This window comes from Boleophthalmus pectinirostris, unplaced genomic scaffold (genome assembly GCF_026225935.1).
Source record: "Boleophthalmus pectinirostris isolate CB_2022bp ecotype Guang Dong unplaced genomic scaffold, ASM2622593v1 HiC_scaffold_9, whole genome shotgun sequence".
Classification (NCBI taxonomy): Eukaryota; Metazoa; Chordata; class Actinopteri; order Gobiiformes; family Gobiidae; genus Boleophthalmus; species Boleophthalmus pectinirostris.
In genome coordinates, this window is record NW_026571541.1 from 14,979,024 (window position 1) to 15,212,790 (window position 233,767).

Consider the following 233,767-nt stretch of genomic DNA (forward strand, 5'->3'; position numbering starts at 1 on the left):
CTTAAAAGTAGGTAAAGGAATTATTAAGCAAATAGTGGTGATGTAGTAGAAACAGGTGAGGGTCAGAAAAGGTCATTTTTAGAGCTTCCACTGCCCCCTTGTGGTCAAATCTAGACTTTATAAATAAATGCTCTGAGTATTTTCCATGCCTTTCTTTAAAATTTTCCTTTTTCTCTTGACCTTATGTCAAAATATCTGCACTATTATACACATGACTCATGTTTAGCTGACAGTGGATATTTGTGTTGTGCAGTGAGCCAGTGCCATAGCTCCCCTGAAGCCAGTCACCGAAGTCCTTCTCATAAAGAGTTGACCTGTTTTATGGCCTTATTGCCCAACATCACATGCCTTTAGTCCCGGGATATGATCTCAGATAAGGCAAGAAAGCACCGAAATGCTCTTCCTGTTCCTCACAGCTATTCATTCAGGTAGTGATGAGTGTAAGGCTCATATCAAAATCACAAAGATAGCTTGCAGATTTTGAGACATTCTAAAAATAAAATAATTCAATCATAAATTGAGATTTAAAACAATGATCTCTTCATTTCAAATAGCCAAATTGACCTCATTACACTGAAGTTTTATAAATCAAGTCTTTATGATAAGCTGATTACCTTATCCTTGACAACTGCGCTCAGGCATGGCAGTAAAGGCGGAGGATTATGAGGTGATGGTCCATAAAGGGTTTGGCTTAGATAAGACATTTTTTGTGCGGCTGGATTGGTGACTTCACGGGACCACCAACCAATGCAACCAAGATGAGATTATACTTACAAATGATACTTTTTTTCTTTTAAGAAGAGACATAATGCTGATGAATACAGAGAATAAATAAAACAGTATGTATGCTTCAGAAGTCGCTCCAGACAGGGCCATAAAATAATGCGGCCCATGAAAGGCTGCGGTCTTGATCTTTGACCTGCTTCTCACTTAGTCATGATGAAGGGTGTTTGAATATCTGGAAGGACTTCAAATATTTCAGCTATATTTACACTCTGTATTTCAAAATGACAAAACACTTCCACAAACAAAATCAATCTAAACTGTTCTGAAGTGCTTTGCTCAACAAAATTTGTCTATATCTTTATTATTATTATTTATTATTATTATATTATTATTATTCTTAGATGCATATTTTCCACCTCAAAACTAAATATCTACATAAAACATTTAGGAATAGTCACTTATGTAAAAATTTTAAAAAAGTAAATGATAAAAATGTACCCATTTGTCCTAATGCACTGATACTGTTTACTCGACTCAACCAACAGTCCTGGGGAAATGTCCCTTTCTAATGTCCACAATGGGTCATTAATGAAATTTATGGCTATGAGTGATACCACACCTGGGGTAAAACTACAGACGTCCCGCATAACAGAGCAAGACTTCACGCCAGTCGTCTATTCAAGAGAAACCATTAGAACAAACTGCTCCTGGGTGCAGCAAAGCAAACCAGCCAAATCTTTATGCAGGGAAAGGCCTTGGGCTGCCCTGTGCAAGGACAAAATGTGTATTATGCAAACCTAATGTGGATAAAACGTATTAGCTAAAGGATTGTTTACAAATATTGTGAATGATAAATCCAACTAGTTTTACACCCAAAAAAATGTGTCTAAAAAGTGTTAGAGCAGTAGGTTTGCTTATGCATGCACACTGCGCTCTAGTGGTCTTTATTTGGAAGTGCCTGAAAAATTTGTGAATTAAGTTCTAACAGATGTGACACATAAACGAGAGTCTTGAATGTCTTAGCTATGTGTGATTTAAGAATTCACTTACATAATAATTTTATTGAAATTTCCTTTCAGATAAGACCGTAAACACTGAATATACAGTAAATACTGATATCTGTCAAGAAGGTATTAAGTAACCAGAGAGAAACAAGATAAACAAATCAGTTTTTCTTTTATAAGTTCATATATTTGTAAAACCTTCTATTTTTATATTTCAATTAAAGTAAAATACAGATTCTCTTGAGAAAGCCTTCAGTGTATAGTGGGATGAAATGAAAAGTGTTGCTGTTTTTTTCAATAGTTAAGAGTGCTTAGTGGGAAAGTGCTTTTAACCTTTTTGCACTGTTATTAGGATGCTGTGAGTAGGCTTTAATAGTCACACCACACTGCCACAGCACAAAGCACTTCTCTTTTGTCGAGTCTTAGGAAAGATATTAATATTTATATTTATATCGTCACTTTTATATTTTCGAAGGCCATGTTAGCTTGCTGTGCCACTTCGGTCTATTAGGTAAGCAATGCTATTTGTAGTCTTATCATGTATGTATTAAAGCACTGTCCCCTTTTTTGCCAACACCTAAGCATGAGTCATCGGTCTCCTTGTTATTCTGAAGTGAGGCCTTCATTCACTGAGTATTTTTAGCCAAGCCAAAGTGAATATGTGCAAATGAGTTCACTAACGCACAGTGCGAAATTTTGGTGCTGTATACCCTGATCAGGCACAGGCATAAATGAGGTAACTGAATGTTAATGTCATTTCTCTGCATTAGAGTGATAGGCAGCCAGTTATGATTTTGTGCTCAAATTGTGTTGGCCAGACAATCAGCAGCACATTTACAAAACTGTTTTAAAGTTGTTTGGGTGCCATGGTCTGCTGCTCAGTTTTATATTGAATCAAAATGTTTCAAAGGATGGACCACTCTGCCAATTTTACAAGAGGAGATCAAAGATTGGCCATATCTCATGAACTCAAACACTCTCAACACTAAATACAGAAATCTTATTTTGAAAGGTGTCACAAGGTTTTTCACAATAATTACCGTACTGTATTAACTTCAATAAATTATAGATGCAAACATTTTTGTTGTACATAGGTTTTGCACTAGTGAGGATTTTTAAATTTATAATTATTCGAGACTCACAAAGGGATGACAAAAGTCAATACAACAATGTATTGTACATTTAGAAGCGTTTAATGGGATTCTCCTGCCTCAGTCCCAAGTAGTTTCAATTATTTAATGTGATACTGTTTGTAGCAGTAACACTTAGAATTTTGTTATAATAGGCCTAGGAATCAAAACAGATTGCTATTAAAGGATTATTGTAACATAAAATAGAATAATTCTATGACTTACTGATGTATTAAAAAAGGTTCCTAAAACAAAAGCACTAGGACTAACATACATTCAATTTTAAACATAATGAGATGATCATATTGTGTATCTGACTATGACCTTGATCACTCTAAGGGGAGATGAGTTAAAACCTACAGAGAGATGAGAATACAAGCAGAGTATATTGAGGTAAAATAAGAGAAGTAGAATATTACTGAAAGGGCTCTGACGCACGGCTTTTGTGTGCACTGAAAGAACAGCAGGAAGCCAATCATTTCTGATTTGCATTTTTTTTTTCTAGAGTTGTGGCAGTGTCAGTAACCAGAAAACACAGGCTTTACAGTTAGAGTTATATAACATTTAGACTAGTGTCGGTACAGAGCAATGAACTATTGATGGATCTTGTTTCAGTTACTTTGACCTCAGTCTGTTGGTTTCCCATAAAATATGTATTGGTCAGTAATCTTTTAATGTCTTGAGTGGAGCTCTGTGATCTTTTCCAAGGACTTTAATTCACAGACCACGCTAAGAATAACCATACACTATTAATAAACACAAGGCAAAGCTGAGATAAGTCAACAAGTATTCTTTTTTATTTCATTGAGTTTATGGTTTTGGTTCTGTAGCAACCTACTGTATAACTCTAATGAAGTGCAATTGTACTCAAGCCAGTTATATTTTAGAGCAATGACAGGCACACATTTTGTGCAAATTTAACAGCATTTGAACGGCTCCTACACAAACACAGCAAAAATACATGCCAGAGGAACTAAATACTAAAACATTTACAAATCGACAATACTTCAGGAAGACGTCCCGCAAAAACAGATCAGTTACAGATCCACAACTAAACTATGGGGAGAACTAGAGCTACGTTTTACCCCGTGTGGTGGTCCAACTATAACTCTAAGCTACTACACCCACAACACTCAGCAACACGTTTACCAGTCTCCAGAAATTGTACAGTTAACTAATATAAATATTGACATGACAAAGAATGATCCCAAAATTAGTTTACAAGACATGAGGTCCACTTACAAGCAATTTGTCAATCTCATCTCAGAAGGCCTTTGTATTTTATGTCTGGCAGTCAACATTGGCATTGCAAAAAAAACACTGAGTTAATGCAACTAAGGCTATATCAGACAATAGATTGAAAGACACATTCATCAAAATATATTTTTCCGTAACTCCATAGCAACCACTAAAAATAACAGCTAATATAAACATAATTATTACATCCATGAACTGAAATGTCTATGAAATCAAAGCCCAAACATGCAGTTGGTTGAGACTGTTGAGCTGGGGTCTGTAGTTTATACTGTGTCTTATTACAGGCGTTGGTCTGAAGGAGCCATTTGTTTTCACAGTGAAACGTGTTAAAGGACTCTATGGATATTGGTTAGATGCGCCTGCCACACTCCTCATGTCAGGTGTGCTTAATTGCTTTTCTAGCTTACCACTCTTCCGCCTAAACTTATCATAATCACATGCATTGATTTTTTAAAATCTTTAAACTAAATATTGAAATTAACATTCTGCTCAATTAAGGAGTTTCTTTTCATGTCCACTAAAATCCTGGCATTGGTAAGATGAATGAAATGTTCTAACTAGTTCACTCAGTATACAATTTCACCATCTAACCCAAAAGAAAGGGCTTGGGGCTTAATTTCTATAGGAAAGCAGATGCACCTATACATTCCATGCTCTCCTTTTTATACAATCAAGGGCCATCATTTTTTCCACAACTTAAAATTTAACAGCAATAACAAAAACTACTTCAGTTGCATCCAAATGGCAACTATTAAAAAGTAAACTTACTGTAACATACATATTTAATAGTGTATAGTCCATGCAACTGCGCACGGCTGGTTTGCATTGTTATGGTATGTCATTATCAGTGTATGAGAGACATCAGCCACCAGTGCATTTTGATTATGGGTACTCCTTCATAATCTTGCAAAAGCTCTCACCCAGATTTGAAAAGCAAAATAGCCACTTGGCCCAGGTAAAAGTAAATGAAATGCTTTGTCTCGTGAGTCACATAGCTGCCGAAGTTTCTCCCGACAATGCAGTGCCATGTTGGGTTATACTTCTTGTCGAATTCCTGCAACAAAATGAGAAAAAACATATGGGTTACTTATTTAAAAGCGAAAGTGTTGGAGATCCCACTAATGTGCTCAACGCTTATGAGCACATGCAGTCTAGAAGGAGATATAAAATTCCCCCCAAGTATAGAAACTTGCTTGTACCTCAGTTTATTAAACTAATTACTAACATGGACTATGCAGGATTTGTCAAGCGTGATTGTCTTGTACATAAATTTCCTTCAGGATCAACAAAGTAAAGCTAATCTATTACGTGGTATATACATGTCTTTTTGAAATCTCATGTCATGATAAATTCTTATTTATGTGGCAAAACTGACTTAATGTGTACTGTCTTTTTGTATCTTAATTTGAATAGTTAGGCTGTAACATAGAATATTTCAGAGGGGAAATACTGTGAGCATGGTGTTTCAAAACATTTTAGCAGTCTGTCCTCACCACAGACTGATGCCAAAAATAGATAACTTTAAAAATGAATACAAGAAAGGCGCCAGTAGAATTTGCATTTCATGGCCTGCCTGCGTCCAGCTGAAATAGCCAATAATGTGCCTCACCTTTTTGATGTACGCTGCAATGTCCTTCTCTATGTTGTACTTCTCCATGGCCTGGGTGGCACAGTCCACGGCGTCCTGCTGCATATCTTCGGACATGTCAGCGTTTTTGATCACAGCTTTCCTGTCAGTCATGTTGAAGACGATGGTGGGAGCTGGTAATGACAAGAGAGAGTGCTGAAAATTAACACTACACGTGGAGGGGATGAGGGGGTGTAGGCCGAATGGTTGACAGCGGCACTCGAGCGACCATCTGTGCGCCTGCCCTGTGTAGGCTGTGGTCCCTTTGTGCAACAATTACATCTTAAAGTCAAGGCAATTTAGGCCCCGTTGAGACACGACTTGAAATGCAAATAAATTGGCAGGGTAAGTTGATACAGGTGGAGTTAAATTACCTGGCAAAATCACTTTCCAATAAAAGCAGCCACTGCGTTAGAAAAACGTCTGGCGATGTCGTTTTATGAATGAGCCCTGTATTGATCCAATGACAAATGTGTTGTTTATTTAATATTAATGCGAAGCTAGACGTGAATAGCTACAAACTGAATGAAAGACAACAAACTAGAGTAATACAAGACAAGATGAAGTCGAAGCCAAATGTGTCAAACCATGCAAGTTGGTGTCGTCTTCTTATTAATCCGCCCACTCACCTATTGGAACGCTGTCGTGCGCTTCAGTCAAAAATGTGCAATTTCAGTCTTGCTCGGGGAAGCTTTGATAATGCTGTCTGTAATTGCTTTTTAAAGATTTACACAATAAGCATGTAGGTTGTCTCCGCTGCGCTCAAACTGCTCCCCGCCCTCTGCTGCATGCTGAACCCTGCTATTGGCTGAACCGCAGTCTCCTAGTGCGGTTCAAGCCTTTTCTGCTGCTCCTCTCTGCCGGCATCTTATTTCATCCCACAATGCATCATTCACGGCGTGCACCACCGACTGGGAAAAGGGGAGACTGAATCTTTGTAGATGCTGCTGTTGCGTATACAACGAGGCTTTGAAAATATAATGGATACTTAATTGATGCGTTTTATGTATTACAAAGACTTCATTCCCTTCAGTGAGCAGATGTAAATGTTCATAATGTTAAAATCAAGTATGAGACAAATGTAATATTTAATACTTTTATTAAAAATGCTGAGAAAAAAGTCAAACAAAATTAAGATACAAACTAGTCCCAAATAAACCAGTTCCCAACCAACCCAAATTTATTATTTTCATACCAGGCATCTACGACTCCATCCTTTGATCCAACTTCCTGGTCCTCTGTTTCGTTTTCTTCTAATATAAAGCCATTAATCTTTGAAACTTTTAGATGGGTCTAATGTTCAGGGAATCCATTATTTTGTTCTGAATCAACTGATTTGAATCCTGGAAAACTGATCCCGATCCGTGCATCCATCCTTGCCCTTGCATCCTATCCCTTTCCTAATCGATCCACTCATCCAGCTCCAAGGATTGGGATCCACTGAGCTCCTCCAATCAAAACCTTGAAATACCAGGAAGAAAATCAGAGGCATACTGTTAGAATGGTGCGAATAGTGGGCCCTAACCTTCCATGTTGAGCACTTAAAAGCTAAAGCTATATAATATTTAGTGACATTGAACATTTTACATTTGAGAACAGGTCAAAAGTGGAAAGCTTTTGAACAGAAGTTCAGATATTACATATTATGACATCAAAGATGTTACACTTACATCACAACACACTTGTTCTAGGACTGCTTATTCTGTCAAAGGCCAGAGTAGCAAGTATCATATTTAACAAGTACAGCACATATGGCTTGCGTAAGTATGACATGCATGATAACAAACCTATTAAAGCATTTGATTTATGAATGAAGCGTACCATTGCTTTGACCTGATTGCTCCTCAATTAGATGTCCTATCCTGACCATACAAATGAAATGTGCTCCACAATGGTTTATTCCAAATCACTTTAATCCTTCTCTGCAGATGTCTAAAGGAAGACACAAGGGTAAAATACAGTTAAGCACTGGGCTTCCCACCAACATGACCCACCCCAATAATGAGGCATTCAAATAAAAAAAAAAACAACACAACTCAATTTCAAACACTTGCAAAAACATTGAGTGCAGCTTATTTTGACTCAACATTTTTGAAGTCAAACAGCACAAATTTTCATGTTCAAAAAACTGAAAACAGAAAAAGGGGGAAACTTGGATGAAAGTAAAAAGACTGAGGGGTAAGAAAAGGTGAAAGAGGAGAGGAGATAGTTGTAGACCAAAGATTATCCACAACACTGGGACATAAAATGTAAAAAATTAAAAGGGTAAAAACAGGGGGTGCAACACCAAGGGAAAAAACAGTGGTAGGTTTAGGAACGGGAGCGAGAGCGGCTGTGGCGTGGCGAGTAGCGGGGTGATCCTCTGCCGCGGCCCCGGGAATTGCTTCGACTGCGGCTGGCGCTGCGACTGCGGCTTCTGCTGCGACTTCCGCGGCTGCGAGAGCGAGACCTCCCATAACTGGGGCTGCGAGGGCCGTCTAGTTTCACACGAATGTACGCAGTCTCTCCCTGGCACAACACACAAGAGAACTTGACATTGAAAAGCCAACATTCACTGCTTTTATGGAAATGCCATCACTGAACAGGGCCAAGAGAGCAAACACCTGTTGCATTCTCTCCAAGTACTCACCAAAACAGCAAAGAAACTGTTTCCATGACAATTGATCAAATCAGTGAACATACCTCGTGTGAGCGGAATTTGGTGTTGTCCAGCTTTCGCACAGCATAGGTCATGTCTTCTTTGCGCACAAATTCTACCACTCCAGTGCCATCTCTGTAAACATCAGCATAGCACACATCTCCTGCTTCACGCATGTGGTCCTTCAGATCCTGCCAGCTGCCACTCTGTGGAAGCCCTAAATTAAAAAAAAAAAAAAAAAAAAAAAAAAAAAAAAGATTGCATTTTCTTAGAGGCAGAAGATATCAACCACATACATCTGAAGGTCAATTTTATGTCCACAAAAGTGACAAAAGCTCTTGAAGGTTCATAATGCTCAGACTTTCTTGCATTAGAATTATTGAACTTGGTCTATGCTTTGATAATCTTCATTAAATGGTCTTGCTTACCAGACACGACCACCCTGTATTCAGAGCGCCGGGATGGCGGACCGTATCTGCCTCTCGGAGCGCCACCACCACCGATACCCCCAAAACCCCCACCTCCTCCTCCACCCCCTCTGGAGCCTCTGCCGCTACGAGGAAACTCCACACGCAGTCTGTATCCGTCGTAGTCATAGCCGTCGCGACCATACACCGCATCGTCCGCGTCCCTGAAACACAATGAATGCAATAAATACACATTATTACTAGATACAGAGTTAAGTCCGCCAGGCCTTTTATTTACGGCAAAGCTTAACAGCCGAGGCGCTTGACGGGGCAGAGCTAAAGGTAGAGGGGCAAATCGATACTACAAACCAAAGAGTGTTATGTAAACTGAAAACATGCTCATAATGCTTCAAAGTGCAATCGGCAAATCTTAAAGCAAGTGAAACACAACATGTGTGCAAATTGTGATTTAGTATCGGTGCACTTAAGATTGGGGTCCAGTTGTAGCATAGCAAACAAAGGCAAAATACCCTGATGGGACCGGGAACTAGCTAATTGCTAACTACAAGCCAATTCTTAAACGCGCTTACCTTGGGTCCTCAAACTCAATAAAAGCAAAGGGAGGGCCTCCTCTTCGGTTTTTGAGGTCAATGTCTCGTATCGTCCCATACTTATAAAACACATCCTCCACGTCTTTTGTGCGAATATCAGGAGGAAGATTCCCCACGTATATTCTGCAGTCGTTGTTTCCAGCGGGCCCTCGTACAACACCAGACATTTTGGCTAAAGATTAGCGTGCTACTAAAGATAAACTCTCGGCCGGCTAAACCAACAAATAACGGAAAGAAAACCTGTGCTTTTCCAAAAGCCCGATGAAATGGTGGGCCAACAGAACGACAATAAACGGATTAACTTGCTAAGTAAAAAGCTTCCGATTTGTGAAAGATTTTCGACGCTGTTTTCAGCCGCCACCTCCGCGATCCCACCGATGTGCACCGGAAACACTGTAGCCGCCGCTACATCCGCCAAACAAAATAGTGCCGTCTTGATCTATGATACGTGAAGTTTTATAGAGTCGGAAAATATGTTTATCTAATTAGCAGTTCAAGATGTAAATTAGGCTAGATCAGGTAGCTTTAAAAATAAAATGTCATTTTTTGAAAAAAAAAAAAAAAATAAAAATCATAAAATTTAATTTTATGAAAACACAAAAAAGTCCGGTGCAGGACCGTTTGCAAGTGAAAAAAAAAAAAAAAAACTGACATTCTTAAACAGTCATTTAAGAAAATAAAAGGTGTTGTCATGTAGCCTATTTTTAGGCTACTTTTAAATCATTAGATATCAGAAATGATTGAATTTGATAGTTTTTGCTTCTTAATATAAATAATCATAATCTCTTCAATTAATAGGTCAGCACAGTAGGTGTCCAGCCCAGCAAGTAATTCATCCACTTATGTCTCAAACAACAGTTTTAAAGATTGGCTGATCCATACAATTTGTAAAATGTTTTGGAATGATCATGCAATAAAAAAAAAAAAAAAAAAAAAAAAATATAAATATATATATATATATATATATATATATATATATAGATAGATAGATAGATAGATAGATAGATATTTTTTTTAACAAAAGACCCCAAAGCTTTGGACACAGGTTTGATGTTTATTAATCACAGATTTTACTGATTTTCCAACTCAAAACATATTAATGTTTTAATTCATTGAGGCAGATTGCAAGACTTATATTTTCCAGCTGTTAACATGGGAACTGATGCACCAGAATACACAATACAGAAAGCATGTACGAAGCACTTGCAGTATTCAGTATGCATACATGGAACCATACATCTGTTGCCCAGATTCAGCGTGGCTATCAGTGTACTTGCCCTGACATGCAAGGCTGTTAATCTGTGAATAGATGAGAAGTTTAAACAAAAGGTACATAGCACATAAAGTAATTCTGATTTGTTGACATTGACCTCTGCTCTTCTAATGAACTGTTCAGTGGCAACTTTTTCATTCTCTTTGTGCCCTCTCCAGGCTCTAAGTGCTGATGCCTGAAGGGCGCGCCCAAAAGAGAAGGTCAGAATCCAGGGTTTGGGCAGAGGGCAGTTGTTGATGGCATTGAGGTGAACTGATGCCTCCTCCTCACCCTGACCACCAGAGAGAAAAGCCACCCCTGCAGGTAAGAAAAATAAATATTTGTTAGTTTAATTTAGTTTATTGTATGTCAGTATGTGTAAGTGGTTTTGTAGTGTAGACTTCCCTGTGACTGCCGGGGGGACAGTGCGCCTGATTGCAGTCAGTGTAGCCATGGCGACCTCCTCTGGGCTGTACTTGGTGAGGCAGCTGTGACCAGGGGTGACCATGTTGGGTTTAAGCAAAGTGCCCTCCAGATAAACATGGTGCTCTGACATGGCTTTGTAGACTGCTGCCAGAACCTAAACTCCACAAAGACAAAAATAACTACTAAAACAACATACTACTCCTACAAACAAACAAATAAACCAACAAACAGGCCTACCTTTTCAGTGACAGCCTGGCAACGTTTGAGATCATGATCCCCATCTGGCAAAAGCTCAGGCTCAATTACGGGCACAATACCTTGCTAGTGAAAGCAAAAATGTTTAATTTTACTAGTGTTACTTACAATAAAAACATTGAGAACAAGAGCATTTTCCCATTAAGTCTGACCTGCTGACAAATACTGGAATAGCGTGCAAGTACATTGGCATTCTCTGAGATAGCCAGTTGGGAAGGATTGGTGTCACTGATCTTAAGCACACAACGCCACTTTGCAAAAACAGCCCCATCTTTTTTATATTGCGCACAACGCTCCGATAACCCATCCAGACCTGCAAAAAATCTGTCTTATATTATCTTGAAATGATTCAGCTAAAATATTTTTAGTACTTCACCTTGGGTAGTAGTTTCCCCACAAGTTCCTGGTAAAGGAACAACACCCTTGTCAACCTATGTGAGAGAGGCAATAATTTAAGCCACACAATGTAAGTTTGTGGGTAGAGGGTCTGGAATGTTTCACAAAATGGCATAAAACATATTTTCCCCATGGAGGCAAGCAAGTGACTCCATCAAACCAAGTATTTTTGGCACTAAAACATTCAGTACACTCACCTTGACGCCAATCATGATTCCTCTATCTCTGATCATTTTGACAAAGGACACACCACTGTCTGAGTACTGATAAAGAGTCTCATGAAAAAAGATCACTCCTCCAATGCAAGTGTTAATGCGATCGTCAGCACTGAACAAAATCTGCCTAAATTGCCTGCGATTCTCCTCACTGTTCTCCACTCCAACCTGAGCCAGCCTTTTGCCCATACTCCCTGCAAAGAATAAGGATGCAACAATGAGACCTGCCCAGCTGTAAAACAACTGCTACATTTGTAAGTTACATTTGTAGTAGTAGTTACTCACCAACGGACTCATCTGCAGCCAGGATGCCCTTCCCTGGAGAAACGATGCGTAGAGCTGTTTCATGTAGTTCCTTCTTTTGAGCTTCTGAGAGTGTTGGTGGCATCCTGACTTACTGACTGTAAAAAAAGTTCTGGTTAAGCATAATATTAAACAATATTTAATAATAATAAATAATTAAACATAACATCAAACAGTTAAAAAGAGTAGCTAAACAATTCACCACAATCTTATAGCCTAATGAACCAATTTAAACGTGAAAAGTTAACGTGAGAAAGGTTTTACCTGAGAAAATTAAATCAGTTATAAATGTCTAGATCTGTGACAGCACTGGCAGCAGTTCTCTGTTGGCTTGAGTTTGTATTGAGCTGAAGTATGTCACCTACTGTACGCCCACACCTCTAGGCGGGACTTCTACGCCCACTTTTGCCCCAAATAAACATAAATACTAAAAATGTATATACTGATAAATGACTGTTAATATATATTTTTTTAATTATATAGCCTATTTGAACTCCTAAATTATTTTCCACATTAGCAGTTATTATTGACTTCAGCTTGCTCCACATTTAGGCTATGAATAAACTACATGGTCTATTTATATATGATGAAATACCCAAAGTTTTGGCTATTATTGTAATATTAATACTATTTATAAGTTGTTGGTATTTTTACTTAGTTTTTCTGTAAACCACATTTTAAATCGATCCATGGCATCCAGGACCAGTAATGAATTTGTATATAAGCAACCTAGTTTAGATCCCCATCTCTATCATACTGCACCTTATCATGAGCTATTTCTATTTTAATTAGGAAAAGCATGCCTTGAGGAAATGTTCAGTCTCCCGATAATTTGATCCTCGCCCTTGAATTCTCTGGGGTCTTCACGTCTCAGAGCAATTTATGCACTTAGCTTGTGAACTTTAATCTGTGAAGACTGCAATTAGACAAGTTCAAAAAAGCCCTCTCTTTTTGTATAAATAGTAAATTGTCAAATTAAATAAGATCATTGTTATGTAGTATGATTATGTAATGATCTGGATATTTACTATATTCCGATGAGGTGTCTAATGGACTGTACCTGGATTCTAGGTAAGATACATGAACATTTTCTAAAGTAAGTTTTCAAAAACTCAATGGCCTACTTTTATTGAAAGACACTTATTTGAACATGTATTAATACTATTCACCAACAGGACAGAATCAAACTTTTCCTGAATAGTTTTAGAATGGTTTTAAGATAATTTTGTGTTGAAAATCTTTTGAATTATTACCATTATCATTGTATCAATATCTTTCCTTGGTATCTAAATCAAGTTTGAGTTTTTGGTAACACTAGTCCCAGCAGCCATGTTGTAATTGTGTACATACTGTGGGGTAGCTAGGCCAGTCTATAGTAAAGGCTATTAAAGGAGAAGACTTGAGAAGACTTCTTTCTTGAATTGTAGGTCAGTGTGTCTGTGAATGAGATGTGGGTCAATGGACTGTCTGCCATGAGCCACAACACAGACATGGACCTATCAAAGACAAGGGCCTGAGAGGAGGTAATGTCATTTGGTAGAGGCAGGGGAGCTACCATTTAAATATAGGCTACTTTAAGGAGTACAGCAATTATATGTGACTGCCTCTGCTGGGACCTTGGCAATTCCTCTGTTACCCAATTAAAATGTTTAATAACACTAGTCCTCGATTTTCTGTCCTATTAAGGCCATCCTCAATAGGAGTGTGCCTCTAAATGGGTCATATCAAGACAGTGCAGCAGAAAATGTATAGCTTGAAATTTTATGTTGCTTTATAAATATTGGGAGAAAAAAGTTACATCATAGTGAGGGGTTTGGGGAAGGGGATATAAAATAGGATTTTCATTGAAATTATTTATAAGATGAAATTGGTAAATTTTGGACATTTTATAAAATATTCAAACTTTTCACAGAGACCAAAACAATACAAATCTTAATATAGTATTTGGCTTTACATGCTACTTTTTTTTTTTTTTTTTTTTTTTACATAATTTTACGTATACCCAGAGTTAAGAACTAAAGGGCCACATCCTTGTTGGCTAAAGATGAAGGTCCTTGAGAAAGATATGTGGGCGAGTGGACTTTGTCACAGTCAAAGTTTTTTAAATAGTCCACTGTAATGCCTCGCATTGCTTTAGCCGCCCAGTCCGGGTGAGTCCTGAGTTTAAGGATGACCTCATTTGGAGTCTTCTGCAGAATTTCAGAGTCAAATGAAGTGCCCCTGAAGAAAGCCAGCATTTGGAAAGAGTCCAGATTACGCAGGCGATTCACAGGATTTTTGGATAGAAGCTGTAAGACACAGAAACACTATTATACTCACTACTGTTGTATGTGTAAAATGAGGAGAGTGGTAGTCACATGCACACACCTCAGTGAGTAGTACAGTAAGAGCAGTACTGCATGTACTGGGGATGACATAAGGGCATTGTCTGACCTTGTTCAACATGTCAATGTGGCCTGACTCTGGAGGAACTGGAAACTAACAACATAATCTAAATCAAGACTAGTTTATGACATTTAATTGTCAACAGAATCTACAAGTACCAAACAAGGACCCTTACCTCACCTGTTGCCAGGCAATAAAGCATAACACCAAGTGACCACCAGTCGGCAGCGTGGTTGTATGGACCTCCACCTAAAACTTCAGGGGCTGTGAAGGATACAAGTGTAAAGTAGGGAGAACCGCGATAACACTGTCAGCTACATTACAGTTAATATGATAAACCTTCATACCCATATATTGAATAGTGCCACATATCGTAAATGTTCTTCCTCCACGCTTCAAACGATGCGACAGTCCAAAATCAGACAGGCGAAGATGGCCTAAATCCAAAACCATAGATTGAAAATAGAATTAAGATTAATTCTGGCAAGTGAAGGGAAACACAAAATAGAGACAGTAGTTTGAATGAATACGAACCATGGTCACTCAAAAGGATGTTGTCCATCTGAAATATAATACAACACAATCATTAAGAGGACAAAGCCAATTCTGAAAAATGTCACAGTAAAAATCAAACCTTTATGTCTCTGTGCATGATGCCCAAGTCATTTAAGAATCCTATCAAGACAAAAAGTTACTTTTTACTTTTTGTCTGCAAACTGATGGAATAACTCAAACACTGGCTTACCCAGTGCACTGGCCATCTCTGCAGCAAAGAGCCGAACATCATCCTCTTCAAACTTGCTTTGTAGTAACCAGCAGGTGTACAGGTCTCCCACACCACAGTAATCACACACTAACATGTAAGTTATAATTTAATACAAACCAGCACCATGAAGCATGAAATGAATTCTTGTAAGATGTATTACATGCCAAATACATGAATGACAAAATAAGCAGTAATAATCAAATTTGAATTCCATGTCCAGACATTTGAACATAAAAATCAGGAGGATAAGGGGCATAGTGATCTACTGTTTGTATGAATTAACTCACTAATGAAGAGATGGTGCTGTGTCTGCCAGCAGTCCTGAAGGTTGTGGATGAATGGGTGTTTGAGCTGCCGCTGAAATGCAACAGTCCATTCAGTGAAAAACAAAGTGCTGATGATAAAAGATGGTTTGTGAGTTTGACTTTTTGTGATTGTGACTGTAAGGATAACTGTGTCATTGGCTGAATAATGATCACATGCAATTTATAGTTAAAACCTGTGTTTTTGATCATAGACTGTAAGGTTAGATGTACTACATACTGTATATTCTCTATGGTTCTAGTTATTTATAGTTAAGCCAACCATACATACCTGAATGATTACCTCCTCTTTTGACTGATCTAATGCTCCATGGTTTAATATCGCAGTCTTTGGTAAAACCTGGTAACAAATGGAGTGAATTATAATTATAGCCAACTTACTCCATATGAACTTAAAAGCAGACTTTAATAAATACTTTTTTACAAGACATACCTTAATAGCATAGATCTTGTCTATGGAAACATCTTTTATTTTTAATATAGGGCCAAATGATCCTTTGGCAATAAATCCAAGGACCTGTGGGTACAAAAAAAAAAAAAGTAAATTTTTATTTATTTATTTATTTTTCAAATACAAAAAATTGCATTGTTGTATGTGTGACTTTGAGAAGGTCTATGCTTATGCACTACCTGAAATTGATTTTGCCCAGGAAATTTTCGAAGTGGAAACTCGGGTAGAAAGGGAGAAACGGAAGATTGCGTCTTGATGTCTGCGTGTGTGGAGGAAGACGCATCTGTGATGGGCAGCTGGACTATCTGAGAGAAAGGCCCGCGCCGGCTCAGTCTGAGCGCCACTGACGCTCCCAAGTTTGTGAGGAGTCCATGGCTGAATCTACGGTGATGCGCCGCGCCATCGGGCTGTAGAAACACTTTCATTGCATTACTCAGATGTAGCAGAAGCAGATGTAGCATAATTTAATTGGTTTCAGTTTATAACGTTTATAGGTGGCCTAACTCGTCTAAAAATAGACTACTTATAATTTAGAGTAAACTAAAACTATTTCTGTAGGACATGCGCAGGAAGGACACACGAGCACTTAACAAATCAATGACTCTATTTTTACTCCGTTTTTATTTCTTGCATTTGCAATGCCTTCAAACAAAATTGCAAAGATTACGAATAAGGCTTGATATAGTTAATTTTAGTTAAACTCCAAATGCATATTGTAGCCTATCCCGTTATACATGGTACGGAGTGAACTGTACTCACGTTTCGTCTTCTGCTCTCGTCGTTGCCCATCACATTTTAAAATAATATAATAAACGGCTATAAAAGTAAGCTAAAACTTCTGAGTCTTCTCCGCTTTTAATATTAAAAAGAGCGCTGCAGATGCACGTGTCGGTGCTATGTTACGCCGCTCGCTCCGCTCCACGTCACTCCGGACGAGAAGCAGAAAGGCTCGATCACGCTCCAGTTCACCCTGTCACATTAATCAATCAGACTTCTGCTGTTCAACTTCATTGTGATTCACCAAAGACACTTTTATTCATCATACGTAGGTATTGGACGCAAAAAAGAGAAAATAATTTTATTGACAGATGAACAAGGCCACAGAGATAAGTTCCTTATCTTAGACATTGTTTGTAATCTTTAAATGGCAAATGAATGATAAGTAGCTTTAGCAGGTGTTAGATTTAAGACAGAAACACATATTTTGTACAAAAATATCAAAGTACTATGCATTAAAAGTGCTCAAGTATTAAAATTACAAACACCCTCAGTCTAGAAACAGATTTAACCATCAGCACAGTTACACTGTCTAACACAATGAAATGATGTCCATTGTTCTAACTTTATATTGCATGAGAATGAGGCACAGAAGCTTGCTGAGCAACAAAGTGAAATGTTAAAAATACTTTTGTGCTTTTTCGGCCTATGTCAAGCATCCATTTTTGCATATCCATCCATACAACAGTAATATGAGATATGATGAAACATACAACTATAGAATTGGCATTATTTGTTTTCAAGTTGCTGTGTTGTTCCTGAACCAGCAGGAAAAGGTGCTTTCAATTCTGCATTTGATTTAGACTGAGGAAATATTAAGCTACATAATTATTCCTCACTCCATTCAAATCTTCAATGCAAAAAGTGGTTTAAATTTAGAGCTTTGTGTGTGAAAAGCAGAGTGAATATATAAGTGGCACATAAAGTAAAATGTATTTGGTCAAAGTGGCACATAACATACTGGCTTATTTAAATAATTGCAAAGTAAGATATGGCAAATCAATTCAAGTATTGAAAAACTGAAATGACACTATACCCTATGAAAATCTATTCAGCAGGCTCTGACTGAGATCAGTGCTTAGATAAACACAAAGATACATTTGAAATAATTAGACCCGTCTCCCCTTTCCCTCTTTGAGTGGCAGTTGCTCTGATTCCAAACAGGCAGTCTGTGTAGAAATGTAGAAATATGTGTGTTCACTTGCGTCGGCTGAAAATGCTCTTTTTACTGGAGCTCTTGTCGGCAGTGCTGAGGCCGATGAGAAGCCGAGCCTTCTCGTCCTCCTCCTGCTGCTGCAGACTGTTGTCACTCTTCACTTCTGACGCCTTCCCTCGCACATCAGAACCCGCCGCTGGCTTTAGCCTCAGCTTTTCTTTTATCATCTGTGCACAATGTGGCCATAATGTTAATGCAATATGGTAACTACATAATCCACCTTGATGAGTGACAAATGATAGTACCTGTGCTACAAGCGCCTTACGACTGTCTCTCTTCACAGCCATGGCAAAGTCCAGCCATGTCCAAGTGTTGTTGTGATATTCCAAACAAGGCAGCACCAAGTTTAGATCTTTCCAGTCCACACTACTCTTTTCTCCCTTTGAAAACATTTGAGCAAATTAATAAACCAGAAAATTTACATGTTAATGGGAACTATTATGTAACTTGACTGTCATTACCTTGTAACTGACACACAGGGGCACTTGAGGAATCTTAATGTAAATGAAAGAGTTGTTCATAGCAGCTCTCTCCTTCATTTTATCAATATCATCAACGGGGTGCTGGTGTAGATATTACACATTGTTTTAAATTACTGTTAAAAAATGCAATGGACAATAAAAACCACATGACTCATTACCTCTGGAGGCTTTCTGAATGACCGTCTGACCCCTGCAGTTCGGTTAAGTCCCTGGGTCATGCTTTTGCTGGGACCAATGGGGCCTATGGTGTCCTCTGACGACTGCCGAGGCTTGACAGTGATCCCTGTAACACAGAGGGCCTCTCAACACTGTGGCCTCTCAGTGACTCTACACCCTGAACCCTATACTCCCACTGGGCACTAGACACATACACTCCACCACACACACATACCGACAGTCTTTTAATAGCCCAGAGTCATGACATTAATATCGCAGGCACATCCCACAAAGGAAACCAAGAAGTGTTATTGATTGGACAATAATGTGTTAGGAAGCACTGATACAAACCCTTGCTCCAGTTATTGAAAATGCATAAAATACATACCAGTAGTGACCAGTCTAAACTTGTCCTCCTCATCAGCAACTTCCTCCTCCTCAACATTTCGACCGGGGAAGAAAAATCCCATCATCCTTTTGAAGAACTGGTACATGAGTTGGATTGTTAGGGGAACCACATTCACCTGAAAAAGAAAATAATTTTTATATCAAAAATGTATCTCTGTAAATTATTCTTTAAAAAGAACTCTGCATTAAAACTCACTTCAAAATGTTCCTTCACTGAGATTCCTCCCACAGGGGGTCGCACTTTACTGAAGATGCGCAAGGCAAACTGGCGTCCTGATTGGCAGGTACTTTGTGGCCGTAGCACAACCTATGATGTAGAAGCAAATTTACAATTCCAAAGCATTTATTATTTATACACATGTAGGGAAAAGAAGCAAGAGCTAGGTCATAATGGAGACAATGTGGTATGAAACAAGATGCCCTTTACTTAATGAGATCTTCCAAATACATGCAACACGAACAATGCTGATTGCCACAACTGCATGAACAAATTGATCTGCACATCACGTTAATTTTATGTACATACCCTCAATCGCTGCATAAAAGGAGACCAGGTAAAGAAAATGCATATGAAATAATAGTATTTAAGCACTCATTGGTGTTAATTATTCACAAACTATAATATTAAAAATCCATCAATCAATAAATAGAATATTATAAAGGAGTACCTTGTATGCAGCATTTGGAAGAAGATTGTTCATCGTGAACCAACCAAGCTCCAAAAGATGCTCTGCTGTGTCATCAGACTTGTTCAGCTATAATATAAAAGGAATTTGTGGTCATCATCTTTACAAGATGTGTGCAAATACTTTATTTAGAAAACAGTTTTTAAAAAACTATGTGTACAAACAAAATGTGGCAGTTGTACCAATATAAATGTAACACTGGATGCTGATACTGACCTTGCTGTACATGAACCTCTGCAGCTCTAACTCTGCGATGCCAAGCTGTCCGTCCTCTTCAGTCAGACACCAACGTGCCTGAGCAAAGTAGATCTCTGTCCTCCTTGCACTCACATCTTCAGGGGGCTTCCTCAGCTCCAGCTTGTTGGCCCTCTGCAGCTGGAAGTCCTTGAAACACCTTAAATTTAAGGGAATGGATTATTTGTTTACTGTGGAAATTCAAAGTGAAAAATTAATAATATAGTAAAAAACCTGATTAGAATGTTGAGTTCTTCACTTTTCATCTGCATGTCATTCTTCTCCTGGTTCAGCTGATTCTGGAGTCCTATGTTAATTTCCATCATTTCTTCAGTGCTAATGTCTTCCGGTTGAGCCTGTTATCAAAATAAAATAATTTTAATGTAATTTATTAAAACTCCCCTTTTGATTAAGCCGTTAATGTAGCAGACCCTAGTATTTGAATAGATCTGCTTCTCCAGTCGCCTGATCTGAGCCAAGTGCTGTCTGACAGCCTCTTGAAGATGCAAGATACTGCTGCGCTGCTCCTCAGGGTTACTTGAAATCTCCAACTGGAACCGCACACGCTGCTTTTTCTCGCTGTGCTCCTAGAGAGTGGACAAAAGAGAAAAGCACATTAATATTTAAGATTTGAACAGAATAACAGAATAATTCATAACAATGGTCTGGGTCAGTTAGCCTGCCTTCCTCCTGGGCTCCACGTGTAGCAACAGGTTGTTTACAATATCCAGAATCATGGCATATTGAACAGGGTTTGTTGATATCTCAAGGTCATGGTGAATCAGGGTGAATGTGTCCACCGCTCCTGTAACACAAAACAACACCACACCATTAAAAAATCATACTTGACTCAATACAAAATTGACTGACAAGGAGAACCAGTTCAACAATAACATGTGCATTAATGCAGTGGTACACACCAGCTTGTTTCTTCAGTAGGTCTTCTTTCTCGTGGGTATTTCTCAGCTCTGGGGGTTTAATTTGTGTTGCCAGTTCAGGGTTTATGTCATGACTGTAGCTGATGTAGTGCATCCGGCAGCTACAGCGGGAGATGATTCGCTGAACCTGCTGAGTTTCGTTGACCTGTGCAGGCTGATTCCAATCTGTACAAGCAAAGATATATGGTAACTAATTGTGTATAGAGCTGAATCAAAACTGATTTGAGTATTGCGATAATTTTCAATATATTTATATCATTACTACATTATTAAAACCTAACAAGTATGGGATGTTGCTTGCAGAGAGAACATTACATAACCTAAAAATCTGCAGCTTTTGCAATTTTCCAGTCTGATTTTTATGTCATCATACCTGTTGTGGTGCTAACCATTCCACCCACTGCCTGGCCACTCTCCATCAGCTCCAGCACAGAGTCTAGATTTCTCTGTCTATGCTCTTCAATATTTTTAACCTGAATACAACAAAAATATTTAGTACATAATAACGGGTGAATCCTAAATGGTAAACACTTGCACTTACTTCTAGCCACAACTGCCTGTCCTCATCTTCAGATGGATTGAGCTCCATAGTGGCAAAGTACTGCATGCCGTCGAGCAGACATGTCCACGTGGTCTTCTGCTTTAGAGTGTCATTGTACCAGGAGGGATGGTGTTCACACTGAAGGAGTTGAGCCTTGGCTGCAGACACAAGCACACAGCCGGCGGTCTCTGTCCCACGCAACATCATCTGTACAAAAATATAAGACCCCAAAAGTTAAAACTAATAAAACTAACAGACAGTAAGTAGTAAGCAGTAAGCAAGGTAAAGGTAATATTTGTCTATTACTATTACCTGACAGTTAACCAACTCAATGAACCAGTTCCGATTGTAGACATCATCAGTTTGACAGGCTGCAATACCACAGAGCTGATCACTCACACCAGAATCTTCTTCTGAGAACACCACAAACTTATCAGTTTCTTCAATCAGCTTTTGGAGCATTGACGTTCCTATTAAGAAAAAGAAAAAACAAAATAAATCGTTAGAAATGTAATGATACTGGGTTTACATCATTAATATTGTTTATTAATCATATATAACAAAAACTAGCCCACCTTCATTTTTTTCAGCTCGGTTGAGGGTGCCGCTGGTGGTGGGTGTGGTGGGGGCAGTTGTGGCGGAGTAGTTGGAGGGAGTGCGTTTCAGCTTCTTTGCCTGAACTTGAGGGTCAATCTTGAGTCCCTTCAAAGCTTCAGTGGAGAGGTTCCTCTTCAAAACAGCGGCCTTTTTATAGCCGTCATACAGAGCAAAGGCAATGTTCCTGTTTGTGGTGGTCCAAGATGCACGCAGATCCACAAGTCGCAGTTTATGAGTGTAGGACGCATTAGTTTCATCTTTTATGTTCACCTCCTGTGCAGAAAGTATAGTTACTTACTAAAAAGAATAAAACAGGTTTACACTGTGGTTGTGTTCATATTACCTCCTCCATGCGGTTGCTTTGCCGCTGGTAGCTCAGCGAGGATAAGCTAACGAGATGGGTTTTCTTGACCTGGGCATTGAGCTGGTGGTCTGCAGTCTCATCCCATGTGGAGGCCATCAGGTGCACGGTCACCTGGGACAGTTCACTCACCATTTGAGTCACGTTCCACTCAGAGATCAGCCTTCTCATCACAGTCCCAGCTGTTGGAGACAATGCCAATTTTACTTAATGCAAATATACAACAATTAGTATAAATTAAAATATAGAGCGCATACCCTGTGGAATAAGCCTCTGAGCACCTCGAGTGAAGACATGCCCTTTGCTACATTCTACTTGGACTCCTCTTTGTTGAGCAAAAGACGCCCAGTACAGCACCTGAGGTGAGCAACACCAATTGGGGAGATAAGTTTGTTTTGGAAATGTCAATGTAAGACCAAGTTATTCTATTCACAGTTTGACACTGACCTGTAACTTAGGGAAAGCAGCTGTGTATGACATCTGTTTGTAATGCTGACCCAGCTTCTTGCGAACAGGTCTGAGGCTCTGGAATAGCTTGCCTCTGCATATTGGCCGAGAGACACTGGTCCAAGTGGCCCAAAAGTTCTGCATCCAACGCAAAGTGCTGCTGTACAGTAGGATTTTAGGTTGAACCAGCTCTGAAAAATAATACTTGTTAATACTTTTATTACAGATCTACAAAAATATAATAAACCAGAAAAACCCACCACACCTGAGCCCTGATTAAGATCCATGGTGATGGAAAGATTGAGGTTTTCTGAGCGAAAAGCTCTGTAAGAGTCGTGTGGTTGTCCTGAAGTCACGTCTGCAATACTGTCTGCACAGCACAGAGTCACTGCATGGTGATCATGAGGGTTTCCATGGCAAAGCCACTGAAGGTCAAGGGTCATACACAAGTTAGGTAATTGTAGAAAGCAGATATCATCATACCTGTTAATACAAAACAGAACAAACTTATTATAATATTATTTTACAATTTTGAGATACTTTTATGGTGTGTTAGTGTTTACTTTGAAGCAGTCCGAACATTCACATCCAAGTCGCCCTTGAACACAAATTGCCCAGGGTTCCAGTCAAAGTTAAGCTTAGACCATTCCCAGTGCAAATTTTCTGTTGTGTTGTAAGGGTCCTATAGCACAAAATAATTTTACTAAGCTAGGCATTGTTTCAAAAAGCTGTTTTCTGAGCTTTTGCTTACTTCTGTAGCAAGCTGATGGAGATTTGCTTGCTCAATGTCCATTATCCAGTGGCCATGGAGAAGGAGCCGACTTTTGTCCCACCAGGCGAGGAGAGGTGAGGGGTCAGCAGTTGGTTTGGTGAGCAAATCAACAGATTGACCAATTAGAGTCCAAGCAGGGTCCCAACAAGGTCCCCACACAATGGTGTACAGAGAGATGGTTGCTGTATAAATAAAAGAGGCACAAACAATGCTTTAGATTACCCAAATGATTCTTATGAATTGAGCAAAGTTCAATGTTTGTTCTGGAATATAAATAAAAATGGTTAGTCTAGTCACATTTAAAGTCATAGTAGAACTTGAGAGGTGGTATATTCCTGTGCACAGTCACATCTCCCCATGGCGGGCCAAGTGGGACAGTCTCTTTGCGATGACCTCTTGCTAACCCATCTTGTTCTGTCCCAACAAGTCGACCGGAGAGTTGCCATTCACGAATTTCAAACAAGTATCGTGGATAGTCCCGTATTCTTACTGTAAAAGCACAGAATAAAGCTATAAAGCTATAAAGTAAAACAATTACAGAGAAATGTTGTTGAACCATACCCAAAAATGCTGCGAGTTTGAATTTCACTGCTCGACACCATTGCACCACCAGGGGGAGTCCTTCTCTTGGGAATGGGCTTATCCAGTCGATGTCCCTCAGCTGCTCCCTCACCCTCTCTGGTCCATGAAGCGACTCATCAGCCAGGACCACTAGCTCCAGGTCTGACACAGTCCACGTGAGCAGGGACTTCCTCATTGGAGTGTTGGCATAGAGACGGCGAGAACGTTGGATGTAGATCTCAATGTGTTTTTTCTCCAGTGAACTATACAGCTCCTCTATTTTTCTGGCAGGCAGAAGTTCACCATGTTGCTTACGGAGATCAGCAACTTTCTTGTCAAGTAACTGCAGTCGCTTGGCACTTTCTTTACTTTCATCTTTCATCAACTCGTAGTTGTCACGCAGCTTAATTTCAAAGACATCATCGAGGAAAACAAATGAAAACTGACTGATTTTAAACACAAGATCAGGAGGCAATCGCTGAACATTAGCAGTTTGACTTTGGGACAGATGCAGTGTTTTTAACCATTTCTGAACACTAATGGCCATGTCGAATGTGTTGGAAAAATTATACTGGTAAGGAAATTCCACAGCCATTAAGGGACAAGTCATGACCCAGACCCGGTTGCAAGGCGTGGTCAGGAAGGAGAAAGTGTCTCTGTGCAACTGCATTTCTGTTACATCTGAATGTGTCTTGACATCAAGAGATTTAAAAGTGACAATGTTGTTTCCGTCAAAGTTAAAAATAAGAGATGGGGACTGTAGATGCATGGTACAAGCATGCTTTGACAGTAAAATAGCTTCTGCGTTTAGCATAATGTAGTTTTCTTCACTCACATGGGCTGTGACGCGTGTACTGCCAAGCTCAAGGCGCACTGTGAGACTTTTGTTTTGGCTTGAACCAGGGGCAGTTGGTTTCTCTGGACTTTCCTTTAGAGTTCTGTAAAGCATAAGCCAACACGCTTGTGCCTCCGTCATGTGTTGGTATAAAACCATGTGATCTGAAGGTGCCCATTCTATACTGAGCTCCTCTTGACATTGGACCTAAATCACATTATTGTCAAGATTAAGGACCAACTTGACATTATTATTATTTTTTAAAATGTGTTTGGTTACCTGAAAAGTGTGGGTGGTGATATGATAACAAAAAACGACAGTGGTTAGTTTCAAAATTGGATTTTGAGTCTCTGCGGCAGAACAACACACTTCCATGTTCTCCTTTACTGTCTTGATGATTGACAGAGCAGCGCCTTGTAGTGTGATATTACAGGTATCAGCAGAGCTCATAACATTTATGGTATCCATCCGCATAGACACAGCTCCTAACACCAGAAAAATAACCATCAAAATTCAATAGCATTAGATCTTACAGATCTTACTGTGTGATAAATCGTACCAGCCAGATTAGATAGTGTGAAGACATTGACATCCTCCAGACAAAAGTCCAATTTAAAGAGAAAGTTGAGATGTGACGGAGTGGTGGGTTGGATTGTTGACTCTTTAAGGGCAGGTGCAGCAGAAACCTCTGAAAGCTGTTGGTGTTTTACAGGAGGAACAAGCAGTGACAGAAGGCGAGAGAGACACAGTGCACAAGTCTCTGATAGCTCCACTTGCAGCCCCTTTAGGCTAGACTCCAAATTGAGACATGGCAACTGATCACAAATCTCAAAGTGGGGTCGGTTCAAACTCCCCTGGACATGAAAAAATCTGTTATTTAATCCATCATTTGGTTGTTAAATACCACAAACATACCTTTACCTTTAGTGTTAGAGAGTCTAGTATGAGGGCTTCTCCCCACACATGTTTTCCAGGCGGGTGTGGAGCCTGTTGGATATGAGAGCCTTGGCCCACTCTCCACCAGAAACTGTCCAGGACCAGAGAGGCGCGCTGGTGCACGTTCTGTGGCTCTGGTGACTCGTGGTCCATTTTCATGTCAGGCAGATGCTTCAATTCTGAACCAGTGATTACAAAAAAAAAAAAAAAAAAAAAAAAGGGGGTGGGTTGTGGATCATATAGCATTGAGATGCCTGCAGTTTCATTAATGCATTTTGGACTTCTGCATGTTATCACTTATTTATAATATAACACATGGATTTGCAATTGATACTTTGCAGCTGATGTTGAACTGAGCACGCGCCATTGTCAGAAGCTCTATTAGACTGAGCTTTATTTTAACACAATCTGATGAGAAACAGCTGACTTAGCTGGAACTTCAAAATATGAATATTCAGTGCTCTTAAACAAGTATCTCACACATAAAATTACAGTCACAAGGTACCTAGCATTAGCCAGCTGTTTTCACTCTCACCTTTTTGTTAAAAATCAAACACCTAATCAGGACCATGAATGCTCGTATTGATCACAGGCCCTAGAAAATATGTTGTTTAAATCCATTTTATATTTTTTCTTGAGTTTTGTACAATCTTACAACAGTTTTTTCTAATGTATGCATTGTGTCACCATGGTAACTCCTACATGTATCTCTAATGGTGAAATGAACATGAAGTCACTGCAAAGTATCAAAAGAAAAACTACCTCAGCTTAGATGTTGAACTGTCAAAGCTGTAAGTAAGGTGTGTTTAGTTAATAAATAACACTCACAATTTGCAGACCACCTTATCTAACCTTGACTGCCATTATGCATTAAGCTCTTCTAGATAACACAATAAATTGAAATAACAATAAGGCAATAGTTAGTACCTGCATTAACAGACAGGAATCCTAGTGCAAAAGGTGTGGTGTCTCCCAGTTGCACTGACACATTCACATTGGTAACACTAGACATGAGCATTACAGGAGCGTCCAGGTGAGGAAAGCACCTAAGGAGGAGGAGGAGGTTGGGGAAATAAACTAGGGGACTACATAAATAATGTAATTAAAGTTAAGAAAAAAGGATAGTACACGAGCACATGGGTAAGAGCAAAAATAGAAAGAGATGGATATTAAATTATCTTACATTTACTTTTTGCCAGGTTAGAAATAATACATTCCAGTAATACAATTAAAAGCTCCACTGTGTAACATTTCAGTAAATAAATAGACTAACATGAAAGCATTTATTTAGCAAAGCCTTTGCAAAGTATGGCTTTACCTTACCAATAAATACAAGCAGGTAGCATGCGCATCACCAAAAATGTTATGCAGTGGGGCTTTAAATTGAATGTGAACTGCCACTTGCCTTTTTCTATGTGCAGTTTTTCTGTGCAGTAGTTTTTCCCATGAAAACAGATTAAGCCAATGGGAAAACTCTTGATGACGGTAGTGTATGATACAAGTGTTTACAGTGAAAGAGCAGGCAATATCCATGGATGAAACCTTAAACAAGAAGCCAGTTAAATATTTCGTAATAATTCTGAATGCAATTGGCAAAACTGCTATCTCACTTGCAGTGATGTCTTTAGTGTGTTCACACAAAGAATCCTTTGTCTACTCTGGGAAAGAAGAAGTCCATCTGCCAAGGGATAAATGATCAGATCAGCCAATGATCTTTAAGCACAAATATAAATATACTTTAAACAAACCTTCCAGTAGGATATGGAGATGACTTTGGGGAAAGCTCAGCTCAGGGGTAAAGCTTTTGAGTGGATGCTGTTCATTGTCTCGTCCATAGCAAAGTTTCAAAGACTTCAGAGTCCAGTTCAAGTGCCTGAGAATAACAAGTGGGTCAGTACAAAGAATATAATATTCAATTCCTGCTTTTCCTTTTTGTATTTGTACAGTAAAGTAAGCTAAAAATAACTCTATGTTGACTGTACTAACATTTACCAAAAAGATGATGTAATATGTAATGTAACAACAACATATTAATAATGTAAGAGATATGCTATGTAACTGAATGAATGTGACCAAAAATATTTAGCAAATTGCTCAAAATCAATGGGAAAGTTTGACTCACCTTTTCTGGCTGTGCATGGACAGAGTTACATTTGTATTATCAAATTCCACATTGACTTTCTCAGGAATGAGCTGATGAAACTGTTCCACATCCTCCGTTCGAATAAACTCACCATCTTCACAATCTAACATAAAAACAATAACATGCAGCATAACACTGATTTTGAGTACTTCACTTGAGCAATTGACTTACTAGAGTTGTCATATGTTGATATGGTTTTGGTGGGGGAAGAAGGAAGCACGAGCTGACTGAGGAAAAGCCCTTCATGTAGCTCTCCTATGAGCGTCCTCACACATAGAGATAAACAGCCTGGCTTCAGATCAGGCAGGCTCACATCACCTGACAACAACAGGCTCACTGCAACCTCAGCCAAACATATGTCCTACGGAAGAAAAATAAAATGAAACACAAATAATCACATATTCACAGCATATTATATGTCAAGATAAAAATGCCTTACCAATTGGCTACTTTTCAGAACTTTACTGCTTAGCTGCCCCACAGAAAAATCCCATGACAATCTTATACAAAAAAAAAAATTGTGAGTAAAAAAATCGAGAAAAATCATATATTGTTTATAATTTCATCTTACTTTTTGCTTTGATGGTCAAGTAGTAAGGTTATGCCAGTGATCGTCATATGCCATAGTGACTCTGACAATGCGAGATTCAGGACCATAATATTGATTGAGCTGATGTGGAATGATAGCAGCTGAAATTGAATACGAGAAAAAAAAAGTTGAAATTCAGTGTCTTACCCTTATCGTAAAATGAATACTGATCATACTGATAAGGCAACATACTTGTGAAAAAAAGCGAAGTAAAGTTGGGTTGACTGACATTTTTCCAGATTTCTTTCCATGGCTCTTTTTCAGTACTGGACTCATTGGTGAGTGCAAGTCAAACCTTATCCGAGATTCTCCAATGCATAATCCCAAGTATCTCCTGCAAAAACATGTTTGTAGGTGAGATATGGTAGTACTGTAGAATATCAGGTTCAGCAGCATACTCACGGCAATCCTGGGTTAAACAGTTTACTTGATATCCATATTCTGTCAATTTCCTGTCACATATAAAGATAATTGTCAGAAAATTTAACAACATTACTTAAATGTCTGAATAAACTTTTTCTGGGTATGAGTTTGTGTTAAGTGACATTATTTGTGCTTACCAACGTATGCTGAGGGTGAAACTGGAGGACCACTCCATTTATAGAAAACAGGCCAAATGAGTTGATTTTTAACTCGGCATTAAAGGCAGTTCTAAAATATTTTATAGCCAACCTGCATAGAAACCACCTACAAAAAGAGATATGGGGTGTATGAATGACTTTTCAAGACTTGGACTAAAATTTGCCAGAATGCATATCAATACCTGCACACAACCCATAAGAACAAACATCCGAAAATAAATAAAAGAGGTAGAGCTGTTAGAAGAAGAGACATCATGCCCCGGATATGGTGAACATGCTGCGGCTGCTCCTCTATCTTCTACCAGCTGCTGTTACACAGAAGGCTGCTGTCGAGAACAAGTTCACTTTAGAATAAACTAGAACCACGTTTATTTACAATACTGACCATTTGTCTCTATTAGACAGATATATGTGTGCTGATAATTATTGGATTTGAAATTAAATAACCACACTAGCTAAAGTTAAGGCAGCATTTCATGAGGAAAACTATGAAGAAAACAAGACTGGCTAAAGTGTTAGCAATACGGAAAAGCGACATTATCGCCAAAATAATGTTAAGACAAATGTTGACAGTCAAACAAATGCCCATCTATATGGACGGTAGTTCCACTCAAATAGCCTCGCACATGAAATAGTTAAAACATTTGCAACCGCGTCACCCCAAAAATCAGTAGCCAATCTGTGCTGGTAACGGTGTATGCTAATGCTAAAGACCTAGCCCAGTTAGCACAATTGCACTGATAACTTACACCCTACATAATAAATGATGCATGCAAGTCATAATGAACCCACCTGGCATATCAAAAGTATCACCCTTCGTAAAAGAAGACACCTAAGGAGACGCAGATTTGTGTGAGAGTTTGGGGAGAAGTAAACAGTGTTCTGTGGTCCGCCCTTCTGCTCTGCTGGCATCTCATGTCTCAGCTCCAGTCAGCACTGGAGAGGCTGGAACAGGGCCAGACTGCTCTGATTTCAGCAAATCGTTTCTAATTCGTTATAAACACGAACATTTACATAATTTAAAAATTTATAAACAAGTTTATTTAATTAATTACTATGGTACATTGTCATAAATGTGAAATAATTATAATAATTGTAATTAAGTAAAGATCTTGCTTTTACAAGACTGCTGTTGTCAGTTTTAATGGTTTCAATACATGACTTCATATCAAAATGTAATACAATAATTAGGTATGGTTTCAAAAAGGCTGTAGTGCGGCATTTTCTCAGGCTGTTGCCTTCTGTCTGTTGTGTTTGGCAAACCACTCTTCACTTTTATCTGCAGCCATTGCCTATAAGCGAGACAAAATATTGCATGAGGAACATGTGTGTTGTTTGTTTTACATATGAGAAAGAAAACTGTGTACATACTCACTTGATTAAGTAATTCATTTCCTTGAGGATCCACCGAAGAAAGTTGCCTAAAAGCCTCGTCTCCAACAAAGCAAATCTCATGGCCGTCCTAGTATAAATATAGGTATTTAAGTAACTGTGTATTTATTGTCATAAAATAGTATTGTTATTATGTTATAACTGATATATAATATAACTTACTGGATCTGACAAAATAACCACATCCACAGTGGCTTTCCCAGGTGTGTCAAGACTGACCAATGGCGTTAGAATCTTTTGATTTTCTTTTTTCATCAGAGATTCGAGGTCGGGCAGCTAAATGAGTTTACACATCATAACACATACATAATAAAATGAAAATGTTTCTACAAGGTCAAAGATGTGTTCAATACCTGATCTCTTGGGCATGAAAATGCAATTCTTCCAAATGCTGTTCCATGATCTACTGGCCCGCAGACATCATGAAGTTCCAGCTTACACTAATAGCAAACATATTATGTAATTAACAAATAATCAACTATTCTGAGACAATTCTTTATCCCCTTACTTGTTTATCTGTATATCCCATTAAAACAGTTTTCTTCTGCTCATTTCTATCCAAGACCTTCATACCCAGGAGTGTAGTCCAATAGTGGATGGATTTCTGCAGGTCTGACACAGCCAGGCACACCTTCTGAACAGGGTCTACAGAGTAAAATTAGTAAATGAGTGACAGTGACATTCACAGTTACTTATGTGTACCCATTTTAATGCAGTGCTTTCTGCACTCACCAGTGAGAGGCTTGTCTTGGTCTATCAGATAGAAGGGATAACCTCCCGGAGCATGGGTCAGATAAAGGCCCTCTTCCACCTGGGTCAGAGGCCAGCCCAGATGTTTGGCATTGCTGACAGCTTTACTTGACTGTAGAGTAATGCCCTGTAATGTAAAGAACAAACATGTATCCACTTCCCTGCAACAGTACACTAACTGTAGTAAGTTAGATGAAGTAAATTTTATATTTCTTACCAGAAAGTCATTGCCCAGTCGGTACTCTCCCACACCATAATTGTATGTCAATTCAGCAACAAAATGTTCATCTTCTGGCCCAAATCCAACCATTGTCTTGCTCCACTTTCCATCATAAGGGCTACATAGGAATGCATTGTTTTCTCAGCTCATTAATAACCCCATTACACATGGAGCAAAGTCCAAATGCACTGGTGTAATATTATTCATACATACCCATTACATGTAGCTTTGCAGCCTTCTTCAAATTCCTCATGCCGAAGAACCTTTAATGCATTTTGATTAAAAATGTAGTCGACATTAGCAAGTGAAATGGCAGCAGAGGAATGTGAGATGAGCAGAGAATGAAGCTAGCAGTATGTGTAAACCTAATTTGATAAGTTCTTACTGAGCAATACCTTCATTCCAAGAACATCTCGATAAAAAGTGGCTGTTTTGCTCCTGTCGCCAACTTTAAAAACAAAATGTAAAGCCCTCCTCAAAGCCATGACTGCTGCTGTCTGACGGTACTTCGAGCTACTGTAATGTTCGATTATCAGGCCTGGCGATCGATGATTCGGCCATCAACTGGGATCATAACAACGCTACTGTGCAAATCAGATTTAGTATTAGAAGTGTAGAATAAATGAATTAATCAAAAGTAACTTTACGTCTAACATAATATCTTGCCTTCATTAATATTTACAGTCTTACAGACTTTATAAATATTTTATGGACACACGGTGGCAGTGTGGGGCATGATGGCATGAACGTCGCACAGAACAACGACGTAGAAAACAGTGATGGCAGCCTACATGAGAAGCGTGTTTTGTCTACTTCCATTTGAGAGTAAAGCTATATTATTGGGAAAAAGAAGTAGTAGACCTATTGCGGAAAGTAAACGGTATGTGCGCGGACTGAGGAGGAAACCGGTCAACGTGTTATTTCCAGAAGATGACACGTCAAAGGTTATCAAGCCAAAATCTGTCCCCAGACAGCAGCAACCCGAGAAGATGGAGAAACCAACCAAGGACATTAGGGACAATGCTGAAAGAAAGTTTGTCAATGAGAGGAAAAGTGTTTATACTGTCCCAAAAGATGTTCAGAAGAGACCTATCACACAAGATGAGATCGCAGGACTCCGTTTTGAGAGGGCTTTCTCCGGAGACAAGAGACTATCGTGAGTCCATCACTGATCACTGACAACTCATGTGTCATACTGCAGTGTGTACACTATTTGTTTTTCTTATTCGTTGCATTTATTTTTTCCTGATGATGTATTTCTATTGTAGTTTACCATTACTGATTTTTGCATAGCCTATGATTTTGAGACACTGAATTAATTCACCCATGTAGCTTTGATAATGATTTCTATACCTGTGTGTCTTTCTTACGCCTCTCAGGAGAGTGGTGAGTGTGGCTCGGTCTAGGACTTTTCGAGAGCATCAGGGTAAGATCCTGTTGGAGGGCAGGAGGCTGATCAGTGATGCCCTAAATGCTGGGGCCATCCCACAGATGGTGTTCTTCAGTTCAATGGATCGCCTTTTGGAGCTCCCTGTGGTCAAGCTGAAACGGGCCACTCTGGTCAAAGTAAAGTTTGAAGATATAAAAATCTGGTCTGATCTAGTGGCACCACAAGGTGTAATAGGTAGGCATCTTCTATCAATTTTAATACATTCTCTTAACTTCTCACTGATTAATAAAAAACTATGCTTATTTTGTGATTTCAGCCATATTTTCTCGCCCAGACCCCTCAAAATTAAAATATAACAGTGATTATTCAATACCCTTGTCTGTGATATGTGATAATATTCGTGACCCTGGAAATCTTGGGACGATACTACGATGTGCTGATGCAGCAGGTTGTCAGAGTGTCCTCCTCACTAAAGGTATGTTCTTCATTATGATTACAATTTTTGTTTTAGAATACTAACGGTAGCTTGATTATTTTATGCATAGGTTGTGTTGATGCCTGGGAACCTAAAGTATTACGTGCTGCAATGGGTGCCCATTTCCGCCTTCCCCTTTATTCCAACGTGCACTGGGATGATATTGAAAACCATCTGCCCAAATCTGTGACTGTCCATGTGGCAGACAGTGGGAACAGTGGGAATAGACGAATGGAAATCGCAGAGCCAAAACCTGATGAACTGAAAACATCTCAGAAAGCAGGATATTACGGCTGGGTCAGAGCACAGCCTAATCACAAACAAGTGGACTATGAGGACTATGATTCAGATTCGGATAATGAATATGAACTGTCTCTTCCCACAGTGGAGACTAAACTGTACCATGAGCCATGGGCTCAAAGCACCACGGCTCTTGTGATCGGAGGCGAAACACATGGTCTCAGTGTAGAGTCGGTGCAACTTGCAGAAAAAACGTCTGGCCACAGACTTTTTATTCCTGTAGTTCCTGAAGTAGACAGTTTAAATTCTGCCATGGCAGCCAGCATCCTCCTGTTTGAGGGCAGAAAACAACTAATGCAGCAACTTCACTCCATAAAGTCAAAGTCTCAGATCGTCAACAGGACAAAACATGTGATTAAATAATGGACAAGCAAAAAAAAAAAAACACACAGAGTAAACACAATATCCTTAGATGCATTTATAATATTTATATTGATTCTGCAGATTCAATGACCAAAAAAGTGTTCCGATTTGTTGCCTGTGGTTTTGCCCTTTATAGCCTGCATCCATATGCATTTTCAGGGGAGAAGCATGTGTTGGCTGTTGTTTCTCATAGTGAAAACAAACATTGAAAGAAGTAAATGAGTCACTGCATTTTATTAGTTTACATAGATTTGCCTTTACTTATAGTACTATTGTGCTTACCAGTGCATTGAAATAAATGGTCAGGTCAAAGGGTAGATACCAAAAGTAACAGAATTAGAGGATTATAAATACATTCAACACCCTCTTTGCGTTTTGTGCCAAACATGATTCAAGATTATCACCACCAGAAAAGTCCCACTGACTATGAACGTGAACCATCATTTCCACATAAATGCAAGTCTTACATTCTAACTTGAACATACAAATACAAAAGGATTGAAAGCTTCAGTCATTGATATGTAAAAAGCAAGCACATTGTGTTCTTAGGTGTTTAAAATAGGACCCTGATGCTGTACAGCTACATCCAGCTGAGCTTTAGTGAAATGTGTGACAAACAGGTAACAAAGTGAGCATAGGTCCATTTGGGAATATTGAGTTCTCCACAATTCACATACATCTATTAAGTGAAAAAAATATTTTCCTCAGGCAAATCTCAAACAAAATCTCCATATATATATTACTGTGAAGGTTATAGCCAATGCAAGGCACCACAGGAGAAAAGGACTCCATTTAAGATAATGTCTAAAAGTTAAAATGTCAGTAAAAAATAGGATGTGTCCAACAGTCTGATAACGGGGGAGAAACAAGGGAAAGAGCTTGATGATATGAGTCCCATGTTTCTGTATTCTAGATGGGCTCTGGTTTGAGTTTCTCAGCCAGGAAGTCATTGACAAACTGCTCCACAATAGCTGGTGTAATCTCCTCAACGTCAAGCACGTACTTGGCCCGGGCCGACATGTCCAGGATGGTAAGCAGAGGAGCAGCCTCTGGGAGGTTTGTGTAATCTCGCAAAGAGTCAGTCATGTCATCCTGTAGAAGTAAAAGGGAAGTCAGATTAATGATTTACAGTTAGCACATTCCTTAGAGTATTTTTGCAACCATTCACTTCAAACAATAGACAAAAGCACTGGGTTATGAAAGCTTTGCACATGTTGTGTGTTTAAGTGTTAAAATTGTACTATTTAATTTTTTTTATTTATTTGGAATACCTGGTCTCATAGATTAGTATTGGTGCTGTATAATGATAGACAAAAGAAAAGCAATTAGCAAAAAAAAAAAGATCAGATCACAATTTGATTTTTTCAACGTGAACTTGATCTCCATCTCCACAAATGTATGCAATGGCTTCTCTTTATTTTTTTGTTATGTGACTAGCCAAAAACCAAACAACTTTTTAAAATAAATAATTCTAACCATCTGTTGGCAATCCTCTTGAGACAAATTAATACTTTCAGCTAAACCTTTGTTAACCTAAGCCCAAAGCAAAATGTCTAGTATTGAAGCTTTTGGACTGAAATCAAACAGAGACAGATTTGAACAATAATTTAAGTTGGCAGTTGGGAGTCCATGTGGATATCTAATTCAGGCGAATTGCTTCAATCACATTTCAGATTTCACTGGTCATGTTTTAGTACAAGGTTAGAACTTATCAAATGAGTAGAGCTACACTAATTTCAAGTGCACAGTTTCACAGTTGCATATTTCCCCTCAGTAAAAATAATGTGACTTAAAAGACAGATTTTTAAAAGAAAAGAATCCATGGGAGAAATTACACAGAAAATGCAGAACTGACACCAAAGATCCAGGAGGTGGTGCTGCATCACATTGAAGTGTGTAGTAAACTGAATGGTTCACACAAATATCTAACTAACTCCTCAATTGTCTTCGCTACTTCAGTATTTGGCACCCTTGTCAGTGTAGGGATATGAGTGTATTAATGTAATGCAACTAATATCCAACATACACATATAAACACTCTAAAAAGATTGTGACCTAAATATTTTTAGAAAAATACTTTGGCAACCACACAAGATCCACTTCATAGTACATCCATACTATCCATTTCATCTTGATTTTGAGAGATAATAATCACGTCCTGGCATATGGAGGAAGTTACAAAAGACTATGGATGAGATGTGCCACTCAGTTCAGGTCAAAACAAAAAGACAAAGAGCCTCTCAGCTGCAGCTGGCCATAATAAAGCTCAACATGTGTGAACCATGAGCAGCCCAAAGGGATAGCTCTGCCTACTGATTCTCAGTTTTCATACAGGCCTCTGATAAGAAACCATATGGTAAAACTCCCTTCTAGCTGCTTCATCCATCTTACTTGGTAGCTTTCAAGTGTTTGGCTGACTTTATAGAAACAAATTAAGAATATTATCCATCACCAACTGACAAGCAGGGTGCAAAAAAGTATGATATTAAAGTACATACGCATTAAAGCAATACACACTGCCCTTCTACGCTTTAATGTGAGCTAGTGGGGAAAGAGGGTGAAATCAATAATTTGAATTGCAGCATAAATAATGAGCTTTACAAATGAGAAATCATGAAAATGAGCCCAAGGAAGACCATTGGAGAGACTAAAGAATAATTTAATGTTTAGTGAAGTGGCGTGGACCAAGACACATTTCATGCACATCCAGAGCTTCATGTAATTTACAGAAAGCTTGTCTGCTACTGAAATACAACATTTATAACAATATAATTTTCATTGGTAATGTGTATATTAACCATCAATCTGTGTCTCATTGCAGAGCCATTACGAAAATGTTCCATATATCCACCAGAGGACGGTGGTGGGTCATTTTTGTGCATACGCCATTTTAAATTTTTTGTGCCATTTTTTTTTACATGAAAGAATGCAATGTGTTGGTCAGTTCTTTCTACAAATTATTTTGTGGTGTATCTTACCTCTCCAGCAACAAAGAAAAGAAGAGGTGTCTCCTCTTCCTTGGCTTTGTACTTGGCCATAAGTTTCTCTGCTATTGGTTGGATCAGCTCCTTGGCAGGCTCCAACTCTCCCTCTTCTTCTGCATCTGAATAAAAACAAGGCAGTGTCATTGGAAAAACAGGTAGTTGAATGCAGAAAGAGGCCACCTGCAAGATACGCGTACCGAATAGTTTGTCAGAAATAAGCATATGGGGAGGTCAGTTTGGTTGTTCATTGATTTTCATACATAATGCAAAGATATTTTATTAGGCTTGCAACATTTAATATTCACTTCGATAATGCTTCTATACATATTCATACAATGCAATCAGAGACACAAAATATCTGTGTGTATTGTCTACTCACCTACAAACAGTACAAGACAGGGTCCTTCATGAAGCTGCACTGCATTGGACTCACTGAGCTCCAAAACTGGGCGAGGGTGCCACGGGAAGAGGCGGCACTCAGGGTCATTTAACACTTCCACACGGCCTTGTCGTGTGATCATGTGACCATCTGTGTCCAATAGGATTAGAGTAGGGATACCTGGAGACAGAACAAAAGATACAAATGTTGTGGGATGGGGCCAACACAGGAGGGAAGTTAAATGGGCAAATCTGTGGATAGCAGTTGAGGTAATTTCCTGTCATTACAACAATGTGACGCAGACTGCTCACTCTCCCGCTGAGACGTGGGCCGGAGTGGATGCTTTTTGCTATTTCAGACTTATGTGTCATTCTGCAGTTCTGGGCTTCATCCCATTGTCAATAAAATTGGAATTTGTTTCACACTTAATGGCCTCGTGAACTCTGATCACAATCTTCTAGCCTTATTAAAAGGCTTATCACAAACAGACACCATCTGGGAGCACAGCAAAGCACATGAGTCACTAGGTTCCTGTCTGGTCATGTGTGCTGCAGGAGAAGCAGGGGGATAGCATGGACAGGGCAGAGTCGATCTATTCTCTGTGCATTCCTTACATTCAGTGCAGGACCGGCCCAGAGCCAAGTACTGCCAGCTTCATCCAAACACTAGCTAAATGGAAAAGGGCAGAGGAGTAGAACTTCTCTGTCACACCCCACTCTCTAATTGATTAGTAGCCTACATTCCTCTGTGGGCTAAAGTTCCTATACATTCTCAAAGCACATATTATTTAAAATGGACTTCTGAGAGCTTTTCACCATAATACCATGTTGCCTAATATGTCTTCTTTAACACTGAAATGAGTTACCTTGTATTCCATAAAGTCTATTGAGCCGTGATCGCCTGGCTTCATCAGAGTATGGCACGGCTAGCCAAGGCATCTCACTGAAGTATTGCTTAAAAGACTCCTCTGACCTGAAAGAATCAAGAAATAAAACTTGATGTGTAATCTGTAGTTATGCAAATTATACAAATTACACTGTACATTAGTAAAGCCACTCACCTATCAGCGCTAACAAATACAATCTCAAATTTCTTTCCCGATTCTTTGATGATTCTGTATGATTCAACCAGGACCCGGGTCAAACTGCGACATGGTGGACACTAGCAAAAAAACAAAAAAAAAAGCATTATTAATATATTATGGTATTTTCTGATCTCTGTTATAATGTTTCCTCATCAAAAACATACCCGAAGTTGTGTTCTGTTTCTTTGAGACATGTTTAACACACAAATCCTAGGCTAGTTCTCCTCTCAAACTGTTTTTAAACTCCATTAGAGTTTAATTTCAGCCCTGGAATAGCCAGTTTGTACTGGCTTCATAACATCACAAGATGGAACTAAGTATTTTGAGCTTTAAAGATAGAGACGACTAATAACGCAAAATTACTCAAACCTGTGTGAATGAAACAAAACACAACTCCAGATATGTTTTTGAACTGGTAAAAATTATAACATGTCTTATAGATCACAAAAGTCAAATTATATAACCTAATCTTATATTGTTTAAAGGGTTTCTGAAAAGCATTATGAATGTAACAAATTCCACAATAAATCAGGACTGAGTTTCCGTGTTTAAATAGCAGGTATTAAGATGACATGACAAGCAGTGGCAGTGACAGTAGTACTTAAAGCTTACATGGGTTTTCATGCCCAATTTGATCTGTGTATCTTTCCCACATTTCCGTGCAATTACAAAGCAATAAATAACAGCTATAACAATGGCGATAGGTGCAGCTCATGTTAGGTAAACAATTCTGGCACCATTTACTTCTGGTCACTTGACACCATTTATTTGTAATGCATTATTTGTAGGCATGTGTTTTGTTGTTAGGTGTTGATGAGCTGTGTATTCAGTTGATTCAGTTATGCTTACATACTTGTCATACCAAAGTGTGGGAAAGTGAAAGCAAAATAATTCATCAGTTTATTTGCATTCATGTAACTGCTGAAGAATAGAACTGATTTATAGTGACCTCTAGCACTACATAGTTATTTTTGTACCTTTTTGACACATAGGAAGGGTAACCTGTATTTCTAAAACACTTGGATCTAAATTTAGGTCATGTCTCTTTTGTTTGAGCAATTGAACTTCTCCATGACACACACTGCTGTTTACATGCATACCAACACCAGATGCTACAACTCAACATCTGCAGCAATGACTTCAACTATAGTTTATACTCAATTTATGCTAGTAGTATTGAGTGATGGTTTACAAAATGGTTTTAGCAAATCAATTTATGCAGGTTTGGGACTAGAAAAGGTAGACATGATATGGATTTACAAATTGCTGTGTTTACCTCATTAAAATGAGTTTGAATGTGTTTAAATGTTCATGTAAAATATATATTTTGAAATGCATTTTGTCTATATTTGTATTATTATTTTTTATGATAAGAGAACCTTATTTATCCCACAATAGGGAAATTCCAGCATTACTGTTAATTTTTCTCTCATTTTTACAAGTATTTAATGTACAGTTGTTTTTGCTTTTGTGTACCAGAGCTCCTTCATTTCTGTGAGTATTTTTACATTGATGAAGTGTTTTGTGTAAATTACACACAGTTACAGTGTCCTTCACCTACCCAATGAGCTGAGAAGTACACGCCCACATAGTGCCCCTCCAGAGAACTACTGTCTGTGGTCTGCCTGTTGTTCCTGAGCAGAGGCCCGGCCACCACCTCTGCAAATGGCTTCGGTCCCCAGGGGAACTCTAAGCCTGCAGCAGAGTCACAGATACAGGGATGATGAGTAAACAGGAATGCACAGAGAGCTCGCTATTCCTAGCCCTGTCACGATAACAAATTTTTAAAAAACTACTACCGATATAATGACCCTTAAGTATGCAGGGAGTTTTATCATACGGTTAAATGAACAATATAAAAACATGAGCTTCAGACACTTACTTCTTTTAAATTCTTTATAAAACAAAACTTTTGCATATTTCAGAGGCATTTGCAGACTGATAGCCAACACACAAAAAGTGCAAATATCGACCAACCAATATATCGGTCCATCTCTTGTGTAGTCTTAAGTAAAAACCATTAGTGCTGTTTTAAAATAGCCCCTTTTAGTGAACATGGTCATCCAGAGCGTCATTATAGACCAATGACACATTGGCTGTGAGGGAGAGCTGAGGTTTTGTTGTTGTAGATTGTAAAAACGCACTCTTATCTTTTACGCTGTGGGCTAGTCCGGACACCACTCTACACAGGCTTTTCATCGAAACTGAAAAGCAAACGGCTCTGAGTGTTTCAGCTGCCCTGCTTTCGTCTTGCTATATTCAAACATTCAATGAGGTTTTTTTTCTCTTTTTATAAACTGCAACTGTGGTTGGTCATGGGTCCAGTAAGAATGATTTCCAAGTCTAATGGAAGTAGATGTGCAGTGAAGCTAAAGAGCTTACTGAAGGCTTACATGATCACCATGAAAGTAAAAATAATTATAACATATCTAAGAAAAAAAAAAAAGAAATATTTATTATACATCCACAAGCTACAAGTTCAGATAGATCAGATGGATAGTTACTCCTGAACTGCTGCAACTGTGTGCTCTGCCACTTTGGCTGATTATTATTATCATTTTTTTGGTTATGCAGAACCAGAGGACTCTTGCAGACACTGGGCACTACCCAATATGATAATTAAACCCAGGACTAACTTGCTGTGGGGCCAGAGTGCTTACTACTCAGCCAACAAGTGGAATATGGTCAGGACAAAAATACATTACAATACAATTATACAATAACTGCCTACGTGTCTAGTCAGAAAATACAATTAATGCCTGAGATGTTACAGGTCTGTGAAATCTATCCCAGAGCTCCTGGAATTCACATTCTGTTCCATTGCTACTTTATTCTAAAAAGACAGACAGAAAAGCAGGATTTTTATGTTTTATGCCTTTGCCACAAACTAGGATATCTTCAGGAATAGAAAGGCATGCAAGTCTTCTCAATGTCCCACTTCAAAGTTTAGAAATGATTCAGTTTATGCACAAGAGAGAACCACAGATGCACTGAGAGGTATGTGAGGCTACAATTATCACTGCAACAGTACAAACAAGGATAAGGACTTTCCTTTTGATGGGTTAATAATTATAATATTTGTATGGCTTGATATTTAATACGTGTTGTAACTTGACTGATCATTAAGTGGACACATATTACCTTTAGGGTCATCTCTGACCACTAGGAGCCCATTTCGACAAACCACCTTCCCAGTCATGGCATCCACAAACACCAAGGATGGTATACTCGTAACTTTGTACTTATTCCAGAGCTTCATCTGAGGAGAGAAAAAGAAATAAAAAATGTCGAAATAATAGCCATAAAAGATGACCCAACCTTTTCGCCTGTGGTTTAATTACATCCCAGTGGTACCATTTTCACCTGAAATATTGTAGTATTTAAACTGAATGTTTGCGTTGGGGGTTTGGCCAATGAAGACAAACACATGAGATATAAGGACACATTTTAAATCTGCACTGAGACCTGCTACTCCAGCAGTGTTTGTAATGGCCAATGAGAGTTGCACAGTAAAAAAATAATATTGAAAATAATATTGGCAAGAATATGTGTTATACATACACATGTGTCATATATTTTGTATTATCTTGAAATTAAGTGTTGGTTTAAAAGTAGAAGAAACAATTTACATTCAGAAATAATTGTAGAAAACAACTGTACTTTTATTTATTATTTATTTATTTTTTGCATAAAGTAATTCCATTTAAACCCACAAGAGGCATTTGGGGTAACAAAAAAACTTTAATGAGAAGTGACCAAAAAGAACATTGAGAAAGTTGAGTTTCAGAGTGAAGGTCATTAAAGGACAGCAAATTTATAAAATTATCAAATTTATTACTTCTGGACTGAGCCAAGAACCTTAGTATTACTGTAACTTTAATCTCCCAGTCTGAACACCAAATGAAGTGTGGAGAACTTTCCTCTGGTTTAGTGAAGTCTGCCAGGAGTTTAGTTACAAATGAGCTTTGGGTTGATGAAAACCTTTTGTTGCTGGTTTTGTGTTAAATCCGACTCCATGACAAAGCTTAGCCCAAAGACTTGAGTGACATCAGATCACACATACAGAGGGGCTGCACAGTATTAGGCAAAACACACATAATACAGTGAATTATGAACCTCTAATATGAACAACTGCACGTAAAAATAAATAGTTGAAACTTAAACCAAGTAAATTATTAACTGTCCACTGAGTAAATTTATTTTGATAATATAAACCTCTTATCAGATTGAATCCAGTCCAAGAGGTTTACCAGACTATGTATCATGCATTAAATACTGCAAGCCAAGATACATTTAAATACTGAAACTGATGCAAAATTATACAAAAATGACATATCTCAGAATGAAAAAAGGCAATCAGTTTCTTAGAGCAATTTTCAAGAAAGGATCAAATGGAAAAAACAAAGCCTTGCCTGATTTAAAATACTCTTTGCCATATGCATTAACCTCACTGCAACATCACAAATATAGTGGTTAACTCTATAAACCATAGGGCTCTAGCCTACAATACCAATGCCCCCTTTGTATGCATACAGTGACCTTTGTGAGTCTATGTTTACTCTTCAGGGCCATGCACAGGACCTAATGACAGCTGAGGTCAGACTCTCTTTGGACAAGACGACATGGAGCCTGTAGAAGATGTGGGTCTGGACAGTCCTCAAAAGCAATCCGCCACAGTCAACGGCTTTTCCACACATGGCTCTGGAAACTCAATCACTGCTCACAAATTGATGAGGTTTAAAGCATTAACTGTGACTGTCTCCTAAATCAGGGAGCAAAAGCACCGTAATATTTGACCCAAACGGGGGATATGACACTAGGAGTTGATGGCGCATGTCTGAAAATGTCAAAAACAGGCAACAGTGGCCAGATGGAAACTGAAGTTGGTTTAACTCCTTTAAATAAATGAAACTTTCCAATCATTTTATGATTCCGCCACAAGTAGCCTGCCCTTTCTTCTGCACACCTACACATTTGCTTTATGTACTAGTGAAAAAAAACAAACAAAAAAAACATAACTTCTAATATTACTAATAATAGCTTTTGGATATAGAGCTAGACACGCAACTCAGCCTTCTTCTTTCTCTCACCTACTTACAAAAAGAACCAAAAAAAGTCTATACAAAAATGGGAAAAAAATACATGTGGTCAGGAAGTACCCCTTTTAAAATAGCAAAATTATCAAGCATATTCAATGTCTTATTATTAATGTATAGTATACTAACGAGAGTCATGCAACAATGGGTTTTGCAGAGAGATCAGAGAAAAGCTAGATAATAAATCTTTCTGGGGTTTTAGTTATGCCTTTAGGATGAAAGTGCTGCTGTGATTCCCAGGCGGATGGATAACCTTGTAACTACAGTGCATACATGTCCTGAAGCCAGTCACAATAAAATACAATTCACCTTGAAAGACTGGAATGGCCCGGATTATGATCTCACTTTGTACTGATACAGGAAGGGTTAAGTTTCACTGCATCAGTTAAACTGCAGGTCAAGAAATTATCCTCTGCTAAGCATGAGGAATTTACAGAATTTCTCCAAAGCTACTGTTCACTCTCTGTCTCTGCAATGAAGGAAGGCAACCCAATGCTGCAGAGTGAGACAACAAATATAGAAATTAAACTAATCAAACTCATTCATATTAATTTTGCCCATTCAAGATACAATATTTTGGTAAAATTATTCATCTTGTATGCATGGTGCCCATGGATACAAGATGATTGATGGTTTAATCTTATGACCACTTTCTTGCTCGGTGATATGATGCCAAATATAAACTTATATATGCAATTACACGTACATACACCATTCAGACATCTTTCTAGATTGAGCAATTTAAACAACAGGTGTTTCATCCTACAAACAGGTGTAAAGGTAAAGGTGTATAATTTCAACAAGACAATCACACAACCAATGTTAAAAAATAAAAATAAAAAATCCAGATTATGGTCTTAAACCTCATGGCCTATGATTATGTTACACACCTCTTTAAAATATCAATAAGCCTCATAGAAGGCTCTTTAAGTGGCAGGGCTCAAGAGAGAACTGGAAATCCATACTAACAATCCATTTACCCCCGAAACATAAGCATTAGCCTGACTGCTCTTCATGCTAATAGGATAACACTCAGTCTACCAGCCATATCAAACTGCTATTGTGGTCTGGAAGGCATCAGGTTGTGAGCCGAGCTGGTCTGTTTTCATAGTATTCAACTCTTGACAATTGTGGTTATTGTTATAACCACAACATTATTCCTATATAAGTTATTTAATGAATACCAAACATATTTGAGTAAATACTAGGGTTGGGATGAGGCACAATTTCTATGAGACATGTCATGGAATTCAGTCCCTGAGATGGAGACAAAATTTGATTTTTAAAATTATTTTAAATAAATTGTGCCTTTCAGTTCACAATTTTTACTTCACAATTTTTACTTCATTTAATTTTACAGTTTTGCTGTCATTGTAGCACTGCTTTTTAGTATTACAGCATCTCAAGGGTTGTTACTCAGCAAAGTTAACCCCTTTTTTCCAAGGCAACTGAAAATATGAGGGATTATGTGTGTATGCGGCAATTTTGTCTCACGAGATCTTGTGGCATGAGACCTTGCCCCATTCCTACTACCACTGGTTTCTACATTGAAATATCAAAACAACTACAAAATATTATATTAATGTATTCAACACACAAGTTGATGCACAGTGCCAGTTGAAAACTTTGATAAATGGAAATGACCGATGCTGAATCAAAATACAATTCTCTGCACACTAGGAGAGAGATAATTAGCTGGACCACTCCAATAAGAAAGACCAAAAGAAAAGATTGTGTTCAATAGGAGTACATGATTTAACTGTGCCACACGGTCAGAGCGAGAACAAAAGATGGTGAATATGGAAGCCACATTTCAGTGGTAAATGTCATGCATGACGAGACCACTTTCATGCTTCACCGCACTGTTGCACTTTATGGCAACATTTCAGAGTTAAAAGGGGATTATCTTTGGAAGAGAAACCACGGTCCCTGCACTCCTAACCTCTGGATCCACACACACATCTGCTTCAACTTTAGCTGTGTCTTTTTCAGATCTCGACAGCTATGACCTGCTCTCAAACCCCTGTCAGCAGCAGGAGGGTCCATGCTCGGAGTGTCATGTTGAGAGAGCTGGAGAGGGGGGCTTTTCTTCACTCAGCATGGCCAATTCAGTCATCATTGTGAGAGTAGTGTCCCCTCATAGATCTGCATTCACCGGGGCAGGGGAGAGGGAAACGGCCCGAGGCGTCTGCCAAACTCTGCTCCTTCTTTCTACAGCACTGTCACCACAAAATAGGACAGAAGAGGCCTTTACCACCACAGTGCCTCACAATGTCACAGATAGCAGAGTCATCTAGACTGTTTCAATATTTCCTGGGCATACCTCTTCTAGTTTAATATCTTCAAATCATAATAGGCTGCAATCATAGCTTCAAAAAGTCAAGCATTTCAAGATTTGTTCATATAAGTGGAGTGTTTTCAATTCTGCAGACAAAGTAGATTTGTGCAATTTAATTTAACCACTCAGGAATTCTGGCTTTTATTGCGGTCATGAGGTAAAAATATTTTCCATAGAAATCAAATGGAATTTTCTGGAAGGGTATTGAACCATCACACACAGTCACACACTATGGCCCAAGATCCAATTTCAACTCACAATCGTCTATCTCCTGCCTATGCGAAAACATGGTGATCAGTATCTCCTCATAGATCACTGTGTGTGAGGCCACTGATAGGAGGCTGTCTCAGTTATAGACTAACCAGCCCTCTGAAACCCCCTGAAGACATGTTCAACAAAAGCATTTGTCTTTTGGTGGGACTCCTTTATTGAGTGTGCCTGCAGGCTGTGTGAGCTCTGATCATAATGACGTACTGCAGGGAAGGCCTGGACTGTAGCTCTTGGATATTGGCAAAACTAAAAAGAAAATCACTATTACTAGTACATCAGATATGGGGTATAAATTAGAATCATCAGTGTTGCTTTTAATGTAAAAAATATTACAAATGTATTCAGTACAAAAAATACAATTTGTTTATGTAATGTGTGAACTGTCTCTTTTAAATAATCATATGCGATTTATTTCAACTGATGCTTGCAATGTACTGTTACTAGTAGTTTAAAAGGTACATCATTTCCCCATTGTGGCACAGATAAAGATTCTCTTATCCCTTATATAAATAATATTTTAGACAAAGATATACAGTGTTCTCACTGAGTACAATCCAATTTTTATGCATTTTTTTGCAAAGTTCTTTCCAATACAGTACAGCCCTCCATATGTATTTATCATATCGGGGCTAGATTTTGAGTTCAGATTCAAAACAGACAGATGCATCTCATCGTAATCAGCTTGAACTTGTACATCTCTCTCTTCACTCTACACTACACAATCCTCTCTTTGGCTCAGTCCCTGAAGCCAGCAGCAGCAAGCAGCCAGCATTGACTTGCATTCCTGTGTGCTCGATGGGCTCTCACACACGGTCTGTATCCACTTCAAAAAGCCTGTTGCTGCTCTTCTCTGCTACAAAGACCACCCTCTCCCATCTCCTCCTCTCCTCTGCTCCTCTAACCACGAGTGTGTGTTACTTAGCGTGTGGGTGTGTGCCTCCTGACCCCACTATCGCGTTACTCTTCTGACACAGCGTGGCTAGGGACCCCCGGTGGTGACATCTTGGCTCAGCGACAGCTGCAGTTGCCTTGCTCTTGTGCGATTGACTCGAGACCTCTCTCTTACTGGGAGTCTCATTTGGCATATCGTTTTGCCTTACATAAACAAGAATGACACTTTCATCTGTCTATAGACCATCAATCATGCACCAAGGGATATTAAATGCAAACTCTTCAATACTGTGGGAGGCAAATCCAGACACAATCAAAAGTAGATTTTAGCTAGATAGAATATTGCATCCTCTGAGTCTAAGAAAAATGCCAAAAATAAAAAGTTGTTTGTTTTTTTTTTTTTTGGTTTGGTTGTTTGTTTGTTTTTTGTTTTTTTTAATTAACAGCTGTGTTAAATTTTGCAGTGCATTCACTTACTATGAACCTCCTCAACCAAGAACAGGTAAAATTATCTGCAAATCTATTTTTTAAACTTTAAAGAATTTGATTATGGAAAGAGTCTAAGAACTCTCTGCATTTCACTCTGTTTTCCTGTGCAAATCACTGCACTGACTGTAAAATTGGGGAAGTCAAAGGAAAAGATTTAAAAGATCAGAAGTTAGTTACAGTTCGTAAAAAAGTAATGGACACTACTGACATTACACACCAATAAATTCATTGAGCAAGTCTACGATCTCAAAAATATCACAGCTATCCCGTGCATTTGGAAAATCTTGTAACACACTCCTTCCAGCCAAGCCTTTTTTTTTTTTTTGGAGCGCTTCTCACTTGGAGGAGACACAGCCCAAATTGCTTTTTCGATGAAGGCCTCTTGTTACCATGGCAACCACACCCCCCTGCTGCTACCCCCTCCCTTCTTCTCCGCCTCCTCCCAATGCCAAAGTCAGGACATGTCACCAAATGCCAGGCATATTGTGTTCCTGTTGTTTAAAAATTCAGTAATAAATTAGAGTAGTTTTGTGAATAACAACAACAGGTGCCAGTGAAGTTACACACATCTTATGGGGTATAAGGTGGTAAAATGTGTAGAAAAGCTGCAGCAGAGCAGACAGGCACAAGCAGGAGGGGTCATGTACAACTCCCCCAAAGTACAAAAGGCAGTGTCTGAATACAGGCTCTAAATCCTAACTTAGACTCTCTATGGTGATGGTGAGAAGTTTTTTTTCACACAGGGGGATTGTAAAAGGAGTAAAAAGCCAGGCCTCAATAGCCATCCACAGCATTGTCCCTCTATGAGCATATAAGCTGCCCTGGAGGCCTACATTTGGTGAGGTCAAAGGCCATGACTACAGGCGGTGCATGTCTCATTCCTGGCAGTGTTAGACCTGACTACCAGCAGACAATAACTTTTTTTTATTTTGGGAAATTCTGGTGATTCTAATATGGACATATGGACACATTTTTTATACTGGAGATTCTATTTTTTTGTATTAAAATTATTAGGTAAATTATTGAATAGCTGTTGCTGCCCCTCTCAAATTCAGACTATAGCAGAATGTCTGGTTGGATTTCACAACAACAGCCCCATTGGCAATAATTACAGACAAACCGATATATCGAGCTGATATTTGCACTTTTTAATGAAAGAGCTATAGGCCTTTAATCTCTAGCACAGGCTGATACTTAGTTTTGGCTGACCTGCTACCAAAGGAATACACATAATGCTTAATTTGAACACTTCAGTGTGGCAGTACAAAACATGAGTAAACTGCTCTCTTGATTCAAAAATTGGCTGTGGGTGAATTTGTAGTAAATTTTAATTACATAATTTGGGGAAAAATAATCAAAATTCGCATATATATCTGCCCAAAAATATCTGCAGAGCTTATCACCATCTGTTGCTCTGGAGTCTACATAATCAGTAATTACATATTAGTCGATCTCTAGTTATCCTTCATAACTCACAATTTAAGTTACCAATCGGCTTGGCACGGTTAGCTCAGAGATATCACTTGTTTCGACAGCTAGGTCTATCCAGTTGTACTATATGAGAGAATATATGACATGTTGAGAGTGGTGATCACTAAATGATTTATTGCAGTTAGTCAATGTCAGGCGCTTGTTTGGCACATGTTAAGAGTGTGTTTCCCCACATTTTGGCACAGCACTTCATCTCCATATCATGTTGAGACCTGTGGTGTCTATCCTTGATAAGAGCAGATAGGAAGCCAGTCATGCTGTGCACCAACTGGGCCTGGTCTGTCCGTTAACTTAGTCCAACCTTTAAGTCCAGTGAAAAAATCCACACTTGGAAAGACTACAGCATTTTTGTCATAGTTTTGCAATGAAGTAACAGTATAACAGAGCGGAATGCATTCTGGCAAGTGTAAATGTCTCCAAAGCACTTTGTTCATTAAGTGTAGTGCTATGCCAGCTTTTGCTCATGCAATTACATGTTAATAATGAAACCACATATTTGAAAAAAGCATGGCTTTTACAGTTACTGCTCAATTAGCCGTAGTGACAAACCAAACCCCAAACAGAGGGAATAAAGTCCACCCAATGCCATAAGCCACTGTTTCCTGGAGTGCCAGCCACGGGGCTTAAACCCAGCTTCCTCAGAGTAACCTTTGTTTGACCTCACATTTAAGTGCTCCTCCTCCCTACTGGGACCCTACATGAGGTCTGCCGCTCAGTCTCAGGACCCAAAACACATTAATATTTATAGGCATTTGTATAGGACATTATCAGTGTAACCTGTGAGCAAAACGTGGCATTATACACATCTTAAAGAGGGAAAAACAGGCACAACATTTAACAACAGAATGAAAAAATACCTTGCATTAAATGTTACTAACATAGGATATTTTAAATATATTAATTGTAAAAAGATAAATTTGACGGAGTGATGATGCCTTGAACTAAAGCAATTCTATAGTAATACATCTGTGTTTCTTTAGTGAAAAAACACCCGATAGCCAATATGTTGCTCATTAAACATTTATTTTATCAGCAATGTGTACAGCTATACGTACAGGTTGAGGACATTTAAGTAGTACTGCTGGGTACTGCTGCTATATTCCGGAGCTCATTGTAAACTCCACAGGCGGTGGAGAACCTCATAAATCACAATGGCACCCTTGGTCTGCTCAGCCTCATAAAACTAGTTGGCTAGTGACGGAGGTACTGTACATTCTACAGCAGCTATAAATAGCAAGGGATATTTGACGACCACTGAACCTCCCAGGTGCTTTTCAAATACGTCCTTGAAATCCTCACTAAAGTATAGAGTTACTACTATAGCACTGCTGTGGGCAACGACACCATGAAAGCTGTCAGACCAACAATGGCTGCCGTGCCTCCAGGTATGGGGCGTTGTGCCTATTACCTGGATTGTCTTTGCGCCTCTCTGGTGAAACTTGTTTGCATGGTGCTGATTTATAGGCTGCACAAATCAGTTGTTGCAGTAACTAAAAGTGACTGGGTGAATTAATCCCAATGTTTTTCCCCTCTATAATCAATCTTGTTTTTTTTATTCCATTTTATTTTGTAAAAACAAATAAAATGGCTTTCAAAATGAATTCCCTGAACATAAACAATACTGAATTTTAATCATTGCAATTTAACACAAAAATATATTCAAAAATAATTCCTCTACACTCTGTACAACATGCTTTTACTGACAGAGGATTGGCAGTAGACATTAAAAGGACTCACGATTCAAGATTTTATATTGTCATTGAAATGTATTTTTGTTGTTTTTCTATGACAAACACTGCATAGTTTTGATGTAAAGTGCAATACCAAGAAAACTACATCTAGACACAGCTCATTTACAACAACCTGCCTGATATCTGATTGCATTTGCCGATATGCCTTTACTGATTAATAGCCTGTTACCTCCTCTGGTCTTAAACTCATTAAAGTCACATCTGTTGGGAAGTGTCTGCAGACCGTAGCATTTTACAGCCGAATTGTACATGTGGACTACCCCCTTTCCTTCTCTTTTACTCCCTCTATGTCTCTCTCTCCCTGCACATGCTAGAGTCTTACACAAGGCTTATCCCGGCCCTTGACAGTTTTCACAGCACCAGCAGCAGACTCCCATAAGCCCCCTCTACAGCAGAAAAGCGAGCCATGACAAGATGTTCTCAAATCAGCACACACAGGCTCTCCAGACATATGCTTATGGACTTAATTTCATACAGACTGTCTAATGAACAACAAAACACTATAAATCAAACACACAACATAGTTCAAACACATGGCTTATACTTTGCAGTGTACACATTTAAGATTCCCACGAGGTTCTGGGTTGGCCTGAACTGAAAGCCAATATAGAACTGATCAATAAGGAAACTGAAAAACTGGAGGTGGCAATTATATATTTCAACATCATCATTTTTAAATAATAGGATGCATGTTTCTCTATATAAAAAGAATCATTAGGTGTATTTGGAGGGCACCCACAGTTCATTGTTTAAGGTCATGTCACTCCAGTGCAGGTCAGACTGACTCCCCACACAAAGTTCAAAGTTCAAGCCTTTAAATGCTAAACTGAAACAGCATAGCGTTCATGATCACTTTAAATTACCACTGACCCGGTAATTTCTCCAATAATGATACTAATGACAATAATAACAACAACAATAATCATTATCATAATAATAACTATAATAATAATAATACACATTATAATTCCTCCCCTTTAAAAACTCCTTTAAAATATCAAAAGCAGTCTATAAATCCCAACAGTGCTGAGGTCTTTTCTCTGAGGTAAGGCTATTTCTTTCTTCACAAAAGTGTTTGTGATTCGGTTTCAAGAGGTGGACAGCTCAGATCTGAGGCCTCCTGCTGATTCTGACAGAGGTCACTGTGCTCACCCTACATCAGCTTCCTACACGCTCCTCTCAGATCACATTTCAGCCGCTCTTCTCAACTCCCTACTCCAACACATTTCTATTAACATTTTTTGGAGAGAAAGATTGAGTCATATGTTTGAATAGATTTATGCAGCTTGCAGGCTTATGTGAAATTTTAATGATTAGATCTAGATCAAATAGTTTTAATAGTTTGGCATTGATGAATCTTTATCTGTTTTGTAGCAAAAACATAAAATAAAATGTATTTGGCTACTATTAAAATGGCAAAAGTAAATTTGCTTTTGACCATTTTTAGAAATTATTTAAACAAAAGCCTTTATATTGCAGGGCGCAGTGCAGAGACCACTGATTGAATGTTGAGGATGTGTATCACATTTGGACTTTCTCCAACAGCTCTACAAAGACAATAGTAACCAGCACAGGAGTCAAAGGATCGCTCTTGTCTCCAGTATTTTTACACAAAATGTTCTAACAATACATTCATATGTAAGAAGTTTACAGCTAAGGGTGTAATATTACTAATGAGAAAACTGTCCAGAGAAATGTGATGAATGTTTTCCACAAACTTGCAAACATTGTGATTTTGGCAAGGAGAGAGACCAAAAGTCATTCTTTTCATTGTAGTCAGGTCTTGTAATAGCTCACTAATAAAAGCCATCAGCCATGGACGGCCCCCATAATGAATAACTAAAATACATATGGCTATCATAAAAATAAACAAAGAGAAAATGAATGCCAATGATGTGACGGTCTATTTCGGACTTCCATTTGGCAGAGGGCTGATTGAGCATCGTGAGACAAAGACGCCTCACACGGCAGAGGTGCAGTGCTCCTGGCAGTTAGTGCACTGGAGGTTTTACTGGTTTAAAAATAACTGGAGTGAGCGAGCGCAGGGCAGACACAAAAGGAGCTGCTGTTCTGAGTGAGACCACTCTGCCTGGACCATTACAGTCATGTCTCACTGCGGCTGTTAGCGCCTGGCCCAAGTCTGTCCCAGAGCCTGCTGCGTCAGGGCTCCCCAGCAGAGCTGTAGCTACACTAACACTCTGAGTTCTGTGTACAAAACCACCACAGTCACCTTCAGTAAATGATGGGTATTTTTTAACTACATTTATTTATTACGTCTATTTAACTATATGCTTTCTGAACTAATCCATATTTACATTAGGAGTCAATTTTTAACTGTCTGAATAAACCTGTCTAAGACTGCACCTTTACTCAGAATAAGAAGATACTCTGCTCATTGTCTGTTTAATTTCAGTTTTAGTAGAGGATTCTTTTGTATTTGTAGCAAGGCAAAGGTAGCAATTAGGTTTTCTAGACATGCATGTCTGTTAATCCCTTCACATTCTTCACTCTGTTTGAGCTGTCTCAGCAAAGTGCAGCTTTTGTTTAGCCTGCTATATACAGGTATTATTGAAACAAATTTTATCTGCATTGTATGAAAATATGCCTTCATCTATATGGAGACTGTGTGAACCAAAGGCACATGAACAACAGCAGCACTATATGGTGGTATGGATCCAGGGCCTATAGACGATGACAGATGAGATTGTGATGAGCATCAGTCACCAGTGCCACCGGAGTCTTCATTTCCTGGGGTGAGCTGAGCCTAGAGCAGAGATATGCATCACATCAGCCTGGTCTTATCTCCGCTGCTTCTTGTCACCTTCCCCCTCTCCCTCCCCCCTCTCTCTCCTCACCCATCCTCCTCCGCCCCCCTCCGCGCCCCCCCCGCCTCCTCTCAGTGCACCAGGGACCAGCAAAATGAGCCAAAGATGAGGTGAAGAGGTGATGACTGCACAACTAGTCACATAGAATTTTAATGATTTTCTCCAGCTCTCACAAAATGGAGGGCGAGGTCCACTATATGAAGCCTGTTTTTAGACTGAGGAAAATTGGACAGTGATCCACATTTAGGTTTCCAATGTGATCCGTCAGTGACACACAATTTTCTTTTCAAAGAATTCCCCAAAATGTAATTAATCAACCTCAACTTTGGCTGGTTTCTCTGGCTCATGTGCCTTTATGGCAGTAACAGGGTCAATAATAGCCCTGGAGAGTAGAAATAAAAAGCCTGTGTGTCAGATCAATCACACAGGGAAAAATCCACAGATCCATATCATTTGCATTTATACAAGTAGCGTATGCAGAAGATTTCATTATTGTATGGGCTTTGAGATTTGCCACTTTGGAACACATTTCTGTACAGTTTCAAGTCTCTAAAATAAAACTGTTATGGGCAGGAAAATAGTTAAAACACATGCAAACTTGTACTTAAGGTGCACTATCTAACTTTTTGTTTGGGGGCTGTTAACTGCTTGCTTCTATGCATATATCATTGCTCTGTCTGGAATGTTACATAATATGACAATAAACAGCTCTACCTTACATTTATTCAATTACAGGTGGTTTTATAGCTCAAAAATACAAAAAAAAAAAACACAAAAAAAAACCAACATTCTGACTGTGAGCGGGGCTGCCTCACAGATCTGACCTGTAATTTGGTCTGGTTTGTTCGCCATGAAGATAGAAAGGTTTAATACCATACTGTGAAACATTCCAGACAAAGCAATAACGTCTCCATGGAGAAAATCATTAGACGGATCCTCCACGGGAAAAGTTACACAATGCACCTTTAAGCTATAGTTGTTTGTCCATGCTCCCCTCAAAAGAATGCATTACCCTTTACCTTTTAGTAACTTGTAAACTGCCAGTGCTCTTTGTACACACATGCAGCACAGCATAGAGCTAATCTAATTAAATGCTGTTCCACACTAACAGGATTGACGAACATTACACATCTGTTGCTACATCACATTGCAGGTTGATTGGCAATTGGTGAAATGCAGAGGAGCAGTGAGAAGGCAGAGCCCCTGCAGGACACAAGCGAATCTGACGTGTACACATGGACACGGCCAACGGACAATGTGTGAGGCATGGCCCAGTTTTACAAAGCAGCCTTCACACTTCAGACTTTTGCAAAACTACTAGAACTGTAGTCCTTTAGTCGAGTAATCAGTGTCTTAGTTGAGGATTGATATGGGACAGCAGAAAATAAGTTAGTGAGAAGAGGGAAAAGTGTGAGAAGAGAGAAGTTAGTTGAAGATTTCCTATACTCAGACTTCTGCATGGCTACACTCTACACACAGAAAACTATACCATTTCTGCAATAGAGAAAATCAACATCTCTAAGGAAACAGTGGGTCCTCTGCCAGAAAAGTTGCACAGTGCACCTTTTAATATATTTAGGCAATTACCCCATTAATATTGTATTCATCATAAGATATACAACTAGGCACTGTAGTACTGTACAGCATATTCTTATTTGCTGAGGAGCAAATGTCAATTGTTTGCAGGGTCATGTTTTACATTAGCTCTTCAAATGCTATTCCCCAACTAGAATTAAAAATTTCAGATGCCTGTGGAAAGATTTTGAGTGAAGATATTGTCATGACGACACTGTACCAAAGCAGAATGTGAGAATTTGGGGTGGATTTTCTGTCATTCTAATTGCAGGTTTAGCGCTATCTCACATCTGGGCTAACCATAATACACTCTATATTTGCCTGTAGTCATTTTGTTGTCACTGGATTTCAGGGCTTTGAATCAAAACCTGTGTAAGCTCAAGTTCTTCTTCCCTCTGCCGCTAAAACCCAACCAGGAAACTGTGGTCTGTCTAACTCCCAGTCCAGTGTATGTGGTGGCTTCATACAGAGACTGTTTGTGCGAGGCTGCATTCCCTTACATAAACCAGAATGTGATTTTGAATATGGTTTTGTGTACAACAATGAGGCAGTGATAGTAAAAACAAGCTAAAACCTCACAAAATCAACACTTATAAACGCTAACATGTCCCTCTTCCAGGCATCTCCCCATACAGTCCCAGTGTGACATGAACACTAGTTGAACTATTGTTGCCTGCAAAAACCAGATTTTATGTTATTTGTACTCAATCACAACTGTTTAGACGGGACAACTGCTCTAGATCTCATTAACTGCAGCTTCACACGACATACTAGAGCAATGCTTGTTTTCTTCAATAATATTTAACATTTGTGAGATGTAGGCGAATGTAGCAAGAGGAACATATTAATGTAAGTCTGTTGCCCTGTGCTCCGTGCTTTAATGGGCCCAAAAATATTCCTGCAATTTCATTTACTGTTTACACCATGTTCCACAGTTAAAACAGTGTGAAACCAATTCAGCTCTGTGAGCGTTAAGACAGCTTATATACACTTACTGCCAGTAGTCGTCAGCTATAACCCAATGAATGACAGCATTTACACAAAACAGCAATTAAATGTAGATAGATGCATGTCTGGGAAGAACCATTTAGAAATGAAAAGTCCATTGTTTACATTGGCCCAAGCATAGAGAAAACTGTATTGTCCAGGCTGTCAGATTTTTACAATTGTTGTGTCATTATTATTTTCTACTCACTGTCTTATGATGAAGTATTGGAGCAATTGTATTCATTAAAATGCCATCATCTGCAGCACATTTTATAAGTAATTATCACAAGGATAACAAACAAAAAATTTAAATATTGTAACTGCATCATCTTGGTTTTCTTGTTTATGTTTTCACATAGACTTACCCAATAAAATCATCATTGGACAGTCCATATTTCCCATGTGTTCTGTGTGTGTCGTAATAGTTTGATTTTTTGTCCAATTGGACCTTTCCCAAACCACCGTTTTGGTAAACTAACAGGGCCAGGGGAGCATCGTTACATTGTGCACATTTGTGTTGTTCATTATTCCTTTTGTTTGTGAAAAATAATTTGGTAAGCTGTTCTGCTACATGGGGCTTCTCCCTCGAGTAATACAATGTGTGCCTGTGTCCATTATGCCCACCTCCTCTGTCTGGGTGGTCCGGCCAAGTGTGTCGCAAATGAACTGTCCCGCATTGGTTCAGCCCACACTGGACTCTTGTATGGGACGCTTTTCTTTCAAACTCCATGCATTTTCTCTCCAGCAAAATGACAAACCTGACAATGCCACCATTTTTCTGTTTTAATGAGCTCACAAACATCCTGAAGTGAATTGCCGTACTGTTTTGGGGGGATCTAGTCAGCACTTTTCGAACATCACTCCCAAAGCCTAAACTGTAGCCCACATGGAGTTACTGTAGAGAGTGGAGACAAAAGCAGACATGATGCAATGCAGTTTCAATAATTGATTTTCTTGCACAGTCCGTTCCGCAGAAATCCAATAACCACTAATTGCTCCTCGACAACATAAGCGCTGGGCATGTAATGACTCCACGTCTTTCACACTCTACTCTTAAATCTCTCAAACTGCAGCTCACAGTGAGCCACAGCCCTGTAATTAATTCTCAGTACAGCAGCCCTCCCCTCCATTAGAGCTCAATGATTAAGTCAAGTAATTGGCTAGGATAGGCCCGCACACACCTGGGCCTTAGCAACAGCAATCTACAGCAATCTGCAGTAATCTGCAGCTGCAAGATGTTTTCTTTGTCACTGAAAATACAATTGTAGTTTATTTGCAAGAACTGACAGAATAGTTAGAGGATTGTACTTGGTCCTAATAATAAACATGAACATAAAATATTAGAGCTGCCTCCAAATAACATTTGATGTGATGAATGTGTGATTTTACTACAGTTCAACCATAGCATTCTAAAGAGCTCTTCTCTCCACACATGGCATATTTTGGAAGCTGCAGTCCAGATAATAATGACTCAATTCCCAAATTATCCTGAGCCTGTTTCTTCTGTTAGAAGATCACATTATTGCAGCATTTCTACCTGTGTTACAATTACTGTCACCATGAACTGAAAGAATCAATGATGCCTAAAAATATATATTTCTATTATATCCTAGTTTAACATTTCTGGTTAAATATTGCTGATATTTCCTATCACGCATAAAATGGAGTAGCGGCATGGCCCATTGGGAAGACATAATATAGAAACTACTTTGTTCTTTATTTGATCTAATCCAAACAGCTGCTTAATTCCTGTAGTGTTGTGATGCATTAAGCCAAGATCAGCAGCCTAAGAGACTTCAGAAAGGAGAAAATCTGTTCAAAGATGTCTTTCATTAGACTAATATCACAGACTAAATCTGTCAGACTGATAGAAAAGAATACGCATGGCACACTTTTGTTAACAAGCAAAACACACGTGACAGACTTAAAACACCAGGAGATTGCCATATTTTCTACAGCACTGTACTAAAATTTCCTTGTGAGCCAATGACAACTGTACAAAAGAGGATGGGAACTCACAAAAGCTCTTCTCCAGCTGGTACTTTATCAGCAGTAATAGACCATAGTGAAATAAATCTGTGGAACAGGGCTCTAGCATTGATGCTTAACTAGCCCTGGCGAGAAGTAGCTTTGCATACATTTAACAGCATTGTTACAGCTTACAAGGCAATGCAGCATTCTCTCAAATACGATTAAATGAACTTCTGGTCTTAAAAAGTGCCCCACCAACACACATAACAACCATAATCAAGCATGAATAATTTTACCATTTGTTTCCAAGGTTTTATGGAAAGTCTGCCTCTGAGACCCTCATTTGTTTCTTGTTCAGCTTGAGGAAACAGGAAATGAGCTACAAATCAAAGTCTGTGGTGGAGAAGGGTTTTGGACAAGGCCAAGCAGCCACAGCAGCCACTAGAGCAGGGTCGGACTTCTTAAGCAGCACACGGCCTTGATCTACAATTAGCACACGTCACTCGCTATTACACCAAAGACAAGCCACTTGACTTTATCAAGGGTAAGTGACTGAATAATTACATTTTAATCGCATGAAAGACAAACTGAGAGGAAAAATTCAATTATAAAAACATGTAGAATTGAAAGGGGGAAAAAGCACCTGGAATACATTGTGCTAGTATAGTTTTGCAATTGAAAATATTTTGTACGGACACATTCCAACTATACCTGTCACAATAATTATTATATCCACTTATCGTTCAGTATATGAAAGTTGGAACAATATATTTTGGGGTAAAATTTTATCGTGCGTATAATTTCTTTGCAAAAGTGGAGAGATTTTGGTATTTTAGTTGGGCATTTTACTATTGAGCAGTAGAAGATAGAAATTTGTCTAATTATTGCTTCATTCTGCTGTTTATTTGTGGCACCTCATGCCTTTAAATGATACCTATCTATAAAATGATGTGATATGATATCTATAAAAACTTAAATACCTTAATTATTCTATCAGTGGCATCAGTAGTTTCAGTATTATCAATTATTACAGTATATCTTTGTAGCAATTTCTCATGCTTAAATTTTTTTTTTTTATTGTGGCAGGCTTAATATCATCTTTATCTCAGTTTCCTCATAAACTCCTAGTTTGAACTGGTCATTTGTAATCATTCAACACAATTTTTCCAAGTGGGCGTAGCTGTCTCTTCAGTCCAAATAGAAAGTCAAACCATATAGACCCAGAGAAATGGACTTCCATGGACTGCTCTCATTAAATAATAATATGCACAAAATGGCATCTGCTGCACAGCTCATGCATAGAATCAATAATGCACCATCTTTTGTTTTGAGGTCTAATGGACAAATCCACAGTCAAAGCATTTAACTTCCCTTTAAGAGCCTGCCATTGTTTCCAAAAATTTCAGGGAACTACAGTTCTCCGCTGTGATTGGCTGGTGTTGGCACTGCAGCGGGAGCATGGCCCAACAGACAGGGGCCACAGCAGAAGGTGGATGCACAAGGGGACTAGGGGGTGTTAGCACAGAGGATTATGAGGGGCCAGAAAGCAGGGACCTATTGTTATATGGCCTGAGAAAGTGTGCAGGAAGACTGGCACACAGGAGGCAGGAGGTGTCCTATGTTGGCCTCATTGAGGAGAGAAATAAAACAGGAAATTCACAGATAGACCCTGTTAACATAGTTTTACTACTGCTGTTTCCAGTGATGTTATACAAGGAAGCCTTATATGCTTATATAAACTGAAACTCTGGTTTGCAATTTCAATACCAAAAAATATATATTGAAATGTCTCTCTACACAATATGTATACAGTATATTTCAATTTTCATATCTTTATCTGTTGCAATTTCACTTGTCATTCATATATTGTTCTGAAATGCCTTCAGGTTATATTTTTGTGAATTTAAAACAGCCTATGAAAACTTTTTTTTTTTTTTTTTTTTTTTTTTTAACAATATTACAAAAACATTTCCTCAATTCCTCCAAGTAGACTCCATTAATGCACACTCACATCATTATTCCAACACCACTTGTTTACTGCAGACAGAAGTATTGTAAGGACATATTACAACATTTTAGGGAACACATTTTTTATCATAATTTGGCCAGTACATTTGCCTTCTGGAGCGTCGCCATTTTATATCGGCTACATTTGGCAGGCTGGAATGACAGAGTGCTGCTCATCTGGGAAAATGGCCAGACAGGAGGATGTTTCTGATATGGAAAAACCCACCATGCCTGAAAATGCAATTATCAAACAGACCCCTTGTCCGAGCCTCAGCACAGTCTGTTATTAAAACATGGACATGGTAATAATCTGATACACAAGAACAGTTTTGTGTTTTATTTAGTCATTTGCTCTATTGTAATTAGGGGTTCTCCCATCCATTTCAATCCAGTCACTCAAGTTTGCTAGGTTAAATTACTCACATATTTATTTAATTGTAACTAAAGAGTTCTGAACTTAAACTAAAGAAAGGTTTGGTAGGGTTGAATGAGATGCATGTCTAATCGAATGCTTTTATCTTGTTCAGCACATAATAGACTTAATGAAAACATTGCATGAGTAGGAAATAAATAGATTGCATAAAAACAACGAAACTTGACCCAGATCCTTTGTGTTGGTCTGAAGAGGTGGAGAAGCACACTGCAGCAAAAGTGAAGGAGGTTATAAAACAACATATATAAATGCAATTGTTTAAGTAAAGTAATGAGATCTATATGAAAAGTAAAGTAAAGTAATGAGAACTTGCAAGCTCTTACTATGAATAAAACCTGCTAACCCTGTAGTTAAAACGAAGGTTGTATTCTGTCAAGTGAACAGTTTTGCACCATAAATGCATAAAATAAATTGAAATATGACTACAATGCCATCATAAGAGCACCATGTCCAGGCTCTGCTTAATGTATCTGACAGTGGGAATGTTTCTATGCCATAGAACATTTTCATTCATGTTTTGTGTTGTTATTGCAAGAAGGAAAAACTCATTATTAGTGTCTAATAATAAAACATATGAAAGCATTTACCCTTGAACTATGCAATCTATTCAAAAGAGTCTATGACAACATTTATCTGTGCAGCTGGGAGGTCTGCGCTTGCTCAGTGCTTGTGGCGTTAACAGCATTCATCCAATCCCTGTGTGACAGTGAGAGCTTGATGTAGAAAAGCTTCCTGGAGCTACAGAACATCCTTTGAAAGTCTTTCAAATCAAACAGCTGCAGATCGGTGTTGTTGCACTGGTCTTGCATATTACAGTATAATTATTTCAGTCCTCTGGCATTCTTCTGCAGCTGCTCATACTTCAGCGCAACACAAAATGAAACCAGGAAACAGCATGGTTCAGCTTTGGGCTTGTTTCTCGATCACAGAATTTACATCATGTCAAAAGCAAACACCAAACAGCAGTCAGACACCTGCACTATCAAAACACAAAAGGTTTCTTACTGGCTTTAGTACAACACATACTCTGTCAACTATTTAGTGTTAACTATAGCAGTATTAGCAGCAAGTATTGTCTTATCAGTGAATGATTGTAATATTATTGTGGACTGTCTTGCTGGTGATGTGCAGAAAATACTGATGTCAAATCCATCAAAAATATGCCAAAACTTGCCAGTAAATGTCAAGGTTGAGGATCAAGTGTCAAACCACATGGGAATGAACTATAAATGAAAAGTGCAGAAACTTTTTAACCTTAGTTGAAAGACACTTCCAAGAGTTATTTTTCAAATATATATCTCCAACCTTTCCTATCTATTAAAGACTTAACTTTTGCATGTAACTTTTCTGGTGGAGAGTCCACCATGACCAGCTTCATGTTTTTGTTTTCCCTGGAATATTCTGCAGTATGACATTTATAAATAATATCTATATATATTACTTAAGTAAATCATTTCAGGGTCAGGTGAATACATTTAATCTCAATTGTCATTGTATCCGTCATCTGTTACCATACCTACAGCTAAAAGCACAGAGAATTTTAAGTATTGTAAACATAACTGCAGCTATTCAGAGATCAAAGCCATTGTTAATGAGTAATGCGCAAACATTTCCTCTATTTTATTTCAAATCGACATGAAAAGCTGACTCCTTGACCATGTGGCAGGATGAGACAATAGAGAGAGAGAGACTAATTAAAACACAATCTTGCTACAATCGGTATAGCTTTCAGGGATTAATAACTCAAGCTTCTCAAAGGGAACTAATGCTAAAAGACAGAAAGACGAGACCACCTACAAAACTCAGGAAATTCTGGTTGAAGGTTTATCTGCTAAACTGCACCGCCCACCTGCTCAATCCAGACAGGAAGTCAACAGTTTCCATAGGCACTTGTTTTTCCTGGAGAGGAAGAAGACAAAGGCATTTTTCCACTTAAAAGATTACAGGTTTAACATTGGAGTTCAAAGAGAAAGTTTGAAATGGCCACGCGTATTATTGTAAGATTAACACACGCTTTATGTGGGAAATAAGCAGCAGAAAAGTGGCTAGAGAAATAAGCAATATCCTCCCACATGCTAGCAAACTGTTATATTTGCTGTGGAAATGTTTAAAGCTTCAGGGCTAAACCAGATCCTTGAGTTGACTTTTTGAGAATGGACTTTGTAAACACAACTGTGCAGACTTCTTCCACACCTTTTCCACAAGGTATTCTGTTAAATCACAAACTACTCAATATGATTTGCACAAAACACATCACAAGCATGCTCTAGCCGAGATAAATATTTAATATGTGACTATTATATTTAACACCAGTAATTAGACACCATAATGGCAGAATAGAGAACAACAAGACGTAGCCAGTATTCTTGCCACAACAAAGTTAAAGGGATACCAGATTCCTACAGTGAAGAAATGCATGTTGTTTCAGGCTATCTACAATTCATTTTTGCAGCTAAGTAGATTTATTATGAGATTTTCACCTAAACCCTGTACATTTAAGCAGAGTTCTTCTCTCAAACAGAAAACACTTTGTTCCACCTTGTGATGTCATGTGATAATACATGAAGTGTTCCACTGAGTTTTTACGCTCCATAAACCTTCACTAGAATCATTTGTATAATTTTAGCCATGGAATCTCTTCTGAACTTAAGTAAATGGTTACTGTTAACTTGAAAATGAGCGCTTGATGATATCACAAGGTGGAACAGAACATTTTCAGTTTTAGAGATGTAGACAGGGTCAATTTGTGTAATATATGACCTTTAATAATTGCTAAAGAAAGAAAAGAAAAACACACTGAAAATCTGCTTAATAATATTCAAGCAGCCATATTTTAAGAAATATGTAATGGACACTGGCTCATTCCTGTGTTTTAGGAAAAAAGTACATACCTTCAGTCTCTTGGTGTACACTGTAATCAAAGTGGGTTATAGGTATCGTGCTTGGCAAACACACTTACATTCCTGACACAGAACTTTCATCTCCCCACCAGCCCCCTTCTCCGCTTCAAGAGCTGTGTAACTGCTCCATCATTGATGTGGAAGAATAACGTCTATAGTCTTTCTTGGGGGAAAAGTGAAGGCCTAAACCTGCTGCACACCTGCCGTGGGCCCAAAGCAGTGGTGCTGTTAAATGAGCAGGTGCTGAGTGACAGTGCTGAACTGTGAGCGGAAGAAACGTTAAGTATTTAGTCTGTTTACATTTAACAAACTCACGAAATGAAGCATGAGTCTGAATCCACAAGCCAGCAAAAGGGCATATCAATTATTAACCATCATCATTGTGCCAAACAAGCAGAATATTTTCATACCCATCACCAGTCTATTCCTGGCTTTAACATTTAGCTGGGAAGTTAACAATGCAAGTCTTGTGCTGTAACAATAAATCTATCTAATGCCGTTTTTAAAGGTCGCCTTTAGATGGAATAACAAAGTTCTCCAAGGCACTGTTGGCACGGCTCAGGGAACACACTTATTACTGTTCTAAACTGCTGTTTGTTTTGGTAGAGCGCTGTAGCACAATATTACTAATAATATTACTACTGTTACACATTGGCGTTTCTGGAGCTAAATATGCATTTCCAAGCAATGACCAAACTTGCAAAATTCAGTGTGGCCAAGTATGAAAAAAAAAACAGTCAATAATGTTATAACATATTGTAACAAAATGTGTCATTTTCAACACCCTAATTGTCAGAGAGAACATTTGCATTGATTGTGAGCCATGTCTCATGTCGGCAGTCAGCCCCAGGGCAGCTGTGGCTACAGTCACAAATTGTGCTTTCACCACTGAGTGAATTTGAGGGTCCCAAAGTGAGTTAGTCCAAAATACAATGAGTACAATACAGTAATATCAATATTCACTCAATACTCAATAAATCCCAATTGTAAAAAAAAAAAATCTATTGAAAAACAATTTGCCGACCTGAGATCTGAAGCCAACATTCCCCTATGGTAGTATCCATTAATGTCTTTACTGTCTTTCTGATGACCAAAGAGCTGTGTTTTTTTTTTAAATGTGCATCACGCGACTCTCAGCTCCTTCCGTGTTAATCTCTCTGGCCCTGCGTCTCTAATTGCCTGAACTGTAGCGTTAGACAGCTTTGCTCTCATCCCACAGTGAAAAGATGAGACCTCTGCTCGCTCTTTAAACGGCTTAAACTGATAAACCCTTTGATTCAACATGGCCACGGGATTGGGCGCCACTCGCAAACAGATTGGGTAAAAGGACGACTGGACGAACAATCAAAACAGCGATTAGCTCCCAACTCAGTACAGAGCTAAGCCACAGCAGGGGGTCTCCAGTCTCCCCACCGATAAAAGTGTTAAAGAGGGGGTGTACTTAAGCATTTTCAGACGCTGTAATGAAACAACATGACCAAAGATATGCCTGGAATGTGTGCCACAAGATTTTATTAAAAGAACAAAGATGAAGCAAGGAAAACTTTTAAATGGAAAGTAACAATTGCAGATGGGTCTACTGTCGAGTTAGCATCTATCCAGTGCCACGATTTGCCACTGTTTGGTTCAAGGCCACAAGGGTGATATGAATAAAAACTAATAACAGATTCTTTCAATATAAGATTCATAAACATTAACAGACAGGTTTAGTCAATGCCAATAAAAAGCCCATGTGTGTGATAAACTGTGAAACAGCAAAATGGAGTTGAGATTCTGTTGTTTGTTGTCTAAAAATGAATGATCTAATCTAAGCTTAGGCTAAATCCATTAAATAAATATAATTCAACATACATGCATAAACAATTAATTGTATATTCTTGACCCTTATATAGGACCTAGGATTGAACAATCTAATGAATAACACACTGACCTGCCAGTTACTTTTTATGAACAATGAAAAATCAGATGAGCTTTCATTACAATTAAATTTTTGTATATTTTTATTATATTCTGATACCTTTTGTGAAAAAATTTAAAGAAAATTAACCCTTCAAACCATTCTGCACTCTAGGGGCAGTAATGGCAAGTACTGTATGTTTCCCCAACATCCATTATACAGCTGTAAGTCAATAATCATTGGCACGAACAATAGTAAGCCCTGCATCTAACAGTCTATATTAGAGACAATCCAGGAATTGCAGCGACTCATAGCCAGAACTGCTTCATTATTATTTCTGCACAAGATTAGCTTGGCCAGAGGTGACCTTAACTAATGGATAATGGGTTAACTAATGAATTGTGTGATTTACGAGTGCTGGTGCTGAATGGGGACAGAAAGAGAACATTAGTAAAATTAGCATTTTATTTAAAATGTTTAGTCTTATTCATAACAAAAAATGTTAAAATGACAATAAATCGGTGCTTTGTGTCTACAGCCTGTGTGCCATTTGACCTTTATGAGACATATGATATATACTTAAGCTGCTCATTATTTAACTGAAGATTAGCAGTGCACTGTGAATGCAGCATCTGTCAAGTCTAAGCGAGGATCAACAGCCAGTTGGTGTTAACTAATTCGAATTACGAAGGTCAGCAATGTCAATACAGGCAGCCAAAATCTGTATAATGTGACATGTTTTGATTTAACTTATTTAATTTGTGTACATTAAAAGAGAAAGGCAGAAATAAATAACTGATACATAGCGTAGATGCTACCATTTACAGCAATGGATCATTGACATCAGATTGAAACAGATATGCTACAAAAGGTTATATACAGAGGATCAGAGAGCTGGGCCGTGGTGCATACAGAGACAGTGGCTCTATTGGTTTGACCTGAAACCAGGACAGTAAACATGCATGTTTGTGTGCATTCAGGAAGCAGAGTGGTCACATGGTGAGGAATGGTTTATCAAAATGTCTAAGCAAAACCATCACTCTATGAATAAATTTACATCAAATCAACAGTGCCATCATGTAGCAACTCCTGAGTAGAAAATACAGGATCCAAACATGCAGCGCTATACGTCCATTTAATTTAGAAACACACTAAACAAAGATGACAACAAAGAGGAAACTGCTACCTCAAAGGGACCAACATTCAGCTGAGGAGATAACAAAGGGAAGACGAAAGAGGACAGTCTTGGATGGAGAGATGCCCCGAGGGTGGCATTACTGTTATTATGTTGGCTAGGGCTACTGAGCGGTGGTGCAGGGCCATTAGAGCCACGAGGACGATGGGACAGGGGGGAGGAAAGACGAAATAAACTGTCCATGAAAAGAAAGAGGAGCTATAAGGCAGAAGTGGATAAAACAGCAGACATGACGCAGGATTTATGTATTGATTGGAAAAACTGACATTTTCCACTGAAAGAAAGGGAGCCATTTTCCTGTCATCATCACGAGCATATTTCATAACTGCTGTAAAGCTACCGCATGCAACATTCAAAGTTGGAATAGTCTGGATGTAGCCCACAACTATGTGAGAATTAGCATGGTTGGGTTAAGGATAAATCTGTTGTTCTCATTTGGAGAAATGCAGTTACTGTACACACTCTTAATGGTTACATAATTGAAGTCAACAAAGGATATTTTCACAATTTACTAATTTACTCAGATTATTTAAGGTCTTTACCAGTGATGAGATCCAATGTCAGTTCCAATAATGTACAAAATGTCCCAGAAAAAGACAAAAAAAAGTATTTAACACTGACCAAGTCATTCCTGGCTTTCCTACCTCCTGATCTTAAGCGGTGTCAGTGGAGCAAATGTCTCTCCACATTCTGCATATAGTAGGCCCTTGTTAAACATAATGCTGAAGCAAACTATAACCATGGGGGCACTGGCAGAGTCAGTCACTACATAAATAAAAGATAAACTGGGGCAAGCTCAATAATTATTAAGATTTTTATTTTTTTATTTTTTTAAGCCTGCTGTTCAACTAGCTGGACGATTCCAACCACCACAAGTTTCTGGTTTCCTTTAGTTGAGGTTGCCTGATTGAGCAAAACCAAGTAAGTAATTTAACCTCAATGAATCTTGATGTATCCTTCAATTATCTGCAAAGCTTTCAATTACATACTGCATGCTCCACATCATTTAGGCCTCAAATATTTCACATTTTGTTACTCCACCAACCAAATATACACAAGAATTGGCCTTGAAAGTCAAATGCACAACAGTTGTAACAGCAGGCTACTCTGCACATTTCAGCAGGTCGGTGACATACTGCAGACACTCGCACAGTCCCTGGCACTGAGCCGAGGGAGTGAGTTGGCTGCAAAAGTCAAGGCGTGCAACAGAGAAGACGACAACAAGAACAGGAGTGTAATGTGATCCTTGAAGTTTACATTTAATGAAGTGGGCTGCATTGATTTATACTGAACAGTCTCTCCCCTCCAACAGCTCCATGTAAGGCAGTATAAGACAGCCTAGACACAAAGACAGCTGGTCAGCTACAACTGTTATATCAAGGACCCCAGATGACAGGCACTGCAGGACACAAAGTAGGTGGTTTCCAAAACAATTTAAATACAGGGCTACACTAATACCTTACTCAAAATATATAGAAAAAAAAAATAAACATGGGACTGTGCACATTAACGCCTATGGCTTAAATTGTGGGCTAGTATTCCCTCTGTAATCAAGGCGTTATCCATTCTTGATTAAAAATAAACATTTCCAGCAGCAGGAAGACATGGTTAACCCTTAAGTATGACAATGTGAGCAAGGTCCACACAGGTCTGAGCAGAGGAGGAGGTGCAGTAGAAAATTTGTAAGTCGAGAAAGGATTTTGGAACAATTGCCTCATTTGCAGGATGAGGTCTGCTTGGGTGAAGCCAGATTCAGGAGCGATGACAGAACCACAACTGTACCATACAGTACTATAGACAAATGGAAAGGCTAAATTAAACAATAACTGGGGCAGACCTCAGTGTGAAATAAATCCAAACAGTAGGCCTTAGCATAAAGTGCAACTGCAATATTACCATAAAGCCAGAGCAGCTACAGTCACTAGAGGAAACCTATGGTGCTATGTTAATGGCAATGTTATTTTGCACACAATAACGCCACACAAAGTGGATGTGGATGTGTTGTGCTCCACCCAGCCAATACCACCACCCCCCTGCTCCCCTGTCATTTTTCACTTGTGCCTCTCGCTTGGCCTTCGTTATGGAAATCATTGCTGCATTATGGATCTAAATAAAAATGCACAAAGACAGTATAGCGGGCCAAACTACAAAAATATATTCAAATGTATGTTTGTTGAACTGAAGACAACATTTTTTAAATTTTTGATTATCTTATCATCAGATTTATTTTATTTATCTATCAGTTTACGGTTTCCTATATTGTATTATTTTACTTTGATAGAGGCTTGGCTCCTACAGTAATATAGAAGCCTCATATGAAGAAAAAATAACACACCTTATATAAAAAAAATAAATAAACTGCTTTATACTGTAATCGTTACACATTTATATATTATATATCTATTGTTTATTTCTATATAAAATCTGTGCATTGTTTGTAGGCTAAACATATTTAATTCACATTCGACTGCATATGAAATGAACACAGTAGGATTCTGCAAATCACTGACAATTGGATAGCTTTGTGAACACAATTTCATAATCAGTTGATAATAATGCAGTCTACCTTTTCCTTTATACGCTAAATGTTAAGATTTTAGTGTGTAATATGCATTTTATTTTCCTAACTTTATTTAGTCTGGTGTGGCCTGCATACCACACCTACATTGTGTGTAACCCTAATTTATGGGATTTATATGTGATGAGAGAGATGAAAGGAAAATAATACATGAACTAAAGACCTAGACATTAAACCGTATTATATTGAACTGAGAGTCTTAATGTTGCATTTGCTTCATTCATTCCATACATGAATCTTCACAATGTGTAGAGTTTCAAGTGTTTTTTTATGTTATGTTTACTCAATGGACTATATTGTCCATTATACAGTTTTCATACAGAATAAATACGCATTCTACTCGCCCATCATGTTCCCAAGTGATAACTTTTGACCATCACTGTCCATCAGCTTACCTTTTTGTGCCTATCCTTGAAAGGTAACGCGGGCCATGGCATCTCTTGTAAAAAGTCTTGCCAATGTTTCTGGTCTTGATCAGACGAAACAAAGACGATTTCCAATTTATCCTTGTGTTCCGAGGTCTTTTTAAACCTGGTGTAAAACTCGCATAGACTGCCATTGAACTGCTTGCACGGGGCGTTCAAGCTGCATCCAAAGAACAAGCCGACCAGGGTCAGCTTGCCGCCCAGAGACTGCACGTCCACCTCGGCTTTCTCGCTATTGACGAGCCGCTCTCCGAGTAGATTCACCAGAAACTCCGACATGGCAGCCTGCAGTCCACGTTACCTCAGCCCAGATTTCTCCTCATATACCCGCTGTGTTGTGGGTTGTTAGCCGCCACCTCCACCTCGGCTGAGCGGTCAGAAGTGATCTCTCGCCCCGGTCCGTACCGTGCCAAGTGCGGGGTGAAGAGCCGTGTGGAGCCGCTGCGCTTCCTCCACGATATGAGCACAGTGCAGGAATGTGCTCAGCTTAAATGGCCCTGGCTGCAACAGCGCCTCAGCGTGCTAACACTTCTGAAAACGTGACATCTGCTGGTTTCACTTCAGAGGCTACATGCTAATGCTTTAACACACCATAGATCAGACTTGATTTTCCAATGATCTTTGAAATTGCTTTCTGAGCGAAAATTAACCATGGCGCGTAAAACAGTAAAGAACAATTTTATTTACTTTAATGACCAATTCATAAGTTATATTTCATTTTATATTTGAGAAAAATTGATTTGATTTCTTTAAAAAAAAAATCTCGAGATGGCACTTACGGGAAGAGCCTGTCACCTAGTGTACAAAGCAGGGATGTACAATAAGGTTTAAATCCGATCAGTGAAAAGAATGAAAAATTGTAATATTTGGCTTGGTGAGTATATTTGTATCTATGCTGTTAATTACATAGACAGAGGAGATACATGCATAGAAACTTAATAAGCATAATATGTAATTGAACTAGTCTTTATTCTAGTTTCACAAGGGAAGAAAAATACAGGTTTTGGATATATAAAGCACTTTTAGTCTTCAGTGAACATCATCCGCACTAGCTCTGATTTGAAGCATTCCTCCTCCACAAGTTTCTGGGGCTGTAAACAATATCAGGACAAAAAAAAGAGTGCTTAATTTGTTGTATTTGCATAATTTGTTTTGTTGCATAAAATACAGTGCAATTTAATAGCTCTAACAGTCTATTAGGCCAGATCCACTCTAATGTAGAGTTGTCAAAATAAATTATACCTCATCAAAATGACAGAAACACCTATTATTTTGTTTATGGTATCAAAAGTGTTGAGTATTGTGCATTTTTCAAAATAAGGATTTGGAAATTTTAGAATCTTGACTACACTACAGTAAATTGCAGGTAAAAAGGAAACTGATTTGTAGAGGAATAATATTTGTTTAAAAAAAAAACATTTGTGTGAAAAGTATAAATTGTCCAAATGAACAGAAAACACAGTGCAGAAAATTTGTCTCACTGTGCCATATCGCAGAAGAGTGGGAACCCCAGTCAACTTTAATGTCTTCTTGAAGTCATTGTTTGGATCCTTCCAGCTGAAAAATAAACAAAAGCCTCATTAACTATAGCTGCAAAGACAACAACAACAACAACAAAAGACAAAGCAAACAAATCATCATCACTTCATCACTGAGTAGGACTGAATGAAAGTTAAATGGCAAAAATATAAAAAAATTTCATACACATTCACTTTTTTAATTATTACAGGCATAATATATAAATATATATAGTCTATGAAGTACAGTCAGGTACACATAAATGAAACAAAACAGAAAAATGCAGCTAGAAAATATACTGACTAAGCTCTTTCTCCAACTTGACAGTAGATGAAAACCGAATCCTCAGGAAGATGGCTCATTTCCCCCCTGACAACAGGTTCAGCTGAAAGAGAAAAATGTCCATTAAAACAGCATTACCAATTTACCAAAACTATGCAAAGTGCACATTTCTGGAAACATTCTGTCTGTACGAAGAAATTACCTTTTACACAGTCTGGACACCAGCTTTTCCCACTTGCATCTTTATCACCAGAGAAATATACAAAAATATCCTTCCCTTTTCTGTCAGTCACTGCCTGACAAAACTCCTCATAACCGTGTACACTGACTTCTTCGTATTTAGACATTGTTTAAAGAAGCTATTCTCTTATTTTATTTAGTCAGTACCTTAACCCAAGAGGTACGTCTCACGCTCTGAAGTCTAATTAAATGTTTTTATACTGTCTGTGTGTAGTGTCAGAGCATGAGCAAAAGCTGACTGCGCTGTATCCGCTTTGGTCAAGGGTTCTTAAAGGAACTGTCTTTCTAGGTTTAATTTATTCTCGTTATTTGACATTATTTTACTTAAATTGGTCATAAACATATGCTAAAATAATAATCAATATATTATAAAGACAGTTTGCCTTAACAAAGACGCAAAAATGTAATTAATTAAGTATATTTTTCAACTAGTTTTGATCCTTTTGAGGAACCGTAGTGAAACAAATCTACTTCCGCTTGGGGCGCCTTGTTGTTGTCATGGCGGCGTTTCAAACTATGAATCTCAGACACAAAAGTAAAAAGATAATCATGTTATAACTGCTAGTTTATTTATTATTTTGTTACTTCATACGTTTGCGGTAACGATACGATTTTACAAGATAAACTTTTAAGAGTTTCTGAGAAAGTCAACCTTATTAGTTTGTTATTAACCTTTAGCTACCAACTAGAATTTGTCGCTAAGGCAAAAAAAACTTTTCCATGTTATGAACTCGGAAAATGAAATAATACTTGCTAATATTTTTGAATGTTTTTGCAATCATGACGGCGGAATATTTCCAGAGTAGTCCCGTGACAAGTCAACAGAAGGAATGGGTTGTTGTTAACACAGACCGTAATGTTAATGATTCCAGAGAACGATCTTCATCAAAGACAGGATCAAAGGTAAGCGATAAAGCGATTATAAACACAACGAATATAACCAGGTTAAGATCACACCGAATGTGATGTATTGCAGAGGTAACGTTGGTAGATATAGCATTTATCAAATGATCATAACTTAAAAAAATAAATAAAATTAAGTAGAAAAATGTATGAGCATCTACAGGAAAATTATATATATTATTTTGTCTTTCAGTTATTATTCAATGAAGCCATCCCTGCAAGTACCAGTAATCGTGCCACTTGTGTTGATCCCCCAACCTCCATTGTGATAGAGAAGCTGTTGCCTTTGCCTGAAGAGCGCACATTTCAAGATAACAGCAAAAGCTCCATCAGCTTCACAGTTTTGTCTGAGGAGCAGCTAAATGCAGCTGTGAAACTGGCCAAAAGGGACTTGAGACGAAGGTTGCTTGATTCACTGAACAGATCTTCCCTTAAACACATGCAAAATTCCTCACTCCTAGAGACAAGTGATGTAGAACTGTTGCAGGTATGATTTGACGGATCATTTTAGTGAAATATTCTCATTACATGAGTTGCTTAAGTTGTTGTGGTTCTTCTTTTCTTTCAGGATCTTGGAGCTACACCAAATAAGATTCAATTAAAGGCTTCTAGTCCGAAAGAAACAAAACCTAGAGGTAGATTGATAGGGCACATGTCCCATAAGTCCCCTACAACCCGTAGGCCATCACCAACCGGATCACATGGTTTACCAGAACACAATCATTTAGTCCATGAAATACACAATCTGCAACATGAGCTTGAATTTTGCATCCAGAAAGCTGTGGAGCTTGCCAGCCGAGGTAATTGGCTAGGCATTTTCATGTATATTACTACATTTAAGCAAATGTTAAAATCTGTCTTCAAACTTCAAATGACTATTTTCTTCACCTATTGTGAACAGAGCAGAAAGTGGGGGAACCGCCGGAGCCAGATGAGCAGAGCAAGCTGGATATTCGTAAACAGAAGCAAGCTGCCCGTTCTACAAGTATTATCTATACGCTTCAACATCAGGTATCAGATTAATATATAGAACCTTGACCTTACTTAATGGATTTCTGACATATAGCTTTGTAAATAGGTAAAAGAAGTTCAAGAAAATTTGGAAAAGGCACATTATCAGAAAACAAAGGTATGTTTACTTCATGAATCAGTCATTTATTCATTACTAATTAATACTGTTAATGCATTTTCCGTTGTTTAATTTAGTCAACATCTCTAAAGAGACTTGCAGCAGTGCATCGAGGTGTTCTCCGAGCTCTGCATGTTTTCATTCAGCAACTCTCTGATACAACTCACTGTACAAATCTGCCTAATTTTAAAGATTTAGGCCAGCTTATTCGCCAACTGTGTCTGTGCTCTACTAAAGCTGAGTTGAGTGAAGGATCAGCTGTGCCTCAGTCTGCTCTTGACATTCTGCAAAAGCTAGAGGTGAGACTCTTAATGTATTGTTAATTATATTTGTATTATGAACACATTCGGAAAATGTACTTTTAATTTTGGTTTTCTATTGTCATACTTTTGTCTTTTTAGATGTTAGATTCAGCCCTCTATAAACAAGACATGCTCAGAAAGATGCAAGTGCAAGCATGCCCTCCACCCAGGGAGTCTCACCACAGCACATCAATCAGGGCAGCCAGAGGAGCCAATGCTTTTATTCACCACACCACTTCTAACTCTGTAAAAGCAGCAAAAAATGTAAAGGGTAAAAAGAAAAACAATTTGACCCCTACTGTTAGAAAATTGCTGTGTTTATGCTGAAGATCACAAGGTCTGACAAAGAAATGGTATAACAAGAGCAGCGTGTATCCCCTCCTGCTGTTTTAGTCACTTGACTCCTGCAGGTTCTTATTGAACTGGGAAGCTCCCTGTGGAAGAGATGACATAAACACATTTATTAAAGTTTGCCTAGTGTCTCCAGAGACCAGTGTCCTTGTCCCAAGTGAACAGTCCCCAATATCAGACTGCAATCACATGGGAATCATTCACAGTTAGTTCTTAACGCTTTTGCCTCTAGCAACACACACCCTGCTCTGTAATTTTATATGTTTGAATTTAACATGGATGATTCACTGCAAAGAAATAAAAAGTAAAGTTGTTTTTCCATACTAGCAGGTAAGAAAAAGGCTGCAAGAAAACCTAAAGCTGTGTCACATGTTCTGACTCAGAGAAGAGATGTGCTACGAGCTGGTGTGGAAAAACTTGCCCAGCAGAGGGAGCAAGAGAACAAAGCTGAAGGAAATTTTAGGAAGACAACTCTGTATAACGTTGGAGTTATCTCAAGAAATATTCCTAATCTTAATAAGGTTGTTATCTTATTATTTATACAGTTCAAATTAAGATTTATTATTTTTTTGCCTTTATGACATGTATTATTTTCCATAATCAGGCACACAATACAAATTTCCTTCAGCCCACAGTTTCATCTCGGCTCAGAGAGAACCAGCTCCCCCAGAAAGAGCAGGCTGTACCCTGGATACCTACATCACCTCATGCTCCTCGACAGCAGTGAGTCTTTTGTCTTTGTTCAAGTTGATTTAACTTTGACACTGTTTAACCTTTCCTTTTTGTGGTTTTGTTTGGCTACACGCTTTACAACACACACTCATTGTACATTTTATTCAGATTCCTTCAACCCAAAACAAGACCAGAGCCCCGTTGTCTTTTTACTCCTGAAAAGAATCCTCAGCGCTCAGCCAAAGTCAGGAGCAGGTTCAAAGCAGAGTCATCTTTAAACTTAGAAAAAAAACAACAGGCCCAGGAAGAAGCAATGAGGTATAACACTCTGTTCAGTACCAAAAACCTATATAAATTTCACTTGAATGGCCACTGCTGACTTCCAGTTGTAAATAGAAAAGGAAATGCTCTTTGTTCAGTCACTCTTACTCATATGTAAATCGTAATAATTGTGTATATTTGGAAGGTTAAATGTCTTCACTTAACTGTTGTTGGTGCAGGAGAATATGGTTGGATAAAATGACAATGCAGAGACTCAAGGAACTTCAACAGCTCAGTGAAGAAGAACCGCACCGCCTCCAGTTATTAAGGTAACATAATTATGTTTTAGGCTACTAATGAAAAATATTTGTTCTCATTATTGTCAATGTTTTTGACTCTTATCTTAAAATATAATACCCATAATATGAATTAATGTATGCTTCACAAGCATACATTTTCTATCTTTGTATAAGTTGTATAAAACACAGATGCATTGTGGGTGTTCTTTGGTTTAAAGGTCTAAAGTGATCTCGCCAACTCAGTGGGCTGGGGGAGAACAGAAGGCCACTGAGCATGTACAACCCCTTCTAGATCAAGCACAGGTTTGAGCGTTGTTTTCATTACATTTCTTAACATACGTATAACATTTTTCAAGGATGTACATTTTTAGTAATTTAGTGATTTTAGTAGCTGAACTGCTTTCTCGCTCCACAACAGACTAAGTGAACATGATAAGATTGTGTAGAAGAGTTTCCAATCAATAAACTTGTATTTACAGAACAAGACATATTTTGATTTATGGTTGTAAATATACATTTTTGTCTTTTAGTCTGCAGAAAGTGCAGAGCAGCTGAGTGACGCTCTCCTGGAGGACCTGCTGGAGGACACAGCTCGGGTGGCGTGGGCAGTGCAGACAGACAAACAGTTGGAGGGCAGGGCCCAGCGGAGGATGCAGTCCAGCACCTTGGAGAATATGCTTATTCGAATGGAGGAAATCCAGGTGAAGCTCCCTTCTGTAGCACCCACCAGAGAAAGGTCACAGTGACCAGGAGAGGCCATGCTCAGCTCCAATTTATTTATAGCATCTGTTATGAGTTTCTGACAAAGAGGCTAGTCATTGTTTTGATCTCTGTTGATGTTTTATATATTTTGATGTGTTTGAGCAGAGGGACCAGGAAGAAGTGAGGAGGCGAGTTACATCTATTATATATTCAGATCCTCTTAACTTGGACAAACCACAAGACACAGGTACCAGATTATACACAAGAGTTAAAATGATAATCTTGTGTCATTTTTAATATAATAAGGCTCTAATGTTAGTTGGGTTGTCACATTGCTGTCACCACTCTCCACTCTTTTATGCTCTTTGCTTTTTCAGGCAAAGACTCTGGCTCAAGGCCGTCTTCTCCTCAACCAATTAGACTCACACAACCAGAGCTGAGGCAGAGGCCCTCTGCAGATATAATCCTAGAGAAACCTTTGGAGACAGGGTATGCACTACTTATACTTATTTTGCTCATATTTAATTATTTCCCTGTATTTCAGTTTTCACTTCATTTGAAAAATATTTTAAACATATACGGTAAACAGGGAATATACACTGAATAGTATTGACTTTTTTTTTTTTACGTAACGTTGCATGCTCTCTCATCAGGGGTTGTACTCATCACATAGACCACATTGAGAGTACTAAACCTGGGGCAGAGCTGGTTCAGCTGGTGATACCTCCTTCTATAGAACCCTCTAGTGTTTACAACTTTGGGTACAGCTGCTCCACTGAATCAGTTAATGAGAGTTTAGAGGGAAATAGAAGAACTAGAGTTTGTTGATAAAAGACAGGGCAGCTGATGTAATGTAGAATTATAATTAAAACGTATCTTAATACAGATGTTTTACTGCATCCATAGGAAAGTGCTACATGATTAGAAAAAAGTATTAGCTTTAATCAACCTAAATGAATCCCTCTAGTTTAATTAAAATTTTGCAATATTGAATTGAATTACCAAACAATATTACCAAATGTTGATATTGTTGATGTTTTCATGCTAAAATCTAAAATCCCAAGTCAGCGGTTTGATATTTTGTATGGTATAGTTTGTAACTTGCTTGCTTATGCTTTGTAACTTGTGCAACAAAAACACAAATGCATTATTTTTTGTTACCATATCAAGTCACTTCATGCAGTACTGAATGAAGATCATTAGCCTGTCACTCACCATCTGTTGTTCAGTACAGAGCAAGGGTGGAGCTATTGGTCTGACAGAATCCTATTACAGAGTATTTTTTTTCTGTGTGTGAGAAAATTTGGCCATGGTTGTAACATGTCTGAATGGTTTGGCACTGAGCAGCAGAGATGTCATTGTTGTGAAAGGCAAAATGTAACAATTTGTCTTGTTAATTATACTTAAAGCTGTATGTGGGCCTACAGGCACTATTACATTTTAAAAATGTTAGATTTCTTTATAGCCTGTAAAATAGTTGAAACTTATAGTCCTGCCTGTATACAATATGCAATTAAAAGGAATACTCTAATTAATTTTGAGACGTAAGACTATATATCATGCATTGATATTTCACTTTTAGAATGAAGGCTCTAAAATGCCCTTTCTCCCATGCTAATATATATCAGTTTGCGCCTGTACAATCAATCCGACATCAGAGCAGATGATGGAAGAGCTTTTGTCACTGGAAAGATGTGGATGTGTGCTGTTTTATTCATGGCAGCATAACACAGGAGGCCTGGAATAAAAGAATGTTATTTCAGCTGCAGCAGCGTGTGGCGTCTCCTCACATGTGCTGACTGCTTGTTTATAATGGCCATCTCTCATCACACATGCAAACACACCGGATGCGGCAACAACACAAGCCATTAAAGAAAAACATATAACAATTATGCAAAGGAAATATGTGCTAGCTTCATGAGATGTGGATGCTGCTTTCTAAAAGAAAACAGAACAATTAGGAAAGAATGGCTTCCACGTCTCATTGTATTATTTTTAAGGCAGATGTTGTCAGATGCTTATTATCTCAGAATAAAAATATAGTAAAAGACATTGTAGCTTCATAAAATGCGATGCATAAAGCATAGGAGATTACTGTGAAGCCTGGCTGTGTTTGTGGTAATAAATTACCTCTTTGACAATACAATGAGAGATTGTATCTTTCCAAACATGGGCAAAGCAGCAGATAAGATGTATGTCTCCATGGTGAGGAGATGAGCCTTTTGATTGTTGACTGACCCACTGCCGCTCTCGCAGCACATCAAATAAATTGATTAATAGATGAAAGTTCTGCTCAGCGATATTGTAAATATTTTATGTGTTTGATGTTTTGCTCTAATATCCATCAATTTTGGATTAGAACTAATTTACCATTTTACTGACCAAAACAAAGATTTTGGGCTTTCACAGTTTATAACTTTTTATTTTCCTTATGAGCTAAGCTGCATCTAAATCTCCTGTACTGTATATTAAGATAATCATGAAACAATATGCAATATCAAGTCATACCTTTCATCCTGTATTACAACAAGGTAGGGCATTTTCATAAAATCTTTGTCTACTTAATCATTCATGGAACAGATAATGCTATAAGCTATTTTGTAGGGTCTTGGTATGTGCAAGTAAGACATCTGTACTGATAAAGCTCTGAAGTGTGACCACTGAAACACACAACATCTAAATTGAATTTGCGCTAGGCCATATTGTGCTCCTGGACACATCCGTCCTCAGATGGCCACTCGACTGTAAATTGACCTATTTTGCAGTCGCAGCATAGTCCCCTGTGCTGGCACTTTCAAATTTATGGCAGCCCCGTGCTGTGTAGCCTTTACAATCAAAACAGAGGGAAGTTCAGTTGAGGCCCAGGAGCACAATGGAGCGGCACTTTGCTTTGGGAAACTGCAGCGACACTAAATATAGCCCTGAGAATGGCGTCGCCCGGGCAGACTGATTTGTCCAAACAGAGAGGATTATAAAACCAGACCATGGCAATGCCCAGCTGCGCCCCTTCTCAGTGCATGCACTCTGACACCTCTCCTAAATTCATCGTCCTGGGTTTTGTATTGAGCACAGCAAGTGTCTCTGCTCCATCACAGCACTGCACTCCATTCTTGTTGTCTTCTCAATAAATTAATTTGTTTCATCTCCCCAGCTTCTGTCCTGAACAGACAATTCAAGCAGGGAGGATAGAGTAGATCCAGATAATGAAAAGATCTGTTTCTTAATGTGCATTTTTCCTTTTTTGACTCAGAGCCTTCATAGAGACCAGGTCACCAGAGGAAGAGGGGTCCCAGGTCCGAAGAAGTGCTATGTTTCCAGTTGCAGTGCAAAGAGGGAGAGGTGCTATTCTATCTGTGCCAAGCCACACACTGAGAAACATACGGCAATATCGGGAAGACTATGAGGCTTACCGGAGCACGGGGGGTAAAAGGAGCTTTGGGGGTGTCACTCCTTGGACTATTGCAGACAGGTAATTACAAAATATAAACAAGGTTGCATTTGCTAAGCCTCTTTATTTTTATACTTTATTTAATCAAACATAGAATTTTGCTCTTATTGAATTGCTGTCATGTTAGCTACAACAATCCAGTATCAATATACTAACGTCCTTTCAGAGCCACTGCAATTACCGACTCATTACAACACTCCCAGAGGTGCCATACTGAGTTTATGGTTTGTATAATTTCTCTCCCTGGTTTTCGCTGTTGTTCATCTGGCTCACCCACTGCATTTGATTTGCATAACTAAGGGAAGTCTTAAGTTACTGCAATGCACAATTCAGAGGGTTTTGAACTTCACCATAGTGTAAAAACATTGGAGAACAAGTTAATCCAAAATGTATGCTTCATCTGTACAGTAAGATGACTGCTATCTGAACAGACTGGTCAGATTTGGCTACTGCTGTACAAGAATTAGAATTATTTAGACATTTGAAAATAGAAAAAAAAAAAAAAAAAAAAAAAAAAATAAATATATATATATATATATATAATATATATATATATATATATATATATATATATATATATATATATATAATATATATATATATATATATCATCATGCTAGCCATCTGTTCTTGCACAGAGTTTCATTTTATGTCTAATAGATATAACAACCATAACCGGCACTTTCTGTCCCTGGTTTTCCAATCCAGTTACAGTAATGTGGATGGATGTATCAGGTAGGGCATCCATCAAAAAAGCACTGTACAACTGGTTCACTGTAGCCACATTTGATGAAAGAGAGATTATTCAAATGTAAAAATCTGCATAATAGATGGATTGCCTTGATATTTTACCCTCAGGGATAAATCTGCCTGACAGCACTGTCACAATCGACTGCCTACTTGCATGGTAATCGTATAATTGATGGATTCGCGCTAAACATAAATCTTCCCCTATGTGTAGCTTTAACCCTCTGTCCTTGTAAAACTAGCCTGTCAGTTTAGTCTGATCTTGCCTCTTGTCCCTCAGTCTGGCAGAGGAGCTGTTGGCAGAGGTGGTGACCGAAGTAGCGGCTGAGTTTCAGGATGTTGTGGAGGAGTACGCTGAGGCCGTCTTCACATCAGAGTTCCTTCAGCCTGTCCAGTCACCTGCTCCTCCAACCCAGGCAATAACATGATAATAAGGATATTAACTTTGGATTTTTGCTTCAGGGTTTTGCAAAGACAATTTTAGCCACTTTAATTTTCTACAGCATTATGAGTCTCATAATGGTTTTGTATGTACTTATCTCAGTATTTAATTTTTTGGTTTGATTTTAGATGTTATTTTGAGGTCAATGTCACACAGGAAGCATTAGTCACATCAGGTGTCTGTCTCTACCTGTATCTGTGATGTAATGGTGATGAGTTCTGTTTTGTGAGCTGTGAGGGCCCATTAAAACATTACTGAGGATTATAAGATTATTGCATTCCCTTTCCACTTTGTATGAATATTTCTGGGGATTACTCTTCTTCCATTTTCCCTGCTATTTGAAAATAAATTTCTAGCATCTGTCTCTACATTAAATAGGAGTGGCTAAAACCATAACTCCATTTTAATGTTGGGATTTCAAAATAAATTAGTAGCATCTGTCCCTACATTATAAGAGTGACCAAAATCTTAATATATTTATTTTTTGTTTATCTCCACGTGGTGTGTGAAGAATGCTTAAAGTGTATTATCTCTACCTCACTGGCTTTCACATACTCAGTATTAATTTGCTATTATCGGAGAAATACAAACAGAAAAATAACATTTACCATTTACCAATTGACCATGAATTAATATGCATACAGAAGACTAGACATGAGCTAGTTGTGCCAACAGCATGTCTCTTGGGTGTCAGATGAAAACAGGAGAGCAGCGGAGAGAGCCCAGTAGCTGTGATTGTCTGTGGGGACTACGCTCTGACAGGGGACGTTCACTGACTGCATGAATTAGCTCACTTTGACTCAACCTCCCCTATTTTTTCTCAGGCGGAGATTGTGTGGGTGGCTGGATACGTGCAGACTCTCACACTCAAAACACAATATTTTTTTCTAGGACAATTAAATGAGAACACACAAAGCGGGGGGGGGATATTGCTATGTGATGTGCAGGATTTAGGTTGTGGATAAGGCTGGGCAAAAACCGATGTGCTCATTTCCTGATTTAGAGTTCTTTGTTAGATTTTGTTGCCTTGTGAAATACATAGATCAATAGATAGACACTAATGATCGCAAGAGATATTCAAGTTTAGCTGCAGCAACGTGCTGTGCTTCTCTGTCACTTTTGTGATTCAATCAAAGGTCTCAGGTCAGCGTATCGAGTGGTCAGGTATGGTCAGCAGGTTATGTGACATATAGTGTTAAATGCCTATAATATCTCATAGGTCCTGTCCAGTAGTCCATTACTTGTGTTTTTGAACTGCACTTTTTAGTTGGTTAAAATCCCATGATATGTTAAAAACTGATTTTAAAAAAGTAAAAGTTTCCAGACTTGTTCAGTGTGTCAGCCAGGTAGCCAAAGAGCAGCCAACCACTCAGTTGCCATGGGAGCAAATTATGACGATAAAGTTTTTACACCATCTTACAAATATTGAACCAAACAAGTTTATACATGCTGGAGCACAACAGCAATGCAGCACCATCATGTATAGTTACTGACAAATTACCCTTTTAAGAATTATTTTTAATTTTTATTTAGCTAAAGTCTGTAACATACTCACTAACACCACAAAACCCAAAATACTTCATTATAGTTTAAAATTATTGTGTTATGTCAGTACATTTTATTTCACCAAATGTAATGGACCAGTATTTACAAATCCAACTATCTTTCCACAGGCTCAGACAGTGAACAGTAGACTAAATGTGTTTTTATATTTGGACACTATGCCAGCCTAATATCACACCTTATGTAACACCAATGAGTAGGCTGAAGTGTATTTGTTAGAGCTCATTATATTTTTAAATGTGCTATTAATATGGAGCTTTGTTTGTTATCACTGACTCAAGTTGTTGAGCTTTTGCACCCACAAGCCGGATCATTTCCTCAGACACATAACAAAAACAAATCCTCACTTTAGGTGCTATATTGAGCCTGCTGATGCCAACTTTGTGACTCTTTAATGGCTCCCATAAAACCTTAGGCAGCAGAACAATGGTTGCATTCATTTTTTAACCTTTTTCTACAAGTGCGTGAAAAAGCGTTAAAGCTTATTTTGTTAAAACTGAAAATAGACAGTTTTATTATAGGATATACAAATATACTTCTGAATAGAATTAGACCTGTCACTTGAACCTGTTGCTCTTTAATGTTCTTTTTCTCTAATGGGATTAAAACTATGTCACAGCCTGCAGTTTGTTAGTACCCCACTCATTCATTTGTATTTCTTATTGAAGGCAAGCGTTTATGTGAAAATGCATTTAGGCACCTTCATCTCCCTTTACCTTAACTTCATTATAAGCAGAGCAGTTACTAGGCAGGGGCACAATTGTAATGTGAAGGTTGACTGTAGTGTTTCTGCTTGAGGTGACACCTGCTGCTTACCCTGTTGGCAGGGAGCTCAGTCCCTATTATTCTAAAGTGGTTTAAATATGATGCCTTGGTCCTGTAACCAAACTGATTAGTATGATCACGTATTTACAATGTCATTACGGTCAACTTTTCCCTGTCCCTGCAAAGTGTTCCTACGTCGACACTCGGCTCACGGGCGCACCGCTGGAGGCAGTGGCGCTGCAGAGGAGTCTTGTTTGTTAAAACTCTGGCTGATAATCGCGACGGACGGAGGAAAGAGGCAGAGGTGGGTGGGCTAGGCATGCCATGTGAACCAAGTCTGCGCAGAGACAACACATGCACAACTATGTCTGCGGCACGGCAGGTACTTTGGTCTGCGCGATTAGGTATAGGTCAATGAAACATCAGCATATTTAGATTTTTCTCTTTTTCCCGCGTTTCATCTTCCCGCGGTAGAGGAGGAGACCGACGTGTCGGCTTTAGCTCCGGTGCCATCCAGGTCCATCCCGCAGCAGAGCGCTTCAGTCCGGTTAGACGACAAGGTGCAGGGGGCGGGAAAGAGGGCACATGAAGCTTGTCTTTTTTTAATTCAATGTTCGACATAACAGAGCTGCGCTGAGAAACGTGACGGCTTTTCTAAGTGAGCCCAGAGACATACCCACAGCGGAACCACTATGTCCAAGGAGACAAGAGGCAAAGGTAAGAGGACTCACGCTACATTCACGTTTACGACATGCTAACAGGTAGATCTGCAGGAATGTGCCGCGGTCAAAGCGGGTTTAAACATCCAGGCTGCAATGCTGTCATTTCTCACACTGGTCCTAAACTAGCCCTGTGCCCATGCCCTGTCCGGGCTCCTGTGGCAGTGTCGCAACCAGATGCTCGTGACGCTTCTAAGCGCATCACTTATCATTTTGGAGCACATTAACTCGATCAATATTTGCAGATTTTTTTGTTTTTGTTTTTTTCAGCCCAAGTCTGAGATCCTCTTTGCTTTTCTCTACAAACCCTGTTATAATAGAAATATGCTATTTTTAGAAGCATTCAGGCTGCAGTGTGTAACTTAAGCACCAAAGAATAAAGAACATTTTCCACATTAGTGTATTATTTAATAACTTGAAGGTCATACTAATCAAGAATAAAGTTCACTGTGGTGCTATTAATAGCATCACCTGAATCTAGGGCTGCATAACCTACAAGCTATGCCACAAGTCCGTTTTTATTGGCTACAGCTTCTGTGGTCTGGGCAATTAAAATTCTAAATCATTTATTCAGACTTCTTTTTTTTTTTCTTTTTTTACCTACCACCATTAAATCAAAACCATCCTAATTTTATGGCGCCTTTGTCTCATAACAGGTCTGTTTTAAGTGCTTTAAGGGCACAGTTGCGTGTTTGAAGTCTGAGGTTTGGTCCCTGCTCTCATGTGGTCTACAGTCTTCTGTGTCCAGAGTGATGCATTGATAAACATTTCCCGAACATTTTCCTGAATTCATATTTTAGTCACAGGCCCCTCGAGGTTTTGTTTATTTAAGGATCCCCATTTTTCTCTACAAATGCTACCCTTCCTGGGGTCCAAGGTAAAGCCATGGCATATTCCTATTGTATATAGCCTATACATGTAGTTGACAAAGAATCAAGGTTTAGTGCTGTAGCTTTGTTAAATGAAATGATTGCAATGATTTTGACATTTATAACAGTCCAATAAAACCCCATGGTAGTAGAAAGATTGACAAAAGTGATGTCTGTTTGCATCTGTGGTTTGCCCCTGTTTCATTTGGTATTTAGTGCAAGAGTGTCTGAACTCATCCCAATGCGTCAAATGTGTCACTGGTGTGATGTGGCCCAAATAGCCACAAGTTACTGTAAGGATGGCAAACTGGCAAACCAAAAGCTCAGTTTGTTTACTTTGTATGAGTCTTCAGCACCACAACTCTTTTATGGTAAAGGCTGGATCAAAGTGTGACTGCAGAAAGGACATCTTTGTCAGATAATGCGCATAGGCAGTCAAACTAACTAGAAAAAAGAGGACACCAGAGGTCTCCAGATCTAGAGCTATAGGCTTGGTCAGGTCTTTAGCCAAAGAATTTTCCTGTTACTATTTATAGGTTGATGAGAGAAACCCATCTCCACGTGCCATCACACAGGTTTGTATGAACCCCTCTAAAATGATGTTATTGTTTGACAATATTAAAGTCTGCTTAATCATCTTTGAGCTGCAGTAGTTTATTGTGTGGACTGGGGGTTTGGGATGAGTGTTCAACATTTCTCCTATATACGTTTATGGCATAAGGGTTTACCTATGATAAATGGTCCTTTCTTCTGTGCTCAAGAGGCATTTGGATAAAAATGCATGTTCTGCAATGCCTGAGCTGTGCCCTTTTCGTTGAGACAAGAGTGGAAGAGACTTTTATCCTGCTGAGATCAATAAAAGGCTAGACTGTTGTTACTTGAAGCCCCGACGAAGTGTTAAACTGGCAAAGACCTGTGTGTTTTTCCTCCAAAAAGCCCAGTTAAAGTCACACCCCCTCAGCATGCATTAGCTAAATCCTTTTTCAGGTAATTACATATTTTTTATAAATAGAATACCATCAGAAGTTACATATGAATACATTAAATCTGGACTGTAAACCCAATAATTCATAATATAATTCACCTCACTGATTTCCGCAAAAGATTAAATGCACATGCTGTATATTTGAATGTACATACTGTAGTTAATCATAATTATAAAAGAGGATAAATAAATATAAAAAGGCCCACTTGAATCTTTTGTCACCCTGTGGCTATAAAGTTGTGTCACCATTGGCGAGTACTAAGCGCAGGGCAATAGATTCATGCAACAGTACATTTGTGAGGTCACTGTAATTTCATATAAATGATTTGTTTTCATTGAGAACAGCATGAGCTCACCCAGCAATAAAATGCAGTTCAATGCTCTGCTAGCCTCTCTGTAGTATTGTAGTCTATATCACAGTCTTTTTCACATTATTCAGTGTCTGGGTTTTTATGACTAGTAAACTAAACAGAATACATGGCTTTCTCCAGCCACTGAAGAGACCTGGCTGTATGCCCAATGTGCTCACTGTGTCTCAACAACCAAATACAGCTGCTTTAAATGACACTAAACAGAAGTGGAATATTTGAAGCCTTACTAGGTTTGTCAGTAATCTTGGCAATGGGATTTCTAAGTGTTGTATTTTTCAAGTTGAGTTAGAAATATGGTACCTACTATAGAGAAAGAAAAGAAGCAAATCTCTTCCCCACTCTGGGAGGAAGATGGTTTGGGAATCATAGGCAGAAAAAAGAAAATAAGAAGACTTTTCTTAGTATGATCAATTTTATGCATCAGTTGTTAGGGCATAGCAGTGTAGAGTCCATTAGTCCACCCAAGCCTTTCTATGAGCTACCCACCTTTGAGCATTGATATGTCTCCTTCCTGAAATTTAAATAAGTTGAGGAAGACATTTTTCCATTGCTGCCCAAATAGATAAATAAATGAGTTGGCCACTCACTGTGTTTGCTGAATTTCAGTCGTAGCCAAAATAACCCCAGAGGCTACTTCTATAATGTGTGTTTGTTTCAGTCTCTGTGTGTATTGATGAAGGTGCTAAACATTATTGTCATTGCCATGTTGGGGTTTGGGATATGCCAAAAAATGTATTGATATTATCATATTAAAGAGGGACTATTAAACTCCTTATTTAGATCACAGTATATGCATTGAAAACAATGTATGTTTAATTTCAGTGCAGTTTTTGAGTCACTCTTCCATCACAACACAATCTATGTGCATTTTGCCAAAAAACACTAGTGCACTTCGCATCAGGTTTGGGTAGTTGTAGTATTTTGTTTTGCATCCTGCTGTTGTATATTCATAAAAAATGGGTGACTTGGGGCTGTGCCTTGACAAGCTCAAACCATAAAGATGGTTTGAATAGTGCGCAGGAGAGACTGCAAGATTACTCAAACATGCATGAATGACAAATAAAACAAAACCACATCAGGCATGTTTTTGATGTGGGAAAGTTAACATGTGGTAGAAAGCTTCACAAACTCAATTTTGCATAATACCTCCTTTTAACAAAAAATGAAAATGTATTTCATAAAAAAAAAAAAAAAGTAGTCACATTTCCTACTGACAAATATTAATTATTCTTTTACTGAGGACTGGCTGTAGACCTCTCCATTATAAAGACCCATGATCATTGATGATTAGAAATAACTGAATCTGCATGTTGATTAAAATTAATGAATTGTTTGCTGCTAAGTTCTTCACTTGTTTTAGAGAATAATACACACTTAATACCCAGTGTGATGACAGAAGGAGGACATGTTCCTGAGATAAAAACTGCAAAGCTGCATTAATTAATTCAGTCTGTGACCTCTGTAATTGTATTTGATGATAAAACTATGTAAATTCAGATGTAATAGGAGTTTGTTATGTGTGTGCACACCTGGCCTGTCTCCGCTGTTGTTCGCCTCAGCAGTGGACTGGTCAGACAGAAGATGTTCACAGGAGACCAGCTCTCCGCCTCTTGTTTGTCTGTCGGTCAGTTTGACGTCACACTGGGCAGAGGACAGAGGTAGGACCATATTTGGCATTTTGTCTTGACTCTTTGGTGAGTCACATAATGTCCTGCCAAAAACATTGTTAGAGGAATGAGTTTTGGAAGATGAATGTACATTGAGTTGTATATTTACAACTCTGTTTTGTATTACTGTTGCAATCCTGGGAACAGATGATGAAATGATTGGATAACTGTAAAGAGAACAGTATTTGTGTTTTTCCAACAAGGATCTGTCTAGCATTCACATCTTTCCTAGTGCAACTTTATTCATTTATTCTGATGCAAAAAGACCTGATTAAAAATAAAAATGCAACAAAATGATGTTGGAATCTTTTAAACAAGGATATAAAGTAGAGATAGACCAATATGGCAGATATTTGCACATTTTAACGATTTGGCAATTAGCCATAAATCTTCGGCATAGGACATGTTTTGTTTTGGCTGACCTTCTGCCTACAGACAAAGCTATATTTGAACACTTGAAAGCAAAAAATGCTGAAAATGTGACAACACCACTCTCTTAAAGGTTTGTGGAAAAAATAGACTGTAGATGAATTTGATGTAAATACAATAATTACATAATTTGTTAAAAAATAAATAAATAAAACTAAAAAACAAAATGCCCCTAAATATCAGCCTAAAAATATCTGCACATCTTACGGGCCATGGGTTGCTCTGGATTCTAAATAACTGGCACTGGTAATGAAAAAAAAAAACAACAACATATAATTTGAACTCTATATAGTAATATTTCTGCACTTTTCTGGGTAATTATAAAACTTCAACTGTTAACTGGCATTATACCACATTTCTCTAGCATTGTCTGCGTATCTTTACATTTTTGCAAATATCACGCACCATAATCAACAGTGTACTTCAACTCACCCCACTTTTGTGCAAGTCTGAGTGGCACTTGTGAGAGCACATATCTGGCCAGATCAACACCTCGCTACCAGTCCTTTATACACAAGATTGATATTGACACATAACACTCCCATGAGGCTTTGCAGTAGTGTTGTGCAGGCAGCGTCCTTCAGAGAGAGCAAGTGAACATTTTATTGACACCACAGTTCACTAGTGGAGGTCCTCTGAGTATGAAAATAACAAATTAGTCATATGATTTAATACTTTGCACTATATTTGTATGTTATTTCTTACAAGAATAAATTATTTGAATAGTTAATGTTCTGCTTGTGGCGTTTCCATTAGGTATAAAAGAATTCATTTGGTGCTCTGGGAGATGCTGATCCCTCTTGTTATTGACAAAACAAGTCTGTGAACAAGCACTTATACAATGAATAAATGCATCATATGGGATTATGTTTGAATAACTATTGCCAGAGAGAATTAGTTTACGCAGTTGATTTAATTATCGTAAGCAGGTAACATGCACACACGTATACAAAATGCATGAAAACATTTGCTGTCGCTTTCAGATTCACAAGCTCTTATGATGTAGGGTGGGCAATTTTTTTTTCTCAATTTCTTTTTGTTCTGCATTTTATAATATATATTTTAACAATTAGGAACGTTCTAAATGTACCTGTAAAAGTCTTGATTGAGGTTCAAGAATCGCATGAAACATGAATAGACCACAAAACTACCCCCAAACTGCTTTATTATCAATTTTTTTGATAAGTCCCATCTCTATTTGTAATACCTGTGTGTCTTTGAACAATAGAAGGATGTCTGAAACTCCCAGAATGGGGCCAATTTCATTCCAAAAGAAGCTCCAATGTCTTTTTCACAATAAATAACTCATTCAGTGCCACCAAACTGTGCTTTATGAACTGCAATTTCCTACTTCTGACTCTTCGTTTTCAAAGCACATGATGGCGATATATCTAAAAGGTTTATTGAATCACACGGGCAGACTATTTATCATGATCCAGATCCTCCCTAACCATTTGGCACAAACTCTATTATGTTAAAGAACAGCCTGGACGGGGACATTTCATACATCTCATTTTAAATACGATTGTAGATAAGTAATTGCCTCTTCATGTGCGATTTAAATTTAAAAGTGAAAGAGTGGACTAAATGCCCTCCCTTACAGGCAAGCGTCAGTATAAATGTGCTGTCTTGTATTTGCAGTGGCAGACAGACAGAAGTGGGGCCGTGCTCTTTAGTGGTGATTATCAGATAGAGAATGCACAGCAGTCCATTAATAGGAGACGTCGTTGTGATGTGCAAAGCTGTTGTGCACATAGATAGCATCCGGGGATAATGTCTGTATAGTGAAAGTGACCCATTTAACAGTAACAGTGGTTCACATCAATCACAACTCTCATCTGCTTTAACAATTTTCATTAAGTTTAAAGGTGCACTGTGTTATTTTTGTTGTGGAGGGACTGTCACTTACTTGTGTCCATGGAGCTGTTATTGCTTGGAATGTTCCACAGAGAAGCGTTAAACTCATCTATCTCCATGAAGATAAACAGAAATTAAGGTAAGCCTACAGGTCAGATCTATGAAGAGGCGTCTCAGTGTATCTGAGAATGCCTGTTTGGTATTCTTAAGCAATAAAAACACTTGTAATGGAATAAATGTAAATGCTATACTATGGAACATTTCATGCAAAACAATCACACCCCCATGGAGACAAGCAGGTGGTAGACCATCTACCAGAAAAGTTACACAGTGCAGCTTAAAGATTAGATGTTTAGATTAGATGCCAATGAAGTAGTTTGCATAATTATTATTTTCTGCAATTGTAATGATTTCTTTCGTTATAAGGTGTCACTTTGTAATAGTTTTCAATGTAATTTTGTAATAAGGTATTTTCATTTTACTGGGAGGAAAAATTACGCCATTCACTGGGACAACTAATAATAAATTTTCTTAGATTCATAATTACTATGGTTTTGTATAATGTTTATGCATCTAGCACTTGTCGTTGAGATTGTTTTGCTATGTATTTTTGTGCATTATCTGTGTATGATAGATTTTAAAATGTGGGGTAGAAAAACATTGACGCATACTCTGTTTTCTGGATTTTTCTTCACCATCTCTGTCCTCCCTGTGTGGCTTTCATCTTTAGCGAGGACATGTTGCTTGTTGAAATTAGGGCTGTGGATTTTCTCATTTCCTCCTCTTTATCCACGCTGTAAAGAAAAACATTATTGGATTTCTCTCTCTCGACATGTTAAATATCATAGCGTTTTGGGGCTTTGGGTCCAGTTTTCTGCAGCAGCTTGCCTCATCCTCCTGTCCATGTCCTCCGTGTGGCAGAAGCAGTTGCTCTCACAGGCTTCCCAGGGAGCTCTTTTGGGTGTCGTTAATTGAGCAAGTTCATTGGATATTAAATAGTGCTGATTACAAATTGAAGAGATTCAGCTGTGGTAGTGGCAACCCAGGACCATCTGTGTGAGAGTTACGACAGGCGATGCAGTTAAATCAGAGGCAAGTGGAATAATGTCTTAATGTTGGATTGAACTGATAAACAGTGCACTAAATGAGACTGACAAATTCAGCCATGCTATTATCAGTGGAGCTTTCTCATTAGCAGCAAATCCCACTGTAATATAGAAATGTGTTTTTTAATCAGTTGTGCAATGCTTCTACAACATAATATATTAAAAGTTCTTCTCCCCTGAAACTAGTTTTGGATTTGTAGGACATGATAAACAAGATTCAACCAGACCTTTGAGTTATGGTATATAGGCCTGTATAATACTATATTGACTTGAAAGCTGGAACGATATATTAAGGGGATCAATATTTATTGTGTGCAAAATGTATTTATAAAATGTTGGGGTATTTTTGTTGCAATACGATAACATTTGTAACAGCTGGAAAAGGTTGTATAAGTGGCTGATTATAGCTTCACTGTGCTATTTATTTGTTGCAGCTCATTCCTTTTGACTGATACTATCTGTTTAAAAATAGTTTACTGGGATTATTATCCTAGCAGGTCTATTGAGTTGGGTGGGGTACTCAATAAGAAGCAGTTAAGAAACAAGCAAAGTTGCAGTGGTCAACTTATGAACTTGTACTTTTTATCAGTGTTGCTTCAGTGGATATCTGTTTGTGTTGTAGTCTTGCAAGATAGTGGTGATTTTTTTATGAAAATGCCAGAAAAGGTCACTCAGTCTAGATACAAACTGCGCCCACATAAGGTCAATGAAGAGCTTGTTTTTGAGTGTTCTTCACCACTTTCAGTCATTAGAGCTTCATCACTCACAGAATGTTGACTGTCCAATTTTGTGTTCCAGCCCATTCATTCTGTCTGTACTGTTTCGAGATAGGGTCATCTCAGATGTATGTATGTTAGCTATTCCCCGCATAGGCTGAGTATGGCCTTCTGCTGGTTGCAACCAGACATTCAGGTGTGTGAACCTACTTTTATATTGAGGGATCTAAAAGACCCCACTTCTAGTACACACATTATATATAAATATGTGCATAAAAATTAGTGTGACTATACATCTTAAATAGATAGATAAGATAGATGGATAGATAGATAGTTTTTCTTTTCTAAAATTACAATGTGCACTTTATTTTTTTATCTTTGGATATAAGCAACACTTTTTTTTAAACACATTTTTACCCAAAAGGCAGAGTTGTTTCCTCTTGTAAATCTTAAATTTGTTGCAACATCCCTATTTTCATTTTTACAAGATAACACGGACAAATGATCAAATAAAAAATATTTGAGAACTAAATCAGATTGGAAAATTCTGTTTCTTAGAAGAACCATGTCATGTAATTGTAGTGACAATTCAATCAATGCCATTTCTTATTAGAGCACAGCTTCAAATCAATGTGGCTGCTGTACTGCCGGACACACAGCTTACTGTAGTTTGCATGCACAATCGTCCTCATTATATGGTCATTTTTTTAAATAAATCAGACCCAACTAAGCTTGACTACTTTAGTGCTTTTTCATTTTATGGTGTTTTTCCTTTATTGTTCATAGTCACCAGTGAAAGACCGCTTTTGATGGAGAGGTTTTTCGATGACTCGTGATGGTTGCACAAAAACAATAATCTTCAATTGGAGCCATCTGCCCTGAGACATTCACAGCAATTATTACCACACACTGACAATCCATTTAATATTTCAGCATGGACAGTCCTCCTGGGAAATACAGAGGGGTTAACAAACACATATCTAATATCCAGAAACTGTTGGATTGCTAAAGCATCTTATATCTGCTACACTTAATTAGAACTCATGGGATTTCTATTCTTCACTGAAATATCTTCTAATAAGTTTCCCATGTTCCTTTGTTTTTGCCCTTGTGTTTCAAATTGCCTGCTTTATACTGCCACAGCTGTACACATTTCAAGACTTATCTCTTCTTGCACACTGCTGCAGGCACTATCCAAGGTTAGACTCTATCTCTGTTCTCTAAAGAAGAAGTTGCACACTCCACTTTAGAAAGATGAATGATTTTAATTATACCTCTCTCAAAATTGCCTGGCAGATATTTCATAATGCTGTCTCATCCTCATCTATCACCTATCTTCAAGTAAAGATGGAGGCTCTAGTCAAGTTCCTGTTCTAATTTGGGATTCTTGAATTTAAAAATCATACTGTTTGCTTAGTTTTAAATAACAAATAAGTCTAGTTACCTCAAGCTAATGCAGCAAGTGACCCAGAAGTGCGATGAGTAAGACAATAAATAAACAATGATGCGGTTTGTTCCAGGTGAAATGATTCAAATGGAAAGAGTGTCTCCTTCAATAATATAATAATACCATATGAATCATACCAAAGAGGAGAAAGAAAGGATGTCTTTAACTATTCATAGTGCTATTTGATCAGAAATAGCACAATACTGTCTGGTGACCTGTTATTTCTAATGCAGCTAGAAATACCTGTGTACTATGCTGCATAGAAGGTAATAAGATAAAGATTTTGTTGAACTAGTTAGGAGGTAATACTGGTTGACAGAAGCCTTATAAAACCCATTGTGCTAGTGGGCACAGAGCAGCTGATGGAGAAGTGACAGATGTAGCCCAATAAGTCTGTGGAAAGTGTGTGTAATTGTGTTTCACTGCAGAAAGGTGGTAATCTGCTTAAGGCATTATACCACACCAGGGACTTCCTCTGGCTTTCTCAGATAAACTGTCTTTGGATGTGGTCCTTTGACAAACTTTGAGGGAGTGATCTGAGAACCCAGCTGTAATCTTTCAATTGACCCATCAGCTCTTGGATATAATACTAAAAGCGTATTAGTGTTAAATAGGGTTTTTGCCACATGGATGCATGCTTACGGCTGCAATTGATAAATAAAAATAAACAAAACAAAAAACATCAAAGCCTGTTTTTAAGCTTTTCAAGTATTGGCTGTTTTATGGCCTAATTCTATAGTCTGCTTATTACAACTTGCTTCAAAGCTGCCCCAACAATTCACTTGGACAATTAAAATGTATTTAATTAGTAGCTTTAAAGAATGAACAGGTTCTATATTACACAAAACTGACTCTTCTGTTTCATATGTTTTTATTCATGTACAAACAAATATAGATATGTCATTCAAACAACACATGTACACACACTTTTTTTCATTTTTATGCAGATAAAACATAACTAACAAAGTTAACTAACAAAAACAAATCACTCAAGAAATAGGTGTAGCGTCATTCAATATAATAATAATAATAATAATAATAATAATAATAATAATAATAATAATAATAAAGAAGGGGTGGGTAGGTGGTTGGTTTAGACTGTTTTAAATAAGTCAATAAATGGCTGCCAATTTCTAAAAAATGTCTTTATGTTACCTTTCTTGGAATACCTAATCTTCTTCCTAATCTAAGGACATAACTTCATTAATCCATTGAGTGCTGGATGGGGCTTTTGTAGATTTCCAATGCAAGAGATACAAAACTGACTCTTGTGAGTATTACAAAGATCAATAAATAGCGTAGAATGTGAGTGACACAAAAATCAAATTTTTTCTTTCTTAAGATTACCTTACAATGACATCAAAATCAGTTGTTACTAGTCTTCACAGCAGCCTCCACTTATCTTGCATCAGACGCTTCACTGTCTGGTGACCATCTGTATTTCCCTTATACAGAATATTTTGTAATATATAGCAGACCTTACCACACAATATAGCATGGGAGTGTTATAAAGACGTTATTTTGAATCCACCACAACTTTTGCTATAGCTCCAGGGTCAAGTGTAGCCTATAGCAGCTCTCTATTTAGGCCCAGAAATACAAATGTAGTCATCTGCCATCTTCCGTCTGAAAGTCAACACTTTTCCTTGTCCTTCTGACCAAGCCTAGCATTACCCCTGCCCATATCGATCTGAGTGTGCAATAATGCAGCGGACATGTGCCAGTGACAGATAGAGGGGCACTAACCTGTGATTGTTTTGGAGCTGTTGTTGTAATGAGTGCTGTTGGAGCGGCATTTTGAGCATCTGCCGGCCTCAGTGTAAATGCAGCTGGAAGTGGGTAATAGACAGAAAGAGATGAAAGACAGGAGATGAATCACAAGTATATAAGCGTGTTGTCTCGGATGCTTTTCTGATATCACTAACCTTTTTTTGAACCAATTTGTGTGAAGTGCCAGACTGCATTTGCTGTAGCTCTCGATAAGTTCATTTGAAAGAAGAAAAAAGGGTTGTGTTTGAATATCACAGCAAAGAGATTAACTGATGTTTGGTGTATATTTATAAACCAATTTAGAATGACTCATAAGTAAATATGAGTCAAAAAGTTGCACAAAGTTGATAAACAGGATGTAGTGTAAGAAGAGATTATTACACTTGAAGATCATAAAGCAATAAATATTTTGAATGTAACTGATAACTGAAAAATATGCCTTAGATTTATATGTACATTTAAGCACATTTTTGGTGGATAGCAAAACTATGATAATTATTGTTATCAAATGAGTTCCAAAAATATTGTTATTTTTGTGACTATTACCCACCACTGTTATTAAGGCTAAGACATTTTTTCTTTGTTCTTTTTCTTTATTTAGAAAACACTTTTTGGAAACCACTGAGGCAAAATCAATGATGTAAGTGGGGCAATCTCCCGGGCGACTTGAGCCTTTTCTAAAAGCTTTATAGGTGGCCTCACCAGACCAGAACACTCAGGACCTCTTGTGGAGAGAGCAGTTTGACAGCAGTTTGGAGTATCAAGTGGTTTGTTGAGGCCAAGTGTTTTTGTTTGTCAAAGTATTGCCTGATACAGGGCTGGTCACCACAGGGGCACCGGGCCACCTCAGGAAGCTTTCAAATCCTCCATCAGGCAGAGCCCCAGACTAAGGGCAAAATGTGTGTGAGTGTTGGAAGTTTCTGGACTGCCCATAATTCCCTGTCTGCAATTTTTTCTCTCTGTGGGGCTGTAGTGCTGTAAAGAAATTCATGGTAGACTGAAGACACACCCTGTGCATCAATTAATAATGAACTAAAAGGGACCGTTGCATGGGACTGGCAAAACTCTCAAAATGATCAGGATTTTGCCCAAAAACATCATCTCTGTATCAGAAAAGTATTAGAAAGAATTGAAAAATAGCACCAAAATTAGATATCCATTTGAGCAGGTATCGATACTAAAAAAGTAAATTAATAGAATAGAAAAGAACCTTCTCTGGAAAGCTTTAGAATGATCTTGAGGTTTATAAGAACTATAAAAGCATATACACCTGGATGACCACATTGTACTTGGAAATATAAAAGGAAGTACTATTAATGCTGAAAATCATTCTACTGTCTAGATAAAGTGTATGTGTGTTTTTTTATTATCATTGTGGAATCTTATGGAGTCTATTTCTGAGTATCAGAATCAAGTTTGAAATTTTCATCATGACAACAACAGGCATGTAACGCTGTACATGGGAGTAATAATAAAAGCATGTTCATGTGAGAAGTTAGGTTAAACTCTCCAGTGACCCCAAACTCAAATGACAGGTTCATGGATCAGGTCTGTAGTTGCTAAGCTTGGCGATTTATTTTGAATTTATTTAAATTGACAAAACACTTCACTTCACTATATACTGTACACTGTAAACACTATATAGTTCTGATTGCAAGAAGCCTGAGTTGTCCACACATTTCCTTTTATGACTGTAAATAACTGTTATTTACATTACTTTATGTAATGTATAATTTGTAAAAGAAACTATCAGTGTGCCATCTTAAAATGGAAATAGTTTAAATAAAAAAAAAATAACAGTGGTTGTTTTGCAATGCTGTTCGGCAGGGAATTTTGGATAAAAAATGAGAATTGCTCTAAACCCTCTTCAGACATATAATCTTGTTTCAAAGGTTATAAAAATACTGGCTTTCTTCCAACACTTGTGCGGTTTGCCTTCAGTAAAGAAGTCCCTAGTCGAGAGGACATCCTTTTGTATCTACAAATAAAACTGAAAAGTACTGACTGAATACTCATATTTTGATTGACACTGAATTTACTATTCTCTTTTGCAGGTATTCGAAAGCACAGCGGCCCACATTGGTGTCTGCAGAATATTGCACAAGAGTCTGTAGACAGCTCTGATGAGGAGTTTTTTGACGCTAGAGGTAAGTCTAGACTTATGTTACTATAGCATATAGCAAAGTTAGGAGGGTTGAGTCAGGAGGGGCATCTGGCATAAAACCTATGTAAAATTTATATGAAGTTGATGACTTGCTATGGCTGTATAGAAAAGAAAAGCCACAAGACTTTAGTGTGAATAGACAATGTGTGAATAGGCTAAAACAATATTATTCTCAGTCTCAAATAGAAGAATTTTAATCCTGTTGCTTAAATTAAACATACATCATTAGAAATACAACAATTTTATTCTTTCTTTTAGGGGTAATACAGCCAGAAAGTCCGCAATTAGATCATTTATCAGTGTAAAATATTTTTGCCAGTTCACTGTCCACTTCTCTGCAAGAGATTTTTTCCCATTTTTTTTACATTGTCAGAGTCCAGAAATAGCCCCCCTTGAGAACAGTTTCCACTGCGGCCCATTCACAGCCCCAGAGGCAGTTCATCTGGAAATAAGTGGAATACTTATCCCACCAATTATCCACTTGGAGCACTTGTTCTCCAGAGATAAATGTGGACATACCACTCTATGTCGTTATATTTGTTATGTCACAGTCCATAACAAGCATTGGACTCTCAACATGTACTAAAGAGGGCTATTCAGTGTGTTTTGCCTCCACTTAAGGAAGTCCAATTACTGGCTTTATGCAAGATTAAATTATTGCACCTTTGCCACTTGCTCTGAACACTATGTACAATTTAATGAACCACTGTTATGTTACAAGTAAACTTTATATAACTTTGTCAGGCAAACGTTTACTCTCATGGGCTGAGTCGCTAACTCTCGTTGTACACACGTCACAGTTGGAGGAAGGAAGTCAGATTACTACAACAGGGGTGGGATGAGACACAATTCCCACGAAATGAAACATGAGAACAAGACAAGATTTTTACATAAAAATTGTATTCCTACTAACAACTCATCATCAGCATTAGATTACTCATTCACCGTTCAAGGACAACAATTATATGTGCTCTATTTAAAAGCATTTTATGAATACTTTGTGCACTAGTGAACATGTCTTTAACATTTGTGGGTGAGGTATTTCCACTCACCCAGACGTAGCAGATGTCTTTTAATTACAGAGGACCATTCGAGTTTACTGCATGAAAATGTGGATGCGATCTGGTATTTGTCATGTCCACACATCCGCAGAATGGACTCTGCTTAGGCACTATTGGCACCTAATCTCATCAGTGCAAGAGCAGCAGGATTTCACTCTGATCTGATAAATCTGTGATGGATGTGTAACAATAACCTGCACTCACAAGGCTCACTGAGAAACACTATGTACTCAACTGGAGATGTAATGTAAGAGTGGAGCCTCAGCTTTTGGTAACGGGTGAATTTGAGGTTATGTCTAGTTTGAAACTGTAAAACCGAGAATTGTGAACTTTTACATTTTGGCTGTGTCGATGAAATACTGCTTTAAAGTGCTTCAAAATGAATAACAAAGTTGAAGGTCTTTTTAAATTCTGGTTTCCATCCACTTGGATGGCAAAGTGGAAATACGTGAAATTTTCTTGAGATTCTGAGAGAGAAAGTAAGTGTCATGTTAATAATGTTGGCAATATATATGATTTTGTTATGAATGTTGTACTTGATATTTTGGTCTATTGTTATAAGTTTCTTACATTTATATATATATTTTTTATCTTTCACATGTCCAGAGTAAGAATACATTGCACATTGCTGTTGTGGTAGATATGACACTGTTACCATGGCACTCCAGGGACACACTACATATAAATGAATGTTTGCTGGCTTGTTCTACCCTGTTCTTTGGCTGTTTGCTTTGGTCCTAAGGGATTTGTTCACTATCAGTAAACATATCTCTTCTCTTTTCCAGTGGCAGGTTTTTGAAAAATGGCTGCTTTGGACTATGATTTCATAGTCAGATCCAAAGGACATAAATGAAAAAGGGCTACATCCAAAAGACCCGTCTCAGACAAACACAGGGTGTAACAGTATGGTGGTAAAAATGGATGTATGAATTGGTGTTACTGTGCTAGTTAAAAGTGCACTGTGTAACTTTTCTGGTAGAAGGTCCAGTACCTGCTTGTCTCCATAAAGATATTATTGCTTTGTTTAAATATTTCCAAGTATTGCAACTTGTTTATCTTCATGGAAACACATTTTAGGTCAGGTCTGTGGGGTGATGACTCTATTCACAGTAAGAATGCATGTTTTTCAAGGTACTTTTGAACAAATAGAAAGCCTGTGATTGATACAGATTTGCCATACTTTCTAACATTGTGGACAAATTAATAACATCCACATAGCGAAAAGCGGGTGTTGGACCCCTTACTATGGTGCACCTGATAATAGTTGGTATTGAAAACATTTGAATGACATACTCTCCTTCTCATCTTTTATTTCCTCCATCCTCATTATTATAGTGAAAATAACCATGATCAGATTCAGAAGGTTTGCACCACCACAGCTGCAGTGCTTCAGACAGAGAAGACAAATGATACAAGAGGCACAGTAGGTGATTAGAATGGAGCTGTCATATGGCAGTCCCTCCTCTCAATACTGGTGGGAGTTTTATTTGTGTCATGTTTTGATAAATGTTCTCATAAACTGTGTGTTACTCCAAGGACCACACACAGGCTCTAAATATAGCAGAGCTGTCTACAGTAAAATCAACATTACAAATTACATGAATGTGGTTTATAGGGCTTGTATTATTATGCAAACAGTTTATATTAAAGCCTCTGTATCGAAGGGTCGTGGCATGTGTCACTGAAATGTTGTAGTTGAAGTGGAGAAGTAATCCAATTTAATAGCCCAGTGTGTAACAGCAATCACATACTAACACCAAATACAGTAATCATCTAGACTTTAATAAAACATAACATGATTAAGCCTGATTAGCACTGGCACATAAAAATGGCTGCACGTACTTGGCCATCGGTTATCAATTCCAATCCAGGAAAATGTGCTGGATTTGATTTGATTTGCAAGATATTGATTCAGGGTTTGGGCAGTTAGGTAGACTGCTTATTGTTTTGCCAGTATGTCTCATAATGTTTGATCTTTCATTGATTTGGTTCTCAGTTACTTAAACAAAACTACATTTATTTCCTTAAAACTAAAATAACAAAACAAAACTGATCTAAATGTGTTCTGTAGCTATTTATCTCTCAAGTCACTAGAGAACTGCTTTGTATAAATATAAGTTCAAACATTATGAAACTTCCTGGGCCGATTACGACCAGTAAATGGTCTTATTACATCGACGTCTGGTATTGCAAGATTCTTGAAACCAATGTGTTGACTGGTATTGGAACTGGAATAGGCAGATTGGTGTATCTGTTATATACAAGGAGTGCATAGAAAAAAATTACTATCTTTGCCCAGTTATTTTCAATGTGCTGTTTGACTCCAGCTTTAAAATGAATTATTATAGTTAAAAAATTGTCTTGAGTTACGGTGACAGTACCTCTTCATAAACAGTACATGATGTAGTCTGTAAATAAAATTCAATATTGAGTCCTTTATTTTTTTCAATTTTTCATTTAAAATTTTTCCACATATTGTATTGATTTCTGACCTATAAGCTCTTAAACATCACTGACTTGGTTTTCTCTGAGGGCCCACAACGCCTTTCTGTATAGCTGAAATTGATGGTCTGTTAAGCTCCTGAAATACAAGAAACTTTTTGTCGTGATTTAGTTTGCTTTTCTTGCTCGCAATTAGTGCAGATTTTTCACTGTTCAAAAAGCAGTGTAGACATGTCGCACATTATGATTAAAATAAGTGGTTATATTATAATGCAAATCTACATATCCACATGTCTACAGTGTTATTCTCCAAAAAGTATGGAACCTATTTGAAGCTGTAGTGAAATAGCTTTTCTCTGAGCTCCTCGTCATGATTTGTACACGACACTTGAAGTTCTTGCAGTAGAGAACCCCCGGTGCTCAGAGCCCGGGGGAGAAGAGGCAGCGCATGAGGCCAATACAAAACACTCTGTCAGAAGCGAATTCATGACAGAATTACAAGGTGAGCTCAGTTGAGGTTTTGAGGTTACAGCACTTGCATGTAAATGCATCTCTTTTTTGTGTACATTATTCACATACTATGTAACTTTTTGGTTGGGGGGGCCGTCACCTGCTTGTTTCTATATGGCAATGTTCTGCCTGGAATGTTCCACAGTATGACATTAAACAGCTCTAAATTACATTTATTTAATTGAGAACCAGGCATTCTGACTGTGAGCAGGGTTGCCTCTCCACAGATTTGACTAGAAACTGGGTCTGGTTTGGTCTCTGTGAAGAGAGAAAGGTTAATTGGCATAGTATGAAACATTCCAGACAAAACAATAACATTTTCATGGAGAAAACATTTGACAGACCCTCCATCAGAAAAGTTACCTTTACCTTTAAAAAAGTAAAACTGACATTAATTGTATTGTCAGTCAAGGCAGAAACGAAAGCTGGATTCACTAACAAGATTGAGGTCATACTGTGTCAGAATTTTAAATACTCAAATATAAATTTTTAACTTAGATCTGGTCTCAGACTTGTACATAAAATCAACTACTTAACAACTGCTGCTATAAAAATAATGTCACTTGAGACTAGGTAACTAAAGCAGTTTGGATTTTATTTGAGGTCACTGTTCAATGTTAAATTCACTCAGACCACAATATTAAACCAGTTGTGGGAGTGATTGGATAAAAATATGAAGTATGTCTGTCAAAATAAAAAAAATTTAATTGCGATATATTGTTGAACTAAATATATATGATAATTGATAATATTGAAACCAAACCATAGAACAGAATTATTCCTCAAAAAGTATTCTACATGTACAATATTGTTAAAAACATGAGCTGCAATAAATAAATAAAAGAAAGCAACATGTTAGCAATTAGTTTGTATCTAAAGTGAGTCATAGAAGTTATTTGTTCAACCTTCTACAGCTCAAATCTTATTGTAATACAGAAAAATAACAAAAACTTTACCACGACTACAAAGAAAAAGTACTCATGATAAATACTGACCCCTAAAAAAGGTTGATATAGTCATTTTCATGACAGGCCTAGCAGCAGTGTTGTGCAAGTTCACACTTTTCATGAACTAGTTCCAAGTTCAGTTCACACTTGTTCAAAATTAATAGTTCACGTTCATAGTTCACAATTTTAATTTTGAACTAGTTCAAAGTTCAGTTCATTTTATATTTAGTTGAGATCTGTAAATGAAAGGCTGCATTTATTTTAGACTAAACCAGGTCTAAATCAGGACTGAACCAGGTCTAAACCAGAACTGAACCAGGACTAAAAAAGAACTGAACCAGGACTGAACCAGGTGCGATCGGGCGTCAGCTGCGTTTATCTCGGTGGAGCGCGGACTTCTGCGTCGGTCCTTTCGCTCAGGATCACGGTTTACGCGGGTGCACCTCCGGCGTTTCACCGCTGCTGATATCGCGGTGATTTTGGCAAATTTGTATGAAGAAAAACGAAAAACCCACCATTTCAATCCAGGTTAAAAAAGCATTGTGACGCGCGTTACTGACATATGTACCAAGTAAAATAATACGCGCGCGGAGCAGCACGTCCTGTGCGTGTAGATTTCAAAAAATAGGATGGATCCTATTTTTTGACGCTCTACACGAGCCTAGGCGCGTATCCCCGTCAAAATACACAGAGAGCATGTATCTATTGTTGTATTTGTGCATTTACCATCAGCACATTGTGCTCCCTGGGCAGTTGTGTATCATGTGAAAGAGCCCAGATCCACACAGACTGTAAATTAGTGCTTTGAAATTAACTTTTGAAATCCTTGCGTTTGCCGTGGTCAGCCTGTACAGAAGGTAAATACAAGCAGCTAAACGCGCCCAGTCAAGTTTGATTGACTTCCCACTGAGAGACACAAGAGCCCGTACGTTCCGTTAAAGCTGCCGGTGGAGTCGCCTTCGCGTTGACACGCGGCTGTGGTTTCGCGAGGTGAAGTGCGAGCAGATCGTCACTCGTCAAATTCCGACGTTTAACTGAACCCCAACAGTGACGTACGTCGTTCATCACACATAATTTGAACAAATTCACGTTCAAGTTCTTGATTTACAAAAGTGTTGCGTTCAGTTCAAAGTTCACTGAAAAATGAACGTGTTCAATGAACGCGTTCTTTTGAACTCGTTCATGCACACACTGCCTAGCAGTATGTGTCTGTATTGAGGTCAGTATGTATTACTGTATTAAAGAGTAAGGCACTGAACACTCTTTCCAGACACAATCGCATTATATTTTTATATCATCCTCCACTACTCTCACAGTTGTTTCTCATGATATTGTGTTAGACTCTGTTATCGTCGGTCCAGGTGGAAATCTCTGGGCCAGACGATTCAATGTCTCAGTTTTAGTTGATGGACTTGTCTTAGTTGAGCACAGCTGTTCCTGAGCCAAGCGTCCTCCAAACACATGCAGTCACTTTGTGAGAGGGCCCGGAGGAGCTGCTGTGGTTGTGATGGTAACAGACGCCAGAGCACAGAATGGAGATGACGATACTGAGGAGAGCTGGCAATTGTAATTATAAGCTAGGAATGTAACAATATCGTGATATCGTATCGTCAAAAGTCTCACAATAATACAGTGGGCCAACACAATATATCGAATTACAAGTATCTCTGCTTAAAGTTATTGTTTGGGTGTGGCAATAGCTAAAAAAAAAAAGTGAACTACATACACCATGATCCTTTGCTCCATTACAGCGCAGACTACATTAAAAGTAATAAAATTAATATAAGAATCCAAATTTTTAAGCACATTTAAATCTTAATTCTTTGGTTTAGTTTAGAGCAAGAGTCATGTCAAGACAAGTTGCATTTTCACTATTTTGTTAGCAACTACAAAATATCAGAATAAATATTATACTGTGGGATGTATATTGTGAAAATATCGTACTGAGAGATTTGAATACCGTTACATTCCTACTATAAGATACAGGTGAAAAAGGTAACACTTTTTAAATTGGTATATGCCTGCTGGTTAATAGCCTAATCATTTTGGAGCAACTCTTTATTTTGACTTTATGCCATTCAAAAGATATAATATTTAAGAAAGATTCAGTTTCAGTAACAACTTAATTAATACCCTAACTCCTAACCCTTTTAAGTCATTAACTAAGCCTGAATCATACTTAAAGAGCCCATATTACTCTATTTCTGTTATATCTTATAATGTTGTTTCCTCATCAAAACATATCTGGAGTTGTGTTTTGTTTCATTCACACATATTAAACATAGAAACCCTGCATCTTTAGGAGTTTTTCTCAAATTGAGAACCCTCCGTTCCACCTTGTGATGTGCATATGGTAATATAGGAAATGCTCCACTGTGTTTTTTAAACTCCATATACCTTCACTATAATCATTACAACAATTTCAGCCATAGAATGGCTTAAAAGTTAGAGGTAGCTGTTAACTTAAAAACTACGGCTTCATGACATCACTAGGTGGAACAGAGCATTTTGAGCTATAGAAATGTACACAGACTAATAAAGGGTTACTCAAATATGTGGGAAAGAAACAAAACAATTCCAGGTATGTTTTGAGGATGTAACAACATTCTAACATGACTAAGATCTTGCAGGAGTCAATTTGTGTAATTAGGACCTTTATTAAATTTGTTTATTCATTTTTGTGTGTGCTTTATTAAGGCTAATTAAAGTGTAGTCATACCCATTTTTGAAATAAATCCTTCTATCTTCAAAATATTTAGCTGATTCTTGGAGAGAGTTCAAATAAGGTGAGTATACTAGTTTAGATTCATCATGGTGTACCTTGTATTCAGTAGCCATTATCGTAGTCTTCACATCCATACTCCCAGGGAATGAAATTAACCCAGACTCACATTTGTACACACAGGAATTACATTGATCTTGAAAGGTGATAATGCAAGTTGAGTGCTTTCTTCAGCTAACAATCATGAACTATTGACTTGGGCAAGCTTTGTTTTCTCCAGAGACATTTCATACGCGTGTCTTTAATGCATTATAAAGCAAGGCCAATTGTACCATTTACTTTTTAATCTTTATATCATTACTCGAAGATCAAATATTCTGCCTCTCAAAATATGCTTGTGTTTTCATTTGCATATTTATGTACAGTAAATTGTTCAACTGCAGGATTGGATTGGATATCTGAGTAATCCACCTGTCACGCTTTTGACAGCTCATAGCTCTACCTCCATGAACCCCCTCTTGGTTTTTAAAGTCCATATTCAAAAGACTAATAATTTCAGAAATCAAACTGCCTGAATGTTGAAGGCAACAAATTTACTGGTAACAGCCATTGCCACTATTTTTTCTGTTGATTCAATTATGTTATTTTTTACACATACAATGTTTAATGTTGAAATTTTAAGGCTAAGGTGGATAAAATTGGTTAGAAAAAAGTCCTTTACGTTGCCAAACCTTTATTTGGCAACATCGTGAATACATACTTTAGTTTAGTTTAGTTTAGTTTAATATCTACCTTCAATCCCTGGACAGGTTGATGTCATAAATGGTGTACAATAAAATACAACGTATATTTATGCAATCTATAGCCCCATTCAATATCAGTCACCACATCCATACACGCATTTACATATTTACATGATGAGAGCAAAGTGGGGGCTGCCATACTGGAAGAATTACATAAGCAAATTTTGACCTCCTAAATATCTGTCTGGACCACATGGTAATATTAAAGGCACTATTATTTTTGTGTTATAAATTCCACTGAATTATGAAATAAGAGTCTTTTAGGTGTTAGCATCTGTACAGGGTATGCAGCTCTTTACATAATATCAAAATCAAGTTAAAGAGAGATGTTTTAGTACTGTAATAACAAGGTCATGAAAGAAAATCTGAAGCAAAGAGAATAGAAAGCGTTCGTGAGATCTTGTAACCATTTGGCAATAGCCTTAGCTCTGCTGTACTGTGCATGCCTGAGCGATGGGACTGTCAGATGTTTACCCATGATACCTTGTGTGAAGTGTGCCTTTTCAATGTTTGTCTTCAGGGATAGGATAGAATTGCTCAGGCATGAAAATCTGTCATTGTTTGAGAATGTCGATGCGATGCGTCACGCTTTCACATCCTCTGTTTGGTCTCTCTAATGTATTTTTTTACTCATCATTAAATTGTCTCACCTATCAGTGCAGATATCAAGTTTGCAGAATTAAGTACAGGCTGTTCCTATTTAACATATTTGTGTTTCTCAGGTTCACATTCATATTTGAGGACAGGTTACTCTTTTTGGCAGTGTTTTATTCACACTTAGATCTATCAGCTCAATAAAATGAAAAATTATACAGTCCCAGTTAGGGCGACCTGCTGATATCCCCCACTGTTTCTCCTCCTTTACCAAACCAGCGTGACTCAGCCCCTGCCTGTCAATTATATGTAGACCCACACAGTTAGAGACCCGCTCTCAATCTTTATTAGGGGTGCACATTTTCCCCTATGGCAACCCAGTCCCACTTTCTTTATTGATGTGAGCTTTTGACAGATTTATCATGGTAATACCAACTTTGCCTATGAGGCTGTTGTATATGTTAATAATAAATGACTTTATAAACGTAAGTCTATTTATTATGCTTCTATATTGCTACTGCCTTGTTTTCAAATTTATTCATGAGGGAACAGTCTGATTGATGACATGGTGACTCTTTGTATTAATAAAATGGCCAAATATACTGTGTCATAGCTCAGTCAGTAGAGCACAGCACATAGTAGTCAATGTTACCTCGGACGGCTTTTGTCATGTCATTGCAGGTCTGGACTCTTGGCCAAATAACATAAAAAAATATACTTTAAAAGGCCAATTTTCAATCACTCTGATTGTGTCCTTCATCTTGGCATAACTAATCATTGCTGCAGCGCCAGAGTTATTATTTTTTTTCTAAATTATTCAGAAGAAAATGTGCTAATTTTGTTTTGTTTAATTAGGTCTATTAAAACTATGTGTTGGCATTAGAAGCTAAATATCAATACCGGGGGGACAGGGCCTTCCCCCCACATCCAAACAGCCCCCACAGTGGAGTGTTTTAAGTCTCATCTTAAGAACCCCTTTTATTCTCTTGCTTTTAACAATGTGTGAGTTGTGTGGTCCTCTGTTGTCTTTTATTGTCCTGTTTTATTTATTTTATTTACTTGTATTTATTATCATGACTCCATTTAACTTTTTTATTTATCTGTTTTTACTTTGTTGATTTCATAGTTTTTATTATATTAAATTGTAGATTTTTTTTATGTGTGCAGCACTTTGGAAAGAGTCTTTGTTTTATAAAATGTGCTATAGAAATAAAGTGGATTGGATTGGAATACTATATTACTGAGATTCGTGACCTGCTTTTGGACACACGCCCAGGAGTTGAAGGCTACTATCTTTTCTCCATTTTCCTGTTTTGCACATCATATTTTGGACTTACTTGTAAGATTTAGCATCATCATTTAGCAACCACTCTTGGAAGCGTTTGACCAGTTGCTTAATTTTTGGCATGTGTTTGATTGGAGCCTCCAAATTAGCTGTGGCAGGAAGTTGCAAAAATTGCATACAATTAGAGTCATTTTAGACATTTCAAGAGGAATCAGCTGTGATTATACATTCATTATCTGCTCTTAGGACAAAGTTTTTGCAATCCAGTATCCTCTGTCTTCAGGTCTTATAATTGACAGCCCTATTATGTTAATGCTATTTTAGAGGATTATCTACAAAGAAATCATTTACATTCTGTGTCTCGGTTGAATAAGCTTGGAAAGGAAAAAAAAAAAAAAAACACCTGAAAAACTGTAATAATAGATAAAAATAGAAGCATTTGGGTAATTTCTCAGCTAATGCATGGTGATGAGACAAAGCCAGTAACATTTGTGAGTGAACTGATGTAGAGGTCATTCGAGGCTGCTCCCTGACGCTTAAGACGCTGCCTCTCCTCTTTCCCCCTCCCTTCTATCTCTCCTTTTCCTTTCATCTCTCTCTCCCTCTCACTCTTCTCTGTCTCCCTCTCTCCCTTCCCTCACTTTTCTCTCTCTCTCATTCTCTACCCTCTTTATTTGTCTCTCTCTTTTATTATGTGTTTGTCTATCCTTCTCCCCTCTGTATCTCTTTCTACATCCCACTTGCCCCCCTTTCCTTCTCTCTCGCTCTCTCTCTCTCTTTCTTTATGCCCCTCTCTCTCCTCCTCTCTCCCTGCTTCCCTCTCTCCTTCGTTTTCTCACTCACACACTCTTGAAGACCGGATAATGCTGACAGGTTGAAGGATGTCTCTAAATCTCTTATGTGCCCCTGGGGTCTGTGTGCTGTGGGCATGTCTCTCACGTTTCTGCTTTTTGTTCACATGCTGGTGTAATCCTAAGTAGGGGAAGGCGTCGCTTTATTCTGTCATATTATATGGCTTTTTATGAGTTTGGATTTCATGCTTGCCTTTTGGAGCAGGTTGGTTTTTTGTGTGTAGAGAAGGTGTGGGAGCGTTCCTCCAGGAGATGATTCAGTAATCTGGCTTTTCAGCATTTGCCACTGATCCTACTTTATATTCTCCTCCTGTCTTTCCATGGGCTTTCTAACTTCCGATCTCTTTGTTCAAATCCAATATGCATCTTGCTGAGACGTGTTTTTTTTCCATAAACACTTTTCTGGGTGTGCATAAATTCCAAGCCCATTTTTATGCCTTCACAGATGTTGCTTTTAACCAGAAGAAATAGCAAGGCTGTGTAGTATAGCACATATTCATTGTTAATGCTAAATTAGGAATCAGTGATATGCAAAATAAACATAATATTATGATTTTCTAGTCATAAGTCAATTCAACTTTATGATCATTCATGTACAGTTAGTATCTTATTGCCTTTACGTGATGAGTACAGTTATCTACTTGTTCTGTGAGTTCATACTTCACTACACTCATATTTCCCAGCCCTAGCTATATTGGAAAACTAAATATTCTTTAAAAACATCTAAACATCTAAAAACATGTATAACATCCCAATCTAAAAACATGTTCTGAAGAAGGGTTATCTGTTGTGCTGCAGGTAATGACTGCTCTGCTAGAATTACAGAATGGTTCATATTAACCTTATTACAGTCTAATTTTGCACAATGATAAAGAAACAACTAGATTGGTCCCAGGTAGTTGCTTAGTTCTCATCCAACAATGTTCCTAAATGGACACACTTGGATGCTACTTTATGGTTCTCATCCAATAAAATGTTTTTAAAAATGCATAGGGGATGCATATCACTCAATTGCTTTTTTAATTTTAATTTTTTATATTTAAAATGGAATACTTAAATTCAGTCTTTAGCCTTCATTTACTTCTGGTTTATCTTGGTTTGTTTAGACTTGCAATATCGATATTGTGGGCTTCATTTACTTTTTGTCACGATTGCGATGAGGGAAAGTTGGTGACAGACTCAGGCTGACCACTGAAGCGACCCTTCTGTGATCCAGATGGAGAGCGCGTGTGAGCTCTGGTTTGGTCATGAAGGCAGCGACTGTGAGAGAGAAAAGACAGAAGATTCTTGGATGCAGTGAGCTCCTTCCGGCGTGAGTCAGTCTGTCTCCGAGGACGATGAGGGTCAGCGGCGTGACAACTAATGTGCCAAATTTCACAAGGCCTTTCTTGCTTCTTAAATACAACACTAAGTTATGTATCACAGACTGAGTACCTAAATAATTGCTTTGATAATCTAATTCTAAGAGATCTGGTTAGGTATTTTTTGCAATAGCTTTTTGGTATGGTTGCCTTGTGGCTATACTGGTGTCAATGTACAAACAGAATGACCGACTGAAGTAGTTACTCCAGTTTGTTTAGGCATAGTGCAGCTTATTGAGAAGTGTATGGTTATGTATGTGTATGGCATTGTCAATATGAATACTGTTACTGTAAAATACAATAATAATAATAATAATAATAATAATAATAATAATAACAATAAACAAAAAAATGTTACATGACAAGCCAAAGAGATTCTGAGTAGCAAAATAAAAATAGCCAAATAGTGTCTGCAGGATGCAATGGCAATTAACAAAAAATTCTCAGATTGCATGTCAGAGACCTTACCAAACATGAAAGCACAAAAAAAGTTGTAACTGTTTCCATACTATTTTTTAACAAATACCATACTGAACTTTACCTTGGATCAACCAATTGGGCCAAACACTGAGGCGACTAATACAAAGGAAATGAGTGTTTAACCTAAAAAGAATTAAAGAATGCTTATATGCTCTCAAAAGGCAGTTTAAGTATAAATTTACTCCAGTGTATTCTCTGCTGTTTGCAAATATGCATCACTAAGAACATCTAAAAGTATGTATCAATAACAACATTTGTAAAACACACTTTTCCAAGATTTTGAAAATGTATATTAAGACAATTGTGAAAATACACATCAGTAAGAACTTGTCGAAAATAGGCATCAATTACAACATTTGGGAAGAAACTGTAGGTAAGCTGTTTTTTCCTAGTCCTGTGAGGTACATGTATATGTTCTATCAAAAAGCAATTATATCTACAGCATATAGATTTACTGGAATGTATTATCTGCTGTCTATAGAACTATACCTCAGTAAGAATTTCAGTCAATGGCAACATTTTGGGGAAAAAAACTATCTAGTCCTCCTGGTTCAGTCCTGGGATCAGTCCTGGTTTAGAAATATTCTTGTGCATAGGATAGAAATCCGTGCATATTTGTCTGTAGTTGAGCATAAAATAAATATTTGTAAAGTCTCAAATGAGTCCAGTCATACATAGAATGTATTGTGTGCATTTTATCCATCAGAATACAAATTGAAAAGTTACAACATCAAGACTTACAATCACGAAATGAAAATTTACGATTACACTTTCTTCAGTACGAATACAAATTCACAGACACAACTCGACTGTCAAAAATACAACATCATTTCACAAGCAGAAGAAACATCAATCGAGATGCCGGACTTTTGGGCCGCATACGGACTGAACCAGGTCTAAACCAGGACTAAACCAGGACTACACCAGGACTACACCAGGACTAAACCAGGACTGAACCAGGACTGAACCAGGACTAAAACATGTTTAAACCATGTAACCATGCATCTCGATTGATGTTTCTTCTGCTTGTGAAGTGATGTTGTATTTTTGACAGTTGAGTCGGGTCTGTGAATTCATATTCGTACTGAAGAAAGCGTAATTGTAAATTTTCATTTTGTGATTGTAATTCTTGATGTTGTAACTTTTCAGTTCATATTCTGATGGATAAAATACACACAATATATTTTATGTACGACTGGACGCATTCGAGATTTTACGAATATTTATTTTATGCTCAACCACAGACAAATATGCACGGATTTCCCAAATATGCACAGATTCTATGCACACAAATATTTCTAAAAGCTTTCTTACTCCATAGTTTTAACTCTTAAAATAGGTCTCTGGGGTACTTTTACTTCTTAAAGGAGTTCTGTGACATAGACTCATGTTTTAAACTTTTAAAATAGTATGGTGAAGTTTGTGTAGCTTTTAAACAAGTTCTGTGAGTTAGGCTTGTGCTTTACCACCAAAGAGTCCCATAAGGCTTGTGTTTTACCTCTTAAAAGTAAGTGCATTCGTATGAGTAGGTGTGGACAGTGATTCAAAGAGCAATCATCTCAGTCATGGAGAAATGAGTGTCACCAGGCTAGTTTTTGTTCCTCTTCCTGGCTTTATTCCAGCGTTGCCACTCTAAACAGCAACAAACACAATAATCAAAAATAAGGGACGTACAATAACATTACATCCTTCGTAAGCTAGGTAACCATAAAATAGTTATTGAGGATTGTTTCAGACGGAGCACTACTGAAGGCCTAGGTGTGAAATGCACGCTCTGCCACTGGAATTATTTTATTTTATTTTTTTTCCATGAGACCACTTTTCATCAGCCAATTTATTCCTGTCTGTGTGTGTCTGTGGCACGCAGGAGACCAAATAACATATTGCAACAGACAGACAATTTAGAAATTAAATTAAAAATTTCAAGAAAGCAAACCCATTTTCAACAGTCTAATTGTTACAAAAATAATTTCGGCTCATGTAAAAGTTGTTTTACCAAACAAGGATTAACGTTAGCTAACTTGCCTCAATTCAGTGTTTAACAAATTTCATTCAGACTCGACAGAAAGTAAAATAAACTCACCACAGCATCTCTGTTCTCTGTCATTTCACTATTTCCTCATCCACCAACTGTAGTTTACTCGTTATAACCCCTTAATACTCTCTGCTAGATGTAAATATGTTCTAGCTTTAATTCATGCACCTCTTTCCCTCCTGGTTACGCTAACGTGACTGTGTAGCATTAACTGAGCTGCTTTTGTCACTCGTTCGAAGGAAGAGCAGTATATTAAATTGACCATAGCAAAATCAAATGCAAAAAATAAATTACAATAACACACTCACTCATTAGATAACTTGTTGAGCAACAGTTCGATTTCAAACATGATTTTACTTGTATTCTCTTGGCAAAGACAGTTTTTACTTACCATTTTATTTGTAGATGCACAATCCGATGCAGAGGAAGCAGGTCGTCTTGCAACGCATGTCTCCGATGCACTGGCAGTAAAATTTTCCCTCACAAGTTTAGCGCACACCAGATTTCAAAAATACTGTAGTTTACTGTGATTTACTCTGATTTATTACATTAACATACTGTTAAAGGCATGTGTGCTGTTGCTTCACGTTCAGCAGCCCACAATGCATTGCAAATTACAGTATAAAACTGTATTACAGTAATACAGTATATTACTGTTGGAAATTGGCCATAAATTTACAGCAATTGCTTACAGTGTAGGTTTCAAGTTAACAGCAACCTTTTACCTTTTGTTTAACAGACATAGTCAATTCCAGGGCTGAAATCTTCAAGTTGATTCTAGTGAAGGTGTATGTCTTTTAAAAACATGGGGGAGGACAAAGTGTAACAGTGTTTTCTGTTTGAGAGAAAAACTCTTGATGAAGAAACAACATTATAGCATAGATCAGAAAATGGCTTAATGTGGGACCACATGTTTTCATGAATGAGCAATAAGAAAAAACTAAATTCTAGTAAAATTCTAAATAAACAAAATCATGCAATGACCATCAACATGACCACCTCATAGTGTGTGATGTGTTGACAAGAATCTCCACAGGGCTCCCACCAGAGCAGCTTTCAACAAGTCTGCCCTTATCAGCTTATCGGTGCTGTGGTTGTAGTTGTAGGCAAGGGCAGATCACAGCATTTATACATTTTAGAACATAAATTTTGTGGAGTATATTGTTGCCTATATGTAGCACAGGATACTTTGGGCAACCGGGCACCTATCAATATTTTTGATGTCTTCTTCACATAGTCTATTGCTCTCCCCTAATGTCAAAAAACAGAGAGGACAAAAACAGTATAAGATCCATTAGCATCTTTAATTCTTTGCATACAAATAACATATGTAATTGAAGTCAAATTGCTTAAAGGTGCACTGCGTAATATATATATATATACATATATATATATATATATATATTTTTTTTTTAAATAGAAGCACCCATAATTACTAAACGCTAGATGTATCTGTTTAAAGTCATATCATGGAACACTCCAGGCAAAGTAATAAGATCTCCTTGTAGACAATCTCCACCAGAAAAGCTGTGCAGTGCACCTTTAAGATTCAATTCAAGCATTAATTGAAAGATGTACTACTCCATTGTCATAGGCTCAGCAAAAATATGAGAAATTGTCACATGAAACATTGAAATGATTCAGTTATGGCTCACTTGGGTGTTTGTGTGCCAGCAGATGTTATGGAGGGGAAGAACGCCATCCTGCTGGGCATGAGTCAGTGGAACTCCAATGACCTGGTGGAGCAGATCGAAACCCTGGGACACATGGAGGACCAGACACATGGTTTGTACTTCACAAACTACACACGCTCATATGGCATCATGCTTCAACCCTACAACTGCCTGAAGCTAACCTTACACTTCATTTATTCAGTAGTTCCTCTCAAATGCTACATGGATGAACATTTTGTGGCACATGCATACAGCAATAATATACTGTTAGTAAGTAAGTCAGTAAACTTTATTTATATAGTACTTTTCAGAGATAAAAATCACAAAGTGCTTTACAGAAAGCATTTACATCATAAAACAACAAAAAGTAAAATGGGTCATAGGACACAGTCAACCAAGCTTTTCTAAACAGGAGTGTTTTCATATGCTTTTTAATAGAATCCACAGAGTCAGCCATACGGAAAGAAAAGGACAGCATTCCATAATTGTGGAACCACAGCTGAAAGACAGGTCTCCCTGAGTTTTACCATTCTGGCCTATTTTTCCTAAAACGTCTGACTAAAATGACTCTCAATTCAAACTGAAACTGTTTCTGAATCATTTGGAGCAAAGACAAATGGCAGGACTCTTTGTGGAGCTGAGGCCTGTAGTTTTGGCCTCTTCTGTCTGATCTGTATGTCTGATATAAGGGGGGAACAAGCTCTACACAGGAGAAAGTCAGATTTCAAATTCTGCCTGAATTATTTTAGGTAAATATAAGAAAAGGTATAGCTGGTGTCCCTAAGGATTACCTGGTAGACAGCAGATTGAGCATTTTTGGGGTCTTGACAATTCCCATGTTAAAATATATCTCACTAAAATTAAATGTAGGGACTTGTAATTAGGCAACCAAGTCCAGGCGCCATTAAATAGAAGTTCAATATATTTTTTGTGAATTTTGGGGTTATTTTTATTTGTGGGTTAGAGTACAGACTGGTCCAGTTTCTTCTTAGAATGGTTGATTTCCCTTTTATCAGAAGGTGGACAAACAGAAGTTAGCTTAGAAAAAGAACAAGGGCCCAAAACGTCTTGGTAAAAATATCTGGTCCAGCAGTAGAGATGGGCACAGAACCCTGGCATCATAACTGGTGCCAAGTTTTAACATCCCACTGGATCAATAAGCTCCAGCTCTATCTGTGCTTTTAGTGGTGCTGAGGAGTCTGATGAAACTTCTCTTCTTTTATAAGTCAGTCCTGCTTTGATTACTTGGCTTGTATGGTATCTGCATCCCTCTGTCCTTGTCTGTGTGTGTGGTGTCTCTGCTCCGAGCAGCACACACAGATGCTCAGACAGATAAAGAGAAGCAAAGCTCTAAAATGGTCCAACACCATTCACTGCATAATTAAAGGAGATTTAAGCATCAAGAGAGCACATAATCAAAAAGTGTTGGTCATATATTTAGCCTATATGAAATAAAGCTGGCTACTGCAAGGTCCTAAATTGTATGTAAATCTTAAGTAAGTTATTTAGTTAGTAGAGATTGACTGATGTGTTTTTGTTTTCATGGCTGATGCCAAATTTTTAGAAGGCCAATTTAGATTTTTCCACCAAATTATGTAATTTAAATTGACAAAAAACTCATTCACAGCCCCTTTTTCACTATAAACCCATAAGACAGCAGGATAGTCATGTTTTCAGCAATTATTTCTGGCCTCTGAAGTGTTCAAATAAAGCTTCATGGGTATTTTTCATGGGTCAGCCAAAATACTATATCGGCATTTGCTGGACATTTGAGGCCGATACGCTAAAAGTACAAATATCAGCCCCATATATCAGCCAACTGGTGTAGTTACAATTAATAAATACCAGTTAGTTAGTAAAAGAAAATACTTCTATTAATTTTAAAAATAAAGCATACATTCATGTTTCAGTGTAGATTAATTAATTTACTGTAAATTATATATACATTTTTGCTATAAAAGTACAAATTAGAGTGCCTTTAAAATACTATAGTTTATCAATACAGTATTTTAACTTCACCAGTATTCACCAGCATTTTAACAGTACTAGGTTAACTTCACCAGAAGTTTCCATTTGCAGTGTTGATGAGCCTGTCTTGTATGCCACCAGCGAATTGATTCTTTTGCACTTTGAAGAGCACTATTATATTGCTATGTTCCTTTGCTTGATGCTCTTGAGTTTTGTCCTTGTTAGTAAAATATGGACAAGTCCAAGGTTTATTGCCTCCATGTCTTTGAAGTGGCTCATTTGAAATAAAAATTAAGCGGCTGTATATATGTGCAAGAGGAGAGCAGTGGATTATTTGAGATGTTAAAATTCATGTTTGTGGCAGAAGATAAACAGCGTAGATAAAACAAGTTTGTGTGATCAAACATGGCACCGTGCACAGCATTTCGATCACTGGTTTTCTCTGCGAGGAGTCAAGCATCGGGAGGCACATTTCTTTGTGCGTGTCTGCTCTGACTGACCCCTGTTTATTTATGCGCATCTAAAGCATCAGTTAAGACAGAATTTATGTTTCTGGAAGACTCATAATCCTGTTGTGGCTTTATCAGAGAATGAAAAGAAACCACATGGAAACCCAATTTAACTTAAACATGAAGTTTCTATGCACCATTTGCTCAGTATTTATGTGTGGTGGAATCAAATGAGAAAAAAAGAAAAACATTACTAGCATGCTTATGAAGGAGGGTTTGCTGTTGGTTGAGGCTGTTGGGGCAAAGTGGCTCGCATAATTGTCAGTCAGCAACAGTGCATTTGTGGCTACAGTAGAAGCCGAAGAACGAAGTCTGTACAAAAAGCATTCTAAACCCTGTTCATCATTGTTAATGGTCCTGTATTACACAAAATGGATTCTTGTGGGCTTTAAGCCATGTTATAATGCTCTTAACTTCTCAAAAACGTACCTAGTACCAAGTTGTTTTGTTTCATTTACACAGGTTTGAGCAATCTTTTATTATTAGTTTGTACCTACATCTCCAACCTTTTACTTTTTGTTGAGTAGAGACTGGCAATTACAGATCTGAAATCATCCAAATGATTCTAGTGAAGATGTACTGTATGTGGTGGTGAGTTTAAAAACACAGTGGAACACTTTCTATATTGCCACATGACACAACACACAGCATAAGATAGTTTCTGTTGGAGAGAAGAACTCAGCCTAAATTTACAGGGTTTGTGTGTTAAACATGTGTGAATGAAACCAAACACAACTCAATACAAGGTATGTTTGTGATGAGGAAACAACATGGGTTGTATCTAGCGCGAGCGTAAGCGTGGGGCATGGAGCTCTAAACAAAATGTGTGCTGTGAATGAATATCAGGTGGAGTGAAGAAGACTGAGGGCGTGGTGTGGCACATCCAGTGAATTGAAAGAATCCATCCATCCATTTTCTTCCACTTATCCGGGGCCAGGTCGCGGGGGCAGCAGTCTAAGCAGGGACTCCCAGACTTCCTTCACCCTAGACACGTCCTCCAGCTCCTCCGGGGGGACCCTGAGATGTCAGGGACCCTTAGCAAAGGGCCCCGGACCCCATACTCCCAGAGCACCCCCCCACAGGACACCACGAGGGAGACGGTCGAATGCCTTCTCCAGATTCATAAAGCAGAAAGAATCATAAAAAATAAATATCAAACTAGTTAACTGAAAAACATTATTTGTAAAATATTCAAGGCATACAAGCCTTTTAAAAAAAAAAAAATTAAATATATGATAAATGCATAACATTCACATGTACATGTTCTGTGCAGGATGTTGGTGCGGCATCCGGATGCCCTCCTGCCTTACTAGAGCACAGTCCCATGCCTGCCCCCTGTTTTGGCTTAACACTGCTCTACAGTTTGGTTTGATCATGAGCAATACAAAACCTGCTCATTCACATGAGGATGTTTACAGCACTATCTTAAAGTGTGTTTTCTTACCCTATCATGCTCATGGCGCAGCACCTCCTACAAGCTCAGATCATGCATTCACCCTCTCCACGTGTTAATGGTTTAATCCATGTCTGTGCTCAAAGTGGTAAAATCAGTAACATTTATATGACAATAAACATATTCCATAATTCATGGACCTGTTTGGGACCAAATGCAGTAAACACCTGTGAGACGGGAATGCGACCAGCCAGCAGTAGCAGCAGTGAAAACTCGTACCTCAGGTGAGAGACATGGGACAGACAGGACCAGTGTGCGACCAGGGGGAGAGAGATCAACGGGTCTGATGTGGGATGGGGAGCACACATGAAAGACACCAGTCTGTTGCGTAATGGGAGGAAGGCAGAGAAAACTATAGTTGACGTGAGTGTGCATTCACGTTCCTACAGAAGTGCGCGTACGTGACAGGGGCGCATGTGCACACAGAACACAAACCCAGCCAGTTGTGTGACAGCCCATCCACAATTCTATAATCCTGGCACCTCTACTGGTGCTTACTTACCTTGTAGGGCTCCAGAGCTGTTTTTTGTATTCATATATATTGTTTTATTTTCTTCCTTTTTCCCCACACTGCTTTGCTGCCTGATAATGAGGCAAAGATTGCGGACATTACCCACGCTGGCTGTGATTTTAACTGCCACAGTTGTCACAGATTAGTTCAGATGCCATCACCATTTATGAAAGTGTTCCGTCCCACTCCAGCCTCCAACGGCCAAGTACAGCCCGACCTGGACACGCCCCCTCGTTAACACTTGCGCTCCCACAAAGACTGTTGGCAACGGGGCCCTATTCATGTTCCTAACCTGATTTATTGCACTGTCTGTGAGGTTTTCAGCTTCTCACATTCAAGTCTCTATATCTTGTGAGAATGTAGCAACCTCACAGGATGTGTCCAAGCGCACATAGAAAGGCCTCTCCTGAGTTTAATGAAATAATAACTGCCAGTGTAAGTGGTGCTCTTTGCCTTGACCTCATTTTCAATAGAAATATTTCTAATGATCCTTTCTCAGAGATTAAATGTCCACAATCTTGTAAATGTGTACAAAAGCAGGGCTGGCTTTAAGCATAGGAAGTTAAAACAGCAGTCAAGTCTAATTTGAAAATACTTTAACAACATAATTTATGATGTGATTTTCCTTTTGACTCTTTCCCATGAGAAATTAATTCAGGTCCGACTCATCAAGGTCCCAATTATGAAGTCCCAATATTGTCTTTGAGCAGTAACTTGATTGCATTTTGTCAAAAGTATCATAAAAAAAAAAAACACACATAAGCAAAAGTAGCATAATAATCGTCTCATCCCAACACCCTCAGACTGAATTAGAAAGAGTTTTTTTCGACCATTTATTCTGTTGATACAAGACCTCTTCCATCATAACACTTCCTGCCTCACTGTATCAGTGGGAAGTCTTGGTTTTCATCTCAGTAATATTTCACCTCTTGGTAGCTTGCTTGCTTGCTAGCTTGGAATAAACTGTCCAGACAAGTGAGCAAGACGTTACCCAGGTGTTATAAAGATACACAGTTAATCACATTTCTCTGATGCAGCATCGAGGAAGAAGTTTATCAACAAAAATGTATTTCTTTATACTTTTAAATAATGATCTTGCGCCAATTAGCTTGTCTGTTGAAGTGCAGTTAAGCAAATATGATTGTAATGTCTAGGAACTGGGAATTTGACAGAGAAGCCAGTCAAGAACTTGTGTATAGAATACAGAGAACTCCTGTTGGTTTGAACTTCTCCCCGAACAGACAGCTCAGTGTTTGCTTTGGATGTTATTTACTCATAAAAAGAGCTGCTGTAAAGGTCGGCTTTGAGCTTTGACAGACTGGAGTGGAGGCTTTTAATCTCTGCCTCTGCAGACTACACCTGCAGAGATGATAGGGATCCTCCCACCTCTGAAAAGAGGCCAGAATGTTACTAAATTAGGCCTATCCACAGAGCCATTACTAAACCAGTGATGCCCTGAGAAATGCTTCATTTAGACAGGAAACACAGCTTTATTTTATTAAGGCTGATTAATTTATTCCTTCAGCAATTAGATTCTTGAACTCTGAGAAGTTTTTCGTAAGACTTCTCTTAATTTTTTGTATTTTTTATGTTCCCTGAACGCTTGATGGCATATACTTGATATGTGTTCATATATGTTTAACCAACTGTCCTTCAGAGCTTTTATATTTTGATTGTGGAAGGTGGGCGGTGCCATATCCATCCAGTATATTTATAATTAAACTGATATTACCTGCCAAATCTCAAACTCCAAACCTCTACCAACTATGTTCATTTCAATTTCTGTTACCAGAGACTAAGTAAATAGATTATACATTCAAGAAAAAAAAAAAAAAAAAGAACATCTCATTTTGCCAGTTTGGAACGTTGCATACTACTCATACATTAGTCTTTCAAATGAGAGTCTTGTGGGCATTAGATATCCTGTAAAAGGAAATGTTATCTCCCTGCATGGGAGTACAAGACTCTGTATAAAACTGTGTAAAAGTGATTTGTGGAGTCACTAAAGCAACATTGGACTTCCTGTTTAACTGACTCTCTGTCTATTATTTACTGGCAGTAATTTGCACAATAGGTGAGCAGAAAGGTCTGGTGTGTGTAGGTAAGCAGATTAAACCTGTGCATTCTGTGAAGCCACTATCTACAATTAAAATCTGAAAATAATGAGGAAACCTTGAAGCTGGTTCTCTCCTGTCAGCAGCGAGAGCTTTATCAGGGCTCAGCTGAACATCGGTCTCTCTTTGATCTGCATTTGTCGGTTTCTCAAAAGACCCTCTCTATCAACTCTCTCCTCTCCCTCCTCCATTCACCTCTGCTTCTCAAGTCATATCAGACGGCCTACCTCAAATGGGTACTTAAGTGAAATACTACTACTTTTAGTTGTGTTAAATGGCTGTATGCAGTTTTTCCCGCAAAAAATTATTTGTTACAAAAGTGCAAAAGTTAATTTGTGATCTTTACTCCAACTTTAGATAAATTTGTGGGCCTTGCTATGCATTAAAAGCTAAATATATTGGTATCTGCAAATATCGGTTCTTGGTCAAGGGAGCAGGCATAAAAATCCAAATCGGCTCATGCCTAGTTTACACAATGAGTACAGACTTATTTGACTTCTTCTTGATTGTAACTGCTTATGGCATACTTCATTGTTTTTTAGTTTAGTATCTTTCGATAGTATCTATCTCTGTTTTGGTGCAAAGATAATGTTTGATACAGATTTTGAATAATAGAATCCTTCATCTTTTTTTTTTTTTTTTTCAATACCGATACTTGTTTGTGTGTAAATAGTTTTGATTTATAGTATAGTTATAGTAATAGTAATAGTAAAAGTAATAGTAATATAGTAATTTATAGTTATAGTAATATTTGGGTTTCACATATTTTGACAACCCTATACAGATGTGTTTTTCACAAATAAGATTTTCAAGTAAGATTAGAGAAGGCTCTTAGACATTGTACTAGATTAGTAAAGTAGCGACTCTCCCCATGGCTGAAACCCATCATATCTCCTTATCATCTTTGTAAACCCTTGTACACTGATGACTATAAACACTTCATTTACAGCACAAGTTTTAGTCTGAAAATAAGTTTGCGTCTGCATTGCACAAGGTCCTTGTCTCTCCTCGTCTCTCCTCTCATTTCCTCTTCTTCTCTTCCACATCCATCCCACTTTATGTGACCTATATCTCCACCATCTCTCATGCTCCCCATCTGTTTTTACCGCAAACAGACTTGTGTGCCACTCTCATTAGCATCTGTCTCCACTCCACTCATTGAGTAATGGTGTAGAATAGACTACCATATAGTCACACTTGAAATAGCTATGTTACATAACAATAATCTGTGATACATAAAAGCTCCTGGATGGTCTAGGCTGCTCGGTTGCAAGTTGCCTACTTGTGCGCAAAGCGCCAAATGTTATTTAAAGGGGCACTATGTAACTTTTTGGTTGAGGGTCTGTAACCTGCTGTTTCTATGGATATGTAATTGCTTTACCTGGAATGTTTCACAATATGTCATTAAACTCTACCTTACATTTACTCAGTTACAGGTAGTATTACTACACAAAAATACCTAGAAAAACAGGTATTCTGACTGTGAGTGAGATTGCATCTCCACAGATCTGACCTGTAACTTGGTCTTGTTTGGTCTCCATGAAGATTGAAATGCTTGTGAAACATTCCAGACAAAGCAATAAAATCTCCATCGGGAAAAGCATTTGATGGACCTTCCACCAGAAAATTACACAATGCACCTTTAAATAGACTACTTCAATGGGAGCTTGACGTTTTGAAGTAGTAGCTGAAAAGGAGCCAGGCAATCCGACATGAACCATTTTGTAAGAACATGATACACTATGTGAACATGAGCCAAACAAAGTGACCCATTGAGATATGTATTGAATTTCATTTTGGTGCCCACTTCCAGGCAACATCCTGTGGCTCTTTTCAGAAACACACGCCATAAGAACAGACAGCTCCCATTAATTACAATCCTCTTTTTTTGTGCCTATCTTTCACAGTGCACACAGGCTCTGCTTCCTCCTGCTCCAATTTCTTCTAAATTAATGTTTTCACGCATACCCATTTGTTAAAGACAAACTGCGTATGCTTTCTTGCTGAAAAGACAAAAGCAGTTTCAGTAAGGAATGGAAATAAAAAATGGCAGAGTAACAGAAGGAAGGGGCGGTATAATCAGTGTCTGTCCACAAACAGCCAACAGTCAACAGTCAATCTTATCCTTTTCTTGTGCTCTGTCTTTGATTTATAAAATCCAAAAATACCAGATATGTTAATATATATTAAACTGTATTATCTAAATAGGTACATATATAAAAGTAAGCAAGTAACATTTATTTATAAAGTGCCTTTCACAGAGATCAACTCACAAGGTGCTTTACAGATTGAAAATATTCATATTAATTTAAAAAGATAAACACTAAAATACTTTCTAAATACAATACATTCAGAAAAAAACAACATTTCAAAGACAAATACATACAAAATAAATAAGTAAAAAAAAACACAGGGCAGTTAAAACAGGTCACCAAAGAAAGGCAAGGTGAGTCTTAAAATTTTTTGTTAAATGGCTCAACGGGTCTTGCTGTTCTAAGATCAAGGGGGAGTGCATTTCTTGTTTTGAACCTCGTGGAAAAATAAACATTCCTGTTTTTGAATTTAATACTCTAGACAGTGACCTCAACCCTACACCCTACTTATGTAATGCCTGTTCTTTAGTCAACTGTCTGTTTTATATTCAAATGCAATTTATGTGGCCTTCTTTCTAAATCTGAAATCATGTCAAGTACCACCTTGTAAGTGCTTATATTCCTCAGGTTATAATACAACACAGCCCTAGAGAGCACCACTATTAATTTTATTAACACAGCATGACTGTAACTAACCACCCCCTCTGTATGAAATTAAACGTATCATTTTCTATGGTGACAAGCTGTAATTTTTTTGCAATAAAACACCTGTAACTGAAAAAAAAGATTTCCATGCAGGTGGCGGAAAAGTTGCATACTGCACCTTTAAATGACATTACCAGTATTCCAGAAGTTTAACTAATTTATTTGGTGCTAAACTTTAAAGTGTTCCTTCAAATCTTTTGAGTAATAGGCTTATTGTGGCCGAAACAATGCTACTATTTTAACTATCTTTAGCAGAAGGATTCAGCATTTTCATTGTGTAAAGAAATGTATCGTGTAGTTTTCGTGTTACAGTTTCTCATGTGGAAATATATTTTTTTTGATTCTCATATCTTCTGTAACATACACCTGCTGTTGGTGCTGCTTTTGTCTGACAGGATATGAAGTTGAAGAAATGGCAAGATCTCACATCAGGGAAAGATAATGGCACTCAAGCAACACTGTCGCAGCCCAGAGGTGCAAAGAAGCTGACAGTTCGGAGGGGAGAGGAACGAATTGAAACAGAAATGGATTCATGTCATTTTGCCTCCAAGCCCCGCACAAATATTCTCCTGCCACTAGTTTACACTGTATTGTCTTTTGGCTGGAGCAATGCTTTAGAAAATAATGTGTGGTGATTTCTGCTGGTCAATACGAGATGGAGCTTCCAGTGCATTCTTGCAGACGTTTTTTGATTGCTCTTTTCCGCTATGTGGTTGCTATAAACAGAACAATAAAAAAATTGTTTGCTTGCTTCACTTGCTACCAAAAGCAATGTAAATATACTGTACAATTACTGATCACAAGTTAACCATTAGTTCCAATCCTAAGAATTGATTAAATGAAAATGCTCTGGAAGGGGCATCTGACTTAAAACGCTTGCTGAATCAATTTGAAACCCACTGCATAGGTGGGGTTTGGTTATGTCAGTCTTGGAATGGCAAGGCCTACTGGACAAAACTACACCAGTATACGTATGTATTTGAAAGGATAGGACTTTCTAATCACAAGCTATCATTTTCTATTATTCTCTCATTTAATTTCTTTGTGGATAGCAATTTAGCATTTAATTACACAGATCATCAGTTCTGATAATTATGCATTCATTCTCAAGACATCAGTCGAGTGTTTGGCTGTTACACTCATGTTTCAGAGTAGCATGTTTGAATCGTTGTCGCTGTCTGGTTTTATTGGAGTACTTGTTTGCTTCTGGACTGGCAGCAGCAGGACTGGACACAGGCATGCTTGTTAGTGTTTCTGTCTATAATGAGCTGTATGCCTCCTGGTTTGTGCGTGGGCGTACATACAGTGTTGTCAGGCAGCGGAGGATGGGGGTCTCCTGGGTTTGCTACACGGGGGATAAGGGCAACTTGTAGGCGAACAGAATAGAGCAGATGGCTTACGTGTCACTCGGTTGTTGTTCTTGTGCCAGGAGAAAACGCCTGTTGACAGTCTCCCAGGATGATTCGCATTATACTTGCTAGACACATTGCCAATGGCGGACTCTACATGGTAATGACTAACAAGTAAGCCTGTCACGATAACAAATTTCAAAGCACGATATATTGCTACAGAGATATACTGCAATAAATGATCATATTGAAACTACTTTATGCCACTTTTTGACACAAAGCAGGATAATCCCAGTAAACTATTAAGTAGATTGTTTCATGAAAAGGTCTGAGCTGCAACAAATAAATCGCAGAATGAACCAATAATAATTATAGCCTCAGAAGTTTGTTATTCAACCCTCTACAGCACAGGTGTTAAACATACGGCCCGGGGGCCAGATCCGGCCCTCCAAGACCTTTAATCTGGCCCTCGGCTGATTTTCTACTAAAATATTTTAATTATATTTTTTATTAAAATATTGTTAATTTTCTGTGGTGTTTATCACAGCAGCATCTCCAATGTCTCTGTACGTGGCCCCTCCCACCAGAGCAGCACAAATGAAGACTTGTCTCTTTCCAAATGCTCTTAAAGGACAATCGTTTTGACTGTTGACCGTGACACCCTCATCAGCAAAATGTCCAAAATGAGAAAAGTGGAGCCAAGTGCAGGATTTTCCAAGAAAAATTTACTTATTCCTATTTACATACATACATAGTCCATGTTAAAACATTGTGTTGAAATTGCATTTTTCTTAAAGTTTCAGGTTGTTCATAATATTATAATATTTTGTAAAACAAAGAGTTCATCAATTAAAAAAGATTTCTGTAATAGATTTCCTTTTCCTGCTAAAATATTTGAACTTATTGTCATTTTTAAGTTATTTTTAAGGTATATATGCCATGAGTTTTCTGATCCGGCCCCTTTAGGATCAAAGTAGGTTGGATACGGCCCCCAGACCAAAATGAGTTTGACACCCCTGCTCTACAGCTCAAATCTTATCGTATTACAACTAAAATACCAAAAAATCTCAACACCAATGCAAAGAAAATATACATGTGATAAATACTGAGCTCTAAAATATATTACATATACATCCATCTGCCATTGATTGAACAATAAGTCAATATAGTATTATCATGACCAGTAGCCAGTAGCAGATAAAGATAGGCACAGATTTTTATTATAGGATATATAGGATTTTTACTGGCACATACTTTTATCATCAATATCCTGATTGGCTATATTTAATATCTGATTATAAATTCTGATTTGTACAGTACAAGTCAGCCACGGCAGCCACAGTCTCACATTTGCATATTAATTTGACATTTTTAATCTGACAGCCTGTCTTAACTCAGACTTGTCTTGGGACAACACACACTTAAAGCATGCATGCAATTATGAAATGGTGAATTCTAGATAGTAACCTCCAGAGGGATGGTCTGTGTGATTGGTCATTAAAAGTGAAAAAGATTAGGAACAGGTTTATAGGAAACACGCGCGGAAAAATATTATGGTTAAAGCAGCAGTATCTTAAAAAAATAAGCAAATTTTTCACCTACTTTATTTTAGTTAGTTAGCGTTACATTGGTAATTAATTAAGGAGTTGTCGTGTGAATTTTCTTGCACAAATTTTCTTGCTCTTATGATAATGGAAATCTTACTAAATCCATAAATGTTGTAACGTTTAGTGAAAGAAAAGAGCAGAGCAGGTGTCGTCTGGGGTGTCTGATTTGTTTTTCCGATTTATGTTCATGTGCATTTTTCAAATCGAAAAACACATGAATGCAGCATATCCATCACTAACCTTATGAAGTATATAAACTTTAACAACAATAAATACAATGTTACACAAAATATCTAGTGAGCGTTTCCACACGCTTCATCTCCGAAATATTTAGTTTGAACAGTACATCAAATCTACTGTGAAGACTCTGCTTTTCTTCTGCATATATTTGCCCGCATATAAATCCTTCATAATACCCAGTGAGTCAGTTTACGCTCCAGCAGACAGGAAACTAAAGGCTGTCTCACGGATTTCACTCTCAACTCTTCAGCTCCTGGAAATCAAACTATGGCTGTGGCGGCAGGGAGCCAGTTTACTCCAGTGAGCGGGGAGATGATTTTGTCAGTTTCCCCCAATATCAGACCAATGACGCAGTCACCGTAGAACTAAAGAGCAGCCTGGTGTGATGGCTGCTCTCAGAGGTGATGAGGTGAGCATAGCACTGATGGTTTCCTGTAGATTGCTGAATTTGCTAACGGGGCTGTTTGTTGTGGACTGGCAAAAAGTGTCATTTTGCTGTAGGTTGTTGGTGTGGTTGAAATGCCTTCATGCAAAAAGTGACAACTTTTGCTGCTGTAATGCATTTTGTTTTGGAAATCCGTCCAGGCTGTTTTTTCTGTCTAATGTGGTACAGGGACATCTTATGCAAAACTGATTCTCGTGATCTTTAAGACATGTTATAATCTTGATACCTCATCAAAAACATACTCAGAGTTAGGGTTGGGCAGTATCCAAATTTTGATACCGTTAAACCTTCTCAGGTTTTAACCGGGGTACATGGTATTACCGCATTACTAAAATATTTTAGTATGACTTTGGTAAGCTGCGAAGCCGCACTGCTATACGGTCTATGCATATGACCTGTAGACTTGTAATCTCTGAAAAATTTCACATGAACCATCTCAACGCAATACACGCACAGAACAGAATCACTGTCAGCCGCACATCCTCTGTCGCAGAAAGAACACGTATAATCCACTGAGTCGTGTCCTTTAGTTCGATGGAAGCTGACCGCATCAGCCACAAGGAGTGAGTTGTTTTTATCAGCAATTTATAGTTTATTAAAAATGAGCCATGCGGTTTTAAGATTCATTTCTGTAAAATGTATGCAAATGTGCTCCTGAAGCCAAAATATTGCCAAATTGTAGAAACACTAATATTTTTGGAGGAGACCAACTTACTTGCAGCCGGACTTGCCATTTTGTCTTAGTCTCCCTTCTGAGCTGTCACATGACAATAGAGCGAAACTAATCGAACGTCATCTCCCCAAGCAGTTAAAAGAAACATTATAGATACTATTACTTTTAAATCATGATAGCATTAAATTGAAAATACAACCACACATTCGTTTGTGCTGAGCAAACAAATTTAAGTATCAGTAAATTATAATATTATATTAGGTCCTTATGCGCTGCAGATTTTTTTAATGACGTAATGAAACTGATACCATTGCTACTTTTTGATACTGCGGGATACGATAATACTGCATTACAGCCCAACCCTACTTGGAGTTATGTTTTGTTTAAATCACACGTTTGGGTAATCCTGCATTATTAGTCTGTCTAAATCTCCAAAGATCAGAATGTTCTTTTCCACATAATGAAGTAGTAGTTTGGCAATTCCAGGGTTGAAATTATCCAAATGATTCTTGTGAAAATGTGTGGAGTTTAAAAACACAATGGAGCACTTTCTCTGTCATGTATTACCAAATGACATCACAAGGTGGAACAGAGGGTTTTCCATCAAGCTAAACATCCAATGTTTGTATATTAAACAAGTATGATTAAAACAAAACACAACTCCATGTATGTTTGTGATGAGGAGACAATATTATAACATAGATCGGAAAACACTTGCCTTTTACATTTACTTTGTTTTAGGACTTAATGATGATTTTATAATTTAGACAAATATTTCTGGTACTGGTATTTCCAGTAATACGTATTTATTATTACTTACCAAAAAGTCTTTCTTCAGTGTACAACTATACTGGACATTGTTGAATGTTTTGTTTTTGAGTTTTGAATTGAGCTCACGTAATTCAATTAAGACTTCTTAGAGAATTATTGAAGTGTTCAAATTGCTTTCTCCTGCTTGTACCATCCATCAACTAAACCACAGTCTTATTTAAATATTTTTTATAGCTCAATTGTGGTATTGAGGCATTGATTGTGCCAAAATAGGATAATTGCTTTTGAGCCTCAGAGTGTCCTAATCTATGCATTCAAAAGAAGCCTTTATTTATCTGTTTTTACTTAATTATGGCCCTTTTTTAAAATTTTCATTCACACACAGAATTGTGACTATGATAAGGATATGGGGTAACTATAGTAATACTGATAAACAAGAGCAGTACCAGTAACGACATTACTAACATATTCGAAAGGACATCAGTCATATGTTTGGCTGTCTATACTACTGATACACTGATGTACATTTAAAAATCACTGCATTGACATTCAGGCTATTGTGATAACATATGGAGAAATGCCAGCATTGCTTTATACTATGTACTGCACTATAGTGTACTATTGGCAGATTAATGCCTTCCTTCTCCTTGAAAGGTTAGATACTGGATTATATGTCCTGCAAAGATTATTTTTTTTGCTCTTTTAGACACTGCAGGACTTCATAGTTTCTTAAAGAACTTTATTTCTCTTGGCTCTGTCTCTCCCTTTCAGCTAAAGAAAAGCTCCTCTCCATTGATTTCCTGTTACTTTTCCACCCAAAATAGTTGGCTGTGTGCTGTGTCCCTTGTGTGCGCAGAGCTGTTTGAGGCGAGCGACGCAGGCGGGTGGTGTGCAGAGAGCGGAGCTGACAGAGAGAGCCCCATGACAACGAGTCCCAGACCAGGAAGCAGAGTAAACAACGTGCGCACAAGAGGAGCACAGCCGTGTCTCCAGTGCAGACAGGAAAATAGGAAGAGGAGGGTAGATAGGATGACACAGCGTCTGAAGGTTTCTGGAGAGGCTAATGAGTTTGGCAAGGCTCCCTGGGTGTTTGCTGTAAAACTGAAAGAAAACATGCATCTACACATAATCCGGAAATGTAATTATGTCTAGTGAATTTCATGAACTTGTATGTGGAGTGATTTGTGCATGTTTGAGTAATCTTTAATCACTTATTTTCTAGGCCATATTGCCGGTCAACCCCTCTTCCGGCATACACCCCCTAATCTGTACTAACATTAATCAGTGATGCAGCTTTGATAAACTTAATATTTCATTTTAAACACTGTATCCATCTTTCTTTTGAGTGTCTTATCATTTTATGATGTCTAATGTGTACATTATAACATAATGATAACATAGTCGTAGTAGTAATAGTGTTGTAGATTATAACTATATAGCAAACTCAAGCACAATATTTTTTTTTAAGGATTAGGGCTTTACTATAATTTATGCAGTAAGTGAGCATCCACATTAGCTTTAGCAACAAAATAAATCAAACCAACAAGCAAGAATCTGAGTTGACAAATAGTTTGATGATCATTAGGCCTAATCAATACAAAACAGATGGGACAATACTTTTTTGGGTTTGATAGTTAACATGCACTTCTTGCACTAGTGGGAAATTGATGGTTATTTTTCTGTTTTATGATCAGATTTGTGCTGTAGAGGGTTGAATTATGGACTTCTATGACTCATTATACGAACTACGTAAGTGTTGCATTCTGCTATTTATTTTATTGCAGTGTGAGTTTTTGACAATATTGTATGGTTAGAATACTTTTTGGGGAATAATTCTGCTTTCTGCTCTGGTTTCTCTTTTATATTTACTTCAGCAACATTCACTTCAAAATGTGTTACCTTGACTAGTGATAATTTTTAGCCCTTTGTTTGAGTTTAGCACAGTGACCACAGATGATTCCTTGTGGCCAGTGCAAAGCAAAAATTGCATTATTCTCTCATTTTAACTTTTCGCTGCCATTAAGTGGTTTGTAACAATTATCTGACTTATGTTTTACACCATACAATGCCTTACCCACAATCTAAATCTACTTATCTGAGTACAGAACCGGCAAAAAATGTACTATGACTTGTGAGTGTGGTTGAGTGGTTAAGATTGCAGCAAAAATCAAATTCTCACTGCTGAATATAGAGGCATAGATGGAGACCAGACACTGTTTGTATTGACCTGTGAATATTACGGTTTTGCCATTAGAGCCTAAAAGTAGTAGAGGGATGAAGAGGCATTAGAGATATTGATGATTTGCCCAGATCAATATTCATTTATGTTTTTGCTAATGGGTGCATTGGCTCTTACAGTGACCTTTTCTTTCTATCCATTTCAGAAAACTTGTACCAGCTGAGAGGTCCACACTGTGCCCCCCAGAGCAGCATCGAGGGTCAAGAGGACATGGAGGTGGGGTCATTATTTACCATTACACAGAAATATGGTCTCTCTTGTTGTGACGGTGCAACTTAACACAAATATTTGGCTTTCAAGGCACTTTTATCTTTTTCAGTGGTAGAAAATGTGGCTAGTTTTAGATCCTGGTCAAAACTGAGTTCAAAAGGTAGCATTTAACCAAAAATATATTGCACAATAATAAACCTCAATAATTGTGTAATGGCTGCAACCAGACTTGCATTGAACCCAAAAGTGATATTTGTCATATGAGTAAATAAAGAAAAACCCATTTCTTTAAAACCAGTGTTTGTGTATCTTGAAAAACGCTATGCAAGTGTTGTGCAGTGTGATATGTATTATTATTATTATAAATCCAAAACTTAACCCTGATTCAGCCAGATAATTTCTAAAACTAAACTTGACAGGACAAGATACGAAAAACTAGCTCTAAATCAGAGGATACAACCATGTACACATATTGGTAACTTCAGTAAGTAAATCTTTACTCATCTACCTACTCATCTGAGCCTTTACAACTCTTTTACAGAACAAATGTAAGACGCATGTTCTGCTGCTGGTGGTCCATGGGGGGAACATCCTGGACACGGCAGGTGGAGACCCCAACACGAAGGCAGGTGATGTGGCCACTCTGTCGTCTGTGCTGGAGAAGGTGACACGGGCGCACTTCCAGGCCGCGGTTGAACACGTGATGATCAAACTGGTGCCATGTCCAGCTGTGTGCGCCGAAGCCTTCTCCCTGGTCTCCAAGTGAGTGACACACAAACTAATCAGATGTCTGTTGGGCTCATTCTGATGAGGTGGGTCTTTTACAGTGGGGTTTGCTAATTTATAAAAGTTATTATGAATGTGATGTAGTGGGTGAAGAAAATGTCATTCTATCAGGGATGGTCTGTTATTTTTTCAGCAAATAGTCAGTATTTCTCTTCCTCTAAGATTTGTGGTTGATTTTGGCAAATGGTGATATCAGCCTTTTATATTCTTCACTCACAGTAAAAGTAACTGGATGCTATTTTCTCACCAGTAATGCAATAATGTTGCATGTCAAACAGTATTTGTTATGTTTTAATACATCGGCATCCAGCAGTGGATTAAAATATGGCAATTTTTGGTTAATATATATTAGTGCCAATATATCATCCATACAATGTACTGAGGTTTAAAAAAAAATGCAGACATTTTATTTGTGTCAATAGCATAAGAGTTCTGATCTGAAATTCTATCCAGTCATCAGACTCAAGGATCTAAAGTGGTTCTTAGACTTGTGCAGCAGGAGAAACAGATGTCATATTTGGAATAGGAAAGTTAGTCTTGATTGAAATGAACATCAGTGAGAGATGGCCCATCTCTTACATTTTTACCTCAAAAAATAAATAAATCCACTCATAGGAGCACATTTGCTGGAGTGAAAATATATGAACATTCTGTTGCTAAAGCACAGACAGTGGTGAGTAAAGAATCAAGTTGATTAGCAAACTGTGTAATGATTCTATTCATTTTTACCATTACAAAATGCATGTCTAATAGTAACAGCATCCAGACAAAACTTAAAATTTAGTGTTCTTTATGCTGGTCCTACAAAGAAAAAAAAACAGCTGAAATAGATGAGAAATTCATGACTATTTTTTATTTTAATGATCCAAACCCGGGCAAAATCTAGTAAATGCTCATTAAATAATTAAACTTGCTTTATGGGAAAGACATTAGGATAAAATAACCACACTTGTCAGATAAGGCAGTTAAACTCAATATTATCTTAAACAAATAAGCACATCCCTACATGCCCTTTATATTTGTTTGGACATATCAAGACACAGTGTCACATGACTGGTTGACCTGGTTCACTGTGCGGTTCCCTTCGTTATGACAGAAAACCCCACTGCTGCTGCCCTGTCCCTTTAATGCGGTGTGAAGAAAAATTTCTCTGCTCTGTCAGATGACATCTCCTCCAGGTCCTGTTCACCCTGCTCATGGTGGACGGGCATAGGTGGATATATTTACAGCCCCCTGCGCATGTCCACTCACTTATGGACACATTACTGGAGTTAATGGACCATTCCAACCCATCTGCATAACAACACCTGTGGACCTGACAAAAAATGATATAATGCAATGAAAAGAAAAATACATAACTGCATCTTGTTGAGATTGTTGAAGTGAGATGAAGATTCAAAGTGGCAATAAATATGAATTATTATAGTCATTTGTATAATCATGTTTGACTGCACTTTTCTTCATTTCTTTTCTTGCATTTTACAAACTGATGATTCCTTAACTATCTCGGAGACTTCGTGTGGATATCCTGGATTATGAGTATAAACTGCCATAAATGTAATGAGCTATTGGTCTAATTAAACAGAAACATCAAGAGCAAATGGAAGCGGATTAACTGAGCTATGACACATCTCGCCTCATGTGTGACTCAGATGTATTCAGAGGCACTTGAATAGCATGCGTCACCTGTCACCCTGCCTTCTTCAGTCCGATCTGGGACAACTTATTGAGCGGTTAGTCATCTGCTTCAGTCCAGTCTGATAAGCAATTCTCACAGGGAAAAGGCATGTTTCATAATCAAATTATCTGTACCACTCAGATATCAAAGGAAGACAGGATGCTTTATCAGTGAGGCATTTCAGTCATTTCAATAGAGAGGACATAACCAGTAATAGGCATCGACTTTTCATCTTTTTTCACATAATGTCCAGTTTTTATTAAAGGTGCACTATGCAACTCTTTGGTTGGGGGACCATCACCTGCTTGTTTCTATAGATATGTCATTGCTCTGCCTGGAATGTTCCACAGTATGACATTAATCAGCTCTACATTTATTACATTTACTCTATTAAATGTGGTTTTACTGTTCACAAAACCTAGAAAACCAGGCTTTCTGACTCTGAGTGGGATTGTCTCCACAGATCTGAAATCTAACTTCTGGTCTGGTTCAGCCTGCATGAAGATAGAAAGGTTTAATGCCATATTATGAAACATCCCAGACAAAGCACCCTTGACAGACCCTCCACCAGCAAAGTTACACAATGTACCTTTAAATTATTTATGTAAAATATCCACAATAACCCCATACGAATGACTGTATGTGACAAGGCAACAGCAACCGAGTCACACCAAGTTGGGAATGAACCACCAAACAACCCCGCTCTCCAAGGCAGCTGTACAGTATTAAATAGGGAGGGCGTTCTGTCTGGCAGCCTCAGACTATGCTTTCTTCTCCTCTGACTGCTCAGTTTCACACAGGAGTAAATGAACCACACATAGTGAAGCGTATCTACAATCTCAAACCCAGACTTCTTCACCTGTCTGTGTATTGAGAAGGAAAATGTGTTTACGCATCAATGTTTTGTAAGATTATGAAAAGGAACTAGTTACTCAGATGGAGTAATTAGGTGACTGACTATTCATTGTTTCCCCCTTAAATCCAGTTCAATCTCTCTCTTCTTTACTCCTTATTGTGGTAGTAGCTTAAATGGCTTTAGAAACACAATGAGAAAGGTGCATAGGCCGTTGCTGATTGGGAAGCCCTTTTGAAACATGCCTGTCTACTGGAATTGACATGATGGGCAGAATGCTTGGCTCAAGGATAGAAAAGGTTAATTAGAAAAAAATATTGACAAAAGCCCAGAGAGCAGACAGTGCACTGCTAATTAGTATGCTTTTGACATTTTTCATTCCCAGGCAGCATTTAACCATGAGGAATATTTTATGCGTAACCTTTTTAATTGTTTTGTTGAATGACTTAGCCCCAAAGGCCATCACATCACTCTCTATCTGAAATTCTAAGAGATATTATTATGCCGTTCTCTTTTGATCAAGGCTTGTCTGATCTCTTTGATCTAGAGGGGTTTGGGGACATGATTATTATGTCACGGCTGTCTAGCCACAGTTAGGTTTTTTTTACACATTATTAACAAAATCAGGTGTCAAAGGTGCATTGCGTAACTTTTCTGGAGGGCCGTCTGCCAACTCCTTGTCTTCTTGGAAATTGTATTGCTTTAGCTGGAATGTCCTTTAATATGGCATGAAATTGACTTATCTTGCTTTTATTTTGCTACAGGTATGTATTCTTACAGTAAGCGGTCTCACCTCTCCATAGCTCTTACCTGTAATTTAGCCTGGTGGTGTCACCTACTTATTTTGATGGAGATGGAAAAGTTGAATGCCATTCTGTGGAACATTCCAGGCAAGCAAAGCAATAACATCTCCATGGATACAAGCAAGTGACAATTTATTATTTTATTATTATTTATTCTTTATTTCAGACACAAATATTATTCATAGTTAAAAAGAAAAACAGATTTCAAAAATGTATGGGGTTTCTGTGTCCAGTGCTTTCTCAGAGCATCGTGTACCTTTAAATATAACCTTCGTTAACAGGTCAGTTTCTGCTGTTTCACTTTTGGCAGCTGCCTCTTATTTGAGTCGCTTCAGTGTAACTATAATGTATTTCACGTTTACTGTCACCCTCTAGCTGGTCAGTGGTTTTATCTGTGACAGCTTGACATTCTCATTCTTTAATTTCTGTGTTGAGAGCTGTTAATAAGCGTAGCAGAGGGATGTGGCTGGCAGCCGGGTAGAGCCCTGTGTCTGTAATTGACGTTACAGAGAGCGGCGCAGACTGTAGCAGAAATAAGAGGAGAGTGCCGTGTGTGTGCTCCACTTGGCTTGCTCATATTAGTCCACATGAAAAATACACGACATACATTCCACATTCCACAATACACACAGCAGTCAGCCACAGTTAATACCCCTGTGCTATGTGCTGCTAAAGGACACATACATTATACATTCATACTAAGAATTTTAGATTTCTTTTTAATTCATGGAACAATCTAGACTTCATTACGCTAGTAAAGTAGACAATTATAGTGATAAACAATCAAACCATTTTAATAATTTCTTTATACCTACATGTTTGAAGTATTGGATCAAAAATGTACTGAAGAAATTGTGTTGTGATTAAGGCTGTTGTCAGTTTAAGAAATTCCTGGTCAGCTAAAGACATGTCCTGTCGATTGATTAGTCGATTTAAAAAGTGGGCGTGGCAAAAGCTCTCAAAACTTTTACGTATCTCGATGTATCTGAACCCAAACTGCTCTCACAAGGCTACACCTGCAAGAGAGTTCATGAAAGAATAGCTACCGGTATTTATGCAAAAAAAACAACTCTGAAATATAAAATCAGGAATCTTGTGAATCATTAGTTTAGTATGCCATTTTACATATAAATCCCAAAAATACCAAATCTCCAGCTAACTCACTTACTAACATCTCCTTTCTGCTGTTGTCTCATATGAATCCTTATAATCTACAGTAAATAAAATAAGATGTCAACCAATACAAACTTTGGTCAACTGAGACAGCATTGACCAATTAATCGACTACTCGAATAAAGGGCTAAAGCAGTAGTCATCATTATATGCATAAAGTGTATATTTTTCCTGATAGCAAACTGATCCAACTCCTTTTTTGAAATTGTAGTCAGTATTGCTTTTACTTACTATTCAAGATACACTCATCCTTTTATGTGTTCTTTCTATAGCTTTTTAGCTCTTACTTATAAAAGCAAGAATAGATTTTTGTTGATCTTAGTTGCATTTTCTGTTTCCATTTTTGAGGTTATATTAACTTTTTTTCCTCCAGTAAGTTTTTGTTATCAGCTTTTGTTTTTGTTTTTGCTACAGTACACTGGTCACTTTCCCACAGGGCTACAGTCTACAGAAGGAAAATAAAGAATACTGAAAAACACTCATTTGTTCAGTGTCACAGCTAAACAAATAATTACATAAAAATAAAGTGATGTGTAACTGCTACTTTTTGTATGTTAATGGTGATAAACAGAGAGCTGAACACATACTTCTCAAGCCAAGAAACTGAGCAATTAGCTGAGTGAAACTGAAAGACATTGAAAGCAATGGAAATAAAATACAAAAACTTTATTTTTAAAGATAGTAATGTGTGAAAATCTCTGTAGATGAATCCATTCTGTAAACAGACTTGTAGAATGGCCGTTTCTGTTTGTCACTATGTCACCAGCTTATATTAGCAAATCGCGAAGGCTGCTATTTTTGAGGTACCATTGTTTCCTCCACACCCAACAAAATAGGTTATATTCATGCAAAGTGCACACCCTGTAGAACTGTAGAAAAATGTGTTTCTAGTATTATTATTAATTCAGGACATGTTTAAATGTGAACTTTGAACTAAATCCTATTATTATCCTATTATGCAAAATTGACTTTTCAGAGCTTTTGACCACGTTTGTTTTACCTTTTCAAAGTTGTATCTGGAGTCATTCGTGTGTGTTTGAGCAATCTTTAATCACTTTGCCAATTGCCGATCAATCCTTGTTTTCACCGCCACAGATATACGCCCACTGCTCTGTACTTCCCCAATTTTATCTTAATCAGTGATACTGTAGGATTTGGCAGCATTCCATGGTCACTTGGCACCAACACAAAAAGATCTTCTAGCCTCTAGTGTGATGTGCAGCTATCACAAATTCCTGGCTTCCACAGGTTGTAGATTATAACTATATAGCAGAACTAAAGCACAATATGTTTTCCTTAAAACTAAAATTTCAAAAGTAATCTCAATTCTAAAAAAATCTCAGATTGATAAAACTCAACAGGATATTTTTCCAAAATTATTCAGTCCTACCTTTGAGTTTAACTGCCGTACAATGCATGCCTTCCTTGCATTAAAAATCTAAAACCTGCTTAAATCCAGATTGCTCCAGGTTTTTCAGCATACTCTCACAATATGCACAGTCAGTTGGCTCTGAGCGCGCCCACACATCTCACAATGCTACACTTTTTCCACTCCTCTTTCAGTGGTTAACACTGTTTGTGCTAATGACAGTGTTGGACCCGTGGGTGTGCAAAGTCTCATTACTCGCGTGCCAACATAAACACACTAGAGACAGGACTCCACAGCCATGCGGAGAACCAAATACTGCTGCGTGCCTAATTTACTCTCATTGTAGCTAACAGCTTTGGCTAAATAAAAAAATAACACTACAGAGCTGAAGGTGATGGAGTCTCTTAGCACATTTGAAGTAAAAAAAAAATCAAATAAACAATGCACTCTGGACTAAGTGTGTGATAATTCCTGTGGCACTGGAAGAAGTCTCTGTGGAGAAGATTTTCCAGTCCGTGTTGTGTTTGTTTCCATGTGCATTAGGAGGGATCGCTTCTCTCTGAGGGGCTCTCAGAGTTCATTATTATCCCAGCCTGATAATGAAGCCACTGTGCTGGGTGTCAAGACAACACACACCAGCTGTATTGGACATGCTATACACAGGAAGTCGAAAAGTATCTAGTGTTGTCGTCACACCTTCTACTGCTGTGCACCCAATTAACAGTGAGTGAGAAAAAATTACTTCCCTCCTCTGGGGATATAGGAAAATCAATTATTAAGCAGTAGTTGTGCTGTATCAATATTTAGAGAAAACGTTCCAGTAGGATCAATGCAGTTATTTTTATAAAAGGTTTTTGTTTTAAAAATACATTGCTATATTCACAATTTTTATTGTTAAACTAATGTTAATATATATTAACTATTATAATAATAATATCTAATATATCTATAATATTTCCAAATTGCAGGGGTGCAATTATGGCCTGTCACGATAATTACTATATGGAGTTCTGTATATGTTGATGGAACAATAATTTTTGGTGGTCAGTAGGTATAATGGGGAGTTTTTCTTTATACTAGCAGGGATTTTTTTGTTATTTTTCTGTTCTATGATTAGATTTAAGGTGTAGAAGGTTGAATAAATAACTTCTATGAGCCATGATGTATACAAATTAACCAATTAAATGTTTTAGATTTGGGCATAATACTTCTTTAGAGTTATTGTGTCAGTGGTATAATTTTGTTTTAATATTATCATTTATCGTCTATAGTTTCTTCAGCAATCTATATCGTACTTCAAAATCGTCATGACAATCCCAATTCAGCAATATTCTTAAAAGGTGCTACTATAATTTTGATACAGCCTGTTTTTTCAGGATAATGTAATATTCATGATGTTACTTTCACAAAACAATAACATCTTGTACCCAATTAACGGCAACAGGAAACATTGTCTCTACCTTATAAAAGTAACACAACACAAACTAGAACATTCAACTTTAAAACAAGTTTGTGAAACTGTTTTGCTCTGGGGACTTCTGAAAGGTTACAATGAATTAGCTCTGGCATTTTCTCATTGCGGAGAGACTGCTGACGATGTTAACTTGGCTCTGTCCTCCACTGGGGAGACTTTCATTACTGACGCTATAGATGCTCTCCTCCCATTCCTGCTCCTCTTCCTCATTAAGAGGAGCGTACAAAGGATTGCTGTTATACTCACTAATTGCGCAAATGCAGTGCCAAGCCATCCATTAAACAGGAGTGGGTGCAGTTCACTTCTAATCTGTCAGACCTTAGATTATACGTAAGAGCCACAATATCAGAGACCACCTCAAGGTTAGATGAGATGAAACTCATCTGATTTTTAATCTTCTCACATGGGCTCTCTCCCTGACCGTTTCTGTTAAAAGATCATTACATCATAGTAATGCTGCATTCATGCGCTCCCTGGAGACCATAGAGCTCAGGAATTTTTACTAAAACCTGTTGCTTGAAAAGGGACATGCGGTTTAATGTGGTAGTGTTCATTTGTTCTGTGACATAGTCATCTTACAATCAAAGACCTATTGTGTAAATAAGATGGAGAAAAAAAAAAACTTTTATATATTTATATTTTTTAGGTATAAAATGTAAGTATTACATTTTCCCCATTCCCACTTTTTCATAAACATAAAAATAATTACTTTGACTTTAGCTTTAGTAACACCTCTTGAACATCTCCTCTCACACATTCAGAATGGAGGTACTTTTATCCTTGCGATAATAAATAAATTGTTTTCTCAAGTCAATGGTTGCATCCAGTAATACTCACAAATTTGTTTTTGTGCTTAAGTGCTCTCTACAGCTGTGGAACACTTTTACGACATCTATTTTTCTTACCCCACCAGCATAATCTACGGAAATGATGTTTAAGATTATTAAGAGTAATTACAGTCATAAAAGCAGATGGGAGTGAGATGGGTTGTTAAATTCACAGAGTCAAATTATAATCCTTTTATCCTAAACATAACGTCACAAATGCAAAGACGTTAATCTTTTAACTAAACTCAGTGGGTTGTAAAACAGGATGTGAATCATTTTAATAAAGCTAACAAGTGTTTGCATAATCAGCTAATTATGCTCCGTAATAGAAAGTGCCTCACCTGGTATTTGTGGAGCACTGCGCCAGGTGTGTGACTTATTTTCTTGTGGATCGTGAACCCAGCTCTGTCTTAGAAGGGGCTTTGAATACTTATGGGACTTTTCTACTGTTCATTTCAGTGACATGTTATGACAGTTGTTTACAGCTTTGACACATACGGAATAATTAAGGTGATTGCAATATGGATTCTTTGATAAGCTCAGATAAGTGTTAAAATTAATATATAAAAGGCTTTACACCAAGCTGGAGCTGTACTAGAGTCAAGAGTGTGGGAATCTCATGTTCTCTCATGATTTGAAACAGTTGGCTATACGTGACCCACAATATAATTTTACAATATGCTGATACGGCAATAATCAATATGCTGCACAGATACTACTATTTAAAGAAACAAATGCATACGTACCACTTTGTACTACTAACTACTAATATAACTTCTGTTATATTAGTAATTACCACCATAAATACCCTGCTTGACAAATATATAGTCGCATCAGATTGTTGTGTAGACCCTGTATTCTATAAACTCACATGCATCAGTATCGGGAAAAATCGCAGAAACACAAAGCAATGCAGAAATGTCAGTGCCAAATCTCACTGTATTATTCCTCAGCATGTTGAAATCCACACACATCTTCAGGTCTGACCCAAAGATGACACGTTTTACAAATTTTTTTTTCTTGCTAGATTTCTTTGGTATTTCGACTAGAACCTATTGGCTGAACATGCTGGACAGCTCAGGTGTGAGTGAGTGAGAAAACTACCTGCTTGTTTCTTGTGACTTCAACTTTTTTGTACTTGAGATAGTAGTAGAAACACAATGGTATCACTGTATCCATCCTAGCAGTTGGTATAAATGCTCCTATCAACTGACCAGATACAAGAAATGGTTGCTTGCAGCCATGGAAAGGGCAAACATAAAATGACAGGATAATGTAGTAATCTTCTAGTACTGTGGATCTTGATATAGGTTTCTGCAGACTTTACTAATGTTAGGACCAGGCTGTGCCCTTCTGTGTCACCAGGCGATGGGTGTGCTGACATTTTTCAACCATGGATCTAAATTGTTGCTATATTCTGTAATCAGAGAAATGATGGACGGGGATAGACAGGGCACAGCTCAAGGAGAGTTCAGGCTAGCGCCAATCTGAAGTAAGAAAAAACACAAGAAGGAGTCAAGCCAGTTGGTGCTGCAAATAAATCATACGTATGGGCTTGATTGAATTGTATTAAGTTTTATGTTTTACAGTCCCAAATATGACAAACTGTAATGTTAACTTTAAAATAATATGAGGATTTAACCAATTCAATTCAATTCAAGTTTATTTATATAGCACATTTATAGCACAAAATGTGACCAAGAGTCACATTTTTCTTAATAATTAATACATTAATATCTCAATAGTCTCAATGTTTTTAAATTATTATTTCTGCTTTGATAAATTGCCCACTTAAGGTAAAATGTTCTCAGACTGTTATCTTGCTGCCAGTTGTGTTTTATTTATATTTCGCTTTTATCCAGAAAATGCTGAAACTCATTTAATCAGAGACTTGATTCACATGTTTAATACTTTCACAGGTTCCATAGTGTTTTAATCTTTGAATCGTCATGGATATTGTGCCTAAATTACATATTTTCTGTTTTCTTGTCAGTCTAAACCCATACAGCTATGATGAGAGCTGTGTCTCCAGCAGTGTGGACCATCTCCCTCTTGCAGCACTCCCTCTCCTCGCCATTGTCTCACCTCGATACCAGGATGCCGTGGCAACCGTGATCGCCAGGGCCAACCAGGTGTACCGCAGCTTCCTCCAGTCTGAGGACGGACAGGGCTTTACTGGTCAGGTGTGCGTCAGCATACTCTCCAAGATGTCTGTGAAAACATGAATCGAGTCTTTATTTCTAAAAACTCATTTATATGAACTCTAGAAATTTCATTAGACTACTCTTGGCTCTTGGTATCCTTTTGATTTAAACAGAATTTGACTATTGGGATATTGCCTCAGAATCTAAAACAGGCCTTGGCTCAGAACTGGTATAAGGCAGTTCACTGGCAATAGTCCTTCAGTATATTTGGAAAGACTTTTAGTAAATTTGCTCACATTTAACTCAGTAGTTTTTTTTTTTTTTTTCAATTGAATTTTGTTTTCATTACCCAGTGATGTAGTGAATAAATGTATAATTGTTTTATTAAAAATTTAAAAGTACTTTTTAAACTATTGTTCAAATATACCTTGTTTCAAGATAGAAAAATGGCTATTATTTGGATTCAGTCTGCTCTTGGCTTTTCCTGCAAGAAAATGGACCTTGAAGGCAGGCCCTGACATTTTCTATACATACAGAACATAGGGTCAAGGTCCACAAGGGTCCTTTAGTCTATTTTATTTACATATTGTTTTGCAGTGGAGACATAGAGTTTTAAGTTATTATCTCAGAGGCATTCATTGCTTTTTTGGATTAACTGACAGGATTTCATTACAAGCCACAATTGACTAAAATCAGTATATATCAGTGTAAATAAATGTTTGGTTGTTTTATAAGTGGGTATGACTTGGACAGTTGTTGCACATTATTCATACTTCTACAACTACTCATAATTACACCCTGATTCATCTGACTTGTTTGTATTATGAATGCAGAGTGTAAATGCCACATGCAGATATAAAAGGCCATAAGTTACTCACTGTACATAAATCGCTGTATTTATTATTGTTATGCCTCTCTATTGTCTGAGCCAGGCTCTCTGACATTTTGAAATGATATGTTTTCACTTGTAATCATATTCATTCATCTGTGTGCATGTGGCTTTCTGGCCACTCTGGTTCTGTTCTGATGCATTGTGTTGGATTGTGTGTGTATTTTGTGCAGGTCTGCCTTATGGGAGACTGTGTGGGTGGCGTGCTGTGCTTTGACGCCCTGTGCTTCAGTAACCATCACAGGACTGGCAGCCCAAACAACAGCAGCAGAAATAACAGCACCGAGAGCCTGAAGGTACGGCTCAGCTCTGGTAATGGGATGTGTGAGGGTTTTATGAAGACATCTCTGTAAAATTATGATTATGCTTACATGCCTGTCATACCTTTCCTTTCAGAGAAGTTAATTAAACTACACAAACATAGTGAAACAACAACCTTGGCGCTTTTCCCAGAAAGTTGAACATTGTGAGATTTTATGAGTTTCTGACTGTTATATGAAATGTGATTTGGTTCGTACAACAAAGTGATGGCAATAAAATTTGATTTACCACATTTTTATTTCTTAATCCCTCTCTTTCTATTCACTTTACTCAAGCTTTTGCACTCCTCAGCCTGAAAATCTAAATATTAAACTTAATGTGGACTTCCTCCTCATTCCCTTCTGCTTCTGTCCTCTGGGCTTGTGCCACCAAATTTCTACCTGTGATTTGCATATTCATTTGAATTTGAATGACGTAGAATATGAATTGGGTGGTGGTATTATAAAGCGAAGAGAGATATTTGCAGAAGAAAAGAAAGGTCCAGGCCAAATTGAACCTGCTTAATTTCTTACATATTTTCCTTCCGCTAGACTTTATGTTGATAGCAATATCTATGCAGTATAACACCCTCTTACCAGTGCCATAATGATTAGAATATTATTTGAGTCTTAGTATTTATGTGATATTGGTTAAAATTATCTTACAATAACATAATTTTTAATCTGCTCTCCACACAGGACAGTTCATCAGGGCCCCAGAGAGAGTCCAGTCTTGGGTTGAGTTCCAGTAAAAGATTGAGTAAAAGCAATATTGACATTTCGGCTCCAAACAACGGCCAAGGAGCACCCTCTCTGAGCCGCAAACAGAGTGACTCCTATGATGGAGACTCATCTTCTGCAGGTCAACGTGGCTTTTTCTCCAGGTATACAACACTATAGTACTCTGGTATAGTCTACTGGTATTGCTCCATAGATTAGTTTAATAACATTGCAATATACATTTTCAGTATCTTAAATTATATTATGTCCAAAAACAGTTTACCTTAGGTGCATAAAGAAGACATTTTTTCGGAGTTCACGTTATTTCACATTTTGTTCACGTAAACCCCAATATTGATCTCTAAAAATTAATAATTGATATGGATCCACTGACTTCCTGTCCAAAACTGCAGAATTAATTCTGTGCTGCTGGCCCTGCCTCTTCATACTGGCATTTCACTACAGCAAGACGTGTGTGTTCTTACTGTTGAAAAATGGCTGTGGTTTGAATATAGCATTTATGGCCTGGAGTCTGACTCTTACTCACACAAAAGCTGGACACAGGGTTGCCCACCACTTTGAGTAAGTGAATAATTAAATGCAAACTAGCTGTTAAAGATGCACTGTGCAGCTTTTCTGGCTCCTGCCCTGCCTGCTACTTGCATATCTCCATGGAAATGTCATTGTTTTGTCTAGAATGTTCCACAATATAGATTAAACCTATCTATCATGAGCGAGACAAGCAGTTTACAGCACTACATTACAATTCATATCTGTGGAGAGTCACCCCTGTTCATGGAAGAATTATTGCATTTTTGAATAGAAAAACCCATCTTGAATAAATGCTCAATGCGTATGTTTAATGTCATACCCTGAAACATTCCATGAAAGCAATAACATCTCCATGGAGACAAGCAGGTAGCAGATCCTCCATCAAAAAACTTCTGCAGTGCTTTTATATAATAATAATAATAATAATAATAATTGTATGACTTTAAAATTCATATTAGCTATTAATGTATACAGTAACAACAAATACTGTTGATTTATTTAAATATGCCATGCTCTTGAAACTAAAAAATGTGTCTGTTTTCAGATCAGTTGTTTTTTTGGTGTGCACTGACAACATTATGTAGGATTATCTTCTTGTTAAAGGTGCATTGACAGACTAACTTTTCTGGTGGAGGGTCTGTCAAATGAGTTTCTCCATGTAGATGTTATTACTTTGTCTGAAATGTTTCACAGTATGGTATTATGGTATTCTGTCTTCATGGAGATCAGACCAGACTAAGCACCCACACACAATAACAGAATAATAAAATACAAATAATACTTTTCTGCCATCCATCTCCCTGTCCCTTTCTCTGTGACAGAATCTGATGTGTGTTACGGGTTCATCCACAGCCAGATGCTTCATAGCACCCCTCATTTCACAATATGTCAGTCTGCTTGGCTCTGGTTCTTTATCAATATTTGCAGCTTGTCTGGTCCTCCCTTTCCTGCCTACTCTATAAATAGCAACTGTACCTTTGCCAGGCTGTTAAACTGTGTGCAGGTGAATTAGCTGGCTCAGGTTAGGTTTAATGGATACAACTATTGTGGATGGGGCTTACAACATTGTTATTGAGGCCAGAATAGAAGCAAATGTCTTCACTTTTGACACTTACTGTTCATGGGGGAGTAGTGTACTTTCTACTGGATCCAACTTGATTAAGCCTTAGTGTGGCTCTGCTGTGGCTAACCTCTGCTCCATATAGCTCTCTCCGCCTTTATTAGCCCTGGTAGAAAAGCCCTGCACCAAGAGGTCTTATTAAATCTGCTTTCCAAGACATTATTCCTCATTTCACCCCAGTGGCTTCCCAGATTAGTGTATATTGTGTGTAGTGTGAATTTTTACACACACACCTTGTTGAGGCTCATTGTGTTTTCACGATTCTAAAATTTCAAACTCAATTTGGATAAGAAAAAGCCCTTAGTATGAATACCAATTCTAATACCACAATCGTAATAATAAACTTTCATTGTTGTTGTTTTTACAAAATAGAATATAATTTCACAATCACAAAATTAGTTGTTTTAATTCAATTAAAAACTAGTTCCAATATAGCTATTTAGCTACTTTAAAACTATTCAGGAAAGATCCCAATTTGTTCCATTTGTGTATATTTTTTCATTACATATGTGTATATTTAGTTTTGATAGTTGTTTCAGTATCAATTAATATATGAATAGGCCTGTTGATTTTTTTTTTCTTTGTACAATTCTGTCAAATCCAACTACCTTTTATCTTTTAGCTCTTTTACATTTTATTTAGGGGTCCTTGATTTCCCCCTTTTTTGTAATTTTAGATAAAATAGAATAATTTACATTTGCATCATTTGAGCATTAAAGATACCATCCAGTATTTTCAAGGTCCTATATTACACAAAATTAACTCCTGTGAGCTTTAAGCCATGGCACAATGTTTTTACATCATCAGTAACATATATGGAGTAGTGTTTTGCTTCATTCATGTTTGAGTAATCCTGGTTTATTAGTCTACAAAGTGTTAACCACATGTTAATTTAAAACAAATGGGGTAGGACTTGACAAGTTTTTTAAACTTCAACCTACTCCTTTTGGGCACCAGCGTGTTTGTAATGTACCTTATACAGGCATGTTGCTCAAACAAATAAAAATTAAATGAAATAGTGAAATAGAACTCAGCCTAAACATGCAGGACTTGTGTGTTAGAGAGAGAGAGAAAGAGAGAAAGACAGAGCTCAGATCTAGCAGTCAAAATCTGTGATAATAAAAAGTGATAATAACGTAATTTCAATCCACATTCTTCTAAAGTGTTTAAAAGTGAGTAACCAAGCATACTTGCCTCCCTCTTAAATACAGCAGAGTCCTGGTAACCTTTAATGAAACGCTAACCTTTTCTCACTGCATGTTGGTTAGATAACACAAGACATTTACAGTAGTGGACATGAGGGTAAACAACAGGCTGATGATTACACAACCACAGAATGAGCTCCGAGTGAAGGGGTGAACTTGAGAGAGAGAGTGGCATAAGAAAACAAAGGCAGTATTGATCTTGGCTTTTAAAGGAGACAAGAGAGGGGTGGATAATCCCTCTCCCAGTGCACACTTTAATGGCCTCACTGCGGGGAATTTTGTTGTGTATCTCAGCAAGTAATCACTGTAGAGGATAAAATCTACAAACATTACGCACTGCTGTAAAACATTTATATTGGTTTCATCAATTTACTTTGGGATTATTTGGAGTCCCAGCTCGCTCGTTCATTTCCCTAGTATTTAGAAAAGGTCTAGAGTGGATTTGAAAGCTAAACATGTCAACGATCTTACAAATTAGATAGGATGTTTTTCTAAATCGTCACAGAATGAATTCTCCATTTCTTCAGTAATGCATTTTTTTTCTTTTGCAGTTTGATGAAGGAGGGAGTAGAGGTGCGTGGTGGCAGTAACCCCAGTTTGGTGTTGAATCCAGGCCGTTTTGACTTTGAGGTGTCTGATTGTTTCTTGCTGGGCTGTCCACTGGGCTTGGTGCTGGCCATGAGGAGGACTGTGCTGCCCAATGTCCAAGGTAAGACATGTGCTACCACAAGTGCCAAGACTAGGCCATTTCTGCAAATAGGTTCTTTTGACATATTTTCCTGTAGATCTGAAAGAGGGTTCCCACCCCCAGGCTGTATACTGGGCCCTCTGCTCCTGAGAGTTTACCCCATGGCCACTGTTTGGAGGATGGGCTGTTATTATGATTTTTTTTTGTACTGTAACAACAGAATGTAGCTGTATATAGAGCGGTTATCTAAAATGAATTGAAAGTTTTATAACTAGTTGTTAGTGTTCAACCAAAAAATTTAGTGAACAATTAAATATTGTAATAACAAAAGATAAAACTGATTCACTTTTTACATAAGAATTTTTGTTTTTCTTGGCAGTGAGCCAGCTTCGCCCTGCCTGCTCTCAGATCTTCAACTTGTTTTACCCTTCGGACCCCTCTGCCTCCAGACTGGAGCCCCTGTTGCAGCCCCTCTTTCACAGGTTACCCCCGTTTGCCGTGCCCCGCTACCAGCGCTACCCCCTCGGAGATGGTCGCACTATGCTCTTAGGTAAGAGCAAGAAATCTCTTCAAATCATTTGCCAGTCCAATTAAAGAGAGTAGTTCATTTTAAATAGTTCATGCATATAGGCTATATTAGACACATTAGTATAGTGTGAAATGAGCTGACGAGCAGGGAGAGACATTCAACAGGCTTGTTACGCTGCATGGGCACTGTGAACTAACCCCCAAGTCTTTGGATGCACAGCATTTTACTTTTTTTGGCCATGAAGACAAAAGAGATTTTGCAGTGCACTTTCTCGTAGAAGGACAGATGGAATGCAGTTCTTTTCCCCAAGTGTCCAAAGTTTAAATCCATTTGTGCTTACTCTAGTGTCCGAGCCCCACCTTTCGCTTTCCATCTGTCTGGTCCTTGCGCACAGGATGTGAGATAGTCATTGCCAGATAAGATGTTGTAGTCCCCCAAGAGGGCTGGCTGTACGGACGAGCGTTCTTTAATGAGCCTATGATTTATCTGAAGCATGTGTTAGCCCACTTTTGGGACACAGAGGCACACTCTAAACAGTAGTTATGACGCATCCACTGGTTCCTCTACCTTTTCTCTGCTCCTACCTCATTATCAGTAGGATAAGGAGTGTACACTAGTTTTAATAACAAGAATAGCATAGATGAACAAACCTGAAAACAAACCTGAACAAACCAAAATGCTGTCTGTTAAAAATTTTCATAAATGCTCTTGTCGATATATGTTTTCAAATAGTGATATTTTTCAGACGGTGACATACAACAACTGATTTCTTACTTGTGTTCTTTATTTCATAAATAAATAAATAAATACATGCATACATACAATAAACAAAAAGTGAAAAAATAGAAAAGATTTAAGATGCTCTGCAGCTTTAGTTTTAGATTTTTATCCAATTTTTGTTCTTTTAATGTTTTCATTTGGTAACTCCAATTATCAGCGTGTTGCCATGCTGATTAAGCTAAATGAAATAATTACATAGACACACTTGTTCTAATTGTGGTTAAATATATATTTGATGTAGTCATTTGCTAAATGAAAATCCCCTGGCAGGTGCTAAGACTCAAACAGAGAGTCCCACATGATGAAGAAACACAGCCATCCATTTGCTGCCCTGAATAATGATTATTAGTTATCCTAAGCTAACAGAGAACCAGCAAATGGGATTCGTGTGGCTAAAACTTTGTCATCAGCAGCTGTCAACAGCTGAGCTTATTATAAAGAATGTTGCCAATTTAGAAAGGAGGAAGCCACTTCCTATTGATTTCTAGTTATGACCCACTGGGAAATATGAGGACACAGGAGGAGTGGGGAACTGTAGCCCATTTTTTCCCCATCACATTAGTGACTTACATTAGTGTATTCCCAACATAGAGCTGGGCGATATGGACAAAAAAATTATCTATCTGTGTATTTGTGTACACTGGAGGATTTAGATTTTTAATTGAAGTCAGAAATTGTAAAAAAAAAAAATATATATATATATATATATATGTATATATATATATATATATATATATATATATATATATATATATATATATATATATATATATATATATATATATATATATATATATATATATATATATATATAAAATGTGTTTCTCACTTCCACGGTGGTAGGTCTCTCTCACCCTCATTCAGCTCGGGTCCTCTACCAGAGGCCTGGGAGCTTGAGAGTTCTGCGCAGTATCTTTGCTGTTCCCAGTACTGCACTTTTCTGGACTGAGATGTCCATTGTTTTTCCCAGTATCTGTTGAAGCCACTCTTCCAGTTTGGGGGTTACAGCCCCGAGTGCTCCGATCACCACAGGCACCACTGATGCCTTTACTTTCCAGGCTCTCTCCAGCTCTTCCTTGAGCCCCTGGTATTTCTCTAGCTTCTCGTGTTCCTTTTTCCTGATATTACCATCGCTTGGTATTGCGATGTCCACCAGCACGGCTCTGCTCTGTTTCTTATCCACCACCACTATGTCTGGTTGGTTCGCCATCACCATATATATATATATATATGTATATATATATATATATATATATATATACATACACACACACACACAGATAAAGTGATAGATAATGACAATTATTTAATTGCACAATAGCCCTGCTTTTTGATTTAGAAAGTCAGGAGTAACATACATAGAAGTATACAAAATCCTCAATCTCATGATTTGCATTTTTTCAAAATATCAATTACTAACAATACAAATAAATCTATATATTTATTATTTTGTTTATTTGTCCTTTCGACTGAACTGATTTTGCCTCATCATAACTTTTTTTTTCTTTGTGGTCTCTGTGCGGTGAATGTCCTATAAATTGTAAAGAAAAGGAGCTCAGGAGCTTATTAACAATAACAAACTGATACTGTGTGTGTCAGATTTGTGCGTTCTCATACCTATACCAGTGGATGTGCCATTAACATGATTCATCCTTGTAATTGTGAAAGTCTTCCAGGAATCTGCACTGATATCAGGACTCCTAGTGAGATGTTATTTTGCCATTATATTGCCTCTGTGTCAGATTCTGCAGTTCAATTGGTGCGCATCTGTCCTGAATATTGAGAAGCTAGTTTTGCGAATCCACTTTGACACCACAAGGTTACACATTATTCACTGCAGTCACATTTTAGATGACTTACTTTACTTGCTGTAGCCATACTGTGAGATGGGTTAAAATTCTGATCACTGTCTAGATTTAAATTCATATCCAATGCACAGCTCAAGAATATGTGAAATAAGATGTAAGGTTAAATTCCCCATGTACATTACGGACAGTACAACTGCTCCTCGGGGACTATTGGGGCTTACTGGCAAAATAAATTATTGTCATATTGTCAGTACATATATAATAAAGATGTAATTGTGAGCCAAATTGCCTCAAATTTAAGTCATCACAAAGTTGCTGAGTATGGTGTTGAGCTGTGTAGTTTGCTGACTGAAAATTTTATTTTGGTTCATTTGACAGAATTCAGCCTTTTTTGGACACTACCTGGACGACTGAGGGATTACACAGACAGTACAACTACTATTTCTCGAATGAAGGAGAACTCTCAAGCAGTGATTATAAGTGTCCCCAGAGAGTACATACACATCATGTACTGCACACAAATGCTCCTTTTATTGTTGAGAGATACGAGGGACTATTTTCCTCTCAGCCCAATGTGATTGAAATGTCCTCTGTGCAGCTCTGTGCATTAGTCAAGACTACTTTAGCCCCTAGTCAATCTGGAGGTATCGTTATAAAATGTATCTGACAAAGCCCTGGGATAACTTACAATTACATAACCAAATTTGAGTCATGAATTTGAAGGTACACTGTGCAACATGTCTGGAATGTTCCACAGGATGGCATTACACTTATTTGTCTCCCCTCACAGTAAAAAAAAATAAATAAAAAGTTTTTTAAGTCAACAAAAAAACAATGATACTGAGTAAATGCCAGACTAATATGTCTAATGCCATACTGGGACATTCTAGACAAGGCAACACCATCTCCATAGGGACAAGCAGATGGTGGACAATACATGAAAAGTTACACAATGCATGTTTAAAATGATCTTTCTCTTGATAGAAGCTCCAGCATTAGATGTACTTTGTCTTTCTATGTGAAAAATAATGTGTTATATTAAACTGAGCTGTTGCACATTTGTCTTTCATATGGTTGGATTATTGATGAAATATGTCTCCTCAAGGTTGTCTGTCTCAAGGAATAATAAGTAGATTCACTCCAGGGGAACTTCCGTACACTATTAGTTCTTCAATTCAATTAGTAGTTTTGACCTGGTTACATTTTATAGTAGTTTAGTCCAGTCCTGGTATATACATACTATAGTTTTAGACATGTTATTTTTGTAAAATGACCTGGTTTAGTGTAGGCTCAAAGGTGCACTGCGCAACTTTTTTGGTGGAGGGTACACCACCTGCTTGTCTCCGCGGGGATGTTATTGCTTCCATTGTTGTGACATTAAACATATACATCTAGCATTCATTCAACATACAGGTGTTTCTATTGCTCAAAAATACAACAACTCCTGTGAATAGGGACGACTCGCCACAGATCTGAATAATGATAAATAGGTTTAATCTATAGTGTGGAACACTCAGTGGACCATCCACTAGAAATGTTATGCAGTGCACTTTTAATTTCTATGTTGGTCATGACAGAGAAATAAATTAAATTTATGAATTCCTCTGTCATATCCTCTCTTTATATAAATGTTTTAATAACTGGGCTCAAATCATACTTGGAAAGTTATATCACTTCTGAGGCACTACTTTGAGGTACATTTATAGAACCAGTTTTATAGTTTTATGCAAAGGCTTTACTCAGCAGTTATATAATAGTCTGTTGTTAATCGTTGTATTTTTGATCTTGTGTCTGCATATTCTATGCTTATAGTAGACTTGCAAAAACCAATACAACTGGATTCTTATCTAAAAGTAGTAGTCCCTCACTAGCCTTCAGCTGCCTCTGCTCCCTTTGGCTTCATTGATATAGTCCAAAGCAAGTCAATACACAGCGAGAAGTGATCTTATTAGCCAAAACTACTATTGATTTAAAGACTACACTGGACCAGTTGTTGTCTCCTCAAAGCTTCTTTTCTCATGTTTCTGTCCTTCATTTTTCTGTTCCTTTCTTATTCACAGATGAAAGTATTCAAGGCCATTCAAATGTTTTCTTAAAAAGTGAACAAAGCCCGTCATCAGAGGGTAAGACTGAAAAAGAGGAGGAAGGAGGACGCAGACCCAGTGTGACCAGTGTGGGAAGTGAAACATCTGTCTATTCCATGAGCCAACTCGGAAACCTAATCAGCAACAGTGAGTGAAAACACTTTGTATTTAAGTAAGAGCTTGTTACCAAATATTATAATGTAATACAGTTAAAATCACATTGTGGGGAAGAGCAAAAATGCACACTGATTCTAACTAACATTTGATTATTCTATGGTAAATGGTCACATAGCACTTTTACATATTCAAGGCACTCAAAGCGCTTCACATCAAGGAACCACTCACCCATTCACACACACATTCATTAACAACAGTATTCATCTGTGGGAGCTGGAATCACACCAGCTGTGGGTCAATGGATCTGACCACTCACCATGTTTATGTTTCATGTTTATGTTGAGAGTGGGATTCAGACCGTCAACCTTCGGATCAGTGGATAAACGCTCTTCCAATTGAGACACTGTTGCCACTGATTTATGTCAGAAAGATAATACTCATACTTTAACTTAACTTTAAAGGTCTTTACAGGTCTTAAAAATGCAGTCATTGTTTGCAGTAGTCCAAACATATTCCTTATTCCTCTCTCTTTCAACACATCTTGAGCATCATAATTATTTACAGTAGTGAGTTCATGAGTGCTTCACATAACTTTTCAGAGACCAGAACAGACTTTTGCCATCACACCACTCAACAGCCAGAATGCTAACCGGATTTACTTCCTGGTTCGCGGACAATTATATCTCTTTATAATTATATGCAGACAACATACAGCCATTCTATTTTTAAGTGCTTTTATAAATAAATCTGTACTGGAGTAAAACTAATTTCACTCAATTACATAAGCAAAAATCCAATAGACACTTGAAGATCTTAAATCTCAATTAGGAAAGAGATTGTGATACACTAATCTTAAAGGAATCATTTAATATTCATGATCTGACTACTGACTACTAAATGTAACTGTAACCAATTACTACCCACAATTCTCTGTGTGCAGTTTCTAGTACGTGGTGGGGCTCCAAGCGGCTGGACTATGCTCTGTACTGCCCTGATGTTCTCACTGCCTTCCCCACAGTGGCTCTGCCTCATCTTTTCCATGCCTCCTACTGGGAATCCACTGATGTAGCAGCGTTTGTTCTCCGCCAGGTTAGCGGCTCAAAGAGGAAGACTGGGGGCGTTTTAAATTTCCCTGGGTGGGACTCAGGGACTCACTGTGTTTTAACAGTTATGAAAGACCAAGGCTAAAGCTACACAACATAAATATTAACTGACAGACAAAAAGGTCTGCAGTTGTTTTGCATATTGTGTAAAAAGTCAACTGTCTTATTAGTATGGTGCATGTCTATCCATATTATGTTTATTTCTAGAAGCATGATTTCAAATTAAAATACAAATTAAAGGAATAGTAGATTTCAACAGTGAAAACAAGTCAGAGGCATGTTCACACCTTTTTTCATAGTGTGGGGAACACCTTTTTGCTGAGGTGCACTGCTTAATCAAAACATGTGTTACAAAGTAAACCAGGATTCTGTTTTATAGAGGGAGAAGGGGGAGCTGTTATGTCTATATGTTAAACAAAAGAAAGGTTAATATAGCCACAATTGTTTGCCAAGTGCAAATATTCAAGGGACATGGCATTCAACCAGGTGAGGCATCCAGTTTCAATTTCCTCTTGTAGCATGATTGTTTTTTATTTTTAAAAATGTACATTCAGCAAAATTTTGTGTTTTAATCAAAATATTTTTTCACTGACACCTCACTGTAATTCAATGCATATTCTTCAGGTAGTGAGGCATTTCTTATAACTCTTTAAAACCATCTCTCTCTCAGATCTTAATTTGTGTCAGCTCTTGTCACAAAAGCTCTCCACCCCACTCGTGGTGTATGATTGAAACTTTATCATGGATTCAATTTAAAAGCTACTGTGAACCTTGCAATCTGTGCTGCTAGAGTAGTTCTTTGAGGACCAAGCTGGTGATCTGTGTATTTTTTATTGCAGCTCATGCGTTGTGACTGCGTGAAGACCCAGGAAGCAGACCATTTGGACTCAGCTCCTTTCTCTCCATCCAGTCCACGGGAAAAATGGCTCAGAAGGAGGACACATGTTAAATTGAGGGTACTTTTAATTTTTACTTTTTTTTTTTTCACTTTTCTAACAAGTTTTTTCCATGCCTACAAATCATAAGTGTTTTGCTCTTTTTGTCGTCTCATTTACAATATGAAGTGGATGGTTATGTTGAGCTGTGTGATTTTTTTTTTTTTTTTTCGAGTACTCCCACGCTTTCTCACGTAGCATAAACAGACACACAACAATTACTTGACTCTTCTGAGCTACACCAAGCAGAAAAATCAAGGCCATATTTCTATCTACAGAGCCAATTCTCCTTTTGTGTTTTTGAGTCAAGACATTAGCAACTGCTTGCTTTCAATGCAGTTATAAATAGAACTGTGTTACTAGAGCACCATGGAAACCTATTTCTATTTGAGGTCTGTCTCATTCCTTATAAAGACAAGTGTTTCTGATACATACTGTAAATGGTTGTGAGCTAAGGTCATGGTATTCAGTCTATGCACACAGTTTATCTTTATTTGAGCCATACTATTCAAAAAGGCTTGGGAACTTATCCTCACTTGACAGTTACTATATGTAATATTTACTCATATTTTAAATGTTTTTACATATAAATAACATACCATTAAACTGTAAATATACTACACTCTGGTGTTGTCCTATAACTGATGTTTTGTAAAATCACATCGAGCTTATGTCGACCACATTCAGGATCCATTTTGCCACATTAGCATATAGAGAGCTTTGCTAATGAAAGCAATACACAATTGTATTACAGTTCTAGAACTACAGACTGCATTAGAAATATTAATATTTTAACTCAAAATACTTTTCATTCATATTTGCAAAATTAAATGATTTTCTGCAAACTGTTTTAAAATATGATGTATTCTATTTTGTAGTTGCTCATAGGTGCCCAGGGCCAGGCATTATACGGTGTGTTGTATGTTTTTGCAGAACGTCACTGCCAACCACAGGGTGAATGATGTAATTGCCACAGAGGATGGGCCCCAGACGCTGGTGGGCCGCTTCATGTATGGCCCATTGGACATGGTCACTCTAACAGGAGAAAAGGTGACAACCATTATACCATTCAGCAGGACCTTAACATTTTGAGAAAGGTCAACATTAATGACTTGTTGCTGCCTCTCCCAGGTGGACATCTTCCTCATGACACAGCCACAGTCTGGCCGCTGGGTGCACTTTGACACAGAGGTGACTAATAGCAGTGGCAGAATCACATACACCATCCCCAAGAGCAAAAGGCTGAGTCTGGGTGTCTATCCAATTAAAATGGTGGTCAAGTAAGTGGCTATATGGTTTATACCTTAGGAATTATTAAAATTCAGTGTTAAGAGGCTTACTGACATGAGCTATTGTATTGTTCAAAGGTGTGTTTCAGCACGGTCTGCTTTCTCGTTCATGACGTTTTAAATGATGGCCATAGTTACGAGCTTCAGGCCTGGAGCACATAGAGTTCCAGGTTCATAACCCCGTATTTCTCTCCTCATTTCCCTAGGGGTGATCAGACGAGTGCAGAGGCCTACCTGACTGTGTTGCCAAGGGGTATGGAGTGTGTTGTCTTCAGTATTGATGGCTCATTTGCTGCCAGTGTGTCAATCATGGGCAGTGACCCTAAGGTCCGCCCCGGAGCTGTGGATGTTGTCAGGTAATAGTTACATAGTAACTGCTGTATCCTGTCTGTAAAGTGGTGAATATACCAATAAGGCTGCATTTTGACCCCTTGCTTTATATTGATGGAGATACTGTTTACCTGATATAACTACCTGCCTAATATGCAAAAAAAAAAAAAAAAAGCAAATTATTGTGCAATGTGTATTTGAACATCTTTTATCTTAATGTGCAATAATTTAAAAGCTATTTGAACTGCAGCACCCCATCTGTTAGATCAACAAAGTTAACTTTTGTCTCTTGCTGCTGTTGTCCTACTAACAGGCGCATTAATACAGAGATAATGTAATTTACATCACTTGCTACTGGTTATAATGTGGGACAGGTTTATGTGTGAGTCATATGCTTCCTTAAAGTCAGGCTTAACTGTTAAATACTTCCATTTGCATGCAGGCACTGGCAGGATCTAGGTTATCTGATCATCTACATCACAGGCCGCCCTGATATGCAGAAGCAGCGTGTGGTATCATGGCTGTCGCAGCACAATTTTCCTCATGGGATGATCTTCTTCTCTGAAGGCCTCGTTCATGACCCCCTGCGGCAAAAGACCATCTTTCTCAGAAACCTCATACAGGAGGTACATCAGCTTACACAGCACAAAACCTTGATCTGATTTTAGTATGAAGGCATAACCATATCCAGCTACTTGGAAATACACTTTTTCTCCATTACTTACAGACCAGCAGAGTTAAAACTTAAATCATGCTACATCCATAATAGAAATAGTGGCTTGTCAAACTCATGCCTCTGTTTATTGCCTTTATAAAAGTCTAAAACTGTTGAAAATTTCTTCTTCACAGTGTCACATTAAGATAAACTCTTCTTATGGATCGATGAAAGACATATCCGTTTACAACATGCTTGGCCTAAGTCCATCACAAATTTACATTGTTGGACGACCATCAAAGAAATACCAAAACCAGTGCCAGGTATACCAAAATCAGAGTTTCTGTTTTTTTTTTACGTTTTGTGTTTGATGATTTAATCTACTTGTCATGTGTCCAGTTCCTGAGTGAAGGTTATGCCGCTCACCTCTCTACCCTTCAGTTTGGGCATCGAGCCAGGCCCAAGAAATCCCCTTCAGTCCGCATGGTTCTTAGGAAAGGCTCTTTTGGACTCTCGGCTAAACCAGACTTTCTGTGTAAGCGGACCCATCTGCGTAGGACCATGTCCGTGCAGCAGCCAGACCCTCCCTGTGCAGCCAACCCCAAACCAGAACGGGCCCAGAGCCAGCCTGAATCAGACAAAGACCATGGGGGAGCAGGAGGAGCAGGTCCAGGAGGAGCAGGGGGGCACGGGGCCTGGGGACGAGCCTCTATGCACCGAGGAGACACCACTCCATAAGCATGACAGAGAGGGGCAAACAGCAGAGGCATACACTCCTGTGCAACTAAGAGATCCAGGGACAAGGTGAGATAGTGAGCATTGTTGGGCTACGTGGAGTTAAGTGAATTAAGGAGATTTCAATTCACACATTGATTATTTGTTTTAAGTATTATTATGTTTTGTCTTTATGTTCCTAAAAATTTATTAGAAATTATTTTTCTTCCTAAGCACTATGCAACAAAGACTGCAGTCTAAAGGCTAATTGAATCATGTATGATGAGTGTCCTTTATAGTACTGTTAAGAGCCACATGTAGGATGCTTTTATATCCTTTCTTTTTCCCTCTGGCTGTTGAGATTAAAATCGGACATTTAAAACATGATCTGCCCAGTGTGTTTAAGAATTAGTCATACCTGTACAGACAATGAGCTCTGTGCCTTTTGGACTACTCAAGTAATTATTTGTGAGTTTATCAATGTGTGTCAGCTGCTACATAGCTCTTTAAAGATTTTAAACAATCATTGACCCTTGAACCTCCTCTGTGTAAATAATTGAACAAGTGGACAGTAGGACAACATGCCATTTCACTTTGAGATTTATAAAATAGTTGAAGGCACAGAAAGACTAATTCACTTTTCTCATTTTGTTAGTTTAGCATTTCTGCCAGTGACAGCTCTCATTATTTCAAGAAATTTGTGTTTCTGTTGTACAAAAATATAAGAATGTATACCACTTTATTTACTTAATGATGTACATTTATTGAATTGGATTTGAAAAGCAACACTATCTGAACCTGTGGACCAGCAGTGAGAGAGAGGTAGCAGGTGGTCCCTTTGATGCACCATTGTATTTAGCATGTTCAAATACAAACACAGGCACAGTGCAGGACTATGGAAACACTGGGACTGTATCTTGAAGCTGTTCACATGTGGGCTGGGCTCTGTGGCACCTCCGCATTCGCCTGTCCCTTGCTCTTCCCCTCCCCCTCTCCTCCCTCCATCCCTCCTTCCTTTCCTCCTTTCCTCCTTCCCTCCTCTTCTGAGCAGTCAGGCAGAACATGGCTCCTGACTCAGTCCAGGGTGCTGCTGGTTGAACACGGATCCGCCCGAGGTCATATTCTCTTTATGGAAGGATGGTCTGCTCTAACTGAGGCTCATGCTCCAGAACCAATGATATGTGTGGAATTTATTGTATTTACGTTTTGATGAACAAAAAGTTATAAAGCTGTTGTTTAGGATAACAAGTTTACAGATATATATATGTGTGTACACAAAATGTAAAAAGGTGACATTATTGCTGTATCTGTTAGAATGTGTGTTGTGTGGCTTTAGAATAGTGTACAGTAAAATGTTAAGTGATGATACCAGGATGTTGTGGCATCCATTTCTCAAATCTGCACTGAATCTTATTGAGTCTAAATTGCAAACTGTTTTGTGCACTTGAATTAAGTGTTTCTGTGGCTCTCTGTCCAGACTTATTTTTCTATGATGAAATATTGTAAATAGAAATATTTTGAGTAATGTCATTATTCCCATTTATCCTGGTTAACCTGGTAGATTATGCCTTATGTATATTTCTGCTGATGTGTTTATGGCCAAAGTTTTGAGTTTACAGTTTATTTATGACTAAGTGTCTTTGAATGTGTTATGCAAGAGACGATTGAATGGAGTTAATTGAATTTATTTTTATTTATTTATTTTTGTAAATATTTAACCATGGAAATACAATAGAAGACCAGTTCTTGATTGCTTGAATGTAAAGTATTTTTATTTGGATGGAAGTCACTTAAGGTTACAGAGGGTTTGTAAACATGCGCATCAAGGACTAAGACATGGACTGCTTTTCTACACCTTGTGTGTTCAGTAATTAGATCTTTGATTACTGTGACTATGCTCCCTGTAGTGCGGCCTCTGTAATTGTAAAGCACCAATTAGACTTACCTGATACCTGTTTAGTATAATAGTATTATGGTTAGCAGGGTCTAATGACTTAAACAGTCCTCGTCCCATTCATAATTTCAACCTCACACTAAACAATTGGACTCAGTGAATGTCAGGAATGTGTGTACTGCACTCACACAAAGGCAAACAGTGATCTAATGGTTCACCTGCACTTGTGTAATGCATGGCATTATTTTTCATCATATGCAGTAACATAAATTATAATATTTGTATCTATTCTAATTATTAAGAACATTATTGTTCTAAAGTGGGCATATAGCCCAGTGTTTAAAGTTAAAACTGTGGTTGGAAATATATATTTTCAATTGTACTGTTTTGCATAAATACAATATACATCTAGAGTAAAATAAGCAAGATTTACACTATTGGATGTTGACTTTTCTGACATTTATTAACACCGCCTTAACTGAATATTTATATGTTGTTTTTGAATGCTTCCTGTACAAGGCACTGACCTTGAGACCAACATCTTTCTTTTAATTTGTGTTTTGTACAGTTAATCTGTGCTGTACATATGGTGTTACTTGACATGTCTGACATGACTGAAAAAAATAAACAGACAAGCTGCACTTTCTCCATGTGTGACCTTACTCTGTGACCCATATAATGCTCATCTGTATTCACTGCATCCTCATTACTGTAACACCAATGCACACAACCTTTCTGCTTACATGCTGATGACTGAGCACTTTTACAATTTAAAACAATGATTTCAAAGTTCACAGTTGAGTTTACTTGTTTATGATCAATAGTTGCCCAAGTATGTTTCACATTTCTTCCCTCTGACTTTGTGTGAAATATACAAAATCAATGTAAAACTGTTTCCATAGTAGTATCTTAACCCTTTTCTGTATGCTAATCAAGGAGTTCCCTTATCATTATTCCCAAACAGAGACCTGAGTGGCATTTTTCATGTGATCTGGCAGGTGATATCTGAATGCCGGCATACCAAAGAGGAATGCATTACACTTAGATTAAGGGAACATGAACTTGAGGATCATTTTTATGTAGTCATCCTGAAAATATACACTGAAAGGAACCACTTGATTAAAAACCTTGATCAAAAGACTAAGTTGATTTCAAATAGTTTGTCAATTATTGTTGCAGTTTGCTTGATGATTCACATAGAATTCTGGTTGAAAAAATGAAGAGAAGTAGTCAGGAAAAAACAACAGCAACTACCTACGTGCCTACATGCGTGATGTGTGACGGATGAAGGACTGGAAGTGCAGAGTAGCAGATTTTTGTCTTACTTTTGTGGCACCAAGACAGTGGTGGCAACAGTTGTGCATCATTAAAGAATAATGCAGTATGCATTATAACTATTAGTGGTATTCTATCGTAACACTGACAATGGGACAAAACTCTGAAATAATTATGATTTATTAGATTGTATATGGACATTTCATTATCAGAAAGAAAAAACACATCTCCAGTATCCTCAAAAGGTAATACAATCCTAAAATTATATTAAAGCAATCCCATGAAATGTGGGCTTCTTGCAGAAGGTGAGCAGACCTCCCCAGTAACACATTAAAGCAGTTTGGGTTGGATTTTTCAGTGCAACAGTTTACCAGAAGTATCAATATTTAACTATGCCAAATACAGAGTGTGAATTTGGATTAGATTTTTGTCAGATTAAAAAAAATAAAAATTCAACCAACAAAATGGTTTAAATCAAATTATATACCAATGCATTATAAATCAGTAGTTATTTTCAGTGTAAGAAAATACATTTAACTTACTACCACATTGTGGTGGACTGTTCTTAAAACTAAAAGAGCACAGCACAATACTATTACTATAATACTACTAATGATACTACTGTATTATTGTTCAGTATGAATATGTAAATCAACCAGTAATGGCAGAATGAGGTTTATAGCACTGACAGGATGTGACACTAAGCTGCAGCGTGTTCAAGAAAACAAAAAGTGACAGATACAAATGAGTAGCTCTGCTCACATGATGGTGCCTCTCAATTCTGATTGGTGCAAAGTCTAAACCCCGAAGGCTTTGATCTGTCATACAAAATTCCCCTCAAGATGCCCATACCTCCTTGTCAATGCCCAATCTAGTCTGATCTCAGCAAGGCTGTGCCTGGTTATTACTTGGATGTAAGACCACTGGGAATGCCTGGTGCCACAGCGGACAACAGTGGCTCTAGAGTCTAGAACAAACTGTAGTTGTGGACTTAGGCCAGACACTTCACCCACCTTGCCTTGCATAATTGTGCCATGTAGGTACTGCATCAATGATTGGTGGTGGTCAGAAGCACTGATGGTACAGATTGGCGGGCTTGCTCCAATCAGTCTGCCCAATGAAAGAACATAAAGAATTTATAGCATTGTACACAAAGAGAACATAGTATACGCAACAATATGCAATGAAATTGACAGGCATCTTTTCCTTTTTATAAGACTGATTTTATTTTAGGATTTTATGTATAGACTGCATTTAGAACACACTGAAAATATCAGAAATAGCAGAAAGATAATCATGTAGTGTATGTTTCCATCCATGCCCGATAGGAGCTATCTCCCTCCAGCAGATGAGCAGCTCTGCTTTATATTCAGAGGAGGAACAGCTGAGCACGTTTTGAGACTGGGGCACAGACGGGTAAAAATGACTGTTTAGTAGATCGTATTTTAGTGCTTTACATGACTAGTGGAAATTTTTATTTGTCAACAATTGGTTAAAATGTGCATTTATCAAATGTAATAAACATAATTTACCCTTCACCTGTCTGCCATCATGTTCACAAGCAGCCACGGATACTCAGTATGCTGCCCACAGAGCCTGCCATTACCCACATAAACATTTACTCAGTGAAATACATCTAGGGTACAAAACTAAATGGTAAAGGTTATACACTGCAGCTTTTCTGAGAAAATTATATATGAAACCAATTTGATAAAACATCATCAGTGTGAGGTTAACACATTTTCAGTCTGCTCTTTTTGCTTGGTTGTCCTAAAGCTATAAAATAACATAACCTACTTTCATCCAACATCTCCAATACATCTTACATCAAACTTAATAATTAAACAGGGATACACCAAAAAACTGTTAGTTTTGCAGAAATATTTCAAACTTTATTCAAATTGTCTGACTGGGTTCTAAAAACACAGATTAATATGTTACATTTTACCTCTGAAATGGCTGACTCATTGACATTTCTGTCTAAAAGTACAGGTGCTGGGATAGAGCATCGTGCACACATGGAGACATTCAACAGTGACCGGCTCTTCTGCTGCCCATGGCTGCGCCACAGAGTACCCGTGGCCTACAGAGATGAGCTTTACCATATCCTCAGGATGACTGTGCCAGTGGTAAGACGCATAGCATCATTTACACTGGACATACAAGAATACAGAGCTTGGACTAAGACAAAACACCCTGCAAACTGAATCATTTATGGAGTAGAGGCCTATAAAGTCATGGTGCCTTCCTTGTTCAAAGTAAACAGGAGTTTTGTCATTCTAGTTGATTACTCGAATTCTTGGATACCTGCTCCCCTTTGTGAATACTATATTCTGTGGACGTTTGGGAAATAATGTCATGGCTGGCTATGGTCTGGCTTGTGCTGTAAGTAATTACATGTCACATTTACATAAATTGTAAGCTATATTGTACATAAAGAATAAAAGCAATTAAATAATATTGATTGATTAATAATATCATGTTTTTAGGCCATTAATATAACAACAGCTTCAACAGGGTTTGGTCTGGCAGTGGCCTGTGATACGCTGGTGTCTCAGGTTTGTCACATATATAACATGTAGCCCACAATACTATGTGAGTGCATTTCTCACACTAAAGCCCTTGTGTCTCTGGACTAGACTTTTGGGGGTAAGAACCTGTTGCGTGTTGGAGTGATTCTGCAGAGGGGCATTCTCATCCTGATGCTCTTCTGTCTGCCCTGCTGGGCCCTGCTCATCAACGCAGAGGCCATCCTCCTCTGTCTGGGACAGGAACCCGAGGTTGCCAGGTAACTCACCTCCTGGCAACAACAACATTAGAGCGATCACCCTGTGTACTTGATGCACAGAACATTTTAATACTGCCTTATACACATTTAACATTTCTGTACATTTCTCTGGTTCCAGAATAGCCCAGACCTATATGACAGCCTTTATTCCAGCAGTGCCAGTAAGTGCAGACTCCTGCATGATCCCCAATTCTAGGCTTTAACTGAGCACTGTCTATTTTTGTTTTTAGGCCATGTTTCTCCAGCAGCTGCAGGTCTCCTATTTACAGAACCAGGTGCACCACTTTCCCAAAAATCTTTAACAAACAATTAACTAAATAACTGGATAAAACCATTTTCACGTAGTTTAAGCTTAAACTTAAGTGTAATTTATCATGGTAATATTTGTTGCTCTGTACAGTATATTAACACTTAATATTTTAACTTCTTTACAGGTTATTATCCTGCCTCAGATGTTCACAGCTGTTGCTGCAAACATAGCCAGTGCACTAACAAACTACATTCTTGTGTTTTGGCTGGAACTGGGCATCAGGTGAGCGAACAATGAAATATACCGTTGGAGACATGACCTAATATTTAGGCCTCTCTGTCCACAGTGGTTCTGCAGCAGCCAACACCATGTGTCATTTCTATTCCTGTGGGTTCCTCTTTATTTATATTCGGTGGAAGAAAGTACACACTGAGACATGGGGAGGTGAGACCCTTGCAGACTCTGCTTCATGCATGACCGTCCTTTTATTTATTTATCACAAATAATCATATGGCTCCCCCTACAGGTTGGTCTATGGAGGCACTGCAGGAGTGGGGTTCTTTTATGAAACTGGCCATTGCAAGTACAGTGATGAAGTGTGCAGAGTGGTGGGTTTATGAGTTTGGAGGGTTCTTTGCAGGTATCAGACATGCAAATATGGGACAGCTGCATTATTTCTATTATTTTAATTTTCCATCTTCCATTTAGGAATGGTGAGTGAAAATGACCTGGCTGCCCAACATGGAGTCATAATGATAGCGTTCATTACATACATGGTAAATTTAGTTTTTACTGAAGATAACTGAAACTGCAACATGAGTATAACTTTACACGAGTCTTTCCAGTTTCCTATGGGAATCCAAGCAGCCACCTGTGCTCGAGTAGGCAATGCACTGGGAGCAGGGAACACTTCTAGAGCCAAACTAACTGTGAAAGTCTCCTTTGGACTCGCAGGTCGGCTATAATTACTGTTAATTCTAGTTATAAAGCAACCTAAGGCTATTATCCTCATCCACTTTTGCAGTTAGCTTTGCCATAGTTGAAGGTACTGTGCTGGCCTCTACTAAACATGTGATTGGATACATTTTTACCAATGATGAGTAAGTATCAATAAATGCAGTTTTCATGTTACTATTATATTGTGTACATCATGTTTATTCATCTGTACAAACCCTTCAGAAAAATAGTAAGCCTGATCTCATATTTGATGAGTGCCTACTGTTTCCTACAGATTTTTGATGGCATTGTGGTAAGTTTTGTTGCAGTTTTAGTTTTGCTGCACATGGTGTGATGATGTGGGGAATTCTCTATTGATTAATTGCTGTCCATAGTGTGTGTGCACAGGCATCTTTGTGGGCACAGGGAAACAGATGATCCCAGCTGTGGCTAACCTCATTGGATACTATGCCATTGGACTCTCAATGGGAATAGTACTCATGTTTGTAGCAAAACTACAGACGTTAGGTAATGTATACTATAGTACATTACCATTTTTATTTAGTAGATAAAATCATTTCTCAGTAAATCATTGGCAGAAAAGTATTATAATGTATCTTTTTCTACATAGGGTTTTGGCTGGGACTGTTAATTTGTGTTTGTATACAATCCACCTTCTATGTCATCATCATCATCTTTAAGCTGAACTGGAAGACAATAACAGATGAGGTACCCTTTTGTTTCAAACATTATCTTAATTAAGTTATGACTTTAGTCTTTGCCCTGTTCGACTTTACAGTTGCAAATATTTTATCATGTTGTTACAGGCGGTAAAACGGGCACGCAAAACAACTCACCTGGCCCTATTAAATGAAAAAATTGTATTAGAAACTACGAGTAATGACAATGCTGTACAGACGTCTAGAACTGTTAATGTAAGTAGCATATTATGTTTTATATTATTAGTTTGTTTGCAGGTTTTAAAGGACATGAATATTTTATGTTGCTAAATGTTAGAGCTGAGTTACTGAGTTACAGAGTTACAGGCAGTTTGAAAATACAAGATCAGGAATGTGTGTTCAAATAATGTTATCATGTGGTTTTGTGTTGCATTAATAAATCATTTGTGTTGTTTTCTCTCCTAGACAGCAGATGGCTACAAAGCTACATACCTAGAAGGTGATGAGGCAGTGAAACCAATAGGTCATCAGGGGAAAGGTGCTCTGTCCCCCGGTCAGCTGCTGCTCAGACGTGGCCTCGTGGCTCTGGGGGCTGTGGCTATTCTGGCTCTGGGTGTGTCTGTGCACTTCCTGGTACCTCTTCCTGAATCACACTCCTTACAGATTAACTCCACTTTGAACCAAGTCAACACAACTGACCCCTCCACACTGTTGTTTCCAATCCAACAACAGTGAAGTAAATACTGTGATTATGAATATGATTAAGTTAAAAATTTAACCCTTATCCTATGCCACTGTGAGTTCAAAATAACAAATGAAAAATTGTTGAATTTGCTAAATGCTATTCAAACAGTTTCCTATGTGCTGCAAAAAGAAACTTACAAGCATAAATCCTCTTAATACAACATAACAAAAATAATAATTTGTTATTTCAGTGTAATGTAATAATATTCATATTTCATTGTCAGTATTTGTATATCTTGATAAATTATGTATGTTTAGTTTTTTTATGTACTTTTGTACAATTCGGGCTTTTTGTGTAACAATAAATAACAGAAGAACTGTTTCTGTATGATTTGATTGTGAGGTCATGTTTTCTTACAACGGTTTTATTTTTCTTTTGAAGAAAAAAATGACATCAAAACATGGATCACCCGAAAGGCCTGCTTTCATTGAACTGGTCTCTCACACTCTTTGTTGTTTTGGCTGCTTTCCAAAGCAGCTGTGACTACATCCTATTACCACAACTATCCCTACAAGTGCTTAAACTGATATTAGAAAACAGACTTATCTTTCCTGCAGACCATTGCTGGTGTCTTTTGCAGTGAACATGGAGCAGTCTTTGTGCCATAGGATTGCATTGGTCTATAGAGAGGAGCTGACCCATATCATTACAATGACGGGGCCACTGGTAAGGATACTGCCTATAGGAAAAACATTTTCAGTGAGCTGAACTGCACTTATTAATGATTTAATGAATGAAATTTATGGTAGCTGGTTTCTCGAATCTTCAACTATCTTCTGCCGTTTGTGATGACCATGTTCTGTGGGCGTCTGGGTAATGAGGTAATGGCTGGATATGGCCTGGCTTGTGCGGTATGTACATACAATAATGCGTGTAATGTGTGTATTTACTATAAATGGCCTAGACCTTTTAAACATTATGTTATTATAAAAAGTAATTGTGCTGTATTTCAAATAACAATTCAATTCAAAGTGCTACTGATATTTAGATTCACATTTATAGATTTAAGTTTTCTTTTTTCTTGTAGACAATCAATGTTACTACAGGAGCAACAGGATTTGGTCTAGCAATGGCTTGTGATACACTGGTGTCTCAGGTTTGGACATATATATTACAGTGTAACATGCATTTGATTCTTTCCTGACATATTTGCGATTTCCAAGACTTTTGGGGGTAAGAACCTGTTGCGTGTTGGAGTGATTCTGCAGAGGGGCATTCTCATCCTGATGCTCTTCTGTCTGCCCTGCTGGGCCCTGCTCATCAACGCAGAGGCCATCCTCCTCTGTCTGGGACAGGACCCCGGGGTTGCCAGGTAACAAGGCCCTCTCAGAAGAACAAATAAATTAATTTATAAATAAATAAAAGAGAGATTAATTTTAATGGTTCTCAACACTGTATCTTGCTTTCAAAATGTAACTGCATAAGGGTCACTATAGTTATTATGATTCTAATCTATCCAGTCTCCTGCATTGAGTACAATACAAAGTGGTGTAATGGGAAAACCTGATAGTGGTTGTCAGAAAAAGAATGTCTGTGTGGGGTTTCTTGTTGCAGAATAGCACAGCTGTATATAACATACTACCTCCCAGCTGTACCCGTAAGTATTGTATCCAAATGAATGTATTTTTGTATCAGATTACTGAATTGATATGCAATAGAAAATTCATGTGGCATGCCAATAATTTTGGTTTATTTTCATTTTGATTGACTTTTGTCCCACTTGTCTTTGCTCCTCAGGCAATGTTTCTCCACCAACTTCAAGTGTCCTACCTGCAGAACCAGGTACAGAATCTCAGAACATGTCATTTGTAAAGAGTTCCTTTGTCAAAGTCTGTTAAACAGACAAGTTTGATATGAAATTACTTGTAAGTTTTAGTAGTTAGTGTTTTTGTTGTATACAGGGTATAACACTGCCTCAACTATATACTGCACTGATGGCAAATATTGCTAATGTTGGAACTAACTATATCCTCCTGTACTGGCTGGGTCTGGGGGTAAGGTGAGAATTCAAGAAAGTTAAGATAGATCTTATACACTTCTTGATGTTGAATATACTTATACATACTATACATGTGTGTCTGCAGTGGGTCTGCGGTGTCCAACACTCTGTCTCAGATTTACATATGTGTTTTTCTATTTGCTTATATTCGATGGAAAAAGCTTTATGCAGCAACATGGGATGGTAAGTATTCAATCATGATCAGAATTCTCTGACAATGTTTTGCCTTACTGTCTGGCTCCACCTACAGGTTGGTCTGTGGAATCACTGCATGAGTGGGGCTCCTACATGAAACTGGCCATTCCCACTACAATGATGAAGTGTTTTGAGTGGTGGGTTTATGAAATAGGAGGATTTCTTGCAGGTACTTCCTTATACATGAATTTTTATGAAATAAATTAAATAAAAATACTCATAATGCAATGTTTAGGAATGTTGAGTGAGCATGAACTGGCTGCCCAACATGCAGTTATGATGGTGACATTAATAACATACATGGTACAGCATTATTTCATTATTATTGTTATTATTATATTATTGCTGCTTATCAATTGTAATCTTTTTTAAATACAAATTTCTAGTTCCCTTTGGGTATTCAAGCTGCAGCCTGTGCTCGAGTGGGAAATGCTCTCGGAGCAGGAGACACTTCTAGGGCTATTCTCACCTGTAAAATCTCTCTCACACTTGCAGGTTGGCCTGAGACTTTTAGACATTTTGGTGACTGCATAATGTACTTACTTTAATTTATTTCAATTACAGCTAGCGTTGCCTTGATGGAGGGCATTGTACTTGGTTCTGCTAAAAATGTCTTTGGCTACATCTTTACCTCTGACAAGTAAGTGTATGTTCAACCCAAGTTAAGATGATCACATTTTGGGGGTGCTCCTGGCACAGATGATTTAGTGGTAACTTAGAAACAGAGGATCAGAATTATCATCGCAGTTGACACTGTTAATCTGTATTTTGGAGACTCTTTCTCCAATCTATTAAACATTTTTACTATGAGTATGTTTTGTGTCTTTCAGAAAGATTATCGATCTGGTCGCTCATTTGATGAATGTGTACTGTTTTTTACAGTTCTTTGATGGTCTGGTGGTAAGTGCTCGACTTTTCCCTTTGCATATAATATAATGAATACACTGATGAATAACTAGTGAACACTGAAAACTGTTTTGCAGTGTGTCTGCACAGGCATCTTTGTGGGTTCGGGGAAACAGATGATCCCAGCTGTGGCTAACCTCATTGGATACTATGGCATTGGACTCTCCCTCAGTGTGACATTTATATTTGTGGCAAAAATGAGGATTTTTGGTGAGTTAAGTATTCACACTAAGCATTACACACAAGATAGAAGTGGTGACAAACCTTGTTTACCCTCCACAGGTTATTGGTTAGGTCTGTTAATTTGTGTGATTGTGCAGTCCACCTTCTTTATTGTTGTAATTTTCAAGTTAAACTGGAAGAGAATGACAGAGGAGGTAAATTAAGAAGTTCTAGTATGACTGCAATAAGAGTGCATGTACTGTGTATAAAATATGTTTTTTTTTATTTTAGGCTTTAAAACGAGCCCATAAGAACAATGACACAGGCCTACCACAAACTGTGGGTTTGTTACAGTGCTTGATGTAATATAATATTTTATGTAATATCTACAACATATGTGTAGTATCTTGTGTCTTTCTATTACAGATGCCTGATTCCCACACAACTGATTGTGCTGACAGACAGAGAGCAGGGTCAGGAGGTCGACTGTCCTCATCTCAGCTCATCGTCCGAAGAGGAATCACTGTTTTATCTGTTGCTGGACTTTTTGCTCTAGGAATAACCATCCATTTGATTGTGCCTTTGCCAGAAGCATATAATAGTTCTTTATACTGGCCCAATAGTACACATTACTCTAGTAATTTTTCAGCTCTAGTCATTCAAAATGATACAAAAAGATAATTACATTTCATCTGATTTGCATCATAATTTTGGATGATATAACGGTGTTACATTTAGTGTGTTTCTTCAGTCAGAACCTTGATGACATACCAATAATCCTCTTGTTTGATACAAACAGACACATAACTACTAGGATTAATGCCTTAATTACTCCAACAATTAACACGATAACTCATAAATCATGTTATCAAATTTTGGACTAATAGATTTGTAGTGATTCCCACAGCCAGGATGAAGAGCATGCCTGCCAGGGCCAGGCCTCTGCGCAGCATCAGAGCTGTGTGTGAAAGCTCATCTGCTGCTGAAGGCCCAGTGTGGACCAGCTCCAGGAGGTCTGACTGCTCTACTGCTGCACCATCACTCTGCACAACTGGAAAACATTATGTTACATATATAATAAAGCCAATGTCATAGGCAATGAAAGAAGTTACCATCTCTTTTCCTGCCTGGGCCAGAGGCCAGTACGCACTGTACTCTTATTGTAGCATATTGTTGTTACACACCAATTCACAATACAATAAGTGGTCATTTCACACATGACTGCCCTTACAATTACAGATATTGTTAATATCTGACTCATGACCTAATATGGCTTGACTGCATACATAAAATTTTATTTAAAGAAAACATTAGTTATACCTTCAGAGTTTTCACTGACTCCAGCTCGAATCTTGGCCTGCAAGACAATGCTCAAAATATATGAAACACATATATAAAAAAACTGCTATAATAATGTACAATTAATACCTCTGCTGTTGCCTTTTCCCAACTCATTCGAACAATGTAGACAATCATGAATGAACATTGTAGAAACAAGCAGATAAACAAACCTATCCAAAGACCTGCACAACACATTCGCACACATTTGAGCACGCAAGCTTACACTGGGCTATATAGCAGCAACCAGAGGTTGCATGACTCACTTTTAGCACGACATGCATGAAAAAGGCCAAACAACCTAGAACACAGAAACAAGTCCATAGTAAATCTTACCTTTTATTCCTAGTTTGGCTGCGAACATGAGGGGCACTCCAATGGGAAACCCAATCCCATAATAGCCCAAAAAGTAGCACACAGCACCAATTCTTTGTTTACCTGCTCCTCGGATAATACTCCCACAAGCAACCTGGTCATTTAAGCAAGAAAACAAATCACATATGATGGGAAATTTTTACTTTACTCTTAAAAGACCCAGGTACTTACTGAGGTTGCATCTAGGAGAATAAATGGAGCATAAAAGGACATAACATCAGAAACAAGTTCCCTAATTTGTCTGCAAGAAAAAAAAGGTGAAAAAAGAAGAATTTTGATTGTAATAATTATGTAATAGTAATTAAGATAAGATAGACCTTATTTTTCCCACAATGAGGAAATTGCAATGCAAAGGTCAAGAACAACAGCAAAATGCAATCAAAATCAAGATTATAAAAATTATATTTACAGTAGGCAACACTTTGCCAGCATAGTGAAGTTATAAAGATACAAAACTTTGCGCAATAAGACTTGGTGGCTATGAACAGGGCAGCATATGGACAAGAATAAATAGCAGTTAAAGTGACTTATATTATTTGTACAGTAAATGGCTATGATTATCTGACTATAATTATTTGTCCATATGCTGTACTGTAGTTATTTATTTCATAATTACCTCATCAAGACAATACACTCTGTAACTTCTAAAAAATTTAATTATCGAATATACCCACTCATCATATGTAAAAACATAGGAGATGTGATCCTTGAGGCCTCCTATAAGCATGGCCAAGCAGACAGACACTGATCCTGTGGAAAAAAATATGCCACCCTTCACTTAATGTTACTCTAGCATCTAAGTTGCTAGATCAACCATTTAACTTTTAACAAGTATTCAGTGATGTTCACTATTGCATTTTACTTAAGCCTTACCTGCACAGAACATTGTCACTTTAGTGCATAACTTTGCTTGGTCTGTATTTCCTGCTCCCAGCGCATTTCCAACTCTTACGCTCCCAGCCACACTAAATCCCATGGGAAACTAGAAACCATATGGAAATGAATGTAATTTTGCTAATTTGTAAACACTGTAAAAATCATATTTGTACAATCACCATGTATGCAATATTAGCCAGCTGGTAAACAACTGATTGAGCTCCTAACTCCACTTCACTTATTAGACCTAAATAAAAGAGTTTGGCTTAATCTGATATTGTTCAATGCTATTTCATAATTAAACTATAAAGTGGGAAGAAACCTGCTAAAAAGATTCCAATCTCATATGTCCACCATTCAACACACAGCATGACCATACTGGGGATGGCTAAGTGAAGGTATGAACTCCAATGCTTTAAGCAATCTCTGGACCAGCCTGGGTACAAAAACATTCAAATTAAGGCTGCAAAATATTGAATACATTTAACCATGCAGTGTGCTATTAGATTGAGCTTACCTCCCCATGTTGCCTTATGGAGACCTTTGTAGACAATGTAGACCCATAGAAGTCCAACCATAACAAACTCAGACAGACAACTAGCTACAGCTGAGCCTCTAAAAAGGTAAAGAGGTATTAGAAGGAATGTAACAGTGATCAGTGGTATAGCCATCTGGTTAATTTCATACTCACATCAATCCCAGATTCAGAACAAAGATGACAATATAATTGATGAGAGCATTAAGGATATTGGCCACAAAACCAGTGATAACTTGAGGCCATATGATTCCCTAAAATTAAACAGTAAAGTAGTATTTTAGTGTTATTTCATGTCTGTGCTTTCCATTTATAAACCAAAAACTATATCAAACATTGGCCAATTATTTAATATTCAAGAAGAATAGAATTAGGCCTACCTGGTTTTGTAGATATCTTGTTTGAAGGGAAAACATAAATGTTGCCTAAAAGGACACCCACACGTGAATCTTGAATCACTACTTTTTAAATGTAAAAAACAGTAGGCTATTCACTTACAGGAAGGGCTGGCATGAAGATCTTCACATACATTTGAGCCAACCTGAAAAGTGAGGAACAAGGACAAAATCAGGGCACTAGTCATAGTGTAGTTGTGCAAAATGAAATTAAAAAACAGGGGGGGAAAAATCATACCTGGCTACCTCAGGTTCCTGCCTCGCTGCCAGCAGGATGGGCTCAGTATTAATTAGAATAGCCCAGCAGGGAAAACATGCCAGTAATAGAATGAGTATGGCCTGTTGAAGAATTACCCCAATTCTGAAGTGATTTCCACCTCCAAAAGTCTATATCCAGACACACAATATAAAAACACTGCCATACATTTATCAACATTTATAATTGAAAAGATCAGATAGGCCTAAACCTGTGAAATCAGAGTATCACATGCTGAGGACAAACCAACTCCTATTGATATACCTGTAACATTAATTACCTGTTGAGGAAGAATAAAGTTACATAATGTTGCAAATATTATTATCGTAATGGCAAAATCAGCCTACTTACTGATATGGCCAAAGACACCGCTGCCAACTCTACTCTGCCCAGGTGACCACAGAAAATGGTACTCACAAAATTCACAAAAAATACCATAATTTGGGACAGGAACTACACAGAAATAAAACATTAAAGACAAACATTAGGGTACTGTCATGAAATCAAAGTCCTATCTCAGATCTTGGCATAGGCGACTTACCACAGGTACCGACATTTTAAACAATTCGCCTATTTCGGTTTTAAAACCATTAGGAAAAATACCGCGAATACGAGTTATTAAGCAGCAGTCCCTCCAGTAACTGGATGATGAGATTTGAGCCATGTTTGCTGTGATTTTGATGTTCAATCTCACGCCGCAACATGTCGCGTGTTAACAGAGCCTTGTGTGTGTGTGTGTGTGTGTGTGTGTGTGTGTGTGTGTGTGTGTGTGTGTGTGTGTGTGTGTGTGTGTGTGTGTGTGTGTGTGTGTGTGTGTGTGTGTGTGTGTGTGTGTGTGTGTGTGTGTGTGTGTGTGTGTGTGTGTACGTCAGATCCTTCGGAAGTTGTAAATGATAAAAGCCTATAAAGCCACGTGCGAGTTACGTGATATGGGGGAGGGCAGATGGCCCACTGTTACTGTACGTGGAAAAAAATGAATCTATAATAAATATAGGCTACATGTGGGAGTGTGATGGTTGTGTAGAGCTGTTTTCTGTTTTGCTCTATGTGTAACTTACAAAGGCCCCTTGCACTACTTTTCTGTTAGGCCACGTTATCTCCAGCAGGTGGCAGCATTATTTATCTTGCAGTAGCCTAAATGTCGCTAGCCCTTTGATACACTGATATGACATTTCAATATTATATTAAAAATCATAAAAATGCTTCAGAAGGAGAGGATTTATCCGTCAGTTTTGTTACTTGTTATACTCATTCAAGGTACATCTTTTTGTAATGAAAAATGAATATACATCTTGTAATTTGTCTACTTTTTAAAAATAATTTCATCTCAACAAAGTGACACTGCATTGCTAAGTTTTAAAAGCCAGCCTGAATAAATGAGTTTTGAGCCTGGATTTAAAAAGACCCACGTCTGTGATGGTGCACAAATCAGGGGACAGTTTGTTCTAGAGTCTGGGGCCAGAGACAGAGAAAGTGTGTTTGAAACTGGCTCTGGGGACTTCCAGAAGAAGACGGTTACTTGACCTTAAGGCCCTGAATGAACTATGAACAGACAGAAGTTCAGTAAAATACGGAGGAGCAAGGACATTAAGAGCTTCAAAAACAAAGAATATAATTTTAAAATCAATTTTATAAGAAAAGAAAGTGGAAGCTTGTGGAGTGATAAAAGGACTGGGGTGATGTGCCGACGTCTGGAGGTGTTGGTTAGAAAACGGGCTGCGTCCATGGGGCTGCAGCGTTCTGCACAAGCTGGAGGCGATCAAGGGTGGACTGGGGCACATCCACATATAGTGCGCAATAGTCTATTTTTGAGCCGATAAAAGCGTTAATAGTCTTTTCAAGGTCAATGCGGGAAAAAAAAAATATGATCCTTGATGCGTCATATCAGTGAGAACAAAATGAGACTTTATTTCTGTTTCAAGTGTATTAATTAATCTCAGCAGAAACGAGAGGAAAAGGCTGTTTTCCTCAACAGTGCCCCAAAATATCCTAGAACAGTAGATAATGCCATGAAAACGCCATACACTGTTCAGTAGCAAAAAAGTGGATTTAGTGTTTAGTTCCACATTAAGCCTTTTTCCAGCAGGTGGCGACAGTGTTTAGGTTATTCAGATTGCATTTGGCATATGTCGCTAATAACAACCTAAAGATTCACAAGATTACAGTAGGCTCATTAATCTGAAACGATGTCGACAGCTGCAACCTGACGTGAAGCCAGTGTTGTATAATATTATACCTTATATTATAATCTATCCATGGTTGAAGAAAAAGTTAGTTTAAATAAAGTTAAATATGAAAAACTATATGGTCCTAAATACTGCCAAGTTAGGATATAATTACATTGTCCAGATGTTCTCTGGTAGACTGCGGATGTTTGGTTCCATTAGGTGATAGTAGTGACATTCCATTTTGGATTTCTGTATGAAGGCTATTGCTTCCTAATGTAATTAAATGTAATTCATGGAGCATAAATGTCAGATAGTCTTTATGAGTATGCTGTTTAAAAACGCTTTTTATTGACCATCATTGAAGTTTTACTGTGATGCCTTTATGGTACTAACAACTCCAAGTGATCTTGAATACCTGTGCATAGGCTTTGACTCAGCAGGCTGTGCCAGTTCTAAGATCCTTGCCAGCTTCATGTCTTGGTAAATTATCGGTTTAAGAAGAGACAGTACTTGTGTTGCAGCATACCTCTTATTACACCTGGAAATGCTAGGGTTGCTTTTGAAATGGTGAAACTACCTGAGTGATTGTGGTCATATGCTCTTGGAGTACTTCCATTAGAACACCTGAATAAATGGCACATGTTGTGTTGCCTGCCAAGCAAAAAAGCTACTTCAGAAACTGAACCCAAATACACTTAATTTATTTATTTTTGAGTCAAAAGGCAAAATGCAGACAATACAACAAAGTAAAATGGAAAGAATTAAACACTATGGTTAAAGGTCCTATATAACACACACAAGTCACAAGTCAACTCAGAATGTTATAATTCTGTTACCTCTTCATGAAGTTGTCTTTTGTTTCATTCACATATATAATCCTTTATTAGTTTTAGTCTGTCTACATCTCCAAAGCTCAAAATGTTTGCTCCACTCTGTTCTGTGATGTTATGTATTTGTACATACCTTTTACCTGTTGTAGAGACTGGCAATTCCAGGTCTGAAATTATTCAAATGATTTCTATGAAAGTGTATAGAGTTTAAAAACACCATGGAGCACATCCTGTATTACCAACTAGAAAGAGTTGCACCTGTAAATTATGCATACCTATTTACACAAATTATTATAGACTATGAATGTCTTTGTGATACACCACATGCCCACCATTCTGCCAGAGTGAGGCCAGAACAGCACTAGATAGATGGCGGTGGTACAATGTGAATGAAAGGCCTTTTGTCTTGTCCCTGGATCTTTGTCTTTTAAAGATGGCTTCTTTCTGTGGCTTAATTGGCTGCTCAAATTGCTAACCGAAACCATTTCCACACTAAAGTCTCTATGCACCGGGAAGCAATGATTTTATCACACAGGCTGTATATTGTCCTCTTGCGTAACTGATACAGGAAAGATAAAGGGAAAAGTTTTTGGCTAAGATATACCTGGATTATCCAAAGAAGACATTAAATTTACCTGAAAAGTCACTCATTAAGCCAATGAACTAGCTTACGCTGCAGAATAGCTGTTGTTTCACTTAGTAAGCAAAAAGGAAATTTCAAAACAGCCAGTGCAATCTACTTCATAGGGCAGGTTACAGGTTTCCAAGATCCTGGTCATGAATATACAGTATGTATTCATGCTCGGTAGTAAAAGGTATGGCATGTGTTTCAATGGGATAATGAGTGGGTGGATAAAAGGCAGTAAGGAAAGAAAAAGGCACTGTAATTACATAAACCTTTTCCAAAAGCGGGGAGCAAGATCATAGTTATTTCAATCGCTCTTTGCAACCAACTGCTTGTTTAAACTGTCTTACATTTTAATTGTCCAAAAATGCTGAGTCGGTAGTTGGATCTGTTTTCCAACCATCAGCTGTGTTGGTTTGCTGCAGTAAAGATGTTGGAGTAAAATTCAAACATGCTTATTGCATATGTTTAAATTGTTCTGAACTGTTAAAGATGACCTAATTTGAGACTATAATGGAAGTGACGCAAGAGCACACCACCAGACCATATACCTTGACCATTGGCTTATGTAATGTCTGGGCCAGGTGGACAATGTCATCCACTACATTCATGAGGTGTGGCCTTTGACTGCTGGATTACTGTGGCTTTCAACACTGTATTTTGAAGATTATGATACTTACTGTGTAGGCATGTACAACACCCCACTAATCGAAAAGTTGTGAGGAAATGTTTGTCTGGAATTATCAAAGTCTCACAACAATGGAATTTTTTGTCAGATAACCCACAGTGTAATCCACATTACCATTATATTCACACACACCCTCCCCAGATCTTGTATGATGAAAAAAGATTCAAGACTGAGAAATAAAGGGTGTTTGTGATAAAGTACACAAAAAAATTATGCATTCTTCTCTTTAATGGAAAACGAAATTGTACAGATATAAAACAGTTAAGTCCTCTAAACATGATTGATTTGTGTTTGTAGTAAGGCACGTGTGTTTTTGTATCAGTTTCAAAGTTCAGGTGATACTGGTAGAGAAAAAAAGTGGTGTGATCAATAAATAGTATGAGATGGGACAATTTTCTTGGTAGATTAAGTTTGCAAGTATGAGGTGAAAAAAAAATGTTGGGAATTAATACATGCAAGCTGCATTTGTTTAATAAGTACTAGCTGCAGCCAAATTCTTGAATGAATGCAAAAAATATATTAATTATAATTAATTATAATTATATTATATTAGATGCACTTTTCTGGTGAAGACCTGCTGTTTATACGGAGATGCTATTGCATTGTCTGCAATGTTCCACAGTATGGCATGGATTTAAAAAAAATCATTACAGCCAAGATAGATAAGTGTAATGCCACACGGTGGAACATACTGAGCATCTCCTTGGAGACAAAAAGATAGCAGCCCCATCTTTAAATTCACTGTTGTTTAGAATGGTGAACAATGTAATTAATTGTGCATGGTAACAATGTAAGACTTTTGAGTATAGTCACATGTCACAAAGCATTTAAAAATTATACATTTCAGTGTATTCATATTAATTTATCTTCTCATAATACTCTATTACAGAAATATTTGCTGCACAGTGTAGTCATGTAAAAGATGCAAACAGTCACTCTATTTCTTTTCATACCTCCACATTTTCCTAACAGACGGTGACAACAAGGACAAAGAGAAGTGAGCATCAGCCTGCAGATGCACCCTTAGGCAGTGCACATTTGTCTCTGTATTGTCCATGAGCAGAGGCCACTGTGTGATTGCTGTGGGCTGAAGAGGCTGAACTCAAGTCTCCATGAAGAACAGACTCATTCCCCGGTGTAGTTGGCCCAGGAGGGGAAAGTGTTCAGATTAAACATAGCCTTGCCCCAACTGTTAATGGCCAATGTTATACAAAGTATACCAATTATATTCATTACAATACCAGTCTTGGCCTAAATGGAAAACATATAATGTTAGGTCATATTTTGTCAGGCTCTAATGTAATGGTTGTAGAAGTAAATAACCATTTAATATAAATCCACAAACAGAATCTCACCATGTCAGCTACTTTGAGGTAGCCATATGAGAAAACAATGGCATTTGGTGGTGTGGCCACAGGCAACATGAAAGCAAATGATGCACTGAGAGTACATGGCACCATGACGTACAGTGGATTCATCCCAATGGACTGAGACTGAAACAAAGGCAAAAGTAAAAGACAGGGATGAACACAGCTTTATGACAGAATCCTACAGCGGTCATCTGACCACTGTAATCACTGAGTCAGAACTCAACCATGTGTTCTTCAGTGCAGAGCAAAACTCTCATTAGGTGCGTGTAATTAAGATGTAAAATCTGCAGACTCCAGGCTGAGTCATGACATCTAAAATAGGAAAACCCTGCATGTGAAAACCTAACAAGACAGAAAAGATCTGTGAAAATGTTGGAACTGTGCCATACCAGGATTTTACAAGTGCAACGTATTTTATGGTTTCAAAAATAAAGAAAATAGTCTTTGTAGAAAATGTGAGTACTTTTTATGTGGCAGAATTACATCGCAGGATTCTGTTCTTCTAAAAGTCCCATTCTAAAAATGTTTGTGAATTCTTTCAAGGCTTTAATGTTTTTGTGCCCCACTCCGCTATTCCAAACCTGTCCTGCCATTCTTTTGGAAGGAGGGCAACAGTACATGCCACTGGGGTGAAATGGTGTGTTTGGCAGACTGCAAATGGGAGGAGGGGCCCTTGGAAGGGGACTAAACACATTCAACTTGAATGGCCATTTAGAATAGAAACCACAGATAGAGGGAAATAGACAGTTTGGATGAGAATGGTTAAGAATACACAGAGAAGTAAGGCATGCAGCTTCACCTCACTGTATATTTCAATATGTCCTCTGATGACCATGCACGTGTTACTGTCTCTGGACATCTTACCATTGAAGCCAGGACTGGCAGGAAGAGTGTGGCAGTGGCCACATTACTGGTGCACTCTGTGAAGGTAGCAATCAACAGGCACAAGATGACAGCTATGGCCCATGAAGGAATGCTTTGTAGAGGACTCATCTGGTCTCCCATCCATTTGGAGAGACCAGATTCCTGAAGAAATGTAATTTAATTAAAACAAATACAGCCCTTGTAATATTCATCTTGTGGTTCAGGTAGTATAATCACTTACTTCACTACCCTTTGCCAGTGCAAACCCCCCTCCAAGAAGAAGGACAATACCCCAAGGTAACTTCTTCTGGGCCACTTTCCAAGTCAAAAGTGGTGGAGTTTTCAGCACTATGAATCCAACATATGTATGTAAAATTATTCTAACATTTCACATAAACTACTTCTAATACTGTTGCTCACTTTGCTCACTGTCATGCCTCCATGAACAAAAGCTTGGGGGCTTGGATGGAAGAACAAAAAGAAGTATCGCAATGAAAATGGCCACTGTGGCATCTGTCACATACCTAACAGTGATACAGAATATTAAGGAGTTTGTAAGATCAAAGACGATGAATAACTTTGTGTACACACTCTGCTTTAGAGTTGAAGATATCTGTTGCCCATCCACTGACAAAACCTGGGTCCCTGGTGAACCACAGCACCACCAGTAGAATGAAGAGACCCAGAACACTGATCTCTCCAAACGACATAGGCCCCAGAGCCCGGTGCTCCTCTCGGATCACGTTGTAGGCAGCTATTTCTTTTTCTGTCTTCACAGCACCACAACCCCAGGTCTTCTTGAAGCTGTGAATTCACAAACACATTTTTATGATACACTGCAGAGGTTAAAGTCTACTCCTTTCAACTGCAATTACCTTTGAAACCACTAAACTTACTTAAAACCCATGAAGACAAACTGTAACCACAGCCAGGCCAGTGCAAGCATGAGAATCATGTTAGGGAATGCAAAACCAAACCAAGAGGCAAAGTTGATCACATCTCCATTATTAGGAAATAATCTGAAAACAAAACAAAAATAAATAAACAAAAGCATAACAAATGAAAAATGTAAACATAACAGAGACCTACTGGTTCATCTGGCCCTTGAGCACGAGGTTTGGACCAGTCCCAGTCAGAGTGGCTGTGCCCCCGATGCTGGCAGAGTAACACACACACAGAGTCATCCCTTTGCACATCCTTCTTCTCTCAGCAGCCTCCTTCTGCTTTGCTGCTTCTGCCTCAGCATCCAGGAATGTTACAATAACAGGACCTATAAACAGGGGGCACTTATACTTATATTTGTTCCTAGAGATTAAATAAACTGTAAAAAGGCAACCAAGATCCACCTTGTGTCTCATTCTGTTTCTCAGCCTGCTGTTTGTTGTCAGTATCCGATGTCTGGAGCTGCTGCTCAGAGCTTAGGATATGAGGAATATCTGCTTCATTATTGTTGAGCTGTTCCAACACAGCTTGGACAATAGGCACCATCATGGCTGTGGTTGCCGTGTTACTGATCCACATGGACAGGAAGGCTGTGACTCCCATAAAACCTAACATCAAACTGGCACATGACAAGAGTTTCAATGGTGATTTTTCAGTATTATCTTTACAGTACAATCTTGTACTTGTAATAAAATCTTATCAGCTCTCATTTTTATCAGATTATAATGGTTATCAGTTTATCGTTAAGTAACAGTAACTTACAGTGCTGGTCGAACACCTACAAAGAGGAGGACTCTTAGAGCGATGCGTTTGTGTAGATTCCAGTGCTCAACCGCCACTGCCACCAACAGCCCCCCCACAAACAACAGGTTTGTGTCCTTCAGGTATTGCATACATACCTGCCCACACATAGTGTGTTAGCAAATCTGAATATGCAGTAGCTAAACAGTTCAGAACACTCACATCTTTTGACTTCATGATCCCAAATAGAGGAAAGAGGAAAGCTGGCAGCAGAGCAGTAATAGCCAGGGGCAGCACCTCTGAGCACCAGTACACTGCCATCAGCACAATCACATAGGCACATTCTGCCTCCTAGACAGAAACACATACACATATGTGTGCTGCTGTTATACATACATAAACATGTAGTTTGAGAAAACATTGGGCACCTGGAAGAATGCATTATGATGGTTTAAAGGATAAAGATGAACAGGTGCTGTCTTCAGGTGCACAATGAGCCCAAACAGCTTGAGTTTAAAGGATGTAAGTAAAGTAAATGATTATCAACAGTCTAGATCTGTATCCAGAAAAATGGTATTGCGTACCATTTCCGATCTTTTTTTGTCTATAGTAACATGACAGCAGTAAGTGTGCCTGTGTCTGAAAAAGTCAAGTTGGGTATAGAGCAGTGGGTTCCCACGCTGGCCCTGACCCTTAATGTTAACAACAGCGCGTTAAAACAACAGTGAGGGCCGCACCGGCCCCAGACTGCAGAAGATCCCAGGGGTCTAGTGCAACAGGTGCAACCCGCTTTACTAAACTTATTCACCATAGGCGCAGATAATTCTGAAGCAAGTCATCTTTACAAACATTGTCTATGCAGTCTACATGTTAAATCACCATCATCTGCCGAGAACTCAGTGAAAAAAAACATTCATCAGCAATAAAAAAATATATTCGCCCTGATGTTGTAGGCTACATTACATACCGGTGTCCCGATCACCAATGGCAAAGGAAGAATCACCACCGGAGTTAGGAAAAGGATAAGCGGGTCCTTAATTGAACGCACATATTTGAGGATAGCCATACTCAACAGTCACAAAGATACAGGCGCTTTTACTCCATGGATCCCGCTTTTGAGGCGCGATGGAGAAAGGCGGGGGCATGCAAGTGTGGGGACGAATCGCATAAAGGCTGGACATGCCTGGGCTCTTGAGCAAAAAGCACTTTGCGTGTCTGCAAGCATCTGATAATGAGGCTACTTTTGACAATTAAAAACCTTTTTTAAATTTTGCGTAAATAGGCATGTAGGCCTAGAAAGTAGAATTATTTTAGGCCTATTTACTGGCTATCAGTTTTTATGTTCAGGTGGATTTTTTTGTTACTATTAAAATAAATGATTCTTTTCTTTTCAGTGTGTGTGAAAAGAAATGGATACACTTTAACATTTAGGTCACTTACAGCATGTTCAGTTATACCAAAAGCTCAGTTTGAGAATATTGTTACTATATAGTATACTTTATCTATAGGCTATAGGCCTACGATGCTTTTTTGTTACGTATTTATAATAATAAATGTTCATTGTACATTGTAAAAAATAATTAGGAGAATTGTGTACTCAAACACAAGCAAAAACAAAAACACAAGCCTATATGCATACATTTGTGGATTTAATAACCTAGGTAGCCCAACATAGTACTAAAGAGAAATACAAGGACGACATCTACTGGAGTTTAGTAGAAAAACAGACGGAAATTCGTCGCTGAGAGAAGATATGTTATAAGAAATCAACAACTAAACAACAATAAAAACAACAACAAAATAAACATCATATAGGCCATTATAAAAGCCATCAATCACATTTAGGCCTACAGTAGACCATAGACTGTATAGACCGAAAAAAGAGTATCCAGATCTAGTCCAGTCCGTCAGTCACATGATACTGGAGCGCTATCACGTGAGTTATGCTTTCTGAAAACATGGCTCCGTGAAGCGCACAACAAAACACCAGAGTGGAGTTTTATCTGACATATGCTGTTCAGATACAAAATGAAGGTCATATATAGTGTTACACGCCGTGTTCCGAAGTCATAGAGAACAATCCTGTGACAGATTGACTTAAAACAGTGCTTTAAATTAGCAGGGCATTGTTAGCTCAGTGCTAAATTCAGCTTGCTACAAGTTTGACAAACGGTAAGTCAATTTCATCCTTTGTTTTATAAAGGTAGTGTCGTTATATGTTTGGAGTTTCAGTCTTTGTGAACTATTCAAATGATTATTGCAGTGTTCATATTAGTTTGCTGCTTGATTTCCGTAGCGGTAGCCGTTTATGCTAACACTTTTCCAACACGACAAAAGTGTAATTTAATCAGGCCATTTAACAATTATTTATTTGAGCAGCACAACCCGGTTACGTGTGCAAATCGGCGAGTTGATATGATGAATTTCATAGAATAGGTAGGGTACTATTTCTTTAGGAAAAAAAATATGCAATGCAATACTAGGAATACTAGTAGGAAGCAAGCAACAAGAGTGATTACAGATCTTTACGCATTTATTTCAATACGTTTTTATTAAATATATTACAATATATTAAAATAAATAAATAAGTAAATAAATAAATATATAAAACAGCTCTAACACTTTACTACCACACAAAGACTGATTCTCAACTTATCATATTAAAAACTGTATTTTTAATTTCTTGTTCTAGAGCTGGCGGAGAGTGTTGCTTTAAGAGCGTGTCGTCAGCTCCAAATGAAGCTGTGAATGGAACAAGACTTGCAGAGTGTCTGTTACCTGCACCAGTCACTATGGATTGGCTTATAGATGCTGTGGGGAAAGACCTGGGCATTGACCAACATCAACTGGGGCCTGGACCTAGGCCTGCAGAGCTCACAGCTCTAGTGCCTACACGCTGGGTGACAGGTCTCAGGGAGAGACGGGTCCTCCGTTGTCCTCGCTTTAATAGCAGCAATGAGACAGAAGTTGGCTCTTATCTTCACTGTAGTCATGCAAAATTGCCTTCTGGATGGACTCGAGTTTGCATTCAGGGCCTACGGAAAAGCAGACTGGACTATAGATTAGCAAGAGATCCATGTTACAATCAAAATGAGCTCAACTCACAACATTCTTTTATCAAAACCATGCAATGTGTGTCCCAACATAATATCAGGTAATGCCAATTTAAATGTGGTATAATAGTATGTTAACGTTATGTAAAGTTTTATCTACATTCATATCTCAATGTTTATTTTTTGTTTACTGTATTTTTCAGAAACCTGTGGTATGAGGCACATTGTAAACTTGTACAGCCATATGCAGGGGCCTGCGAACAGATGCATGTTGCAGCTGTTGATGCCATACGCAATGCACTGCAAAAACTTTTCAACACCACATTTATCACAGCTGATAAAGTGTCACCATCCATGTCTCCAGCAAAAGAAAAAGACCTTTTTTCATCCTCTTGTTTTTCCAAGTCTCAGTCAGATGCCCTGTGCCCAAATATTCTTCCTGCAGAGTGTCTTTTTGAGACTGCTGATATGCTTTATGTCATTCTACCTTATACTCAATATACTTTACATGACATTGTGTCTTTCAGCCCAGCCAAGCTGTCAAACAGCCATGCAAAAGTGTTGTTCATTATCTACCAGATATTAATAGCCTTACAGGCCTCCCATGCAGCTGGCTTGTCCTGTGGAGAATTATCTCTTCAAGATATAGCAGTTGATGAGCAGCTTTGCAGCCGAGTCAGACTTAACCTGGCTCACTATGAAAATCTCAGTACAGAAGAGGGTGAGCCCAGTGTCAATGATAAGAAAAATGCTACTCTGCTTTCTAGCAGCACACTAGTACAAAATAACAAAACACTTTGTGAAGATTGCTTTGGTGAGCTTAAGACTTTGGTTTTAGACTGGGTTCATGGGAAAGTTAGCAACTTTCGTTACTTGATGGAACTTAATCGGTTAGCCGGTCGCCGTTATGGAGATCCTAATTACCATCCAGTCCTTCCATGGGTGGTTGATTTTACTGTGCCATTTGGAAAATTCCGTGACCTTCGGAGATCAAAATTTAGACTAAACAAGGGTGACAAGCAGTTGGACTTTACTTATGAGATGACTAAAGAAGCTTTGGCAGCAGTGGGCAATGGAGGACGGGGCGGGGGTGTAGGAGGAGACCTCAGTGGCTTACTTGCCTCTGGTAATGCTGGACAGTCTGACCATCTTCATTTTCCTCATCACATCTCAGATGTGCTTTCAGACATAACATATTATGTTTACAAAGCACGACAAACTCCCAAATCTGTGTTGTGCAGTCATGTGAGATCTCAGTGGGAGCCCAATGAATATCCAGCAAGCATGGAACGAATGCAGAGCTGGACCCCTGATGAATGTATTCCTGAGTTTTACACAGATCCTTCTATTTTCCGATCCATTCATTCTGACATGCCAGATCTGGATGTACCCTCTTGGTGCAAGTCTTATGAAGAATTTATTGAGGTCCACCGGCATCTTCTAGAGAGTCGAGAAGTGTCTCAACATTTGCATCATTGGATAGACCTCACCTTTGGTTATAAATTGTCAGGAAAAGAAGCTGTCAAGGCCAAGAATGTATGCCTTCACCTTGTCGACAACCACATAAATCTGACCACTTTCGGTGTTGTACAGTTATTTGACCAACCTCACCCGCCTCGCCTGTCCCCATTCCAGTATGCCCCAGCAGAACCTCCTCTACTAGGCCTTGCCTCTCTAAATGTGCCTTCACTACACATTCCTCACACTGGTGCAACCACAGACAGAATAGACGGACAGGTGCCAGAAACCACAGGATGTGAGTCAAGTGGTTGGACTATGGTTGACAAAGATGAAGAGCTGGAACAAGGTATGGAAGCCCTTGACTCATTAGCATCTTCTGGCTCTTCTTCGGCAGTTACAAATGTTACTACAACACCTGGTAAGTTAAGTGCAGACCATTCAGTTCAGAGCTCTCAGCCACCAGGGACTGATTTCCCACCTCATCTAGGCCCAAACCTACGTAGCTCTATGGCAGCTAAAGGAGGAATCAAAAAGTACTCTGAGGCTAATGTTGGTGCCACAAATGTAGACGAAATTAAAATAAATCTTCCTGAAGGCTTCAACCCTTTACAACCTCTGGAGGAGCTGGAGAAATTGAACAATTTTCTAGTTAAGTGTCTACATGCCAAAGTGCAAAATCCTTTAAATGAAGGCATCACAGAGAGAGACACTCTGCCCTCTAATAAACAGCTCTACCAGAGGGACATGCAGGCTCTTGGAATTGTCATTGCTGAGCTGTTTTACTCCTTCAAACTCAGAGGGTTCAAACCAGACACTCCTCTTAGACGGAGATTTCAAGCTGTCAGTAAGCTATGCTCAGCTAGTCTTCGTGATGTGCCACTGCCATTGCATTATGCTCTTGAGACTCTCCTTCTTATTGAAAAGCATTCTAATGTGGACAACCATCAACTGCAAGATTGCCCAAAACCACTGCTTTTCCAATATGCAGCTGTTCGAGATGGTCTTCCACCTCCAAACCCCTGGCAATTACTGAATTCTGTCACCAGCCCTTTTCCATTTCCTCCATATTTTGCTGCTCTGCATAATTTTATTTTTTCATATCACACTAAAATGGAGCCTGTCTGTAATGTACAAGGAAGAGATGTAGTCTTTCATCTTTGGCAGAGACTTGAAACCTTGCTTGGTGAGAACATCACAGCTGAGGGTCTTGAGATTTTATTGCCATTTATTCTCACCTTGATGCATGAAGAATCCACAGCAATTTATGCTGCATGGTACCTTTTTGAACCAATATCAAAAGTACTAGGTCCCAGAAATGCAAATAAATATTTAATGAAGCCACTGATCGACATTTATGAGAATCCTCAGTGTCTTCGAGGGCGTTTCTACCTTTATACAGATTGTTTCATTCTGCAGTTGATTGTACGTCTTGGCCTTCAGGCTTTTCTGTCAAGCTTACTGCCTCACGTATTGCAGGTCCTCACTGGCTTTGAAAGCTGCAACATGGGCTCTGGTGGAGACACATGTAAAGGTAGTGCGAGAGGAAATGTAGAGGAGGAAGAAGAGGACTTTGAGTCTTCGTCAGGCTCTGTTTCAGCTCCTGTGGGTGGAGTGAGTGTAGCTGGGGGAGCAGTGGGTGACAGTGGGCTGGTGGACTACTCATCTGGCGTTAGTCTCAATGACCAAGAATTTCTAACAGATGACTTTCAAAATGGCTTCTATGTAAGCAGTGGAACAGGAAAACAACCCAACCAAAATTCTGTAGCCAAGGATCAAGACCAAGAGTCTCTGAGTGTAGGCAAACTTAGTGATAAAAGTAGCACAAGTGAACTATCAATGGCTGATGTCGACTCGATGAGGGATCGAGCCAGTTTGAAATCTGCAGACAGCAGTCAAGACCTCAAACAGGCCAGTGAAGGTGAGGAGGGAGCAGAGATGGAGGAAGAGGAAGTGACTGAGACCAGTGAAGGTAGAGATGAACCAGATGAACCTCCTAATTCAACAGTAGATCTAACTGTGTCCGAGAGCACAGAGGCCTCAGGAGCCACAGTCACCACTATGGAGGGTGACTTTGTAAATGGCATGGTTCTGGATCAGAGTGAGAAAGAAATTGTGGAGGAGGAAGAAGAGGCTGATAATGATCCATCGGAAAAATCAGAAGAGAGAGAGAAAAAAATTCTATTAGGTGAGTTGTAACGTCTAAATACCCAAGTAATGTAAATGTAGACTATAGTGAAATATGCTTTTGGTTTACAGACACGATCTGCAAAACAGTTCGATGGCTATCTGCAAAGCTTGGGCCAACAGTGACTTCACGCTATGTGGCTCGGAATCTACTACGGTTGCTTACAAATTGTTACATTGGTAAATTAATGATTTTTAAAATGTCAGCATTGTACGTGACATTTGTATAGCATTGAATAAATTGGTAATGATGCTGTAATTGCAGGACCTAAAAATCACCAGTTTGTGACACCACCACATGTGGAGTGCAGAACAGAGAGTGTGGAAATGGGCAGTGTGTATGAGAGGAAACCTGTAGTGGGTGACCAGACTGCAGGGCCAGTGCTCGATTGTCTTATTTACATTGCACAACTATATGGAGAGCCGGTGCTCACATATCAGTACTTGCCTTATATTGGATACCTTGTAAGATATTAACTTTGGGATTTTTATTATAAGTTTTTTTTTCTCTAATGACATTTGCATTATATTTCTTGTAATTTCAGGTATCTCCTCCTTCCTCTCAGCGTCTAAACACACGCAAGGAGGCTAGTTTGCTTGGTGCTGTTGCACTTACACAGAAAATTATTGTATTTCTCTCTGATACCACTTTAATGGATATGCTGATGAAGATTAACCAAGATGTTCTTTTGCCACTACTGGATTTACTGACAACTCCTAAAATGGGGTAATTATATTTAGCACAAAGCTTCAGTAAAATTATTTATTTGGTGCAAAATTAATAAACAAAAGGGGATTCAGAAGAATGATTTGTGTATTCTGCATACTCTTTGTGTTACCTGCTAACAGATTTCCTAGTGGAGTCCAGACTCGTACTGCTGTGTGTCTCAAAACACTCAGCCTGATGGCTCTTATTTGTCTGCGCATTGGGAGAGAAATGGTCCAGCAACACATGGCTGACACACTACGGAGGTTCTTTGCAGTTTTCTCACTGCTGCATTCTTTGAAGCCCCAGGTATGTACTTTTTTCACAATGGAAAATGAATTCTTGTTTTTAGATATATAGATATAATAGATATTTTAGTATCTATTCAAATGTATGATGACTTAAAATGAAGGAATATACATTAAAGTATTTTGGACAACATATTTTATAAATCATACTTTTAGTGTGTAATTTAAACCTTTTATTTTTCCCCTTGTTGCTGGCTTTCTGTTTTATACACTATAGCTGGACAGTGCTTCTCAGAGAATGGTAGGAGAGGTGGCTGTGGTGGATGTTTGTACCTCTGAAGAATCAAATGTCACATATGAAGTGGGAGTACTGGAAGAGCTGCAGACTGTGTTTAATCCACAAATGGCCCATGCATCCTATGTACCATTCTACTGCCTCATAGGTGTGTGTAAAAATTTTTCATTAAAAATCTGTTCCAAATGTAACTTTATACTTGTATTTCTGACTTCGTAGGTGACTTTGCTATTCGGAGACTAGTTCCCAACCATGAGCTGGTGTGGCAGCTGTCTCAGTCCTACACTCCCAGACAAGACACCACAAATGTGACTTCCTCCAGAGTGGAGCCCGTCGCTCTGTCGTCTAGTTTTAGCAGACAAGTACCCAGTCCATTTCCTTCATCTTCAGCTTCTTTCCACCCCCCAGATTCTGAGTCAGGCACTTTTGGCAGCCACCTCATAGGTAACCGGATTCAGGTGTCTCAGGATACAGATTTTGGTGGCACATCTAGCCTGTCCAGCTCTTGGGGACACTCAAGTAATACTGGCCCAATCGTTACCACTTCTTCCACATTTACAACTGTAGCCACAAATTCTTTTTCCAGTCCATGGATGACTGGGCATACCCCTGAGGACAGTGCTTTAAAGCAGGAGCTCCCACGCAGTGGCCGTTCTCTTCAGGGAAACTGGCTGGCTTATTGGCAGTATGAGATTGGTCTTAACCAGCAGGATCATTTTCACTTTCACCAGATCCGCTTACAGAGCTTTCTTGGTCATTCAGGAACAGCCAAATGTATAGCACCGCTGGCAGGGGAGGACTATTTCCTCTCAGGCAGTAAAGACAAGACAGTGAAGCTGTGGCCTCTCTATAACCATGGCGACGGCACACAAGAAGTGGAACCCAGACTGACCTACTCAGAACATCGGAAGTCTGTGTTTTATGTTGGGCAGCTGGACTGTTCTCAGGAGGTGGTGAGCTGTGATGGCACAGTGCACCTGTGGGACCAGTACACAGGTAAGTCATGAAAGCTGCCAAATAAATCCTGAATGTGTTTTGGTTCCTTACTAATTTTGTATTTAAATAGGAAAACTTATTCGTTCTTATGAAGCTGTGGATGGGAAAAACCCAATAACATCTGTCACCACAATGCCAGCTCCTCACTCCAGTGTAGTGTTGGGCAGCGCAGATTCTGTTCTTCGTTTTATTGATCCTCGCAAACCAGGGCTACAGGTATACTATATATATTTACTCTCTCTGCTGCCCTGTACCAAATGATACTTGTATATACTAAGGTCATGTGACACTGACAGTGAGTACATTTGCCCCCAGCATGAGTTCCGTGTGGCTCAAAACAATGCAAATGCTGGTCTCATCCGCTATCTGGCTGTGAGTCCAGCAGGGCGCACTGTGGCAGCAGGTTTCTCAACCGGCTTCATTGTTCTGCTTGATGCACGCACAGGACTCGTTCTGAAGGGCTGGCCAGCTCACGAAAGCGATATTCTTCAAATGAAGGTATACAAGTATGCTGTGTACATACATCATTGTTTTGTATCCTCCAGAAATGTGTTTTCTGACCGGGGTAACTTGAAGGCATATGAAAATAGTTGCAATAGATATGTGTTGTGTCCTTGCTGCTGTCAGCCTGTTTTTTTATACAGTAAGTGGGTTAAGAACAATGTAACAAAATAACTCTGTCAGATGTGGACTTGTATGTGAACACACTTTATAAAATACACATGTGGTGGTCCAGGAGTTTCTGTTCACCATTATGATTAGAATTGGTAGAATAAGTCATTCTGAGCCTGATCTTAACTGTGCTTTTTGTATTTGTTACTTGTAGGTGGGTAGTACAAATACTGGAAAAGGTTGAAGTATGTACCGATCTGCTGTCAACACAGCAAGGATGAGCAAACTTTATTTAACCTCAAATTAGGTCAAGGATTGTATCGCTAGTTTTAGCGGCACAGGTTTAGGCAAACATGGACACAAGTTACAAATTCAAAAGCGAACAGTGGTTCTATTAGCACTAAAACAAAGAGTATCTCTAAAATAATGAAACAACAATAAACTCAATAATGAAACGTGAAAAAATAAAAAGCATTATCCATTAGTGATACACATTTGTCATCCATAGAACGTTGTATATGGACATAAAATCAACATCTTTATTTAATGTTTCAGGCAGCAGAAGGAAACCTGATCATCAGCTCCTCCACTGACTACACGCTTACTGTGTGGAAAGATGTGGAAAACAAGCCTCTTCGGCAGTACAAGTCACAGTCTGATCACGTCCATGCATTTGACATTTATGGGTCTGAGATTGTAACAGGAACAGTTTCTAATAAAATAGGGGTGTACTCCATGGCAGACATTTCACTAAGCCCCATTAGCAGCACAAAGTTAAGCTCAGAGAACTTCCGTGGCACCCTGACCAGCCTGGCAGTTCTACCCACAAAGAGGCTTCTGCTCTTGGGCTCTGAGAATGGAGCTATCCGCCTCTTAGCATAGGCTCATTCAGAAGCACCCATTAACCTTGCGTTGGCTCTCTTAATATTGTATTGTCTGTTTGAGGTAGGATGATTGATACTTTCACTAAATGCACAATAGAAAAAACAAAACAAACACATTTATAAAATTCACAACTGTTGACAGTCATCACCACTATGGAGTTGTTTTAGATTTGCCACCGTCTGGCGTAAAATCGTCTTTTAATGCTTACAGACTGTATAAATTGTATTATAGTAAACTGCATTCTTTTGCAGATTAAAGAAAACATGCTCAGGAAAGTGGAGCCTATTCTGGTTCTTTTTGTAGAGTTTACACTTTCCAAATAGATACATATAACACCAAATAGACATGAATTTTGGTGATTTATTTCCCTTGACATTCTATATTTAAAGGCACTGATTAAACTATGCAGTATTTGTAGATCAACTTAACCCTGTAATGTTTATTTAATGTGGTTTATTTCTATGTTTTATAATTTGAAATACATTGTAATCACATTTTCAACAGTGCATTCCTGTGGCTTAAAAGCTTCTTGCAGGTAAACGTCAAATAATGAGTTAGAGATGCACACTTGTTTTCTATTGCACAAGTATTGTTTTTATGTTGTCTTTTTTAATGAATGTTTTACCTATTAATAAACAACTACTTGAATATAATTAATTGCAGAGCTGTGGCTCAATGATGATTTTGCATACTGTTTGTAAGATTCAGTCTATATAACAATTGCACTTGCTTCTAAATGAAAAAACAACCCCATTTGTTTTACCTTTTATGTGAACATATTTAGTTAGAAGGAATTTCAATAAAAACTCATATTTCTAAAGGCTCAGTATCTTTTACTCATTTTTATTGAAATCACACTATTGTTTCTGGATGTTCCAAATTTGTCATATGTGTTAGATACATCACTGTTCATGCTTTCTGTTTTTTTTAAGTGTTGCAGTTTGGACAAAGTTCGTAGTTGTGTTTGCACACCGGTTTGTCTGTCATGTGATGCAGACTAAATTTGTAATTTGTTGTCATTTATTATTGGTAATTTTGTGTTATTTGCAGTTATCATCTTCTGGGATATTGTTTCAATAATATTTTCTTATTTATTTTATTTTTTTTAAAGTTGATTAAATAAGCTATAGATGTTCGGAAACATCCACCATTTTTTGTGGACATTTGAACTTGCATAATAGCTCTCCTCTCCACAAAAGTTCCAGAATTTCTCTAAAAGTTAAGCTTTTTCCAACTAATATTTATTTAAGTCATCATGTCACTTGCCCACTCATATGTGTAAAAGCCTTGTCATCTTCATCATTAAACCCAGAGGAGTCTCAGTAGCTGCATTTACAAACAAATAAGAGCTTAAACGTGGCCCGATCAATGGAAGTTGATATTTAACTGTTTGCTGAGCAATTGCCAATCTTTTACTCTCAGGAACTGTCCCATACCTACGCAGTGGGTCCTTTTTTGGATACAACTGTGGATAAATTTCTATTTTTATTCAAGGTAAGATTCAATATATTGGACTACAGCATTATTAACAGTATATAATGTATTTATTACTTAATAAGAGGCTGGAGATCAACTTGAATGGGTTTATCAAAAACTAAAGAAGTGATTATGATTGTTTTCAACTTTAGTTTTCACTTTGACAAAATGTACTCCTACCAATTATGTTTAGCTGTACTAAGTAACATGTAGCCTACTGATGAAAATGTTCTGTCTCAAGTGTCCAAATGATCAAAAGATAATTTGTATAGAAACTAAAAATACTGAAAATGACAAGAACCTTAATTTAAAATATGAAACAAACTGACAGTGACTCCTTTATGTCTTCATGTTCTTTATGTCTTTTTAGAACATTTGTTTGGACATGGACCCTCGTCTGACACTCCTGTTATTCTTCATCTGCAGCATAGGAGCCATTGTAAGACTCATTTATTACTTTCTTTTTCACACTTTTACCAATTTGTATACATCATGTGATCAGTGGTCATTAGACCTTATGCAATCCTTAAACATTGCAGAATGCTGAGGTGTCTGAAAATGGATCAATTTCCACGGTGGCTCCCATGGTACCGAGTCACAGCCCAGAGGTCAGTGATAGAAAGGACTGGGCTTTGCTGGACAAATGGTTCTCAAATAATCACAACAAAAATATATTTGGCAAAATAAACTTGAGAATTTAAAAAAGGCTAAACAAAAGAAGAAGCATACAATTTGAAATATTCTCCAAGACAGTTAATTCACCAGTGTTGGGAAATAACTAAAAACATTCACCTAAGTTTTGGATTCAGTTACTCTTTCATTTGGAGGTATTCAAAATAGAGGATAGTGTGCGGAAGTGTCTGAGTGAGTAGTTCTTTGATATAAAGCTCTTTGTGTGGCAAAGGGTTTTTCTTTTACAATTTGAGAAACATTTGGCCTGCTATTATAATTATAATTATTTTAAACTAACTAATCTCTGCTCTCAGCTAGTAGAGGGAGATAATGAAAATTCAGTTACCGCAGAAGTGCCCACAATTACAACAACAGTAACAAGTGGGCCCAGTGAAAACACAACAGAGGAAGTAGACGAAGATGGATGTCTGTCTAAAAGTCCTTCATCGAGAAGGAAAATTGCAAATGCCATTGAGAAACTGGGCATGAAGCTATTGCAGAACCTGGAGACGACACCAGACCAACCAAATATAATCATCTCTCCTCTGAGCATTGCACTAGGACTTTCTCAACTGGCCTTAGGTAAGTACAATTATTACCATATATACTATTAGTAGCTACTATTGTTATTGCTACTTCAAAACAGGTGCAGTCAATGAGACAGAGGAACTTCTCATGCAGCACCTCCACGACCACTCTCTGACTTGCTACCACCAGGCCCTCCGCCATGTGTTATCACAGCTCAGAAACATCGACCTGCAGCTGGCCACACGCATCTTCTTACGCAAAGGTCAGAGAAACAGTTCCATGTTTCTTAAGTGAATATGGATTCTAATTGTTGTATCATTCAATTTAGGATTTGAGCCAAAGCAAGAATTTATTGAGAAATCCCAGCAGTTTTATGGCTCTGATGCAGCGGTTGTGGAGAGTCTTGAGCAGATAAATGATTGGGTGGACAAAGCCACAAATGGAAAGATGAACAACTTCCTCAAGGCTTTACCACCAAACATGCTTCTTATGCTCATCAATGCAATTCACTTTAAAGGTTTGACACACTTTCAAGGTGCAGTGTGTAACATTTCTAGAGGAGGGTCTGCCACCTGATGTCTCCATGGAAATGTTGTTGCTTTGTCTATACTGTTCCACAGTAGATTAAAACTATCTATCACAAGGGAGCCAAGCAGGTCACTACACTACAGTACAATCTGATCTGTGGAGAGTCAACCCTATTCACAGAAATACTTACTGTATTTTTGAGTAATAGAAACACCCATAATGAAATACTTGATGCATATGTTTAATGTCATATCATGGAACAGTCCAGGCGGACCCTTCATCAGAAAACTTGTGCAGTGTATCTCTATAACTACTGCATATAAAAATATTTTCAAACCTTGCTTTAATGTCTTCAGGACAATGGAAAGCTCAGTTCGACCCACGTTACACTTCCAGAGGTGTCTTCTATCTGGATCAAAACAGCATGGTTGATGTTGACATGATGGAAGCTGGCAAATATTCATTGAGTTCATTCATTGACAATGAACTAGAGGCACAGGTAAATTATGTAAATGCCCGTATATTAAGAATTGTGTAAGGTATTAGTCTAAACTAGCAATAACTTAAAATAACTCACCAAAAGAAATATCTGCATAGTATTGATAACAATGTACCGGTAATTAGTAATAATAATGTCTTGCTAAGTATCAGTAATTCAGTAATGCTTTGGAATTATTAACTGTTCACTCATCCAAAAACCAAAAACCCAAACATTATTATTATCCGCAGGTAGCACGGTTCCCGTTCCTAAACTCCATGAGTTTGCTTGTGGTCATGCCTGCATCTGGCCATGTCAACATTTCTTCTCTTGCTACAAAATTAAACCTATCAAACGTCTATGAGCGGCTGCCACGCGAGAAAGCTGTGAACGTGAAGATCCCCAAATTCAAGCTTGAGTACAGCCAGGAGCTACAGGAAGTTTTCACAAAACTGGGTGAGAGTTGATAATTTCTTCTACAATCCAAGTTACAGTGTTTTATATTGTTTAGTCTTGTGTTTTGTTACAGGTTTAGGAGATGTGTTTAGTAATCCCAATTTGGCTGACATATGTGATGGGCCCCTGCTAGTATCCAGTGTCCAGCATAAGTCCATAATAGAAATAAATGAGGAAGGGGCAGAGGCAGCAGCTGCAACAAATGTGGTCATCTCCAGGGCATCCAATCCAATATTTCACATGATCCACCCATTCTTCATCGCCCTCATGAACGATGTTCTCAAACTGCCAGTCTTCATGGGTGTCATCAACAACCCCAGTCCTGGAGCTCCAGTCATCGCGAGAGCAGATCCTGGAGACAAGTTGGGATATCCAGTTGACAAGAATTTCCTGGGTACATCTGGAGTACCACCTAAATAAATACAAAACCTTATCTGATCTGATTATTCATAACAAGACTTTACTATCCGGACAGATAGAAAATTCAATATATGCTTCCTTTATATGAGCCAAGTGTGCACAATGTTCAGTTGTTGTGTCTTCTAATAAATGCCGCTGTCAAACAATCTGTTTGAATCATGTGGATTTACTGTAAACACATTTGTATCCTTTTGTGCTTTGGTAAAATAGTCAAGGTTTATGTTATGTAAAAAAATTACACTGTCATTGCATGATTTAAATTGAAGTATTAAAACAAATGGCTGTTGTAGCGTGATTACTATGATATGACACTTGAATCGTAACCTTATACTAGTTATAATAATATCTCCACATTTATCCTCCTTTTAGCCTTGTACCTTGTGCCTGTACCCTTTATTTATGTGAAAGCGTCGCTGCAGACTCACGTTATGATTGGTCAAATCGATTGGCGGTGAGCTACTGAGAACTGACCCTAGATCAGTATTAGATTTCTTTTACCCAAAGTGTGTGCTGTAGACAAAGTGCACCTTGTTGTTTAGGACTGCTGGTATCTGACCCTCGATCAGTGGGCGGGACCGGAAACAGGAAGCGTGAGTGCAGAGCTTCGCGCGTTTGTTAAAGTGGTTGGCGCCAGTCGCACTGAATACTGACTAGAGACAGCTGTAGGATCGCCAAGCATTTAGAGCGAGTTTTCTTTAGTTTACTGAGAAATTATAAAAAGTAAATAAATAATAAAGACGCAATGAAGCTCTCAGAAGGCGCAATAGAGGTAAGACTTTTTCTTATACACGATTTATTTAACAGATGTATTGTATTGTTCGAGTTTGTTTGTTGCTTTTGTTAAGAAAATATGATTGATTTGTTGAACTTGCAACACCAAGTTTCCAATATGTATTTTCAATAATAATAATAACTTTTAATGTATGTGATTTGTCTGACAGACGGTTATCTTTTATTTTATAGGCTTTAGCAAACGGGCACCCAATTAGCGACGTTGTGCTGCAGTTATTGGTGAGTACTTATTTATACACAGTCTCACTAAATACATTAAACTTGTAAGCATTAGTAAAGGTTTACTTTGTGTTTATAGAATATTCGCAAGATAGACGGGGGAAGTGGCCCCGCTCGTTTTAGGGCCATGATGAGCGATGGTCGTTACTCCATGACCTGTAAGTTTGTTTCTGAGTAGTTGGTTATTTTGAGACATTTGTTTTCCTTTGTTGGCTGATTTGCTTTTATTGCTGTGCTTGTGTCTGCAGCCTTTATGCTTTGCACCCAGCTGAACTACATGGCTGAGGACAATACGCTGGCCCCACACTGCATCTGTCTGATCAAGAGGCACGTAACCAACATACTGAAGGATGGGAGGTAAGTTCTCAATTGCCAGCATGTGTATTATAATAACAATAACGGTTCCTTTTCTATTACTGTTATGGACTTTTTCTTTATGCAGGCGTGTCGTCATTATTTTAGAAATAGAGGTTGTAAAGTCAGCGGATCAAGTTGGTGGGAAGATTGGGGAGCCTGTTCCTTACACTGAAGGTAAATTCAACATTTTGCCAGTTTTACTTATATTCTTAATATGTACTTCCTGGGGAACATTGTCTTATCACTAGTCTAATTGTGGTAAGTTTACTTGATTTACAATGGACACATTTTTATAGGTCAGAAACCAGCAGCACAGCAGCCACCACAGTCAAATCCAGCCCCTCGTGCTCCGCTCCAACCCCAGAACAACAACGAAGGTGAGTGACATTATTGCATGTCACCAGCAGATGGTAGCATTTCACTACAAATTACAGGAGATGTCGTGGCTTTCTGTCGACATAAATAATAATAATGATAATAATAACAATGCATCAGTTTTATACAGCGCTTTTTGGACACTCAAAGACGCTTTACAGAGCATTATTCATTCACTCCATACCCGGTGGTGGTAAGCTACTACTGTAGCCACAGCTGCCCTGGGGCAGACTGACAGACATGCCAATATTTGTATAATTTAAAATTTTGTGAGCATCTTATTTTAGTTTTTGTAGTAGATACATTCTGGACACAATACAAATATATCACCAGATGAGACCTATTTCTGCCTTTTCTCATAAGCTCCAATGCCTGCTCTTCATATAACTTGTGCCAAGAGAGACATGGAGTCAGGCTGTCAGAGGGGATTTGCAGTCTTCACTGTGTGTCAGAGCAGGTTCTCCTCCTATAATCTGTCACCAGGGAGTTGAACTTCTTACCAGCACTTTCCTCATCTGCACAGTTCATTTCTCCGTGCTCTTCTTGATCTCTGGGAGTAATTACCAGAAGTACAGAGGTTGACACAAGTATGAAGTCTTAAGTGGACACTTTTGGACTGTAATTCTGGTGAGATGCACAAATCAATGTGTGCACTTTTTAAGTATCTTCTCTCAAAGTATGGCGTGGCTCTACAAGTTGTTTGTCACACTTTTCTGCAGCTGTGAAATTTGAGTCATCTTGCTTACAGTCTGGTTTATGCATCCCTAGAAAATAAGAGAAAGAGAAACGACTATTATTATTACTATTCTCTGGTTGGAAAAATCACTTTAGGACTTCTTGTAAATTTAGTTATAGTAGTAGATTTGTTCTCCTGCATGAGAAATGAAGTATTTAACGTGCTTGACTGATTTGCTTCTGCGTACCATTAATAACAGCATTTCTGTCTTCCCAAAATTAGTCAACAGAGGTTTCAATCGGGACATGGGAAAGAAGCCTCAATTCAACATGCCCAGCACCCCCGGGGGCGGCTCCAAAGTTGTACCCATTGCCAGTCTTAACCCGTACCAGTCAAAGTGAGTGTAGAGATCCTGTTGAGTTTAATTTCATTTTTTAACCCTGCTGGTTAATAAAAATTCTTTGTGTTTTTTAGGTGGACCATTCGCGCTCGAGTTACTAACAAAAGTACCATTCGAACCTGGAGCAATTCTCGTGGAGATGGAAAACTGTTTTCTATGGAAATTGTGGATGAGAGTGTTAGTTTCCAAGTGGCATCGATTGTGTGTATTTAGTGTTATGGTATCTATAATTATATTTTTTTACTTGTTGCAGGGAGAAATAAGAGTCACTGGCTTCAACCAAGAAGTGGACAAGTTCTTTGAGCTGATTGAAGTTGGCAAGGTGAGTCCTTTCCCAGTGATTTAGTCCTGTTTAGCTGTAAAAGACAGAACTGGCTACACACTGATTCGTTAATGGCTGTCAGTGGCTTTAATCAAAAGCACTGGGACAGTGAGTCATCTGGCACCACTGTAGCACACAGTAAGCAGCTTGTGCACAGCCATTGCTGTTAATTCCCCACTCCCTGAAGTCATATCTTGTTTGCACCATTTTATTCAGGTAAATATTTTACTGATTAACACATGCTCTATCCAAATGTATGTGCCAGGTTTACTACCTCTCCAGAGCATCGTTGAAGATTGCTAACAAACAGTACACATCTGTAAAGAACGATTATGAGATGACTCTTAATGGAGAGACTACCATCATCCCCTGTGAAGACAGCTGTGATGTGCCCATGGTGCAGTGTGACTTTGTCACTATTGGAGAATTGGAAATGAAAGAAAAGGATTCAGTTGTGGGTAAGAAACTCAAACCTGAGCTTCTTAGTAATGTATGGAGTGGACTCGCATCTGGAAAACCTTTCTTTGGACCATTTCAAAAAGAAATTGATGCTGATTTTTATTAAAAGAACAGATAATCAAATATTTCCTGGTTGTATATCAGATTAGAATAATAAACATTGAGAACTGCTACAATAGAGGTTAATTTAAAGGTGTAACTATTACGAAATATTATCTTCCTTTTAAATCGGATTAATTCCCCTTAATTTAAGAAGAGTCCAAAATAAACAGTAACGTCCTATAATGATTTGTTCAAAATTAACCATTCAAATAAATGCCTCATACCACCAGGGGGCACCTTTTGCCCATCTTGTAAGATGGTGTGAACCATACTTTCATTTCACCACTGCAGCTGACAGTCACATGGGCAGACTCTTTATTTTTACTGGTAAATCTTTCCCCAGGACATTTTCTGTTATAAAATAACAAACCAGTAGGATTTATCCAGACTTGTTGTTTACTTGTTTACTAGAAGCTGATCCTTTTTATTTATACTTTTAAAATATTTTCAGATGTGATTGGTGTGTGTAAGTCTGTTGAGGAGGTGACTCGCCTCACCACAAAAACAAACCGTGAAGTTTCCAAACGCACTTTAGACCTGATGGACATGTCTGGGAAGGTGGTGACAGTCACACTCTGGGGAGAGGAGGTGGGTATAAACATGGTGCAAGGGGAGACATGGAGGGACTGTTGTTTTAATATACTATTATACAGAATCAATAGTATATCTGCTCTTGTATCCTGCTACTTTGCACAAGGCATTGCTGTGAATACACAGAAAAAGAAATGTTGCTATGGTTAAGTACTTATTGGTTTGCTTCTCCTTTTCTTTCCCTCTAACACCAAATGCATTGTTGTCTTTGTTTGTTTAGTGTATAGCTCTGGTCCCGAAAGGACTGCCATAGCTCACAAGAATGAGTTAACAATGTCAAGTCCAAACAAGCCAGTGTTGACATTATTATCCTGTGTCTCTTAAGGCTGCACACCTCCTCTTTCCTATTGCTTTTTTAAATTGGCATCTTAAAGGTTTGTTGATTGTCAAATCTATGGAATTTATTTGTGCATTGTACTTTTACAGGCTGAAAAATTTGATGGCACTGGACAACCTGTTGTGGCGATCAAGGGTGCGAAGCTGTCAGACTTCGGGGGCAGGTCTCTCTCTGCGTCCTTCAGCAGCACCTTGATGGTCAACCCAGACATCCCCGAGGCATACAAGCTCCGAGGCTGGTAAGATATATTACACCACAGTATAGAAAATATCTCATTGTGAGCGCTTTCCCTCCACATAAGTGAGCATCTGCTAAGGATTTAAGTCTGTTTCCATTACTCACATTGTAAGAGTGCATGCTCTGATTCTCATTATCAAGATTAACTTTGGCCCATTAGCAACATTGTGCGGCGCGTCACCACAGCAATACATATAAATGAATATCATTCTTAATCTGGGAAAATGCGTTTTACCCTCCAATATAAAATCAGGATCATTTCACTATGTGCGAGATGGTTTTTAAAGTACAAGTTCAGACCCCAAAGCAGGACTGAAGCAGATTCAACATGTATCTAATAAAGCTGAGATTAAAACTGCAGTTCAACCAAATGCTTTTGCACACGTTTGAGAAGCGCTTCATTCCCCTCAGTGACAGCAGCACAGATACCTGCTCTGATGAGAGCTGCATTGATTGCCTTTAGCGGTTTATTCTATTTTTGCAACAAATATCAATTCTTTTCACAATGAGAACTGACTTTGCAGGCTGACATTGAATGCTGCATGGGAAAAATATAGCAGGGTACTTTGTGGCATCATAATTGACTTGATCATGTGACTGACTTTAAGTACTGACCCTTTGTGAATCACTAATCACTATGACTTCTAATTGATGATTTCAAATGAGCAGTCATTTGATGGGCTACTGACAACTTTGAGACCACTTTTCTTTTTTGATTAATTCCTCTTCAGACTTTTATTTCAGACTTCAGACCCTCCCGCCTTGTTGGGAAGCACTGGTGTAGCGGGCTGTGCCTCAGCGTTTAGAATAACCACATTTGAATCATTTACATTGATGGGACCACACTCAGTGCAGACTCAATTAAAAGCAAGCTATTGTTCTTGTAAGAACTGCTGCCACCAGAGAGCACTGTGAAGTTTGAGGAAGGGACTCTTTCTGATTATTACACAGAGCTCAGTGAACAGTAATGTGCAAATCTCTTGCCTATATGAGCACACCACAGTGCTCCTGACTTCACCTCCAACATGACTGTTGTGCACAGCTGGAACCCCTGGCAACCTGATTAATAAGTGCCATAGATGGTTTGAAATCACTTTTCTCACCTTCAGCCAGCTTCTTTCATGTGCCACAGGTTTAATAATGGTCTTTAAAGTTTGTTTGTGCAAATTTTAATCCCTTTTCTCCAATGCTTATGGGTACCTGAAACTGCACTCATCTATGACCACTGCCAGCGCTTTCATTACAGCCAGTATGTGGATACGCTCCATTTGACTCCCAAATGTCTTAATCCTGTATTTCGAACATGTTTTATGCCTCCAGGTATGACAAGGAGGGCCATGCCATGGATGCACAGTCTTTGACAGAGGTGAGGGGTGGAGGAGGAGGAGGGAACACTAACTGGAAGTCTCTCTCAGATGTGAAGACAGAACACCTTGGGCATGGGGAGAAGGTAATTTTAATACAGCTAAATCTGAAATCATTCAACAACAGGTCAAGCATTAACATGTATTAATATAAACGTGGTCATCCATGTATCGCAAGTCTACGCGTTTTTACTAGAGCTTTGCAACAGTAATTCTTTTCTTTACATTGGAGTTGTACACCAAATGGGAATTTATTGGTTTCACTACAGTAGTTCTAACTTTAAGCTCTCACTTTCTGTACATCGCTGACAAAGATCCTGTCTCTGCACCTGTTGATGTATCTCATACAAAGGGTCAAAGGTCAGGCCTTGCAGGACCTCTGACTAAACTTTGACGATCCTAATTGTCCTGTGCGCTTCCTCTTAGTGTCACAGTCTGAGTTTGGGCGCTGCTCCCTGTCCCCTCTATGACAGGAGGTGCCTCCTCGCTGTACGCTGGTCTGACACTGCGTCATTAAAGGCGCATGACAGAGGCAAAAATAGGTGCTCTGTCCTCTTTTCTACAGCGCTCTGGTCAATCTCGGCCTAATGAAAACTGCATTGACTTCGTTCATTAGAGTATGGAAAAGGAGAGGAGGTTGTGGAGCGTGTTTGTGCTAAATCAAAGCAGGTCATTAAACACTTCACTGGCAGCCCTTCAATGCTTTTCCATTTGTTACTGTCATTAAGAGCTTTTATACATCCAAGCTCACTTAAATCCATGATTCTGTTTTGAGAGTTGGTGGAGGCAGAGTTGGGCAAACGATCAAAATCTAATATTGTGAATACTGGTTTGAAGTTATGTGAACGTTTTATATGATTATTTTTGTAATAAATTCAGCAAAAATGGCTTGATTTAAACAAAAAACAAACAAAAAAAAGGGGAAAAAAACATTGTGAACTTCCAAATAAGAGTGCTATTTTCTGCACTTTTACCTTAACTAATGCATTAGCATATTTCTATTGGATTGATGCAGTCCATTCATGAAATTCATTGCCTTTTAGATAACTTCTTTTAGTATTGTTGTCAAGATACACAAAAAAAATATCAAGAATTTGTCAGTATGGTCCGTCACTGGGTGGAGGTTGACTGCTTGCTGTATACTCGGGTGGTGGTCAGAATCTGAGACATTTGATTTTCATTGGACTACAGGGAGAATGATATCGGACCAGACATTTTTGTTAAATTATAGCAGTCACAGCAGAAGCAGTTTAATGCTAGTATGAGTATGTAGTTTTTCCTCATGTGGCTTTTAATGGTTAAATATGCAATTTTCCTATTCATTACAGTGAGACTCTCATTACCCATTGGTTTAGCCTTGAGCGGTTCCTCCCTTCATATAATTACATTAACATTATGCTTTCACTGATGGGTTGATCACCTATTGCACACAGAACAGGTGCCTTCAGTTTTCAGGTGGGAATATCATGCACTGCTAAATGGGAGTAAAATGTTTGCAAATCGCTTTATTTGTACATGTTTTCCAAAATACACATTTGAATCTTCCAAACAAGCCTATTAAATGATGCAGTACAGTAAGATTTGCATGGTGAGATGGGCATACAAAGAAATATATCTATTGCCCCCACTCCACTCTTTAACATTGAGAACATGCTCAGGAAAGTTTTTTCCCCTCAAGGCTGTTTTTCTGCAGTACTCACCTGTTTGTGACACAGAGGCAGACGGCTCAGTAGTCTGCATATGTATGAGATATTGGGGTATATTACTGTTAAGAATCTCAAAATGGCCCTAAGGTTTTCTCATGCTAATTGCAGTCTTCACCTTCATATTTTTCTTTGCCTGTTGGTGGCTATGGCGTTTTTAATGATTTATTTTCTTTCTATTTGTCCAAAGGCGGATTACTACACCTGCATTGCAACTATAGTGTACCTGAGAAAGGAAAATTGCCTTTACCAAGCCTGCCCTAGCCAAGACTGCAATAAGAAAGTGGTGGACCAGCAGAATGGCATATTCCGCTGTGAGAAGTGTGACAAAGAGTTCCCCAACTTCAAGTATCGCCTCATCCTTTCTGTAAGTGACACCTATATTCAGCATTTTTGCTTCGGCTGCACTCCGCTGCCTGACAGTGGAGTTAGAGCATCACCCAGGCTCGCACAATAAACTACAGTATAGGGCAGAGGATAAATTAGAGGTTTCATTAAAAAGATATTGCCAAAAAAACACAATGTAATAAAACCTCTTCAGCATAGGCACAATAGTGGCCTGCTTTTGTTGATTAAATTTGTGGCTGTTTCTATTGCCACTCTATGCATTAACAGCATTGTGGAAGAAGGCTTTGCTAAACTGCACTAAAGCATTTTAAAGTGTGATATTGGGTACATTTTAGGTACTTTAAAATGCATTGTTGTTCATTTGTTTCTCTTTGGTGCAGGCGAACATTGCAGACTATGGGGACAACCAGTGGGTGACTTGCTTCCAGGAAAGTGCAGAAGCCATTTTGGGCCAGAATGCGGCTTACCTGGGGCAGCTCAAGGAATCGGTGAGAAAATACAATACTGCCCCCAGGAAATGACCTGAGCGCAAGTCTTATTTCACTGGTTATTGTGGCTTCACACCAGCATGGTAAAAAAAACTACTGATTTTTAAAGGGCCTTTATTAGACTATTTTTTGATCTGATCTATCTTTAAACTCCATATAACTTCACTAGAATCATTTGGATGATTACAAACCTCTAATTGCCAAACTCTTCCAATGACATGAAACAAAGCATTTGGAGCTTTGGAGGTGTCGATAGACCAATAATAAAGTGTCACACAAACGTGTGAATGAAACAAAACTCCAGGTTTGTTTCTGAGGAGGTAACAAGATTCTAACATGGCTAAAATCTTACGAGTCAACTTTGCGTAATGTAGGACCTTTTTAAAGTCTTGTAATAAAACCTTCACATGCTTTTTTAAGATGAATATTCCTATTGCTCTTTTAGAATGAAGCTGCCTTTGACGAAGTGTTTCAACAAGCCAACTTCAACACCTTTATCTTCCGCAGTAGAGTCAAGCTAGAAACATATAATGTAAGTAACGATAACATTTGTAGACACATGGTTTAAAATGAATCATGTTTTTAAATCATTTTACTGCCAGCTCTTTGGCAATGACTTAATTAGACATGACAGTGATGACAGATTACAAACCCGTCCTTTGTGTGTGAGTGACAGGATAATGAGTTACCTAAGTGTTTTCTCAAAGGGCACTGTAATATCTTAGCTGGGGTCACATGGCCCGCTGGGCTCTGAGTACTCTTGGAGGAAGCCCATATAAGGCCTGATTGGACTGGGAGCATGAGCAGGAAGTGTGGATCTGTGCCAGAGGCTGTACCCGCGTTGCCCATAGAAGAAGCCTCTGTGTGGGGCTCACTCCTCTCTGCCACTGGCACCGCTGCGAGCATGCACTGGCTGCTAACACCAGCCCCATGTTCTACCAACACACTTGCAACTCTCCACTCAAGCTGTCTCTATTCTTTTTCAGTTCTACTCACCATTGTACCGTGGCTACTGTTGATATTGGTCATGATATGTTTTCAAACTATTGTATTCACCTCACGCTTTCTTTTGTCTGTAAATGCAGGATGAGTCCAGGATCAAAGCCACTGTGATGGAAGTGAAGCCTGTGGATCACAAGGAGTACAGCAAGAGGTTGATTATGAATATCAGAAAACTGGGCAGCCAGTAGTAGGCACCATATTTGGTTTTGTTTAGTTGGCACTTCATCTATTGCTTTTTTTTTGCCAATAAATATGTTATATTTGTACGTGACATAAAAATAGACTGTTTTGTGTTGTAGTTTGATTCTTCTTTGTAAAAATAATGTAAAATGCATTTTATTGTCATAGCTAATACAGAGTGGTGAATGAGCTGAAAAAGGTCTGTCCTTCTGGTCCAGATGTTCCAGAATCTTTTTGGGTGCAGAGGAACAGCCTGTTTTCTGTCCCAGTAACTGGGCTCAGAACACTGTCCTGATGAGACTGGCCCACTCATTATTTTGCTTTTTCACTAAGTTGCTAACAGCAGGCGTATACATGCTCGCATGAATACTTGGTGGGAGGTTACAAGATACAAGGTATATTTTTACAGTGTTGAATGGTGAACTGTAAAGCTTTGAATAAAATATTTGTAATTAAACTCTTCTGTGTGGGTTCTCTTTACAGTGTAGATTAATGGTGAGTGTGCCAGACAGTTTTGTTGTTTTTGGTTAATATTGGTTGGTACTCTCGATATAAATACACATTTGCTCTATATTCTCCTGCACTGACCTGAAGAACCATGCGGGTTACAGCTCCATGTTGTGCACAGACGCTGGTGGCAGCAGCAGATAAATGCCGTGCAGAGCTGCTGCTTGTACTCCGCAGTGCTCTAACAAATGAGCGCTTGTAGTGTGTGTGTGTGAAGATTCATGGGTCTGGGCCGGTCCCTGCTCCACAGGTATTTGCTTATATGTGTGAGTCAGGACAGGTGCGCTGGTTTGTTCTCTTTCTGTGATTCCCTGAGTGTTTTCCGCAGCGGCCCAGTCCAGGGACGTGTTGTCTAAATACAGGTCATGTGAATGTGGCGCTATCCTGCGCACAGCTGCGTTGGCGCGACAGTAAAGCGCTTTTGGCAGAGGCGGTGCTTTGTCTCCTAAAATGCACGGGCTGTCAAATGTCTGGCAGGTGGAGAGCAGATCGTTATAATAATGGTGCCAATTGAATAAGATAATTGCGCATTGTTTGTTTTGAAGAAACAGACTGAATTGTGGTGAGTGTGTTTTTACTCTCCTGCAATGTTTCATTATAATGCTGCCAGTTATGTTTGTCCTGCTCGTTTCATTGTGGCTCGCTGAAGTTTATGTAAGTGATTTATTTGCAGTAAAACCCCATTTACACTTTCAATAAAGGGAGTTATTTTGAAAGCTACCATGATATGCCCTGATTTAGTGATGGAGTTACTGTCAATGATCGCAGTCTTTTCTGGCCTTTACGCATCCAAATAAAAACATTTTCTAAACACTTTCAACAATTTACTATAGCTCAATGCATCCACCAAGATTATAAGTGTAAGCTCTAACTTAAAATAGTTATGTCCACTATCTCTATATGTTTCTTATGTGTCCCGAGTCCTCACCACAGGGGCATGTTTGAATTGTCCAGATCCTCATTACATTCAAGACAGGGAAAAATAAGAGAAGAAACATCAAAGGTTGTGTGTGCCAGTGAATTATTATTCCTACTGTGTCTCTCGAAATCAAAATAACTTTGAAGTTTTCTGATTTCCTTTTGTATACTGACATGTCCCGCTGTCCGCTGGTACGGCCTTCATTGTGTATGTGCAGGTGCTTGTGTGCATTGTGACCTTGTCCACATCCGCTCTAATTGGACGACCCCTTTGCTTTGAAAAAGAACTGCTCATCAGTCGTGGCATCATCTCCGAGTTCAGTCAAGTGTCAGGATAACAAGCGATTAGATGTTAGAGGAGAAGGGTGAGCCTGACAAAGCACTATGTGTCTTCTGATGGAGGGTACACCACCTGCTTGTTCCCATAGAGCTGTTACTGTTTAGACTCCTAGGATCTTCCACAGAATGGCATTAAAAGCCCTTATTACACATTTATTTCTGCTATGTTATAATGTTTCCTCATCACAAACATACCTGAAGTTGTGTTTTGTTTCATTCACACATGTTTAACACACAAATCCTGCATAATTAGGATCAGTTCTTCTCTCAAACTGAAAACACATAGCATCTCAAGGTTCCACCTTGTGATGTCAGTTGGTGATACAGGATGTGCTCCACTGACTTTCACTAGAATCATTTGGATAATTTCAGCCCTGGATTTGCCAGTCTCTACTGAACAACAGGTAAAAGGAACTGTTAGCTTGACATGACATCACATGGTGGATCAGAGCATTTTGAGCTTTGGAGATGTAGACAGACTAATAATAATAATAATAAAAAGGATTACTTAAACATGTATGAATGAAACAAAACTCTGGGTATGTTTTTGAGGAGATAACAACATAACATGGATTAAAGCTCACAAGAATAAATTTTTCATATAGGACCTTTAAACATATCTGCATCCATGACAACCCCGCTCAGTGCAAGAATGTATGTTATTAACAACTGAATGAATGCAGGGTAGATAAGTTTAACTCCAGGAAACATTCTAGGTCATAATATCTCCATGGCGACAAACAGGTGACATACTTTCCACCAGAAAAGTTATAGAGTGTGCCTTTAAGATTGGTTAGAAAAGACAAAAGCATAATAGTGCCATTATAAGTGGCTGCTAGACTTATATCCTCTTAAAAACAGGTCATTGCCATCGGTGTCCATTGTCCGTGCACTATCCCTCTCTCAGGTCTTCTAACCATTTTACAGCTCAACTCTCCTCCGTGGCTTTAATAGTCCCTGCGGTGTGGATTCGAACAGGCCTTTTAGTTATGTAACCAGACTCTGCAAGTGCTGCATCTCTACCCCTTCATTACTGTTGTATTATTTTTTTCATCTCCTGCATGCGATTTTTAAATTTTTTTTTTACCCTAAATAGTTTACGCGTGTAGAGGTTGCTTGAGTCTTCCACCCTCATCTGCAATTTGTGCTATTCCTTAGTGTAAAGAATTATCGTCTTTTTTACATTTACATTGTGTGGAAAATGCTCCTCCACATGATCTGCTCAGTGCAATGGGAGTGTGAGTTGTAACTTGTGCGTGCTGGCTTGTTTATTTGAATCGCTGCCAAGGTCTTGTTAAGAAAACAAAATGTGCCTGCCTTGGTGTTTCTCCCCAGGACACAGATTATATCTCCATGTCAAGTGGGCCCAGCTGTGGGGATGAGCAGCCTTCAGGGAGCTCTAGGCCCTGCTACAAGGCCAGACCCGACCTGATAATAGTGAGGCAGAGGCAGTACTGTGCCATCCTCAACTCTCTCTCTGAAATTTACTCATGTGTGCTGTAAGAATCAGGCTCTTTATCTGCTACTTTTTATAGGTGATTTTCATTGGATTATAAATAGAAATGGGTGCTGTTTCTGTCTTTGTATTTGAGTTTTAATATGCATGGGATGATGGGACGATTAGTAGAGTGTTCTTCTTCTGATCCAATTCCAGTTCCCAAAGAAGAATACTGTAGTTGTGTTCTTGAGCAAGACACTTATCCCACCTCCTCGCCAGTGTTTCCATACAGTTTATGAATGGGTTTGTGGTGCCTTAATGTAAAGTGCTTTGAGTGTCCTGAAGGTGTAAAAGAGATAAAAATGTGATGATTTTTCTGGGGATTTTTCATTGGATTATAAATATAAATGGAGTGTTGTTTCTGTCCTTGTATTTGAGTTTTAATATGCATGGGAAAAATAGCTATTGCCCACATGGCAGGCTACTTCATAGTAAAATTCAGAACTGCAAGATACATTTTAATAAAACAGCTCAGAACTACAATTTATTCATTATATTAGGAAAATGAAACTCCCCGACTGTTTGATTTGACTGGTGAATTCATTTTGAAAGGGATTTAGAATTCAAAATATCTCACTCCTGTTAACTAGAATGTAATAAATGTTTGATTAAAGTGTAATTTATAATAGACAATTACAATACAATTGACGCAAAGTATTATCATCCATTATTTTACTCAATAATGCAATATTTAGTACGATTTAATATGATTTAATGGGGTTTTCAAAATAGTAACACTAATAGTTGAGAGTGTGATTTATTGCAGAATCTTCTTACCATGGCATCTCATTATAGGCTTTTGTTTGACTTTTCTTTCTAGATGATTTAGATGTTAGACTTTGCAGATGCACAGGAGTAAAGTCAGATCTTTTGATGGCTCCTCTCCATTCACAGAGCAGAGCTGTAACTGTGTGCCAGGAGGAAACAATACGCTCAGGCTGAACGCAGCAGTGTTTAGTAGAAGGTCTCGTTGAACCACTGCAGAACACTAAAGTCATTGTCACGGGCGACTGTGGGCTTTCAGCTCTCAGGGACGGACTGTCAAAGGAAGGATCAGTGAGGATGAACCAACACAACAACTCATGTACAGTAGCTGATTCTGTGTACACTCTCACACTATAGCCCATTTATTATTGGCCTTGTGCCTAAAATTGGCCAGGGTTTAATATACTATTTTATACATACTTTTTTTCAACTTTCCTAAATCAACATGCCTTGATAAAAAAGAAGTAGCTGTAAATGCTTTATGCCTTTTTTCCCCAAAGTGATATTTGTGGTTGAGATAAGTTTAAGCTTTTTTTATTTTGAATTTGTAAAAAAACAAAACAAAAAAACAACTTTTTATTCACTTGGATGGAAAATGGAGAGATACAAACTTCATTGATCTATGGGGAAATTACCTGAATAGTTAAACTCAACATGTAATATAAATACAGTGTTGTAGTACCAAAATAGAATAATAAAAATATAACAAAACATAGACCTTCGAGTAGGGCTTAAAGGTATAACGTAATCTTTCTGGTGGTGGAGCATACTTCCTGCTTTGTCTCTATGTATGGTATAAAATCTATCATCTCCACTAAGGAGAATGTTACAAAGGAAAAGTAGAAATTCAATTCTGTCAACTGGACAAAAGTTTTTTTTTGATTGAATATGTTTCACAGCTCATCCAAACTGCTTCTTCAATTCTGATCAGATTGGTGGTAGGCACTGCCTTATATCTGCTGTTTGTTAGCCAGGTCTATTGAACTGCACTAAGTGGGGACTGTATCTGATTCATATTAGCTTAAACATTCAGGCTCCTGATCGGTGCTTTCACAGCTCTGACCATAAACGGGCTATCACTATTGTTTTCTTTGTTTTGATTTAGGTCTCAGGATAGAGTTGTAAACAGGAGAGGAGAGTTCCAAAGTATGATTTTAACTGAGTATTTCCATGGAGGTGACATGCCTCCTTCTGAAACTGTATATAACTTTATGCACAGTGTTGTTTTAAGGCAAATTATTAGGCCTAAATATTTTTTTGTGAGATTTGCGACATGTGATAGGTCTACAGTATAGGCTATACAGCTGTACCTAATAAAGTGTCCAGCACATGCATCATCCTCCCCCACCTCCAGCTGTCAGGAGGCTGCCTCGTGTTGCTCTCCCTGCTGCTGAGGCGCTGGCATGAATTCAACACTTGGCCCGCGGTCCTATTTGAAATCATTATGTCTATGAGCCATAGCGCTGGTGCCTATAAAACAGCACATAAAACCAAACAGATGGGACGATGCTTTACAACAATCATTAATGACAAGGAAAAGATGCTAATGTTCACTGTTACTGTATGGAGTAATGATTGAAACAGGCCGTGCCAATTGTACAAGTGTTATGAATAGGCTGCAGGCGACGTGTGCTTTTCTGTAGGACCGCAGATAACAGAGATGTGTGGGTGAGAGCGTCTCCTCCAGCCCACTGTAGCCTCAACTAGAATCTGTTTCTTTTTCCTAATTGAAGCACTATTTGTCCAAGTGCTGACCTATGGAGGCTGCTGTTTGAAGTTTGGGAGTATAGCTGTGGGGCTGAATTTAATAGTATTTTGTATTTGAACTGTTTTTGCACATCACAGGAAACAATAAACCAGTTGAGAAGTACTGACCAGAGATAGATAGTGAAGTAGTAGTCAAACAGTAAATTAATAAATATGCTACAATGTGAGTGGGTTGTAAAATGATTACTAGAAGTCAGAAATGTATGGAATACTATGAGTTTAAATGTCACACAGAGTAATTATGTCAATCTTATCTTCCATATATAATACCAGTCAAAACTTTGTACACGCCATCTCATTCAATATTTTTTGCCCCTTATTTTTACAACTTTTTAAATTTTATATACATACAGAAGACATCAAATATGAAGCAAGATATATTAAATTATATAGTAATGAACTTACATATTTTTCAACAAAGCAAAAGGGTGGCTACTTTGAGGATTTGAATATAAAATATTTAAAACGTAATTGAGTAATTGTTTACCTTTATTCACTTTCTGCGTAATCAATGTTTCATGTATTCTGTATGTATACAATGTATACATACAGAATACAATGTATGCAATGTACCTATAACACAAATGCTTTCAAAAATACAAATCTATCTGCACCAGAGAAATTTCAGGCATTATGGTTTATTTATTATTATCTATTTTGGATCTGCCCTTGAGATATGCAAAGGTAGTCCTTTGGTACAGTGATGCAGTTACTACAGTACAACTCCAGTGCTGTGTTCTCGAGTTATTGTGAGGAATGTGCCCTCAGAAGGAGAAGGGTTTTGTCACGTTTTTACTCCATGAATAAACAATATGGTGCAAAAGTTCACATTCTAGAGCTGAAGAAAGACAGTGCAATCTCAACATGAAAACCAAACATAGCAAATCTCAAGCGTATGAAAGTCTGAATAAATCATAAGATCTTAAATTGTGTTGTATGGGGAATGTGATATTTCTAGTGGTGTTTTCAATTAATTATCTGGGAACTGCCACTTTAAGGAGTTCAGTTTGCGGTTAGTGGCTGGAGCAAGAGAACAGATTGTCTATAGAAACATAAATGAAATATAGCCTACTGTATGTTGAATCCCAATTGATATCTATAATTTGACATGGTACTACCTGAGTTGAATATAAAGTTGTGTTCTCAAGTAAACGGCTGACACGTCCATGTCCTCGGGGCCAACATGCTTGTTTCATGCTAAACGTGGATCTGACATGGCTTTGAGAAGAGCCTCACAAATATTGACACATCTGTCAACCACTGTAATCCTTAATGATACCTCACACTGCCTTCAGGGAGACTATTTGCTCTGCTCAGCGCATAGGCTCAGCGCATAGGCTCAGCGCATAGGCTCAGCGCATAGGCTCAGCGCATAGGCTCAGCGCATAGGCTCAGCGCATAGGCTGAAAAATCCATGCAGTCAAATGTTCCCAATCTTTTAATAACATTTTTGCAGTTTACGCAGTTTGTAATGTATATAATATTAAAATGTATGTGTTATTTCCTTGTAAATGTAATTATTTGGCTGTTGTTGGTAGGGCCATAGGCACAGCCTAGCAGTCCTTTTTCTGTCAGTATGCCCCTGGGTTTCTTCTTTATTAAACAATAGTTATTTTCTCTCCCAGGCAACACTACAAGGCTACAATTTTGCAATTAGCATCTTCCTTTGACTTACATCACAGCCATTATCTACCATCCAAATGCAGTGGACAGTAATACCATAAACACCATTCTGCAAATCTCATAATTATTTAATGAGACATTTTCAATTACGTTCAGCTGCAGAGCCTTGCAGCCTGTGAGGGAAATGAGAAGCTATTGCTATGAGTGGAGACATAATCACTTATGTCTAATTGGTTTGTGCCTATTTCTGGTAATATGATTTTGTGTTTCACTGACACCTGCCGGCCATTTTATTAGGTATACCACCAAGATGTGTTTTGTGTATTCAGTCCTGGTATAGCTCTAGCGGTCCTGTTGAGTAATCACGTGTTTGATAATTTCCCACTGAGTCTTAATTATTGCTAATTGATTGCTAATTATTTTCCATTTAGCCATAGTTTTAGAAATTAAAGGTCATTTCTGCTGAAGATATAATCTAAACGCTTTACTGCTGATAGTGTTTGCTTTAGGAAAATGAATTATTTATACACAGAAAGCAGGTTACCAAAAATATTATGTAATAATAAAAACGTATAAGAAAAGTTATTGGGAACAATAACCACCCTAACATTGGCTAAAGATAGTAACAGACAATAGGGCACAATGGAAGTGACAGCTCTAAGGCCACAGTGTGATCTCCCATGGGCAACTGTTTATTGATTTGGCCCTGGCTTTGTGTCACTACAGACCAGAGCAAGGAGACTTATTGGGTTAAGATGTGGTTTTTGGGGTCGTCAGGTGAGGATAAAATAATGTTGTTTCCACCATTGTGCACAGTGGAGTGGACAGTTACAGCAGAGGCAGTCCTTTTCAGGACCAATAAGCACAGGTCACTGCCCAGATATAAGGCTATTATTTACCTGTGAATTCCCAGCATGCACTGCAATCACCACGTTGAGCTGCTATCCACTTTGTGTTGTGGTTAATTACACTAAAGATAGGCTCTTGTTCTGAAGGAGTGCCCTCTCTGGCCTGACTGATTAGCAGGTCAGCCGGCCAACACACTGGTGTTATCGGTAATCACTGGACACTTGAAGAAGGGCGTCTGCCTCCCTGTCACTGTAGTGAATCGTGCACAAGACATACGTTCAGGACTGTTTAACATCTATTTTAGTCACATTATGTTGATAAATATGGTTTTCTCCACCCATCTTTTTATATTTAAAGAGAATTGCCTTGGTAATATAAGCAGTTTTATTAGGATGACAGTGGCTCAGTGGTTAGAGCACCTGTTGGTCGGAGCCAGTCCAAGTTCTGTTGGAATTTCTACATAAACACTTAAAGAATAAATCAAAAATATAATGTGTGTATAATGTTCCAAAGTGAATTTATTTACTGTGCACAGATATAAAACCTAACTATCCCCATGTCGCTCCATGTCAATTCTGTCCTTAGTCTGAGACAAAACAATGAGGACACAGCATTTATACTCAGAGACAGGTTTCAAAACAAACATAAGATCAATAAAAACAGTTTTGACTCACATGAGGAGCACAAAGCCATGACACTATCACACAGGAAAACGCCTGAGATTAAGATAAACAGTTAAGAAACTAGGACCCAGACCGTGAAATCATGTTGGCCTTGTACAACATTCGTCTAAAAACAAACCCAAGTTGTGTAAAACACTTTAAGTAAATATTTCCATAATAGTGTCCTTAGGCAAGACTCTTCACCCTCCTTGCCTATATGAATGCACAGCAAAGTCAAGAGTGTTAATTCAGCTCATATATTGTTAATTTGAACACTTTTACCATGTCATATGGGGTCCACAATAAAATGAGTTAAAACTACACTTTCCAAAGTGTAGAAGGCTCATCACTGGTAAAGTGAAGTAACCATACTCCTCATAGTTGAATTTGACACTGATTAAGATTTGATTTTTTATTTTTATTTTTTACATTAGTGTATAGTGAAAAACTAATAACTCTATATTGCTATGTTATTGTGCTATTTAACACTTTATGAAGTAGAAATAGTGTAGAGTGTTCTTAATTTTATTCTTCACCACAAAATTCCATTTCAGCTTAACTTGTATTAAAACAATGCACATCATACAATCAGCACAATTTAAACAAGTCATATGACACAATACTATTTTCGCAAAATCCAACTGACAGCAGGAATTCTCGGTGCCCTCAACAGTTGGTCAAAATGATTGTCATTTATTTTTTTTAAGTTGATTTTTCAATGCAAGCAGCCAATGGATGAATCAAGATCTTGTTTTGAATAGAATTCAGGCATGCTCATCTCCAAAAATGAGAGGAGCATGTCTGACTGTTTGAAACAAGATCTTCTCTCCATTATATAAACTTAATGTTCACAATAGAGGCAGTCCTGCTAATTATGAAACATTAACATTGCAGAAACTTTTTACCTCAAGATTCAGTCTTTCACTCATTGACACATTTGACACATCCGACGTCCATGTTGTAGACAGTTCTTTGAATACAAGTGTAAAGTTTGTGAGAGTCTGAGGACCAAGTGCCTTGAAGTGTTCACCAAATACAGCTGTAGCCCTTTGGTACTCATTAATTACTTGAGTGGGCTCTGGGTTCCACCATTGGTTCTGGGGTAGAATAGACAGCATCTTCATCTTGGTCTGCCTCGTCTTGTGTGATTACTAATGGATTTGTCTCAGTTTCATTTTCAATTTCTTGATCAGATTCCACTCCTTCTAGTTGTGACTCATTGTGTGAACTTTCCTCATCACTTTCACATTCTTGAACATTTGGTTGCTCCTCTTGAGTCTCTTGAGAACCAAGAACTTGTTGTAATCCTTCTCTTTAATAAAGAAAAATAAAATAAAACGGCACATTGAAATGCTTTCAAGCATCACAAAAATGTACAACAACTCTATTGTTCATTTACTAGTCCTAATGCCGGCATCTAAATTCACCCTACGTGGCAGGCCTGTATCGATGCTCGGGTACGGTGTGACCAAAACCTCCGGGTCACTTCACTCAAAGAGCAAAAACAAAATAAATGCAGGGTACCTTGATAATCGTGTTAATCCCACCCGAATCGTCCGGTCCAGTTCCGTGGCTCCTCGTCTGCTCCGATAATACAGCTCGGCGCCCCGGCTACAGCGCGTCTCCAACAGCGATCCAGGTGCGTCGTCCACACCCGCTCCGAACGTCTCGTCCCCGTATCCCACGTTGCCAGAGGTACTCTGAGCGTCGCGGGCACTCAGAGGACTGTCTGGGGTCCGTTCTTCGTTGTCCTGTCCGGTAACGATCCACTGTAAGCTCCTTGTACCGCGTGGTTAGCGAACAGCAGCTCCCAGTCACTTTAGCGACGATGATTTCTCAATAAGCTAGTAATAAGCGGAGAAAGTACAGTCCGCAAGTTTCGCGTTGAAACTACACTGTTTTTGACCGCAAATCACACACATAACTCACGGTGGATTCTCTGGGTGACAAACCACAAATCTTTACCAAAAAAGCAAAAAACATGAGACAACTTTAGCTGTAGCTGTTTTTCGGGCATCTCCCTCGGATCTCTCCCTCTCTCTGTGCGTCTTCTCACGAGAACTCACGTCACTTTCCAGACTATATTAGAATAGGAAAACCACTTTACCACTAAAATATTAATATTTCTTATCTCTTTTCTAGTTTTAGCAAATATGTTTTTAACCATAACATGAACTATATTTTAATGAATGAATAATAAAATAAAATGAATTGTCTTTTTAAAAAAAAACATTTATAACTATGAAATATGCTTTTGCAAATGTACTTTTAACACATGGATTTGTTTTTTTTTTAACCGGGTTACACAGCCATGTCAACGTCAACAGGTAGAAAAGCCGTCCAGGCTCAACCAGCAAGAAATGTGTCCATACCGATCTGTAAAATTAAATATAGAATAGAATAAATATAACATATTCAAATAACCACCTTGCAAAACGGACTAAGCAATATTTAATGAGCCGTGAATAAAAATTAAAAAGTAAACATATTATGGTGCATACTGTATATCATTATTTGTTTGTTCCATCAACTTCAAGGGTAATTTGAATAAAATGTAGCCCCTTCAAAAATATTATTTTTAAATGTAAGACCCACAAGAAACAAAACACCTTAATGCCATTAATCATGAAAATAGAATGAGATTAAGGCAAAAATTACAACTACTTAGCACATATAAAAAATTCAATTACGAAATTATTGGTGAGGTTACATTTCAGTTCTACATTTAACCATTTCATGACATACCTGCAAATCTCTGAAGAGATGGTTAACCCTCTCCAGGCAGGCGTTGCAGATTTGCAACAGCTAAATTCCAAGTACCTACTGACTCCACATCCATATTATATGAGCTTTTTTTACTCAGGAGCCTTTTCTCACATTCATACTGATAAATGTAGGCGATGCAGACTGTGCAAGAATGGCTACACGCAAATGGCCTGCTAGAAGTGCAAAATATTTTTTTTGTTTACAAAGGATAAAAAAGTCAGAATTGTATATTACTACCCCATATTATAATTTTCCCCAAATATCAGATTTTTCCTGATACTAAATATTAATTTGAGCCTGAGAGGGTTAATGGCTTGAGCCTTCATCTTTCCACTGTAGCCTTTAGGAGCTGGGGAAGCATGTGAACCAGCAGCAAGACACTCACTCTAAAGAAAATACAAAAAAAGAACGTACACTTTTTGACTAAAGGTCAATAGCATGTTAAGACATTGTATTGGGTAAGACATCATACTTGAAGATATTTTATTTTTACAGAATACTACTATCGTTTTGATTCAAATAATTTTAATAATTCTTGGTACAATAACCTACCTCAACACACAACACAAAAGTGTGCACGTTTATAAGCTATTATTAAAAGAAATGTGAATACAGCGAATGAATGCAGCCCCAAAGTGTGAAAAACAAGGTGAAAACTCGGAAGAGGTAAGCTAACGAATGCTAGCCTGCCCTTCACTTCAGTATAGACCGGGGGTCCGTGTCGCGGCCATTAGATTTTCGTTTGGAAATGGAGAACCAGTACCGGGTGCAGGCAGAGACAGGGCCGTGTGAGGGCCTTTGGATCGGGGCTGCGTGAGATCGTGGACCCGCTGTTTGCGGTCTCCTCCAGACGGAGCAGAGGCAGAGTGGGACTCACCTGGTTTAGGCGTATGCGGGTGTCGGGTTAGACCTGGTCAAATGCGGGTTTAGTCCTTGTTTAGAGAAGATTCCACCTCCTCTGGTGCCCAGTCCACTCCAGGCTACGGAGCGTGTACCGCGTCCTCGCTGCCCGTGATGTACAGCCTGCAGAAACACCGGGAATCCCCCCAATCATCTGTGGAACATTATTCACTCTAAATATGCTATTGTGGTACATTTTGATAACTTCTTAAGGCCCTGTCACACCTCTTGACGATTTAGAAAACGTATGCCGACCTACCAGAATTTCCCTAAAGCAAATCGTCTTTATTTAATTCCGCTCAGCGTCTGGGGGTGGGGAAGGGTTCTGATTGGACAGGGACACGAACATATTTACATCGACCGGAAGAAAACAGACACTTCAGCTGCTACCGACTTTTTTGTCATCTCGATTTGTCGTTAAGCCTGAGGGTACGTTCATACAAACTGGGGAACAGCGTCCAAACCAGAGTCTTGAACCAGCGGGAGCAGCTCCAGTTCAGGTCAGGAAGCAGTGTTAGGTGTGCTTTCCCCGGGAAGAGCCAAATGTGCGGACGGACCGCTCAGGACAGCATATAACCAACCAAACGGGTTTCGCGCTTCTGTCTGGACGTTTTGCACCACCTCGGTACCATCTGCACGGATCCCATGCTTGGGGCCTGGTGCCACTGCATGTGCGTATTTCGCCCGATGCAAGCGTAAAAACAGCAAATTTTGGACGCGTAACTTTTAGAATGCATGGAAAGTGAATGAGGGCGGCTTCACGGCAGGCGCGAGATGCGCTTATGGAGCAGCACGTGTTGTGCGCGTAGATTTCAGAAAATACTATCCATCCTATTTTATGACGCTCTACGCGAGCGTAGGCACGTATTCCCATCAAAATCCACAGAGAGCATGAATGTATTGTTGTATTTGTGCGTTTACCATCAACATAACGTGCTCCTGGGGCAGTTCTGTGTGGTGTGAAAGAGCCCAGGTCCAGAATTATGTTAATAAGAGCTTTAAAATGTACTTTTGAAACCCTCGCTTTGCCTTGGTCAGCCTCACTGTTGGGCAAGTTATTTTAAAACTGTAATGCGTTATTTATGACTTGTTACTGTCATTTCAAAGTAATTCATTACATTACAATATTACTGTGTTTAAAATGTAAGGCATTGCATTACTATTGCATTCACTTTTGCATCATATATGGACTGAACAAGGACTGAACCTGGAGGACTGAACCAGGTCTAAACCAGGACTAAACCAAAACTGAACCAGAGCTAAACCCGGACTAAACCAGAACTAAACCAGGAGTAAACCAGAACTAAACCAGGACTGAACCAGAGCTGAACCAGAGCTGAACCAGGACTAAACTAGGTCTAAACCAGGACTGAACCGAGGACTTAACCAGGTCTAAACCAGGACTAAACCAGGACAAAACCAGAGCTGAACCAGGGCTAAACCAGGACTAAACTAGGACTAAACCAGAGCTGAACCAGGACTGAACTAGGACTGAACCAGGTCTAAACCAAAACTCACATTTGTAACGAGTAAAACATTAAATATTTTTTCTTAATGCCTTACAGCAAAAAAGCAACACATTACAGTAATTTGTTACTTTTATAACGAACACTACGCCACCCACCGGACACTGTCACCTTTTTTTCTCTGAGGAGTTTGCAGGCCTGAACAACTCTATTATGTTGAAACATCTGGATTTTCTTCACTTTACTCACAACAACACCGTGAATTTAACACTTTTAAATTTGCTGTATGTGGTGTGTGCAGGTGACTGGTGCTGGTTGGAAGGTTGATGGTGCCAACTCATTTGTGTTATTCTACCCCAGGGCAGCTTTGGCTACAAACGACATGTACCACCACTGATAGAAATGAAGAATGACCAGTGCAGTGAAATATATAGTTAGCTTGTTTTACATTTTCAGTTGATATAGACCTAATCCAGTAAGGTTATGGAAGTCCTGAAACTATTGGTGTACAGTAAGAGAAACAAAACAAATCAACTGGAGAACTGCACAAGTGAATGCCCAACAGACTCTGAATTATGAAGTAACCACGCATGCGTTGAAGACATTTTTTTAGGGTAATTTTAATTAAAACTCTCTTCTCTTACTAAACTACTATATTTTAGCTTGATGTTGGGCAAATTCCCATTGGAGACATCATGTGGTTTTCTTCTGAGTCTCATGTTGAAGAAAATGCGTGTCTGTATTTTACATTTCAATCCCTTCTTGCTTGGGAATATTTTGTGGAGTTGTATTTTTGATGTCAAGAGTGCGTGAATAGACAGAGCAGTGGCGTGTGTCTCCGAAGTTACTGCAAAAAGTAGTTTGCCTCTGAATGATTTGTAAAGACTAAAGTGAGGACTCTCTTTTGTACTGCAAAAATACAGAACAACTCATTCCCTTGTAAATAGGAGACACAGGGACTGGCTTTGTGTGTGGCTTTGGCTCATCACAGGAGAAGGAATTCACTGTAGCATCTTGTATTCTAAAATATTGTTTAGAGAACACTTCTTAGATTATCTCCTTAAATCTCTTTAAATTTCTCTTACTAAATACTAACGTAAATATTGTTGGACAGTGAAGTTTTGATAACAGCATTACAGTCAACAACGTAAAGAAAACATTTTAGGTTTTCTTGTGGCTTTAATGCCATTTTACACATGCTTTTGGTCACCTTGGGATAAATATTTCACATTTTCTAACTGAATGTCTGCATTGGGAAAACTGACTTTAGAAACTACATCTTCATTTCCAATGAGGCGTGTAGGCACTGAAGCTCCCTCTGCTGTCAGTAATGGGAATGAGCAAAGGGAACATAAAGGAATCCATTAGGCAACGTGAATGTGAACTGATTTTTACTTGTGATGCAGCAATTTGAATAAAATTCAAGCTGAGCGTTTTTGAGTGATTGGAGTAGATGATTTGGGGTTGATGGATTAATGAAATGTGTGAATGTAACTTTGGGTATGTGTTTAATGAGGAGACAATATAAACTAAGCCAATTACAGCCTATGTGTTTTTAATTAAACTTACCGCAATTATTCTGTCTTTAGTTATTATACTCTGTGGTTTAGGTTTTGACCTTCTGTGTAAAAATAATTATGATGGACAGATAGAAGACCTCAGCCCTCCACTCTCCAACCCTGTGCCGTCTTATTTGTGGCACTCACAGAAAAATGCTCTCCACTCTCTCTCCACTCGAACACTGACTTCTGACCTGCCCTGTCGTCACGGTAACATGAATGTCACAGAGGGAGGTAGAGTTTGTACCACCCTTTGAAGACCAAACATTTTCAGCAGATTAAAAAATTAAAATAGTTGAAATGTATTGTTTCGTTTTTACAGTAAAATTGAATCGCGGACTGTGAAATGCTTTGGCATGCTGCCCATTCTACTTTCTAATCTATTGCTTTGTTCAAGGCTAAATAGCTTAACTGTAATAATGTTTAATGGTTCTGTGCCGACTCTATAATGATAATGATTTTGACCTTTAGATGTGTGTGCTATTGACTCCATTGGGAAATCTGCAAATATCAAGTTATAATCAATTGCGTTAGCTTTCATTAATACTATTTTCACTTCCACTTTGAGATATTAAATAGATCATAACCTTTCCTGCACCGTATAATATTGAATTTATGACTATACTAAACTATTCAAGGCATTCACGATTGCTTTACAATTGTAGGTTCATTATTTTACTTAGTTTGAGTGTGTTGCCCAAGGATATAGCAGAATACAGTGCTCCTAGAACAATCTGACAGGATGTGGTTTTGGTTGAGGGTAAGGTGCAACCTGCTGAGCTGCTGATGAGAAACACTGACAGGTGACAGGCTATGGGTTTGTGGAGATCTAACTCTGTGAGAGGATGCTGCTAATGAAGTGCACAGACACCATCCTAGTTTGACCACATGTGAGAGAACATCTTGTTTCTTCTAGACTCTGTGAAATAGAGATTCCACCTTTCCTCCTTGTGTGGAGGGTGTAAACACTCATGCATGTGTAGGAGAGGTTGAGCTCTTAATCAACTGAACTTGATTGAATGATGTCATGGGGTATTTGAACGTCACAAAGAGCAACGCACGAGAAGCAAAGTGGAGTTCTGGACAGGAATGAATACAATATCGTCACTGAAGTTAACAGTTTATAAAGTGCATGGGGTTTTTACCCTAACCCAATTAGATAACTTATCTGAAGGAGGCTCTAGCTCGCATTTGCTTGTTTCCATGGAGATGTTATTGCTTTGCCTGGAATGTTAGACAATATGGCATTTGTTTTGTTAAGGCATCTTTCTCATCCAGAAATGTGCAAAGTGCTTCCCTCTGCACATTTTACAAATGCAAATGAGTGTGCATTAGGCAAATTGGCCGAACTACATCTGTCAGCTTCCTCACAAAGCACAATGCTGTGCTGTGATTGGTCCAGCCTGTGCTCCACTGGTCAGTCAGGCCCAATTGCAATGGCATAATAGTACAGTCATAAATTTATGAATTCATAATTAGTTTTACTGTGCACGGTAAAGATGGGAGAACCTCCACCCCACCACCACTACCACAAAAGTTACACTGAACTATTAGATTGTTCACACAAGACAAAATGCAAAAACACATGAACAGAATATTTATTTTAGTAAGATTTGTTTGCTTTTAAATTTTCTTCAAAATATTGTATTGCACCCTTGTATTTGGTCTCCATGCGTGAAGACATACTATACTATAGACATATATTAAAATATATACACAGTGTCTCTTGTGTCATTCTCTTGTGAGTTTTTGTCTCCTTGTTTTGACACAGTTGCCATTTGGAGTTCGCCAAAACCTCACCTAACCTCTGTATCTCTGGATATAATCAACACATCTCCTTCTGTTTTTAGATTGTGACAGACTTACTCTGGTGATACTTCATTTGAAGCCCATTGGAACGTTGGAGTGAAGAGAATTCTTATTTTTAGTGCTGTAAGAACAATGGTAGCGCTTTGACATGAGCAGTCCCCAGTGGCGCAGTGGCACTTGGAGCACCTCCTGTCAGTGAGGGGCACCCTCCTCCCTCATACACACTTGAATCTCTCCCTCTGGGCTACAGCAAAGGACACCACTGGGATGTATGGACTTACATTCCTATAGCATGATTTGAAGCACTGTTCACAAGAGCAGAAGAGCGATTAAATGAACATAAAAAGAAGATGAAAGTCATTTATCATTTTTATTGTGCTCTTTTGTATCTATTGATCAGTGCACCCATTTCTCATACCTGGGCCTTGTAATTGGTTCTGTCCACCTGCTCTAGTGGATCCAGTTTGGTATAAACACACTGTTATGAAATATTTTAATTCCATGGCCAGTAATTATACTGCATACTAGAGAGGACGCATCTGAAGGACTCTCCTGTCTAACCAAACATGCTTGTCCTGTACAAAGACATGCAGTTTGGGTCCTGGTCTGATCTTCAATGAGTTGCAATGGGGGTGACAGACTGATGGATGGAAAGTCATGATGAGTCTGTTTCAAAACAAACATATCAGCTTGCAGGTAAAAATGAGTCCAGAGAAACTGAGAAACAGAGAAACAGTGCGGATATCTGTTGAATCAATGGGGAAAACATTAAACAATGAACGGAGAGAGTCAGATCAAGATAGGCCTAAGACAACCGCTGATGTGGAATCAAAGCTCAGAATGTTATTAAAACACATCTGCCCACAAATGTTTCATATCAGTCTAAAATCATGTCTCCAAAGTATAATTAAATACCTTAATCTTGAGATGCCTGTGCCAGGTCAGAAGTATGATACACTGCATGACTTGCCTTGTCTTTACTGTGGCCTTCCAGTGATTCTGGTGATTATTCCAGTGTTTTGTCCTAACTGTTGGTTAAGTGTGTGACAGAGGATGGTACACCAGCAGGTGTGTTCGGTCCTCAGGGCTTTCCACCCCTCATAACGGACACAAAGGTGCACATCTGTGAGGGCCAGCTGGGTTCTGTCAATGCCCAGAGAAACTTCATGAGCAAAGAGTTCAAAATACACTCCACCATACTGGGACACTTACCTGGAGTTGTAGAAATACTCACGTTTTCCTCTTCGTCTGATGTTTTCTGGAGCCAAAGATCCAGAGCTGGCCTGCTGGAGCAGCCCCTCTCACTGCTAACGAGGATGTTTTTCTCACTCCACACATCCAGCTATTGACCGCGGCACCTGCCTCCCAGGACGTAATCGACTCGCCGCTCATGTCCCTCTCCTCGTGCATTAGTGACAGAGCCAGCTCCTGCCTCTGTCTCTTCTGCCTCCTCTGCCTCTGCCTCCTGCTGACTACTCAGACCAGGGCAGCCCATTTGGGCATTGTAAAGTGGTAATAGTGAAACAGCATTAGCTTTGGGACCATTGGACTGTGTTAAACTGTCCCCTATATAACTGCACAAGCACATTTCAAGACTGACTCACATTCACTTGTCAGAAAATCAATGCATTTGTGTTGTAAAAGGTGCAATCTGATACAGCAGTCTCACATGAAGTGTCAGCGAGCTGCAAATCTGCTCTCTTGGATCATATTTGTTTAGTTTTTTTTTTTTTTCTATTCAAATTTTGAAGTAAGTTTGTTTTGTAATTTTGTTCTTGAAGTCTGGCACCTTTCTTCTAGTAACAGCTTTGGCACATTTCACGACTAATGAAAGAAAGTGACAAACATTTTAAAGGGATATCACACTTTGATGTGATCTGTGATGTATTCATATGCATCCTTTTAACTTTTGACATTAGTTGTACTTCAAGAAAAAACAAATGAAAAAAATCTTTGAAAACTTAGATTGATTTTTTTGTAGAAACTATTCAGTTTTCAGCCCAAAGTGCATACCAACTGCAAATCTGTTAATTTACCTTTACTATAAGGCCAACTGAACAACTCCTAAGGTCATCCTGGCCAAGCCTAGCTCAAGGTCTGGAAATGGGTCCTCTGGTGTTGTACTGTGGTACCCACTCCTCCTGACAGGTTATCACAGCAGCACTGAAGGATGGATCAAATGCAGAACACACGTCTCTATGGGTGCAATCCTGTATGACTGTATCTTACATCATGAGATTGTTGTGTTATAGGTACACAATGCATCAATATGAAGTTTTAGTATTGGTCAAGTATGTCTAAAAAGTATATTTAAATATATTTACATTATTTCACAAAAACTTCTAAAATGCTCCCATGTCCCAGTCTGAAATGTTTGTTTTGTACACAGCTGGGCTTGGTATGGGCCAACTTAGAGGTCATCTATATTCCATAGACAATAGAGGAGCATACATGCATAAGTATCATGCGTGCATGTTTTTTTGGCTAGATATTAGGTCAGGGTTCAGTGGTGCATATGAGTGTGTGTTTATGTGAGTGGTGTCTGTGCCCTGGGCCAGTGGCACACAGTCAAAAGGAAGATGTGCCTGAATTCAACCTGTAATAATGTCACTACCCCTGAACCAGCAGAGGGACCAGAGAGGGGCACTTCTGCTGGGGCTTTACACCTCTGTGTGAGAGAGAGGGCCACATCTGCTGGGGCACTATACCTCAAAGTGACGAGAGAGGGGCACTTCTGCTGGGGCACAAACATAGAAGACATCTGACAGACATGGAGTCAGGGAGGCTGGCGGCTTTTTCAGGCTATATGAAGTAACACCTGGACTCTCTCACTGTATAAATTATGTTGTTCTGTCATAAATAATTTGGAATCAAAACTAAACTTAAAGCTGCATTATGTAATTTCTATAATTACAATGACTGATTAGTTAACTTGTTAATGTCTCAATATTAAATTAGACTCCAAATGAAAAGACTGCTGCTATGATTCATTTGGCATCTGTAAGAGCTTTCAGTGAGTATCTCTGTCGCAGTGGGAGAGCAAACACATTTTGGGAAAACATTCTTTGAGGTTACATTTTCCTCATTTCAACTCTCTGATGAAAGTGTACAGTGAAAAAATACATTATTTTAGTTTCCAAGGGAGAACTGAGAACAAACTGGCTCAAATATCCATACTGAGTTGAGCTGTAGTCTTCCATATTTATTTGAACAGAGCTGGGGCACAGTGACTGCTCTATGGAGCTGAAGTGCTCAGAAGATAAAGACTTTTTAAGGGGGATTGTCACTGGCTAGCCCCAAGATATCAGATCACCCCATATCAGCTTATTTCATTTTGTCCATTCCCACTGGTGACAGTACCAAAAAGTCACTTTGTTAGAAGATTGTCACATTAAAACTGTAAGATATATGAACAGAAACTGACAAAATGTACAATTCAAAGCACTGTCCACTACCCTAAGCTTAAGCATAACATCTGTTTTTACCATCAGAAAAAAGATCTCCAAATGTTAATTATAACTACTGACAGTAGTTTGTGTTGTGAGACCATTTTATGTGGTTAATGACATGTCCTACAATCTAATTTTTAGATCTTGATTGTTCTGAAGAAGAAGAAGGTCAGAGAATTTGTCACAGAGGACATGAAACAAAAACTGGAACAAACTCTTTCTTGTCAGCAAGAAGAAGGTGAAATAATTTCATCACTATATCTTTAAAGGTAATGATGTTATTCAGTTGTAGACTTTTAAGGTTACAAATTATGTGGGGAGTTTTTAACAAAAAAATACAGATGTACAAAGTTCAACATTTGTGGATTTTCAGTTTGAAGACTCCTTATCCATTATCCTTCGTCTTCCATATCACATTTTACTTTACTCAAATTTGAGATACCCAAACATCTCACCATATTTTCATGACCTACTATACTGCTCCCCTCCTTATTGCTCCCCAGCTCTAATTATAAAAATAAAAAAAATAAAATAAAACTTAGAGCCATTGTTTTGAATCCAGGCCAACTTCTCCTGAATATCTGTAGTGACTTGAGGTTGGACATGAGAGGATTAGAGCAGTATAATCCGTGCAGGTGGTAGCATTGCCCTGGGCTGCTCCTCTCCTTCCCTCCTCTGTATGCATGCCAACCGCTGCCTAAGGAACTGCACCACACCAGAGCTTGAGGGGGGATTTTCAGCTAAAATAAATAGACAAAACAAAAGAAGTGGAATAAGAAACAATTTTGAGAGAAGAAAACAGGGATATTAGCTCCATGATTGAGCAAGGATAGAGGGACTTTAGGTGTGATGTGGATTGCACAAGTCACATCTGGAATAGGGAGTGATGTGCAAAAAAAAAAAAAAAAAGAATATATAATTTCCTTGGAGCGAAAACATAATTTTGATTTACCCATTGATCATGCATGTTTAATCTTGTTATATTTACTGAGAGGCAAAGTTTTCTGCTTGTTCAGAGAGTTCACCCTTCACTGTGATTAGTCAAATCCTTTGGGTGGGGAAGCATTTACATGATCAGTCAGAACCACACGCTTTGACAAAACTTTACAAAGACTAGTGGATCTGGAGCCATATCCTGTCTCCTTGATTTCAGAGGGTGTGATTGACAGGCAGTTTAACCAATCAGAGAGACGTACTTACATGTAAAAAAGGAGAAAAAATAACACAAAGGACTGAGAAACAGCTTGAATTTTCTCAGAATCAACAGTTGAAGCACCAAACTATTACTTATATAAGTTCTATGTTTTGTTCTTAATGTTACAATAAATCCCCTCCTTGAACCACCAACCTTAACGTGGTGGAGGGGTTTGAGTGCCCGAATTAACCAAAACTTTCAAGAGGAGATATCTTTTGCATTTTAGAGACACATGCTACAAATTAGCAGCTGTGGTTGGACCATCTCAAGTTTGGACAGAGTTTTTCATGCTCTGTGGTCCGATTCAAATCCCTTCTGGATTTGAACAGAACATAGAAGGGACTGGCTGGTCAGGCAAGAGAAGCACAGAGCTGAATAAAAAAATAAGAACTCATGAAATGCCCAGTTCACCAAAGCAAAGCATATACTGTATCTTCATGGAATTAGATCACAATTTCACTTTTTATTGCCCTATTGCCCAACCCTATACAGTGAAATGTTTTTTTCTTACATTACTTACTTTTTTACAAGGTTCTTCAGTCCACCGGTTCATTTTCCTTGCTCATACACCTCCCCGACTTCTTTTTAATTTTCTAATTGCGTGGTTTTAATTAAAGCCACACAACGGTGACAGCCAGACCAATTAAAAGGCAGAAAACTTGTGATAGTCAAGGCTGCCGTGCATTTTTTCTTTTTTTTTTCTTTTGAAAATGAGGCGTATTTCTGTCAGTGAATGCTGTATTCACGCACTGTCATGCCTTGGTTGAATCAACAAGGTGCCTCTCCTGCATGAATAAGTGATATGAGATTTCCCATGCACAATGCTATATCGGGAGCCCTGTGTGTTACAAGGCCTTGGTGGAGTGTGTGTATAATACTGTTGATATCAACATACATGATCTGTTTATATAGGGTGTGGACTCCTGCCGTGTTCAAAAGTAGCGAACATCAATTTTTATTCATTTTTGTGTGTGTATGTGTTCCTTGTGTCCCAGTACTGGTGTGTGTGTGTCTTGCCTTGTGATGCGCAGCTAGCTCCCTCCCCTCTCTCCACGCACTATGGCCTCACTTTCTTTCATTATCTTTTAAAAAACTCACATGGTTTTCCTAATCTAAGTTTTAATTACATTTTTTGGCTAGCTCTACTACCTGCCATACATAAAGCTACCCAATTTATACCCAATTAAAGGTGCATTGTGTAACCTTTCTGCTTTTCACATGCTTTGTCTGAAATGTTTCACAGTATGGAATTAAAACTTTTTATCATCATGGAGACCAATCCATGCCAAGTTATTGGTCAGATCTGTGGAGAGGCAATATCACTCACAGTCAAAATGCCTATTTTTCTTGATATTTTTGAGCTAAACCCATCTGTGACTGAATACATGTAAGGTCTATTTAATGTCATATTGTGGAACATTCAATGGAGAACATATAACTAAAGAAACAAGAAAGTGACGGACCTCCCTACCCAAAAGTTGCATAGTGTGCCTTTTAATATTGATGGGGGATGGTGAATCTGCTGAATCTTTGAGATGTGTCTAAATAACTGGGTCACTGAACACAAAAGGTAATGAACACTTAACAAATCTCAAGAATAATCTCTTGAAATTTCAACTATCCATGTTTTTTGCGAACATTTGCTTTTAGATTTTTAATTTTTTTTAATGTTTGTTAGGTCCAGTAAAAGTAACATGACTTATTTACAGTTATAGGATTTATTATAAAGGGCAAAGTGAAATGGGGGTGAAGAGTGGGAGGAGAATCTAACTAGGACATAGTGAGCACGACTTTGAACCGTTTATGTTGCCCTCCTGTGGGTGAATGTAACGGTTACACCAAACTATGATTATGATACTTACTTTATAGCTGTGCTGCTGTGTACGAAAAAGGCCACCAGCACCTTGATTGTTTAAAGGGCCTATTACTCTATTTTCTGATCTATGTAATCATGTTGTTTCCTGTTCATCAACAACATACCAGGAGTCGTGTTTGTTTCATTCCTACATGTTTATCACAGAAATTCTGCGTAGTTCTTTTTTCAAACTCAAAACACTACACGTTGTGATGTTATGTCATAATACAGGAAGTGCTCCACTGTGTTTTTGAACTCCATACATCTTCACTAGAATATTTTGATCATTTCAGACCTGGAATTGCTAATCTCTACTGAACAAAAGGTAAACATTTACTGTTAACTTGAAAACTCCTGCTTCATGAGTCAATTTAGCAAAATATAGGACCTTTACGGAAATTGTTGTTCTTTCATGTAGATAGAGCCATGATGACAATTTTCTATGAGATGCCAGTGAATCAGCTCTAACTTTTTCTGGTCTCATGGGAGAATCTCTGCCAAAAACAAGAACTGCCTTAATCAGCTGGGTAAATGGGCAAGTAAAGTAATTGGCCAGTCCTAGAACAGCCTGGACTCCCTGCACTCAAGACAGTTACAGCAGATGTCCCAAAGTCTTACAAGACATGCAGCAAACTCTCTTTCAGCTGCTTCTGGTCAGAGGTTTTTAGTCCCAAAATCTGAAACACAAGCTTTGTTCCAGCTGCTATCTTGTTAATGAATAAATTGGAATGTATTTATTTATCAGTTTGATTTCCTTACCTTGCAAAGCTTTTTAATAGGTTTTTATATATTTAATATTTATCGTGACTGTTAGCTAAGCGTCATTAATTAAGTGTGGAACAAAAACCATTCTGCAGAGGAGCACTGTGACACTTTATTCTAATGTTTTAATATATTTGACTATAATGTGAAATGTGGGACCGGCACTCTCAAACTGCAAAACACATTTAGCCAAGGGCACAAAGCTACCTAACTTAACCTTTGATGTAAGACTCTTATAAAGACTCGAGATAATAAATGCCCCCCCAAAGTACATAAGCTATCAATATGCATTAAAATGATAGACTACTTGAGATCCGATAGGACCTGATAAGAAGCCAAGCTCTCATAGATCAAGATGAACCCTTGTCCTCTGCACTGTGTTTTCTCTCATCATGTCAAGTATGGCTGACTGATGTTTTGTTTATGTACATGAATGACCTACCTTATTACCCTATCACAGCTCAGCACCTCTCACAAATAGACACAAACTGATGTCTCACCTTGATCACCTGATGTCGTGTTGAACTCATACCAAACACATCACACATCACAGACCAAATGGTTCATCATTAAAAGTTTTAAGTTGGCTTGGACAAAATCACTGAGAATTTGGAAAAACTGCGCAATGTGTTTGAAATATCTCCAAAGACTACCCGGGGAGAGCAAGTGTCATACACCAGTTGGAGTTTTCAATATAATTACTGCAACCATTTCTGGCATTTACTAAGCCGTCTGCCCTCATTCATCATTTAAGAGAATCTTAAAAAAAAAAAAAAAAAAAAAAAAATATATATATATATATATATATATATATATATTAAATTGAACATTTACTTGTGGATCAATTTCTATCCCAGGGAGAGGGGTTCGGTGGAAGGAAATTGAATTTGTTCTCAAGGCCCATTAATAATCATAATAGCCAGCAATATCTGCCGACTCAGTATGACACTTTCATTAATATCTCTGGAGTGTTATTCAAAGATTTATTGAACAACAGTATATCATTTTGCCTTATACCTTTGGTGGCCACAGAGGTACATCTCAGGTGGGTAAATGAGTAATGGGTTTTATAAAACCAGAATATGGGATGGAAAGAGCTACGGATTGACAATGCCTCATTTAAATACATTTAAATAAATATAGTAGTACAAAACTGTGATTAACTGCACAGAGTTCCATAATAGTTTCATATAATTATATTACTTAGGAATTAATTGGAAATCAGTTTCTATTTCAGTTTCAGTTTCTATTAAAATTCAATTACAACTAGCTACAATCTTAAAATAATTTTGTGATTGACTGTTCTCTACCTCTTATTGCCCTCCTTAAAAATATCTAATGTGTATATGTATGTATGCTATAGGACTATGGTATAAGACTAAGCTTATAAGAGTCATCCTTAAAGAAAAAGGTGCACAATCAAATGATGTACGCTACAAATATAGTGTATTTGTATTGACACAAAAATATAATAATCCTGGTGTTACCCCATAGCTAGTAGCTAGTAAAACCATGGTAAGCCTAAGTGCACAAAACCCACTCTGGCACAAGAACATGCAAACTCTAGAGAGACCCCACCCAGTATCACCCAGTAATGAAGCACTAATAAAGACTCAGACAGGAGCAGTAGACATAAGAAGATATAGATTTTAATATCTTTATAAACATTTTAGTCATGTTGGTCTTTGATGATAACTACAGAAACAACTCATTGGTGACAACAAAAGAATCTGAAGGCATACAATTGAACAAAGAAGGAAATTATGTGAGGTATGGGGCCTGTGCATTAACAAAGAATGGCTCTAAAAATATATTATGAAAAATATGCAAATTAACAAACCACCAGATAATCCAAAATCATAGACTCCTGGGGACAGTCGGAGCAGTTTAAACCCTGTTATCATCAATATTGTTTTTCTCATAGGTATACAGTAAATGATTTATATCCACTGCACAGTCCTCTTTTCTGTAATGTTTGTAGTTCTCATTTCTTAAGTGTACGGGAGGCACAAAAGCTGCAGATCCCGTTGTGTCCCTCTCTGCATTGTCTCCCTCAATACATCCAGAGCGATTGTCTTGGTCCTGGATGACAAATATCCATGGAAAAT

At 38.3% G+C, this 233,767-nt stretch overlaps 19 protein-coding genes across 32 annotated transcripts; 9 read left to right on the top strand and 10 right to left on the bottom strand.

Annotated features, from left to right (window-relative positions):
- Positions 1-3,635: 3,635 nt before the first annotated feature.
- Positions 3,636-7,076, bottom strand: dynll2a (dynein, light chain, LC8-type 2a). Of its 3 annotated transcripts, none has more exons than XM_055147705.1 (3): positions 6,940-7,076; positions 5,727-5,878; positions 3,636-5,171 (listed from the first exon to the last, which is right to left on the bottom strand). In XM_055147705.1, exons 1-3 carry the CDS (start codon positions 6,944-6,946, stop codon positions 5,034-5,036), a joined length of 297 nt encoding a protein of 98 aa, XP_055003680.1. In that variant the 5' UTR covers positions 6,947-7,076; the 3' UTR covers positions 3,636-5,033. The 3 variants fall into 3 exon arrangements, with proteins under 3 accessions (XP_055003680.1, XP_020784247.1, XP_055003681.1); XM_020928588.2 differs by lacking the exon at positions 6,940-7,076 and adding an exon at positions 6,374-6,670; XM_055147706.1 differs by lacking the exon at positions 6,940-7,076 and adding an exon at positions 6,119-6,354.
- Positions 6,827-9,803, bottom strand: srsf1a (serine and arginine rich splicing factor 1a). Of its 5 annotated transcripts, XR_008631451.1 has the most exons (6): positions 9,380-9,803; positions 8,811-9,013; positions 8,427-8,599; positions 7,566-8,252; positions 7,415-7,446; positions 6,827-7,205 (listed from the first exon to the last, which is right to left on the bottom strand). XR_008631451.1 is itself a non-coding variant. In XM_055147704.1 (4 exons), exons 1-4 carry the CDS (start codon positions 9,565-9,567, stop codon positions 8,055-8,057), a joined length of 762 nt encoding a protein of 253 aa, XP_055003679.1. In that variant the 5' UTR covers positions 9,568-9,803; the 3' UTR covers positions 6,827-8,054. The 5 variants fall into 5 exon arrangements, 1 of the variants encoding a protein (XP_055003679.1); XR_008631449.1 differs by lacking the exon at positions 7,415-7,446; XR_008631448.1 differs by having other exon boundaries at positions 6,827-7,446.
- Positions 9,804-10,440: 637 nt separating this feature from the next.
- Positions 10,441-12,444, bottom strand: aldoca (aldolase C, fructose-bisphosphate, a). Its single transcript, XM_055148083.1, has 8 exons — positions 12,230-12,444; positions 11,927-12,138; positions 11,710-11,764; positions 11,486-11,646; positions 11,316-11,399; positions 11,063-11,232; positions 10,771-10,975; positions 10,441-10,699 (listed from the first exon to the last, which is right to left on the bottom strand). Exons 1-8 carry the CDS (start codon positions 12,330-12,332, stop codon positions 10,613-10,615), a joined length of 1,077 nt encoding a protein of 358 aa, XP_055004058.1. The 5' UTR covers positions 12,333-12,444; the 3' UTR covers positions 10,441-10,612.
- Positions 12,445-14,131: 1,687 nt separating this feature from the next.
- On the bottom strand, positions 14,132-16,597 carry rskra (ribosomal protein S6 kinase related a). Its single transcript, XM_055147877.1, has 11 exons — positions 16,352-16,597; positions 16,155-16,238; positions 15,993-16,061; positions 15,686-15,755; positions 15,378-15,485; positions 15,267-15,307; positions 15,167-15,194; positions 14,980-15,069; positions 14,808-14,896; positions 14,615-14,725; positions 14,132-14,535 (listed from the first exon to the last, which is right to left on the bottom strand). Exons 1-11 carry the CDS (start codon positions 16,595-16,597, stop codon positions 14,263-14,265), a joined length of 1,209 nt encoding a protein of 402 aa, XP_055003852.1. The 3' UTR covers positions 14,132-14,262.
- Positions 16,598-17,218: 621 nt separating this feature from the next.
- LOC110163664 (bridge-like lipid transfer protein family member 2) lies at positions 17,219-30,371 on the bottom strand. Of its 3 annotated transcripts, none has more exons than XM_055148082.1 (40): positions 30,225-30,371; positions 29,615-29,758; positions 29,412-29,538; positions 29,254-29,303; positions 29,044-29,185; positions 28,834-28,952; positions 28,702-28,762; positions 28,434-28,623; positions 28,242-28,365; positions 27,868-27,992; positions 27,730-27,797; positions 27,525-27,661; positions 27,047-27,165; positions 26,105-26,298; positions 25,743-26,037; positions 25,463-25,668; positions 24,349-25,390; positions 24,085-24,276; positions 23,767-23,969; positions 23,579-23,697; positions 23,281-23,498; positions 23,016-23,206; positions 22,826-22,925; positions 22,551-22,750; positions 22,186-22,480; positions 21,923-22,080; positions 21,611-21,817; positions 21,443-21,542; positions 21,052-21,234; positions 20,815-20,936; positions 20,563-20,718; positions 20,366-20,487; positions 20,114-20,291; positions 19,880-19,966; positions 19,408-19,518; positions 19,192-19,327; positions 18,806-18,930; positions 18,627-18,728; positions 18,411-18,545; positions 17,219-18,332 (listed from the first exon to the last, which is right to left on the bottom strand). In XM_055148082.1, the coding sequence occupies exons 2-40, from the start codon at positions 29,686-29,688 to the stop codon at positions 18,147-18,149; spliced, it is 6,699 nt and encodes a 2,232-aa protein (XP_055004057.1). In that variant the 5' UTR covers positions 29,689-29,758; positions 30,225-30,371; the 3' UTR covers positions 17,219-18,146. The 3 variants fall into 3 exon arrangements, with proteins under 3 accessions (XP_055004057.1, XP_055004055.1, XP_055004056.1); XM_055148080.1 differs by having other exon boundaries at positions 27,047-27,204; XM_055148081.1 differs by having other exon boundaries at positions 27,047-27,204; positions 29,615-29,755; positions 30,225-30,364.
- A 79-nt stretch (positions 30,372-30,450) lies between these two features.
- Positions 30,451-32,348, bottom strand: glod4 (glyoxalase domain containing 4). 2 transcript variants are annotated; one of them, XM_020928673.2, is made up of 9 exons: positions 32,190-32,348; positions 32,008-32,057; positions 31,792-31,912; positions 31,557-31,701; positions 31,333-31,469; positions 31,178-31,264; positions 30,987-31,100; positions 30,808-30,894; positions 30,451-30,724 (listed from the first exon to the last, which is right to left on the bottom strand). In XM_020928673.2, the coding sequence occupies exons 1-9, from the start codon at positions 32,277-32,279 to the stop codon at positions 30,659-30,661; spliced, it is 897 nt and encodes a 298-aa protein (XP_020784332.2). In that variant the 5' UTR covers positions 32,280-32,348; the 3' UTR covers positions 30,451-30,658. The 2 variants fall into 2 exon arrangements, with proteins under 2 accessions (XP_020784332.2, XP_055004059.1); XM_055148084.1 differs by having other exon boundaries at positions 30,804-30,894.
- A 191-nt stretch (positions 32,349-32,539) lies between these two features.
- Positions 32,540-35,802, top strand: mrm3a (mitochondrial rRNA methyltransferase 3a). Its single transcript, XM_020928672.2, has 4 exons — positions 32,540-32,950; positions 33,174-33,418; positions 33,501-33,659; positions 33,730-35,802. The coding sequence occupies exons 1-4, from the start codon at positions 32,574-32,576 to the stop codon at positions 34,320-34,322; spliced, it is 1,374 nt and encodes a 457-aa protein (XP_020784331.1). The 5' UTR covers positions 32,540-32,573; the 3' UTR covers positions 34,323-35,802.
- Positions 34,538-70,464, bottom strand: nxn (nucleoredoxin). Its single transcript, XM_020928653.2, has 8 exons — positions 69,859-70,464; positions 41,911-42,028; positions 40,331-40,464; positions 38,746-38,846; positions 38,551-38,657; positions 37,686-37,865; positions 37,301-37,425; positions 34,538-35,414 (listed from the first exon to the last, which is right to left on the bottom strand). Exons 1-8 carry the CDS (start codon positions 70,165-70,167, stop codon positions 35,232-35,234), a joined length of 1,257 nt encoding a protein of 418 aa, XP_020784312.1. The 5' UTR covers positions 70,168-70,464; the 3' UTR covers positions 34,538-35,231.
- Positions 70,465-70,838: 374 nt separating this feature from the next.
- txndc17 (thioredoxin domain containing 17) lies at positions 70,839-72,189 on the bottom strand. The gene is made up of 4 exons (XM_020928650.2): positions 71,891-72,189; positions 71,710-71,791; positions 71,370-71,445; positions 70,839-70,979 (listed from the first exon to the last, which is right to left on the bottom strand). The coding sequence occupies exons 1-4, from the start codon at positions 72,033-72,035 to the stop codon at positions 70,911-70,913; spliced, it is 372 nt and encodes a 123-aa protein (XP_020784309.1). The 5' UTR covers positions 72,036-72,189; the 3' UTR covers positions 70,839-70,910.
- A 209-nt stretch (positions 72,190-72,398) lies between these two features.
- On the top strand, positions 72,399-81,451 carry kiaa0753 (KIAA0753 ortholog). Of its 3 annotated transcripts, none has more exons than XM_055147999.1 (17): positions 72,399-72,831; positions 73,025-73,318; positions 73,400-73,631; positions 73,733-73,842; positions 73,910-73,960; positions 74,038-74,259; positions 74,362-74,533; positions 74,941-75,134; positions 75,242-75,336; positions 75,454-75,603; positions 75,786-75,875; positions 76,064-76,148; positions 76,376-76,546; positions 76,713-76,794; positions 76,925-77,036; positions 79,798-80,016; positions 81,023-81,451. In XM_055147999.1, exons 1-17 carry the CDS (start codon positions 72,709-72,711, stop codon positions 81,168-81,170), a joined length of 2,550 nt encoding a protein of 849 aa, XP_055003974.1. In that variant the 5' UTR covers positions 72,399-72,708; the 3' UTR covers positions 81,171-81,451. The 3 variants fall into 3 exon arrangements, with proteins under 3 accessions (XP_055003974.1, XP_055003973.1, XP_055003972.1); XM_055147998.1 differs by having other exon boundaries at positions 74,944-75,134; positions 75,218-75,336; XM_055147997.1 differs by having other exon boundaries at positions 72,400-72,831; positions 75,218-75,336.
- A 2,529-nt stretch (positions 81,452-83,980) lies between these two features.
- LOC110163639 (membrane-associated phosphatidylinositol transfer protein 3) lies at positions 83,981-156,928 on the top strand. Its single transcript, XM_055147973.1, has 16 exons — positions 83,981-84,229; positions 97,503-97,595; positions 114,381-114,488; positions 131,199-131,269; positions 131,805-132,025; positions 142,220-142,409; positions 143,433-143,555; positions 144,258-144,442; positions 147,707-147,864; positions 148,223-148,393; positions 153,021-153,191; positions 154,102-154,250; positions 155,104-155,220; positions 156,133-156,249; positions 156,331-156,479; positions 156,695-156,928. The coding sequence occupies exons 1-16, from the start codon at positions 84,205-84,207 to the stop codon at positions 156,846-156,848; spliced, it is 2,202 nt and encodes a 733-aa protein (XP_055003948.1). The 5' UTR covers positions 83,981-84,204; the 3' UTR covers positions 156,849-156,928.
- LOC129407270 (membrane-associated phosphatidylinositol transfer protein 3-like) lies at positions 156,929-158,211 on the top strand. The gene is made up of 3 exons (XM_055147878.1): positions 156,929-157,444; positions 157,668-157,796; positions 157,873-158,211. The coding sequence occupies exons 1-3, from the start codon at positions 157,313-157,315 to the stop codon at positions 158,209-158,211; spliced, it is 600 nt and encodes a 199-aa protein (XP_055003853.1). The 5' UTR covers positions 156,929-157,312.
- Positions 158,187-167,036, top strand: LOC110163742 (multidrug and toxin extrusion protein 1-like). Its single transcript, XM_020928752.2, has 18 exons — positions 158,187-158,277; positions 163,349-163,485; positions 163,640-163,741; positions 163,846-163,914; positions 163,996-164,144; positions 164,263-164,305; positions 164,375-164,419; positions 164,579-164,676; positions 164,741-164,838; positions 164,921-165,034; positions 165,103-165,170; positions 165,240-165,348; positions 165,419-165,494; positions 165,574-165,643; positions 165,726-165,858; positions 165,962-166,059; positions 166,158-166,265; positions 166,476-167,036. Exons 2-18 carry the CDS (start codon positions 163,375-163,377, stop codon positions 166,743-166,745), a joined length of 1,761 nt encoding a protein of 586 aa, XP_020784411.2. The 5' UTR covers positions 158,187-158,277; positions 163,349-163,374; the 3' UTR covers positions 166,746-167,036.
- Positions 167,037-167,340: 304 nt separating this feature from the next.
- LOC110163741 (multidrug and toxin extrusion protein 1-like) lies at positions 167,341-170,698 on the top strand. Its single transcript, XM_055147879.1, has 17 exons — positions 167,341-167,421; positions 167,505-167,606; positions 167,783-167,851; positions 167,919-168,067; positions 168,310-168,352; positions 168,493-168,537; positions 168,657-168,754; positions 168,840-168,937; positions 169,005-169,118; positions 169,185-169,252; positions 169,336-169,444; positions 169,514-169,589; positions 169,780-169,849; positions 169,933-170,065; positions 170,138-170,232; positions 170,309-170,356; positions 170,444-170,698. The coding sequence occupies exons 1-17, from the start codon at positions 167,341-167,343 to the stop codon at positions 170,696-170,698; spliced, it is 1,653 nt and encodes a 550-aa protein (XP_055003854.1).
- Positions 170,278-174,509, bottom strand: slc47a3 (solute carrier family 47 member 3). Its single transcript, XM_020928604.2, has 17 exons — positions 174,334-174,509; positions 174,144-174,245; positions 174,004-174,072; positions 173,775-173,923; positions 173,640-173,682; positions 173,522-173,566; positions 173,298-173,395; positions 173,124-173,221; positions 172,929-173,042; positions 172,786-172,853; positions 172,604-172,712; positions 172,405-172,480; positions 171,902-171,971; positions 171,692-171,824; positions 171,446-171,540; positions 171,338-171,374; positions 170,278-171,068 (listed from the first exon to the last, which is right to left on the bottom strand). The coding sequence occupies exons 1-17, from the start codon at positions 174,454-174,456 to the stop codon at positions 170,878-170,880; spliced, it is 1,620 nt and encodes a 539-aa protein (XP_020784263.1). The 5' UTR covers positions 174,457-174,509; the 3' UTR covers positions 170,278-170,877.
- A 4,684-nt stretch (positions 174,510-179,193) lies between these two features.
- On the bottom strand, positions 179,194-183,101 carry slc13a5b (solute carrier family 13 member 5b). Of its 3 annotated transcripts, none has more exons than XM_055167000.1 (12): positions 182,988-183,101; positions 182,243-182,371; positions 182,042-182,178; positions 181,684-181,898; positions 181,427-181,565; positions 181,234-181,356; positions 180,929-181,141; positions 180,758-180,861; positions 180,579-180,685; positions 180,338-180,499; positions 179,459-179,596; positions 179,194-179,354 (listed from the first exon to the last, which is right to left on the bottom strand). In XM_055167000.1, the coding sequence occupies exons 1-12, from the start codon at positions 183,084-183,086 to the stop codon at positions 179,229-179,231; spliced, it is 1,692 nt and encodes a 563-aa protein (XP_055022975.1). In that variant the 5' UTR covers positions 183,087-183,101; the 3' UTR covers positions 179,194-179,228. The 3 variants fall into 3 exon arrangements, with proteins under 3 accessions (XP_055022975.1, XP_020784220.1, XP_055022974.1); XM_020928561.2 differs by having other exon boundaries at positions 181,427-181,607; XM_055166999.1 differs by having other exon boundaries at positions 181,427-181,607; positions 181,660-181,898; positions 182,979-183,086.
- Positions 183,102-183,956: 855 nt separating this feature from the next.
- On the top strand, positions 183,957-193,289 carry wdr81 (WD repeat domain 81). The gene is made up of 12 exons (XM_020928508.2): positions 183,957-184,192; positions 184,713-185,174; positions 185,277-188,719; positions 188,791-188,898; positions 188,984-189,183; positions 189,264-189,445; positions 189,568-189,733; positions 189,950-190,115; positions 190,187-190,963; positions 191,034-191,179; positions 191,279-191,461; positions 192,131-193,289. Exons 2-12 carry the CDS (start codon positions 184,813-184,815, stop codon positions 192,455-192,457), a joined length of 6,060 nt encoding a protein of 2,019 aa, XP_020784167.1. The 5' UTR covers positions 183,957-184,192; positions 184,713-184,812; the 3' UTR covers positions 192,458-193,289.
- Positions 193,290-193,863: 574 nt separating this feature from the next.
- Positions 193,864-197,258, top strand: serpinf2b (serpin peptidase inhibitor, clade F (alpha-2 antiplasmin, pigment epithelium derived factor), member 2b). Its single transcript, XM_020928550.2, has 9 exons — positions 193,864-193,954; positions 194,307-194,375; positions 194,476-194,544; positions 194,923-195,190; positions 195,255-195,398; positions 195,465-195,653; positions 196,021-196,163; positions 196,394-196,598; positions 196,672-197,258. Exons 2-9 carry the CDS (start codon positions 194,322-194,324, stop codon positions 197,016-197,018), a joined length of 1,419 nt encoding a protein of 472 aa, XP_020784209.1. The 5' UTR covers positions 193,864-193,954; positions 194,307-194,321; the 3' UTR covers positions 197,019-197,258.
- Positions 197,259-197,627: 369 nt separating this feature from the next.
- On the top strand, positions 197,628-207,427 carry rpa1 (replication protein A1). Its single transcript, XM_020928616.2, has 17 exons — positions 197,628-197,787; positions 197,982-198,029; positions 198,109-198,187; positions 198,278-198,386; positions 198,472-198,560; positions 198,683-198,763; positions 199,720-199,834; positions 199,912-200,014; positions 200,091-200,159; positions 200,425-200,617; positions 201,172-201,308; positions 201,738-201,886; positions 203,206-203,335; positions 205,143-205,319; positions 205,681-205,788; positions 206,234-206,320; positions 206,874-207,427. The coding sequence occupies exons 1-17, from the start codon at positions 197,761-197,763 to the stop codon at positions 206,976-206,978; spliced, it is 1,806 nt and encodes a 601-aa protein (XP_020784275.2). The 5' UTR covers positions 197,628-197,760; the 3' UTR covers positions 206,979-207,427.
- Positions 207,428-233,767: the final 26,340 nt, after the last annotated feature.

What these genes read in the sequence shown, in the direction of transcription:
- LOC110163639 (XM_055147973.1), top strand. Translation starts at nt 84,205, where the DNA reads ATGTCCAAGGAGACAAGAGGCAAAG. An exon ending in TGTGCTGCCCAATGTCCAAG is followed by an intron (nt 147,865 to 148,222) that starts GTAAGACATGTG and finishes TTTTCTTGGCAG; the next exon opens with TGAGCCAGCTTCGCCCTGCC. An exon ending in GGACACATGTTAAATTGAGG is followed by an intron (nt 155,221 to 156,132) that starts GTACTTTTAATT and finishes ATGTTTTTGCAG; the next exon opens with AACGTCACTGCCAACCACAG.
- LOC129407270 (XM_055147878.1), top strand. Translation starts at nt 157,313, where the DNA reads ATGCAGAAGCAGCGTGTGGTATCATGGCTGTCGCAGCACAATTTTCCT. An exon ending in TCAGAAACCTCATACAGGAG is followed by an intron (nt 157,445 to 157,667) that starts GTACATCAGCTT and finishes TCTTCTTCACAG; the next exon opens with TGTCACATTAAGATAAACTC. An exon ending in AATACCAAAACCAGTGCCAG is followed by an intron (nt 157,797 to 157,872) that starts GTATACCAAAAT and finishes TCATGTGTCCAG; the next exon opens with TTCCTGAGTGAAGGTTATGC.
- srsf1a (XM_055147704.1), bottom strand. Translation starts at nt 9,567, where the DNA reads ATGTCTGGTGTTGTACGAGGGCCCGCTGGAAACAACGACTGCAGAATA. An exon ending in ATTGAGTTTGAGGACCCAAG is followed by an intron (nt 9,014 to 9,379) that starts GTAAGCGCGTTT and finishes ATTGTGTTTCAG; the next exon opens with GGACGCGGACGATGCGGTGT. An exon ending in ATACAGGGTGGTCGTGTCTG is followed by an intron (nt 8,600 to 8,810) that starts GTAAGCAAGACC and finishes TTTTTAATTTAG; the next exon opens with GGCTTCCACAGAGTGGCAGC.
- aldoca (XM_055148083.1), bottom strand. Translation starts at nt 12,332, where the DNA reads ATGCCACCAACACTCTCAGAAGCTCAAAAGAAGGAACTACATGAAACA. An exon ending in GAATCATGATTGGCGTCAAG is followed by an intron (nt 11,765 to 11,926) that starts GTGAGTGTACTG and finishes TCTCTCACATAG; the next exon opens with GTTGACAAGGGTGTTGTTCC. An exon ending in GCCAGGCTGTCACTGAAAAG is followed by an intron (nt 11,233 to 11,315) that starts GTAGGCCTGTTT and finishes TGTGGAGTTTAG; the next exon opens with GTTCTGGCAGCAGTCTACAA.
- glod4 (XM_020928673.2), bottom strand. Translation starts at nt 32,279, where the DNA reads ATGGCTTTGAGGAGGGCTTTACATTTTGTTTTTAAAGTTGGCGACAGG. An exon ending in TGGGATATACAGATAAACAA is followed by an intron (nt 31,265 to 31,332) that starts GTAAGGGGATAA and finishes GTTTGCTATTAG; the next exon opens with TGTAAGCTGGAACTTCATGA. An exon ending in TTTCATGCCCAAGAGATCAG is followed by an intron (nt 31,101 to 31,177) that starts GTATTGAACACA and finishes AAACTCATTTAG; the next exon opens with CTGCCCGACCTCGAATCTCT.
- nxn (XM_020928653.2), bottom strand. Translation starts at nt 70,167, where the DNA reads ATGTCGGAGTTTCTGGTGAATCTACTCGGAGAGCGGCTCGTCAATAGC. An exon ending in TCAAGGATAGGCACAAAAAG is followed by an intron (nt 42,029 to 69,858) that starts GTAAGCTGATGG and finishes TTCTCTCCTCAG; the next exon opens with ATGAAGCTCTGGAATAAGTA. An exon ending in TGTACTTCTCAGCTCATTGG is followed by an intron (nt 38,847 to 40,330) that starts GTAGGTGAAGGA and finishes TTTTTTTGCTAG; the next exon opens with TGTCCACCATGTCGCAGTTT.
- serpinf2b (XM_020928550.2), top strand. Translation starts at nt 194,322, where the DNA reads ATGGACCCTCGTCTGACACTCCTGTTATTCTTCATCTGCAGCATAGGA. An exon ending in CAATGCAATTCACTTTAAAG is followed by an intron (nt 195,654 to 196,020) that starts GTTTGACACACT and finishes TAATGTCTTCAG; the next exon opens with GACAATGGAAAGCTCAGTTC. An exon ending in GGAAGTTTTCACAAAACTGG is followed by an intron (nt 196,599 to 196,671) that starts GTGAGAGTTGAT and finishes GTTTTGTTACAG; the next exon opens with GTTTAGGAGATGTGTTTAGT.
- slc47a3 (XM_020928604.2), bottom strand. Translation starts at nt 174,456, where the DNA reads ATGGCTCAAATCTCATCATCCAGTTACTGGAGGGACTGCTGCTTAATA. An exon ending in TTAAAATGTCGGTACCTGTG is followed by an intron (nt 174,246 to 174,333) that starts GTAAGTCGCCTA and finishes ATTTCTGTGTAG; the next exon opens with TTCCTGTCCCAAATTATGGT. An exon ending in CAGGAACCTGAGGTAGCCAG is followed by an intron (nt 173,683 to 173,774) that starts GTATGATTTTTC and finishes CTCACTTTTCAG; the next exon opens with GTTGGCTCAAATGTATGTGA.
- rskra (XM_055147877.1), bottom strand. Translation starts at nt 16,597, where the DNA reads ATGAAAGTGTTTCTACAGCCCGATGGCGCGGCGCATCACCGTAGATTC. An exon ending in AAGAGGAGGTAATCATTCAG is followed by an intron (nt 15,756 to 15,992) that starts GTATGTATGGTT and finishes GTTGCATTTCAG; the next exon opens with CGGCAGCTCAAACACCCATT. An exon ending in TCATGCACAGAGACATAAAG is followed by an intron (nt 15,195 to 15,266) that starts GTTTGATTTTTA and finishes ATTATATTTCAG; the next exon opens with ATGGACAACATCCTTTTGAG.
- dynll2a (XM_055147705.1), bottom strand. An exon ending in TTGCAGCGTACATCAAAAAG is followed by an intron (nt 5,172 to 5,726) that starts GTGAGGCACATT and finishes ATTTTGTTGCAG; the next exon opens with GAATTCGACAAGAAGTATAA.
- mrm3a (XM_020928672.2), top strand. Translation starts at nt 32,574, where the DNA reads ATGGCAGCCTACATGAGAAGCGTGTTTTGTCTACTTCCATTTGAGAGT. An exon ending in TCCGGAGACAAGAGACTATC is followed by an intron (nt 32,951 to 33,173) that starts GTGAGTCCATCA and finishes TACGCCTCTCAG; the next exon opens with GAGAGTGGTGAGTGTGGCTC. An exon ending in GGCACCACAAGGTGTAATAG is followed by an intron (nt 33,419 to 33,500) that starts GTAGGCATCTTC and finishes TTGTGATTTCAG; the next exon opens with CCATATTTTCTCGCCCAGAC.
- kiaa0753 (XM_055147997.1), top strand. Translation starts at nt 72,709, where the DNA reads ATGACGGCGGAATATTTCCAGAGTAGTCCCGTGACAAGTCAACAGAAG. An exon ending in ATATTCCTAATCTTAATAAG is followed by an intron (nt 75,135 to 75,217) that starts GTTGTTATCTTA and finishes TTCCATAATCAG; the next exon opens with GCACACAATACAAATTTCCT. An exon ending in CCCTTCTAGATCAAGCACAG is followed by an intron (nt 76,149 to 76,375) that starts GTTTGAGCGTTG and finishes TTTGTCTTTTAG; the next exon opens with TCTGCAGAAAGTGCAGAGCA.
- wdr81 (XM_020928508.2), top strand. Translation starts at nt 184,813, where the DNA reads ATGGATTGGCTTATAGATGCTGTGGGGAAAGACCTGGGCATTGACCAA. An exon ending in AGAGAAAAAAATTCTATTAG is followed by an intron (nt 188,720 to 188,790) that starts GTGAGTTGTAAC and finishes TTTGGTTTACAG; the next exon opens with ACACGATCTGCAAAACAGTT. An exon ending in CCTGTGGGACCAGTACACAG is followed by an intron (nt 190,964 to 191,033) that starts GTAAGTCATGAA and finishes GTATTTAAATAG; the next exon opens with GAAAACTTATTCGTTCTTAT.
- txndc17 (XM_020928650.2), bottom strand. Translation starts at nt 72,035, where the DNA reads ATGTCTAAATACGAAGAAGTCAGTGTACACGGTTATGAGGAGTTTTGT. An exon ending in GTGTCCAGACTGTGTAAAAG is followed by an intron (nt 71,792 to 71,890) that starts GTAATTTCTTCG and finishes TTTCTCTTTCAG; the next exon opens with CTGAACCTGTTGTCAGGGGG. An exon ending in CAAGTTGGAGAAAGAGCTTA is followed by an intron (nt 71,446 to 71,709) that starts GTCAGTATATTT and finishes TTTATTTTTCAG; the next exon opens with CTGGAAGGATCCAAACAATG.
- LOC110163741 (XM_055147879.1), top strand. Translation starts at nt 167,341, where the DNA reads ATGGAGCAGTCTTTGTGCCATAGGATTGCATTGGTCTATAGAGAGGAG. An exon ending in TGGCTGGGTCTGGGGGTAAG is followed by an intron (nt 168,755 to 168,839) that starts GTGAGAATTCAA and finishes GTGTGTCTGCAG; the next exon opens with TGGGTCTGCGGTGTCCAACA. An exon ending in TACATCTTTACCTCTGACAA is followed by an intron (nt 169,590 to 169,779) that starts GTAAGTGTATGT and finishes TGTGTCTTTCAG; the next exon opens with AAAGATTATCGATCTGGTCG.
- LOC110163664 (XM_055148080.1), bottom strand. Translation starts at nt 29,688, where the DNA reads ATGATGTCTCTTCTTCTAACAGCTCTACCTCTTTTATTTATTTTCGGA. An exon ending in TTCTTATGGGTTGTGTGCAG is followed by an intron (nt 29,539 to 29,614) that starts GTATTGATATGC and finishes CTCTTTTTGTAG; the next exon opens with GTGGTTTCTATGCAGGTTGG. An exon ending in CATTCAGAAAGCCTCCAGAG is followed by an intron (nt 18,729 to 18,805) that starts GTAATGAGTCAT and finishes TATCTACACCAG; the next exon opens with CACCCCGTTGATGATATTGA.
- LOC110163742 (XM_020928752.2), top strand. Translation starts at nt 163,375, where the DNA reads ATGGAGACATTCAACAGTGACCGGCTCTTCTGCTGCCCATGGCTGCGC. An exon ending in GCTATGGTCTGGCTTGTGCT is followed by an intron (nt 163,742 to 163,845) that starts GTAAGTAATTAC and finishes TCATGTTTTTAG; the next exon opens with GCCATTAATATAACAACAGC. An exon ending in CCTTTATTCCAGCAGTGCCA is followed by an intron (nt 164,306 to 164,374) that starts GTAAGTGCAGAC and finishes TTTTGTTTTTAG; the next exon opens with GCCATGTTTCTCCAGCAGCT.
- slc13a5b (XM_055166999.1), bottom strand. Translation starts at nt 183,086, where the DNA reads ATGGCTATCCTCAAATATGTGCGTTCAATTAAGGACCCGCTTATCCTT. An exon ending in TCGGGACACCGGTATGTAAT is followed by an intron (nt 182,372 to 182,978) that starts GTAGCCTACAAC and finishes GTTTCTGTCTAG; the next exon opens with GAGGCAGAATGTGCCTATGT. An exon ending in ATCTTGGTTGCCTTTTTACA is followed by an intron (nt 181,608 to 181,659) that starts GTTTATTTAATC and finishes CCCTGTTTATAG; the next exon opens with GTCCTGTTATTGTAACATTC.
- rpa1 (XM_020928616.2), top strand. Translation starts at nt 197,761, where the DNA reads ATGAAGCTCTCAGAAGGCGCAATAGAG. An exon ending in TCACACTCTGGGGAGAGGAG is followed by an intron (nt 201,309 to 201,737) that starts GTGGGTATAAAC and finishes GTACTTTTACAG; the next exon opens with GCTGAAAAATTTGATGGCAC. An exon ending in GCATACAAGCTCCGAGGCTG is followed by an intron (nt 201,887 to 203,205) that starts GTAAGATATATT and finishes TTATGCCTCCAG; the next exon opens with GTATGACAAGGAGGGCCATG.